We start from the raw sequence: 288,358 nt of genomic DNA, 5'->3' as shown, positions 1-288,358 counted from the left end.
AAGTTTGTGAATCTGTGGGGAAAATTCAAGGCCCTGGGAAGTTTTTGAAAATATACATACATAGATACAGGTCATTGAAAGTGCTTGAATCTATTTTATGCAAGACTTTTACTGGAAAAAAATCCAAAATCCACAGGAATGTATTCCCTGTGTAGTGTAGGATGATAATATTAAAATTCTAGACTTTTTAAGCACACGTACTAAACTGTTCACTTTAAATGCTTATATCTTCTGTATGCGAATGTTGATTCATACCAAAATGTTTTTTTGCATAGTTGTGTTTGACACATGAAAAAAACTTGGGTTATGAATGTAACTGTTGTTCCCTGAGAAGGGAACGAGACGCTGCGTCCCTGTAATGCCGTCTTTGGCAATATTTCAGATAGCGATATACTTCCTGGCTCCCACGTCACCCTGTCTTTGTTGTTAAGCCTCACCATTGGTTGAATTTGATACACACATTTAGACGCACTTACCCCTGGAGGCGTCCCCAAAGTGTCACCGCAGTGACGCAGCGCGAGTTCCCTCGAAAGGGAACTGTAACAATGTATCTTTAAAAGTAACACTATGTTGCTCTCACTTGAAATGTGTCCCCACATTAAGTCCTTGAATTTGAGGGTATTGAACCTGGAAAGTCATTGAAAGGTCCTTGAATTTGAAGTTAACTAAAGTGTGGGAACCCTGGGGTGAGTAAATGATGACAGAATTAGCTTTTTTTTGTGAACTATCCCTTTAAAAAGTTCTTATTGGCCACTAAACAGAATCACAGTGAATGTAACCTATTCAGTTTATTGAGTTGTGAAGTTTTTCACAATCTATTTGAGCATTGTTTTGAAAAAGCCTCAGGTAAGCATCTCCGACATAAGCACAACAGTAGCATTGTTAGTACAAGTAGCTTTGGTACATCTGGCAACCTTTGCCGACACATGGATTGACAACATAGCTCAGTAAAAACAAATAAAAACAGCTGCCATTCACATCTTGAATAAAAAACACAAACAGCTTGAGAGTTACATTGCAAGATCACACAGCAATATAGAGCAAAACCACCATAGTCCTCACATTGGCGTGACTGAGTGATAATGATCTGCTTGTCACAATGACGCCCGCGCATGCAAGTTAACCACATTTGAGCTGTATGTGAAAATTCACTTAAAAAAACAAAAAACATTTACACCTTTTTCTGCAATAATGTGTAACCCGGAGCGCTTTACATGTAAACTAAGACAAAATAAAATGTGCATCACATTGATATTTCTGTGTACATTTCACTGTGCTGTGCTACTAGGTTTATTGTGCCACGTAAGCTGATCGTCCCACCAGGACGATCTTTATAAAAGCATGGTGATGAGAAGACACTTAGATTATATTCTAAAAGTGCAAATTAATAACACGCTTTCGTCCTTATACTCACCAAAAATGGTTTTGTGCATCACAATAAATAAGCTACAGCTTGCTGCCCATCATACTTTTCATCTTCTAAACTATACAGACACAGATGGCTAGTTTAATCCGTTCATCTGTGCCACAGGTCACAGTTGTAGTCTGGACGTTTATAAGTTGATTGACATGGCCAACTGTGTTTGGATAGTCAGTCTCAGTCATTGCTCTAGTTTGTGTTCAGTCTGTTCTCCAGACATTGTTTAGGAGCTTTACCACCTCTTCGTAGAGAACGAAGACTATGGCCACGTCTAGACACACCCGACCCAGTCGCGGGACCGTGCCTTTGTACAACCTGGAATGTGAGAGAGAGAAATGGTAAGAACGAAAATGTTAAACGTGTACAAATAGAAGGGTAAAAACGGGAAGTAAATCATACGCCTGTGGGCCTTCGTTCTTCAGAATCTGAAAAGCGCAGTCCATTGTGCTCTTGTAGCGATGGGCCTCCAAACCCTGAATTATACAAAGAAAAAAAACGCTTTTAAAATGAAACTCAATTCTGTCATTACCATGTTGGTACTATGTGATTTTCTTCCAAAGGAAACATAATGACACATTTTGTGAGTTTTCACAGCACCCATATAACAGTTCATAGTAAAAACGGCTGCCAATGTCCAATACAGATCATAATATACTAGGCAATCAACATGGAGTTGAGTAAATAAGGACATTTTCATTTTGTGGAGAACTTGAAAGATACTTAAAGAAATAATGCAAAAGTTGTATAAAACATCTATTGTTAACTCCTGCTAACCTGCATCCTGGTCTTCACCACATCAAGTGGTGTGTTTCCGAAAACGCTAGCCGCCCCAGCTGTCGCACCGAACATTGCTGTAACCAGCGGGTGCATGTCGCGGCTCGGGTCATCGCCTAAAGATAAAGACATGGTGATATTAAACCATTTAGGCCATTTTATATTGTTCATATTGGGATAAATGTGATTGGTGAACACACGACAAAGATGTATCATCCTTACCTTTGTACCAGTTGCGCAGCAAGTTCATAACATAAAAGCGAATTGCCTGGTTGCTACCCTGTTTTAGAAGTGTAGCGGTCAGTCCTTGATATGTCCCTCGAAGACCTGCAACCAAGAAAGACATTATGATAAACTTTTGCAAAATTTGAGTAATGAAGTCCTGGTAAAAACGTGCAATTCACTGCCAACTAGGGATGGGCATAATTAATCGACGATCGATAATTGATTGTTAAGAATTTCGTCGATTTCGTAATTTGTTATCAATTAATCAAATGCATTTTTTTATTTTACTCCTGTTTCACAAATACTCCGTATGCAGTGCGTTTGCGTATGTGTGCGGCGAATTCCTCAAGCACCCGTTGCAGTGCGCTGCTGACTCTGCATATGAAACATTCATGTGATTGACACTTTCTGTGAACACTTTTCCGCATAAACAATAGAACAAAGCATCATTTTTTTTACAAAACAATATATTTTAGATATTATTTGACAGACTAGTAAGTGTGGATTAAGGATGTTTAAAATCTCTAGCCTGGTGGTCAGGATCTGAATGGATCAAATCAGCAGTTTTGCAATGCTTTATTTATCTCCACATATATCATAAATAAAAATAAGCAGAGTAACTTTGCAAGTCTACCCTTCCACATTATATATTTCCTACTATGTATGTATATGATTTCCAAATAATAAACGAGAGTATTCGAACGACAAAAAGCGTCTCATATGGAAATAAATCCTCACAATATTATTATTTCTCAAAACTTTATGACAAAAATAAGCAACTGTATTCCTACAGTTATTCAAAGATGCACACATTATTCCGCATATATTTGAATATTATACAAAAGTATTCATATAACGGCACGTTTCATATGGCAAATAAATATCTTCACATTAACATAACAGCATAATGAAATGAATAAACAGACAATGAAACAGGATTGAAATATAAATTGTATTATTATTACCGGAAAAAAGCAATATTGCTAAAATAATCTCTGAGGTAAATGCGTCAAAAACGCTGTTACCCGCACAATAAGTCTAAATGAGCAATAAAAGTGAAAAAAGCATTATTAGGCCATGTCTCAAAACTTTATATGACAAAATATATTTAAAAGAAATGTATACTTACAGTTATTCAAAGATGCACACATTATTCCATATTACTCCCGTTTATGAGCACGTTTGTCTCTGGACTCGCTCTGTTATGTAATAGATTGACAGGTGCGCATCTCCGTCTTTCAAACATATATAATTTTGTAATTACTACCTTAGAAAAAATTAACCATGATTTTATCATTGTGAAAATGTTTTTTTTTTGCAGATTAAAAACGATTTGTATTTCCGCAATTTTACTACAAATACCATGGTTATGGTATATTGCGGAGTTGGAGACCATAGTAAATGTCTACTGTTGTTTTACAACAAATAAAAACGAAAAGACTATGTTAGTATAATTATACAATGGTAAATGGGGCTCACAAAACGCACGCTGTTTCACACATACTCTGTATGCGGAATAAGTTAGCGCTGAGGTACCTGTGCATCCTAGTCAGTCTCCTCAGAGCGGCTGTTTTCGGCGGCGGCTGGACTGACGGTCACCATGGGTTGCGGTCGCGTCTGACCCCAAAATATGCTTTTATTTCTCAAAAAAATCAGTAGACTGGTGCAGATTTTATGCGAGTTACTAAAGTTAGTTATTTTTCACGAGGCTTTAAGTAATTTGTTATAGCCTAATGTTAGGAAGGCTAATATCTTGCACTTTCTTCTGGCTTGAATAATTTTGAGTTATTTTGACAAAACCTTTCAGGTCTAAGTATTATGTTTTTTTTGTTTAATTTAATGTTAAACATGAATCTGTTTTTTTATTTTGGAACTAATAATGAGGTCTCTATTTTAGAACGCTGGCTCGCAGCTGCAGGTTCCGCTGCTTTAGAGCACCGCACATGCACGCACATATATGTTTGAAACATAGTTTAACTGTCTGCCACAAGTTGATCTTGTAATAAAGGTCTCATCGAGGAAAAACACGCTGTATATTTGTATTCATTGCATTTTTTAAGTATAAAAGTTAAATAACAAATTTTATTATAAAAATATTAATGATTAATCGATAGTCGATCGTTAATTCTCCCGACGATCGACAAAGAAAACTTAATCGAATGCCCATCCCTACTGCCAACCAATGAAGTGGGGACAGATTCATCTGTTTTTACACAATCAACATACACAATACAAATGAACACTTAAAATTTGTTTGTCGGAGCTACTGTTATCATACAATTACACCAAAAGTGACAGAAGTGCAAACGTTACAACTTGCCCCATAGGTGGGGTCCATTATAACAAACAAATGGTTTGTTGTAATGCCTGCTAGAAAATGTAGTTTAAACACAAATAATTCTATAAACTTCTATGTACTAAAGGTGGATATTGTTTATATATCCGTCTATAATAGATAAATATCCACACGTTCATCTATCCATGATCCTCCATCTAGCCATCCTTGTATTATGCATCAATGCAATACACTGTAAAAAAGATGGATGTAGTGTCCATGATGTCACCCATAGGTTTCTGCAGATCGTTTTTGAAGCTAAAGTAGGCGGTATCTTCCGTTGCCATCTTGGCCACACGTCACTGTGCATCACTCGTGGATTTCGGAACATGGGTAAAGAGGCGGGACGTGGGTGAAGGTGAGGTGACTGGTAGCTGAAACCACGCCGCCTTGGTCGATTTCAGTGACAGCTGTGGCTATTCAACCGTCACTCAAGTGGCCACGCACTTAATTATGCAGAACTTTAAGGCTTAATATAATTTAAACGGATGAGTTACAAAAAAATTCACCCCCCTTGCAGTTGTCATGAAAGGCAAAATTAGCTATATAGACCAAAAACACTTTTTGTACCAGGCTGTAAACATTATTTTCTGCTGTAAAGTTGGGCATTTTAACATGGAGGTCTATGGGAATTGACTACCTCTTGGACCCTGCCTCTAGCGGTCAATCGATGAATTGCAGTTTAAATCACTTCCGTATTGGCTTCATTAGAGGGATCGGAAGGTTGCCCCTCGATCAATGCATATAAATTGATTTTTTTAAAGCGCCACACACACAATTAAGACAAAAAAATCAGAATTGTCAGTGATTTCCCCTGATATTGTATTAACAGTTATCATCTTGATGAAAAGTATTTACATTGTTTTCATTTCATTATCATTGTAAACCTGAGGCTTAATTGTAACACTGAGTTACAACTAACCCCGCTGTCAGTTATTAGGAGTCACTGACATGTTTCAAAATGGGGTTATGTCTTGGGTAACAAGACTGTGATTAAAATAATATAAGGTTGGATTTGGTGACTTACACATCCAACTCAGAAAACGAAAAAAAAAAACTTAAAGGGGATCGCACACCGGCCGTGCAGCTCAGCGTCGCATCTAAGACAACTCGGAGGTATCGTAAACCGGAAGTGCACATTAAGGGCAGTTTCACATTTGGTGCGATTGCCTGGTCCGAACCCGAGTTCGATTGCTCCCCATGCCCCCCATGGACTGTGTTCACATATTATTTTTGCATCCGAACCACGGTACGCTTGCATCATCAAGCTGCAGCCGGCGCATACTCATGTTGCTTGGCAACCGCTGTAAACGAGAAGACGACAAGCGTGATTGACGAACTGCAAGCAGAGAGATGATTTCTGAATGGCTCTGCAAAAATTTACGTTGGCGGACAGCCCGTTGTCATCGAAACGACTTTAGTATGTTTGCGGCAGACAGATGCAAGTGCGTTTCTGTATTATTTCTTTGAAAACAAAACCAAAGGTTTAAAAAAATAAGAACAAAAGTCAAGCAAGCATTCTATGCATTTTGTTGTCAAGGTAAGTGCACACACACACGGCTGTTTTGGTGGGACATTCCATACAATACGTAATTAAAAGTGGTTCACTTCCGCGATTTGGTACGATTGCGCTCACATTAGCAGCGAACCGATCTGGACTTCACATGAACCGGACCCCAGACCACCCTTTTTAAGCGAACTCGAGTACGTTTCGCGGGTGCGCACCCGAGTTCAGAAGACAGCGTTTACGTCATCTAAATGTACCGAACTCTGATGTCAATCGAACCCGGGTGCGCACCAAAAGTGCTAATGTGAAAACGCCCTAAATAGCGCAAGCTTCTTTAGATACCGTCTACTTCAAAATGCAAAATATACGTAAGCAGCCAATGTTAATCGTTAATGATTTGGGACAAATATGATGTTATTTAATGTTAAACTATGTGAGTGGCGCTGTGTGGCACGACAGGGATTTGAGCAACTTTCTGAGTCAAACCTGGGCGGCGCGGACAGGCGCCACCTGGTGTGCGTATACTCATAGAAAACAATGTGTTCGATTTTTTTAGAACGGCGAGCCGCTGAGCTGGCGGCCGGTGTGCGACCCCCTTTAAGAAATTTACTTCCCAAATCACTGTTTAATATCTACGAAAACACATCAAAACTTTTCACAAATTCACAGGAGATCATCCTCTAACAGAAAGAGAAAAAGGCCAAAAGCACAGATTGCTCGGCCCTGTATAAATATGTAAATTAGCCATGCTACAATTAACCCTGCGTTAGTTTGTGCCCCGCTCACCCCTACTTTAAAAAATATGTACATACTTTTCATTTAAAATTTTGTACATAAATTGTCATTATTTCAAAAAGCATGTGAAGCTTGTAAAGGGACTTCCCTTTCTATATCTGGAATACTGAGTTTTGTTGTTTTTCCCATTTATGTTTTTTGTTAAGTTTCTCCCATCCATGCGCACAGTCCTGCAAAGTAGAGTTTACTTGACTCGTAAGTGCACACAGCTGTTTGACGTATGCGCATTGTGACAAAATGCAATGCATCGCCTCGGCTACATTTTCCTGTAGGCACATGCGCGACCTACGAGGGATTCAATAATCCGACTTGCACGTACAGTACGAGCGCACTCTTCTGATAACGAAATTTGCGTCACACACACTGTACTTAGACCCCCAGAGTATAGGTAAAAAATTGACTATACTTCGCCTTTATACTGTTTTTTTGTATGTATACATAAGTTTGTGTCTTAACTCCATTACCTTGATCTCTAATGATTTCTCTTACACCATGGAAGAACCCTCTGTATCGTGGCCTCAAAGAGCACTGGTCATGAATGAACTTCACCTGCAAATCAAACCCACAAAGTTTTTTGCCGTATTTACTATATGCTAGAGATCAAGTTAAGGTATTTAAAACAAAAAGAACGGTTAACAGTCCAACCTTGACCGTCTCCATCGGACAGACCACCAAAACCGCCTCCGCGATTCCCGCTCCAAGACCGCAAAGCAAACTTCCTTTGTTGTCAAGGCGACCCGTGGCATCTCTCATCGGGTTACTAAGTAGTTCAAATGTTCCAAACCGAACTGCTGATTTCGGGATGGATCCGTACAGCAAAGAGCTAAGACCTCTGTACAGACCTCTGAACCCATGATCTTGTACCGTCAGCTTAACGCAGTCTCCTACATAAAGATTGTATACGGGTTAACATGCTTGTGTTAATAATGCAGCTTTGTTCCCCACTCATTCAGTTGCAGATGCAACACGTATACATTTATGTATTTTGCAGACAGCGATCACATTCATTTGACAGTTAAAATGCATCAGACAGGAAGTACACAGGCTGAGGTTGAGCCCTGCATGCATGCATGCTTTCATTCGTTCATATCAATGTACCGTTTGTTGTCCTCACCTATGCCTCTGTAGCGTGGGGGGTTTGCTCTTTCGTCCAGCTGTAGCTGGGTCTTCACATACTCTGTTGGGAAAGTAATGCAAATCTCAATGCCTCCCGCAATGCCACCTGGGTAAAAAAAAAAAAGATACCAGTAAATAAACTTTATATCAGTGTCTAAATAACACACAGTGACATCAGCAGCAATCTATGGGATTCAATGAACCGTACAGCTGTTTAACTTCCATCATAAGTCAGTTACAAACAAGGTCATTTTATTTTAGTAGTTGTACTCGGTGATATTTTCGACACACACACACAATTCTACACTGCAACCAAACCTGTGTTGAGCTCAATTGTGGTATAGGATTAACGTTACATAGTCAAATCTATTGTGTATTTTAACAAATAACAATTAATAAAGTATGTGTGCAAAAGTTGCAAACCTTTATAAACTGTTTTTAGCTGAGTCACACACAGGTTGTGCGAAAAGCCACGCGTGACTGTTGTTGGGCATAATGGGGTGTCGCGTGATGATGACCCATCAAAACATTACGCTCGTGTGCTTCACACACCCAAACACAATGAGACGTTTACCTGCGAGAATGGCTTTCCACGGATGGGTGATTTTTCTCCCTCCGATCGCAGCGGCAGCTAAATTCCTGTGGCCTGGATAAACGTTGGGAATCGGGGTGAATGTGCCCGTCGATCCCCCGCCAGACCCAAAACAACCCGCTGAGGGAAACCGGGTCAACTGATGCTGGCGTTGCGTCGTGCATCCTCGCGCATCTTTGCACGGTCCCTCCGAAACCGAGAACGGTTTGTACAAAGACGACATATCCTAACGATATTTTAACCGTAAATAAAGCAATTTTTTAACCACGCGACCAGTACGTTATGACGACACGTCTGCCCATAGGACGGAGCCAACACAATCACACACAGACCACTGTGGGGCGTAGCCCTGTGGAGCTCATTAATATTAATATACAGTCAGAAAACGAGCTCAACTATTGGTCGCTTACATACTTTGCTTAATTTATTAAGTTACGCTTCTTATATAATATTAATTAGGTCCATAAAGTCATTTGCTTTATAAAAAAATAAATACTGATCATTTTTTTAATTTGATCGATCCCTTCTATTACATTACACATTTTATACCAAGCTGGTAGTGGGTAACAGTTGAGTGACTGGTCACTGGTGTGAATTGCTTGTGTGTGTTCACTGGAGTGCAAACCTTATTCGCTGTTCTTGTCATGTATACATGCACAACACAGAGCCAATATGAAAAGATGTACAAAACACGATTGTATCTTAGTTGTATCTTGTATCAAAGCTATTTATACTGTGGCTTCCTCAAAAAGGGTCATGTGACATCTGCTCGTAAATGAAATGTGTGAATGGGTGAGACCTAACTTTTGCACTCTGTGAAAAGTGAAACTGGTGTCTTTTTTATTTCAATTGCACATCACTGGAAACATGATTGTTTAATGCATTTGACCAAACTTCTTTATTTGAACCACATGCAGAATAATATTTGGTTATATATATTTAAATTTGCATTTGACAATATGCATAAATGTGATATTTTAATTACATAACAGGAAAGAGATTTAAATGCCTCATTAAGTGAAATCTTCCTGCAAGCAGCTGAAATAATATTGCATGCTATTCATACATGTAGTTTGCTTCTATTTTAAAGAGATTTAAATGCCTCAACATTAAGTGAAATCTTCCTGCAAGCAGCTGAAATAATATTGCATGCTATTCTACATGTAGTTTGCTTCTATTTTGAATTAGAAAGCCAGATTGCTCTGACACTTCTGTCTTTCCTCATAAGCCATCAGCTCGCAATCTCCCTGAAGGAATTGTCGGACACCTTTTGGACGTTTTTAGACCGAACGGTGTTGACAATTCCTTTCACGTCTACATGAACTCTCAGCTTGAGGCAACTTTAAGATTTTGGCTACCTCAGATAACACCTGCATGTGAGGTTTGTGCTCATGGGGTTGTGAAGACCTATTCACCTTTTCACATTTTACTCTTTCCTCAGTGGTGGTATGAAATCAAAAACTAACAAGGTTGTGTCTGTTGATAATGGAGGCAACCTTCAGAAGTTTTATGCTCATAAAATAAAAATGATTTAAGCCTTTTCTGTCCGGAAACCATAACACGAAACAAATCTGGTCTACAGTGATTAGTTAATGTTTATAATTTAATAAAATGGTTAAAATAACATTGTTTATACATCCGAGCAGTGTTGGGTTAGTTACTAAAAATTTTAAATATTACTCATCACTCCTTTCAAAAGTAATACTATTACTTTACTTATTACTCCCATCCAACAGTAATTAGTTACACTACAAGTTACATTACTTTTCTATTGCATAAAATGGTTATTGCATAATTTATTATTTGCAGTCTGATAATATAAATGAAGAGTACAACTGGATCAAAGTATTTTTAAACAACTTCTGTAATTTAATAAACATTAAAGTGGACATTTCACAAGACTTTTTTAAGATGTCAAATAAATCTGTGGTGTCCCCAGAGTATGTATGTGATGTTTTAGCGCAAAATACTTTAATTTATTATAATAATGTTAAAATTGCCACTTTATAGGAGCAAAAATGTGGCGTTTTTGGGTGTGTCCTTTTAAATGCAAATGAGCTGATCTCTGCACTAAATGGCAGTGCCATTGTTGGATAGTGCAGAGTATCCCCTTCTGACATCACAGGGGGAGACAAATTTCAATAAGCTTGCAGAGAATCGTTTACCAAAACTATGTTACTGTGTTGATCTTTTAAACATTTTCTAGGTTAAAAGAAGCACTAGGGACACAGTTATAGCACTTAAACAGAGTAAAAAGTCTGATTTTCATGATATGTTCCCTTTAAAAGGATAGTTCACCCAAAAATGAAAATTCTGTCATCATTTACAAACCCACATAATTTTCTTTGTTCTGATGAACACAAAGGAAGATATTTTGAGGAATGTTTGTAACCAAACCGTTCGTGTACCCCATTTACTTCCATAGTCTAGGAAAAAAGAATACTTTGGAAGTGAATGGGGCTAACGAATGGTTTGATAACGAACAGTCCTCAAATATCTTCCTTCTTGTTCATCAGAGCAAAAAAATGTAAACAGGTTTGTAACAACATGAGAGTGAGTAAATGATGGCAGAATTTTCATTTTTGGGTGAGCTATCCCTTTAACATATACTAAAATCTGCAATAGGGAACCAACCAAACACGTTGGCATGCAGAACGGAAAGAGCTAGTTTCCTGTGTTAGTGACATTGTGAAAAAAGTTACTTTTAACTCAACCTTTTTTTGGATGGCAACTGTAAGAATTGGTAAAAAAAATTAGTAATTAGTTACACAACTAGTTATCAGGAAAAGTAATATTTTTAAAATATCTAGTTTGTAACAATTTATCTAGTAGTTTATTGTTACAATCAGAAATGTTGCCACCAAAAATATTTACTGCACTTCACAATGCAGTTAGTAATGTATAATACATAACTTACAATAAATAAATAATCAAACTGTTTTAGTAGAGACATTTTCAAATGTATATGATGTATACAATTTTAATAATGTAGTTTTATGACAACATTGCACATAATAATTAAAATAATTGCAGATTTATAATATGAATAATTCATTATTAAAGCACTTTAATAAACCAAGGACAAGATATCTATTCATGAATACTCATCCAGAAAGGTGTTTTTGAAAGGTTCAGTTTCCTCAAGGGTGAATAATGAAAAGCACATTATTTCTCTGAAACAAATAATTGGATTTAGCTTGGTAACAGAAAAGCACTTAAATGCTGTTCTTGACTTCAAAGAGAAGTAATACTGTATTATTAATACCTATTCTGTTCTCTCACATACTGCAGTCTTTAAATTATTTACAAGTATATAAAAATATATTAGCTACTTGATTTCTGAAAATAATAAAATGAAAACATCCCTGCTTATTGCTTGTTGTCACCCTCAACCTTAACTGTTTTTCACTCCGTCAAACACCAGACATTTTCCCTGCACAAAAAATAAAACCACATATTACAGAACTGGAATTAATAAAACAGTCATATGACCCAAATATAGTATATGTGTGTGTATCGTGTAGTATATAGTAAAAATAAATAGCTACTATCTATTAAGTGGCTATCTAGTTCTAGTAGTCACCTCGTGCCAGCGAAGGGTATCACGTGGCAGCCCAAGATGACAATGAGGACAACAGCTAAAAGAATCCACACTGTCCTCATCATCTTCTTCCTTCACCTTAATCTCTCTAAGTCTGCCACTGTCCCACAGTGGAAATGATACAGACCGAGAAGACTTGGCGACCCCAAAATGAGGTCGAGGGTCTAGCTGGTATTTCCAACGCTCGCCGCTAGATGGCAATGTCGAATCTTCACCATCCACCTGACAAAACATGTACAGAAGTGCTCCACCAAGTGCACACATACGGAAATGACATCTTATATTTTGCATGGCAAACTGGGCTACATAATTTACAACCAGTTGAAATGGTTGACTCTGAATACAAGCCAGGCCATTGAAACTCAATCTCAGAGAGGACCAAGTGCAAAAAAGGCAGACATAACTGATACTTATTCTATTACAGCATGACCTTTATACGATATCATGCATTTTGAGAACAAAACAGAGCTTTTTACTTGTATACCTGAGCTATGTTGAGCTCCTCGATGGACAAAGATTTTAAGCAATACCAGCAGAATTCAAGGGCTGCTCCTATAGTGTAGCAAATGAGATGTTAATTTTAATGCATATTTATATAAGTCATCACAAACATTTCTTATCAAACGTATCCAAAATTATCTAAGCCTATACTTATTCACATTAATTGTATAGCTTTGTATTCTTATTGACAATAGTTGTTTCATTTATTTTTTTTCTGTCGAGGTATTTTATGCAAAACATTTGATACAAAGTTAAAACTGTTTGGTAACTCTGAGCTAGGGCAGAGCAACAATAATGCAATAAAATTGTCCTCTGGATGGTAACTAAAAACTGGCTGTGTACCCCGTGTCCTGTGCCAATAGGAAGTGCGAGTGTTGTAAATCATATTTGACTTCTTTCCACAATGTTTTATTTTAAACGCATGACAAACATCCTAAAATACCCCAAAGTAAATTAGGTGCCTGGTCATTGTTTCCCGTTATCCATCTGAGTAAACAGCATTTGGATTTCAGTGCTGAATATTTGTCCAAGGACAAATTACACAACACACTAAATGTATATTATATGTGTGTCAGTTGGGTAACAGTAAATAAGGTTCAGACGTACTCTGTGTGTGCAGAGGAGCCGTTGCCAAGGCTTGAGTGATGGTTGGGGTCTGACTGGATTCAGTTTTGTCCTGTACCAAATCTTCTTTAACACAACAGCTCTCCTTCTTACATAAAATAGCCTGTTCAGAATAGAATAGAATAGAATAATGTACAGTCAGTCACTATCAGAAAATGACCGCAACATAAAGCAAAAGGGTCTTGAATCACCCTGAGGGAGTTTATTTTAAAGGTCACCCATGTGCAATTTTTCAAGATGTAATATAAGTCTCATGTGTCCCCAGAATGTACCTGTGAAGTTTCAGGTCCAAATACCCTATAGATAATTTATTATACCATGTATACCAAGGCCCATTTTGGATGTGAGGACAAAAGTGCTGTTTTTATGTGTGTCTCTTTAAATGCAAATGAGCTGCTGCTCCCCTCCCCGTTTACTGTTATCTGTACCAAAAACGTACACCGTTTTTCATAAGACAATCACCTTACTTCACTGTTCATAATGAATGTGTGGTAATGAATTATGTAAAGAAGATTTAAAATAGAAATGATGACCTAACCGTGGTTTATGGACGGCTGTGGGCGGGGCCTGCGCAAAGTGATGTCAGTTTGCTCAGAAAATGCCAACAGCTTGTCCCCATAGGTGGAGTTTTGCGTTTGTGCTTGGGGCTATATTTTCAGGTTAGCGTGACCCCCTCCCTTGCACGCGAGGCTGCATAAACGTCATTGTAACTTTGAAGCATTAAATCTTCAAAATATACGGCCATGCGGCACATCGTTTAAAAGTTTAGACTCTCGGGATTCCATTAAGCGCACACACAAAGCATAATAGGATTTTTACAGTCATCTAGTTATTAGTTACCTGAACCGGGCGGCGCAGATTTAGGATATTAACTTACCTTCAAAATCTTCCATTTATCCACTTCGGTGAAATTTTCCAAAACAAATTGTTCATAAATCCCCAAAAGTCCAAGGAAATGGAATATCCAAGCCTTTACATCCAAAACAATCTGTTCGCCTCCCAATCTTGACGATTCTGACCGAATTACGATATAAATACTGTATAAAATTATATTCGTTCGCATCTCACTTTTCATTCACGATTTATAATGATATATTCGGATGTCACTTTTATTGTGCAACGTCTGAGGAACAAATACGCCCCCTTGTGGAATTTCAGCCGTTCCAAAGGAGGCTACGTGAATTAAAATAATTTTAGCCTTAAAGAGGACAATATCATGAAAATCTGACTTTTTCCATGTTAAAGTGCTCTGATTGGGTCCCCATGCTTCTATCAACCTAGAAAATGTGAAAAAGATCAACCCAGTAACTTAGTTTTGGTAAACCATTCTCTGCAAACATGTAAAAAAAATAAGTAATTGAAATTTGGCTCCCCTTGTGATGTCAAAAGCGGATAATACAGCCACATAAACTGCACAATCCAACCACAGCACTGCCATTTAGTGTAGAGTTCAGCTCATTTGGATTTTAAAGGACACAACCAAAAACGGCACATTTTTGCTCACACCTACAAAGTGGCAATTTTAACAAATTTATCTAGGTGATATTTTGATCTAAAACTTAACCTACGCACTCTGGGGACAGCAAAGACTTATTTGACATCTTAAAAAAAGTCTTCTTTAAGTTGTAGTAAGATTAGACAAATAAAATATGAATTCTTATATTTCTATTTTATTAATAGCTCAGACAAAATCATAAATTGGCTGTGATCTGGGGGGGGCAGTACCTACCCTGTCCCCCCAACTCCGCCTATGATGAGACTACTGATGATGAGATTTTTACTGAGATTAACAAAAAGGCATGGGCAAATTTTTTATCATTAAATGGTGGTTGTGCGCACACACAGGCAACACACAATTACGTTCAAACTGAATTTACAGAAATTTACGAAATTATAGTTTCTATTATGTGAGAAAAAGAGACCACAGAGTGAAACAAGAGACATGAAACTATCAAAGCAATGAAAAAAATCACGTTTGAGACAATCATCATTATAAGAATCAAGTATTTAAGAGCACCATAAAGTGACATCTTTCGTTTACGTTGATATAGAGCAAATCTGACCTGTTTCTGATGGTCCTGTTGAGAGTTTTGCTCTTCATTCTGGTTGTCAGTAGGACTTGCTCTGTGTTTGTGCAAATAAAGTGTAAACCCAGTTTAAGGTGCATTTACATCTAATATTAGCTAGATAATAAGACAGTAAGTGAATTAGGAAAACAAACAATATTGTGTCATAAAAATATGACGTAGAAACCTTCAGATATAGTTATAAAAAATAATAATCTATTAGAGCCACTTAAATTTTTCTTGTGGCATCTGCTTTAAAAAGGCAAGACTGTCTTTCTCAATTACAGCAGTTTACCCCTCATCAGGAGGGGTATTCAATTAATCCATCTGCCTGTGAATTACACACAGAGAGGCTCGACTGTCCCCAACCGGGACCTTTTAATGCACTCGGGTGCTAGTACGAATCTAAAGCAATTAAGACTTGTATTCAAGAAGATCTCACTTACCCCACTTGGGCAGCTTGGCTGCAGTTTAGCATCCCAGCCATCTCCCTGACCTCTCGTTTCCTTGTGAGCAACCTTTTTTGGTTTTACCCGCTCTCTCTTTCTATGTCTCTCTGCGTCTCTCGCCCTTTCTTCTCACGGAACGGAAACTCTGGCCGTTCAATATTTGATGAATCTCAATGGCTCACAAGCAGATTCGCTGTAAAGAGCGACAGCAATAGAGCTCAGGTGTCAGGCCTCATCTGCCACAGTCAGTGAGCGGTCTGGACCTCCCAGCGGAGGATAAAGACCCCTGAGGGACATTTTACCCCATCTGCCACAATAGCACTCATGTTAGAATCAAATGGATTACGCCCTAGAGACAAGAGGACTGTTTACACACACACAGTGGGAACCTAATATAGTACCAGAGAGAGTGAGTTAGTGCGTGGGAGCGATATTTATGATCTCGTCTTCAACCGTGAGCACTTTTTGCCCTTTCGCAAATTAAACCCCGGCTTCAAACGCACACTATTTTATTTCAATTTGTCCTCTAATGATCGCCAACAGCGTGTGTGCGAATGCATCACAGGAGAATGAACCTCCGCCACATACGAAATTATGCGTTGCGTTTTTGTGACAGTGATTTAAATGACGTTTCAAACCAGTTTGCCAGACTCCTTTGTCTTGATCAGGCTAATGTCATAGCCGGCATCCCAAATGCACACAAACAATATTTCCAATGCTTTTCGCATAATTTGACAAATAATATGCCTGTGTGTGTGGTCTGCAGAGGATCCAGGCAATGAGCTTGTTAATCTGAAGGTGGTGCCACTTCACAGAGCCGCTGGGTAAGTGCTTATGGAGGGTGAGTCACTCAGACCTTCACCTTTATTCTCTCCGTTTCATTCTGACTTCATCAGACCTCAACCCTCTTCACCTCCCCTCTCTTCTTATTTTATATGCGCCACCGACCCGAACCGCAGATGAGCGGAGTGTTGATGTTGTTTTCCGCTTTCAAGCGTTAACCTTCTGCAGGTGTTTCTGCGGAGCTGATTGTGTTCAGCACTTTTCAGGAAGAATTGGCGAGCACGAGCGCTATTAGTGTGTGGGTTTGTGTGTAGGTTTGGTTATATTTGTAAGAGGGCCAAATTGAGTACTTTCTCACGAATATAGCAGAACGGTTACCATTTAAATGGGTTTTGGTTTTATGCATTTGGCAGACGTACGCTTTTATCCAAAGTGACTTGCGGTGCATCCAAGTGCATACGTTTTATCAATACGTGCATCAATCCCATGACCTTTGTGTTGCTAGCGCAATGCTCAACCTATTTCAGACATTTCAAGTGTTACTGTTTATGAATTTCAAATTATGCAAATAGGTCTAAAAAACCAATATGTATCTCTGACACTAATATGTACTCTTTAAGTGCCCCAGTGACAGCTATGGACCATTTCTGACCATGACAGTGTATATGAAAACCACTGAGATCCTTACACATATCTTCAAGTGTCTATGTATGCGCGTGTTTATGTGAATCATAACAAAGGTTAGATAGCTACTTAGATTAATCAGACCTCCTAAACACCTTCCTGTGGCAGTTATTGCGTCCCTCTTGTTTTAGTGGCAGACTATTCAAAGCCCTTTAATGGAAACATGACGGCTGATGCATGCTGGGAGCAGAAAGCCCACCGCCAGCCTCCCCTCCCAGTGCTGTCAAAAAGCGTTCACCCCCCAGCGGGCGAAATGCAAGATTTGAATTGATTCCGAAGGAAAATCATTTCACAGTCTTTAAAATAAAACCTCCATGACATTAAAGCCGTACGCCACGGATGCGATTGCGACATCGCAGGTACGTTCGAAATCAATAAACATTGTTTGACATTAAAATCTGACGTAAATGTAAAAACATCCAGCTCGTCTTGTGAGACCGAACGGTAGACGCTGGCAATCAGCTCTTTACGTACCCACTGACAGCTCTTACGGGGAAAGCAGAGGGTGTAATTGAATGGTAATTACATGGTAATTATCATCATGCATAAAGGTTTGGCATACAGAAAAGGATCGGGGGGAAGAGAATTTTTTATTTTATTATTTCTTTAACAACCTCTCTGAGATTTAAATGATTCTCTTCAATTATGGCTAATCACCGAAATCCAGGCAGGGCATAAATGGTGCTGTCTATCTACAAAGGCAGCAGAGAGCTTCAAGGCACTTTGAAGCACCTCGGAGCGCGCGTGTCACTGGGAAAGTTTTAGCGAGAGTGTTTTCGCCGTGCCGCGTTGGTCGGTTGGCTCGGCAGAATGCATCATTAGAGCTGCCTTCTGAGTCACAGTCATTATCAGGCACTTTTTACCTCTGAAGTGTTGGAGCCTCTGTTATCAGCGCATCAGCCTGTGTTTATGGCTGATTTCGGCCGTGCGCGTGCGGATGAGCAACAGATGGAGAACGTACACATTAATGACTTGGAACATTCGGCGCGCGAAGGTTCCGAACAGCCGGGCGTCCATTTACAGCAATTATCGGAGTAACTTAACAGACTCCTCGCGTGTTTTCGCGAAACTGTTCAAAACGGAGGTGGAGAGGGAGGACGTAAGTAAGTGGCCATGACTCACCAGCCTCCGACTGCAGAGCTGCGAGTCTTCTCCGCATTTACACCCATTCACGGCCCTTTGAGTTTCAACACAAAGGCGCACAGAAAGAGGACAGAGAGACGCACGGGAGGCTGGCGAACGCCGGTCCCCACAGCCCATGCACTCTGGGCACTAATGGAAAATTTTCCAGCGGCCGTCTGCGGTGGTTAATTTGCAGCCGGATCCACCACTTAGGGCGATTGGATCGAGAGCCGCAGACGCTAAGAGTGCATCAGCATGACAATGAACATCAATTTGGGGTTAAACCCCGCTATTATTGCCCAGTGCGAGGTCACAAACGTGCCTTAACCAGATATACGTGCCATCTAAATCAAAGAGCAGGGCCCCGCGCTCATGCTCGTGTTTGCATGTGTGCCTAATGCAAAAGTGTTTTTGGTGAATCATTGAGTTCTGCATTGTGTCCAAAATTGGGGTGTGGGGGAGTGGGCTGCTGTTTGTGTGCTTGCGTGTGTGTGTGTGTGTGAGAGAGAGAGAAAAAGAGAGAGAGAGAGAGAGAGAGAGAGAGAGAGGGTGTAAGTGCTCAGGGTTCTGCAGTGGTGCATGGCAGTAGATGACTCACCCGTCAATCATGTGACTCATTAATCACTGCAGCTTTCTCTCTCTCCCCACCCCTCGCTTTCATTTGGTCTCTGTGTGTCTCCCTGCTTGTTCCTTTCACATTACTCTTCTTTATTTTGCAAATTTTTTATTTACAAATGACTTTCACCTACCACTTTTTTATTGAATGGCATCAATTTCAGCAGGTTGAAAACATGATTTATAGATACATGTGACTCAGTGTGTCCAAACGTGCTTGTTTATCATATTTCAGTGCATTAAAAGCTGTTTTGCTCGAAGGGTTAATAAATATGATTCATTGTTCTACCTTAATGATCATAATTGAAATTGTCATTGACGTGTAAATGTTTAAAAACGTTTGTTTTCAGGACATGAGTAATACCAGACGGAAAGGTTTTTAAGGACTGTGGAGATTTATTACCTATTTTAATGATTATTCCTAAGAGATCTTGTTAGGGATGAGTCAAGCTTCAGTGAATGGATACTAAAATCACAACTTTTGAACAGATAAAATGTTATGTTGGTGCCAGCCCTTGGGTTGAGAAATGAATTAGTTGTAGAGCATTTTCCCAAAATCTAAACAGAGATATTTCAATAAGACATTTTAAAAACTGACTTTAATAAAATAATTGCTTTTATTTTTGTCATATAGAAAAACTAGTAATCAACATGCTGTTATTTACACATTGCACACACAATTGTTTATTTGACACTGTACAACTTACAATCTGGAAGTTGACAACAACAAATTCCTTTCACAAGACGGTTTTACTGATGAAAACACTTGCTATAGTAATGTAGATTTCTCTTTGTTTGTTTGTTTTTATTTCTTTTTTTAATAATCACAGTTTCATCAAAGAGGCGATTTTCTCCCCAAATTTGACTTTTTTTTAGATTTTTTTTAAAGATGCAGATACAGATAGACGTGCAAACTGTTCACCCTCCGATTATTCCTCACAAACTTCGGACACTGTAAAACTTATTTTTAAGAACAAACATTATTATACAGCGTTCTGTTGGCTCTCGAGACAAAGATCCTGTACTCGGTTGGAGGTAATCCACAGCGACGGGCATTTTCAAATTTGGCAGGATGTTTACATGAAATCACGTGTGTACAGAATTCCACCAAGTAGATTGACAGGGCACCCACCTAGCGAAGATATTCAACGTTTTGCATTTCTGTGAATAAAATGGAAGATTCAGTTTCAAGCATTGTTTACAGCGTGCGTGACAGAATTATTTTTAGTGGTGCAAGACCTGCATGCACATGGATGAGCTAAAACAGTGATCAGTATTAAGGCAATAGGAACATTGATCAAAACATTCCAACAGACCTTCGGAATAAAAAGCCTGTAATAATTTGACTTTTACTTGTTTTTAAGTAGTGTCATTATTACTGTGCCCTGTAGTATCAAGAATTCATCGCCGAGCTTCACTTTTCAGTTAATCAAGTGTTTCCTAAAGAAAATAAATCTTTGTGTAAACTCTTGCAGTTGGCACCGAACATGTTTTTTTTTGTTTGCTTGTTTGTTTGTTTTAGCATTTCATTTGCTCAATGTCTTTTCGGTTTGTTTTTTAGTTTCTTTTTCGACATGCAAGAGAATCAAAAACATACCTGAATAAAACCTTACAAATTCACCTGTGTATTCTCTCACCAAATTAAAATGTAAACTGCGAGAGAAACCAAATGAGTGCACGCAGAGAGGTTCTGATATAACAGCACCGTCTCTTCCGTTCCTGATTTGGAATGTATCAAAAAACAAGAGTGGAGAAGAAACACCTAACTGTCTTTCAAAAGCCCTGTCACTCAAAACCCTCTTTCAGTGTTTTACCCAGAATTCTCCTCACTCTTTCATCGCTTTTAACGTTTCATCGCTTGAGAATATCCTGAACTCCGACCGACTAGTACAATCGGCGGTTGTAATAAATCTTCTCGATGAAGTTCTCCAGTTCTTCATCACTGTCCTGCGGAGATTGTGGCTCATCGTAGACATAGTCTGGCGGGTACACGTAAGACGGGGCTCTCCCGTCTCTCGGTGGAGAACGTGGTTTGGGCATGGGTAGAGCCTGGTAAGTTCGAGGATGAGGGAGAATGTAATTAGATATGACAGCGTCCGGTTGTAAGTAGGGGCTTTGGGGGCGTTGAGGGGCTTGTGCGTATTTCCAGTCCCTTGCTTTTGGCCTGTCTCTGTACCTGCGGTTGGGAGGTTTGAGGCCGTAACCTATGGGTCCCCCAAAGTTGTAATCAAACGAAACAGCAGGATTTGTATAGAACCGGGGCTTAGGGGGAGGAAAGAAGACAGGGTAATAGGCTCGATATGGCTTTTGATAGTAAGGGAATGAGGGATAGGCCAGAAACTGCTTTTGGGGTTTAAACCAGTAGTCCTGCTTGCTGATCTTGGCTTTGTTTTTCTCCTTGTACCATTTCTTGTACGGATTGACGGCATGAGGGGATTTCTTAGGTGACTTGGGATATTGATATGCCTGAGGCCTCGGCTTGGCTTTGAGAGGAACCAGAGGGCGGAACCGTGGGGCGTTATTGGTGGGCAAATCCTTCCGTTTTTTCTTTTTCTCCTGAACGTCGCTGATTATTTCAACCACATCATCGGCAGGCAGGTGGAGCTTGCTGGAAATTTCAATCAGCTTGTCGATCGTCTGCGGATCCATCTCGTCGTCGTCGTCGCTGTCCTCCACCTCGTTGGAGCGCTTGTCCTCAGCCACGTTGTTTAGAAGAGCCGCCTCCTTCATGTCTCTCATATAGGATGGTGTTTTTGGCTTTCTGCCCATGTACTCCAGAAGCATGTCAGAGGCGATGTCAGCCAATCTCTGCTCCTCCTCGCGTGCCTCCTGTGCCTCTGCCTCCTGTCTCCTCACCTCCTCCTGCTCTGCCCGTGCCCGTTCCTCCTCTTCCTTGCGAGTTAATATCTCCTCCTCCTCTTCCTCCACGAAATCAAAATCATCCATGAAGTTTCTGTCCTGCTGAGATGGGTTTCTAGTTCTCTCCTCTTGCCACTTAAGCTTCTTGGTGGCCTGGGCCAGCTGCTGGTTATAAGCTTTGTAGCCTTTTAGAGGAGGAAGTATCTCGTTGTCTTGCAATCCGAGATCAATGTTTTGGAAATAGCCTCTGACTTTGCGCTGAAGGGGAGATGCTGTGTTAGACAACTGCTCGTCTTTACCTTCATCCGAGTTTGCCACATTCTCTTCATTCCCCTCGTCCTTTGGCCACTCTGCATTTTCCTCACCCCGTGTTGCTGCTTCCGAAGACTTCTCCGTATCGTCCTCATTTTGTCTGTTCTGCTCAAGATCATCCTGATTTCTCATTGTCTCTGATGCGAGTCCCTCTTCAGAATCCACTTTAGTGGTCATTTTCTCTCTGGCTGGGTGGTCGAGAGCCTCAAGCAGAACAGAAGCTAGAGCACTGGCAGAGGCCATATCAGAGACATGTTCCTCTCCCAAGGGTTTCTGGAGTAGGTCATCCACATTCCTATGTGTCCAGACAGCTCCTTCTGCTGCCCCCAAGTCCTCTTTTGGCAAGTGGAGAGCCTCATCGATGCTGCTGCTTCTGACTGAGGGTCTCTGCTGAAGTGCAGGGGCAGTCAGGGCCAGCAGGGGGGTGAGGCTGAGGAGGACAAACAGGAGAGCTGAGGTGCTGGAGGGGTAGCAACAGCAGAACATGACCATGCAGAGAGGACAGGATGGGGTGAGGGGGAGAGGGGAGCACCTGTAAAAGATAAAAAAAATTGGTTAATGATTAATTAGTGATCAAATGATGTGATAAGTTATTATATTCTGTTGTTTTTAATTGTATTACATTTTTAAGCGTTAGAATAATAAAATAACTTTAACTTCGATCATTATAATTTCTTTATTCATATTTTTAATTATTTTCATCATATTTTATTATTACATTTTATCTATCTCATTACTGAACGTGGGTGGCTGCATCTGTTTAACTTATGTATCACAATATGCTTGCATCAATATGCATCACAAGAACTAGACAAACACAATACTTACTACTTTTTTAATGAAATTAATTACATGCTCTATGAAAAACGCAACATGTCGAGCGAATTTACTAGACGCATCTTTAACGTTGATAATTTGAGTCACGACAACGCAAAATATGCATAAAAACTAAATAAAATGCATTTTGTAGGTTAATATGTGAGATACGTAAAGGGAATAATGATGTCGTGCCGTTTGTGTGTTGACATGCACTGTAATTTCATTACGTGTCGAACAAGCATAACGCATGTAATAATGACAATCCGTCCGAGCGATATTTCTTTTTATTCATTCCACTTAGGAATTTATGAAACATTTGGACGTCACCTCTGCCTCTTTGTTTTTAAACAAACTCTACAGAAAAGAGAGAGAGACACGTTTATAATCCATATACTTGGACAATATTATTTAGGTGATTAAATAAAAATCGTATCTATGATTGCATTAACAGTAAATCGGACACGTTTATTTGAAAACAGCTATAAGCATAAAAAATTTTGCGCAAAAACGCGCTTATTAATTTTGCGCCAAACGCTTGTTAATCGGTCGACCTGTATCTCTCCTTGAATGACTTGCACTGAGATTCAACAGCATGCAGTGTCAATATAAATATAAACAGCATCAATGGCTTTTAAAAACTCCACCTCAGTTATCTTAAATCTTTCTTTGCTTTTATAAAGTAGCTACATATGAACTCACTATATAAAAAATACGATGTATAAAAAATACGATGTAAAAGCACTCACCTGCTTTCCTGAACAAATGAGCTGGAACTTAAAACCTTGTGCTTCTTGGTCTGCTACGGATGAGGATCGAAAACAATCGCTATCCTGAAGTTCAACTTAAAACTTGAGTGAAGTCAGTTTTTGTTTCCGCAATGTTAAAGACACTTGGATCTTTCTCGCACAGTTGAGAGGTGTCATTTGCTCGACACATGAACGCTGTGCGTGATTTTTTTCAGGACCACGGCCAGCGCAACAGCAATTTGTATAGACGCGTCTGAACACGTGATCGTCGAGTCATCGCGCCGCTGCTGACGTCAGCGCTCCATTGATAAGAATTTCGTGTCTCGTTTGAACTCGGAGGGTACGCTACGGTGCTCTGATGAATGAACAGAGATTGCATGAATGAAACAGTCTCTCCATTAAGAACAGAGCAATGTGGCACACAGTCGAACCACCACTGTTAAATGAACTGACTTGTAGGCTCAATTTAATTGTAGGCGAGTTGATTGAACACCGTAATTGTGCTGTTTGCAACCCTAAGCATTTTGGTTTCAATCTCAGTTCATTCACCACACAGAGACTGTATATCCAATTGCCAGTGTAATTGGAGCCTGTCACCTTACTTAGTAGCCTTTTCAGGGTGCGTTTCACTTTTGGCCTGTTGATTGTTTGTGAGGTGTCCTTAATTCAGAGCTGGAGAGAGACCGAATGGCTGCACCCACCGTGACGCAGGAGGTTCAGCATCACTGCTCTACTTCCGCTCAATTTCCCGAGCTCGTTCAATTTTCCGCTCTTTGTCTCTTGCCGCCCCTGACTTTCATCCATCTGTCTCAAGCGTCATTCTCAATTTTTTCGCATTAAGGTGTATTTTTTTGTAATTATATGACACGTGCAGGTAAAGTCTATTTGACTCCATTGACCTAGCCATTAAAAAAACTCATGTGTACAAGATGAATGCAACCTATACTTTAGCATTTTCTCCTGCAATTATGCGTTCAAAGAGAATAATTTCCACTGAGTACCTGTACAAGGATACTGTAGGTTTTAGCAATGGGCCTAATTGGAAAAGGCTCGCGTGGCATCGAAGCCAACAGCAATGCCGCCAATCACAGTTTATGATTCGTGTAATTGGATTAGTTGCAGTGCGGATATTGAAGTCCCACGAGCCACACTCGAAATGGCAGCATCAAAGCTGTCTCATTATAGAGTGGCAACCTTATTTCAATATTTTAAAAGGTTGCATCCAATAGTCCCGCGTTTCTGAATTGCCATGAAACTTTTGATACCCCTGCTTAAATTTATTACAAAATATCGTGCGTGTATGCTTTTTATTAGTATACAATGTTTTTCCAAATAGCCAACTTGGTCAGATTGACGAAATGTTTGTGAAAAAATATTTTTTTCGCTTCTTATTGATTTAAATAAATATTTTCCATTCGTATTTATATTAATAAAAAGATTATATAATTATATTCACATGATTATATAAACATTTCCACTGTTGTTTTACTGTGGTACAGCATGGCGTTAGGAGCGCAAAAGGATGTGGATACAAACAATATGCGCTACCTTGAATTTGGATAAAAGCGTCTGCCAAAATGCATTAAATGTAATTGTAAATTAATTGTTAATGTAAAAAAATGATAGCACCACTATCCCAGTAAATTAATGAAAGTTGCTGGGACAATGACCATTAATTCTGTATAGGTAAATGCGACATGAAACAAAGGGGGCGAAGAAAACAGTGTAGCTATGAGTATGAATGCGTGTCCTTTTCTACCTTGCTGGCAAATAGTTGAAGAGCACTAGAGGGTCCAAGGGTCAGATTTTGATACGGCTTGGCATTATAGACTGCCACTCAGCATTAGCGTAGTTGCAACCCTTAACCAGCGCTCTCCATCCCCCGCGCTGACTCACCTCCTCCCTAACTGTCCATTCACTTAATGCTGGACCCAAAATGCCCACAGACCACTTCGCACAAGAACAGAATGAATATATTATCTTTTAAAAACTTTACACAAAGAAAAAAACAACTAAAGTGCTTGAATTTTGGAGTTTTTTGCCATATGGGGGCCCTTGATGAAACGCTGCGTTGTTCAAACCCACATTTCAACCCTCACAAGAAAAGATTCGTTAGGTTTTGGAGGGCACTGTAGACATATTGGCTGCAATTATGAAAATGTATGTTGAAATACACTCAAAAAATGCGCAGCGCATCAAGTACAAAAGCACCTAATGGAAGTGACATAACATGCTCCTCATGAATAAAAGAATTCCTACTCCCACGAGACTGAAAAAAAGCATCGTCCTGGGATCGATTAATTCTCCCATTTCACATTTTACTCAGCTGCGGCTCAAGCTTAATGGTGTGTAGCCTACCCCAAGCCTTGCGCCCACACGCGAGCACCGCATCTGTTTTGATGGCAAATGCTCTTTTGAGGCAATAAGCTCTGATTTGCAGAAAATGTCGAACTGTAAGGTGTCTCTGGAAGCAACAAGCCCAGATGCACATTTCGTCACCAAGCTTACGATTCCAAACGAGAGATGTGAGCTAATATTACGCATAAATATTGACAATGAAGGACCGTCTCCATGTGTCAGCACGCGCTCTTTTGACCATTACCACAACTTGCGGGACTATCTATTTGTTTTGCTTGATCTGTGCATCAGTTGGCGACGCAAGACAAACGTTTAAAACGTTTATGGCGGATATGTTTGATCCGTCAATATTTAGGCTACAGTTTGAGGACCAATTAAGAACGCAACGTGTTCCGTCGTCGCGTGCTTCGTCATTCTTCAGAGTCATCCAGCGCGACCGAAACACTCGTTTAAGAAAAGTATTTAGATGTATTTCATCGTGTAAAAATAAAAATGTGGGCCATTTAAATATTTACTGGATTAATAGGACTAATACTAACGTGCTCCGTTAATTCGGTCGCAGAAAATATGTCTTTGTAATATCCTAAACGCGCACTGGATGGGTGTCTGTCCTGTTGTGTTAAATAAAAAAAGGAGTTAAAAAATTAAAGGAAACCTGTAATCAAAAATAATATGCTATGGCAAAATGTTTATCTTCTAAAATGCATTTAACAAATAAATCGGGTGTTCACATTCAGCTGCGTTTTTGTTTAGAGATAAGACCAGTGCGCATTTTTACCGAAACCTGTGATGAAAACCTTTGGTCGGTGACATATTATGTAGGAGGTTGGCTTCGTATTTGGAGTTAATGAGCCGATTGATATCAGCGAGGGCCATCGGTTCCCTGCCATCAATCTCTCTTTCACGGGGAGAGGATAGATCATCTCGCCCATAACATTTTGACTTGGTGCAAGCGCCATTCAAATAAAACATTTCATTTACATTTGTTCTAATATTGCGGTGTTTTTTTAAATGAGTCTTGTTTCAACATTTTAAGGCACAAAAAGACCAAATCGATCATCTCGTTATATCTTATAAATACTATAAATAAATAGACTGTATAGTCTTCAAAATATAGGGTAATGCTGAAAAAATACTGTATGCTGCTATGGTGGGCACAAAGTTTCTACATCTGTCAAAACATGATTTCAATTCCTAAACATATGTATGATTTATACATAAAATACAAAATAATATATATTATTTCACAAAAAAAACACCCATATGTTATGCACAATGCATCACCATGCAATGGAGTAGTATTTTATGTATGGCATAAATTATTTGTAATTAAAAATTAACAAAAAATGTTAATATGTGCTGGGACTACGTAAAAAACCAAACAATGAGGCAATAAAATGCAGACAGACGAACATGGTGTAGATAATATTTAATGTATAAAGCCTATTTTTAGACAAAGTCAAACAAATACTTTCTACCCAATTTCATACTATTTCGTTTATGTATTTATTTTTCATTTGTTATCATATAAGTAACACACCATACAATACATTTGTCACTATAGGCTAAATGTTCCAATTGTGATTAGTTACGAAGTTATACAGATAAAACCCGGTATTTCTTACTTTTTTATTGGCTTGCGAGTATATTTGCGGGCTTATTTGAAATAATATATAGTACATTAAATAAAAATCAAATAGAATTTATTAAACTGCTTTGTGTTATCCGGGATGTTTGCATTTAAAGCAAAGGATTACCAGAAGAGGGCGCTACGATGACATGATACCAAGGGTTGTGCATTGCATTTCCTCTGAGATGTTGCCCATTTTGCAATTAAAGTTGGCATGAGGTTAAATGTTACTGAGAGGGAGTCAGGGAGAGAGGAAACGCAACTACCATTCAAACCTTGGGTTTATCATTGACAGAGTTTTTTTTAAATATGGAAGGCTATGCAGGTAGAAATTTAAAGATGAAATTGTAAAATGGATAAATAAACGAGAATAAAAATTAAACTGCTCGTCTAAAACGAGCAATTTTGTGAAAATAAAATATTTATTTAAAATTTGCTACATTAAAGTTTTTGCCCTATTATAATGTAGACTCCACCGAGTTCGTTAATGCGTTAACAAACCATCCTAGGTCAAAGAGAAACGCGTGTGAAATGTTCACCAGTCAACGCTCGTGTTTCTCCTCGACTTCTGCTGTTCACAGATCGAACGACGATCGGCGCATGCGCACCGTTGCTAAACACACACATCGCGCGCCATAAAACTCGCGCCTGACAACACGAACCGACAAACGTCCTCCAAAACTCCTTGCGAGAACGAAAAATTGTTATCGGTTATCAGCACGGTCCCTGACTGGAAGGGAAGTAATTTGAACGATGCTTTAAACTGGGTAAATTGCTGATATGACTCATCCACGACACCCACGAGCCTCTGATCCACCGAATGGGAGGGAGGGCAACGAATTTGTGGGAGAGACAAAGTGAGAGAGAGGATGAGGCAGATAGAATGCAAAAAAAGATGAATGAAACACATCGTGAGTATGCGCTGCATTCCCCAAGACAGAAAATAAATGTTTGTAACTGTGCGAAAAGTACAGTCACGCTTCACGAGGGAAGCTGTAGACAGATGTTTTACCTTCTTTCTCGTCACCTCTACCACTTTCCACAGACTGTCGTAGTGGCATAACCATGTGTCACCGAAACATCTGTCATTCAATCTCTGTGCTAGCTTATACCTTCCGGGAAACTGCGGAACATTGCACTTTTAATGTTATTGTCTGCGTGTGATAAATTGCTTGCGTTGTGCTTGTAAGTCTGTTGGGATAAAAGCATGTACTAAATTAATAAACCTAAGTGTGTAACCATAATAAATGTGAAATACAGCTAGCAATAAATGGCTCTTTAGAGTCAATAAAGGATGCTGGCAATCTATTTTACTTCTGTAATGTGAAGTGAAACAGGATATTCAATAAAATTGTAAATTGGGAGGCTGGGTACATAAAAGCAGGGAAAGTCTGTATTTTGTGCAGTAGCTCATTTGGAAGAGCACTGCTAAGATTCAAGGTAACATGCATACTGATAAAATGTATAGCAGAGCTTGAATGACACTTTTGGATCAGTACCTGCTCAATGAAATATCATTACAGAGGCATAGCAAGGTTACATTTTTTGAATAACAAATAAATCGTTCACAATAAGACTTGTAGGCTATTATGAAAGTAAATAATGGTCAGTTATTTATTGATTTGAGAAGAAGAGATACAATTTAGCCTGACAATAAATGAATTCCCTATTGAAAAAGTGTGGCAATGTCACCCCCTCCCTTACCCCCACACACACAATAGAGAGAAGAGCATAAGTTTTGTTTGTTACATCTCAGATTGTTCCAAAAACCGTATAAAGGATTTTTTTTTTTATCAGAACATAAAGACAGCACCACATTAACACCAGCATCTCTTTTTGGTGTCATTTGACATTGGTTTAGTGCGCGAATGTCTCACCAAACGCTGATTGCGTGTCTGTCTACAGACGAGAACGCGATAACATCTGTGTAATTTCAACATGATGACGGGCCCCACGGGAGCCAGCGACGGAGATGATCTAAGTTGAGCTAAGTACTATTAATCGTTTAATTACCACTGGCTGATTCAGTCCATCAAAGCCCTCTCTGCATCGCCTCATACAAATTCATCCATTATGAGGTCATTCGCGCCCTCGTCAATCATATCGTACCACCCCTCACCCTTCAACCAATAGTGGTACCAGCTTGTGTTTTTACAGTGTGTTACTACTAGGTGACATAAAATGAACAGTAGCTCTTGTCCTATTCAGTGAGCCAGATGGCTTTGTTGGTTCAGTGCAATATGTTTAATAATGAGGCCTATTATGACTGGAGATTAGCGCATAAGCCTCGGCACAAGGACAGAAGATTCAATGGGGATATTTAGATGAAACAGACGGAGGCCAACGTCATGCCGAATGAAAGAATGTGGGTGCTGTTTCCTTTGTTGACTATTACCCAACAGTTTCAAAACTGAATTATGTATTATGTGTCCATTTACATTCGTTTTAGTAATATTGCCTCTTAGTTTGTATTGGCTTTGTTCTCCACAATTCAATGGTATTATACTCTCCCCTGTATTGCTTAATGCCACTCAGTAAAAAGGGAAGTATTGCCTTTCAGGATTTGTAAACATAATGTTACAAAATGCTGTTTCAAAAAGCTCAATATTCCCACGACTTACTAGGTTCTCGAGTGATATGAACCTTCAAATTTCCATGTACATAAAAGAAAGTGCCATAAAAGAGAGTAGGACTTCAAACAAAAGATAAGCGAATAATAATGTATAATAGCAGATATTCAGTTCTGAGGCCGTAAATAAATAAATAAATAAAACGTTTGCATGGTTTAAAAAAAGCTGAGAGTCATGGCCGATTAATCAGGGTTCCCACACCTAGTTAAATTTAAGGACTTTCCAGGTCCAATACCCTCAAATTCAAGGACTAAATGTGGGGACACATTTCAAGTGAGAGCAAGGTTACATCGTGTTACCTTTTAAGATACATTGTTACAGTTCCCTTTCGAGGGAACTCGCGCCGCGTCACTGCGGTGACACTTTGGGGACGCCTCCAAGGGTAAGTGCGTCTGAATGTGCAGGGCTCCAGACTAACTTTTTTCACTAGGAGCACAGTGGCCCCCAACTGAAAATTTTAGGGGCGCAACCAGAAAATTTAGGGGCACACAGCGTAAATCAACATGCTTACCAAATATTCACATTTCTACTAATTTGCACTGTATTACTAATAAATACTTTAATGATAGATGGAGAAAGTACAATGTGCTGTTTTCCAATTCAGTGTCACATCACAAAAAAGGTCAAATTCACTGGTCGCGCACATGTGCGACTGGATGTAAAATTCAGTTGCACACTCTAAAATTTTGGTGGCAGTCTGGAGCCCTGATGTGAATATCAAATTCAACCAATGGTGAGGCTTAACGACAAAGACAGGGTGACGCGGGAGCCAGGAAGTATTTCGCTATCTGAAATATTGCCAAAGACGGCGTTACAGGGACACAGGAAGTATTGCAAGGGAGACGCAGCGTCTGGGGAAAAACAGTTACATACATAACCAGAGACGTTTTCATGTGTCAAACACAACTATGCAAAAAAGCATTTTGGTATGCATTAAAATTCGCATACAGAAGATATAAGCATTTAAAGCGAACAGTTTAGCATGTATTATCCCTACACAGGGAATAATATAAAAAAATTTCCAGAAAACTTCTTGCATAAAATAGATTCAAGCACTTTCAGTGACCTGTATCTATGTATGTATATGTTCAAAAACTTTCCAGGGCCTTGAATTTTTTCCCCAGATTCACAAACTTTCAAGGACCCGTGGGAACCCTGATTAATCCTCTCCAATCAAAAGAGAAGAGGAAATGCAATGAATTAGAGCTCTATGTAAAGAAACATCACTAGTATCATGTTAAATGTTAATAGTTATTAAGTGGATTCAGAGAATGTAATCTTCAGAATTTAGTTAATGCAAGTTAAAATAACCACCAAACTATTGATATAGGTGTCGGCAGATATTACTCTGAATAATCGGTATCGGTGGAAAATGTTTATATTGGTGCATCTATAGTGGGCATGCCATATCATACACACACACAAACACAGATATGAATGTACTGTAAGTTTACAACTGATTGTAAAAGACTCACACAACCACAACACTAGCCTAAACCTGAAAATCATTTCGATATTACAGTCGAAAATCAAGCTGTTAGATTGTCTTTTTAAGTGCTTCTTGGTGGGTGGGTTTTCGAGTACAGAAAGTGCTATGCAATGTCCTCCAGCGAGTGACGACCTTGTTGTTCTAGATTATGTTTTGATAAGGCATACCTGCTCCTCTGAATCCCACCATCATACACCAACTCACCCACAGTGCCTCTCCATTCCAAGACTTTATGAAGATATGCAACACAATTTGCAAATATTGATTGCAATAGTTGCAAATTAATAGGCAGTAAACTACACTTTGCTGGCTTACTGTAAAAAAATGATGTCAAATCAATTTAAAACAACTTGCAAAACCAAGTTGTTTTAACTTCATGCTGAGCATGTGGGTGATTCTCACGAAACCATTGAAACACCATGGCAATAATGATTTTAGCTTTAAAATGTGTTATGTAGTAACATTAAAAAGCATCAGAATTAACTCAATACTGTGTTCTAACTTGCACAATGTTTGATTTCAACATAAGAATTTATAATTGTATATTTGATCTCATTTTCTGCTGAAGTTCTCATTACCGCAATGTGTCCGGCTGTGTTTGAACATGCGTTATGTTGTAATTTAATCAAATTAACACAAAAATATTAAGAAAAAAAATAAATGGGTGTTTTGCTAGACTACATTAGATGACAGAAAAAATATTTACTGAATATTCATGTACAATAATAATGAAGAAAAATTAGGAAAATGATGTGTCCATGCCTGATGTTCTCATCCTCCGCAACACTTTTTGAGAACAGTTTAAGCACACATACAGAATTGTAATAAAGTTTGATTTTGAGTGACCAAGCACATGGACCAGTTACTTCAAGATGGCTACCAGGTAAGATAATTTTTTACAGTTAATTTGAAATATGGTCTTGTCAGAATGCTTACACGACATTTTGATTATCATTACCGCAACAGATGCTTATTAAATGTTAATTTAATTAATAGAAGCATAATACTTTGATTTTAAATGCATGTGCAGAATCTCCAAATTATGTTCTTTCAGGTTTGTCATGTAATTTTGAAAATATGTCAGTGTTGATGTTTTCTGACTGTTGCGGTAATGAGATTTTTTAGGACTAATTTTTAAAATTATGTTACAAAAAGTGTTAAATGATAAGTAAAAGTTTTTAAATTAATGTTCCCATTTACTCCAGACTTTGTTTTTCAATGTCTGGTGGTTTCAATGTCTGGTGGGAAAAAAGTACATTTAAGCAATTTTTACATTTTCATGCTTGACATTTTTAAAACCAAGTTTTCGTGAGAATCACCCACGTACACCCTAAAAAATTGTGCTAAATGTCACTGAAAGCTTGTAATAGGGAAACCATTTTAGTGCTATATAGCACCTGTAAAGCACCTTTGAAGAACCATGCAGGGGTGATATAGCACCACTATAGCACCAGATATGGTTCTATATAGCAAAATATGGTTCTACACATGTACTACATAGGTGCTATATAGCCCCTATGATTACGTGCCAGTGAACCACTTTTAGTGCTATTAGCACCGTAGAATTGCTGCAGTTATCTGTGCAAATAATACAAATATTAAAGATTATATGATATTATATTACATAATCGAAAATCTGTGTATAATTGTTATCTTCACGTAACAGCAATATAGTACACTACTGTAATTAGGTGCAAAGGTATTATGGTACAAAACTATGCAAAACCATTTCTACACATTTGAGCATATACAGTTAACATACAAATATGTATAATGTAAAGATCATTCTTTATAAATATTGATTTAGTAAGGTCATGTCAAAGATTGAAATCAATAATTGAAATCAAACTTTGATGCTCTCATAATTCGATTATGAAACCTTAAGACTGGATTTCACAGACAATGAGTCACAAATTGCTGTATGAAATAAATTCAGATGTAGTGAAAGTAGAGAGAATTTGTGAAGTTTGTGAGTGTGACTAGTCATTGCTTCATCTGCAATAACAGAGGAAACCGAGTGACTCAGAGCTGCGATCGCTTCAAGAATTCAAAAACTTACATTTCTTTTCATCAAAACAGGTACTCCAGTCAGCTATTATTCAACTGCTGCCTTTATTTTAATAAAAAAGATTTCATTATATCATTGTTTCAGCACTGTTAACGGTGTTTCAATGCCTACCGACATCAGCATGTTGATTCCCATGCATATCTGCATTCCAGATGAAGGTAATTGGATAACCACGGCAGGTTAGGTGCTAAATTGCTTTTTCCCTGGCGATCGATGCACTATTTTAAGTTAAAGGCAACCAGGGTAATGTACACAATTATATGACTCTGTGATTGGTCTTAATCACACTTCCTCCAAACATTGCTGAAAAAAACATGTCAAAATGGTCCCTAGCTGTCACTGGGGTGGTGCCCTTTGCACCTACACAGTACATATGAGTGCCAAAGAGTGCATATTAGTACCTCAAAAGTACCAAATGTATATACATATTATGACCTCTTTACCTCAGTGATGCTTGGGACCATTTTTTGGACAACTTTTGTATAAGATAGCCTTAGAATTGACTCACTACTATAACTTCTAATTAATCTAAAGTCACCGTCGAGACACTTTCTGCTTGCGCAGTTGCTCATACACTTTCCTACAACACGCCCTGCTTATTTTGGTTGCAGCTGTCAATTTGTGAAAGACAGCATATTTGAAAGTAGTGATTAATAATGAGTCATACAATGAATCAGGCTTTTGTTTGTCTCTTACGGTTAATCATATTTATCTGCATAACGTTCATATACATTTAATGGTCCTGGCAGACCTATTTATACTTACGTTGCCACTGTAGATACGCGTCATGTATTATTGCAATTAGCATAATCATTCATACAAGATAAAACTCCTTTATCTTAACTCAGTGCCATCTGCCCTTTTTGTCATATATATAACGCATCAGCTTGACTTCTCAAAATATATCAGAACTATGAAATGGAAAAGGAATGGTGAAATGTAATAGGGACTGTGAGAATGATAGAGTGACTGAGAAAGATGGAAGATGAGATGGAGAAACTGAGGTATTGGTCAAGAAGTGAAGACCATGTGACTTGAAATGTCAGGGGAAAGTGGGTAACAGGGGAAGAGGGATGGAGGGGCAGGGAGTGAATGGAGGAGGGTAAGAGAGAGACAGAGGTAAAAGGGGGGACTGGGGAAGAGGGGGATATAGAGATAGAGGGAGGGCTGGTGATCCTTAGGGCTGGATGACTCACTTTGCTGCAGCCGCTTGTGCGTCACTGGCGCAGGGCTGGAGGAGGAGATAGTGGAGAGGTCTGCACATTTAATTACAACCTGCCAATTTATATACAGTGTACACACACATTCGGTCTCTCTCTCTCTTTCTCTCTCGTTCTGTCGCCGTAATGCCAACATATGATAACATGAATGTTCAAAGACCCTCACATCTACAGATGTGGCTGTATTTCAGGCCTCGGAAAATCTACATTTGCATTGATGTGCAGAGACACGCTACACATCACGCACAGGCACTCATCAATGCAAATTTGTGGCAGCTTGAGATACTGTCATTAGAGAGACAGATGTATAAACGTACGTCAATCTCGCTTTTTCCGGCTTCGAACTCGTATCGCACAATAAATTAAACCAAACAAGTGTCTCTGAATGGAGAAGCCAGGAAAACAAATCACGGTTCTCACTTTAGTCAGATGCATCTTGCGAGATACAAAACAATGTCAAAGTCGCACGTCAAGCAGAGTGAAACCTCAAAGATCATCACATTAACAGATAATGTCTTTTAAAAACATGATGGCTCTGGAACAGACTACTGTCAAAACATTTCCGTCTCACTGATATCGCCTTCGAGCGAGGAAAAGACACACATCATTGTGAGAGATGGGACTTCGGGTTATAAGCCGAGTTGATTCGGCACACAATAGGGAAGCGGGAAAACGGCATCAAACTCCTTTAGAGTTCTTTACCGTGTGTCTTTTGTGAAACAATGATAGCGTATGTCAATACGGCTTACTTTAAGAGTCCCTCATGGGGGTTTTACCGACCAAAGAGCGCTTTTTCGAAAATTATCATAAATTATAAAGCGAACCCTTTCGACATCATTTTAACCTCCATCCCCATCCTCATTACAAACACAATCTTGCACACATACAGTCCCCCTTCTGCGTACACCCCAGGCTCCTTGAGCGGCAAATACCCCATGAGTGCCCATGAGGCACACTCGCTAAACAATAGGCGCAATCAGCCACCCTTTCTACAGCTGCACGCTCCCCATTCCGGTTTTCTTGTGTAAGAAGAGAGCAATTTAAGCAAACAACAGCATTCCAAAGAAATCACAAAGACGGCACGCTGCGGCAATGATTGGCCAATGCGGCTGCACGCTCTTAAAGAACACGAGAGCAAAACAACAAACCACCATTTGGTTTTAGCTCTAATACGGCAGCTGCTGATTGGACTGAAGGGGTCGTCGCACTTTAGTGTATAAATACCCCAATGGAGCAACCTCCGAAAGCGAGACTCCGCTCATTGTTCAATCAGAAACGGCTGAGCCGAAGGCACGCCATTGGCTCGTCATTCAAAACATGGCGAACAAATGTCAGGCAGATTTAGCTGCGAATCGAGGGAGGAAAATGACTTTTTAATTGCGAAAACAAGCTGGTATCTCAAAAGAGATCTGCGCTACCGGCCCGACGTGCATTTTTACAGAATAGAAACCTACAGAATGAGTCAGGGTTTAGGTGACATCATAAACAGCTTGCCATTTCCACGCTTGAGCTGCGCTCATTTTCAGTCAAATGGCTTTGAAACGCTTCAGCAATCAGCCCTGGCTGTGAAATAAAGGCATTTTCTCTCCTTTTAAAATAATTTTTGATAGACCACCAAATGGACAAGTCGCACACCAATATAATGAAGCTGATTATGGTCTTACGTGGAACATTTCTGACACCCGCTCCCTTTCTAACAATTTAATTTTGCGAGCTTTATGATGTGTGTACTTTGTACGCTTCCAGCCTGTTTAAAGCCAAAAAAATACAAATAAAAGAGCAAACAGCACAGCAAGCACATCTTGTAAGCCCGAGGTGTAATAATACTGTCAGAGCCCAAATGCACAGTAACAATCGTGGAGTCGTGATAAATGGGAAAGGAAGGATGGACCGACTGATACGGGGAAGGGAAAAATATAGTGATGGAGAAGAGCGGGAGATGGATGGTGAGACGCAGATGGAGGGGAGAAAAGTGATGATTGATGCGAATGTGACGTTAAACGAAAAAGAAGGCGGAGTGACAACAAAAATAAGGAGCTGGGCGACACAATAAATCTCAGATTTGAGCCAATGCTCCGCGCAGCCCGCGTGCCCACTCGCTACGCAACGCGCTTACACACACACACAAAGACACACACCCCTGTGACATCATCATGACCAAGTGAGGGGCGATGTGTTTCGTCCACTGATTGGATGGGGGCTTATTCCGATGCTAAACACGCATGTGAAATTGTGTCTTTTCAGATTAGGAAAGTGACCTATTGGGGGCGGGCTCTCTTTCTACATTTGGAAAAAAATGATGGGGAAAAAAGAGGCAATGAGATACAAAGAAATGTGAATACAGCAGGTGAGTCACCATCAACCATCAACACAAAGTGTGAATGTTCTTTCAATTACAAACACTTAAGTCTGTTGTGGTACAACAGAGCCGGGACACTTCATAATACACATTAGGAGTACATAAACTAAACAAATAATCTTTTTTTGTAACCACACACACACTTTGTCTTTTCATCCAAGCCTCTTTTATATAAAAAATCAAAAATGTGGAGGTTAAACAGATACCATAGGCTATCATACGCTTTGAGATATAGCATCAAACCAGGATTAAAGCGCACAACACACACACACAGAGACCTCAGTAAGCAATAAACACACTCGCCTATCAGTCAGAGCACATAAAAGGGACAGATGTCAAAGGATGCGATGGAAGAAAATTGTCTATCACAAAGTGCCACAATAAACCAATAATTGCAGGCCAACCTCACTAACATGGACCAGAAGATAATGCAAACAGACATATAGGAAAACTGAAACACAGGAGCAGTCAGACATTTGGCAAATCCTCCACAGAGGTTTTATTCCCCCCTCTCCCCCTCAGTGAATGGCTAATGTGTGATGTGCACAGCGCCGTGACACAGCTGCAGTGTGTTGGTCTGTCATCTCTGCTGGTTATTGTGTCTGAGATTAGCTTCTCCCATTCTGCCTAAAACCCTAAGGGCGCTGGAGCCGAGACGGCCGGCGTTATCGCACCGCGCACAGTCTTTATCTGGGTAGACGAGATGACGACTGAGGGCTGTCACGTGCATATTTGGCCACTCAGGTGCCCGGCTGCGACAAGCCTGTGCAAGAGAGATGTGCATGTGTGTTTTGGACATCATGTGAGAGCAGATGGCTTAGGATTTAAGGGGTTAAACTAAAATTCGGGGTGTGGGAAAATTTAAGATCTGATGGTACTGTACAAACAAAATTGAACAAAAAAGAAACACAAACACAAATGTATGCAAGTGAACAATGTTCACTAATGTAGTTCATAATTTGTACGTTATTTTCGATGTATTCATTTTGTTAAATATGACAATACAGACTTTTAATTTGATTCGATTCAATAGTACTAGATATTAATAATGCATTTTGAGGGAGCATACTTGCTAAATGGTTGTTATAACAAACAAAACTGAATGGAGCATAAAACTATTAGGCTTATTTTAAACAGAGTGAATGGATTCATAAATAAACGATGCAATCTATGTTACAAAAAAAAATGTTAGTGGTGCTATTACTGCCTGAACAGAGCGTACAGAATGTAGCATTTTTAAAAATAGCATGTGATAGCATAGAGAACTAATCCTCCAGAACAAAGGTGCGTAAATTAAAATTGTCCCACTGAGCAGATGTTTATCATTATCAGGCAATGTGACTCCATTGGGACTCGGCTGTAATGAAACACCCGCACATGTTTAAAAGATGCTTAAAGGCAGAGCGGTCACGATAACCATCTTTAATTTACAGAACATCTAATTCTTAAATGTTTGACTGGTGCACTTCATTTGGCTGCGGCTTCATTACTCACCGTTCCCAAGTCCCTTCTACAGCTAATCCTTTTCTCTACCTCCTCTCTCTTTCTTGTCTTTTTTTCTCTCTCCATCACTTCACCACGCACATGGCCCTCAGTGAAAATTAGCCCAATTTGGCACATCCCTAATGGCCCCAGTGCCCTACAACTAATGGCACTAGGTCTTTTCCTTCATTCATGACCAGTAATTACGTCTGTTGTTTCAAAAGGAAATTTGCAGAATAAGAGCTCCAATTTTTAACAATTAATTTAGTATTGCTCATCCAATGTGGCTTTTAATTATACTGTACAAATAAAGCCAGCACCTGGGACTCCTCAACCTCCTCGCTGAATCATGATGATGTGGAGACAGGTTCATTTGCTTCTGGATTTAGATAGATTTTTGTGTCACATTTTTTATATATTTCAAATAATTTAGACCTCAGATAATGCATAAACAAACATATTTTATTTTTATTACTCCATACCGAATGAATCATTTATTTGATAAATCGATTTTTATATTGAACCATTTTATTTCATTTTTAGCTTTTTATTTGAAGTAGTTTGGTCTTGCGGGAGCATTCCCCCTGGAGCAGCCCAAGGTTAAATGCCTTGATGATGCAATTATTCTCATGAGACCTAGGGATTCAGTTGATGTTAATAACTCTGAGACCCAGTACTGGTTAAAGTAAAGGTACACATTAAAATGAAGTGAATATTACTGTCTTTTTTCTGGATTTTTCTGCAAGAAATATTTAGCGGTGCAACCAATAAAGAATAAAATAGTGTATATAATATATATATTTAAATGTGCTCATATACGAGTCATTAAAATTAAATGAATATTACAGTCTTTTCTGGATTTTTTTGCAAGCAATATTAAGAATAAAATAGTATAAAAGCGAATATATATGTAAGTATGTATGTATGTATGTATGTATGTATGTATGTATGTATGTATGTATGTATGTATGTATGTATGTATGTATGTATGTATGTATGTATGTATGTATGTATGTATATATATATATATATATATATTATTCGCGATTAATCGCATACAAAATAAAAGTTAATTTTCGCATATTATATATTATATGTGTGTGTGCTGTGTGCAATTATTATGTATATTTTAGGGCTGTCAAAAAATGAATCGCGATTAATCATATCCAAAATAAAAGTTTGTGTTTACATAACATATGTGTGTGTACTGTGTGTAAATATTATGTATATATAAAAACACACAGAATAATATATATATTTAAGAACAATTGGTAATATTTATATATAGAATATTTATATTTCTATATTATATAAATTATATAAATGTATATACAGTATATAAATGCAAATATTTCATAAATATATACATGAATGTGTGTGTATTTATATATACATAATATTTACACACAGTACACACACATATGTTATATATATATATATATATAATACTTTTTTTAAATTAATATAGAAATATATATATATATATATATATATACACACACACATGTAAATGTTTCTTAAATACATACATGAATGTGTGTGTATGTATATATACATACACACAGCACACCTTGTAGATTATGCTAAAAATCTTTTTTATTTTGTATGCGATTAATCTTTGCCCAGCACTATGCTGTCACAGTACGTATAGCTCATATGCAATTTTGTCGTAATGTCCAAATGCTTCTTTTGTTTAACAGTGTTTTTACATCTTGGTTTAAACCTGCATCTTATATTAGAATATTTTTTTGTGAATTATGTGCTATAAACCAAAATAGTTTAATATATTATAAACATAATCATTTTGTTTCGGTATCTTTGGGGTTAACAAGTAAACACAATAAACACAAATGTCCACTTTATAATGAACATAGAAATTAACCAAAAGTGTTAAGACAACATTATTTTTTTTATAAATGACAGGTTAGTGCAGGGTGTAATTTTTATTGCTATACATTAGGTTTAATTTTGGTTTAACCCATTTGTGCCTGATGTTGCGTGCCGAAACATTACATCTACCGCCGGTTACTTTTATTTCATGTTTCTAAGTGCTACAGAGGCTTAGATATTATGTTTTTGGTAGACGTTGACAATTCTTAGTATTTTTTTCTGAAAACCCTCAAAAGATAAGGGTATTTATCATAGGTTTTAGGCGTTTTAGGAGTAAATGTGTTAATAACGTTATTTTTCACAATAACAGGCACTAAATATATACTGTTGCGATAGCTTGTGTTAAAGTCACAATGAAATTGAATTTAAATGTTTTATATTGTGTGTTTTTTTTTCACAAATGACTTATCTGTGATCTTTATTATTTTTTTAAAATTCATAATCTTTAATCAAAAACGCTAATATCCTCCCCTTCAATCTCTCTTTACTTCCGGTAACAAGGAATGGCGTGAGGGCAGGGCCCAGGAAAATATCGCAGCGATTGAAAAGTAGCAACCTTGACCCAACTTCCAACAACCCAATCAATTCTCAATGGATGAACTCAAGTCCCGCACTACCTTTTTTCTCATTTCAGAAGCTGTTTCGCTTGGATATACGTCACGACAGGGAAAATAAGACAAACGCTACTTCTGTGTAATTGTGACTTTAAATTGTATACTTTCTTTCTTGTGCAATACAGTGAAAATGCACAGTAGTTATTTCATAGCCAATACTTTAAAAAATAAACCAACTTTATATGGGTAGTTTACCCAAAAATGAAAATTTATTTTTTATGCTAAACACAAAGAAAGATAGTTTCAGCATTGTTTGTAACCAAACAGTTTTAAAGGCGCTCTAAGCGAATTGACGCATTTTAGACCATAAAACATTTTTTGTTACATACAGCAAACATCTCCTCACTATCTGCTTGCTGCCTGTCCGCTGATCAAACTGTAAAAAAACGCGATCTCTGTAGACAGCTCAGGCTCGACAAACGGCAATATCAACATAGTGGCCAAACCTAGCACAACAAAACATAACAAAGTGTTCCAGCCAATAAACAACAAGAAGGATTTGGGGGTGGGGGTTGGGCGCGTTCATGAAAGCACGGACGGGAGAGGGAGGGGGAGGCGTTAGCTACGCTCCGTTTGTTTGAAAACAGTTCAAACATCAACAGGAAGTGACGGCCCACATTATTCGCTAAGAGAGCCTTTAAGCACCACTGCCTGCCATATTTTTTCTTCCTACTATGGAAGTCAATGGTGCTCCTGCTTTCTGCTTGATTACAAATATCTTCCTTTGTGTTCAGCAGACCAAAGAAACTCAAACCGGTTTGTAACAGTAAATGATCACGGAATCCCTTTAATCAGTGTTCAGTAAAAGTGACCTGCACCTTACATTCTTTTAACATATCACCTTAAAAATATACTTTTTATTTTTACCCATGTACCAAACACTACAAAGACTTTATGTTAAGTTTCAGGGGTTATATCAGAGCTGTACTGTGATCACATTAACTCTCTGGTTTCTGAATTACACTTCTTTGAGAATCTTGGCAGCTAACTGCTAACCAGAAGTAACATCTGCTTATTTACATAATCAAAGTCATTGACAAAGCCAACAAACATCTCCACGAAATGTCAATGTGCAAACTGCATTTACATGTTGTTGTACAGGCAGCATTATTAATAGAAATCAAAGTCACTCTAAAAGCTTAGCTTTGAGTTAATTGCCTTAATTGCTTCTCCTTAAACCTAAAAATGAGCCTGATCTCAGACCAACAGCCCTTTCTGCGCGTTTGTGCGAGAAAATCAGGATGTCGTTTTCCGTAACTGACTCAGAGCGTCTAGTCATCAGCATATGAGACATGACAGGAATACCAGTGAATGTGTAGCGAGGCAATAGATTACCTACATGAGTAGGAATTAAAACACAAAGCATACAGCAGCTAAGACCACCAATCCTTTGGATTTTCCTAACAGCTTGTGTTACGTTAAAAAAGACAAATGTTTAAGCAGCACGCAATGCAAGAAATGTTTTGTGCCTGCTGTGCAAGGATACATCCTAAAATAAAATATCAAAGTCAACAATATTGGATAGTAGACTTTCAGATTGTTGAAAATCCCGAGGACCTTTATTTTAGGTTTTATTTTGAGTCCTGAATCACCCCTAAGGGCTTTTTGCACTAATGATGGCCGAACTGTACATTATTTCTCTTATTACACGGCTATTAAAATAAAACTGATGCCCACTTACTTATTTTGCGAGTTTTTGAATGTGATTTTAGAGAAATGGCCGCCCTGTAAATAACAAATTAATTTAAACAATTTGTTTTTATAACAAAAATACATTATCACAAGTCTATATTTAAAGGCGGGGTGCATGATCTCTGAAAGCCTGTGGCCCTGTCTCAAATGGCACACTCCGGAATTGTGGACCTCCTCAGAGTCCACACTTTGATGACATCATGTAGTGCAGACCCTAGGGACCCTTGACGCGAGTCCAAGAGGGTGCACCGAAGTTGTTTTTTGGGACAGACGTGAGCGTCACGCCGGAAATAAGAATAGAAGATGCCCATCAGTGTGAACTCCCTTCCTTCGTCTAATTGGTCTGATTTCTCTTTCACAAGGACTTATGGGTGGTAGAGTGCGGGCTTCGCCGAAGACCACATCAAGGGTTCAAAGTGGGCGCTGATGAGCACACTTCGGAGAATAAAAATGACAGATGGGACACCCTACAGGCTCGTAGTCTAAGAGAGCATTCGCAATTTAAGGCCACAAGACCGAAAGTCCGCATGAAGTGCGCCATTTGGGACAGGGCCAATGTTAACATTTGAAATCACCTAAACAAACACGCCCTCCTCCAATAGAATCTGGACCTTCTTTTGATAGACCCGCCGCACACATAAGCAACCCAGGCAACGATGTTGGTTAGTAGACACACCCCATACTGCTGATTGCCTACAAGTGTGTTTTGGTAGTCGGCCCGACTCCCTTTTCCAAAGTGTTTTTCAAAAATCATGCACCCCGCCTTTAACTCTTTCCCTGCCATTGACGAGTTATCTCGTCAATCTGCAATACCACTATTATCCACCAAGTGGTGCACTTTCGCAACTTATAAAACCAGGAAGTATCGCCCTAGGGCAGGGGTAGGCAAGTTTGGTCCTAGAGAGCCGCAGTCCTGCATATTTTAGCCTAAGCACTGATAATCTAACCTGATGTCTAAATCCTAAATACATTGATTAGCTTGTTCAGGTGTGTTTGATTAGGGTTGGAACTAAACTCTGCAGGACTGCGGCTCTCTAGGACCGAACTTGCCTACACCCGCCCTAGGGCAAACAGCTGTATGTCCGTTTAAGTTTTAAGGATCGCTCTGCATCTGATCTCTATCAAAAGTAATTTACAAAAATTGAATTATCTCAGCTTTTGCTCAAAATTTGGTGTTTTTGAAGAAACCTACCCATATTTTTGTTTGAAAGCAGAGGGTCTGTTCTTTTTTATTTAATATATTGTATGTTCATCATATATATTAAGAAGAGCATTTACAGGGAGGCAATAAACTTTTGTGAAAATCATGAAAAATGCTGGTGGGGAAAGAGTTAAAATAGTAGTTTGATTTGACTTGCAAATCCAGGATGTTTAGCACCATCTAGTGATGAGATTGTGAATTGCAACCAACCTCAATTTTAAAACACAATGAGAAGCGATGGTCAGTGTTTACCATACATTGATTTATTTGTGGTGGCCCACCACAGAATCAACACTGGCCCCCACAAATAGAATTTTCATGATTCCCATTAACATTTTTATTTCACTATTTAAAACAGCTTAATTCGGCTTAAAATATAATTTGATATATATAATACAGATCAAATACAGATAAAGATCAAAGAGTAGAAGTGAAACATATTTCAGGTGCCAACACTAGATCAAACGCAAACACGACATGATGACGTCACATATATGCTAATTAGCAGGTGGCATCATCACCACCACAGTCTCCTCAAAATCCTGTGGGAAACACTGATGGTAGCTGCCAGGACAAACATTGTGGCGTCGTCTGAGACAACGTAGGGACGAAACGTGCTCTCTTTGTCCGTTTAGGGCTACTGTAGTAACATGCCGTCGACTTCCATGTAATAAGACCTGCGGAGTATGTAGATAAAAATGGCTCATTGTAAGGTAAAAAACAATACAGTACATTATACAAGGTCTTTATACACCACTGATAATATAGTTATGTTTATTATATTGTATTTATGTCAAGAGATCCTTCTAAAAGTTACACATTGCACCTTTAACTTACAGTGCAGTTACATTTCTCTGGTCAATTATACACTCACCTAAAGGTTTATTAGGAACACCTGTTCAATTTCTCATTAATGCAATGGTGTAATGGTGTGGGGGATGTTTTCTTGGCACACTTTAAGCCCCTTAGTGCCAATTGGGCATAATTTAAATGTCACAGCCTACCTGAGCATTGTTTCTGACAATGGCCACCATGTACCCATCCTCTGATGGCTACTTCCAGCAGGATAATGCACCATGTCACAAAGCTCCAATCATTTCAAATTGGTTTCTTGAACATGACAATGTGTTCACTGTACTAAAATGGCCCCCACAGTCACCAGATCTCAACCCAATAGAGCATCTTTGGGATGTGGCGGAACGGGAGCTTCGTGCCCTGGATGTGCATCCCACAAATCTCTATCAACTGCAAAATGCTATATTATCAATATGGGCCAACATTTCTAAAGAATGCTTTCAGCACCTTGTTGAATCAATGCCACGTAGAATTAAGGCAGTTCTGAAGGCGAAAAGGGGTCAAACACAGTATTAGTATGGTGTTCCTAATAATCCTTTAGGTGAGAGTACAGTTTATTTTCATTACACCAAACCATTTGAACACAGAAAGATGAAATTCACGCATGTGAATCAAAGACTCCAGTAAGCAATATAAAAAGAGCTAATAAAAATGCAGCACAAGTACAACTGCAGTTGTAGAAGCAATACAACAGATATAACAGATATAAACGAATTCATGGTTTTCAGTTCCATTTGTCATTGCTGTCAATATGAGCAATGTCTGTTCTGCCACATTTTCTTCGTGAAACGTAATGAGTACCAGGGCCTGCTGTAGAAAATGTGCTCTTTTCATTATACAGAACCAATACTATCTGTCCTTCGGACGCACAGGTCCAACTGAAGGTTCTCTAAAGGAGAAGAGAATGAGTGGGTAACTGCCCACTCCTGACCACCTTCAGAAATCACATGTCAGAACAAGAAGATCTCCAGCTGAATGGGCCACCAACCTCAGGCTGCCGTGTAATCGACAGGAAATGGAAGGAGGGGGACCGATTTGAGGGCATCACCACATAAACACACAAGTATGCACAAATGCACACCCGCAAATACACAAAAGCACGCCCCAGGGTACCGCAGCATCTTTACTGCAGTGTGCCTGAGCGTCTGATAATCCTAACACGTAAGCAGCTGGCAGGACGAGAGCGACACGGGAAGTTGGTTATTACTGTTATCATCATAACTATTATCATTATCAGCCTGAGCAGCAGCAGGTCCCCTTCATCTGGGAGCGGTGCGTCATACGACTGGGTCGAAACCATGAAGTGCCAGGAAGCGACCTGCGCTGAATGTAAAATACAAAGACTGGGAAAATAGGGTTGATTCACTCCATTCTTTCAATTTCTCTGCCGCTCCCTGTTTTCTCTTCTCTTTCCCCACCTCCCATCTCGCTGTTTTTGCTATTCTTCTCGATTTTGTGATTTTCTTGCTATAGTACAGATCCATTTCCAAGCTTTTCAATGGTGTAGTTCACACAGAAATTAAATATCTGTCTGATTTATTCACTCTTGAAACCGGCATAATGTTTTTTTTTAAGACAAAATGTGCATGGGTTCCATTTCTGTAGTTAATAGTTAACAGCTCTGGTCTTCATTCACTATCATTGTAAAAAAAGAACAGAATCAGCATCCTGCTAAACTTCTTTTTTTATGATTCACGCAGGTTTGCTATGACACAAGAATGAGTAAATGATGACCGACTTTTTATTTTTAGTTAAACTATACCTTGAAGGATGTCTCCTACTCTATCATGCTGTTTTGGTACACTGTGACCTCGCTATTTACATCACAGAAATGCCATGCCATATGAAGCATTACTGGTGGGCTGAATGCTCTTGCTTGCCTGAAACAAAGAACCACACATCGTCCCTTCAGTCTTTCTACAGTCCTCCCCCATCAGACAACATCAGTACCCCCGCGGTTCTGTTGAAGCCAGCATCTTTTCTCTTATGTTTGACTGGCAAATATAACCATTATATTTGTTTTTGTTTTTTTGGTAGTCTCCCACTCTGACAACCCACACCTTACCACTGCACACACCACACACACAATGCCCGTCGTCATCAAGCCTTAGGGCACCAAATCAGAGAGGCTGACTTATTGCTGCCATCAAGTGGCCTCATGGGAAAACTTCAACCTGTTGCTTTGAATCCTTCATAGTGAGACACAATTAGCCTGAAGCGCCATATGCTGGCAAACTGTCAGCATGTTTAAAGCACAATCTGCTAAAAGGGACCAAGGGATGTTTTATTCATTGGGCCTCTTGTGTATGACTATAATCTGATGATCGTCATTGATTTTTGTAAGAGAGGCAACAGTGAAACTAATTTGTAAAAAATATATAGCTGTTTATCGTCTTCATGCACTTTGTCGAAAACAAATTTCCTTGAAAAAAGCTAACAAAAAAAGCAAAAAAACACACACTTACCATTGATGAGCATCCTCCAAAAAGTTGTTTGTTTCAGATAAATCCTGTCAATAAACAGGTCTTCCATGGTTTCAAGTAAACACACTCTTCTCTGGTAGGGCAGGCAGTCTGTAAATAACATTAATGATTATGGACGTCAAGTACATAATTGACTGAGGAGGTGGACGCAAGAGGTTTATCTTTCCCAGTGGGGTTAATCAGGTTAAGTACAATATTGTCATGTGTGCTTGATGCTAAATCCTGACTAATCTAAAGACATTATCTCGATATATAAAAACAACATGCAAAGCATAGATGTGACAGGAATATGTTATCTGGATTAAACGTGATTACATTTTCCCTGCCTATGTGCCTGAGGCACAGGAGCTTATACTGCATTGAATGTGACTGAGTAAAGTGTAAAGCTCTTTAGGATTTCATAACGAACATTTTTACTCGTTATAATAGCATATGGCACCCTTAACGGTGTCATAATAATATTTTATGTCATAATGGATTTTTATCATAATACCACCATTGTGACGTCATAACGGTCTTTTATGACACCACCATTATGACATCGTAATGGTCATTTATGAAATCACATTGGCCCTTTATGACGTCCCAATTGCCCTTTATGACATCATAATGCCTTTTATGAAGTCATAATTAGGGCTGTGCAAAAAATCGCCTGTGATTCTCATGCGTGTTTCATCAGTAAAGCCGGTTCCGTGATTAGAAGTAAATCAGACCATCAGCTGCTTTCAAATGGAGTGGCATTTACTATACAGAGCCGTAGTTCACCAAGAAGCTAGGCAAAATCGCATAGATTATTGGAGTCGATTTTCCTCAATCAACGCGATTTTTCCTAACTTCTCTGTGAACTACGGCTCTGTATAGACGTTTCATCGGACGCACGTGATACACGTCTGGATCCGAACTTTTCTTCCGGTTTCGTTTTTTTAATGGTCTGACTAGTTGCTAAACTGATCTCTTGAACAAATTCCTAGTCGAAAATAACAAATGTTTTGGTTTCCTAGGTAATCTGTGTGTTGTTTTTTTTGCTTGTTATATAAATAAACTATGTTTAAAGTACTTTGTTGTTATTTATTATTAGCGGAGTTTACCGGAAGTTATGTGCGGACAGCGACAGCGGCTTGTTTATGTTGTTACTGCTGAAACCGTCTATAGTAAATGCCGCTCCATCTGAAAGCAGCTGATGGCTTTTTAATACTAATCACCAAATCGGCTTTACTGATGAAACACGCATGAGAATCGCAGGCGATTTTTTGCACAGCCCTAGTCATAATGACCCTTATGACATCATAATGGAATGTTATATTATGAAAATGTCATTATGACGTCATAATCTAATTTGGTATTTTATAGTGTTACAATGACCCTTTGTGACGTTATGATGGCCAACATTGCAATATCATAAATAGTATTATTTGATATTATTTGATATCTGTGTTTTTTATTTAGGTTTTATGATGGAATTCACTGCAGTCAGTTACATTCAGAATTTTACTGGTAATATAAGGCCAATATCGTAATATGCTCACCATGAAGCCTTTCTGAGCTAATTCATTCAGTTCTGTAGAAACTATAGTTCAGTAATAGAAAAAAATGGTGCCAAAAATCTTGTTTATTGTAAAGCTTTTTTCCTCAAGAAATGCAAACTGCACAAAATATTAATTTCATATGCGCAGAGATATGTAGAATGTTAAAAATCTTGTAGATTTGCAATTGTAAAACCCAATGCATATCCCCATAGTAACCACTTACACCAAAAAAAGAGTTGTGAAACGAAATGAAACAGTGATTCTAGCGAAACCCTACGTGAACTTCTCCAAGATCTGCATAACTTACATTAAGCCTATTTTGCAAGGAGATTCCAACATAAACAAACACAATATTTCGTTTCTTAGACCATACCAAAAGCGGCATAATGTACATCCAGCCCGTAGATGTCGCAAATGCGTATCACAGACACTGTAATACAAACATAGCAACCTACAACGGAGAACGAGCACATTATTGTGACGAAACTGTCTCTCGGTTGTAGATTTAAAAGTTTTGGCGTTATTTTATGCAGTTCTAATCGTTTTAAACAAGTGCATGGTTTGTGCCTTTAATTCGAACTCACTGCACGGTCCCGCCTCCTTTAACAGCCACTAGTTGTTCAGGAAAACAGGGTCATGAACATCAAGCAATGTTAGTAACATGACACTTTTAAACATTTGGCAATAGCATAGTACTAGTCGCTGAACGGGTGTGCCTGTCTTAACCGATAAGACTTGACAGTTATAAAGTGAGTCTTCAGCCAATACAAGCAACTGAGGAGAAAGAAATCTATATTGATTGGAGGCAACGGACACGAGCAAAGTTCACATTAGTGACACATTATTCAACTGCTGTGGTGAACAAGCATGTCTCGTAGAAATACCATAGAGAAATACCTTCGAAATGGAGGATTATGTCCGCTTAAATCTCCACAGTAAACAGCTTTGTGCAAAGTGTGTGTGAGTAACGTAGTGATTACCTGCGGTGAGTTTTTGGGTTCGCTAGGTAATTGGTTCTGACTCATACGAGACCTGCAGGTGGACTGATAAAAAGCTGCAGTGCGCATGTGCACATTTTATCCAACATAAAACTCCTAGTAAGTATATATTTTTTTATTAAATTACAATTATGTATGCATTATGTATATTATTATTATATAGTAAGTATAGTATGTATGATTAAATTACAATTATAAATACATTATTATATAATAATTATTTGGGCGTGTTTTTCAGCTTTTGCACCATTGTTTTTTCTCAAGATGCACATCAGTATATTTTTTTTTAAGATTTGTTTGTAAAACCGACTTAAATGTCCTAATATAACTAAGGCTTTGTGATGGATTAACCGTCCTAAACCAATCTTTATTTCTAGGTTTACTTTCTATATAAATGGGTAGGATTCGTGTAGCAGTCATAGGGGCCGGGGCCGCAGGGCTCTGTGCCGCTCGACACATCTTGTCTCGGTCTGAGATTTTTGACCCACCCGTGGTGTACGAATTGAGTGGGCACGTGGGTGGCACCTGGTTCTATGAGGATCGAGTGGGAACCTTAGACAATGGATATCCCATCCATAGCAGTATGTATAAGAGCCTCAGGTAAAGAATAAAAAGAAAGTGTGTGACATTATTTTTGGTTTAATCTTTCTCCTAGTTATTAATTCTATAATTCTGCCTCTGTTTTCAGAACAAATTTGCCCAAGGAAGTTATGATGTTCCCTGATTTTCCATTTGATGATCACCTGCCTTCTTTTTTGCACCATACAGCAGTTCAGGAGTATTTGGAAAAGTACTGTCAGACCCATGATATTGCTCCTCATATCAAGGTATCTGTACAGAGTGAAACATTTAAAGGGGCCATGGCATAAAAATTAGACTTTTTTCACGTTTAGGTGCGGTGGTTGGGTCGCAGGTGCTTCTATTAATCTAGAAAATGTGAAAAAGATTAACTTGGTTTTAGTAAACCATTCTCTACAAGCACATAAAAAATAGGTCGTTGAAATTTGGCCCTCTTTATGATGTCATAAGGAGCTCTTATTAGAATAATACCGCCCCCTTGGTCTGCACAATCCAATCACGGCACTGCCATTTAGTGCAGAGAAAAAGAGAGAGAAAAAAATAATTCACAGCACAATTCAGTTTCAATTGCAACAAAGCACCATCATTGTGATCAGTGTTTGCACTTCATCCGCTCATTTGCATTTTAAAGGACACGCCCAAAACGGCACATTTTTGCACACACCAACAAAGTATCAATTTTAACATGTTATAATAAATTATCTATATGGTATTTTGAGCTAAAACTTCATATATGTTCTCTGGGGACACCAAAGATTTGTTTGACATCTTAAAAAAGTCTTGTGCCATGGCCCCTTTAATTGCTTATCAAATAGAGTTCGTTTTGCTTTCTTCGTGTTGCAATCTCTAATTTTGGATTTACATTTAGGTGTTTTGCAGACACCAATATCCAAACTGATTTACAGTGGTAAGTCTTACAAGGTATACATTTTCTCAGTATGTGTGTTTCCTGGGTCTCAAACTCATGACGTACGTGCTGCCAACCATATTTTACCAACAAAGCTAAAGGAACACTATTGCACTAAGGATTGTAAAGGCAACAACCGGTTAAAAATTAAATGTATACCCTTGTATGCACTGTAAGTCGATTTGGATAAAAGCGTCTGCCAAATGCGTTGTAATTGTAAACTTTGGGATTCTAACCAAAAGTGGCATTGTGTGAGACATTTTACAGTTAACATTTATAATTTTATCGGACAGTTATAGTAACAATTTATAGGTGCGGTTCCCTTTAGTTAAAAGGTCTCACATTTTAGTTCTTCCATGTAAGCTCATTTTTATCTAGAAATCATTGAACAGAATTAAAGAGATCACACTTGTGATTTTTTCCCTTTTCTCTGCTGTTTTCAATGGCATGTTTTTGACCCTTAAATAAGATGGTAAACAACCAAAACAAGACTGTAATGAAGCCTAATCAGTCATCAGCCCCCTGCTGCGCTTCTGCTGTAGAGCAAATTATTCTGTCAATATAAGAAACACGGAGTCACAATACGTTCAGCTTTATTAAAGCCACTTACAAATCCAGAGTAAACAAATCCAGGTCAACCCCAGAGCGCTATTAGAAACCTGTTTAGTATTGACTCTGTGGCCAAACATTTTATTAAGACCAAAAACATTTCTTACTCTTTACACTAAGAAATGTAAACCTTAAAATTATATTAGATTTATAGCCTGGGTACATTTACTCCTAAAGGCCATATAAGTTTACATTTTCTGTGTTCAAATACTTTATTTTAAGGGGCACAATTTTTTTAAGATGTAAAATAAATACTTGGGTTTCCACAGACTACGTATGTGAAGTTTTAGCCCAAAATACTTTATAGATAATTTATTATAGCATGTTAAGATTGCCACTTTGTAAGTGTAAGCAAAAATGTGCCGTTATGGGTGTACAAAACAAATGAAATTCAATTAGCTGATGAAATGCAAACAGTGATCACAATAATGATGGTTTGTTGAAATTGAAACTCAATTGTGTTTTCTCGCTCGCTCTCTCTCTCTCTGCACTAAATGGCAGTGCAGTGGTTGGATAAAGGGGCAGTATTATCCCCTTCTGACATCACAAGGGGAGCCAAATTTCAATTAGCTATTTTTCCACATGCTTGCAGAGAATGGTTTAGCAAAACTAAGTTAATGGGTTGATCTTTTTTACATTTTCTAGGTTGATAGAAGCAACGGGGACCCAATTATAGCACTTAAACATGGAAAAAGTCAGATTTTCATGATATGTCCCCTTTAACCATGTTCAAATAAGAGATTAAAAAGCACTTTCACTGAAAGGTCTAGCACTATTAAATCATCTACATCCACTTCCAGGGCTACATCAAGCAAGCAATAGCCACCATTTCACCATCAAGGTTAACTTTAGACCTGATATAGTCTGGCTGTGAGTAACCCACTTTAAGCCAGAATAACTTTGAATTTGGTTACATGTCATTTTTGACTAAATGACTTGAGATATGTATGATATTTCATCATGTAAGCAAAGTCAACAGTTATTACAAGGCATTTGGTTTCATTTATTTATTTATTTTATGGGGGGGTTTGATATGGTTAGACATCTATTAAATTTTCACTGACAGCCTACACTTAACCTTTTTTCAACCTAAATGTCTGGGCTGTGATTAGATGTCTTTTAAATGCAAAATTGTTTGCTTGGATGTTTAGTCAAATAAGGTAACAATGCTTAAAGATATTTGTTGCTGTACACGGTTTCGAGGACATTATAGTTTGTGTCTTTTATCAGGGGTGTAAGGAACACCGACCAACAAAGGCTTCAGCATTACCACAGACGCCACACAAAATCAAAGAACCCTTCGAGTGTGTTTAGAAGCCCCAACAAAGAGATCTTGAAATATTCTCAGTATTACTTGGTAATTTTCTCAGCAACGGAAGCAAGACTATTGCTTATGACAGACCGCTTTGTCCCTCACAGTTCAACACCGTGGTGGAAAAGGTGAAGCCCATCTCCATGGAGACGGAAACAGGGGGAGCTGTGACGTGGAAGTTAATTTCGCTAGATGCATGTGGGGACCGGAACGCTGAGACGTTCGACTCCGTGTTTGTCTGCAGCGGGTGAGGAATGGCATCTAAAGAGTCCTTTTATCTTCCAGGCGTGCTGAAATGGACACAACTGCATCTAATCTCTGACTGCGGCTTGGCATTGATGTTCTAAATGCACGGCATTATTCAAATACTGGCATGTTCATTTACCCCATAACACAGCCAGTGGCTTTTATCTCTCCAAATGGAGGATAAGGCGATGTGAATGGGTATTATGTTATGCATTCGTGTGGCATTTCCGTAAGGGAATTCAGAAGACCACAGGAGCCCTTTAACGTCTCACCGCTGACTCATATTTCCTTCCTCTTTCTGCAGGCATTATTCCGACCCCCACCTGCCCTACATTTCAGGAATAGAGCATTTTAAAGGTACATGTTCTCTGATCGCTACAAATGGATAACCCTAAAAGCCCTAACCATTAGTCTCATTACACCCCAGCATCTCTCCTTTTATCTCTCTGTCTCTCATCTTCCTACATTTAGCTTTGCCTTCTCCCGCTGTTTTCGCAGGTAAAGTGATTCACAGTCACTCATACCGGTATCCAGAGCCCTTCGCTAACAAGTCAGTTGTGGTCTTGGGGGCCGGAGCTTCTGGGGTGGATATTTCCATTGAGTTAGCCCAAGTCAATGCTCAGGTGTGTGTAGATTCTTTTCGAAATACAACGTATTCGTTTCATTGGCTTAGCTACTGGTCCTTAAAATTACTTCTCTTTTAGTCATTTGATAAAGGTGGGTGTTAATAATCGGGGTCGCTCTGTCTTCATTTACTCTGTCTCATTTCGTTCCAAACCATATGGTTTTCTTTCATCCACAAAAGGAGAAGTTGGACAGGATTTTTCATGCTGCTATTTTTTAAAGAATAAGCCACTGTTTTATACATAAAATCATCTTACATAATGTAAAGAACATTATTTTAAAATATAACCTTGACATTTTGGTGGTGGTTGAGAAGAATGCCCCTTTCAATTGATGAGAAAAGCGATATATAAATATAATGAATTATTATTGTTATTATTATTATCTTTAATACTGATTGAGTAAGGCCATGTTAAAGTTTAAAAATTAAAGTGAAATCAATGATTTAAAATCAAAACTATGAGACCTTAACATGGATATCACAGATGGGGTCATACACTCACATAAAGGATTATTAGGAACACCGTACTAATACTGTGTTTGACCCCTTTTCGCTTTCAGAACTGCCTTAATTTTATGTGGCATTGATTTAACAAGGTGCTGAAAGCATACTTTAGAAATGTTGGCCCATATTGATTGGATAGCGTCTTGCAGTTGATTTGTGGGATGCACATCCAGGGCAAGAAGCCCCCATTCCACCACATCCCAAAGATGCTCTATTGGGTTGAGATCTGGTGACTGTGGGGGCCAATTTAGTACAGTGAACTCATTTTCATGTTCAAGAAACCAGTTTGAAATTATTCAAGCTTTGTGACATGGTGCATTATCCTGCTGGAAGTAGCAATCAGAGGATGGGTACATGGTGGTCATAAAGGGATGGATGTGGTCAGAAACAATGCTCAGGTAGGCTGTGACATTTGAACGATGCCCAATTGGCACTAAGGGGCCTAAAGTGTGCCAAGAAAACATCCCCCACACCATTACACCACCACCACCAGCCTGTACAGTGGTAACAAGGCACGATGGATCCATGTTCTATTCTTTTTACGACAAATTCTGACTCTACCGTCTGAATGTCTCAACAGAAATCGAGACTCATCAGACCAGGCAACATTTTTTCAGTCTTCAACTGTCCAATTTTGGTGAGCTCTTGCAAATTGTAGCCTCTTTTTCCTATTTGTAGTGGAGATGAGTGGTACCCGATGGGGTCTTTTGCTGTTGTAGCCCATCCGCCTCAAGGTTGTGTGTGTTGTGGCTTCACAAATGCTTTGCTGCATACCTCGGATGTAACGAGTGGTTATTTCAGTCAAAGTTGCTCTTCTAACAGCTTGAATCAGTCGACCCATTCTCCTCTGACCTCTAGCATCAACAAGGCATTTTCGCCCACAAGACAGCCGCATACTGGATGTTTTTCCCTTTTCACACCATTCTTTGTAAACCCTAGAAATGGTTGTGCGTGAAAATCCCAGTAACTGAGCAGATGAAATACTCAGACCTGCACGTCTGGCACCAACAACCATGCCACACTCAAAATTGCTTAAATCACCTTTCTTTCCCATTCTGACATTCATTTTGGAGTTCAGGAGATTGTCTTGACCATTAGATGATTAGATAATTGCATTAATCATAAGAAATTGAACAGGTGTTCCTAATAATTCTTTAGGTGAGTGTATGTCTGCCTTCATTCAATTCTATTGTGTGGAGAACATTCAATGTCAAATTCTTGTATAAGTTATTGTGCGTGTAGATCTATGTTCAAAAACATCCTGTATTTTTTCAACAATTTAGGTGGTTAATAGGTTAACTGTGTCTTTAAATTCTAGGTCATTCTAAGTCATAACAAACCATCTCTGGCATTACCTCTGCATCTGGCTATCCAGCAAACTACACCTGTTGTTGAGGTCTCAGAGGATGGATCTTTACACTTCCAGGATGGATCAGTGACACAGGCCGATGTTCTTCTGCTCTGTACAGGATACAATTTTAACTTCCCCTTCCTTTGTCCATCAGAACTGGGCCTAGAGATACAGGACCATGTTATGACTCCACTCTACAAGTTCTTGTTGCCCCCTGCCTTCCCTTCAATTTTTTTCATCGGCATTTGCAAAATTATTTGTCCTTTTGTACACTTCCATTGTCAGGTAAGCATAGAGCATCTCAGTTAAACTAAACATACGTTTCGAAAATGGACTCTGCATTCTAAAAAACTAATGCAGTTTTACTAATGGACTAATGCATTCTAACATTTTCATCCACAGGTTCAGTTCGCTCTTGCCATTCTTGAAGGGTCCGTGAAGCTGCCCACCCAGAAGGAGATGGAGAAGATAACACAGGAAGAGATGCACAGAAAACAAGAGAAAGGTGTACAGGTGAAGCACCTGCTCCGTATGGACTCTGACCAGTGGGGTTATTACCTGGACCTGGCCAGGACGGGCCGATTCGAACCACCACAGCCAGTCATTCAGAGCCTGTATGAAGAGGTGGCCAAACAGAGGCGAAAACACCCACAAAGATACAAACAGATGAACTACAGGCTCATTGATGCCACACAGTGGGAGCTCGTGGAACATCCATCAGATCAGGCCGATGATGTTTAAAGGGGACATTTCACAAGGATTTTTTAAGATGTGGTGTCCCCTTATAGTACATATGTGAAGTTCTAGCTCAAAATATTATATAGATAATTTATTATAGCATATTAAAATTGCCACTTTGTAGGTGTGAGCAAAAATTTGCCATTTTGGGTGTGTCCTTTAAAATGCAACTGAGCTGATCTCTGCACTAAATGGCAGTGCCGTGGTTGGGTAGTGCAGATTAAGGGGTGGTATTTTCCCCTTCTGACATCACAGGGGGTGCCAAATTTCAGTGACCTATTTGTTCACATGCTTGCAGAGAATGGTTTACCAAAACTAAGTTACTAGGTTGATCTTTTTCACATTTTCTAGGTTGATAGAAGCACTGTGAACCCAATTATAGCACTTAAACATGGAAAATGTCTGATTTTCATGATATGTACCCTTTAAGGATACATTCATGAGATTTACACCATATCCATTTTTTAAGGTGTGCACCTCATAAAAGGGTGTACTTTTTCAAGGAAGGAAGTCTTGTTTTTAGTGTAATATTAAAATTTAGAATTTACTTTGAATTAATTTATATATATACACACTAAATTTAATTATAAACATTAAAATATACAGTGTGTTTTAAAAGTTCAAGACCACTGAGGAAATTTTATTTTATTTCAAACAGTACAATAGTTTATCGATTTGGCAGATGCTTTTATCCAAAGCTAGACATTTATTAGTGTACTTCCTGTGATCAAACCTGGATCAAACACGTGACTTTTGTGTTGCTAACTAACATGATGCTCTACTAACTGAGCTACAGGAATTTGATTATTGACATAAACATGAAAACTATTTTAATAAATATTAATATTTTTAATATAAAAAAAATCATTTTGTCTTTTATTTTTTTACTTAAAAACATAGGTATAAATTATTTAATTTTTTAAAAAAATATTGTAATATAATAAACTAATATACAAATAAAATGCAAAACTAAAATAATGTATATGCCTCTATCGTATTTTTTACCAGGGAAAAAAACATTAAAGTGAGCCCAGTTGTTTATAAATATTTTTCTCACACTTTGCAAACTAGTGTCGATGTAAATATGCGATAAGTTTATGTTACGCTTTCAGGAGATTTTTAACATTATTGGAGGATTGCGTCATAGCCTTCATCAGCAGTGTGAATAACACGACACATTCCCACAGACTTCTCCCATCTGCTCCCAGTCATCTCCCTGCATGTGAAATCGGACACCAACTTTCTCAACCCTTCCCAAAACAGCTTTATCTACCCTTTCCACACAGTCACTGTCAAACCATACAAAAGATTTACTCATCATTCACACTTTTAACACAACTAACTGTGAAAGTTCAGACGTCGATCGATATCGAAGTCGCCACAGTCGATCAAACTTAAAGCGGCTGTTCAAGGAAAACACAACGGAGAAGAAACACACGGAGGGCGGGGGGAAAGGGACAGCCAAAGGGGTGTTTCCTCTCCGACAGAGGAAGGATTGAAATAATGAAAAAATAATCCATAAAACAGCGTGAATTTCTGAATGCATTAAAGTTTATGATCGTGCCCGACGAGTCGCGATGTCAACGTCGGTTTACCGGTAAATGGTGAGTAAGACTCGTTTGTCATATAATTTAAAAAGAAAACGACAGGAAGTGCGAGTCACATATCGTGATACAAAATAACTGTTTACTTCTAAAAAAATAAGTATAAAGTGGAAGATTTAAGTTTAAAACATATTGAGTGCATTAGATGTATAAAAAGATGCAAGAAGCAAACAGTCTACCAACATGGAAAAATACTAAAGTAGGTTATTTATTATAGTAAACTGTAGTAAATTCTGACATAATAGTGTTTGTGAACCACGCTATTAAATATAGTATATATCATATAGTATTTTTTCATGTAAATAGAAGCCACTTAGGTGTGATTGTGCAACTGAGTTGTTTTCTCCAAAAGTGGGGATTTGAATGTCATGGAGTTGGAGAGTCTTTCATAATCTTATTTTTCAGAGCAATCTTTGTTCAGTGTTTTGGAAGATCTTCAACTTGATCACGTTGTCTCTATCAGTTTATCTTTTGTAAATTAAAATGCATGCGTCTGTGCTACAGTATCATCTCTCTCCAACGGATGGAGGAGGATCCAGATAGTAACAGACAGAATGAGAGGACCACAAATGACCCCTTACCCTGTGACCAGGAGACCAAACAGCACAGTGAGGATGACCACGAGCTTCCCATCATGCAGTGGGAGGATTTGAGTTTGCGGATTGCAGAGCTAGAAAAGAGGGAAGAGGAGAGAAAGAAAAAAGCTGAAGTATGTATATTGTAAAAATATTGTATCGGAATGCGAATGATAGTGTTGAAAACAGCATATATAGTCAATGGGACAGTTTCCCAGACAGGGTTTAGATTATGGGTGTCCAACCTTTTTGTGAGCAAGGGCTACCACAATGGATAAAACAATCTGGAGGGCTAATTCTTGATATAGTCTTGATATATAACTTTTTTGTTTTGCTTGTTGATTTTATTTTATTTTACTTGGTGATATGTTTTAGTATTGTTAAAAATGTTAACTTACGTAAACCAAGCCAGGCTAATATAAAAAAAATGTAAAAAATAAATTGAGACTATTAATAGAATTTGATTTGGTGGGCACCTCACAGACTCTTTAGATTAACCTAGGACTAGGTCTCAGTTATATAAGGATATTTAAGTAGGCACTAATATATGTTAGGAAATGTCAATGCAACATATTTTCAAAATAATGCACCTTAAACATGCATTTTTGTCTGGGATAAGATAAGCCCTGTCCGTTAAACTGTCCACTATATGTATAATATAAAGAGCTTAGATTCAAAACTCTTTTAAGTGTGTCTGACATGTTCAGGCGCTTAAGTTTAGATTCATTTCACTTTAATGTCAATAAAAAGGTTATCAATCAGTCATTTTAATGCCTTATTTTCAAAATTTGTCACTTTAGTCATTGGAATTATTTAATTGGTATTTAACAGATTTGACGGTCTTTCACTGCAAAACCCTCTAAGTACATGCAAAAAAAATTCACTTTTAAAAAAACTCTTCAATGATCTTTCTGATTAAAGGTAAAAGCCTCAAAGATTCAGTCAATATCCTAATATGTTCTGCAAACCTTATTTGAATAGAACCTACCTTAAAAGTCTAGACTTCTCTAGTCTAGTTTCGTTGGCAAACATGTAGGGGTGGTTTCCCTGACAGGTTTAGATTAATCCAGGATTAAAGGCGCCAAGCACGTTTATAAAAGATGCTTAAACGTCTTTTAACTAAAGCCTAGTCCTGGCTTTAGCTAAGCCTTGTCTATAACTAAGCCTAGTCTTGGATTAATCTAAGACATTTAGGGGCGGTTTCCCGGACCAGGATTAGCTTAATCCAGGACTAGGCCTTAGTTTAATTAGGAAATACAACTAGTTTTTACAAACATGCCTTACTAAAAACATTACCTGTGTGTATTTTGAGGTAAAACAAAGGACACTGATGTAGTTTAATATATGTAAGTGCAAGTTGTTTTCAGTTTGGACAGCTCTTTAAAGTGTTTAAATCTAGGACTAGTGTAATCCCTGTCCGGGAAACCGCCCCTGACAAGGATTAGACTAATCCTAGACTAAAATAAATGTAAGAGCTGTCCAAACTAAAAACAACTTGTACTGACATATTTTAAAATACATTAATACCCTTTATTTTGCCTTAAAATGCACACAAGTAATGTTTTTAGTAAGGCATGTTTGTTAAAACTATTATATTTCCTAATTAAACTAAGGCCTAGTCTTGGTCTAAGCTAATCCCTGTCTGGGAAACCACCCCTTAAGGGCGGTTTCCCAGACAGGGTCTAGATTAGTCCAGGATAGGCCTTGGTTATATTAGGACATTTAAGAAGTTTTTACAAACAAACCTTACAAAAAGCAATACTGCTGAACATCTTGAGACAAAACAATGGCACTGATATATGTTAAAATATGTCAGTACAATGTGTTTTAAAATTAAAGTAGCTCAAACATGCATTTTAGTCTTGGACTAGGATAAGCCCTGTCCGGGAAACCGCCCCTTAAGTAGTTTTTACAAACATACCTTGGTGTGCATCTTGAGACAGAACAATGGTACTGATATATTTTAAGATATGCAAGATGTTTTTCAATTTAAACAGCTCAAACAAGCATTTCAGTCTGGGACCAGGACCATCCCTAAAAGTCCAAAATAGATGTGAACTTCTCAAAAATATAAAAAAAAATCTTCTCAGGGTGAGACCTCAAAAAGCTGCTTAATAAAACATTTTTGCAAATTAAAGGGTAACTACACTGAAGATGATCAAATATCTTATGTGTTATTCCATAGTTTAAAGGTGCAGTGTGTAAATTTTAGCGGCATCTAGTGGTGAGGTTGTGAATTACAACCAACGGCTCAGTCCACTTCTCAACCCCGCTTTGGAAAGGAATGAGAAGCTATGGTAGCCGCCACGGAAAAACATGTAATTGATGGAGACAACTTAGTAAAAAAGTTTGTCCGTTAAGGGCTTCTATAGAAACATGGCGGCTTATAGAAAAATGGTGACTTCCATGTAAGGGGACCCTCTGTGTATGTAGATAAAAACGTCTCATTCTAAGATAATAAAAACATAACGGTTCATTATGAAAGGTCATTATACACCCCTGATAATATAGTTTTGTATATTATTTTGCATTTCTGTCAAAAGATCCTTCTAAAAATTACACATTGCACCTTTAATGTGCTCACCAATACTTTAAAACGTGAAGAAAAAACTAAATAAGTGACCTTTTTGAACGTAAATAAATATATATTATACACTATAAGGTGTTTGTCATTTAAAACTAAACCATTACATTGGCCCCAAAGATTTGAAAAAAGGACAAATTCTACAACATCTACAATGGCTCTATAATGTCGAACTACAGTAAATAACTCCTGTTGTTTTAGTGTCTGGGTTTAGCCGAGCGAGGCAGAATACTTGGATCCTGGACCGAATCAAAGCACCATTCACTGCACAGGGAGCCGTGGCCATACGAGGAGGACTACACTCCCTGCCGCGTCCCTGTCATAACGTCACGGTATTTCACACACACGGTCATAATGTTTGCAGAATGTGTCCTGAAGCTTCCATTCAGCTGTGCATAATGTATTTCCATCATGCAGGTTTAATAGTCCTAAAAATCTACAGCTTTGCTTCATCAATAACAGTGAAAGCGAAGAAGAGGATGAGGAAGGGGCATCTAGCAAAGAGGTATTTGTGTATTTCGATGTTTGAGTTGTACGCTTTTAAAAATAAACGTGCTACTAAAAGGTAAATCTTCATGTGATGTTATAGAAGAACCTTTTTTTTTTGGTTCCCCAAAGAACCATTAAGTTAAATGTCATTTCTTTCATTACCTCTATGTGAAATGTTAAAGGTACAATACTGCCAAACATGTTTTGTATACAGTAGAATTGTGTAGTACCTTATATATATCAGTGTATATCAGGTTTATTAATGTGGTTTTACTTGTTTTACATCATCAGAGCTCATGTGAGGCAGATGTACGGAGGAGTTGCTCCCCAGGGCTTAAACAGGAAGTGAAAATTGCGCTCATGGCTCTCAGAGACAAACTATGGGCTGAACAGAAAGACAAAGAGGTGAGATGTTTTAAAGCATGGCTCCCTTGGGATCGAACCCATGACCTTTGCGCTGCTAAGGCAATGCTCCCAGCATTGTTGAGTAATCCAAAGTGCTGATTTTACAATTTTGCTCTGTTTAGGAAGAAACCCACAATAACGTGAGCATAAGAAGGAAAATCCTTAGCCTTAGTGATCTTCAGACATGCTCATCACTACAGCTAAATGCACTCAGGACCTCTTTGAATGAAGACATTCATGGTATGTAATCAACAGCAACATGTGCAATCAAAAACACCATTCCCAATTGTGTTTTTGATTTTTTTGCCACCTTAAAGTTGTCATTTTAATCAGTGGAAATTGTAACTGTAATTAGGGTTCACATTTTCTATCGTGGATGTTTTTTTTTTAAATGACTAGCATTTATTTTACTCCTTTGCGGTTTTAGATTTGAGCTCGGAATTGGTGAAACATCTCGTCGTAAGGGACCACCTTCGGACGAAGCAAGACGCTTTGCTTCTGGATGTACAGGATCTGACATCTCTTTGAGCGATCCTTGTTTGCAGCGCCGCATCAATCCTGGTTCAACGTTGGCACTTTCTGAAAGCAGTAATTTACTGTTACTCATCCTGTGGACTAACAAAGGCCAGAATATCCTGTTCATTCTTGAATACATGTAGCACTCACACAAAAAAAAAATGTATAAAGTGAGTCACATGGTTTAGACTCACAAGTTTTATTGTGAAAAGTCTGGCCGTATTAACAAACCCTAACAACTCTGATTCATATATCGCATCACTTTTTCCTGTACATAGTGCGTATATTGAGCTTCTGTCAAAGCCATATGTGATCAATAACTGTGATGTATTAATCATCAGTTATATTAAGCATTCCAGTGAAATACAATATATGTATTAGACAGGAATATTAACAGCATGAATTATGCTGTCTGTCATGAATGTGCCTTACAGACTCTTTGTATTAAACTTAAAGGGACACTCCATCATTTTGCAGATCCTTGAGTTAAACATTTCATTCTTGCCGTTTTGTAATCCATTCAGCTAATCTCGAGTCTGGCGCTAGCACTTTTAGCATAGCTTAGCACAATCCATTGAATCTGATTGGACCATTGGTATCGTGCTGAAGGGTAACCGGGGAGTTTCGATGTTTTTTCTATTTGAGGCTTGACTCTTCTGTAGTTACATCGTGTACTAGGACCGACGTAGAATGGAAAGCTGCGATTTTCTAGGCAGATATGACTAGGAACAACTGGTGTAATAATCGGTTACTTTCCTGGCGTGGCATGGCTGCGGCAGGTGTAGTGATATTGCGCACTGCTCGAAAATAGTTCCCTTGGTTACTTTCAATAGCAGGGGACTATTTTCGGGCAGTCCGTAATGTCGCTGCGCCTCCTGCGGCCATGTTGCGTCGGCAAAGTTCTTGATTATTACGTCAGTTTGAGAGTATAGTTCCTAGCCATATCTGCCTGGAAAATCGCGGCTTTCAGTTTTCTGTCTGTCTTGGTGCACGGTGTAGGTACGGAGGAGTCGGGTTTTGAATGGAAAAAATATCGAAACTCTTTGATTGTTTTTTTGCGCGATGCTAATGGTCTTGTCGGATTCGGTGAATTGTGCTGGGCTGTGCTGGGGGTGCTGGCGCCGGACCCGGAGATCGGCTGGATGGATTTCAAAACGGTAAGAATCGGATGTTTACATCTAGGGGAGCTGGAAAATGAGCATATTTTCAAAAAAAGTGGAATGTCTCTTTTAAAGTAGGACGAAGTATATCTTAATGCTAAATATTTACATTAATTTAATAAATCATTTATTTTGTATGATAAACAGTCATCAGTCTTTTTTTGGAAAAGCGATGCTTGTTGTTCATATTGCACTGCAAAAATGACTTATTTTTTCGGTAACACTTTATTATAATGTTCATTAGTTAACATTAGTTAACTACATTAGTTAACATGAACTAATGATGAACTGCACTTGTGCAGCATTTATTAATCTTTATTAAGGTAATTTCAACAATTACTAATACTTTATTAAAATTTGGTTAACGTTAGTTAATGCACCGTGAACTAACAAGAACAAACAATGAACAGCTTTATTTCTATTAACTAACATTTACAAAGATGAATAAATACTGTAACAAATGTATTGCTCATGGTTTGTTCATGTTAGTTAATACATTAACTAATGTTAACTAATGAACATTATAATAAAGTGTTACCATTTTTTCTTGTTTTTAGTAGAAATATCTAAAATATCTTAAATCAAGATGTATTTACATGATGAGCAGAGTTACCTAGGAAAGTGGGTCTTGTTTTTAGACAACAAATATACAATTTGAGTAAATTTGTGCTTAAAGCAAGCAAAAATATCTGCCAATGAGGTGAGAAAAAAAATGAAATGAACACTTAATTCAAAAATAATTTTCTCACCCCATTGGCAGATATTTCTGCTTGTTTTAAGCACAGTTTCACCTAATATTTATGTTTGTTTGTTTTTTGTCTAAAAGCTAGACTAATTTTCTTAAGTCATTTTGCTCCTCAAGAAAATAAATTTTTTAGATATTTCTATTGAAAACAAGACAAAAATACTAAGTAAGAAAAATATTTTTTGCATTGTGTGTTGTGTAATTATGCCAGTATTCCCTACACTGTCAGAAAAAATGGTCGAAAAATTACCCGAAGCTGTCACCGGGGTAGTATCCTTTAAAAATGTCATAATATGAATCATTAAGGTACAGATATGTATACATTTGGTACCAATATGTACCTCTGAGGTACTAATATGAACTCTTTAGGTGCAAGGGATGCTGCCGTAAAGCTATAGGGACCATTTAACGGCCTTTCCTCTGAAATTAAATCCCAGTCATATATTTCACTAACTATCACATTTTGGAGAATTTAATACTTTTTAGAGAATAAAATGTATTCGAAATGCATAAATATATAAAGAATATTCAGTATGTGCTAATTTGTGAGTCTGTTACATCAGACAATATCCATTTTATTTCTAAGTGGCTTAAAACATAAAGACAATTTTATAGATTGTCAAATATAGATTAATATGACCACATTTTGGGTTTGGTACCAATAGAGCCAGTGGGGCTAAAAGGAGTATGTATAACAGAAAAGACCCCAGTATGTTTTCAGGTAATGCACAACCTAATGCTGCTGAACATAAATACTGGACTGCATGTTCCTCAGCTGACTGACCATTCATGCACAGAGACAGAGAGAAAGAGAGGAGCGAGACGGAAAGAAAAAATAGGGTTGATTGAGAAAGTAATTAAAATCTTGCAGATCTAGATAACAAATTGAGAAAGTAGTTTGTAAAAGAACGAGTTTGCTATTAGGAAAAATGTCAAGGAGTGCAGTGTTATAAAACTTACATGCACTAAACTTTTTGTCTTGACCTTTTATCAAATGCATGAGGAAATGAATGAATTTCGCCCGCATATTGGAGTTACTTTTTCTGTTGACCTTTACAACAGGTAAGATTTCAGATCTATTTTCTTTTTTTTGTATATCATAGCATGCTTTGCTTTTATATTTGGAAATAAGTGAACGGTTAAGACGAATGAAGAAAACATTAACTCTCTAATCCTGTTCGAACCCAAAACATTTTAATTCTTTAAAGTTTTAAAAACGTAGTGTTTATAATTGATATGCACATATATGTTTTGTACTGAACTCTACGCTGTATTGGATTTCCGCTCAGTGTGAATGAATGGGTATTAATTATTTACTGGAACATACCTGCAAGGACACATGATATTGTAATACCAAAGCTTCTTTGTAGTACACAGGCGATACCCATTAATAAACAAACTCGACTAAACCATAAACCAAATATAGGCATTAGGGCTGCGTGTTATGGGTGTACTGTGCATATAGATGAATACATCAACCATGAAGGCATGTCTGAACATACATTAGGCATCTTAAAGCACACGCTTTAATTGCACGGTCAGATAGGTCAGGAAATGACGCGTGTTCATAATAACTTATAGAAAAGAGAACGAAGATAGTACGAGATAAACATGGTTGATGCGGAGATGAATGAATGGTTTGTTACTGATTGATGAGTTTATAAACCAGAGAGGCTGAATCAGCACAATATTCAAATAAGGTTGAAGGGCTGAGTCATTGGTCAACTTGCAGTTTGCTTGGAAAATACTACAGGGTGGACTGCAAACTTAAAAGTTAAGATTTGAAACGTAATAATATAGTTTTATATCTTGGATCAAACATGTTATATTGACCTATTTCCCTCTTTTCTCCATTTGCATGGAGTTATGAGGTTTAGGAATGTTTCGAAGAGGTCTCCAGTATCAAGGAGTCATGGAAGAAGTGGATTATGTGGTCATAAGATAAACAACATCTGAGGACCATGAGGAGCACAGCTTACCCCATCTCCAGTGCATCGGTGCAACTTGGCACCAATGCAACAGATGTTGCAAGCCAAACTGTGCCACACAGCTGCAGCATCGACGAGTCGTACAAGTATGTTATATTGCCTCTGTGCTACTCTCTGACCTTCTTACTCAGCATCATCCTAAACTCCACGGTTCTCCTGCGTTCCTACCGTTGTAGAGGTGGACGGCAGTGGAACACCTCTCTGATATACATGGTCAACCTGGCATCTACAGATCTGATGTACAGCTTCTCACTTCCATTCCTCGTGGCAAGTTATGTGATGCGTGACCATTGGGTTTTTGGAGACTTCATGTGCAGACTGGTCCGTTTTCTGTTTTACTTCAACCTTTACTGCAGTATCTTCTTCCTTACCTGTATATCCGTCCATCGCTACATGGGCATCTGCCATCCGATCCGAAGCATCACTCTGGAGAGCAAGCGGATGGTTAGAGCCATTTGTACTGCTGTGTGGGTTGTAGTGTTCATACTTACGTGCCCCATCGTCCGATTTGCCAAAACCGGCGATGTTACGAGGAGGTTGGTGGATGGGGAGGAGTCTTTGTCAACAAATAACTCAAATGCAGGAAAATCGGAAGTATACAGGAACTGTTGGGATGATGCCATAGACAGTGAGTTTTCCGAATACGTGCCTTATGGAATCGTACTGCACCTGCTCGGTTTCTTTTTCCCTTTTACTGTCATCGCATGGTGTTACTCGCAGGTGGTACGTACTATTTTTCAGACTTTGCACTCACAGCCTCGCACGCAGGAGGAAGGGGGAATGTGCAGTGGGGCCGAAGGAGTCAAAGACAGGACGTCCGTCTCAATCTCCGGCTCCCAGAATGCTCCGCACATCAGCAGGCGGCGCAAGTCCATCAAAACCATCATCACTATCACGCTCCTGTTTGCGTTGTGCTTTCTGCCCTTTCATATTACACGCACGCTCTTCCTCGTCCTAAAGGAAACAAAGGCTGTCGAGTGCCGGACCATGCAAATGGTCTCCATTTGCTACAAGATTACTCGCCCCCTGGCGTCCTGCAATTCGTGGCTCAATGCCCTCCTTTATTTCTTAACAGGAGACAAAAGCTTAGCCTGCTGCAGACAGACCAGCGCTGGTCATAACACCCACCTGCTCTGGCCTTTAAAGATTCTTGGAGGACAAAAAGAGGCAGAAGACCCAGAGCAGCACAATCAACAAAAAGCAGATGAAGGGCATGAGAGTGACTCAAAATCTTCAGGAATGGCATAGATGGACGGGAACGCAGGGAAGAAAGTGTAAAGGGGACCGTCCTATTTTTAATGCTCTGAATTTTATATTATTTATTATCCATTCTGAGCAATTTCACAAAATCTTAGGCTAGGTTGTATATATTATACTCTTCAGGGCAGTTTCACAGACAGGGCTTATTATAGTCACTTTTCAAGAAAAATAAAGTATTTTTGTCTTGTTTTCAGTAAAAATATCTAAAAATTCTTAAATTAAGATGCTTTTTCTTGATGAGCAAAACGACCCAAGAAAATAAGTCTAGTTTTTAGACCAAATATATCAAATTTAAGTGAAATCTGCCAATGGGGTAAGCAAATTTTTCTTGAATTTATTGTTTAAGAAACTTTTTCACCATTTTTTTGCTTACCCCATTGGCAGATTTTTTGGCTTGTTTTATGCACAAAATCACTTAAATTCAATATTTTCGGTCTAAAAACTAGACTTATTTTCTTGGGCCGTTTTGCTCATCAAGAAAAAGGATCTTAATTTAAGAATTTTAGATATTTTTACTGAAAACAAGACAAACATTTTTTTTTTTGAAAATAATTTTTTGCAGTGTTGTTTTGAACTGCCTTAATTTTAAAACACCTTGCCCCGAGATATCCTAACATATATATCCGTGCCATTGTTTTGTTTCAAGATGCACGCCAGTATTGTTTATTGTAAGGTATGTTTGTATGTATGAACTACTTAAATGTCCTAAAATAACTAAGGCCTAGTCCTGGATTAAAGAGCACCTATCGTCCGATTCATGTTTTTAAATTTCCTTTGGTGTGTAAGTGTGTATAGTACATCCTAACAATATGCAGAAGGTACAAACACGAGTTATCGTCTCCAACGTAAATCTCTTTTCTTGGACTACAACAAACACACGGATTGTAGACAACAGTTTACTTTCTGGGATTGGTGATGTAGACAAGACCGACATTATCATAATTCCTCCCGCTTCGGAATCAGCCTGTAAATTAACTCCTGTTAGCAACCGAATCTTTGAAATATGGTAAGGAGCGTCACATTTCCTGCTGACGTCAGAGGTATTTAGACCAATCACAACGTACAGATTAGCCGGCCAATCAGGGACACAGAGCTTTTAAAATCCATGCGTTTCAGCCAGAAAGAGAGTGAAATCTGGAGCTACAAAAATGTGCGGTATGTTGAAAATAATGTGTTTTTAACCATATACCACGTGAACACAACTGTGTTATTCCAAATACACAAAATAACATTGTTTTTTAGCAATGAAATAGGTACTTTTTAATCTAATCCCTGTTTGGGAAATTCACCCTTTATGTTCATATTTATAGCACGTAGATAGTCACCCACCTCTTATAAATATTTTATTTATGTTTGTTGCTGATAAGCAAAAATTTTAAATCAATTCAGTATGAATAATAAAAAAAGACAATTATCAAACAGATGACTTTTTAAAACAAAAAAAAGTTTAGAGGTCAAAAGTATAAGCAAAAGAAACAGGAAGCAAAAGTTACTAATTCACATTTTTTGACAAATAAACCTATAAGCTAAACGTGCCCTGTATCTTGTAAAGATCTTGAATATGTGGTAAAATTGCATATCCATATTATTTTATAATTTAATAAATACTTAATGTTTTTATTTTGCAGGCTATATTTAAATTTTGTTTATCAAAGATAAAACACTGTCATTTTGAAACCTTATAAGTAGCTGGAGATAAGGTCAAGTATTATTAACATGTTGGCACATCCTATTCAGAAAGTCAAAGGTGCGCACACTTTTTAAGCTACCACCATCATAAATGATTTACATACGAGTATGTATAACATTATATCCGCATACAACACTAAACATGTGGGTTATATGATTTGTTTCACATATAACCAAATTAAACTATTTAAAATACATGTCGTAGTTTTGTAGTATGCATGCTCAGTTTTGAGTGTAGCCTAACTAAGTATGTGCATTTCAACTGGTGACATATTAGTGAAATGTTTACATTTTCCTTTATATAGTTAAGATAAGGAGAATTAAGAACTTGGGCCAAATAATGTAGAAAAAAGATTTTAATCACACACTTGACGTCTTTTGAACTATGCAGTGGTTTATCTCTATGTGCAATTTTGTTCTCGACCAGAAAAAGGCGCTGTTGTTCAAGGGGATACACATCTCATTTTGGTTGCGGTATATATTTTTTATTTTCTAATTTAAGAAATGAGCGGAAAACTTTTAATGCGTCCCGTGTTTCAGTCTCAGTATACGCTTTCAGACGAAAGCGCGTGGACAGACGGATCCGACGATCGGTTGGTTGATCGGGAACGCGTTGTCATTTTTCCGACAGCTTTATAAACTAGCAGGTAAACTTGAAAAAATAAACCGTGCCAGAAAGCTTTATAACGACGTTAGACCTAAATACTTGAAAACACCTTTTTAAAATACTTTGATCTGTGTTGACTTCATTATCGGCTGTTTGCGCTTTTTAGATGCTTTGTTATTTGCACTGTTTGGATAAGTTGGTTTGGATTAAAAGCCAAAGGACGTTGTCAAGTTGGAAGCTTTGCCTGGGAAATAGTGTTGAATATTTATGATTTATGGTTAAGACAGTCTCTTTAATGCATAGAAATAACTGTAACGTTATTCGGTTCGCGTTTACGGCGACGAAATCAACCTGAGGAGTTTATACGAAGTTTGTGCGCGAGCTGACAAACCAGCTGTAGTGTGAATATAAAGTTATTAACTACATTTTTGGATCAAACTGACACGGTTTTCATTTAAACATCTTAAAAAATGCAATAGACCCTAAAAAGCACTACTGCCGATTTAAATAGGCTGGCTGTTTTGGGGTGAGGCCTGCTGGTCGGGCTTTTATCGCGTGGAATTTAGAGCTAAGGCCGCGTCAGAGCGCTTTTAGCTCGGCCGTGAGTGACGCGCAGCGTCGGTGCCGGAGGACGAGCTATGGAAAGAATGGAGGTGGACCAGTGCGCAGGCGCAGGAGGAGCCCTCCGAAGGTCGAACAGCGCCCCCATGATCACCAATGTCAGGTAGGAGAACTGCACTGAAAGCTGAAAAGAAAAGAAAAAGAACATCAAGAACTGCAGTAAATGCAATACGTTTGTGAAGTTAAAGCATCTCTGTTACTGTATCATTCTGTTTCAAATAGTGATGGCACGACAGTATTCAGCTCTAATAGTTCAGCCCGGTATCGTCGGAGCAGCGTGTCTGTGAATCCGAGCTGTCCCTCTCGGGTGAGTGTGCAGTTGCTGTGGGAACATCAGTGTTGTTCATTTTAGGAAAAGCCAGTAATGAATTGCATTGTGTTTGTAGATCCTTCCTCTCTCCCCGTTCTCGCTGCCATGTGAGAGATCAGACCACAAGAGACAGGTGACAATTAAAGACTTGATGTTTCCTTTAAATTATGTGTTAAACTGCTGGGTTGAGTACTAATAAGAGTATTTCTGTCCCAGATAGAACACAATATGGCACTCACTCTGAGAGGGAGCTTACAGAGACTGAGGTAACCACAAGTACATAATATAAATGAAAATGTGTGCTGAAGTGTTTATTATCAGAACAAAATCTCATTTTTGTTGTTGTTTTACTCCTGTAAGTGCCACTCCTGCCGCCACCTTCACTCCTGCGAGTCATTGGCATGATCATTTGTCTCCAGTAAGTTTTTCACTCCACTTAAAGGGATAGTTCACCCCAAATCATCATTTACTGACTCGGTTGTTTTTACAAACCTGTTTAAATGTTTTTGTTCTGATGAACACAAAGATATTTTGAGAAAAGTTTGTAAGCAAACCAATCAGAAGCCCATTCACTTCCATAGTATTCTTTTTTCTACTGTGGAAGTCAATGGGGCTACTGATTTGTTTGGTTACAAACATTTCTAAAATATCTTCCTTTGTGTTCGTCAGAACAAAGACATTTATACAGGTTTGTAACCACATGAGAGTGAGTAAATTCATTCTTGGGTGAACTATCCCTTTAAGTTTAAGCAAGTCTCACATTTAAAGTTTCAATTCATTGTGTTTCTGTATATTCCTCACTATATCTGTATGTATTTCCACACAGGGATTTCATTCCCAGGACAGCGGTGTCACTCCGAATTCCTCACCCAGTCCAACTCGAAGGTTTCGAGGGTCAGTTTATTTATATTTTAAGTCATTATTGAATTATTTTATATTTAAATATTCACAGAACATATATCCATACTAGCACCTGTAGTTTATTAATTTTTTAGTCCGCAAATTATACTAGTCACAAAAGTCCATGTTGAGCAATGTTTTTTATGTGGTCTTGATCAAACAGAGGATCTGTAAGCTCTGGAGTGAGGTGGCCGTCAGTTGTACCTTTAAAAAGAAAAGGTAAGAAGTTAAAATGTGCAGATGATCTTGTTTTCGTTTTCTGACTTAGGGTGATTCTCAATTCTTTTTTGTGCATCCTTGTTTCCTTTCCGTGTTTCGTAGGACGGAGGAGACGAAATATTAGGTTAAATGGCATATCCTCATTCCTCACTCTGTATAAAGTTTATTCTATGTAATCAAAAAATCAAGTGCACTAAAACCCCCAAATATTTAACAAGAAAAATAAAGTTAAATACATACTTGAGTAAGAGTTCATAGCATTACTACATTAAAATAAAAACATTCTTAAAATTGCTGTAAAAGTAATATACAGTGAGGAATAAAAGTATTTGAACACCCTGCTATTTTTCAAGTTCTCCCACTTAGAAATCATGGAGGGGTCTGAAAGACATAATCTGTAAGAGACATAATCTAAAAAAAATCCAGAAATAGCAATGTATGTTTTTTTTAAACTATTTATTTGTATGATACAGCTGCAAATGAGTATTTGAACACCTGTCTATCACCAAGAATTCTGACCCTCAAAGACCTGTTAATCTGCTTTTAAAATGTCCACCTCCACTACATTTGTTATCCTTAATTAGATGCACCTGTTTGAGGTTGTTAGCTGCATAAAGACACCTGTCCACCCCATACAATCAGTAAGAATCCAACTACTAACATGGCCAAGACCAAAGAGCTGTCCAAAGACACTAGAGATAAAATTGTACACCCCCACAAGGCCAGAAAGGGCTATGAGGAAATTGCCAAGCAGCTTGGTGAAAAAGGTCCACTGTTGGAGTAATCATTAGAAAATGGAAGAAGCTAAACATGACTGTCAATCTCCCTCGGACTCGGTCTCCATGCAAGATCTCACCTCGTGGGGTCTCAATGATCCTGAGAAAGGTGAGGAATCAGCCCAGAACTACACGAGAGGAGCTGTTCAATGACCTGAAAAGAGCTGGGACCACCGTTTCCAAGGTTACTGTTGGTAATACATTAAGACGTCATGGTTTGAAATCATGCATGGCACGGAAGGTTCCCCTGCTTAAACCAGCACATGTCCAGGCTCGTCTTAAGTTTGCCAATGACCATTTGGATGATCCAGAGGAGTCATGATAGGAGAAAGTCATGTGGTCACATGAAACCAAAATAGAACTTTTCGGTCACAATTCCACTAAACGTGTTTGGAGGAAGAAGAATGATGAGTACCATCCCAAGAACAACATCCCTACTGTGAAGCATGGGGGTGGTAGCATCATGCTTTGGGGTTGTTTTTCTGTACATGGGACAGGGCACCTGCACTGTATTAAGGAGAGGATGACCGGGGCCATGTATTGCGAGATTTTGGGGAACAACCTCCTTCCCTCAGTAAGACCATTGAAGATGGGTCGAGGCTGGGTCTTCCAAGATGACAATGACCCGAAGCACACAGCCACGATAACCAAGGAGTGGCTCTGTAAGAAGCATATCAAGGTTCTCCAGACCTAAACCCAATAGAGAATCTTTGGAAGGAGCTCAAACTTCGTGTTTCTCAGTGACAGGCCAGAAACCTGACTGATCTAGAGAAGATGTGGAGGAGTGGGCCTCCTGCAATGTGTGCAAACCTGGTGAAAAACTACAGGAAACGTTTGACCTCTGTAATTGCAAACAAAGGCTACATTACCAAATATTAACATTGACTTTCTCAGGTGTTTAAATACTTATTTGCAGCTGTATCATACAAATAAATAGTTTTAAAAAATCATACATTGTGATTTCAGGATTTTTTTTAGTTTATGTCTCTCACAGTGGACATGCACCTACGATGACAATTTCAGACCCCTTCATGATTTCTAAGTGGGAGAACTTGCAAAACAGCAGGGTGTTCAAATACTTATACAAATACATATACCGCTTTAATATGTGTAAACAGTAAGAAATGCAAAATAACATTTTGAATGATTTCCCCCCCAATCTTATTGTTGTTTCATTCTTTTTTCTTGTACTCAGGTGGAGTTGAATCAGATGGCCCGCCCAAAAAGCTCTTTGTTGCTGGAGTCACAGACCCTGCCCACATTACAAGTTACACAGTCAGGTGAGACTCCTATATGCTGCTTAAATGTATAAGACATAATCTAGTTTCCTTGTTTGTATTAGTCCAGATATGATTAAGCACCTCTAATTGATCTCTTTACTTCTCACAGTCAGTGTTTCTCAGTCAATGGACTCTTCTTCCGGGGCAGCACCTGTAGGTTCAAACACCCAGGTCGGCCATCTCTCCCTTTCCCAATCCCCACCCTTCTCCTCTCATCACACTGGCATCTAAACATCAGTGTTCATCTAGACTCCTAAATGAAGGCCAAGCTTTGGTCTTAAATAGTTTCTGTTCTGGGTGCTTTCGGTGCAAGTCTTTCGATTCTCAAATCATTCTGAAGGAAATTCACAACTTTGATTTGGAAGAATTCAAAGCGCAATATATGAAGTCAATCTCTCAAAGTATTGGATGCATCCAAAATGACAGCAACGTCTGTCAGCTGTAGCCTGTTCAGTCATTTGTAAATAACTGTTTTACCAGAGTAAGGATCTTCGGTGCCTATGAAATATTACATTGTCTATCTAAAATAGTATTGCAATAACAGATTACAATGAAACAATCTTAGTGTTTAAAAGATTACAGCCAATTTAATCTTGACAAAATGACTACTATCAGTGTAGTTCAGACTTGCTGCAAAGATGTCTTTGTAATTGATACAACATTAGCTTCCATTAATGGGGTCCAAAAGTCTAAAAAACAGATCCAGATTGAGCGAACTTATCTTGAAAACAGACAATAAGGAAAAAGTATTAAAATCAGTTTGGAGTAGTTGCCAACTATTGTAAATATGTGTAATATAGTGTATAAAGATGTGAATAATCAGATATTATTTTGGTAGGTTTTAAACCTACATTTCTTTTATGTTCTGATATTTGTAAATATGTTTATTTTTACATGTTCATGTTAGCCTGAGCCTTTATTCTTCAGTAATTTTTGAAAACAGTACCAAAGCACTCAGGCATCTCCCACAATTTTCAGATTACTCAGACATTCAGATTTATCAATGAGTACTGTATAACGTAGATGTCTCACGCCATGCCTACACTGCAGGGTGAGTGATGCAACAAAACCAGAATGATTAAAATCATTGTTGAAGCTTAAAGAAAATAAACCCTAATTTTAGGAAGATTAAGTTGTTTGGAGTGCAGAATAATCCAAGCATGCCCTTAAAAAATTTAGCTCAACATTTTTTACAATACAGCATGTAACTTTAATGTTTTTGATCATTGATGGAAGACAGTATCGTTCAAGTTTTGTGGCATCACATGGCTTGATCAGTGTACAGAGTATAACTATTTTGCATCTTAAGAGGACGTGTTTAAGTTAATTCTTAAAGACTTGAAGAGCAGAGATGCTAAACTTTATGAAACTGAATTGTGTACAGAAGTTTAGAAATTTAAACACCTGCATGGGATGGGCTATTGTATAAATGGGATATAAAAATGTACATTTTTACATTCATACAATCATGATGTTAGTAGATATCATATTTTTCTTATTTGTACTATTTGCACAGTGTTAGACATTAATGTTAATCGATTTTGCTGTTACATGAGTGGGATCATTTACTTTTATTGTAATGGATCTTGTTTGTATGTTTTACGTTTCAGTCTGATTTGGGAAATGTTTTGGGTTTTTTGTTAGTCAGTCTGTTTCTTTATGTTTTTAGCATATGATGAACTTGACTGATTCTTTACTTTCAGACTGAGTGTTTTAGATTGTGGCTTTATTTCTGATGGTTTTGTTTAATCATAATGAGTCACAAGTTCTTAAAATAGCCCTTAAGTAAACACAACTGGAATCCCATTACTAACAATTTTCGAATATAACTTTGACAAAATGCATTTTATCTGTGGCACCTTTTATTGTTTTCCTTGGTTACAACCGATCACATCTGTTGCAGAGCTTAAATGTATTATCAGTGTAATGGTATATGTCAGCAATCTTGTATTTATTTTATAAAAAAAACAGTTTGTAGGTCTCCAGAGCTGCATATACATCTGAATCTGTTCCTAATGTTCTTGTTGTTAAATATTGGGTGGAAAATCATTGCCTATTATTTTCACACATTTACTGTTAAACTTTCAGCAATGTGATGAAATTGCCTTACAGGTTTTGAATTCCAAAGTTATTTGCACTGTTTGTCATCTGCAATTTTTGGTTGTTGAGGTCCTTGAGATTTTCAAAAAAAAAAATTGATACCAATGTATAAGTGATTATGAATGTGCAATATGCATTACATTGTATACAAATTGCTGTATCTGTCATGTTTATGAAGATAATCAGTTTCATTTATTTTTTCCAAAAACCTGAATTGAATCGAGACTTGAGTTTTGTACAGTGTGTTTTCGCTTTATTAAGTTTATTTTATTTCACTATTAAGATATGAAATATTGTCATTTATTTTTCAAACATTACCTGTGATAAAATCTTTTCCAAAAGTGGGCCATAGCTAAAAATCGAGGGTTGTGTCCGTTGAAAAAAAAAGTTACAAATGGGTTGAGTTTTTGTAAGCACACAAGAAACATTCTGTAGAAATGCCAAAACGAGTGGCTTCTGCCTGTCGATTGTTTAAACTATATTCAGGAAGTTAAGAAAATAAAAGTTATTTTTTATTTTTTTGACATGTCGGTAGCAAAAGTACATTTATTCATTCTGAGTCACACATGAATGTCTGATTATCAAAGAAGAAATAGCATTTACCATGGAAAAATGTATATTATACCATATATTCTTATGAACAAGAGCATAATAAAAACTCATTTTATTGATTGTATGCTGTCTTTCTAACCTGCATGTAAAATTGTTTACTTGGAAGTTGAATAGAACCAAAATCATGCATGTTGTCAAAATGGCTTGTTTAATCAGTCTGCAATGTTAAAAATAAAATATATACATTGTCCCATATACTACATATAATAAATGCTGCGCATAACATAAATGGCAGTGAAAGAAAATGGTACTTCTGTAACTTTTTGCTTGCAAGGTGCCATATTCCCTACAGTTAGCATTTTACTCCAAGAAACATTTAGTTTTATCCAAAAGGGCTTATTAAAATACAAAAAGAGATGCTTAAAAAATGTACATATTGGTTTGACTACTGCACATCTGTCCTATAAACCCACTAATTTCAATTGTGCCCGTACCAGATGGCATAAACGAGCCACACAAACTAATTTTTCCATCAGGTTCTGACCAAAAGTGCCAATTTCCCCCATTAGAAAAAAAACAACAAAAAAATAGCACAATATTTTAAAATTACACCATTTCATACGAACCAATGGTGGAGTCGCTGATCTAAAACAGGTCTGATGCTTTCGGACCCAAAATGGAAAATGTACAACAGGTGCCGACTGTAGCCTTTACAGTTCTCTTAGCATGAAATCAAACTGCAGCTTCATTACATGGGCTGTTCTTGATAACTGTAGTCCCCCATCTCCTTGAAAATTAACATGAGTGATGGATGCGAATCAGCGGGACAGCAGGGGCAAATCACTGGAGTTCATTATCAGACTGGAGTCCAGATTTAAGCTCTCTAACAGAAGAAAAGAAAAACGGTTTAAAGGGACACTCTACTTTTTTCCCCCCTGGAGATAAACATTTGATTTTTACCATTTTGGAATCCAATCAGACGATCTTCGGGTCTGGCGGTACCACTTTTACCATAGCTTAGCATAGCACAATTCATTGAATCAGATTGGACCATTAGCATCACGCTTAAAAAAAATAACCAAAGAGTTTCAATATTTTTCCTATTTAAAACTTGTCTCTTCTGTAGTTACATCATGTACTAAGACCGACAGAAAATTAAAAGTTGCGATTTTCTAGACAGATATGCTAGGAACTATACTCTCATTCTGGGGTAATCAAGGACTTTGCTGCCGTAACATGGCTGCCGCAGACACGATGATATTACGCATTGCGCCTGCTGCAGCGATGTTACAGCAGCAAAGTCCTTGATAATTATGCCAAAATAAGAGTATAGTTCCATATCTGCCTAAAAAATCAAAATTTTTAATTTTCCGTCAGTCGTAGTACACGATTTAACTACAGAAAGAGTTTTAAATAGGAAAAATATAGAAACTCTTTGGTTATTTTTTTGCATGATGCTTATGGTCTAATCAGATTCAATGGATTATGCTAAGCTATGCTACAAGTGGTACCGCCAGACCTGGAGATCAGCTGAATGGATTCCAAAAAGGTAAAAAAGCAGGAAAATGAGTCTATTTTCAAAAATAGTGGAGTGTCTCTTTAATGAACGCCAATAAACAGTAACATTTGTGATTTAAAAAATTGATGTGTGGGTAAACGATTCCTTTAACTTTGTTTTATCATGAAATGTATTTACTCTTAAGAATAAGAAGATGACACTCACCCTGGTCAAAGTTTGGTCTTTTAGTCGAACCCTCTCCGAGCCCTTCGATATCCACCAAATCACTGTTCACATCAGAGTCATTCAGAGCACTCAGCGTCACATCTGATAACAGAGAGGGATGTTAAAACCCTACCACGTGCATTGATAAAACTAAAAACTGTAAGAATTCCAGGAAAATTATATTAATTCTTAGATTTGGGAATCACCTGATGGTTTAGGGTTCTTTATTGCCGGTTGTAAAGATGAAGAACTCTGCAATCCTGTTGTCACGACAACCTGAGAGGTTGGCACGGAAATAACACTGGGAGCCACTGATGCTGGAGGAGGTGGTAGCGTCACAGGGGTCTTCTTCATTATCTTTTTAGGGGACTCTGTGGTGAGAGGTACCCTACTGTCTTCGTAGAGTTTCCTTTTCACTGTGGTCTTAATCTGGGCACTACAAGATTAAAAAAGAGAAAGTTTATAATACATTTATCTATGAATGAAAGCTGCTTTCTGCTTTTCTACACAATATACTTCTAATATCATTTTAAATGATAGTATATAGTAGTTTTGCACATTGATATAATGTCACCTGTAAAATGATAGATTGAGATATATTTTGATTCTTACACGGTGCGTTCCTTTATGACAGAGCTGATGCTGTTCAAATCTTCACCGAAACGTCGTACTGCTGAACGTAGCATGTCAATCTCTGTGTCTGTCCATTTGGCCCTGAGCGATGATAGGATGCAGCATACAGAGGAAAAGATCACAGTTTAACAACACAGACTCTTTATTATAAGCAAACTTGGGATGGAAATTGCATAGTTTGACCTTAATCACTGTATTTTATTTAAACTTAATTTAATTATTAAAGAAAAGTATACAGAAAGAGCAACCAAAGCTAAGATCTGTGCAGACCTGATGATCATCCAGTTAAACTGACTTTAACATACTAAAATAAGAGCCTGTATTCATATGCAGAGACCCTTTAACAGTTACGCATTTAACATACGTGGTTTTCAAATACTGTAGCTGCAGATCGAGCAGAAAATAAGTTTGATAAAGCATTTATTTCAAATGTTACCCTGCAGGAGATGAGTCTGCCACTGGATGCAACTGCATGGTCAATTCACCCAGTTTGGTGAACGCAGCGCCAGCAGCCGAGAAGATCTCGCCCACCTGACGGACATTTGTTTACATTTATCTTAACACAATTATTTACATTAATATGAATAAATATGAATGATGCAGAACGGATAATGCAACTCGTTTACCTTTGTGGAAGCTGAAGTCATGCTGGAGTACTGAGCTCAGACAAACAAAAATGACACAGATATAAACCAGGCTGTCCGTAGCTAAAGCTTTCCAAACACGTTTAAAATGACTGTTTTAGGCATTTAATAAACTATTGTGCGAGTAAATTATTATATTTTTCTTATATTTGACATAAAAAAATCTCAATAAGCAGAATGAGCGTAGGATAATAGTTCGAACTAAAAACTCCCAGGGTACATTGCGGCTCGAAGTCGAGGCGTGTGATTGGTCGCTTCACACCCAATCAAATGACTGCAGACATTCTGCGCAACATCCATACGAACATTGCCGAGTATAAGCGAAGATAGACGAATTCAACCGAATTCGGCCGATATACATAGCGGCGATTGGATTGTGGAGGAGAGAGAGGCTTGCTTTCATCTCGAATGTAGCATCTTTTCTCCCCGATTTCGACAGAAAGAATCGGTGTTTGGTTTCGGGTAAAATGCCGTCGCTTTTATTCTGCGGGCCGAAAGTAGCCGCCTGTGGGATCGTGTTAAGCATATGGGGTGTCGTTATGCTGGTAAGGATTATAATCTTCGTGACATTGCTTACTAGCTTTAGCTAATGTAAATAATTTCCAACGACGGCGATCTTATTAAAAAAAAAAATCGTATTTGAAATAATTAGTATATGGGTTCTCTGTTAAAATGTGCTTGAATATATATTTTTAGAGAGTTATTTATAAAAACTGAAAATATAACCACCTGACACAGATAACCATAGGATGTAACGTTAAAGGCCTGAATGCATTTATCTCTGAAGTACTCTTTTAACATATTGATTTAACCATGCAATAATCTTTAAATATTTTTTTATTCTATGTACAATCTTATGTCCTATTTTTTTCTGTCAGTCAATGTTGGGAATCTTCTTCAGCGCAAAATCTGCTGTATTGATCGAAGATGTTCCCTTTACTGAGGAAGACATCCGTAATGAGTAAGTTGCTGTACCCCATCTTAAATCTTTTTCTTACTGTAATGTGACAATATGCTCAGATATCTTCTTAAAAACAACTGACTGTGTATTATATGTATAATACATATGACAAGGGTTGCATGTAAATTACACCATATTAAGAATCTATATGTGACGTTTTATAATCTAATTATGAGATAACGAGCATTTAAGTTTGATTTTACTTTAATTTCAATCTTTGACATGACCCTACCCACTAAATATAACAGAGCATACCTTTACATTATTTATGAAGATTGTATGTAAAAAACAGTAAATCAAAATGACTTTGGCGGGGTCATATATATATATATATATAAATGACATGCATAGAGTGAAAACAGACGCTTTAGGTAAGACACATAAATATGCACATGTTAACTCATATTTGTGAATTTCTTGAACAGCAAAAATCCACCACAGACTATTTACGGACTCTACAATCAAGTTGGCATTAACTGTTTCATCGCTGCTGCCATTTATGTAGGTGTTGGTGCTGTGTCTCTTTGTCAGGTTCGCCTTAACAAGCGCCAAGAGTACATGGTGACATAAAGCCGGAGAACTTTATCTTCACTCCCATTATTATTTATTTTTAGAGAACTTGTGCAATGTTCAAAATGTACTATTTGTTTTGTTGTGTTTACTAAAATTTGAATAGATGGCAGTTCAGTTTGGGTTTCAAAAAAATGGTCCACTAGAAAGGACAATTGTAATTACTGAAATGGAAAATAATACTAATAATGGAAAAATACATGTGCACACACTGTATGTAAATGCATGATGTATCTATATTTCCGGGTAAATAGAAATGTTGACTGCACATTATCTATAAAAATTATATAATGAACCCAATCCTTCCTGATGAATAGCCAGTAGGTCTGATAGGAACTGGTGTGTAGTATGTATGTGTATGGTGGATATTTTTTATTTAGATATTTAAAGGGATAGTTTACCCAAAAATAAAAATTGTGTTATTATTTACTCACCCCAATGTTGTTCTAATAATTGATAGTAACCACACAGTTGACGGTACCCATTGACTTTCATAGTAGAAAAAAAATTATCTTTTGTGTTCAACAGAAGAAACTCATCCAGGTTTAGTACAAAATGAGGGTACATAATGACAGAATTTTCATTTTTTGGCGGAACTATCCTGAACTGCTAAGTCTTTGTGTGGTAAAATGATATTTAATGCCTATTTTATTTATGTCAATTATGTGTGTGCTGGTATGATGTGTTCACTTCAATAAAATGAAAAACCTTTTTTTGCAAAATTCTTTAAATAGCAGTAACAAAATAAGTAAACATTTCCTAACACTACAAACATCTGGAAATTAAGTATTTATGACTCTAGACACGCAGTTTGCCCTTTACCATCAGGCATGCGGTCAGATTTTTACAAACAATAGTCCATCCATACAATACTTTATTTTAAGTCTGTGGATCAAGCATCATTTCACAGGTGCGTCCCAGTTCTCCTAGTTTAACACGGGCATATTCTGCTCGGTTCAGGGCCATCTGGCAGTCCTTTCTGGCTGAATATGTTGATCCCTCATGGGGTTGACCCGTTGCCACCTTTACTCAAAACGCAGAAAAGAGTACAAAGTTGGTGCAGGTCATCACAAAGGCAGTGGATGTGTGTAATACTATAATCTTTCATAATGGCATTTACTTTTCAAAAACATTTCATGCTGTTACATATTTGAAGTAGAATATTGACAACATGATTGGCTAAAATAGTTTTCCTAGTTTAGAAAGAATAGTACAATGAAACGATTGGAAAGACACTTTCGTACAACTCTTGTTTTGTACACAAAATACCACATCATGTAGCAGAAGAGGACTTGTGTCAAACACACCTGTGTCAGATATCGGATCTGTGCACTGAGTTCATTCTCCACTCTGCTGATTGAAGTCTGGAACTGATTCAGCTGTCTGTCTAACAAACTTGCATTGGACTTCTCTTTGGAAAGCTCCAGCACAATAGTTCCTGCAAGACAGAATTAATAATTTATGTTTAATTGCTTAACTTATTTTATCATGTTTAATAACTATTTGAGTATGATTTGATTAAATATTTGTGCGAAACAAGCAAAATTGCACGGAACGATAGACATAAAACATCAAAGTAGCGCGAGAACGTTTTGATATAATACGGAGGGGTGTGTTCTCGCGATACTTTAATGTTAAACGCCGATCACTCTGCGCAGCGCAAAAAGTCGAATACACGAATTCACTTGTACGTTACTTTACATAAAATAACGAGCGATTTAATAGTGCTTAACAAATGAATAGTTAAAGTAAGCATCATGTTAAATATCTGAAAGCAAGTGACTACAAACCAGCGCTCTGCAGAACTAACGCGATCTCCTTCTCCACATCTTCCAGAGCTCTTAGCCTATCATTAGCCATCTCAAACACCTGCAAAAATAACAAATATAAAACATAAATATAAAATCGTAAATAAAACGATTTGCCTACTGCACACATACTAAATGACCAACTGAATCACAGCACGACAGTTTTAATAAACACTTAAGTTACCTGCTAACACCAGTTAGCTAGTAACCAAACAATACAGCTGTCGAAATCAAACGGAAAACTCAACGAAGTTAGATGCCCGTCATTTAAAACTAGTTACATGTACGAAAATAGAGCAAAAGTTGAATGTGAGACGATATTTACAGTCACTTGTACGCAGATACACAATGCATTTTCAGTAGCAAACAAGGTACGGCAACCACAGATGGTCAAAATGTTCACAAAAACGCGAAACCAGGCACGGCGCAGGCAAATTTGCGTATGACATCAAAGTACCGCGAGAGCTGTTCCTAATCATGCTCAGGAATCGCTCTCGCGATACTTTGGCGAAACAACGCCGCATGCATGAAATCAAACACATCTAACAAGTGACCGATGTCGTTTGCGCCCCGTCTGGAGAAAAACTTCGCACGTTAACGACTCCCGGCTTGAAGTTTAACTCAATACTAAGTGCATAAACGCTGGAAAAAAGAACTTTTAAAAGCATTGTGAAATAAGTAAGTTTTCTACCTTTACAAACACAAGCATGGAATCTTGGAAGAGTCACGTGCGGGCAGAGCTATTTCATAGGGACTGCAGGGAGAGAGATCCTTTCTCTGGCCTCTATAACAAAGGTATGCTATGTTTTGTAATACATAATCCTAAATAAACAAATAACTACAGTTTCAATAAAAGACCTGTTTCCCTGACAGTGTCCAAGCTGGAGGAGATGCTGGCCTTCCACGTGAAGCTCTGGGAAGACCTGGACACATTCAGGTAGTGCCTGACAAAGTGTTGAAGCAGTTGAAACTACACATATGTCAGTTTGTTAATGTTTTTCTATATTATCTGCTGTGAAAAAGGTCTAAAACCAATAAAATATGCCCAGATGAAGGTGGCACACTTTATCTGCGAGTGAATGAAGTCGAGTTTCTTAATCAACAGGTAAGATTACTGATAAATTATACTGTTTTCTTGATCAAATTTCATTTATTTTTAGTAACTTCAATACAAACTTGTTTTCATATATTATAATTTTCTGTATAGCTTAAGCAGACAATATCAGAGCTGACCAGCAGTTTATATCTGAAGGAGGCGGAGTTACAATATTGTCATTCACAGTAGGTCATCCATTTCTCATATCTATTTATCATATAATTTATAAAATTTCCTGGAAATCAAACCCATAACATTTGCACTGTTAACACAGTGCTCTACCCATTGAGCTACAAGAATACTGTCTGCATTTGATGACATCACATGAGTTGTAATAAAAATCGATTGGGTTTTGTATCTTTTCCTGCTTTAGAATTACTCGATACAGGACTGAGGCGGTTGTGTTTGCCCAGGGAGCTTCTTCATTAAAGGCAGATCTAGCAGAAAATGAGTATCAGCTGGAGTGTCAATCAAAGGAACTGACAGCCCTGAAACTGGAGCACCAAACACAGAAAGAGGAGCTTACTGCATTGAACTCACAGAAGGAACAGCTTCTAGACCGCTGGTTAGAGGAGAAAATAGAGGAAGCAGAGAGAATTAATAGGCACAATGCAACACTCGAAAGGTGGGCACAAGACAGACAAGCCATTTTATAATAGTTTTAAAACCTTTTTTTATTAAAATATCTGTGTCTCAGGATCTTTAAAGGAAAACACCACCGTTCTTCAACATTTCACCACGTTCCTACCTCAACTCAGACAAATCAATACATACCTAACATCATCACTTCTGACCACCCTCGCTGCAAACTAAGTGCTCTTCCCCCATTCAATATACTTGGAAACATGGAATTGTTTGATGGCTTCTAAATTCATCCCTGTTTGGATCCTAAGGAATGAATGGGGCTAGGCTAAATGCTAATGGATTCACGACGCGCTGTACAAAGCTTAAGTGTACGCATTGATAAAAGATAGGTATGTATTAATTCCTCTAAGCTGAGGCAAGAACGTAGTAAAATATCGAAAAACTGTGGTGTTATCCTTCAACTGAGGGGTGCAGATTTTTTTTACCTGGGGGGACTAGGCTGTCAGCAAATGATTTCAACTCAATTATTTATTTTGCATAATTTGGGCTAATGTTTGCACTAAAAAGCAATTGGGGATAAACAAAGGCCGGCCTGATCCACATAAGATTTTTAAACATTGGTCTCATGCTTTTTGTCCACTAGGTGGCAGCGTTTAGCTGGTCGACTAAAGAAGCGTTCTCGTGCCTGGTCTCGTCCACTACAACCATGTGTAGCCAACAGCTGTTCAGAAATTAAAACTACAGAGTCTAAACATCAACACTTGCCTTCCTAAGACTTTAAAGACATTTTCTATTTATGTTTCAAAGACTTTTCTACACTCTTGGGAATTGTTTTATTATAATCATTTAAGAAATGAGCAACCTCTTAGTGGAGTAATAAAGTTTGTTTTTAACATATTAACCAATGACAACGCCATTAATTTTTTCTTAATTTTATTAAAAAAAAAAAAGTTTAAATAAAAATTCAGTTTTAAAAGAAAATAAATTGGCAAATAATGTATATGGTAATTATGAAAATTGCATTAACATATCCAGTTTTTTGTTCGTTTCCCCTGAGGGATGTAAAATCTTAACACATCCGTTCGTTTAGCCTTCCCATTTTTTTTAACCAAATGCAGTCATTCATTAAATCAAAGCAGCAATATTAAATATATACAACCTGCACAAACTGTATGTGCTCAGTCACGTCGCCCCCCCTTACAGCAGCATTTTAAAACATGCACGGTCCACATCACTGAATCTCACGGTCATTGCGTAACACACAAGGAGGTATTATACACAAATCACAGAAAAATCCTGACTCTCCGTGTAAAGGAATAAATACAAGGAATATAATACAAATCGCAATTTGGCCGTTACACACAGCCTTGCCATTCTTAACATATCAGTTGGCACGATATAAGAGATATAATTATCACATGCTTACGCAAAACTTAGTAATTCCCTGGGATCAGCTCCTTCATTAGCTTAAGTCACTTAAGCACCTTAATATCCAGGTGGTTTATTATCCATCCGTTTTCTTTTCATAAAATATAAGTCCAAACCTCAATGAGATGAGAATGACTTCATTGTTACACCCTTAAAGAGAGGATTTCTTCAGGCTATCGTGTGATGCCGATTATAATGCGAATAAGATGTAAGTGTTCAGCAATCCTCCTTGTCGATTATTCCTTTCAAGCGCAAGCGAGCAAAGTCCTCAAACACAATGTCATCGTCTGCCATTAAACTGCTGTTAAAGGAACAGAAAGTTTTGAGCAAGAATGAAATGAAGGAATACATGTATATGAACGATAATAAAAAACTAAAAATAAAAATGTATCTCACTTTGTATCAAACTCAATCAAGTTTGTGTCAATCGGTGGGTCTAACACTGGAACAGCTGTTGAAGAAAAACCCAAGATTAGAGGACTTAATGGGTGCAACTGACCCTTTAAACTGGTGCACTAGAGTAAAGCTCATCACTATGAGACCGGGCAAAACTGAAAGCCTTAAATGTTAAGGTACTTTGCTTTAATTTTTGGAGGCCTATACCCCAGTCAAGTACAAACTTTAAAAATGCACCCAATGTTACTTCACACTTCACAATGGCGTACTAAGCTTATAATGGCATTTTTATCCTATGATAGGATGGAGTTTATATCGGCTCTTGTGACCCAAGATCCTAATATTAAGTCACTCATGATGTGGTTTGTCACAGGCACATACCTGTGGGTGAAAGGGAAACAGTGGAGTCTGTGGGTTTCGGATGCATTAGGACGAAAGGCAGTTCCACTGACACATCCCTGATGGAGAAAAAACAAACAATCTAGCCATAATTTGAAATAATCGTGTGCACGCATTAAATCAGGAGTTTATGAAGCAAACCCTACATAAATTATTAAGAAATACCCATGGTCATATTTTATCCCAAAACAAAGAAATTATATTTCACCTACTCCACATAAAAGAAGTACTAAATTGAATTGTAAACTTTCCTAAAAAGTGGAAAATCACAATGCAAACGTCATAAATAGTATGGGTATATTTGTAGCTGGGTCTGTTTGGCAAGATGAGAAATTAAAAAATCTTTTTAAAAAACTTGTTTTAAAAGCACACATCAGGTTTATTTTAATGCACATGTATTTATGTTAATTTTATGCAATAAAAAAATAAATTTGCACCATTTTTATTAAAATTAAGACTGAATGGACCTAAAAATGTCAAATGGTGTAACCGCCAGTTGCGCCAAAGAATGAGAAATATTCAATATTTTATCCACCTTGATGGCATGTAAGCGTAATAAAAAAAAATAATTTTAAAATATCATTTTATTAGTTATTTCTAAATGTAAATTCGAATGGGTTTTTTGTAATATTTGTCCTGACATATGCTGAAAACAGCTCTTTTTTCTAAATAATCTTTGACAAATTATGTAAAAATTTATGTAAAAAAATCACATTACACTAAACTAAATGATTATATTTTATTCCAAAAAATTTGATGAATATATTTACTTTTGTCATAAAAAATTGACACAGACCGGTTACGGTGCATTGACACGGGGCGTAAGCGTTAACGCCTCCCACTCACCTCCAATAGGCGACGTCATGCATCGCCGAACCGAACCGTGGATCCGTCCGCGCTGCGTCAGTGCCGTTGCTCGCGGCAGAAGTTGAACACCTCTCATCCCCCCAAGCGGCAACGAACGCGTCCCCCAATCAGATCGCCCCATGCAAACATCCCAGGCAGAGCCAGCCCATCACGTCCATGGAAAGCATTAACGCTTGACGGAAGGCTTGTCTGAAGCGTGGCCAACAGCCAATCACAGTGGCCGCTACACATGCTCCGGTCTTCCATAACGTAATTGGCTGGATCTGCCCAGGTCACCCGCACAAGGCGATCCGACCGGCCGACGCACGCATTGCCGCCCGAAAAGCTGAGAAATGCCCAACCTCTGCCGGGGCGCCGACAGATCCACAACTCAGCCCGGCAACGCACGACGCCACCCACCAAAAGCGAATGGGAAGCGTCAACGCCCACGCCCCGTGTGAATGCACCGCCACACAAAAAACAGAAATGTTTTGGTCTTGGTCCTCAAAAAAAGAGTGTATGCAAGTAATCTGCACATTTATTTAGAAATTTTAACCCATGTACATTTAAATGAACCATACGGACACAAAATAATTAACGTCACATCATTGACCCAGCTATAGCCAACAATACATTGTATGGGTCAAAATTATCAGGGGTTTTTATGCCAAAAATCATTTGGATATTAAGTAAAGATCATTTTACATGAACATATTTTGTGAATGTATCAAAAAGGTAATTAGCATTAATAATGTGTTATTAAAAGAGCATTCGTACATTTCGAATTTGGTGCCTATTTGACCGAGAAAAGGAGTGTTTGTAGTCTCACCCCCTCAACAAAGATATTGGACTTCCTGCTTTCAATGATGCAAAATTATGATTTTTACATCATTGAAAGAAGGAAGTGCAACACTGAAATCTGTATTTCTCCTGTCTCAGCGGAAACTGAGGAAATTATGCACGACCATTCAAAAACATGACTGGGGTTCTAACTATACAAAGCTTAATGCAAATGGCTTTAAAGGAATAGTCAATTTTCTTAAAAAAAAACCCAGATAACCTACTCACCACCACGCCATCCAAAATGTTAATGTCTTTCTTTGTTCAGTCGAGAAGAAATTATGTTTTTTGAGGAAAACATTTCGAAAAATCCTGCATTTTAACGGACTTTAATAGAGCCCAACACTTAACACTTAACTCAACCCTTAACAGTTTTAAGGAGGACTCTAAACGATCCCAAACGAGGCATAAGGGTCTTATCTACCCAGTCTCCTGAGGATGCGCACAAACAGCACAAAGTGCAAAACTCGTGCAATACACACGCCAAACTCCACCCCGGCGTGCACACGACACGCAAGTCCTTCCCATTCACCCAAACGGGGCATCCCCTTCCGTCCTCCCATTTATTGGTTTCTCAATTCCCTTCCGCTTTTAAACCATTTTCGCTTGGGTTTAGGGTCAGATTTTAGATCTGCTTAATGAGGTTATTTAATATACAGGTTTCTCCATGTTTTTGTCCATATTTAAGCCATGGTCGCTTGGAGTTGGGGTTAGAGTTGTGGTTTGGGTTAGGATGTCATTTTTATATAACAAAAAGTTGTTCTAACCCTAAACCCAAGCGAAAATGGTAACAAAATAGCAAAAAAATTGAGAAACCAATAAATAAAACGACAAAAAAAGATGCACCGCCCAAGTGAATGGGAAGGACCCGCGCACCACATGCACGCCAAAGTGGAACCCGGCGCACGCACCGCACGAGCTCCACACCTCGTGCTATCCACACGCATCCTCAGGAGACTGGGCTCATCTTATCTAGCAAAACGATTGTCATTTTTGACAAGAAAAATAAAAAATATGCACTTTTAAACCAAAACTTCTTGTCTAGGTCCTTTCCTGCGTGACCTAATGTAAATGCGTAGTGACGTAGAGAGGTCACGCGTTACATATATGAATATATACGTTTCGCTAGATTAAAATGAGAAAAATCCTGCAATGTTTTCCTCAAAAAACACAACTTCCTCTCGACTGAACAAAGAAAGACACCAACACCCTGGACGACATGATGGCGAGCAAACCATCTGGATTCTTCTCCCAAGAAAATAGACTAATAAAAAAGAGAGGTCCCGCACACTATCCACTTGCAAAAATAGAAAAGATTTATTGCAACGTTTCGATCTTACGATCTTCTTCAGGCATCAAAACATCTATGTTTTAACATCTCAGGTGTGCGACGTTTATGTAAAAGAAAATAGACTAATCCTTTAAGGACTAATTTAAAGGCAATTTTCTCAATATTTAGATTTTTTGCACTCTCAGATTCCCGATTTTCAAATATTGTTCTATCCTCACAAACCATACATCAATTAAAAGCTTACTTATTCAGCTTTTACATGATGTATAAATCTCAATAAAAAAGAACCTTATTTTGTGGTCCAGGGTAACAAATAGTTCTTGAATAAGCTTAATTTTCTTTATGCAAATATAATTTATGTTTCTGGGTTAAAAATATGAGCATAATATGACTAGGTGAGGTTTGTCCATATCAAACATGTACATCAAGGTTAGTGCTCCAACACAGACAGGAAACATCAGGGTAACTGCAAACAGAATACTAAACACCATGCAAATCTCATTTTTACTGCAAACCTGGAGACACACTATAGCAAGCCACTAAAATGCACAAGGGATGTATTTACCTCTCCAGCAAGCTGCTTAAAAGCCTGATGCGATAGACAGATGGAGGAAACAGACACAGAAAGAGAGAAATATAAAACAATGGGAGAGTGACAAAATGATTTGATAACCTGAATGTAGCAGCACAGAGAGGCAAAGGGGGAATTTGATTCACAAGGCACTTACAGCATCCTACAAAGCCACAGAAAGATCTACACCAGAGATGATTAGTAATGCTTTAACAGATATTGTTCCTGCAGAGTTCAGTTCAAACCCTACTTTATGACACCTCTATGTTTTTTATAGTAATCATAGATACTGTATAAATATCTAGCTGACACAGAAACAGCACCATCATCTTCACAGATGGATTTCACAGACAGGGTTACATATGGTGGATATGGCGAAATATGATATTTAGCTGCATCAATGTATCTGATGAACCTAAAGACCTTGGGGTTTGATAAATGTTGAAACCAAACTCTGTAGGAAGACAGATATCCAGGAGCACAACCGAGCACCTCTGATCTACACAAACAAAACCCTTTGACGTTCATATGCAGAGATTTTGCACAGACAGCACACCCAGAATAATGTACAGGTATATGTTTACACACAGTGACTTAACTTTTAAACTGACTTCCTTAAATGACACAAGCAACAATAACAACAACAAAATCATTTAGTGTGCAAGGAGGGTTAAGGCCAATCACAAATTATAACCATTACGAGACTGTACATAGAGAAAGCATGCTGACGAAACACGAGACTCACCCTCCGCGGGAGACCACCAGTTTCACTTTGACCCGATATGAGACCAAGACTCCCAGAACCTCTTTATTACTCGCATCCTTTACACTGCAGAGCCCAGATACAGAAGGTGGAGATCATTGAGTCTATTCAACAGATATGTGCTGTGGATTGTTGTTTATGCTTAGCGTAACACTCACATTGTGCTGGATGCGAGGTTGGTGTCTTCATGTTTGAGTTTTCCATCTAGTGCCAGTCCTCTCTTCTCTCGATTGTTGTTGAGGGCAGGAGTGAGCGTGTACACTTTGCAGAATGTAGAGCTGGACGCCACCTGATCCCTGCACAACATGAATTGGAGTCATGGAGATGTGTGAGCGTATTTACAAAATCAACAAGATACTGAATGTTCACACTGAATGTTAATCTGAACATTAAATCAGTTGAAGGGAATGCTAATTCAGAAACAGACAAATCATTACAAGCAAGATCCATTTGACCCACAAACACAAGAGAAGCTAGCGAGACAGACAGAAAGAGATGGAAAGATAGATAGATAGATAGATAGATAGATAGATAGATAGATAGATATGGACAGACAGACACGCACAGACAGACAGAGATGGATAAGAGACAGACAGACAGATAGATACGCACAGACAGATAGATAGATGGAAAGATAGACAGAGCTGGATAGAGAGACGGACAGATGGATAGAGAGATAGATAGATATGGACAGACAGACAGATGCGCACAGACAAACAGAGTTGGATAGAGAGACGGACAGATAGAGAGATGGACAGACAGATAGATGGATAGAGAGAGACAGATAGATGGATAGAGAGACGGACAGACAGATAGATGGATAGAGAGACGGACAGAGAGAGACGGACCGACAGACAGATGGATAGAGAGACGGACCAACAGACAGATGGATAGAGAGACGGACCGACGGACAGATGGATAGAGAGACGGACCGACGGATAGATGGATAGAGAGACGGACCGACGGATAGATGGATAGAGAGACGGACCGACGGACGGATGGATAGAGAGACGGACAGATGGATGGATAGAGAGACAGACAGACAGACAGATTGGATAGAGAGAGACAGACAGATTGGATAGAGAGACAGAGAGAGAGAGACAGACAGATGGATAGAGAGACAGATGGATAGAGAGACAGACAGACAGAAAGTCGGATAGAGACAGACAGACAGAAAGACGGATAGAGACAGACAGACAGAAAGACGGATAGAGACAGACAGACAGACAGAAAGACGGATAGAGACAGAGACAGACAGACAGAAAGATGGATAGAGACAGACAGACAGACAGAAAGACGGATAGAGACAGACAGACAGACAGAAAGACGGATAGAGACAGACAGACAGACAGAAAGACGGATAGAGACAGACAGACAGAAAGACGGATAGAGACAGACAGACAGAAAGACGGATAGAGACAGACAGACAGAAAGACGGATAGAGACAGACAGACAGAAAGACGGATAGACACAGACAGACAGACAGATGGATAGACACAGACAGACAGACAGATGGATAGACACAGACAGACAGACAGATGGATAGACACAGACAGACAGACAGATGGATAGACACAGACAGACAGACAGATGGATAGACACAGACAGACAGAAAGATGGATAGAGACGGACAGAAAGATGGATAGAGAGATAGATGGATAGAGAGATGGACAGATAGATGGATAGAGAGATGGACAGATAGATGGATAGAGAGATGGACAGAGAGATAGATGGAGAGATGGACAGATAGATAGATGGAGAGATGGACAGATGGATAGATGGAGAGATAGATAGATGGAGAGATGGACAGATAGATAGATAGATGGACAGATAGATAGACGGACAGATAGATAGACGGACAGATAGATAGACAGATAGATAGATGGAGAGACGGACGGACAGACGGACGGACAGACAGATGGACACAGACAGAAAGATTGATAGACACAGAGAGATAGATGGATAGAGAGATGGACAGAGAGATAGATGGATAGAGAGATGGACAGATAGATAGATGGAGAGATGGACAGATAGATAGATAGATAGATGGAGAGATGGACAGATAGATAGATGGAGAGATGGACAGATAGATAGATGGAGAGATGGACAGATAGATAGATGGACAGATAGATAGATGGAGAGATGGACAGATAGATAGATGGAGAGATGGACAGATAGGAATATGGACGGACAGACAGACAGACAGACAGACCGACAGACAGACAGAGCGACCGACAGATAGATAGAGAGACAGACAGATAAGCGGTGGATAAAGAAATGTACAGACTGACATACACAAACAGACAGATAGAGATAGATAGACAGACCAACAAACAGACAGATGTATAGAGACGGACAGACAGAGAAACAGACAGAAAGATATAGATTGATGCATAGAGACAGATGATAGAGAGAGACAGACAGACAAGAGATGATAGATGGAAAAACAGATGTACAGACAGACATATAGATAGATAGATAGATAGATAGATAGATAGATAGACAGACAGACAGACAGACACTTACTCAGCTTCTATCTGAGCCACTGGACATTTGTACTGCGCTGTACTGAAGAGACAAATATCAGCATACTGTCGAACTGAAAGAGAGAGTGAAAGAATATATAAATATTATAGAGAACAAAAAAAAGAAAATGAATACCATAATCTAACAATGTCATAAAAGAAAAACGCTCACCTGATATTTTAACCCTTTTGACAGTTTTGGTTGAGTTATTGGTGACGTGGACATTAACACTGATGGGTTCTCCATGGTAATACAGCTGTGTGATAAGATCAAAAAATGGTAATAATTATTCAAATATATAAACATTTCACAAGTATTCATCTGTGTTAAACACTAGTACCTTACCTCTTTATCTAGAGAAGCCTCTAGGTGTAGAGACCGGTCGGACATTAGGAAACTCCTCGTAGTCTCCACCATAGGCTGTGGGCCAGGTTTCTCAGGGGCGTACTGGACTTTACGTATCACTAGCCGAACTGAATTTCTGTGAACAAAGGAAAAAACGCTTTTAAACATAACATTTCAAGGACCCGGTTATGCATGTGTAAACAGCAAGATAGATTTTAAGTAACAAAACAGAACAGAAGTTCTTCAAACCTTTTGTGATTCTTATCTTCCATCGATTTGGCACAGAAAGCCCTGATTTCAAAATCCACCCCACAGGCCTGAAGTGAGAAAAGAGATCAAAAGTGTCTTCAAACTTCAAAAACAAACAACATGACGTTTTATGTCTTTAAAAGGAAGTTTCGATGAGTGACATCACCTTTCCTGTGTCTTCAGGCCCAGGCTGCAAGGTAACTGAACATGGGAGGTTTTGTGGTATCTGAAAAGATTAATTAACATTGATCCTTGAATATATATATATATATATATATGTACCACATACGCCTGTTAATATCCTCTCAAAAAATAAAAGTAGCCTGCTTACGGTGAAATGGAAAGGATAAGCATTTTGACCAAGTTTTTTCAAAAGTCTCTCTTGTAGCCGACTGCAAGCCTTTGATTCCTCTGGTATGGGAGGATAGGCTTGAAAAGTGGACACGTAAAGATCTTTTCGGAAAGAAAGCCCTAACACATCCAGGTCCTCACGGCCATATCGAAATGCACAGGTTAATGTGACAAATACTGGAAGACAAAAAGAAAAAGTAAAATGCTTGCTGTTAAGCACGATAAGAAAATGTGACAAATTCAATAACACAATTATATACAATTATAAGATAAGCTTCACAAATTCGGTGTCAAATACTGAAAAACAAAAAACAAAAATATTTTTCAGCTCACCTTTTCTATCTTTGAGATATTCAGGCTCCACCAAAATCACACCATCTGCAGCAGAAGTTTAATTTCCTCAGTATGGTTTCAATAATAAAACATTGACTTCTTTGATGTCTTTAGATTATAAACAACAGGCCAAATGTTTTGCGTAACTCACCAACAGGGTCAACGTGATCTAAGTGATCTACAAAATCTCTTTTTCCCAGGTATACTGTCACCTGCAAAAACATTGAAAGTAAGTATAGTTTGTGCTTGTGAAAACCACCACCGATCATGATACAAATACAAAAGCAAGCAACTAAAAGCATCGTTTGCTTCATACAAAGAGCAAATCACACAAACATACCTTGCAGTTGGGACTTGACTTCTTGAATACCCTTTAAAATGATAAAAATCACTCAGATGTTATCAGAGCCAAGCATAAAAAGAAATTCTATTTGATACTATAAGTGGCTGAAAACAGACTTTGATGTTAAAGTGAAACAAATGGTGCAGAAGTTGAACATGCATGTAGTGCAGAGACAAATGGTGGAATGCAACAAATGGCATGCTGGGAGATCTTGTTGCATGCAAGTCCAGCATTATTAGTACATGTGCATAGGTGATAATACTAATAAAATTGATATAAAGGCTGATGAGATAGTTTAAAGCAAAAATATTAAAGACGCTGCATGAATTCTGCACGAGCAGCTGTTGCTAGCCTGCCCAGCTGTCTAATGTCTGTGTTAAAGAATGAAGTAACTTCGAAAAAAGCGAAAGGGATGCATAGGAAAACATTGTACGGACAAAATGATAAACGTGAGACAGGTTAGTGTAATAAACACAAAGTTAAGTGCCGTTTCTCCATCACGTTCACGTTAGCCAACCACGTCCGTTAACAATCCAGCTAATATTAGCTGAACTGCCCTTAGCGTTGTAGTGGAAACAGAAATGATAACCGTAAAGATTTGTTAAAGACTTAAAAGGTTAAAACACCTACCGGGTTCCCGCCTTGTCCCCCATAATGAGGGAGATTTCGGCTGTGGAAATTTGTGCAAGGAAACAGTGTAAACAGCAGCTACTGTGGGTGTTGATGTTGAGTCGCTGCCTGGCAGCTGCAGATGGGCGGTCACGTGATTCGCGAGCGGAACTGCGCAGACCACTGACATCAACGTATCGCGAGAGCGATTCGTTTGAAGTCGCTCTCGCGGTACTTTAATGTCATGCGCCGATATGTCTGTGTAGCTCTGACTTTGAAAGGCTTATTTGAAATACAACAATAGGACTTTTTAAATAATAATAATAATTAAAACTGCAAGCAGTGATGGAAGGGCCCTCGCACACCTGACACCGCCACGCCGTGGCATGAGAAGAATTAAAGGGAACAGTAGTAAATAGGCATTTAAGCATGTAAACATAGGTGAACCATTTAAAAGTGTAGTATAATGTGCCACATTTCCTGTTGCTAATTACAAATGACAGCGAGGTAGCATCGTGTAAGATAGCATGAGAGAGAGAGAGTGAGTGAGCGAGTGTGTGTGTGTATGAGTGACTACATGTAAATATTGGCACGTAGATGTGTTCTGTCCAGGACTCTTATCAATCATGTGAAGTTTGGGACAAATCCGACATTGCATTATCATTGTAAACATGTTACTTCCTGTTACCAGCTGGTGGCGCTATGACCGTAACTGACTATTGGCATCATAAGTGACTATCAGTGATGGGAGTAACGCGTTACTGTAACTCCACAATTTTTTTAAATCAAGTAACGCAATTACAATTACTGAAATTTAAATGAGTTTGTACGCACGTTACTCTATTTTGTAAAAAATAGACAAGACATATCTGACGTCGCAGGACTGTAGTTGGCGGCGCAATGATTCATTACACTTCATCATAGCTGACAGTGCATATAGAATGAACATGAAAAATCTAAACGGGACAACATACCTTTGTTTAAAAATTGTGCGCAAGTCATAATCCATCCGGTTTCATGTTTGTAAATTATCTTCACCAAGCAATCGCAGTATTACATCAACTTGCATTTGTAGTCCACAAAGGTAATAAATCTAAGAAATGATCATATATTCTTAGATGTTTACATCGGCTTCATGGAAGAGAACGATCCGCGATTGTTGTTTCCACTAAAATATTCACACTGCGGTGTACACCCGTGTTAAAACTCCATAGTATGTGTGAGCTCGCTTTTAGTTTTAGTTTCAGTCTCTCCGTATCCGAACAAAAAATCCACTCGCTCTGTGTCCATCTGACAAAACAATCCACTCGCTCTGTGTCCGTCCGACAAAACAATCCACGTAGCCTACTCCGTTTTCTGAATAAATATCTTCCTTTAATCCTGTGTATCATTTAAATCCAACAGAAAACAAACAATATATGACCAAAGAGCGCAGTCCCTGTGGCAAGCTTCACAAGCTGTGTTCCAATTCAAGTGCTGCACCCTACTAAGAATGCAATAAAAGGTGAGCACTTGCCCATTCAAGGCGCTCAGAAGTTCGCGAAGAGAACTGAAATGAGACGGTCTAACCTTCGGAGGACCCATAATTTGCCTCATCTGCTGCACACGCATCGTGCCTGTCAGCAGGACACAGCGGAGACGTTTCTAACTTATTAAAATAAATATGAAATCAGAAAAATTATAATTTATTTTAGAAAATTTGACATGTTGACAACTTGACACAATTGTCTCCAAATTTTTAAAGAGACACTACACAATTTTAACACATTTTATATTTTTGTAAACATGCAGAATATTTGTCTAAATGGTCTAAATGATATACATAAATAAACTAAGTTTAAATATTAAGATAATTTCTAACAAAAATATTCAAAGGTTGAATCTAAAGCAAAATAGGCTCCTACAGTATGTGATATATTAGAGTCTTACGTGTAAAATAGCCCATCCATATCATTTTACTGTTTGACTGTTCAGTACTGTTCATATTTACATTTAAAAAGCAGACATAAAAGTAACTTAAAAGTTACTTTTCTAAGTAACTAATTACTTTTGATATACAGTAACCGGTAGAGTAATTCAGTTACTTTTAAAAGAAGTAATTAGTAACTGTAACTAATTACTAATTTTTTAGTAACTTGCCCAACACTGGTGACTATTGACATGTAGATGTGTTCAGTCCAGGACTCTTATTAATCATGTGAAGTTAGGGAAAGATCGGACATTGCATAATCAGTGTAAACATGTTACTTCCTGTTGTCAGCTGGTGGCGCTATAACCATAAGTGACTATTGACATGTAGATGTGTTCAGTCCAGGACTCTTATTAATCATGTGAAGTTTGGGACAGATCAGACATTGCATAATCAGTGTAAACATGTCACTTCCTGTTGTCAGCTGGTGGCGCTATAACCATAAGTGACTATTGACATGTAGATGTGTTCAGTCCAGGACTCTTATTAATCATGTGAAGTTAGGGAAAGATCGGACATTGCATAATCAGTGTAAACATGTCACTTCCTGTTGCCAGCTGGTGGCGCTATAACCATAAGTGACTATTGACATGTAGATGTGTTCACTCCAGGACTCTTATTAATCATGTGAAGTTTGGGACAGATCAGACATTGGATAATCATTGTAAACATGTCACTTCCTGTTGCCAGCTGGTGGCGCTATAACCATAAGTGACTAATGACATGTAGATGTGTTCAGTCCAGGACTCTTATTAATCATGTGAAGTTTGGGACAGATCGGACACTGTATGCCTGAGTTCCAGCAACCTGTTTCATAGCGAAACATCAAACTTTGGCTGGCCGAAATAGACACAAATTTTAATATAGAATCAAATCCTTCGCAATATAGCATCACAAAGGCCTTAAGATGACACTCGCCAAATATGATGATGATCCGACGAAAACTGTAGGAGGAGTTAGTTAAAGTATGACTGCTGGAAATGAGAAAAACTGAGCCAAAATCTGAGAAATAATTCAAAATAGCTCACTTCCTGTTTGGTTTAGGGCGTTGCTCCAAGAGACTTTTTTGTAGGGCTTGTAATAATACATGAGCATACCGAAATTCGTACATGTAAGTTAAACACAGTCCAAGGGCTGCTTCATTCAATATTTGAAAGTGGCGCTAAAACATGTTCCTTCAGGTTGTCAGCTGGTGGCGCTATGGCTATAAATGAAAATTGTTATGTAGATGTGTTCAGGTCAGGACTCTTAGCAATAATTTGAAATTTGGGACAGATCGGACATTGTATGCATGAGTTCCAGCAACTTCCTGTTTCATTGGAAAACATCAAACTTTGTCGGGCCAGAACCGACACAAATTTTTACGTAGAGTCAAATCCTTCGCAATTTAGCATCACAAAGGCCTTAAGATGACACTCACCAAATATGAAGATGATCCGACGAAAACTGTAGGAGGAGTTAGTTAAAGTATGACGCCTGGAAATGACAAAAACTGCGCCCAAATCACAAAAATAACTCAGAATAGCTGACTTCCTGTTTGGTTTACGGCTTCGCTCCAAGAGACTTTTTTGTAGGTCTTGTCATGCTAATGACGCGTACCGAATTTCGTAATTGTACGTCAAACACAGTCCGAGGGCTGCTTCGTTGAAAATTTGTAGGTGGCGCTATAGAGCCATTTTCTCACGCCTAATTCTAAAGCATACACCACATGTAAATTTTCATCACTCTTGACATCTGTGCAAAATTTCATGAGTTTTCGAGTATGTTTAGGCCCTCTAAAGTCCCGCTGAAGTCGGAGAAAAAGAAAAAAAATAATAAATATAGCTGCAAGCAGCAATGGCGGGCCCTCGCACGTTTTTTTACCGCGACACGGTGCCTTCGAGAAAACGATGCACGGTGGGCAAGTGCATCAAGTGGGTAAATATCGGTGGACTATTATATTTTGGTACTGACCCTTTTGGGGACTGTAGGTAAAAAAAACACACATTTTAGACAAACGGGGGCGCTAGTGAGCCACTTAAGAGACACGCCTATGTCGGACCTTTTTGTGCACACTTAACAGCCGACAACTCTGATGTGTGTGCCAACTTTTAGGTTAATCTAAGCACGCCAAGAGCCCTAAATATGCCTGAAATAAAAGTAAAGGTTGGGGCATTGCCATGGGAACAGCGTTCGAGATATCAAAAATCCCTTCGCAATTTATCATCTACTATGCCTTGGCATCATGTTGACCACTTTTGGTGTCAATCACATGAAAATCCTAGAAGCAGTATTTAAAAGAACGTCGGATGGAACTGTCAAAAAAATCCACCTTTGTGACTGACACACTTCCTGGCGCCTGGTGGTGGCGCTATACCCGAGACTCACAATAGGCACATCGATGCGATCGGAATCTTCAGACGAACCAACACTCCGCATGGCATCAAAAATAAGATATTTTTTGCCATAGATATTAGACACTTCCTGTTTCTCTGATTTCGCCATGACTTTGCCGCATCGCCATGGCAACACCGTTCGAGACATCAAAAATCCCTTCGCAATTTAGCAAGTCCAATGTCTTGACCTCATGATCACCACGTTTGGTGTCATTTGCATGAATCCCCTAGGAGGAGTATTTAAAAGTTCACCGCATGCATTTTTTAAACAATCCAAAATGGCTGACTTCCTGTTGGGCGGAGCTTAAATTTTAGAGGGCAAAAGTTGTTTGGGTCGATGAGATCTATATGCGTATCAACTCTCGTACATGTGCGTACATTTTTGCCGAATCTGTGCCCCAATGTTTGTTTTTGCATTACAGGGGGCGCTACAGAGCTCCCTTGCCACGCCCGTGTTCCAGCCTTTGCCCAGTCCTAATGGCCGACGACTCTGACGTCTGTGCCAAATTTCAAGAGTTTTCGAGTATGTTTAGGCACCCAAAATGCCCAAAAATGTTAAAAAAAAATAATAATAAAAATAAATATAGCTGCAAGCAGCAATGGCGGGCCCTCGCACGTTTTTTTACCGCTACACGGTGCGTCCGAGAAAACGATGCACGGTGGGCAAGTGCATCAAGTGGGTAAATATCGGTGGACTATTTATGTTGTTATTGACCCATTTGGGGACTGTAGGTAAAAGAAACCCCACATTTAGGACGAACGGGGGCACTAGTGAGCGACTTAAGAGGCACACCTATGTCTGACCTGTTTGTCAAACCTTAACAGTTGACAACTCTGATGTGTGTGCCAAATTTGAAGTTAATCTAAGCATGCCAAGAGGCTTAAATATTCCTGAAATAATAGTAAACTTTGATGCGTTGCCATGGCAACAGCGTTCGAGATGTCAAAAATCCCTTCGCAATTTATCATCTACAATGTCTTGGCATCATGTTGACCCACTTATGGTGTCAATCGCATAAACATTCTAGGAGGAGTATTTAAAAGAACATCACATGGAACTGTAAAAAAATCAACCTTTGTGACTGCAACACTTCCTGGCGCCTGGTGGTGGCGCTATACCCGCAAGTCACAATAGGCACATCGATGCGATCGGAATCTTCAGACGAACAAACACCCCATGTGTCATCACAATAAGACATTTTTTGCCTTAGATATTAAACACTTCCTGTTTCTCTGATTTCGTCATAAGTTTGTCGCCTCGCCATGACAGAACCGTTCGAGATATCAAAAATCCCTTCGCAATTTAGCAAGTACAATGTCTCGGCATCATGATCTCCATGTTTGGTGTCAATCCCATGTATCCCCTAGGAGGAGTATTCAAAAGTTCACCGCATGCATTTTTTAAACAATCCAAAATGGCGGACTTCCTGTTGGGCGGAGCTAAAATGTTAGAGGGCGAAAGTTGTTTGGGTCGATGAGATCTATATGCGTACCAACTCTCTTACATGTGCGTACATGTTTGCCCGATCTGCGCACTACTGTTTGTTTTTGCATTACAGGGGGCGCTACAGAGCCCCAGTGCCACGCCCGTGTTCCAGCCTTTGTCTGTTCGCAATGACGGACGACTCTAACGTCTGTGCCAAATTTCAAGAGTTTTCGAGTATGTTAAGGCACCCAAAATGCCCAAAAGTGTTAAAAAAAATAAAAATAATAAAAAAAAAAATAAAAATAAAAAAAAAAATAATAAATTCGAGCAAAAACAATAGGGCTTCGCACCTTTCGGTGCAGGCCATTCTGGCCTGCTCCTCGGTGCTCGGGCCCTAAATATAGCTGCAAGCAGCGATGGCGGGCCCTCGCACGTTTTTTTACCGCTACACGGTGCCTCAGAGAAAACGATGCACGGTGGGCATGTGCATCAAGTGGGTAAATATCAGTGGAATATTTCATGTTGCTACTGATCCATTTAGGTACTGTAGGTAAAAGAAACCCCACATTTTAGACAAATGGGGGCGCTAGTGAGACACTAAATAGACACGCCTTTATCTGACGTTTTTGTCAACACTTAACAGCCGACAACTCTGATGTGTTTGCCAAATTTAAATTTAATCTAAGCACGCCAAGAGCCTTAAATATGCCTGAAATAAAAGTAAAGTTTGACGTGTTGCCATGGGAACAGCGTTCGAGATGTCAAAAATTCCTTCGCATTTTAGCATCTACAATGTCTCAGCATCATGTTGACCACTTCTGGTGTCAATAACATTATTTACCTAGAAGGAGTATTTAAAAGAACATCGCATGCAACTGTAATGCTTAAATAAGCCTTTAAAATGAAAGTAAAATTTGTTGCGTTGCCATAGGAACAACATTCGAGATATCAAAAATCCCTTCGCAATTTATCATCTACAATGTCTCAGCATCATGTTGACCACTTTTGGTGTCAATCGCATGAATACCCTAGAAGGAGTATTTAAACGTTCACTGCATGAAACTGTAAGGCTTAAATATGCCTTTAAAATGAAAGTAAAGTTTGACACGTTGCCATGGGAACAGCGTTCGAGATATCAAAAATCCCTTCGCAATTTATCATCTACAATGTCTCGTCATCATGTTGACCACTTTTGGTGTCAATTGCATGATTTTTCTAGAAGGAGTATTTAAAAGAACATTGCATGGAACTGTCAAAAAAATCCAGCTTTGTAACTGACACACTTCCTGCCGCCTGGTGGTGGCGCTATACCCGGGAGTCACAATAGGCGCATCGATGCAATCGGAATCTTCAGATGAACAAACACCCCGCGTGTCATCACTATAAGACATTTTTTACCTTAGATATTAGACACTTCCTGTTTCTCTGATTTCGCCATGACTTTGCCGCTTCGCCATGGCAACACCGTTCGAGATATCAAAAATCCCTTCGCAATTTAGCAAGTCCAATGTCTTGACATCATGATCACCACTTTTGGTGTCATTTGCATGAATCCCATATGAGGAGTATTCAAAAGTTCACCGCATGCATTTTTTAAACAATCCAAAATGGCGGACTTCCTGTTGGGCGGAGCTAAAATGTTAGAGGGCGAAAGTTGTTCGGGTCGATGAGATCTATATGCGTACCAACTTTCGTACATGTGCGTGCATGTTTGTCCGATCTGTGCACCAATGTTTGTTTTTGCATTACAGGGGGCGCTACAGAGCCCCTGTGCCACGCCCGTGTTTCAGCCTTTGCATGAGCCTAGTGGTACGGGACTCTGACATGTGTGCCAAATTTCAAGAGTTTTCGAGTATGTTAAGGGACCCAAATTAGGTCAAGTGTTGAAAAAAATAAAAAATAAAAAAATAAAAAATATAGCTGCAAGCAGCAATGGCGGGCCCTCGCACGTTTATTTTCCGCTACACGGTGCCTCTGAGAAAACGATGCACGGTGGGCAAGTGCATCAAGTGGGTAAATATCAGTGGACTATTTTATGTTGTTACTGACCCATTTGGGGACTGTAGGTAAAAGAAACCCCATATTTAAACAAACGGGGGCGCTAGTGAGCCACTAAATAGACACGCCTTTATCTGACCTTTTTGTCAACACTTTACAGCCGACAGCTCTCATGTGTGTGCCAAATTTAAAGTTAATCTACGCATGCCACCAGCCTTAAATATGCCTGAAATTAAAGTAAAGTTTAAAGCGTTGCCATGGCAACAGCATTCGAGATGTCAAAAATTTCTTCGCAATTTGGCATCTACAATGTCGCAGCATCATGTTGACCACTTTTGGTGTCAATCGCATTAACATTCTAGGAGTAGTATTTAAAAGAACATCACATGGAACTGTCAAAAAAATCAACCTTTGTGACTGCAACACTTCCTGGCGCCTGGTGGTGGCGCTATACCCCAGACTCACAATAGGCACATCGATGCATTCAGAATCTTCAGACGAACAAACACCCGGTGTGTCATCACAATAAGACATTTTTTACCTTAGATATTAGACACTTCCTGTTTCTCTGATTTCGCCATGAATTTGTCGCCTCGCCATGGCAGAACCGTTCGAGATATCAAAAATCCCTTCGCAATTTAGCAAGTACAATGTTTCGGCATCATGATCACGACGTTTGGTGTCAATCCCATGAATTCCCTTGAAGAAGTATTCAAAAGTTCACCGTATGCATTTTTGAAACCATCCAAAATGGCCGACTTCCTGTTGGGCGGAGCTAATAGGTTTGATTGTGAAAGTTGTTCGGGTCGATGGGATCTATATACGTACCAACTCTCGTACATGTGCGTACATGTTTGCCTGATTTGTGCACCAATAAAATTTTTTGCATTACAGGGGGCGCTACAGAGCCCTACTGCCACGCCCGTGTTCCAGCATTTGCCCGGTCCTAATGGCCGACGACTTTGAGGTCTGTGCCAAATTCCCGGTGTTTTCGAGCCTGTTAAGGCACCCAAAGTGCATGCCAAGTGCTTAAATATGCCTGAAAATGAAAGTAAAGTTTGACGTATTACCATGGGAGCAGCATTTGAGATATCAAAAATCCCTTCGCAATTTATCATCTACAATGCCTCAACATCATGTTGACCACTTTTGGTGTCAATCGCATGAAAATCCTAGGAGGAGTATTTAAAAGAACTTTGCATGGAACTGTCAAAAAAATCTACCTTTGTGACTGACACACTTCCTGGCGCCTGGTGGTGGCCCTATACCTGAGACTCACAATAGGCACATCGATGCGTTAGGAATCTTCAGACGAACAAAAGTCCTGCGTATCATTACAATAAGAAATTTTTTGCCTTAGATATTAGACACTTCCTGTTTCTCTGATTTCGCCATGATTTTGTCGCTTCGCCATGGCAGAACCGTTCGAGATATCAAAAATCCCTTCGCAATTTAGCAAGTACAATGTCTCGACATCATGTTCACCGTGTTTGGTGTCAATCGCATAAATCCCCTAGGAGGAGTATTTAAAAGTTCATCACATGCGTTTTTGAAACAATCAAAAATGGCCGACTTCCTGTTGGGCGGAGCTAATAGGTTAGAGTGCGAAAGTTGTTCGGGTCGATGAGATCTATATGTGTACCAACTTTCGTACATGTGCGTACATGTTTGCCCGATCTGCGCACTCCTGTTTGTTTTTGCATTACAGGGGGCGCTACAGAGCCCCCGTGCCACGCCCGTGTTCCAGCCTTTGGCTTTCGGCGATCACGGACGACTCTGATGTCTGTGCCAAATTTCAAGAGTTTTCGAGTATGTAAAGGCCCCCAAAATGGCCAAAAGTGTTGAAAAAAATAATAAAAAAAAAAAAAAAAATAATAATAAAAATAATAATTCGAGCAAAAACAATAGGGCTTCGCACCTTTCGGTGCAGGCCATTCTGGCCTGCTCCTCGGTGCTCGGGCCCTAAATATAGCTGCAAGCAGCAATGGCGGGCCCTCGCACGTTTTTTTTTACCGCGACACGGTGCCTTCGAGAAAACGATGCACGGTGGGCAAGTGCATCAAGTGGGTAAATATCGGTGGACTATTATATTTTGGTACTGACCCTTTTGGGGACTGTAGGTAAAAAAAACACACATTTTAGACAAACGGGGGCGCTAGTGAGCCACTTAAGAGACACGCCTATGTCGGACCTTTTTGTGCACACTTAACAGCCGACAACTCTGATGTGTGTGCCAACTTTTAGGTTAATCTAAGCACGCCAAGAGCCCTAAATATGCCTGAAATAAAAGTAAAGGTTGGGGCATTGCCATGGGAACAGCGTTCGAGATATCAAAAATCCCTTGGCAATTTATCATCTACTATGCCTTGGCATCATGTTGACCACTTTTGGTGTCAATCACATGAAAATCCTAGAAGGAGTATTTAAAAGAACATCGGATGGACTGTCAAAAAAATCCACCTTTGTGACTGACACACTTCCTGGCGCCTGGTGGTGGCGCTATACCCGAGACTCACAATAGGCACATCGATGCGATCGGAATCTTCAGACGAACAAACACTCCGCATGGCATCAAAATAAGATATTTTTTGCCATAGATATTAGACACTTCCTGTTTCTCTGATTTCGCCATGACTTTGCCGCATCGCCATGGCAACACTGTTCGAGATATCAAAAATCCCTTCGCAATTTAGCAAGTCCAATGTCTTGACCTCATGATCACCACGTTTGGTGTCATTTGCATGAATCCCCTAGGAGGAGTATTTAAAAGTTCACCGCATGCATTTTTTAAACAATCCAAAATGGCTGATTTCCGGTTGGGCGGAGCTTAAATTTTAGAGGGCAAAAGTTGTTTGGGTCGATGAGATCTATATGCGTATCAACTCTCGTGCATGTGCGTACATTTTTGCCGAATCTGTGCCCCAATGTTTGTTTTTGCATTACAGGGGGCGCTACAGAGCTCCCTTGCCACGCCCGTGTTCCAGCCTTTGCCCAGTCCTAATGGCCGACGACTCTGACGTCTGTGCCAAATTTCAAGAGTTTTCGAGTATGTTTAGGCACCCAAAATGCCCAAAAATGTTAAAAAAAAATAATAATAAAAATAATAAATCCGAGCAAAAACAATAGGGCTTCGCACCTTTCGGTGCAGGCCATTCTGGCCTGCTCCTCGGTGCTCGGGCCCTAATAATAATCCTAAGGAAAACAATAGGGCTTCGCACCTTTCGGTGCAGGCCATTCTGGCCTGCTCCTCGGTGCTCGGGCCCTAATTAAAGCTGCAAGCAGCGATGGAAGGGCCCTCGCACGCATGTGCACCGCTACCCTATGGCATTAGTAAAGCAGTAAACCAGGGGGGTATGATTTAAAGTGGATAAATACAGGTGGATATTCAAAGGGAAACTGATGTGCCACACCGCCTGTGTGCAGCAGGTGGCGCTATGGCGGTACCTGATTATTGTTATATTGACGTGTTCAGGCCGGGACCCTTATCAAACTTGTGAAGTCGCGGGCAGATTGGATAATGTATGCCTGAATTACAACAGCTTCCTGTTTCATGGCGAAATATCACACTTTGCCAGGCTGCCACGGACACGCCCTTCAACGAAAAGTCAAGATCTTCGCAATTTATCACCGCAAAGGGCTTAACATCAGTCTGACCAAATATGATGATGATTTGATTAAATCTCTAAGAGCAGTAAATCACAGAGTAAAACATGGCATTTCCTGCTACCTCTAGGTGGCGCTATGACTGATGTTGAATATTGGCATTAAAATGTGTTCAGGCCAAGACTCTTATCAAACATGTGAAGTGTGGGGCAGATTGGACATTGTATGCCTTAGTTATAACAACTTCCTGTTTCATGGCGAAAATGCCGAACTTTGGCAGGCCGCCACGGACACACCCTCCAGCGAAAAGTCAAGATCTCCGCAATTTAGCATCGCAAAGGCCTTTAGATGAGACTGACCAAATATGATGATGATCGGATTAAATCTCTAGGAGGAGTTCGTTAAAGTCCGACGCTTGGAAATGTCAAAAAATGACAGAAAAAAATCAAAATGGCCGACTTCCTGTGGGGTTTAGAGCTTCGCTCCAAGAGACTTTTTTGTAGGTCTTGGGGTGCTAGATGATCCTACCAAATTTCGTATCTGTACGTTTTTCGTAGTGGGGGGGCTGTTCTCTTGAAATTTTGCAGGTGGCGCTATCGAGCCATTTCTACACGCCCACTTCTGACGCCTATACTACATGTAAATTTTCGCCACTTCTGACGCGTGTGCAAATTTTCATGAGTTTTCGGGTATGTTTAGGCCTTCAAAAATGCGATTCATTTCGGAATATAATAATAATTAAAGCTGCAAGCAGCGATGGAAGGGCCCTCGCACGCATGTGCACCGCTACCCTATGGCATTAGTAAAGCAGTGAACCAGGGGGATATGAATTAAAGTGGGTAAATATAGGTGGATATTCAAAGGGAAACTGATGTGCCACACCGCTTGTGTGCAGCAGGTGGCGCTACGACTGTACCTGATTATTGTTATATTGTCGTGTTCAGGCCGGGATCCTTATCAAACTTGTGAAGTCGGGGGCAGATCGGAAAATGTATGTCTGAATTACAACAGCTTCCTGTTTCATGGCGAAATATCACACTTTGCCAGGCTGCCACGGACACGCCCTTTAACGAAAAGTCAAGATCTTCGCAATTTATCACGGCAAAGGGCTTAACATCAGTCTGACCAAATATGATGATTATTTGATTAAATCTCTAAGAGCAGTAAATCACAGCGTAAAACAAGGCATTTCCTGCTACCTCTAGGTGGCGCTATGACTGAAGCTGAATATTGGCATCAAAATGTGTTCAGGTCAAGACTCTTATCAAACATGTGAAGCGTGGGGCAGATTGGACATTGTATGCCTGAGATAGAACAACTTCCTGTTTCATGGCGAAAATGCTGAACTTTGTCAGGCCGTCACGGACACACCCTCCAACGAAAAGTCAAGATCTCTGCAATTTAGCATCGCAAAGGCCTTTAGATGAGACTGACCAAATATGATAATGATCGGATTAAATCGCTAGGAGGAGTTCGTTAAAGTACGACGCTTAGAAATGTCAAAAAATGACAGAGAAAATTCAAAATGGCCGACTTCCTGTGGCGTTTAGATCTTAGCTCCAAGAGACTTTTTTGTAGGTCTTGGGGTGCTTGATGATCCTACCAAATTTCGTATCTGTATGTTTTTCGTAGTGGGGGGGCTGTTCTCTTGAAATTTTGCAGGTGGCGCTATCGAGCCATTTCTACACGCCCACTTCTGACGCCTATACTACATGTAAATTTTCGCCACTTTTGACGCGTGTGCAAATTTTCATGAGTTTTCGGGTATGTTTAGGCCTTCAAAAATGCGATTCATTTCGGAATATAATAATAATAATAATAAATATAGCTGCAAGCAGCAATGGCGGGCCCTCGCACGTTTTTTTACCGCTACATGGGAAAACGAGAAAACGATGCACGGTGGGCAAGCGCATCAAGTGGGTAAAATATCAGTGGGCTATTTAATGTTGTTTCTGAGCCATTTGGGGACTGTAGGTAAAAGAAACCCCACATTTTAGACAAACAGGGGCACTAGTGAGCCACTTAAGAGACACGCCTATGTCTGACCTTTTTGTCAACACTTAACAGCCGAAAACTCTGATGTGTGCAGAGATGTATAGTAACGAAGTAGAACTACTTCACTACTGTACTTAAGTACTAATAGCCAGTATCTGTACTCTACTGAAGTATTATTTTTTTCTCCTACTTCCACTTTTACTTCAGTACATATTTTCGATGAGTTTAATACTTTTACTCCAATACATTTTTTATGTGCTGCATAGTTACTCGTTACACTCAAATGTTACGAATCATTCCAAACCTACATTATCACTGCCGGAGCGGTGATACACATTAGAAACACACAGATTGTGGTCTAAACCAATAGGAGATAGTGAAGAGCGGACCACTCCCTCCCTCTCACTCACAAATATGAGCTGCGGTTGTGGACAAATGTGAAGTGAAGAGAGAACCAAAGTGCATGAGAGAGACCGATAGAGAGAGAGAATTCGCGAGTGTGCGCGAAAGAAGGAAACCTAAATACATTGAAACATCTTGTACCTTTACCTATTACCATTACATCGACTAATATTTTATTAATTCTGAATTTTCTATTGCCATATTAGTTAAATTAATCTGAACATTCCTTTCTTGTACTCCTGCTACAGCCAAAGCAATTGTGAGTGTCCTTTAGCTTAAACATTTGAAATAATATAAACAATATTATATTCAAACTTTTGACTGTTTTCTTTAATAACTACATTACACAATACTTGTACTTTTACTTTCAGTACTTGAGTAGTATATTTTAAAATAAACTACTTGCAATACTTAAGTACAAAACATGTTTAATACTTCAGTACTTCCACTTAAGTGGTGTGCTCACTTTTTTGATAGAGCACTTGTACTTTTACTCAAGTCTGGGTCCCTAGTACTTTATACATCTCTGGATGTGTGTGCCAAATTTAAAGTTCAACTAAGCACGCCAAGAGCCTTAAACATGCCTGAAATTAAAGTAAAGTTTGACGCGTTGCCATGAGAACAGCGTTCGAGATGTCTAAAATTCCTTCGCAATTTATCATCTACAATGTCTCGGCATCATGTTGACCACTTCTGGTGTCAATCGCATGAAAATCCTAGAAGGAGTATTTAAAAGTTAACTGTATGGAACTGAAAGGCTTAAATATGCCTTTAAAATGAAAGTAAAGTTTGACGCGTTGCCATGGGAACAGCGTTTGAGATATCAAAAATCCCTTCACAATTTATCATCTACAATGTCTCGGCATCATGTTGACCACTTCTCGTGTCAATCGCATGAAAATCCTAGAAGGAGTATTTAAAAGTTAACTGTATGAAAGGCTTAAATATGCCTTTAAAATGAAAGTAAAGTTTGACAGGTTGCCATGGGAACAGCGTTTGAGATATCAAAAATCTCTTCGCAATTTATCATCTACAATGTCTCGGCATCATGTTGACCACTTCTCGTGTAAATCGCATGAAAATCCTAGAAGGAGTATTTAAAAGTTAACTGTATGGAACTGAAAGGCTTAAATATGCCTTTAAAATGAAAGTAAAGTTTGACGCGTTGCCATGGGAACAGCGTTTGAGATATCAAAAATCCCTTCGCAATTTATCATCTACAATGTCTCGGCATCATGTTGACCACTTCTCGTGTCAATCGCATGAAAATCCTAGAAGGAGTATTTAAAAGTTAACTGTATGAAAGGCTTAAATATGCCTTTAAAATGAAAGTAAAGTTTGACAGGTTGCCATGGGAACAGCGTTTGAGATATCAAAAATCCCTTCGCAATTTATCATCTACAATGTCTCGGCATCATGTTGACCACTTCTCGTGTAAATCGCATGAAAATCCTAGAAGGAGTATTTAAAAGTTAACTGTATGGAACTGAAAGGCTTAAATATGCCTTTAAAATGAAAGTAAAGTTTGACACGTTGCCATGGGAACAGCGTTTGAGATATCAAAAATCCCTTCGCAATTTATCATCTACAATGTCTCGGCATCATGGTGACCACTTTTGGTGTCAATCGCATGAAAATCCTAGAAGGAGTATTTAAAAGAACATTGCATGGAACTTTCAAAAAAATCCAGCTTTGTGACTGACACACTTCCTGGCGCCTGGTGGTGGCGCTATACCCGAGACTCACAATAGGCACATCGATGCGATCGGAATCTTCAGATGAACAAACACCCCGCGTGTCATTACAATAAGACATTTTTTGCTTTAGATATTAGACACTTCCTGTTTCTCTGATTTCGCCACAACTTTGTCGGCTCGCCATGGCAGAACCGTTCGAGATATCAAAAATCCCTTCGCAATTTAGCAAGTCCAATGTCTCGACATCATGTTCACCACTTTTGGTGTCAATCGCATGCATCCTCTAGGAGGAGTATTCAAAAGTTCAACGCATGCATTTTTTAAACAATCCAAAATAGCTGACTTCCTGTTGGGCGGAGCTTAAATGTTAGAGGGCGAAAGTTGTTCGGGTCGATGAGATCTATATGCGTACCAACTCTCGTACATGTGCGTACATGTTTGCACGATCTGTGCATCAATGTTTTATTTTGCATTACAGGGGGCGCTACAGAGCCCCCGTGCCACGCCCGTGTTCCAGCCTTTGCCCGTTTGCAATGACGGACGACTCTGACGTCTGTGCCAAATTTCAAGAGTTTTCGAGTATGTTAAGGCACCCAAAATGCCCAAAAGTGTTAAAAAAAATAAAAATAAAAAAAAAAAAAAAAATAATAAATTCGAGCAAAACCAATAGGGCTTCGCACCTTTCGGTGCAGGCCATTCTGGCCTGCTCCTCGGTGCTCGGGCCCTAATAATAATAATAATAATAATAATAAACGAAGCAAAAACAATAGGGCTTTGCACCCACGGTGCAGGCCATTCTGGCCTGCTCCTCGGTGCTCGGGCCCTAATAAATATAGCTGCAAGCAGCAATGGCGGGCCCTCGCACGTTTTTTTTCCGCTACACGGTGCCTCCGAGAAAACAATGCAAAGTGGGCACGTGCATCAAGTGGGTAAATATCAGTGGACTATTTCATGTTGCTACTGACCAATTTGGGTACTGTAAAAAAAAGAAACCCCACATTTAGACAAACGGGGCGCTAGTGAGCCACTAAATAGACACGCCTTTATCTGACCTTTTTGTCAAAACTTAACAGCTGACAACTCTCATGTGTGTGCCAAATTTAAAGTTAATCTAAGCACGCCAAGAGCCTTAAATATGCCTGAAATTAAAGTAAAGTTTGAAGCGTTGCCATGGAAACAGCGTTCGAGATGTCAAAAATTCCTTCGCAATTTAGCATCTACAATGTCTCAGCATCATGTTGACCACTTTTGGTGTAAATCGCATAAACATTCTAGGAGGAGTATTTAAAAGAACATCACATGGAACTGTCAAAAAATCAACCTTTGTGACTGGAACACTTCCTGGCGCCTGGTGGTGGCGCTATACCCGAGACTCACAAAATAGGCACATCGATGCAATTAGAATCTTCAGACGAACAAAGACCTCGTGTGTCATCATAATAAGACATTTTTTACCTTAGATATTAGACACTTCCTGTTTCTCTGATTTCGCCATGAATTTGTCGCCTCGTCATGGCAGAACCGTTCGAGATATCAAAAATCCCTTCGCAATTTAGCAAGTACAATGTCTCGGCATCATGATCACTACGTTTGGTGTCAACCCCATGAATTCCCTAGAAGGAGTATTCAAAAGTTCACAGTATGCTTTTTTTAAACCATCCAAAATGGCCGACTTCCTGTTGGGCGGAGCTAATAGGTTTGATTGTGAAAGTTGTTCGGGTCGATGGGATCTATATACGTACCAACTCTGGTACATGTGCGTACATGTTTGCCCGATTTGTGCACCAATATTTTTTTGGCATTACAGGGGGCGCTACAGAGCCCTACTGCCACGCCCGTGTTCCAGCATTTGCCCGGTCCTAATGGCCGACGTCTTTGAGGTCTGTGCCAAATTCCCGGTGTTTTCGAGCATGTTAAGGCACCCAAAGTGCATGCCAAGTGCTTAAATATGCCTGAAAATGAAAGTAAAGTTTGACGTGTTGCCATGGGAGCAGCATTCGAGATATCAAAAATCCCTTCGCAATTTATCATCTACAATGTCTCAGCATCATGTTGACCACTTTTGGTGTCAATCGCATGAAAATCCTAAGAGGAGTATTTAAAAGAACATCGCATGGAACTGTCAAAAAAATTCACCTTTTGTGACTGCCACACTTCCTGGTGCCTGGTGGTGGCGCTATACCCGGGAGTCACAATAGGCACATCGATGCGATCGGAATCTTCAGACGAACAAACACCCCGCGTGTCATCACAATAAGACATTTTTTGCCTTAGATATTAGACACTTCCTGTTTCTCTGATTTCGCCATGAATTTGTCGCCTCGCCATGACAAAACCGTTCGAGATATCAAAAATCCCTTCGCAATTTAGCAAGTACAATGTCTCAGCTTCATGATCACCACGTTTGGTGTCAATCCCATTAATCCACTAGGAGGAGTATTTAAAAGTTCACCGCATGCATTTTTTAAACAATCCAAAATGGCCGACTTCCTGTTGGGCGGAGCTAATATGTTAGAGTACGAAAGTTGTTCGGGTCGATGAGATCTATATGCGTACCAACTTTCGTACATGTGCGTACATGTTTGTCCGATCTGTGCACCAATGTTTTTTTTTTCATTACAGGGGGCGCTACAGAGCCCCCCTGCCACGCCCGTGTTCCAGCCTTTGGTTTTCTGCGATGACGGACGACTCTGACGTCTGTGCCAAATTTCAAGAGTTTTCGAGTATGTTAAGGCACTCAAAATTCCCAAAAGTGTTGAAAAAAAAAATAAAAAAAAAAAAAATAATAATAAATATAGCTGCAAGCAGCGATGGCGGGCCCTCGCACGTATTTTTACCGCTACACGGTGCCTCCGAGAAAACAATGCACAGTGGGCAAGTGCATCAAATGGGTAAATATCGGTGGACTATTTATGTTGTTACTGACCCATTTGGGGACTGTAGGTAAAAGAAACCCCACATTTTGGACAAACGGGGGCGCTAGTGAGCGACTTAAGAGACACGCCTATGTCTGACCTGTTTGTCAACACTTAACAGTTGACAACTCTGATGTGTGTGCCAAATTTGAAGTTAATCTAAGCATGTCAAGAGGCTTAAATATTCCTGAAATAATAGTAAACTTTGATCCGTTGCCATGGCGACAGCGTTCGAAATGTCAAAAATCCCTTCGCATTTTATCATCTCCAATGTCTCGGCATCATGTTGACCACGTTTGGTGTCAATCGCATAAATGTCCTAGAAGGAGTATTGAAAAGTTCACTGCATGTAACTGTAAGCCTTAAATATGCCGGAAAATGAAAGCAAAGTTTGACACGTTGCCATGGGAACACCGTTTGAGATATCAAAATTCCCTTCGCAATTTATCATCTACAATGTCTCTGCATCATGATCACCACGTTTGGTGTCAATCGCATGAATATCCTAGAAGGAGTATTGAGAAGTTCACTGCATGCAGCTGAAGGGCTTAAATATGCCTTTAAAATGAAAGTAAAGTTTGACGCGTTGCCATGGGAACAACGTTCGAGATATCAAAAATCCCTTCGCAATTTATCATCTACAATGTCTTTGCATCATGTTGACCACTTTTGGTGTCAATCGCATAAACATTCTAGGAGGAGTATTTAAAAGAACATCACATGGAAATGTAAAAAAAATCAACCTTTGTGACTGCAACACTTCCTGGCGCCTGGTGGTGGCGCTATACCCGAGATTTACAATAGGCACATCAATGCGATCGGAATCTTCAAACGAACAAACACCCCGCGTGTCATCACAATAAGACATTTTTTGCCTTAGATATTAGACACTTCCTGTTTCTCTGATTTCGCCATGAATTCGTCGCCTCGCCATGGCAGAACCGTTCGAGATATCAAAAATCCCTTCGCAATTTAGCAAGTACAATGTCTTGACATCCTGATCACCACGTTTGGTGTCAATCCCATTAATCCACTAGGAGGAGTATTTAAAAGTTCACCGCATGCATTTTTTAAACAATCCAAAATGGCCGACTTCCTGTTGGGCGGAGCTAATATGTTAGAGTACGAAAGTTGTTCGGGTCGATGAGATCTATATGCGTACCAGCTTTCGTACATGTGCGTACATGTTTGTCCGATCTGTGCACCAATGTTTTTTTTTTCATTACAGGGGGCGCTACAGAGCCCCCCTGCCACGCCCGTGTTCCAGCCTTTGGTTTTCTGCGATGACGGACGACTCTGACGTCTGTGCCAAATTTCAAGAGTTTTCGAGTATGTTAAGGCACTCAAAATTCCCAAAAGTGTTGAAAAAAATAATAAAAAAAAAAAAAAAAAAAAAAAAAATTATAAAAATAATAATCCGAGCAAAATCAATAGGGCTTCGCACCTTTCGGTGCAGGCCATTCTGGCCTGCTCCTCGGTGCTCGGGCCCTAAATATAGCTGCAAGCAGCGATGGCGGGCCCTCGCACGTTTGTTTACCGCTACACGGTGCCTCCGAGAAAACGATGCACGGTGGGCATGTGCATCAAGTGGGTAAATATCAGTGGGCTATTTAATGTTGTTTCTGAGCCATTTGGGGACTGTAGATAAAAGAAACCCCACATTTTAAACAAACGGGGGCACTAGTGAGCCACTTAAGAGACACGCCTATGTCTGACCTTTTTGTCAACACTTAACAGCCGACAACTCTGATGTGTGTGCCAAATTTAAATTTAATCTAAGCACGCCAAGAGCCTTAAATATGCCTGAAATGAAAGTAAAGTTTGACGCGTTGCCATGGGAACAGCGTTCGAGATGTCAAAAATTCCTTCGCAATTTATCATCTACAATGTCTCAGCATGATGTTGACCACTTTTGGTGTCAATCGCATGAATCCCATACAAGGAGTATTCAAAAGTTCACAGCATGTAACTGTCAGTCTTAAATATGTGTAAAAATGAAAGTAAAGTTTGACACGTTGCCATGGGAACAGAGTTGGAGATATCAAAAATCCCTTCGCAATATATCGTCTACAATGTCTCTGCATCATGTTGACCACTTTTGGTGTCAATTGCATGATTATTCTAGAAGGAGTATTTAAAAGTTAAATGCATGCAACTGAAGGGCTTAAATATGCCTTTAAAATGAAAGTAAAGTTTGATGCGTTGCCATGGGAACAACGTTTGAGATATCAAAAATCCCTTCGCAATTTATCATCTACTATGTCTTGGGATCATGTTGACCACTTTTGGTGTCAATCGCATAAACATTCTAGGAGGAGTATTTAAAAGAACATCACATGGAACTGTCAAAAAAATCAACCTTTGTGACTGCAACACTTCCTGGCGCCTGGTGGTGGCGCTATACCCGAGACTCACAATAGGCACATCAATGCGATCGGAATCTTCAGACGAACAAACACCCCACGTGTCATCACTATAAGACATTTTTTGCCTTAGATATTAGACACTTCCTGTTTCTCTGATTTCGCCATGACTTTGCCACTTCGCCATGGCAACACCGTTCGAGATATCAAAAATCCCTTCGCAATTTAGCAAGTCCAATGTCTTGACATCATGATCACCACATTTGGTGTCATTTGCATGAATCCCCTAGGAGGAGTATTCAAAAGTTCACCGCATGCATTTTTTAAACAATCCAAAATGGCGGACTTCCTGTTGGGCGGAGCTAAAATGTTAGAGGGCGAAAGTTGTTCGGGTCGATGAGATCTATATGTGTACCAACTTTCGTAAATGTGCGTACATGTTTGCCCGATCTGCGCACTACTGTTTGTTTTTGCATTACAGGGGGCGCTACAGAGCCCCCGTGCCACGCCCGTGTTCCAGCCTTTGGCTTTCGGCGATCACGGACGACTCTGACGTCTGTGCCAAATTTCAAGAGTTTTCGAGTATGTTAAGGCCCCCAAAATGTCCAAAAGTGTTGAAAAAAAAAAAAAAAAAAAAAAAAAAAAAATAAATATAGCTGCAAGCAGCGATGGCGGGCCCTCGCACGTTATTTTTCCGCTACACGGTGCGTCCGAGAAAATGATGCACGGTGGGCAAGGGCCTCAAGTGGGTAAATATCAGTGGGCTATTTAATGTTGTTACTGACCCATTTGGGGACTGTAGGTAAAAGAAACCCCACATTTTAGACAAACGGGGGGGGGGGGGGCTAGTCAGCCACTAAATAGACACGCCTTTATCTGACCTTTTTGTCAACAATTTACTGCCAACAACTCTGATGTGTGTGCCAAATTTAAAGTTAATCCAAACACGCCAAGAGCCTTAAAAAAGCCTTAAATAAAAGTAAAGTTTGACGCGTTGCCATGGGAACAGCATTCGAGATGTCAAAAATTCCTTCGCAATTTAGCATCTCCAATGTCTCAGCATCATGTTGACCACTTCTGGTGTCAGTCGAATGAATATTCTAGAAGGAGTATTTAAAAGTTCACTGCATGGAACTGAAAGGCTTCAATATGCCTTTAAAATGAAAGTAAAGTTTGACACGTTGCCATGGGAACAGCATTCGAGATATCAAAAATCCCTTCGCAATTTATCATCTACAATTTCTCAGCATCATGTTGACCACTTTTGGTGTCAATCGAATGAATATCCTAGAAGGAGTATTTAAAAGAACATCGGATGGAACTGTCAAAAAAATCCACCTTTGTGACTGACACACTTCCTGGCGCCTGGTGGTGGCGCTATACCCGAGACTCACAATAGGCACATCAATGCGATCGGAATCTTCAGACGAACAAACGCCCCGCGTGTCATCACAATAAGACATTTTTTGCCTTAGATATTAGACACTTCCTGTTTCTCTGATTTCGCCATGACTTTGTCGCTTCGCCATGGCAGAACCGTTCGAGATATCAAAAATCCCTTCGCAATTTAGCAAGTACAATGTCTCGACATCATGATCACCACGTTTGGTGTCAATCCCATGAATCCCCTAGAAGGAGTATTCAAAAGTTCACCGCATGCATTTTTTAAACAATCCGAAATAGCCGACTTCCTGATGGGCGGAGCTTAAATGTTAGAGGGCGAAAGTTGTTCGGGTCGATGAGATCTATATGTGTACCAACTCTCGTACATGTGCGTACATTTTTGCCCGATCTGTGCCCCAATGTTTGTTTTTGAATTACAGGGGGCGCTACAGAGCTCCCTTGCCACGCCCGTATTCCAGCCTTTGCATGAGCCTAGTGGCACGCGACTCTGACGTGTGTGCCAAATTTCAAGACTTTTCGAGTATGTTAAGGCTCCCAAATTAGCACAAGTGTTGAAAAAAAAAAAAAAAAAAAAATAAATATAGCTGCAAGCAGCAATGGCGGGCCCTCGCACGTTTTTTTTACCGCTACACGGTGCGTCCGAGAAAACGATGCACGGCGGGCAAGGGCATCAAGTGGGTAAATATCAGTGGGCTATTTAATGTTGTTACTGAGCCATTTGGGGACTGTAGGTAAAAGAAACCCCACATTTTAGACAAACGGGGGCACTAGTGAGCCACTCAAGAGACACGCTTTTATCTGACCTTTTTGTGCACACTTAACAGCCGACAACTCTGATGTGTGTGCCAACTTTTAGGTTAATCTAAGCACACCAAGAGCCCTAAATATGCCTGAAATAAAAGTAAAGTTTGACGCGTTGCCATGGGAACAGCGTTCGAGATATCAAAAATCCCTTCACAATTTATCATCTACTATGCCTCTGCATCATGTTGACGACTTCTCGTGTCAATCGCATGAAAATCCTAGAAGGAGTATTTAAAAGAACATTGCATGGAACTGTCAAAAAAATCCAGCTTCGTGACTGACACACTTCCTGGCGCCTGGTGGTGGCGCTATACCCGAGACTCACAATAGGCACATCGATGCGATCGGAATCTTCAGACGAACAAACACCCCGCATGTCATCACAATAAGAAATTTTTTGCCTTAGATATTAGACACTTCCTGTTTCTCTGATTTCGCCATGACTTTGTCGCTTCGCCATGGCAGAACCGTTCGAGATATCAAAAATCCCTTCGCAATTTAGAAAGTACAATGTCTCGACATCATGATCACCACGTTTGGTGTCAATCCCATGAATCCCCTAGAAGGAGTATTCAAAAGTTCACCGCATGCATTTTTTAAACAATCCAAAATAGCCGACTTCCTGTTGGGCGGAGTGAAGAAGTTTTATTTTAATCCCAATATACATTTATATGATGAATATGAGTTTACCATTATAATCACACCATTATAATCACATGCAATTTGTTTTCCATGAAGTTATGCATTATGTCATGTGTTATGCTGTATGCGGATCAGGAGTTTGTTTGCCATGGGATTGCTATTGGACCAGCTGTGTGTAATCAGGTTTCATGGTAGTTTAGAGAGCCAACTGGACAGGCAGGCACAAAGGATTTTAGTATTAGCAAAGAGCCAAGGGTCAAATAGGTCAAGGAAAGGAGACACTGGTCTGGTCTGGGGACTGTCATGTGATTCTTCAAGTTACAAGCCTGAACAGAAACGTATTGTTAAAGCATATGGAGGGGAGGGACAAAGACCATATATATTTACCAAGCCTGGCTGAGAGCTTCAGACTGATTTGGAGATGCCTCCCAGGCCGGCAGACGGGGTTTGGGAGGCATGCTCCGGGCGGCCTCGGCTTCTTATTTTGTCCGGAAAATAAAAGTCTATCTCTTGAAATCAGAACCTAAGACTGAAGATTGTTTCATTTGAGGAAAAGGAAAACCACAACATTTGGTGCCGAAACCCGGGATAGAAAAGAGCTGGACAGTCACACCACCTGGGCAAATCTGACGAGCAACACAAACAGCGTATGGCCATATACTAAAGGTAAGCACTTTTTGCTTATATATTAGGTTTGTGTTGATTGGCCAGACTTTGCTCAAGGTGGTGAGAAATTTAAGCTCTTCTAAATTTAAGAACCATACATGTGAACTGGGTTTTGATTTCAAGGGTACAATCTAATTAAGGCATGCATGCATGAATCTGTGTTAATTACTTTGGCTTTGATGATCATGGTGAATTGAAACAGGTTTAAATAAAAGAGAACGCGTAAGAGTTTTGTATGCAAGGTTGCATATGCTGCGTCTATCGGGAAAAAGGATAACGTAGAGGTTTAAATAAAAGAGAACGCGTAAGAGTTTTGTATGCAAGGTTGCATATGCTGCGTCTATCGGGAAAAAGGATGACGTAGAGGTTTAAATAAAAGAGAACGCGTAAGAGTTTTGTATGCAAGGTTGCATATGCTGCGTCTATCGGGAAAAAGGATGACGTAGAGGTTTAAATAAAAGAGAACGCGTAAGAGTTTTGTATGCAAGGTTGCATATGCTGCGTCTATCGGGAAAAAGGATGACGTAGAGGTTTAAATAAAAGAGAACGCGTAAGAGTTTTGTATGCAAGGTTGCATATGCTGCGTCTATCGGGGAAAAGGATGACGTAGAGGTTTAAGTTAAGAGAACGGATAAAAGTTTAAATCGTTATGTGAATTAACGATTGGTTATTTGTTTAATGTTTTGTGTTTGAGTGTGTATGTATGCAGCTGCAGAATGTTTGTTAGTGAGAGAAATGGGTTATTACTGAAAAATGGTTGGGTTAACAATTTGGTTTATAGGTTATCAAATATACATTTGAAATTTAAGGTTTGGTAAAAACAATTGACACCAGATGGGACATCAAAAGGAGCACAGAACCTGAGACCACAGCTGGCTTTCTCAATGGACAATGCAATCAGGTGGCCACCTACAGAGATGAGCAGTTTTGCTTGTTTAAAGATTGTATTGTTCACCTGAGATGGCTCGTGGGGGTCAAATCACAAATGCTCTTACAAATTTTAGAATAAAAAGGGGAAATTAAAGATTACTAGATTAATGATAAGAATAAAGGGTTTCATTTTCGAGAGGAATGTGTGCTAGGACAAATGATGGTTTATGGTGTGAATGAGTTTTATTTTTGTCGTTGAGTGGCTTGGATAAAGAGTTAATGTTAAGTTGAGAAAATGCCTAAGAAGTTTCGGGAACCTGAGTGTTACCGTGTCGGGGCAGACACGTTGGGGTTCGGAGAGAAGAGTTATTAAAGTCCTGCAGGTCAGGTACGGTCTATGTGTTATTTGTCTTGTTGTTTTGGAAGGCCCGGGCTGAGGAGAGATATTGTTTTTGTTTTATTTGTCATGTCGGATTGGTAAATTGTGTAAGTGAATCTTTTCCATGTTGATGGAAGTGAAGTGGAAAGATGAATTTGGACAGGTAGTCTAGATAGAGTTGTTTTATTTTATTTGTGTGAGAATGAAAAGTTTCTGTGCTAGAAAGAGTCTGTGTGTGTGAATGTATGAGATGGAAAGAGTGGGGGCTGAGTGAGCAGGGGGTGTGTCTTTCTCCTGTGGCTCTAAAGAGCCCACAGAGAGGTGTTGTGTTACAGGAGTGAAGATTGTTCAAAACTATAAAAAAGGGGATAAAGTTTGAAAGTATGTGAATAAGACTAAGAATATGATTATGGATAAGAGGCAGTTATAAATGCTGGGTATTAAAGATTAGAATTGAAGACATTGTGGTTCTGAGGTATTGTAGCCAAAAATATTAGTTATTACAGTAAAGTTTACAGCTAATTCTAGAAATTAAATAATTCGTTTAAATGATTGATTAAAATAAAAAATTGTGCTCAATAGGAAAAGATTGCTTGTCCAAAAAAGGACAGATTTTGGTGATTGTATTTGATTCTATTCGACAAAACACTACAAAATATTATAAAGGAAATTTTATTTTAAAGACACATTGGAAATCTAAGTACCAATTTGGGGAATATATAAATTGGATAAATAAAAACAATAAGTTTGTGAAGTGGTTAAATGAGAAATAATTATAAAATATAAGGTGTGTTATGTTGCAAAGAAAAGATTATGGCAATCATATTAATGGAAAAATAAGGATTAAACAATTGTTGTGTGGAGAATTAGAAAATAAAATAATTAGGAGTTCAAATGAGGAAACATTTGATGTGGCATTGTGTGAGGAGAAATGCAATTAAATAAAAATATAAACTAATGAAAGATAAGAGGAGATAATTAACAGACAAAGAAATGCTCAAAGGGAGAAGGAGAGAAAGAGAGAGAGAGAGAGAAAGGGAGGGGCAAGGTCAACTCCCATAGCTCGAGGGAATTGTGAGATTAAAATCTAGCAGGAAGACAGAAGTAAAGCTTTGAAAGAAAAACAACAAATTAGAGAGAAAAAAAAAGAGAGACCAAGTTATTAAAGGTGGAAATAAAGAGAAAAATAAAAAGGACAGGAAAATTATTAAAAGGTGAATGACACAGATAAATTATACAAAGATAAATTATTACAAAATGAAGAGGAGTCTTCATCTGATGATAGAAGGTGGTCACAAAATAAATTTTATTTTAAATCAAAAGGCAATATTTTGCATGGGTCAAGCTGAAACATTGAGGGGCTGATCATTCCCATCCTTTGACATTCAAGAAAAGTGAATAAAAACTGGCAAGAAACAGACAATGAAAAACTGTGTGCAACAAAGTGTTGGAGGAGCAAAGAGGACTATATGAAGCAGTGAAGGGGGGCACTGCGCTGACAATTACAAAGACAAACACCAAAAAGACTGAGTGGAATCCAGAAGGAGACTCACAAAGACAATAATGTTCTTGGAGACAAGAGAACAACTGGACTATACTTTTTCTTCTTCATACAAGCCTTTGAGTGAAAGAGGGGGAGAGTGAAAGCAGCCGTCCAATGTTTAGTTTGTAATTATAGGGACACAAACAATCTTTAGGGAAAATCAGCTAGTCAAATTTAAAGGCTGATCAAGAATTTATGTTGTTAGGTGTGACTACCTTTTCTGAAATCAAATCAGACTCCTATTAATCTGACAGGAAGAAATGCATAATGAAAATTGGGGGGGTTTGAATTTGGTATTCTAACGAGGAAGTTAGAACTCCAGTGATGGTACTAAGCTAAAAAGCAAATATAAATGGCATAGAACAGCGATGGCAAAAAGGAAAATAAAATAGATAAAATAAAAAAAAATTGAAAAAACACCATAAGATACTATAAAAGGTAAACAAGAAAAAGCTATGAGAATAGAGAAAAGAAATAACTAATTATTGTAACAAACTTAGGATTTAAGGAAATAAATCTAAAATTTTATCTAGTCACGATTTAAGAGCAATAAATGACAAGGAAAGATTGATGATCCAAAAAAACCACATACTTTGCTTACAAGTGTTTCTCCATTTGATAACATTTTACTGTGAATTATGATTTGCATAAGAAGTAGATACTTGCATTTACGTATATTTAATTATAAGGGAAAATATTATACAGGTTTAGAATGGATGAACTACAATTCCAACAGGCGGAAAGTTAATTTGGTTGATTAATGCTAAAAAGTTGATAAAATGATTGGTTGTCATTGAGTTATAGGGACACAGAGAACAGTTGATTTGCCAGCTTGGACAAACAGATGTGGAAGCTAAAAAGGGTCTCAGAGTGTCAGGAGATCTTTTTAGATTGTATAGAAGTGAGAAATCTCAGTCATAAAGATTATTATTATAGATGTACATGGGAAATAAGTGGAATGAAAATAAGTCATTTAATTCATGAGGAGAATGAAGATTTCGAGTTGAGAAAGAAGGGAAAAATTGATGTGACGGATAAGAGAGAAGAAAAATTTGACTATCATCTATAATCACAAAGGATGGTAGATAAAAAGGTATAGAAAAGGAATAATCATCAAAGCCATACTTAACAAAATGTGTGAAAATACTAATCATAACAGAATTGATGTTTTACCTTGTATTAATTAAACTAACAACCGTACACCTTTAACACTGCATGAAATATTCGCCGATAGACCTATGCGTATTGTAAAAACATCTGGAATTAAGTGTTATATGAACAAACTAATTGTCTATGTATTGAGTTATTTGTGTACAGAAAAAGCTGAAAGGAGTTGAGGAGGAGATGAGAAACATGACTCTTGTGCGAGATGATCTAGCTTATCTGAGGGTCGAGAGGTCGGAGGAGGCCAAACACGGCCACAGGGCGCCTAACTGGGGGAGACAAGATGAGACCAGCTCCAGAATGTCCAAGTGGAAGGAGCAGCCACTGTATAGCAGAGCTCGTAGGAAGGAGAGAAGGAGAAAGAATGCCAATGATATGAAAGAAGAAACATCAAAACCAAATCAAAGTAAAAGCAATTCAAGTATACCGACGGATGGAGAGCAAAGTTTTGAACACCGAGAGGAAAAAGTGAAAAAGAGAAATTGTCAAAAGAAATTGAATTGAAAAGAACGAAACTGATTATTACAGAAGATTTGCATTGCTACAGTCAATTAAAAAATGAAGCTGATTACTACAGAAGATTTGCATTGCTACAGTCAATTAAACTTCCTGGCGATGGACTTTTGCCTTAAACGAAGCCCAGTGAAATATCTGCAATAATTTCAAAGGAACAGACTCTGAAAGAAAGACTGAAAACATAGAGACATTGAACAGAGAACTTAAGGTGGACATTTTATGGGAAACATCCCAAAGATAACAATGATACAAATGGGGAATATTTACAGTTAAGGAAATATATTTGCAAAACCAGATTTCAATAATGCAATAACATTTTCAAGTCCACATACTTTGGGGTGATAAATTCAACAAGAATTCATATGGATTACGAGAAAAAGTTTAAGGTCAATTTATCTGGATAATATTTAGGTCTTTTGGGAAATTCTGAGTTTAAAAATACATCTGGTAGGCCACAATTTGGAAATTTGTGTCAATGGACGCAAATAACAAAACACTAAAAATAAAAAAGGAGGGATAGATAGTTCAGAATGGTACAGTAAAAAGTCTAAATGGTACAGTAAGATTACAATCAAGAAAATATAAGCCTTATGGAATTATAGACTTAAGGAAATTAGATAGGAAATGTTTTATAACAAGAATTTTGCATGAATCAACTAAGAAACCTCGAGATCTATTATGAAGACATCAAAAAGTATAACTTAAGGTGTAAAAGTGAGAAGAGAAATGCTATTAGAAGAATAATATAATCAAATCAGAGCAACATATACCTTGAAGATATTTGAAGATCCAATCATATCGATTGGAGAATTATTTTGAATTTATAGAAAAAGAAAATGCTTGACCTCATTAGGAGGGAGAGAAAAAGTACTTAAATAGGATGGAGACAAGAAATCACTACAAAAGAAGGGTATTTAGAATCCTTATAAAAGGATGAACACAACAATTAATCATCAATTATATGTAGATTCTGTTGATCAACCAAATGGATACCAAATTAGATTCAGGCATGGGATTAAGCTAAATAAGGAATTTAATAAAGTTTTGTCAGAATAAGAATACAGAATAAATAAATTATGTACAGTACTACAATCAAAAAGTAGATTATTAAGTTTACAAATAAGGCATTAATTTATCTTAGGATAACGACTAGATGCAGCCATTAGAAATACATGATAACATATACTGAATCAATTTTAATTAAAGGTTAGTGGGTAAATGAGGCGTAGGTGTCTGCTTAGAGAACCAAATGGAAGTTAAAATATTAGGATGATGGAAAATTTACTTGAAATTAACAAGAATATTATCAGGACTTACGTTACAAGACAGTAATGAATTTACAACTAGTAAACGAGAATTCAAGTACCTCTGATAAGGATGGAAAAAATTAATTTAAATTGTGATCAAGAATTATTATGGATGATTTACTTAGTTATATTATGGGTTATTTCCATTTACTAGTTTTATTTGAATTAATTACATTTATGCGTGTAATATGCAATCTTTAATTAGTTTATTATTGGTTATTTACATTTAATTGTTTTATTTGGAGTAATTTTACTTTCATTTGTGTTGCAATCTTTACTTAGTATATTAGTGGTTCACATTTTATTGTGTTATTCGAGTTAATCTACATTTATTTGTGTTTTTGATGCCATCTTTACCTAGTTTTATTATTGGTTATTGCTCTTTACTTTGTTTATTTGAATTAACTTACATTTATACTTGTTTATTATACTTAATTTTTGAGTTTTTATGCTTCAATTCAGTATCAATTAGTTATATTTACTCGTTTTGAATTTGAACATTAAGATTTAACATTTATTTTGTGATTATTATGCATACTTTACTTGTGTGTTTATTATTTTTTACTTGGATTTATTAACGTTGACTTTACATTTACGATGCTTTATCATATACTCTACATAGCTAAAACGATAACTGTAAGCGTAGAACCAATTGCGCACAAACTGTTTAGGGCTTAAGTACTTTTACTTTTACATTCAAGTCAAAATGAGAATGGAAAGATGTTTGTCTTAATGTCCATAGTTCGAAGTGCTGTGGCATAATTGGGTAATTGGTAATGTATAGTGGCTTTCTTTAGCCACAAGATAGTAATAAGAAGACACTGAATTATGAAACAGCACTCCGGATTAAAATAAACAGGAAAGGTGAGGCTAAATTAAGCCTCAGAGCGGGGATTATGAAGAAGTTTTATTTTAATCCCAATCTACATTTATATGATGAATATGAGTTTACCATTATAATCACACCATTATAATCACATGCAATTTGTTTTCCATGAAGTTATGCATTATGTCATGTGTTATGCTGTATGCGGATCAGGAGTTTGTTTGCCATGGGATTGCTATTGGACCAGCTGGGTGTATTCGGGTTTCAGGGTAGTTTAGAGAGCCAGCTGGACAGGCAGGCACAAAGGATTTTAGTATTAGCAAAGAGCCAAGGGTCAAATAGGTCAAGGAAAGGAGACACTGGTCTGGTCTGGGGACTGTCATGTGATTCTTCAAGTTACAAGCCTGAACAGAAACGTATTGTTAAAGCATATGGAGGGGAGGGACAAAGACCATATATATTTACCAAGCCTGGCTGAGAGCTTCAGACTGATTTGGAGATGCCTCCCAGGCCGGCAGACGGGGTTTGGGAGGCATGCTCCGGGCGGCCTCGGCTTCTTATTTTGTCCGGAAAATAAAAGTCTATCTCTTGAAATCAGAACCTAAGACTGAAGATTGTTTTATTTGAGGAAAAGGAAAACCACAACAGGAGCTTAAATGTTAGAGGGCGAAAGTTGTTCGGGTCGATGAGATCTATATGTGTACCAACTCTCGTACATGTGCGTACATTTTTGCCCGATCTGTGCCCCAATGTTTGTTTTTGAATTACAGGGGGCGCTACAGAGCCCCCGTGCCACGCCCGTGTTCCAGCCTTTGGATTTCTGCGATGACGGACGAATCTGACGTCTGTGCCAAATTTCAAGAGTTTTCGAGTATGTTAAGGCACCCAAAAAGTCCAAAAGTGTTGAAAAAAATAAAAAAAAAAATAATAATAAAAATAATAATCCGAGCAAAAACAATAGGGCTTCGCACCTTTCGGTGCAGGCCATTCTGGCCTGCTCCTCGGTGCTCGGGCCCTAATAAATTCGAGCAAAAACAATAGGGCTTCGCACCTTTCGGTGCAGGCCATTCTGGCCTGCTCCTCGGTGCTCGGGCCCTAATAATCTGAGCAAAAACAATAGGGCTTCGCACCTTTCGGTGCAGGCCATTCTGGCCTGCTCCTCGGTGCTCGGGCCCTAAATATAGCTGCAAGCAGCGATGGCGGGCCCTCGCACGTTTTTTTACCGCTACACGGTGCCTCCGAGAAAACGATGCATGGTGGGCAAGTGCATCAAGTGGGTAAATATCGGTGGACTATTTATGTTGTTACTGACCCAATTAGGGACTGTAGGTAAAAGAAACCCCACATTTTGGACAAACGGGGCACTAGTGAGCAACTTAAGAGGCACACCTATGTCTGACCTGTTTGTCAACACTTAACAGTTGACAACTCTGATGTGTGTTCCAAATTTGAAGTTAATCTAAACATGCCAAGAGGCTTAAATATTCCTGAAATAATAGTAAATTTTGATGCATTGCCATGGCAACAGCGTTCGAGATGTCAAAAATCCCTTCGCAATTTATCATCTACAATGTCTCAGCACCATGTTGACCACGTTTGGTGTCAATCACATGAATATCCTAGAAGGAGTATTGAAAAGTTCACTGCATGCAACTGAAGGGCTTAAATATGCCTTTAAAATGAAAGTAAAGTTTGACGCGTTGCCATGGGAACAACATTCGAGATATCAAAAATCCCTTCGCAATTTATCATCTACTATGTCTTGGCATCATGTTGACCACTTTTGGTGTCAATTGCATAAACATTCTAGGAGGAGTATTTAAAAGAACATCACATGGAACTGTCAAAAAAATCAACCTTTGAGACTGCAACACTTCCTGGCGCCTGGTGGTGGCGCTATACCCGAGACTCACAATAGGCACATCGATGCGATCGGAATCTTCAGACGAACAAACACCCCGCGTGTCATCAAAATAAGACATTTTTTGCCTTAGATATTAGACACTTCCTGTTTCTCTGATTTCGCCATGACTTTGTCGCTTCGCCATGGCAACACCGTTCGAGATATCAAAAATCCCTTCGCAATTTAGCAAGTACAATGTCTCGACATCATGATCACCACGTTTGGTGTCAATCCCATGAATCCCCTAGAAGGAGTATTCAAAAGTTCACCGCATGCATTTTTTAAACAATCCGAAATAGCCGACTTCCTGTTGGGCGGAGCTTAAATGTTAGAGGGCAAAAGTTGTTCGGGTCGATGAGATCTATATGTGTACCAACTCTCATACATGTGCGTACATTTTTGCCCGATCTGTGCCCCAATGTTTGTTTTTGAATTACAGGGGGCGCTACAGAGCTCCCTTGCCACGCCCGTATTCCAGCCTTTGCATGAGCCTAGTGGCACGCGACTCTGACGTGTGTGCCAAATTTCAAGACTTTTCGAGTATGTTAAGGCTCCCAAATTAGCACAAGTGTTGAAAAAAATAAAAAAAATAAAAATAAATATAGCTGCAAGCAGCAATGGCGGGCCCTCGCACGTTTTTTTACCGCTACATGGTGCGTCCGAGAAAACGATGCACGGTGGGCAAGGGCATCAAGTGGGTAAAATATCAGTGGGCTATTTAATGTTGTTTCTGAGCCATTTGGGGACTTTAGGAAAAAGAAACCCCACATTTTAGACAAACAGGTGCACTGGTGAGCCACTTAAGAGACACGCCTATGTCTGACCTTTTTGTCAACACTTAACAGTTGAAAACTCTGATGTGTGCAGAGATGTATAGTAACGAAGTAGAACTACTTCACTACTGTACTTAAGTACTAATAGGCAGTATCTGTACTCTACTGAAGTATTATTTTTTTCTCCTACTTCCACTTTTACTTCAGTACATATTTTCGATGAGTTTAATACTTTTACTCCAATACATTTTTATGTGCTGCATAGTTACTCGTTACACTCAAATGTTACGAATCATTCCAAACCTACATTATCACTGCCGGAGCGGTGATACACGTTAGAAACACACACAGATTGTGGTCTAAACCAATAGGAGATAGTGAAGAGCGGACCCCTCTCTCCCTCTCACTCACAAATATGAGCCGCGGTTGTGGACAAATGTGAAGTGAAGAGAGAACCGAAGTGCACGAGAGAGACCGATAGAGAGAGAGAATTCGCGAGAAAGGGCGAGTGTGCGCGAAAGAAGGAAACCTAAATACATTGAAACATCTTGTACCTTTACCTATTACCATTACATCGACTAATATTTTATTAATTCTGAATTCTCTATTGCCATATTAGTTAAATTAATCTGAACATTCCTGTCCTTGTACTCCTGCTACAGCCAAAGCAATTGTGAGTGTCCTTTAGCTTAAACATTTGAAATAATATAAACAATATTATATTCAAACTTTTGACTGTTTTCTTTAATAACTACATTACACAATACTTGTACTTTTACTTTCAGTACTTGAGTAGTATATTTTAAAATAAACTACTTGAAATACTTAAGTACAAAACATGTTTAATACTTCAGTACTTCCACTTAAGTGGTGTGCTCACTTTTTTGATAGAGCACTTGTACTTTTACTCAAGTCTGGGTCCCTAGTACTTTATACATCTCTGGATGTGTGTGCCAAATTTAAAGTTCAACTAAGCACGCCAAGAGCCTTAAACATGCCTGAAATTAAAGTAAAGTTTGAAGCGTTGCCATGGGAACAGCGTTCGAGATGTCTAAAATTCCTTCGCAATTTATCATCTACAATGTCTCGGCATCATGTTGACCACTTCTCGTGTCAATCGCATGAAAATCCTAGTAGGAGTATTTAAAGGAACACGCCCACATTTTGGGAATTTAGCTTATTCACCGTATCCCCCAGAGTTAGATAAGTCCATACATACCTCTCTCATCTCCGTGCGTGCTGTAACTCTGTCTGACGCAGCCCCCGCTAGCTTAGCTTAGCACAAAGACTGGAAATGCATGGCTCCAGCTAGTATACTGCTCCCAATAAGTGACAAAATAACGCGATCATTTTCCTATTTATGTGTTGTGATTTGTATAGTCAAACCGTGTACAAATAACAAGGTAATATGAGACACAGCGATCTTTTAACAGTATACATACTGAGAACTATATTCTCTGAAGACGAAGCACTGCCGCGTGGGCGGAGTGATCTGCTCGCAGCACACGAGAAGGCCCTGGTGAGGAGCAGAGAGTTCGGTCAGAATTGTGCGGGTCGCTCCGCCCGTGCGGCGGTGCTTCGTCTTCAGAGAATATAGTTCTCAGTATGTATACTGTTAAAAGATCGCTGTGTCTCATATCACCTTGTTATTTGTACACGGTTTGACTATACAAATCACAACACATAAATAGGAAAATGATCGCGTTATTTTGTCACTTATTGGGAGCAGTATACTAGCTGGAGCCATGCATTTCCAGTCTTTGTGCTAAGCTAAGCTAGCGGGGGCTGCGTCAGACAGAGTTACAGCACGCACGGAGATGAGAGAGGTATGTATGGACTTATCTAACTCTGGGGGATACGGTGAATAAGCTAAATTCCCAAAATGTGGGCGTGTTCCTTTAAAAGTTAACTGTATGCAACTGAAAGTCTTAAATATGCCTTTAAAATGAAAGTAAAGTTTGACAGGTTGCCATGGGAACAGCGTTTGAGATATCAAAAATCCCTTCGCAATTTATCATCTACAGTGTCTCGGCATCATGTTGACCACTTCTTGTGTCAATCGCATGAAAATCCTAGAAGGAGTATTTAAAAGTTAACTGTATAAAACTGAAAGGCTTAAATATGCCTTTAAAATGAAAGTAAAGTTTGACGCGTTGCCATGGGAATACCGTTTGAGATATCAAAAATCCCTTCGCAATTTATCATCTACAATGTCTCGGCATCATGGTGACCACTTTTGGTGTCAATCGTATGAAAATCCTAGAAGGAGTATTTAAAAGTTAACTGTATGGAACTGAAAGGCTTAAATATGCCTTTAAAATGAAAGTAAAGTTTGACGCGTTGCCATGGGAACAGCGTTTGAGATATCAAAAATCCCTTCGCAATTTATCATCTACAATGTCTCGGCATCATGTTGACCACTTTTGGTGTCAATCGCATGAAAATCCTAGAAGGAGTATTTAAAAGTTAACTGTATGGAACTGAAAGGCTTAAATATGCCTTTAAAATGAAAGTAAAGTTTGACGCGTTGCTATGGGAACAGCGTTTGAGATATCAAAAATCCCTTCGCAATTTATCATCTACAATGTCTCGGCATCATGGTGACCACTTTTGGTGTCAATCGCATGAAAATCCTAGAAGGAGTATTTAAAAGAACATTGCATGGAACTTTCAAAAAAATCCAGCTTTGTGACTGACACACTTCCTGGCGCCTGGTGGTGGCGCTATACCCGAGACTCACAATAGGCACATCGATGCGATCGGAATCTTCAGACGAACAAACACCCCGCGTGTCATTACAATAAGACATTTTTTGCTTTAGATATTAGACACTTCCTGTTTCTCTGATTTCGCCACAACTTTGTCGGCTCGCCATGGCAGAACCGTTCGAGATATCAAAAATCCCTTCGCAATTTAGCAAGTCCAATGTCTCGACATCATGTTCACCACTTTTGGTGTCAATCGCATGCATCCTCTAGGAGGAGTATTCAAAAGTTCAACGCATGCATTTTTTAAACAATCCAAAATAGCTGACTTCCTGTTGGGCGGAGCTTAAATGTTAGAGGGCGAAAGTTGTTCGGGTCGATGAGATCTATATGCGTACCAACTCTCGTACATGTGCGTACATGTTTGCACGATCTGTGCATCAATGTTTTATTTTGCATTACAGGGGGCGCTACAGAGCCCCCATGCCACGCCCGTGTTCCAGCCTTTGCCCGTTTGCAATGACGGACGACTCTGACGTCTGTGCCAAATTTCAAGAGTTTTCGAGTATATTAAGGCACCCAAAATGCCCAAAAGTGTTAAAAAAAATAAAAATAAAAAAAAAAAAAAAAATAATAAATTCGAGCAAAACCAATAGGGCTTCGCACCTTTCGGTGCAGGCCATTCTGGCCTGCTCCTCGGTGCTCGGGCCCTAAATATAGCTGCAAGCAGCAATGGCGGGCCCTCGCACGTTTTTTTTACCGCGACACGGTGCCTTCGAGAAAACGATGCACGGTGGGCAAGTGCATCAAGTGGGTAAATATCGGTGGACTATTATATTTTGGTACTGACCCTTTTGGGGACTGTAGGTAAAAAAAACCACACATTTTAGACAAACGGGGGCGCTAGTGAGCCACTTAAGAGACACGCCTATGTCGGACCTTTTTGTGCACACTTAACAGCCGACAACTCTGATGTGTGTGCCAACTTTTAGGTTAATCTAAGCACGCCAAGAGCCCTAAATATGCCTGAAATAAAAGTAAAGGTTGGGGCATTGCCATGGGAACAGCGTTCGAGATATCAAAAATCCCTTCGCAATTTATCATCTACTATGCCTTGGCATCATGTTGACCACTTTTGGTGTCAATCACATGAAAATCCTCGAAGGAGTATTTAAAAGGACATCGGCTGGAACTGTCAAAAAAATCCACCTTTGTGAATGACACACTTCCTAGGACCTGGTGATGGCGCTATACACAAAGTTCACAATAGGCACATCGATGCAATCGGAATCTTCAGACGAACAAACACTCCGCATGGCATCAAAATAAGATATTTTTTGCCATAGATATTAGACACTTCCTGTTTCTCTGATTTCGCCATGACTTTGCCGCATCGCCATGGCAACACCGTTCGAGATATCAAAAATCCCTTCGCAATTTAGCAAGTCCAATGTCTTGACCTCATGATCACCACGTTTGGTGTCATTTGCATGAATCCCCTAGGAGGAGTATTTAAAAGTTCACCGCATGCATTTTTTAAACAATCCAAAATGGCTGACTTCCTGTTGGGCGGAGCTTAAATTTTAGAGGGCAAAAGTTGTTTGGGTCGATGAGATCTATATGCGTATCAACTCTCGTACATGTGCGTACATTTTTGCCGAATCTGTGCCCCAATGTTTGTTTTTGCATTACAGGGGGTGCTACAGAGCTCCCTTGCCACGCCCATGTTCCAGCCTTTGCCCAGTCCTAATGGCCGACGACTCTGACGTCTGTGCCAAATTTCAAGAGTTTTCGAGTATGTTTAGGCACCCAAAATGCCCAAAAATTTTAAAAAGAAATAATAATAAAAATAATAAATCCGAGCAAAAACAATAGGGCTTCGCACCTTTCGGTGCTCGGGCCCTAATAAATTCGAGCAAAAACAATAGGGCTTCGCACCTTTCGGTGCAGGCCATTCTGGCCTGCTCCTCGGTGCTCGGGCCCTAATAATAATAATAATAAACGAAGCAAAAACAATAGGGCTTTGCACCCACGGTGCAGGCCATTCTGGCCTGCTCCTCGGTGCTCGGGCCCTAATTAAAACTGCAAGCAGTGATGGAAGGGCCCTCGCACGCATGTGCACCGCCACTCTCTGGCCTTAGTAAAGCAATAAACCCGGGGGATTGAAATTTCCATGGATAAATATAGGTGGATATTCAAAGGAACTTTGAAGTGCCACTACTCCTTTATGCAGCAGGTGGCGCTATGATTGTAATTGATTGTTGTAACATTGATGTGTTGAGGCCAGGACCCCTGTCAAACGTATGATGTCTGTGACAGGTCGGACATTGCATGTCTGAGTTACAACAGCTTTCTCATGGCGAAAAATCAAACTTTGACAGGCCACAACGGACACGCCCCTTTAACGAAATGTCAAGATCTTCACAATTTATCATTGTGAAGTCCCTAAGTTCAGACTGACCAAATATGATGATGATCTGAATACATTTCAATGAGCAGTAAATCACAGTGTAAAACATGTCATTTCCTGCTTCCAGCAGGTGGCGCTATAACTTTTACTGAATATTGCCATGTTGATGTGTTCAGGACAGGACAATTATCAAACTTGTGAAGCGTGGGTCAGATTGGGCATTTTAAACCTGAGTTAGAACAACTTCCTGTTTCATTGAGAAACACAGAAATTTGGCAAGCCGCCACATACACACCCTCTATTGAAATATCAAGATCTCCACAATTTAGCATTGCAAAGCCCTTAAGATGACACTCACCAAATATGATGATTATCTGATTAAATTTATAGGAGGAGTTTGTTAAAATACGAAGGCCAGAAATGGCAAAATTTGCACTCAAATTACAGAGAAAATTCAAAATGGCTGACTTCCTGTGGGGTTTAGAGCTTTGCTCCAAGAGACTTTTTTGTAGGTCTGGGGTGATACATGATCCTACCGCATTTCGAATCTGTGCGATTAACGTAGCGGGGGGGCTGCTCTCTTGAATTTTTGTAGGTGGCGCCATAGAGCCATTTTAAAACCCAAATTCTAAAGCCTATATCACATGAAAATATTCGCCACTTTTGACACGTGTGCAACGTTTCATGACTTTTTGAGCTCGTTTAGGCTGTCAAAAAAGGGATTCATTTAGCGATACTTTGCGAGGCTGCAACGGACACGCCCTTTAATGAAAAGTCAAGGTCGTTGCTATTGATCATTACACAAGGTCTTGAGATTAGACTGATGAAATATGATGTTGATATGGTTAAATCTCTAAGAGCAGTAAGTCACAGCATAAAAGGTGGTATTTCCTGCTGCCTCTAAGTGGCGCTATGACTGTTACTGAATTATGCCATGTTGATGTATTCAGGCCAAGACCCTTATCAAACGTGTGAAGTCAGGGGCAGATCGGACAATGTATGTTGAATTACAACAGCTTCCTGTTTCATGGTGAAACATCACACTTTGCCAGGCCGCCACGGACACGCCCTTCAAACGAAAAGTCAAGATCTTTGCAATTTATCATCGCAAAGGGCTTAACATCAGTCAGACCAAATATGATGATGATTTGATTAAATCTCTAAGAGCAGTAAATCACAGCGTAAAACATGGTATTTCCTCCTACCTCTAGATGGCGCTATGAGTGAAGTTGAATATTGGCATTGAAATGTGTTCAGGCCAAGACCCTTATCAAACGTATGAAGCGTGGGGCAGATTGGACAATGTATGCCTGAGTTACGGCCACTTCCTGCTTCATGGCGAAAATGCCGAAATTTGTTAGGCCGCCACGGACACACCCTCTGACGAAAAGTCAAGATCTCCGCAATTTAACATCGCAAAGGCCTTAAGATGAGATTGACCAAATATGACGATGATCTGATTAAATCTGTAGGAGGAGTTAATTAAAGTATGAAGCCTGGAAATGACCAAATTTGCACAAAAATCAAGGCAAAAATTAAAAATGGCTGACTTCCTGTGGGGTTTAGAGCTTCGCTCCAAGAGACTTTTTTGTAGGTCTTGGGGTGATAGATGATCCTACAAAATTTCGTATCTGTATGTTTTTCGTAGTGGGGGGGCTGTTCACTTGAAATATTGCAGGTGGCGCTATTGAGGCATTTCTACACGCCCACTTCTGGCGCCTATACCACATGTAAATTTTCGCCACTTCTGACATCTGTGCAAAATTTCATGAGTTTTCGAGCATGTTTCGCCCCTCAAAAATGCGATCCATTTCGGAGAAGAAAAAGAATAATAAGAATAAGAATAATTAAAACTGCAAGCAGTGATGGAAGGGCCCTCGCACTCACGTGCACCGCCACTCTATGGCCTTAGTAAAGCAATAAAACAGGGGGATTGAAATTTCCGTGGGTAAATATAGGTGGATATTCAAAGGAACTTTGAAGTGCCACTACTCCTTTATGCAGCAGGTGGCGCTATGATTGTAATTGATTGTTGTAACATTGATGTGTTGAGGCCAGAACCCTTGTCAAACGTATGATGTCTGTGACAGGTCGGACATTGCATGTCTGAGTTACAACAGCTTTCTCATGGTGAAAAACTTTGACAGGCCACCACGGACACGCCCCTTTAACGAAATGTCAAGATCTTCACAATTTATCATTGTGAAGTCCCTAAGTTCAGACTGACCAAATATGATGATGATCTGAATACATTTCAATGAGCAGTAAATCACAGTGTAAAACATGTCATTTCCTGCTTCCAGCAGGTGGCGCTATAACTTTTACTGAATATTGCCATATTGATGTGTTCAGGACAGGATACTTATCAAACTTGTGAAGCGTGGGTCAGATTGGACATTTTAAAACTGAGTTAGAACAACTTCCTGTTTCATTGAGAAACACAGAAATTTGGCAAGCCGCCACATACACACCCTCCATTGAAATGTCAAGATCTCCGCAATTTAGCATTGCAAAGCCCTTTAGATGACACTCACCAAATATGATGATTATCTGATTTAATTTATAGGAGGAGTTTGTTAAAATACGAAGGCCAGAAATGGCAAAATTTGCACTCAAATTACAGAGAAAATTAAAAATGGCTGACTTCCTGTGGGGTTTAGAGCTTTGCTCCAAGAGACTTTTTTGTAGGTCTTGGGGTGATACATGATCCTACCACATTTCGTATCTGTGCGATTAACGTAGCGGGGGGGCTGCTCTATTGAATTTTTGTAGGTGGCGCTATAGAGCCATTTTAACACCCCAAGTTCTGAAGCCTATATCACATGAAAATATTTGCCACTTTTGACACGTGTGCAATGTTTCATGACTTTTTGAGCTCGTTTAGGCTGTCAAAAAGGGGATTCATTTAGCGATACTTTGCGAGGCCGCAACGGACACGCCCTTTAACGAAAAGTCAAGGTCGTTGCTATTTATCATCACACAAGGTCTTGAGATTAGACTGATGAAATATGATGTTGATATGGTTAAATCTCTAAGAGCAGTAAGTCACAGCATAAAAGGTGGTATTTCCTGCTGCCTCTAGGTGGCGCTATGACTGATACTGAATTATGCCATGTGGATGTGTTCAGGCCAGGACCCTTATGAAACGTGTGAAGTTGGGGGCAGATCGAACTATGTATGTCTGAATTACAACAGCTTCCTGTTTCATGGCGAAATATCACATTTTGCCAGGCTGCCACGGACACGCCCTTCAACGAAAAGTCAAGATCTTCGCAATTTATCACGGCAAAGGGCTTAACATCAGTCTGACCAAATATGATGATGATTTGATTAAATCTCTAAGAGCAGTAAATCACAGCGTAAAACATGGCATTTCCTCCTACCTCTAGGTGGCGCTATGAGTGAAGTTGAATATTGGCATTGAAATGTGTTCAGGTCAAGACCCTTATCAAACGTATGAAGCGTGGGGCAGATTGGACATTGTATGCCTGAGTTAGAGCCACTTCCTGTTTCATGGCGAAAATGCAGAAATTTGTCAGGCCGCCACGGACACACCCTCTGACGAAAAGTCAAGATCTCCGCAATTTAACATCGCAAAGGCCTTTAGATGAGATTGACCAAATATGATGATGATCGGATTAAATCTGTAGGAGGAGTTTGTTAAAGTATGAAGCCTGGAAATGACCAAATTTGCACAAAAATCAAGGCAAAAATTAAAAATGGCGGACTTCCTGTTGGGTTTAGAGCTTCGCTCCAAGAGACTTTTTTGTAGGTCTTGGGGCGATAGATGATCCTACCAAATTTCGTATCTGTACGTTTTTCGTAGCGGGGGGGCTGTTCTCTTGAAATTTTGCAGGTGGCGCTATCGAGCCATTTCTACACGCCCACTTCTGGCGCCTATACCACATGTAAATTTTCGCCACTTCTGACATGTGTGCAAAATTTCATGAGTTTTCGAGCATGTTTCGCCCCTCAAAAATGCGATTCACTTTGGAGAAGAAGAAGAATAAATAATAATAATAATAATAATAATAATAATAATAATAATAAACCGAGCAAAAACAATAGGGTCCTCGCACCCCGGTGTGCTCGGGCCCTAATTAAAGCTGCAAGCAGCGATAGAAGGGCCCTCGCACGCATGTGCACCGCCACCCTATGGCATTAGTAAAGCAGTGAACCAGGGGGATATGAATTAAAATGGGTAAATATAGGTGGATATTTAAAGGAACTTTGATGTGCCACACCGCATGTGTGCAGCAGGTGGCGCTGCGACTGTAACTGATTGTTGTTATATTGATGTGTTCAGGCCGTGACCCTTATCAAAAGTGTAAAGTATAGGGCAGATCGGACAATGTATGCCTGAAATACAACAGCTTCCTGTTTCATGGCGAAATATCACACTTTGCCAGGCTGCCATGGACACGCCCTTCAACGAAAAGTCAAGATCTTCGCAATTTATCACGGCAAAGGGCTTAACATCAATCTGACCAAATATGATGATGATTTGATTAAACCTCTAAGAGCAGTAAATCACAGCGTAAAACATGGCATTTCCTGCTACCTCTAGGTGGCGCTATGACTGAAGTTGAATATTGGCATTAAAATGTGTTCAGGTCAAGACTCTTATCAAACATGTGAAGCGTGGGGCAGATTGGACATTGTATGCCTGAGTTATAACAACTTCCTGTTTCATGGCGAAAATGCTGAACTTTGTCAGGCCGCCACGGACACACCCTCCAACGAAAAGTCAAGATCTCCGCAATTTAACATCGCAAAAGCCTTTAGATGAGACTGACCAAATATGATAATGATCGGATTAAATCGCTAGGAGGAGTTCGTTAAAGTACGACGCTTGGAAATGTCAAAAAATGACACAGAAAATTCAAAATGGCCGACTTCCTGTGGGGTTTAGAGCTTAGCTCCAAGAGACTTTTTTGTAGGTCTTGGGGTGCTAGATGATCCCACCAAATTTCGTATCTGTAAATTTTTCGTAGTGGGGGGGCTGTTCTCTTGAAATTTTGCAGGTGGCGCTATCGAGCCATTTCTACACGCCCACTTCTGATGCCTATACTACATGTAAATTTTCGCCACTTCTGACGCGTGTGCAAATTTTCATGAGTTTTCGGGTATGTTTAGGCCCTCAAAAATGCAATCCATTTCGGAGAAGAAGAAGAAGAAGAAGAAGAAGAAGAAGAAGAAGAAGAAAAATAATAATAATAATAAACGGAGCAAAAACAATAGGGTCCTCACACCCTGGTGTGCTCGGGCCCTAATAATAAACGGAGCAAAAACAATAGGGTCCTCACACCCCGGTGTGCTCGGGCCCTAATAAATCCGAGCAAAAACAATAGGGCTTCGCACCTTTCGGTGCAGGCCATTCTGGCCTGCTCCTCGGTGCTCGGGCCCTAATAACTCCTTGAAGAACAATAGGGTCCTCACACCCCGGTGTGCTCGGGCCCTAATAATAATAATAATAGAAAGAAGTCTGAGTTTTGAGCACATAAAATCAGCGTAACCTTAAAGTGTTTTTGAACGTAGGGGGTTTTGGTACCACTTTGTAGGCATAGCCATATTATTGAACACAATAGAAACATGAAATTTACACTTTTAAGACAATTTGGAAACCATTTTCTTTATTCTCATATTATTTATTTAGTAATCAGTGTTTTTGTAAATGTATTATATTGTCAATAGAAAGAAACATACATTAAAAATTAAAATAGTACTAGGGCAGGCCAGGTGGTTTGGTAACAGAAGGTCAAATAAGCATGTTTGTTTTTATGTTTATTTGGAAATATAAATACATAATAATTCAGTCAATTCGATTTTTTAAATCAATACATTTAGATTAGATTAAACTTAATTGGTCAAGCATTGTGCTAGCAAAACAAAGCTGATGGGTTTGATTCTCAGGTAATGCACATATTGACAAAAATATGTATATGTTAAATGCACCGCAAGTCACTTTTGATAACAGCATTTTTAATTTTCCTCATATAATTTCTCTTCAAAGTCATTTAAATGAGATTTACACACTTGCTAATTACTTGTTAGTAATAGTCAATGTCTCACTGATACTTTTTAATACTTTATTTGACAGTAGACACATAATACTATATAACACAAATACAAATACACCACGTATCAGACAGTTAAAGTTAACAAATAAAAAGTAGGGATGTCAAAAGATTAATCGCATCCAAAATAAAAGTTTGTGTTTACATAAAACATGACTGTGTAGTGTGTACAACCACTATCTATATACAAAAACACACACAGTCATGTATATATTTAAGATTGGTTATATTTATATTTAAAATATATTTATATTTCTATATTATTATGTATATACAGTTTATAAATGCAAATTTTCTTAAATATATACATGAATGTGTGTGTATTTATATATACATAATATTTACACACAGTACACACACACATATCATGTAAACACAAACTTTTATTTTGAATGCGATTAATCGCGATTAATCTTTTGACAGCCCTAATAAAAATAATTACCGGATCAAAAAGTAGATATTTGCTTACATAAACAACAATTTCCCAACATTTTTTTTCAAAAGTCTTTATAAACAGGTATGATGAACAACAGTTCATGAACTCATCAGCCGGTGATGTACTGTATTTACAGTGAATGCTAAATCCATCTGTTCGGGTCAGATCCGTATAGTATAGGAATCCGAATGAGTGACATATCGCACCCATCGTTGTGACAGTCCTGCCTGAGTTGGAGAGAGTCTGAGGAAGCGGATCTGAAGGCCAGTGCATGTTTGTTTGGGCAGTTCGAAGGACATACTGACAGGGCCGACCTCAAGCAAAGAGGCAGAGCTTAGACCCGGAACGTCCACCTGTGGGTTCAAAACACCAGTTTGGTTTTCACTTTATGGTTGCTTTCTAGACTATCTGTAGTTTTATGTATATTTAAGTGTAATAGTTTTTTCCAATAGATAATTTGAATGATTAATGTTAAAATTATGAGGCAAATTTCTCGTGGGCATCTAGTGTTATGTACTGGTATTGGTATTTTTAATGAAGGCAATTTTAAAGGTTTAAGTGTATCAAAAAAATACCAAAACGCTAATAGTAATCTAACATTACCTTGAACAGTGCTGATAGCTGTGCTCCTCCTGGGAAACGTGGGATCTCCCACAGAAGGGCTTTGTTTTTCGGTTGTAGTTCAGCAGTCTGATCAGGACTACTGAGCTCTTGAGACATACTGTACAGAATGGTAAATAAATCAGTTAGGTTGATGCATAACAAAAAATAGTAATGCTAGAAATGCATCAAAACTGACCTTACAGCGCCTTTTGGAACAGGCACAGTGACTGAAACATTAAGGGCCGTACTGCATCAAAAATAAAAGCATATGTGATTTGTTCTGTTATAGACATTTATCAATCACGCATTTTCCTCACTTATTAAAAGTATGTAAACTGACCTTTTTGGTGGAAGATCACATCTAAGTTTAAGGAAGATTAACACCCTGCAAAAAATAATAAACCAGTTGAGATGCCATGCTTATATGATTTTACACTGGTAAAATGATACATAATTCATTCAATGAAACTGGTCTTTTGCTTTATATGTAATAAAAACAACTACATAGGTATACAGACCTGTTTACATAATCTTTTTCTACTGAAGGGAATAACTGAAATGGTGGTGGGCAGGGTAGCTCATCGCAAAGCTGATATTGCATCACTGTTTGCTGTAAAAAAAAAACGTAACTACTAACATACACATTCTGCAGAGCAATTCACAGTGTGTTATGACAATTTACCTCTCCTTGGCTCGGACAAACTTTTAGTATTCTGAAAGTATCAAATTCATCCAGTTTAACAGCCTGGTGAAATCTGCATTCATCTACACGCACAGCAGAACTGTAGCCTATGGAAAAGAGTAAAACTGGTTTAATCAGAAATCTAATGAAAGACATGGTGATTAGATTGGACTGTATTGATCTGTGTTGCATATTCAACCTTTTAGCTGGGACTTTCCTATATTCAACTCCTCATTCAGCCCAATCCGCATTTCTACAGGATTAACAGACGACGAAAAATTCACAATCATGCAGATAAAAAGATCTTACAATATGCACATGGTGTTCAGGTCCAGCCAACCCACCTGCACAGGTCGGTAGAAAGCATTTTATCCTAATCTCTCCTTGAATATCTGCCTTCATTAGAATCCCCTTAAATAAACAACAGATTTTATAACAGTCAGTGGTTTGGTTTTAAATAGCGAGTCAACAGATAACAACTGTACTCACATTGGAACCAATAACCACAGATAGCCTCTCGATCACATCCACAAAGATCTCATTCTTTCCGCCCTGCAGCCAGAAAAACAAAATGTGATAATGATTAGTAATAATATGATCATGTTAAACCTCAAAATGTAGGAATCACCCACCTGCTCCCCTCTGCTGGACATTATGGGACGACTGGCTGCAACACTGGGGGCCACTTTACTCTGCTGGGTCTCTGCCCCAAACAAGCCAATATTAAAAGAAGTAAATGATTTGGAGCTGTAACAATCTGTCTACATTGAGAGCAAACAGTAAGATAAAAATGTAAACATTATTTCAATTTATAACATCCAAAGTATCTTTAGCCATAAAAGAAACATTATAAAACAATACAAACAACAACTTACCAAGCCAACGTTACTGAGGTCAAAAAGACTAAAGGGTTTGGATGTTACAGCCTCTGTCTGGATGAAATTTTTAAGTATGTCGGTTGAGGTGGTCTGTATGTATCCGTAGTCCTGATGATTAAATAGAGAACCACCAAACACACAATGGACGTGGCTTTATCACTGTTTGATTTTGTGATTGGTTTGTTATTATGTGTGTAACAATAAATCAGAAAGGACCCTTACCACCATCTCATCCAGCAGCTCATAAATCAGTGCAAAATTCATCCGTACAGATTTCTCTGACAAGCTGCCGCAGTAGTCTTTTGTAAGAGCTGCTAATCTATAACAGATAAAACAGTTGAATATTGGATAAAAGGTGTTTTTCTTTGTTATAAATTAATGAAATTAGTTCACAAAGTAAGATCAAACCATAGTAATGTTTTTGTTCTGGTCCTCCTATAAAGTTGGTGAAATGTCACTTATGCCCTTTTGGTCTTACCACTCAATTTATACATTTTGGCATTTTTCAAATGATAGAGCTGTAGCGCAAAGGTCATGAGCTCGATACAAAAACACATAAAAAGTTGGTTTGGTAGAAAAATTGTCAATGTATAAATATAAATGTGATCTTATTCGTTTGCACATTCACTAGGAATTGAAGCCACAGCCCTTGCATTGTTAGCTTAATGCCCCACCTACTATTTTAACATTAATAAGACATTTATAATCTTATTGTTTATCCTTTAAGGGGAACTTTTTAAGATGTCAAAAAAAATCTTTGGTGTCCCCAGAGTGCATATGTGAAGTTTTAGCTCAAAATATTATATAGATAATTTTTTATAGCATATTAAAATCGTCACTTTGTAGGTGTGAGCAAAAATGTGCCATTTTGGGGGTGTCCTTTTAAATGCAAATGAGCTGATCTCTGCACCAAATGGCAGTGCTGTGGTTGGATAGTGCAGATTAAAGGGCAGTATTATCCCCTTCTGACATCACAGGGGGAGCCAAATTTTAATGACCTATTTTTTCAAATGCTTACTGGGTTGATCTTTTTCACATTTTGTAGGTTATTAGAAGCACTGGGGACCCAATTATAGCACTTAAACATGGAAAAAGTATTATTTCACTTTCATTTCTACAGAAAATGTATGAGTAATGCTGCATGCAACAAAAGCAATAATGTAATCATAATAAAGTGAAGGTACTTTTTACCTGTTAAGGAACTCAATTAAAGTAAAAGGAGATGGGTTTGTCTTGGTGGACACCACCCAGTAAAGCCCACCCTGCCTTATATGGAGGAAATGAAGGCCCTTGTGTGTCTGGAACAATATATAAAGTACACATTTAAAATAATATTACTCATCAAAAAACTATTATCTGAAATTCTCAAACACAGTCAAGCGTCAGATGTCCAAAACTTATGTTACCATGACTACCGGAGGCTGATCTCCACTCAGAGCTGTAACCATTTCATAAAAGACATTGATGGAGTCTTTGCTCGCCTCTCCTCGAACTGAGATTTACAATTAAGTCACATAATTAAACAACATGATGTACAAAGATTGTATTACATGAAATGTAAAGGCAACCAGGCTTATATAACCTTTCTGCCAACCAGGCAAACAGAAACAAATTACATGTCAGTACTTCAACTGTAAGTGAGAAGGAAGGATACAGTCTTTATATATGAGGTGATCTCCCTTCGATGACAAGATAAAAATTTGACTGATCATTTTAAGCACACGCGAACCCTTTTATAAAACTATGTTATGTTACTTAAAATCAACTGCGCCGTTATCTGCGGTTATATATTCTCTACACTGTTACATTATAAAATGTTTAAATCATCCTTTTTTATATACAAATTTAGACGTGCACTGCTGCTATCATGACTGTAAACAGCCGGTTTCGCTTCTTCGTGCGCGCGCTCAGCTATTCACTGTAACCATTACTGCCCTCTAGTGAGATGTAGTACAAACTGGCATTTAGGGATTTTTGTGTTTTTATGATTTTTAAGGTTATATTTTAGCTGAAACCCCAGTATACATTTAATTTTTTTTTATTGTTTTAGACCATGTTTGGGTCAAATGGAAAAACCCAACCCAGCGGTCCAATTCCGTAGTTGGAAAAGCATTGCACTAGCAACACAATTTCATGGAAAATTACGAATTACGAAAATAAATGTACCGTTAAATGTATGTTAAGTCGCTTTGTACTCAAAAGCGTCTGTGTAATTGTAGATTTTAATTTAAATTTTGTAATGTGTGTAATTTAATGAGCTGTTTATACATAATTGCTGTTTTACATTTTGTATATATTTAAATTATTTCTAGGCAAAATAACAAAATAATCGAAATAAAGTAAATATGTAGTATTACTGAATTTATGGTTATAAATGGTTTATAAATAAATCACAAAAATCGAGAGAAAAAAACATTCAGTCTCCATGTTCCAATCTGCATACTTTCCATCCTTAGCAGTATTTAAAATTATAATTAGTATGTCCCAAATCATAGTATGTTAAAATGACTATCCATAAAGCTATTTTGGTGAAAATTCAAAGTGTAGATCCATGAACAATCAGATGGCTGACATTACACCCAACTCACCGAAAGAGGGCGTGGTTTAGTTGCGCTACACATAATTAACAAATTAAATAAATTATGCGTCACTGAATCAATATAACAAACTACAAAGTTAACATTGCATTACAAATAATTAACGAAGAAATACTTAAATGCAAATATGAGTTGTATTTTGAAGTTTGAATTTCTTGAACAGCGTCGTCCAGGCAACAGTCGTCACTTCCGTTTCGCGTAGACCTTTTTTGCGTAGAACTTAGTACGCCGGTGATGTTTTGCACTCACATGTCACGAGGTCGTCCGGGATTAAGCACATTTGAAACGAAGGTATTTAAAAACATACAATACGTGCCTAGAGCATTTAATATCATTAGCCTATCTCATTTCTGGCTGAGGTGGCGTTTAGCGGCTTTTGTATTTGAGCTCCTCAGATCTTGCAGTCTGTAGCACTGATCATGCTTTCAGTACATTTTCCATATATAAATTATCACTTACCTGTTTAATCCATTCCCACAAAAATACAGTGCAGATAAAGTAAGTATCTATTACTGAATGTAAATGGTGTATAAACGAATCACATAACACGTTAAGATTCAACATTAAGAACTAAGAATATAATTTGGATGATATTAACAGTTACAGTTAACCATATCAAGTGAATAAATATATGATGGGTAAGCAGAATACTGTCGTAACTATGAACATAAGGTGTAGCTCTGATGAGATTTGTTTTATTATATATTTTGTAGTGTACAAAGACTGAATTGTGCAATAACACCTTGATGTTGAGTATGGCTGTTGTTTTACCATCATTACCATCAGCTACCCTCTGTTTAGCTAAATATCTCAGATTCCAGCTCTGCCCGATCACACCTGTTTGAAACCTCTTACCAGTCTAGTACTTAGGCTACTTGTCTTGTATGCTACTACTACTATAACTGAAACCTGATAAAAACCAAAAAAATAACATACAGGTGCTGTTAATGTTCTTTTTTTAATTAACATGTGTCATTCTTTAAATTAACATGTACAAGTGAAAAAGATCAAAGGCAAGAGGTACCAAAGTCAGAAATTAGACAGAACCCCAGCTGTTTCTTTTGCAGTAAGGGTTTAATTTAGGACGGTATTCTTTAAAGACAGTGGTGCTTATGTTATCATCACCTGAATACACGCACACACACTTCTGAGCAGATGGTGAAACTAAGGGTTAAGCAATGACTTGGCTCTGGAAATGAGTGCCGGTGCGATTGGATTTTACACCAAGTCATCTAAATAATACTTATATTATAAGATCACTAAATGAACAGCAGAGATATCTGTTTGAATTAGTTTAAAACCTTCACCGTTAAAGAATATTTAAATCACTAAAACTAAAGGAAATGCTGCTTATTAAATATAAGGAGCATCTTTCTATTTCATAGCCGTATCTCATTTTTTACAAGCATTTTAGCTCTTAAATCAAGCCTCCAAAATAGGTGGCATATTGTTTTCAACAATTTTATGGTTATCTATATAAAGAAAAATGGAAATGTGGAAGGGAGGGGCTACTTGATCTCGACAACCAATTAAATTGATGGTATTGAGTCCAGTATTTAAGAGCTTCTCCATGTGAAATTCTCATAACTGAAAAGTGAAGATGAGAGCAAAGGTGAGTAACTTGACTTTCTAATCAACTGCATGGGAAACAAAACATTATAAATAACTTATCTAACATAAAATTGTTGTTATATCTAATGTAGACATATACATGTATTCGATTCATTTAATAATACCACAGTTAATGTTGTTAATTACATATTCATTTATTATTTATGTTTTTATCCAAATAAGGATGATTGCAAGCAAATTATACTATTTGTATTATTACAACCCTTGAAATATTCAACAAATAAGTCTTACATAGTTTTTAAACACTGTTTCAGGTGACGTCTTTGGCTGCTGTCCTCTTTGTGGGGCTGCATTGTTTGTTAACTTTGCCAGGTATGATTATTTACACTTAACTTTTTTCTCCTTAAGCAATTAATATTTATTATTTATTAAATCTAATATATTTCTAATATTTCTAAATCTAATATTTTAGTGTTGGAGGCCACGTCTCTTGCCAAAGTTTCAAAAGACAAAGGTAAAGGGATTACACTTTCTGCACAAAATGAAATCATATTGTCATATTTAGACATAAGTATACATTTGCTGGTTTTTAATAATGGTCAATATTTGCAGAATCGAATCCAGCTGTCAGCATTGACTTTGAACAGGCCCATAATTTTCTGGCACGTTCTCGTCTTAGGAGAGAGGCTGATCCAAACTGGCATCGCAAAAATCCAGACTTCCAGTCGTACTATCGCTACTATAGCAGTATTGGACACACTGAAGGGGTAAGAACAGGACAGATTCAAACTATTTTTGTTTTTTCTGAATGGTCTGATTTACTCCATCTTTCTCTTTTAGCTCTATGAGATAGACAGAATAAGAATGCTGTACCAGCAGATGCGTCATTTGGAGATCACCTATGGCCACGATGCATCCGAATATCAGAATGCCCTTGGCTTAAAACTTAAGCCCACCTCTGCGCCCACCACACAGCCTCCACCTCCCACTTTGCCACCTTTATCCAAGGTGGATGTGATATATTTGTGTAATGTACAGGACCCCCTGTGCAAACCACGGCTTGTGTACCTGCCCACCGGTGCAGTCCCTGTGCTTTGTGATCCACGTTACCACTCAAACTGTCATTTGAGCTCTGTTCCGGACAATTCTCCACCTGTAACTTCAGAGTCTGTGGCATTGGCACCTCCCATCCCGGAAAAACCTACTTCACCATCAGCTCCTCCTTCTCCAATGATTACCAAAGAAATGGAGTACGACTGTGATCCCTACTGGGACCCTGACTGCCTGATCGACCACCCTCCTAGACCAGTAAAGACGATTCAACCACCGGAGATTCACAACAGTGCTGAGAATAAGAAGTTAAAGGAACCAGGAAACAATGTCATCTTTAATGCTCCGTTTCCCAACTATGACCCTTATGATTTTAATCAAGATTTATATGATCCTTTCCGTCATGCTGCCCCAGAGTAAACAAAGCAATTTCATTTTGAGTGAAATCATTTCTGTCTAAAAAGCACATTTTATCAATGTATGTTTTTCACATAGCCTACATGTCAAAGTGATTAAAAAATATTTAAGTTACATGTAAACACTATTTTCTTTTTGATGTATACATGTTTAAATAAAACTTCCGTAATAAAGGATTTAAAGGAAAACACCACAGTTTTTCAATATTTTACAATGTTCTTACCTCAACTTAGACAAATTAATACATCACTATCTTTTTGTCAATGCTTGCACTTAATCTTTATACAGCGCGTCGTGAATGTGTTAGCATTTAGCCTAGCCCCATTCATTCCTTAGGATCCAAACAGGGATGAATTTAGAACCCACCAAACACTTTCATGTTTTCCCTATTTAAAGACTGTTACATGAGTAGTTACACGAGTAAGTATGGTGGCACAAAATAAAACATTTTTTATCTGCTTAAAAACGTTTTATTTTGTGCCATCATACTTACTTAAATAGGAAAAACATAGAAGTGTTTGGTGGCTTCATCCCTGTTTGGATCCTAAGGAATGAATAGGGCTAGGCTAAATGCTAACACGTTCACGACGCGCTGTACAAAAGATATGTATGTATTAATTTGGCTAAGTTGAGTTAAGAACATAGTAAAATATTGAAAAACAGTGGTGTTTTCCTTTAAGCACAGTATTCTCAGATGTTACAATAATACCATAATTCTTTGTCAGAAGTTGGTCTGTCTATTTCATAAACGCATCAGTGAAAAATAATGTGATTTAATAAACGCTTATCATAAAAGCACACGAAAAACACACAAAAACGCAAAACAGGATGCGTTTTAAGTGATCGTTTTCAGTGGCGTGAACGTGGTAGCGTGGCCGAGCGGTCTAAGGCGCTGGATTTAGGCTCCAGTCTCTCTGGAGGCGTGGGTTCGAATCCCACCGCTGCCAAATACACTTTTTAATTTTTACTAATCTAATACGTTTTTAAACACTGTGGATTTAAACCTTATTTTGATTGAACTATTTAACAAATAGTAAAGTATTTTACAAATATTTCTCAAAATTCGCTGTTCTTTCTATCTCCTTTTTGTCTGCTTGTTATTACTCGTACAGTCACGCAATCGAAAAGGCACCGCTGGGATTCGAACCCAGGATCTCCTGTTTACTAGACAGGCGCTTTAACCATCTAAGCCACGGCGCCCGCGGGCACGTAGCTTGTAGATTACTATTAAAAATAACACGCAGAAACAGAAGCATTGCAAATGCATTACTTTTAAAAATAACACGCGTAAACAAAAGCATTACAAAGTTATTCCCCACACTAGGTACCTGATTGGTCACATGAGTAGGCCAAAAATAAACTGTAGTGTATTAAGTAAACTTCGAAACATTGCAAAAGCAGATTTCGACGAGGATGGGATTCGAACCCACGCGTGCAGAGCACAATGGATTAGCAGTCCATCGCCTTAACCACTCGGCCACCTCGTCACCACGCCTGCGCCGTTGTGAAGTGCACTTTATAAAGCCCATTAAAAAAAAGTTTTGACGTAATAGGATCATATGCCGTTAAGAAAATTAACAAAGCTAATACGAAAGTCACGCCAATTTCCAGAAACACCAACACGACTGAACTCTAAACCACTCACTACATTACAACTATACTAGTTTAAAGTCTTTATTTCACATTAGATTAAAATAAGGTTGGCTCAGAAAGGACTCGTTATGGGGTTGCTGCCCAAAACGAATACGGAAAGTAATCACGTATTCATTAGAATCCAATCATCATGTTCTGAAACCTTATTTCTAAGGTAACAGGTAAGGATGTACCTCACTGATGCAATAAGAAAATGGGCTCGAAACGGTTTTATAAATATTGCAAGCATTTTCAACCACGGTTGTGTGTTTTACATGTTTTTTTATTTTAACAGCATAGGAGACTAAATGTTACGAATATATCAATACATACAATTAAAATCGCAAATAATAACGGTTTTGAAGTTAATATCTCGTATTCTTTTCAGTTTCGTAAACGTTTCCCAAATTAGCATACTACTTGTTTCTGCAATCCTATTGGTGGATTTAGACACCGCCCTTTATTCTACTTGTCCACTGCCGTAAAATAAACACATACGTTCAGAGATTAATAAAGTTTTAAATGTGATTATTAAGTATATTGTATTAAATTTAAAACGTTACACACTGATTGATGTGAATAATAAAAAGCCTAGTCCTTATGGCTTAAAATAATTTAAGATCATAAAAACTTCTTACTGGTATGTACTGGCTTAACGATAGTGTTACTTAGCGATACTTTGAAACAAGTAAATTACAACAATGTGTGAATTGTTTTTTCGCTTTGATCACTATGTGTCATAAACATGTAACGTAACGTTTTACTACTATTATTGAGAACGGATTTTCTCAAGCTTGGTATCAAACTTAAGAGTAATGTGATAATGTATAAATATCGCTAAACGTAAACCGTTAAATATATTTAAAAAGTTTAACATTTTTTTGAGGATGGTGTAAGCTGTTCACCACTAGGTAGCGTGGCCGAGCGGTCTAAGGCGCTGGATTAAGGCTCCAGTCTCTTCGGGGGCGTGGGTTCGAATCCCACCGCTGCCAGACTTTTTCGCTTTAGACACATGAAATATTTTAATGCCACATTGGTAAATGAAAACATAAACGTATTAAATACAAATTCTAATATTTAAACAATAATTAGAATTGCTTTAATTCTTTACCATTACAGGAACTCGCAATCGCATCCCTAATGATCATCATAACACAGCTGCGTAGTATTTCGCTGTCTTTTAAAACACTTGTTTTTATACAAAGGAATAAACTAAACTAATTGTTTAAATTCAACTTTGAACATGCAAGGGGTGGATAGTTCCTTCATCCCTTCATAGACCGCCATTTTGTTTACGTTTCATCAGTCGTGACTCATATAAATAAACAAACCACATGTGGTGCAACTACAATTCAAGCACCTATTTTCCCCATGTCCTCTAATATGTTCAGCCGATGACGGGCTACATGCATTCCCTACATCTGCCCTATTGCGTGACCGTCCTCTCCTACTGTCAACAAGCATCCTCCATCTCCTGTGCCCTCACCGCTTCCAACCTGCAGCTTCCCGGATGACGAGTGACGTCAACGAGCCATCTTTGTTCCTCTAATCCGAGCATCTATTTTTTGTGTACATAGTGACAGAAGCGAGTAGCGGCGGAGCGCCCTTATTATAAAGGAAATAATAGCGAGGCGCGGCACGAATATAAGGCGCACATCCCACACCGGTGGAAAAAAACCTTTAAAAAAATACAGGGAATACCGTATCACTGGAATAACCTGGAGAGTGCATTATTTATTCCGGAGAGGGGGGAAACGCCTGAAGCAGCGCGTTCATCCGTACGCTTCTTGTAGACGCACACAAAGCCCGGTTCAAAATGTAAGTAGAAAATATTTTAAAAATAAATAGCTAACTAACGTTTGTTTAATTGTTTGCCTTTGGATGTCGAACCCGATTCATTGTTCAACTATTTGAGGAGTCATCTCTCTCTCTCTTGCATTTGAAAGCTCGTGTATAAGAATATACAAATATTAACCGTAACATTTATTTGCACTTACGCTTTATTTGACATTTATTGGGAATTTCCCCACGATTCATTGTATTCTGACCAGCGCACTTGCTTAGCTAATAATGTAACGTTAGTCTATAAATAGAGTATTAATTAGCAATGCTTATGCATTTAGAAACAGTTACCACTTTTTCCTCAGTAACTTACACATACCCGCGTCACAGTAAATCGTCACGGAAATAATTTAATTTTCTTAAATTTTCTTAGTAATTTAATATTCTGATGTGTAGAATGAAGTGACAGTGACTACAATCACGCCTAAACACCGGATTGGACTGGTTTGGCAGGAATTGGTCGCATGCCTTTTGAATAAAATTTGTGTGATATTTATTGCAATATATGTATATATATTTGTCCACCCACATCAATGTCCTAAATGTTTTGATACTAATAAATAAAACGCAATATTTCTCTCATATAGCACAAGGCCCAGTTTATTACATGAATGGCCTAGTATCGATTTTTACAAATGACATTTATACTAAGATAATAAAAAATACATTACATTTCTGAGTCATCGAGCTCACGCAGAAAACACGAGGCGTGATATTCCACGCGAGTTGTGGGGGTTGGGAAACGGACGCTCATGCTTGCGTTTTAAAAACGTTATATTTTCAATTCGAATATCTTATTTTTGTATTCGAATATAATCTATATAATAAGCTATTTGCTGATATTTGGTTTGGCTTAAACCAAATACAAAGAGCGCAGGTGTTCAGAGGGCGCAAGCAAAGATGGCCGTGGCATCTTTTGTGCATTTTTCTAGACGCGCTCGTTTAACAGGTTTAACTAATTGAAATGGTCCACATCCTAAACGTTATGTGCATATAACCTTTCTGTATACTTTTGTTACGACCTACTGGGCCAACACATCGATGCGTATCGAAATAATATTGTTTATGTGCCTAGCTCTTGCTTACTTGTAATAAAATAAGTTTTGTTATGTCAATTATTTATCATTTGACAGTATATATGTTGATTGTGACGCAACAGTCACAGAGACACGCACGCGCTTCATGAAGGCCTCTTGTGGGGGTGGGGATGTTGTCTCCATCATCCATATGACCCTGCCTTTGCCAGTTTTGTGTAAAAAGACCTCTGAAACCATTAAGTAAAATCTTGATTGTTGTCACTGTAAAACTGAAAGGTATTTGGGTTGCTGGTAGGCCTACCCTAAACATTTAATCACATATATTTTTCTAATTTATTTTTTCAGCAAGCATATGAAAAATGGCCTTGCATAACCAGGCAGCTGTCAGGGGACAATACTGTGTATGCATTTGATTGTTTGCTTTGTTTGATTAAACATTCTCAAGGCTCAAATATTATATATCATGCATTTTTAAGTTTAAATAGAAAAATATTGCAGATATTTCATTATTTGTTTAGCCATAACGTCTCAAAACATACAAATTTGTCATTGACTAATATATCATTTAACCTTGTGGTTACAGACTTGCCCTTAAATCTGTTCCTTTAAACCTCACTTTAGCAGCTTATGCTTCTAGATCTAGATATCAGTAGGCCTGTATAGATAAATGCTTAGAAAAATGTAGTTTATTTAATTATATTAATTATAAAACATGTTAATAGTAAATAGAAGTGAGGGGAGGTAAAATTATTTTTTATATAAAGGGCTATCTATGTATCAGATCTTACATTTATATTAAAAAAATTGATATTTGTGTTCATATTGAGAAAAATCCACCCTGAGAAAATCAGGGATTACATGGAGAGATTTCAGAGGTGACCTTTATCCAGAGTTTTGTCTTCCTCTGGTGGCTAATAATGGTCTTAGTAAGGACATGCAACAGAAAAACAGCAATTATCTCACTGTTAGCAGAATATTTCAAATGAATCCAGACAAATCAAAGTGACCCTCAGAAAAAGAGCAATAAGCAAACAGCAACAAGTATATAATATAATTGTATGTATCCTTTCATGCTATCTAGCCTACATTACATGCCAAAAATGATCATAAAATGAAAATAAAGTACCAAGTTACAAATACATATTTGGTGGTTATGGTGTACTTTCATGTACAAATATATTTCACATCGAAATCACATGCAACTGGTAATCTATTCTCAAAAATAATTTTAAACAAATATCCTGCTCACCTTGTGCTGTATTCAGACATTATTTTCTGCTATGTTCCTCATATCCATATCACAATTTGTTTTTAGGTCTGCACCAGCCCCTGGCGGTACCGCTGGCCCAGATGGAGGTAACCAGCCTCCCAACCTCACCAGCAACCGTCGCTTACAGCAGACACAGGCTCAGGTGGATGAGGTGGTGAACCCCATTTCCACAAACCTTCGATTCTTTGCATTAAAAAAGATTTTAAATATATATGATTCTAATTTATATTTATTAACTAGTAACCTCTATATTTTTTAGGTGGTGGATATTATGCGTGTGAACGTAGACAAGGTCCTGGAGAGGGACCAGAAGCTGTCCGAATTGGATGATCGGGCTGATGCCCTGCAGGCTGGAGCCTCACAGTTCGAGACCAGCGCTGCCAAGCTCAAGAATAAATACTGGTGGAAGAACGCCAAGGTAAACCACGCAAATCATCTCCAATGACAAATAAAAACCAGCAAAGATAAATCAGTGACTGCAAGACAACCTCTTTTAAAGGTGCAGTGTGCAAATTTTAGCGGCATCTAGTGGTGAGGTTTCAAATTTCACCCAACGGCTCAGTCCACGGCTCATCCCTTGCTTTTGAAACGCATAGAGAAGCTATGCTAGACCCCATAGAACAAACACTTCATCATTGGTAAACAAAGTTTGTCCGTTAAGGGCTTCTGTAGAAACATGGCGGCACAAAGTGGTGACTTCAATGGAAGGGGACCCTCAGTGTATATAGATAAAAACGGCTAATTTTAAGGTAATAAAAACATAATGGTTCATTATGAAAGGTCTTTATACACCACTGATAATATAGTTATGTATATTATTTAGCATTTCAGTCAAGGGATTCTTCTAAAAGTTACACACTGCACCTTTAAGTGTGCAGGGTCACTTTGTATATCTAGAACATTTTATCTGTATGTTAAGCCGTAAATTTAGACCCGAAATACAAACAAATGAGTTTGCTGCTGAGACTTTCTAAACCTAAAAAAGCAAGTTGGTTACCTTAAAATGTCGAGTCAATTCAACTTAAAAATATTAACAATTTTTACACAACTTTTAGCCAACAAGGTAACTTGAACCTCCATATAGTTTTTACAGTGTACAGTAACTTATGTATGAAGACAAACATTACATTTGTTGCTATTAGGGCTGTCACAATGATTAAATAATCATCTCATCGCGATTGTTTGACCTCTTCGTGATAATTTCAGATCACCGCAATGATTGCACATCTCTCTAAAAACACAAGGGGGAGCTGCAGCACCTGTGTAAACGAGACCGTATCAGATTACTTTTAAATATGTGTTATGTGTATTAATATTTACTGCCAGGTAAACCTTGCAAAAAATTGTATTTAAATAATCACAACAATGTGTTGAAATTATTTCATGAACAAAAAAAATGTATGGGAATTAAATGTCAAAGAAACAAAACAGACAGTTAATCGTCATAACCATCAAAGCCCTAAAACAGGCAATTAATCGTAATAATCGAAACAATTAACCGTCAGCCAAATTTTATAATCGTGACAGCCCTAGTTGCTATGATCACTAGTCAAGTATTAGTATGACAGGTTTGATTTCTGCTATTTATCTTGTTCTCTTCATTTTTGCCACATTTTCTTTAGATGATGATCATCCTGGGGGTGATATGCGTGATTATCCTCATTATTATCATCGGTAAGAAAACTTTTTGAATGGCAAAATGCATGCAGTTTATTTCCATATTAATTTCAATGTTATATTCAATGTCTGCTTCATCTGCTTCTTAACAGTGTACTTCAGCACCTAAAGCGCGATGTTCCTACCCCACCTCACGAACACCCGATTCGAAGACAAATCCCTCCAAAAATGATCCGAGAAATGACTTCTCACAACAATCGTATTTATTTGCCCTCAATGAGTCTAAATCTGTGCCCTTGCCCCCTCTGCCTCACAGCTGGACCCCTGTAACTTCTCATCTGTCCTGTAAGTGAGTGTGTAGCCATGTGTCCTCTGTAAATACCTCCGGCTTTTCTGAAATACTGTTCATACTCCCGACTACTTGTGAGAAACACAACCCTTAGAATATGATAAGATTATACGGTATATATTCGAAGAAAACGTCTTTGTAGAGTTTTATTCTGATATAATGGTTTTTGTAGTTTGTGTGCGAGTGTGCATTTGTATATTTTTTTAAGTTTTGTAAGACTTACTTTGCTTTAGGTTTCAAACTACTGCCTCTTGATCTGGGTGTTTGTATATTGCACGCTCTATTTCTCTTACTCAATGAGTATTGGTGTGTTTTTGCACAAGTGACTCTTAACTCAATATTCCCAATTTTTACTCTATCTCTGACCCCCTCTTTCTTTCTTATTCTATACGACGTAAACTGCCACAACAGATCGGACCAATGACTGTAGATGTTTGTCTTAATTTCGACGTCTTTAGTGTCTTATCTCTTAAACATTCCTCGATAGCAGTGCTGTCTATAAAACACATACAGTGTAAAGTAAGTGTGTTTTAAAACAACGTCCTATAGAAGTCGACACACTAATAAACCGCACAAATAAAATTTTTCACGTGTTTGTGAAGTCCATCGCGCTGTACGTTCAAAGAAAAGGCTGTTATCAAAATTGGGTTAGCTTTTTAAAGGCCAGAGAATCTCCATACAGATGAGTGTGGCTCCAACAAAAAAGGGGAAATATTATCATGCACATAAAGCTTGTTTTTTGATGGCGCTTTTTAATTGGTTAGACTGCAGGTGCGATGCGAGAGAACCATATGTTGTGTTACTTTCTCACATCATATCAACCTCTGTCAGAAGTACTGCCAAACCAATGCATGAATTCAGCCGCCTGAAAGCACACTGGTTCGTTTTACTACGTTTTAACAGTTATGGTTCTCTCTCTATTATGTATAGATAGCGCCTTTATAAACTATAGAGATAGATTATATATGTATATTTTTACGTGTGATGCAGGCAGATATACGGACCAGATCTTTCTCTGTGTGCCTGTTTATTAAGTTCAGCTGTAGTTTACACACTGCCGAGCACCTGAGGGGACGTTTCTCTATCTGATTTTTCATCGTGCCCTTGCCGTGTGCTATTGTGCATATGCACGCCTCCATCACCATCACCCTTCAGTCTGTCTCACCCAACCAATCTGTCGACAAGAAGCAAGCCAGGCATGAAGTGTGCACGTGATCACCCCCCACCTTCCAAGTTCATCCGATGTGTCGTGCGCTCTAATTTTCCAGCTAGCGAAGTTAGCTTTTCTCCATTTATGCCTGCCGCTGAGTTTGCATGTGTAGATTTTGTTGAGGACCTCTGTGTCGGCTAGTCTAATAAGAGATTAGGCTGCTTAGACTTCTGCAGGTATTGAAAGGATGTTACCATGGTAACTTGCTTATATGAACTGGAGGGAGGGTACAGATTAGCTGATTAATTGTGACAGGAGGCGGAGCCACCGCAAAGGGGGCGGTGCTAGAGCAACGATCCCACTAATGTGTTTTTAGTGAGCATTATCTGTTTGGCAAAGCTTGAGTGAATTATGATATAGATTTGGATATATGAGCTTAATGCAATATTAAGTTTATAGGCTTTCTTTGCTTCCCACATACTTTCATTCATCAAGATTTTCTCTTTTTTAAAGGAGACAGCCTTAGTACATTTTATTCATGTTTATTAACTCCGAGTAAAAATGACCAAAGACCATGTTATATCTTGCTTATACTGCCAACTGCCGTCAGAAACAGGTTAAGGGACGAATCATTTCCCCTGTTCTCTGAAAGATCTCTGGTTTTTAAAAAGCTCCTGTTGAAAGAAAAAAATCTCTCTTTACAGGTCTATCTTTATTTACTTGAATATTTTTATTAGAAAACAAGTGGCTATGCTAACAGGAAAAGGAATTTTAAATCCCAATACAACCCATTCGTGGACAGAAAATAATAGCACAACGTTTTCTTTAAGTCTGTCTCTATAATGCTCAGTATGAAATATGTAACGTAACACTTCTTTGCAGCTGTTTAAAGATAAAAAAGACAAAAAACTGTACTGTTTCGTGTTGTAAAGTGGGGTTGGTGTGGGGGAAAGGGGGTCATATTTGATCAAGGCATTTAGTAAACAGAATTAGATCAAGATGCTAAATCGGAAAATTTTAAGCAAAATGATGTATTATATTATGCAAATACAAAGATTTTCCTCCAACAGTATAACTAATCCATAAACACACAATGGGGTAGGACTCAAAAATGTTGTTCACAAATGTAAAGGATTCTAATAGGGGACGAATATAAAAAACGCTTTTTCTTTTTGTGAGTGTATGAAGACGTTTTCTGTTTCGTCTTGGCACTTTTGTTTCGTACAGTAATGTGTGGGTTGAGAGAGGCGGTGGGAGAAGTTTTGTCATGCCAGCTTGTTAAAGACATTGCATCTTTTTAATTGGAGGGAAACCAGAGAAGATGCAAACCTTCACCAGACTGGCTCAAAAGCCACAGTGATTTCTCCATTACACGCATCACACGGTTGTTTAGATTTGAAGTTTTGTTTACTTTAAGCAGAAATTAGTTAAGGCTTACGCTGATGCTGTGTGGCACAGCTTTACCGTGCGTAGTCAACTTTATTTTTTAAATCTTTCATTTAAGATAAGAACGGTGACCTAAGATATCAAAGTAATACTGGAAACTAAACCCTGCCTTATTAAAGGTTAGCGTGTCCGAGGTTTTTCAGAAAGCTTGTACAGTGTATGACTTAAACACCAACTTTACCTGGTTGCTATCAGTTTAGAGATGCACCATCAACGATAAACCGTTTGTTGAGGACAGAGAATGCATATGAGCAGATTGCCAGAGGTTAAGCCCATAAAGTTAGCGCTGGTCTTGTAGAAATGCATTGAACCGATAGCCAAGTTGTTGTATTAGTTTAACAATTTTCATATTTGATTTATTTGAGGAGGAAATGTTCAAGATCGGTATTACCCCTGTTCGTCTGGACTTTCTGGAGGGACTAGGATGGAGGATCATGGGTAATGCGGTCTTTACAAGATTTTATGTTTTTTATTTATTTATTTATTTATTTTTCTTATTATTAAACAGAACCATGTACATTGTAACAGGGAAACATTTGGCAACCAGAAGTACATTAAAAATCAGTTGTAGAGTAAATCTGTCAATGTCTACTATAAGGATGAACATCTTGGGAAAATATAAATATATATAAATATACATATATATTGCAAAAAAGACAGTTATGATGACCTGTGTTTATTGTTCCAACTTAGAAATTAAAATGTGTGTGTGTGTTTGAAAACAATGACGACATAAAAAATAAATATATAATAAAAACGGGTCTGTGTTGATCATTTTTTTAAACGCTATATAAGATTATGTGTTTGTGTTATTGTATTTAGAAGTGTTATTTTAAGATATTTTCTCTTTTGAAAAAACAGTACTTAAAGGGACACTCCGCTTTTCTTTTCTTTTTTTTTATTGAGTTTTACCCGTTTGGAATCCATTCAGCCGATCTCTAACCAAAGAGTTTCTATTTTTTTCCTATTTAAAACTTGACTCTTTGTAGTTACATCGTGTACTAAGACCGACAGAAAATTAAAGGGACACACTTTTTTTAAAAATATGCTCATTTTGCAGCTCCCCTGGAGTGAAACATTTGATTCTTGCCGTTTTGGAATCCATTCAGCTGATCTCCGGGTCTGGCGCTAGCACCTTTAGCATAGCTTAGCACAATCCATTGAATCTGATTAGACCATTAGCATCACGCTCAAAAACAACCAAAGAGTTTCGATATTTTTCCTATTTAATACTTGACTCTTCTGTAGTTACATCCTGTACTTTTTCCGACGGAAAATTAAAAGCTGAGATTTTCTAGTTTGAGAGTATAGTTCCTAGTCATATCTGCCTAGAAAATCGCAACTTTTAAATTTCCGTCGGAAATCGTGTTACAAGTACACGATGTAACTACAGAAAAGTCAAGTTTTAAATAGGAAAAATTTCTATTTTTTAGCGCAATGCTAATGGTCTAAATAGATTCAATGGATTATGCTAAGCTATGCTAAAAGTGCTAGCGCCATACCTGGAGATCAGCTGAATGGATTCCAAAACGGTAAGAATCAAATATTTAACTCTAGGGGAGCTGGAAAATGAGCATATTTTCAAAAAAAGTGAAGTGTCCCTTTAAAGTTGCAATGTTCTAGGCCTAGGAACTATACTTTCATTCCGGCGTAATAATCAAGGACTTTGCTGCTGTAACATGGCTGCAGGAGGCGCAATGATATTACACAATGCCCGATAATAGTCCCCTGCTATTGAAAGTTACCAAGGGGACTACTTTTAGGCGCTGCGTAATATCAGTATCGAAAATCCTTGGTTATTTTTAAGCGCTATGCTAAATGGTCTAATCAGATTCAATGGTTTATGCTTAGCTATGCTAAATGTGGTAAAGCCAGACCCGGAGATCGTCTGAATGGATTCCAAAATGGTAAAAATCAAATGATTAACTCTAGGGGAGCTGGAAAATGAGCATATTTTCAAAAGAGTGGAGTGTCCCTTTAAAAACAAAGGCACATGATTGACCAAAAGATCTCTTTTGTCCTGCAGAGAATGTTTACAAACATGATCCCTTAAAATAACATAACATACACCTGTCAACAGACTAGATTATAAGGGCAGATTAGTGTGAATAAAGGTGAATTATATGAAACAGCAAATAATGATTTCTGCTGTCATCTGTTGAAACAGATGGTGTCATGTTTAGACTGCAAAAATACCAAGTAAACTGAGTCACTGTTAAAATAAAAATCATATATCCAATTTGACGGAAAAGCAGTGGTAATTACTGTTCTTTAATTTAACACAGCCACATGAACACTCATATGTCATTGTCCTAACAGTACTGTACATTTTCCCAGGGGAAAATCAGATACAGCTAATAGATACTGCTACTTATATTTCAGGATGTCTCCTATCAGCTTGTTGAGAACAGGGTCATTGAAATATGACTTCTGAAAAAGTGGAACAGTTGGCCCTAAGTAGTTTTACGTCAAGATAAAAGTTGAGTCATAGGAAATACATGAAGGATTTTGGGAAAATGTGACCCTGCCTGTAAAAACCCAGCTGATCCGATGAGAAAACTGTAGTAGTCCGCCATCTACTGGACGCGTTTAGTACTACAGCATTGCTAACTTACACCAGTTGGAAACACTCTCACAAATATAAACTTATCTTGTTTTCTCTTATAAAAATATAATGTAAATGCAACTAAATGTATTGCACTAATCATATCAAAGTCTGTAGTCTATTTTAGTATTTAGTATAGTGACTGCAATCTATAGTATACTGTAGTGTATTTTATAGTAATTACTATAATATCCTTTGTTATTAACTAGTGAATTGATAAACTAAATATATATACTAAGTACATAAGTACAATGGCTTATAGACTCTTATAGACTTATATACTCATGGTTTATAGACAAGTATTGTACATACATTATTACATGGTAATAATCTTGTAATATAATGGTATTACCATCCAAAACAATTTATTATGGCTCACTACTTTTGGTGTGTATTTGATTTTGTGTGTTCATTGTGTATTTATTGTGTTACTTCTTACCAAGTTTTGTAGAGCAAAATTGCTTGTGGTCATAGCATCACTCCTCACGGTCGTGTGGTGATACTGTGCGTTTATCAATAAACAGAATAAATGCAGTCATGTGACAAAATATTTGCACAGTTTTGCTTGACATCACCCTCACACACCCACATGTGTCGGTGGCAGGTGGACAGACGAGTCGAAAACGCGCAGGCACGAGGAACGAAGCATACGACTCGGTAAAACGGAGGTGATATCGTAATGACAATAAATAAGCGCATATACAAAACAACAACAACCCCCAACAAAGAGAAAAAAACCTATGTGAGGTAAACACACTAATCCATAAACTACTACCGTTATCGATTAAATTTCGTTCAAAATAGCCATGTATTAATCTTGTCTATCAGTGGCAAAATTGGTCTATATATTATGCGCCTCTAAAGTAGTTACTACGGTTTTAGTGAGGTCGATTTAGGTCTCGTTGTCCCTTCACGTCCGCAGAGTTCAAAGGGAAACTCTGCTACAACGTGACAATAAAGTGATGAACGTTTAAGGCTCTCCCAACCGTCCAATAGGAGGACTAGTTTCATTATGAATGTCGGGGTTAAGCGCAAAGAAGGCGGAGCTCTTATCCGACAGCGACTAATATGAGTGATTTAGGGCGTGGTTGCGGACACGTGAAATTTGTTCCCGAACCAAGAATGATGGGGATGTTCACGCACGAGTAAACAGACAAGGAAACAGGACTTGAGTGCTGTATACACGTCCGTTTGGATACAAGCTCTGAGAAACAGCTTAAACTTAAGCCGTAATGCAAGGATTTAACCGAAATGCATTTATGAGGTAAGAAAAGCTGATTGTGACAGTTTGTTCAGTTTAGTATTATGCACAGATTTGTTTACAGTATATGGATATTTATATGTTTATTTAATATGGCTCTGTTTTGGAAGTTAATGTTTACAAATGGAAGGACAACAAAAATAGGAATCACTGGCTCAGTATAGAGGTTTGACATTATAAAGTCAGATGATAATACATTCAGTTTATGAAAATGGTCAATGAATAATGTTAGTAAACAAAGAACATAACTTAAAATACTTAACTTTAACCTTAAAGGGCTTATCCTAGTCCCAAACTGGGAGTGCATGTTTGATCTGCCTTAATTTAAAAACACCTTGCATTGACATATCTTAACATATATCAGTGCTGTGTTTTTTCTTAAAATGCACACCTGTAATGTTTTTTTGTAAGGTTTGCTTGTAAAAACGACTTGAACGTTCTAATATAACTAAGGCCTAGTTCTGGATTAATCTAAACCCTGTCCGGGAAACCACCCCATAATGACTTAAAATAGTTTATGAGGTATTGTGTTGCATTTTCAATGGCTCCCCATAATACATTTGTATAGTGTTGTAGTTTTCTTTTCTTAAAGGTCACTTTATAATGCATGATGACACACAAAATAAATTGGAGTAAAGAATAAAAGAGATACAAATCAATAATCAATAAATGGGATGCAGGTTATCATTTCCATTTCATGTGGTTTAATTATTTTTAAAGGCTCAGTCACATGTAGATTCATGCTCACATCATGTAATGTATTAAGTTGAGCACCCCTCCACCCAAATAAATCCAAAAACCTCACACTTTTATTAAGATAAGTGCTACAGCAGAACATCAAATGACACATGAGTAAAATAATCAGCCTTTATATTTTAAATACACACATGGTTCAACCCAGTATGGGGAAATTGCGTACCTATAGTCATGTACATTTGTGAGAATTTCTATAACACTTACTGACACGTATTTCTGTTTACGTGCCATTTGTTACTCAACTGTTTTTTTCCTATTTTCTTACCATTGCTGCTTCAATTTAGATTTACATAAAATGACATCCTTACCTAAACCCAACTCTAACACTAATGCCAGGCGACAATGGTTTAAAAATCATAAAATATAAATACATAAATTATAAAAAAGGGTATAAACCAATACTTAGAGTGACTTCCTAACGCAAACACCAAATCTAACCCTAAACCGAAGCATAAATGATTTAAAAATAAGACAAAACAGCTGAGCAACAAATACGTGACAATGACACGTAAACAGAAATACGTGACATGTTCATGCAAAAAGGCGGAAAAACATGCCAGTGTCACGTAAAAGACTGACAAATATACATGACTGTAGGTAAATAATTTCATGATACAGGGTTGCATGGTGGTATTGTCATTTTTTACCCAGCAGTGGGCTAAAGATAACATTTTTTGGAGTGTATATTAAATCAAATGTATTATATCGTCGTCATTCACTAAAAACAAAAAACACTAAAAGGCATCTTTCAGTTTGAAGTATCGATTTGTTTCAGGAAGGTAAGTTAGATTAAATGTACTTATTCAATACAATTCAAATTTATTTTGATTATGCTTATTGCATTCACAATATTGCATTGCATCAATACTATGCATTTGTACTTACATATTCATAAGTGCATAATAAATGTATTAGCGAATAGAATTTAACCCTATTTACAAATTTAAATAAAACTGAAACTATGCAAAAAACTTCTTTGCTATTTACATCACACTGTGGCAACAATAGTCAAGTCAAGCCAAATGCCAATTATCAAAAACAAAGCAGCAAGCAGTATTAACTGACAGTGAAATGTTGTTTACTTGTTTCGGAAAGTTTCAGAGGTGAAAGATGAAAAAATGTTGAATTAATACAAATGCTAAGCAAGTTAAAAAGTTAAATAGGCCAAAACGGTTCAAAATCAAAACAGCTGTGCTGCATGTAGTTTATGTATCCAAGTAATAGTTAATGAAAACAATGTGATCATTTAGCAATGGTTGTCACTGTGTTATACATTATTGGTATTTAAGGGGTCTTCAGCATGATGTCTGTCCCTAAAAAAATATGTTAAACAAAATATGTTTGTAAATCCCCAATAAGGGAAAAAATATTAAGAAAAAAATAACAAACAAGGTTTTAATGTAAATATAATGTAATACATACCTAATGCAATGTAATGAAGTATTCAAAGACATTACAATGATTCTATATGTATGTTATAACAGACTATGCATGCAATGATACACTTGGCTTTATACAATACATGTATGTAACAGGACCCCAGGTTTTTAACCATTGATGGGTCCTAGGTGTTAGAAGACCCCTTCTCTTCATGTCTTTGTGTGCTGAGATGCCAAACCAGAGATGTCTGGCTTCTGAGTTTTTTATAAATGTACTGATTTTGCTTACCCTGTTTTTTGTTTGTTGTTGTTTTCCTAGATGGTTTGCAATTCCAAAGTTTCTGCAATTCAAAGACAAAAAAGTGGATCTAACCAATAGGAAATGAAAATACTACACCAGTTTTTTAGTTTTGGGTCACTATGAGTAATGCTAAATTCCCAACCCCTGTAAGAAGTGATGCTAATCTAGTGAGGGGAGCCATACGTAAAGATGGAGGGGCGAGCCAATCGAATACGTCTCGTGGAATGATCGACAGGTCTCTCGTCTGTCACAATCAGCCTGTCTGTCCCAGACTCGACATCTCTGCCATTCATCAGCCATCCCATTCAGACGACACAGATGCCCACTCCAGCGGGAACGATTCAGCCGAGAGGGAGAGCGAAGGGCACATGGGAAGAGAAACATCCACCTGCAGCTCTCGCAATGGAAAGGGTTCAACCACTGAGACTACAGAAAGCAAAAGGTAATTTGTCCAGCTTAATTTTAGTAGGAATCCCTGTCAATAGTGTTTATATCAAAGATTTCAACTCAAAACCAGCATAAAGGTAAATCTGGTTACTTTTGCCCGGTGTCCTAAAAAGATTACACATAAGAAACGATGTACACCTAGAGACATGAATCATGATGTCAGTAAGGTTTCTCTTTCTAGAAAAGTAGATCAATTACAACAATCCCCTTTCATATATAAATAAATGGGAAAATTAGATTGATTAAAGGTGCAGTGTGTAATTTTTTGAAGGATCTCTTGACATAAATGCAAAATAATATAAAAAACTATATGATCAGGGGTGTATAAAAACCTTTTAATTATGAACCGTTATGTTTTTATTACCTTATAATGAGATGTTTTTATCTGCATACATCGTGGGTCCCCTTACATGGAAGTCGCCATTTTTTGCCACCATGTTTCTACAGAAGCCCTTAAGGGACAAACTTTTTTTACTAAGTTGTCTCTGACGATGACATGTTTGTCCAGTGAAGGCTAACGTAGCTTCTCTATGCGTTTCAAAAGTGAGGGGTGAGCAGTGGACAAGCTGTTGGTTACAATGCGCAACCTCACCACTAGAAAAATTTACACACTGCACCTTTAAATGTAAAATGGGTTTTCACAGTCCATCTAACTGCTGTTGTTATTTGTTAATGTATGATCCGTTTCAGTATCTGGGCTTCTAGTTCAACTGTTTCATAACCTTGACCCTTAGGCATGACACTTAATCTAAAACGTGAAAGACAGGGAAGATTGGAGAGAGATGCCACATGTTTACAATAGTAATCATTCAGTTAGTCATTCAGTTTAGGACAATTTGCCTCAGCTATGTGCTTGAAACCCTTTTGGTTAAGATGAGACAGAAGTGGTTAATCCACCCACGGTCACTTCAAAAATGTCCAAACAACCAACAGAATAAAGAATGCATACTTTCTGTTTGAGTTTTACATTTTAGGATTTTTATTAGCTGTGCCATCCTGTGGTCCACATAAAAAGCGTACATTAAACATATAGCCTACGTGATAAGAACATTAAACATACATTTGGTAACATTAAACTTGACAATCTATTACAAGTAAACATATTTTTAACATTACCCTAATATGCTGATAATATCAAAAATATATACAATTATTTATTTATATTTTTCATATTATAGAATAACAATAAACTTGTCAAAACTATAGAATAACACATATCATGTAACTACAAAAATTATGTTGTGACTAAAAGCATCAAAATAAATCAAAACTCTTTTAAGCAGCTTCTTGACGTCTCACCCTGAGATGCGTTTTAAGCAATATTGGCATGGTTTCTCATAGTCTGGGTTTAGATTAAGCCAGGACTAGGCCTTGGTTATTTTAGCACATAAAAGTTGTTTTTACAAACACTGAAATGTTTTGAGTTATGTCAGTGCAAGCTGTTGTCGCATTTTAGACTGGGACTAGGCTTAGACCCTGTCTGGGATACCCTATTGAGTTTATCACATCTAGGGGCGGTTTTCCGGACAGGGATTAGACTAGTCCTAGACTAGAATAAATAAAAGAGCTGTCCAAGCTCAAAACGGCTTGCACTGACATATCTTAAAATACATCAGTGCCCTTTGCTTTGCCTCAAAATGCACATAAGTAATGTTTTTAGTAAGGTATGTTTGTTAAAACTAGTTATATTTCCCAATTAAACTCAGGTCCAGTCCTGGCTTAAAATAATCCCTGTCCGGGAAACCGCCCCCTATTGTTTGCTCTTATTGTCAGATTTTTTTCAGTACATGGTCTATGTCATCCACTTTAAAAAACAATTATTTTTAATTACAATTGTAATTTTTTTCTGAAAGAAATGAATATGTTTAGCATAAATATATTTTATAAACAAAAGTCATTTAAAACATATAGGCCCGGTTTCACAGACAATGCTTGGATTAAGCTAGGATTAGCTTATTTTAGTTCAATTAGAATATTTAAGTATCTTTTATAAATGTGATTTAAAAAAAACATTACTGGTGGTGTGTGCATCCTAAGATTAAACATTGGCACTATATTTTAAGATATGTCCAAGCAAGTTCATTTAAGACAATTTAAACATGCATTTTAGTCTGGTAGTCGACTAAAGCCCTGTCTGTGAAACCAGAGCCGTTTCTCAATATGCGTTCGTGTCTGTACTTGCGTTCTTGTGGACTTGTGAAACGTCATCAGTCGCGGCCCAAGTACTGTGCCAATTCAAAGTTCGCATCAAGCCCAAGTTCACATAAAATCCCCGGATGTGTTCTTGATCCGCCCATTTTATCGAGGATGCATCACAGGAGACTTGTGTGGACTTATGACAGCGAAGTTTCCCAGAATGCATTTCGTGTCAGGAGTTCGTTCTTCCGAGTCTGAACTTGCAAGTTCGAACTACGAAGGACACAAGTCCGAGTTTGGCGTACTTATTGAGAAACGGCTCAGGCCTTAAACATACAATTTTAATACAACAAAAAAGTTTTTTATTTAAAGATCATGCGAAACATTTCAATGAAGTTTTTCCAAACTTTTGACTGATTCTGTATCAAATAAAATCACAGACCCGTTATTACTTCTCTATCTATCGTCTCAATCAGATAGTCTATTAAAGTCATCTATTTTCAGTACATCTTAGTTGCTGTTGATAAATTGTAGTGTGTCGTCGTAAATCGATTTTGTACCAGAATATCATAGAATTTTTTAATGATAGTTTTTAATGACCTCTTTAAATATCTGGGCTACTTATACAAGAGTTTTTACTGTTTCATAACTGTAACCTTGGGCGTGAGACTTAACCTGAAACGTGCGAGGAAACGAAAAGCGAGAACTGATGCCAAATGCTTACAGTATACCTAGATCATACTGTTTAATGATGCAATTAAAGTAGTTAGTTAGGTACAAGTGGTTCTCTGACACACCAGTTTTTGTGATTGGTTAAGGTGTTGCCGTAATTACGCTTCACTGGGTAATTTTAAAATCAGTCATTTTGATGGCATCACAATACGTGTTGTATAATGTTCAAGTTTTGTATTAGGTTGTAATGCCCATTTATGTCTGTCCACTGATTTACACACACAGTAAAGTATTAATACTATGTAATGATGTATTATAAACCCCAGAATTGACCTAGTGTTTCTTTTGCCAGCTCAAATGGAAACAGCCCTTCACCGCCTAGTAGCTCAGTTTCGTATAGCGCTTTGAGTGGCAGCTCGGAGCAGGATCACCCGACCTCCCTAACATCCAACGGTGACCAGCCGGTTCGGCTGCAGACACAGAGAGAGCTACTAGGGGCCCTGCGCGAGCTGAAAATTCGGTTGCCGGCAGAACACCGCAGAAAGGGTCGATCTAGCACTTTGGCCTCGCTGCACTACGCGCTCAGCTGCATCAAACAAGTCAGAGGTGAGCGATGTTTGGTCAAACATTTCTGAGAGGATTGGACTACTGTACAAAACAACCTTGTAGGGCCACTATCCTCTTTATTTAAAGTCATGTGACTCCATGTTCTGTGCATGAAAGTGTGTTTTGCTCTTTTAAAGCTAATCAAGAGTACTACCATCAGTGGAGTGTGGAAGAGAGCCATGGATGTTGTTTGGACTTGTCGTCATTTACTATCGAAGAGTTAGACAACATTACATCTGAGTATACCCTTCAAAACACGGTACAGTTGGGCTCAAGCTGTGACGATTTTAACCGTTAAAAGTAAAGTTTCTGTTATTTGGCTGTTTGTTTACACGACAAAAGCATTTTGGGGCTTTAAAAATGCATACTTTTGAAGACGAGTTTCAAAGTGCAACTGTGCAAGTTTTTGAGGATGACGCCTCGTTATCAAGTGACCAGTGGCGGCTCGTGACTGCTCATCCGAGTTGCCCAAATTCAAAATATGTGTTCGGAGTGTCATGTGAACCATGTGTTTTGTTGAAATAAGTGCCTGCTGCACACGCGTCAAAACCGTTTATGATAAAAGAGACGCTCACGTTCACAAAATACACGCAAGACTCTGTAAACTCTGACTACGAATGAGATTATGCGAGTATCTGGCAAACGCGGGCGTCTCTTTTGTCGTGAACCCTTTGGACGTGTCTGCAACAGGCACTTATTTGGACAGGACACGTGATGGACATATGATCACTTGACGCGGGGAAACACATATTTTGAAATTACGAACAAAACACATGACGGGTTACATACATGTTGCGACGAACTTCGCATCGAGTGCCCTCGAAAAAAGAAGTCACCGCCGCCACTGCAAGTGACGCCGTGTGCATGTGTCAATTCACGCTATTGGCTTGCGCAAGCATAAAAAAAACAACAGCGGCAACCAACAGGACTGTGTTTGTTGAGTTTATTAACGCTTCTCCAACAAAAACACTATTCGGACGGGATTAGTTTTCCAAACAACGTACTTTTAGCGTGTCCCCCAGGACGTCTGTGATTTTATGTACCGATTCGGACGGGATTAAAATGATGCAGGCTATTCCAGAGATGGGAGTGTCTGTTTCAAGCATTTGGGCGTTGCAGTAGCACGTGCTCTGGATACGCGTGTTTGTAATGTTAAATATTTTGGTTTAAATGTAAAATCATGACAGAACATGTAATTTATTAATTTAATTTGAACAAATCAAAATAAAATATACAAATCCTACTAAAGTAACGTTAGCCTACGTGTTTTATATAACTGTCTTCTTATAACAAACACAAAATAATGAAGAAATAATGATTAATAAAATTTAATGTCTTTATTAATTAACATTACCATTCCGGAGTTGAACAACTTTGAACGGAGTTTCTTATAATGTTAATGATATTACAGTGTTTAGTCTTAACAGTGTATGATATTCAGCTCGTCTTGATTTAATTACTTTATTTTGCCGAATGCGAAAAAACATTCATATCTGAATGAATGGGACTCAGGAAATACAATATACGCGCATTAGTAAGACCTTACGGCAGATCACGTTGGCCAAAACACGAAATGAACCGCGTTTTCAAAAGATATTGCGGGCAAACACAGACATTTGCATCCGGACGGGATTAAATTTCTCAGAGGACCTCTGAGTTCGGCGAAAAACAGTAGGTAAATTGCTCTGGAATTTTTACGGAGGTCGTCAGAGAAAAACACAGACATGGCCTATTCGGACGGGATTAAAAACACAGAGGACCTCTGAGAGGTCCCCCTGTAAAACTAATCCCGTCAGAATAGGGCTAAAGTTTACAAAATATTGGCACTTTATAGTTCAGGGCCACTTGTAGCAATAAACCTACCTCATCGTCAATCTAAACAAACAGCTTGACGCTTTTAGCGTCTTGATTGTTTGTATTTATTGCTCTGTATAAGGATATATGCACAGTAGAGGTCTTCTCAGGTCCAAAGAAATGTACCCGAACCGATATGACCCCGAATCACTTTTTACCCGAACCTGACGTGCATAAATAATATATATTTTTAAGTAAGACCCGACCCAAGAGAAACCTAAGGAAATTAGACCCGAGTTTGGCCCAAATCAGTGGCTAAAAATTTTAACCCGGCTGGACCCGAATGTAAACGGCACCAACGTGTGTGCATTTAAGAGTTTGTCTCAACGAAAACTAACCTACCGCCAGGCACACGATGTCACAAGCGCTTTTGGCAAACAGAGGGGTTGGAAAAGGACATTGACACACACAAGGTAGTTCGGGTTGTCTCGGGTTTCTTTGGCAAAAACACATTGACTTTAAATGACCCGATGCCACTATAATTATACCCAACCCATGTCTGACGCACACGTGCAACTTTTAGACCTGAACCCACTCGGGTCTCAGGTCGGACCTTGGGTTTTCGAATCTAACTGGACCCGTGAAGACCTCTAGTGCATGTAGGCATGTAGTGTACCTTTACAAGGTAAAATCGCCATCTACTGGCCTGGTGCATGTAATACTGCTGATTTTGTTCTTTGCTGGTTTTCTTTTTGACAGCGTTGTCATGTGTGCGTAAAAAAATTTCATAAAATTAATATCACTTAATCGTTGTCACGAAACTAACTTTTCTCTATGTCTATACAGGACACATTCTCCGTGGCAGTTTCCTTCCTCTCTGGGAAAGTCGTGTACATCTCACCCCAGGCGGCATCTCTGCTGTGCTGTACACCCGAGAGACTGCAGGGGGCGCTCTTTTCCGAACTCCTCGCACCTCAGGATGTCAGCACCTTCTACAGTAACACGGCTCCCTGCCACCTGCCACCATGGTCTTTATGCGCAGGAAAAAGTATGTGGAGTGTTTTTACTAAGCAAATATAGTAACACAACAAGCTCAGGAACTTTTGTAGATCTGTTATCAGCTGCAATGCACTTTGAACATAAAAATATTTGGTTTACCAAACACTGTTACAGTTAAGCTTATACATGCTCTCATAATATGACTTCACTTCTTTAGCTGAACCATTTAACTATAACAGCTATCTATTGGTTCTTGTGTGGCTTGTTCCTGGCTGTCATATAATGCGTGTTTTTCGTCACGAGAACCAATGGGATTCAATGTGGTCGATGTGCTGTCAAATTTGATATACAAATGTATTGATCGCTGAATAAGCTCAAATACTAATTGTTTTCGCATCAAAAGATGCATATTCAAATCATTAGGATGTAATAATGGGCGTAAATGTTTCTTGAACTTAAATAGATGATCATAGTTAGGTTAAAATGTGTATGTGTTAAGTTCAGTGTGTTTGCAGCCTCACAGGTGGACTGCGCCGAGAAGTCAATGTTTTGTCGGATCAGCAGAGGCAGGGACAGTGGCGGAGAGGTAAAATATTACCCCTTTCGTCTAACACCATATCAGCTGACCCTGAGAGACTCCGACACCTCCCAGCCCGAACCCTGCTGTCTCCTTATCGCAGAGAGAGTTCACTCCGGCTACGAGGGTAACAGCATTAGTCCAGCATACTTGCCATTCTTAAATTTGGGGAAAGTGTTTTGTTGCCAAGGATTTATGAACTGTAATTGTACTTAAAAAAATACTAGAATATTTATTATAATACTAGAATATTTATTTAGGTGCTCTGGAATGCTTGATTCTGATTGGCCAGAATGTTTAAAAACATATTGGCTTATCAGAAGCATGTGCATTTCTTACAAATGAGCTATTCAAAAAATATAATAGCTTCATATATTGTATCTTTTTAAATTTTGAAATTTTTAGATGTCTAAAAGGTCGAATTTCCTAGTTTTTTTAATATTTTGTCATTACATTCCTCTCTTTAATAAATTTATAAAAAGCATGTAAAAGATATTAAAAGGTACTGTGCACTTTTTTTCTTGATAATTAAAAAGAGTTTTAGGTAGGTTGTATTTATATATACAATTCAAATCAAAATGTAAAATTAAATATACTTTTAAACACTTTTATTATTATAACATTATGTAAGATAAAAGTTTACTGTAGATGCACATCTCTGCCTGGACAGAATTTTAAAACGATGCTCACCAAGCAGGAATCTATTTTGAACTTTTAATTGCCTGTTAATTGTCACATAATCACACTTTATTTTCAATGTGTGTGTTTTTTTACATAACAGCACCACGTATCCCAGCGGACAAAAGAATCTTCACAACTAGTCACACCCCAAACTGCCTCTTCCAAGAGATTGATGAAAGGTTAGGACGTCTGCCTAAAGCTGTTTCACACTTTTACAAAAAAACGTCATTTTTGAACAGTTGTGTAATCCTTTCACGTTCTTTCTTGCAGAGCCGTTCCCCTGTTGGGTTACCTGCCTCAGGATTTGGTCGGCAAACCGGTGTTGATATATCTGCATCCAGAGGACAGACTCCTCATGGTGTCCATACACAAGAAAAGTAAGATGACCGCAGTGGTACACAACTTCAATAAAATAGTACAATGACAGACTCGCTTATATTAAATAAAAATGTCAATCATTGCGCTGTGACGTCACGTAACTTCCGCCGCATCCAAAAGCGGCATTCTGCACGATGCTTTTTAAAACCATTCCACTCCTACTGGTATGGCGAGGTTTTTATTCGTACCGTCTGTGTACTTCAAACCATTTGAACCTGTATATTGTCCAGCACTAAGTTGACTGTAAGGGATATTTTATTAATCTAGTTCATCCTTCTCTCCATCAGTTCTCCAGTTAGCAGGGCAGCCGTTCGATCACTCTCCCCTGCGTATGCGAGCAAGGAGTGGTGAATACCTGACCCTTGACACCAGTTGGTCGTCCTTTATTAATCCCTGGAGCAGAAAGGTGGCTTTTATAGTGGGACGTCACAAGGTTCGAACGTAAGTGGCTTGTTACAGTCATTGTCTTTCATTGCCGTCAGAAACCTAAATGTTTTCGATTGGACTTAATTAAATTTTTACATGCTGAATGATAAAACTGTTGGAAGGATCCACGTCGTATTGAGGGAAGAGAATTTATTGGAGATATGGAGTGTGTTTTTGACCATATACTGTAGTAACTACCCAAAAATACCACCAAAATGTAAAGTGGACATTTCACAAGACTTTTTTAAGATGTCAAACAAATCTTTGGTGTCCCAAGAGTACATATGTGACGTTTTAGCTCAAAATACTATATAGATAAATTATTATAACATGTTAAAATTGCCACTTTGCAGGTGTGAGAAAAATTTGGGTGTGTCTTTTAAAATGCAAATGAGCTGATCACTGCACTAAATGGCAGTGTCATGGTTGGATAGTGCAGATTAAGGAGCGGTATTATCCCCATCTGACATCACAAGGGGAGCCAAATGTTAATCACCTATTTTTTTCACATGCTTACAGAGAATGGTTTACCAAAACTAAGTTACTGTGTTGATCTTTTTCATATTTTCTAGGTTGATAAAAGCACTTTGAACCCAATTATAGCACTTAAACATGGAAAAAGATTTTAAAGATATGTCCCCTTTAAAGACTCTAGCAAGCGTGTAGCAACGCACCATAGAAACTGTATTGCATTAGCAACACATAGCTAATAGGTTTGATCTCAGGGAACACAGATACTGATAAAAGAAATGTATAAATTGAAGGCTTTGGATGAAAGCATCTGCTATAATGCGAAAATGTAAAATGCACTAAAGGCAACTCATAATCGTGAGTTTTGCAGGGCCCAGCTTCAATCCAAAATGTGAAAATCTTCATTAGATACTCATTCAAAAGTCTCATTTCATTTCCTCCCATAGGAGCCCCCTAAACGAAGACGTGTTCACTGCTCCAGAGGGTGGAGAGCTTAAGGCCATGTCCCCAGAGGTGCCACAGCTCAATGAAATGATCCACAAGTTCCTGGTGCAACCCATTCACAGCGGCAGCTCGCAGGGATACGGCAGCCTGGCCAGCAGCGTCTCCCATGAGCTCCAGCAGAGCGCCGCTTCCTCCTCTGAGAGTAACGGGCACACTTCAGAGGACCAGATCAAGACCAGGACACAAATGAGGGCGTTTGTGTGTTTGAAATAAATAAAAAGTTTCTTCAGAGCAATATAAATGCAAACCAAAAATGTTTTGGGTGGCACCTTACAGTCAAGTTGCACTTTTTTTTCATTTAAATATTTATTTTTCTTTATTTTTTATTGTCTCCCAGATGACATTTGAGCAGATTTGTCAAGACGTGCATATGGTGAAGTCCAGTGGACAGCAGGTCTTCATCGAATCCAGAAACCGGTCTCCACCTCTCAAACAGGATAGCTTAGGTGGGTGATTCTCACGAAAACTTGGTTTTAAAAATGTCAAGCATGAAAATGTAAAAATTGCTTAAATTTACTTTTTTTCCCACCAGAAATTGAAAAACAAAGTCTGGAGTAAATGGGAACATTAATTTAAAAACTTTTACTTATCATTTAACACTTTTTGTAACATAATTTAAAAAATTAGTCCTAAAAAATCTCATTACCGCAACAGTCAGAAAACATCAACACTGACATATTTTCAAAATGACATGACAAACCTGAAAGAACATAATTTGGAGATTCTGCACATGCATTTAAAATCAAAGTATTATGCTTCTATTAATTAAATTAACATTTAATAAGCATCTGTTGCGGTAATGATAATCAAAATGTCGTGTAAGCATTCTGACAAGACAATATTTCAAATGAACTGTAAAAAATGATCTTACCTGGTAGCCATCTTGAAGTAACTGGTCCATGTGCTTGGTCACTCAAAATCAAACGTTATTAAAATTCTGTATGTGTGCTTAAACTGTTCTCAAAAAGTGTTGCGGAGGATGAGAACATCAGGCATGGACACATCATTTTCCTAATTTTTCTTCATTGTTATTATACATAAATATTCAGTAAATATTTTTTCTGTCATCTAAAGTAGTCTAGCAAAACATCCATTTATTTATTTTTTTCTTAATATTTTTGTGTTAATTTGATTAAATTACAACATAACGCATGTTCAAACACAGCCGGACACATTGCGGTAATAAGAATTTCAGCAGAAAATGAGATAAAATTTACAATTATAAATTCTTATGTTGAAATCACACATTGTGCAAGGTAGAACACAGTATTGTGTTAATTCGGATGCTTTTTAATGTTACTATATTACACATTTTAAAGCTAAAATCATTAGTGCCGTGGTGTTTCAATAGTTTCGTGAGAATCACCCAGGTATACATCACCAATTTGTCAATGACACATCAGGTGACTTTATGTCTTTAGCCTGTTACCCCAACCTCTACATTTTAAGTAACATGACCACTGTTGTTTATTAGTAGCACTGGCAAAGGCAGCAGACACAACAGAGGCATCATCTAGAGAAGGTCTGGCCGGTTTGGCATTGTCCAGTCCACCTAGGAAAGAGCTGCCTAACGTTTATTCATATCAGCAGATAAACTGTCTGGACAGCATCATCCGGTGAGCATCTCACATGTGTGCTTGTCATCACATCATTATTTTATCTCCCTTTCCTTTATTAATACTCTCACATTAATGCCTGCATGCAATACTGGTGTGTTAAGAAAGCAATAAGTATTTTGTTGCATTCCAGTAGCTCACCTGGTCCATGCATACTCATTAAATGTATATCTTGAATGCACTGTATGTAACTTTGGATAAAAGCGTGTGGCAGATGCATAAAACATTATATTCAAAGAAAGTTTGTATATTCACTTAATATGTTCCTTTAGATATCTAGAGAGCTTTAATGTTCCCGGCACAGTGAAGAGGAAGTGTGGCTCATCTTCCGGCACAACTTCTTCCACCTCAGATGATGATAAACAACGGGAAGCAATCGGAGCTTTGAAAGGTCAGTGTTGGTTAACCTGAAAGATTATAGATATTCAACCAACACACCCAGAACATGTAATCAGATTGCTATATGCAAACACAATCGTTTACTATAGGTAGTTGACAACATGTATATAATCTGTGTGTCAATGTAACTCTGATTTTAGACAGGGCAGATACTCTGTTGGTGGCTGAAGGGTCAAAAGTCATCCCTCTCGCTCTACACTGTAAGGCCGAGAGCGTCGTCTCAGCCACATCCTTGTGCAGTTTCAGCAGCACCATTGTTCACGTTGGTGACAAAAAGCCACCTGAGTCAGGTCTGAATTTTTCCCCTTCTATACATATTCTGCTTTTACATTGAAAATCAAGTAACACAACACAAAAAATTTTCTGCCTAGGCCCAACTTGCAAATTGATTGGTTGCATTTTATTGCATTGTTTTTTGCTTATTGGCTCATGATGCACTAATCAAGAGTTCAAAAGAAATCAAAGAATTCTAGTATATACATTTTTTCATATGGTTTGCCCCGTAGTTTATGTAATATCCCTGACTTTTGCAAATGGGAGACTGTACTAAAAGGCGGGGTTGATAGACCCGCCCCACACATAAGCAACCTAGGCAGCGATTTCGGTTAGTAGTCACGCCCCTTACTGCTGATTGGCTACAAGTGTGTTTTAGTAGTCGGCCTGACACCCTTTTCCAAAGTGTTTTTTTAAAAACCATGCACCATGCCTTTAATTAAACTCCTCTGTATGATCTTCATCCAGACATTATCATGATGGAGGAACCGCCAACCACCCCAACACATCCCGCCACAGCTCCTTTCACTTCTGTCACCTCTCCCATGCCTGTGAATCCCCAGCCAACCTCCTCCCCTACCACTGCTGCCCCTGACAAAGAAAAGGAGAAAAGAGGAGCAGTAAAGGGTCTCACAAAAGCTGTGTTATCTGCTCACACCCAACAAGAGGAGCAGGCCTTCCTCAACCGCTTCAGAGACATCAGCCAGCTGCGGATCGTACAACCCAGCGGACCACCTCAGTGTAAACATACATCTACTCCCGGGATAAAAGGCAACAGTATTTGTAGTTATTGCAAGTTTGGTTTTGCTTTTATACAACAGTCCAATTTTAATTCTTGTCTTTAATGTTGTCCTCATTACTTTAGGAGTAAACAGCTCCCAAAATTATCCATCTGGAACCAGCAGTCGTCGTCATGGCAGGGGTGGGAAGAGGAGAAAACACCAAATAGATGGCAACGTTCCTGACTCTATCTCTCCATCTAGGTCTTGCCCCTATAGGGTACCTAGACCAGCATCAGTGAGACCCAACTTCCCCTCTCTCCAAGACTCTTCCAAGACATCTGTGGGGTCTCCAGCCAGCGGCACTCCAATGATAATGCCATTTCCTTCGGGTTACATCCCCATGTACCCTAATTTATCCCCTTTCCCAGTGCCCCAAATGGGAGCGGATCCTTTGTTGCAAACAGGTGTCCCTAGATTCCCCATACAGGGTTTTCAGATGTTTCCTTCAGTGATGCCCCAAGCAATGACCTTCATGTTGCCCAACTACATGTTTCCACATTTCGGTAACCCAGGATCACTGAACACACAACTGCCTGCCCAGATGAACCCGTTGGGCCAGTTCCCTTCATCCGTGGGTCAGTTAAACCCTTACTATCCCGAAGTCGGGCCATTTAACCAACTGGGTGCCCAGGGTAATCCTCCCATACCTGCAGTGTTTCCCCAGCAATTCTACAACTCAAATCCCTTGATTACTTTTTCAAACCCTTCACCAATTCCTGCAGGAAACGCCACCGCTTCACCACACGGACACTCTCGATCCAGCACACCTCAGTCCACAGGGCAGCAAGCTGGGGAGAGGGAAGGTGCCAGCTCCCCTTTCTTCCAGTCACGATGCTCCTCGCCACTTAATCTATTACAGCTTGAGGAATTACCAAGCAACCGTATGGATGTCACTCAACAGACTCCACCCCCAATAGTAGGGGCATCATTGCAGGGGGGCGGGAATTCCAACGACAGCGAAACCAAACTAAATGACAGCGTAAGTGAAATACTGTGGACGAACATTTATCTGTTTTTACACACCAGTTTGATTCCCATTTCATTTCAAGTACATTTATTTTAGGGCGAGGTCAATGAGTGCAACCAAGACAACATGTCAACCTCCAGTGAAATGTTGGACCTACTGCTGCAGGAAGACGCTCGGTCGGGCACCGGCTCAGCCGCATCAGGCTCCGGGTCATCAGGATCTGGATCATTTCAATCTGGATCTAATGGCTGCAGCACATCAGGAAGTGGCACTGGTGAGTTATTTACTACTCTAGCATTGTAATTCCTAAACTTACCTGTAATAAACATTGCTACTTAGTTAACGTATTATTCATCACAATTAAAACAATTACATGTCTTTATGAATTCAGGAAGTAGTGATACCAGCAAATACTTTGGAAGCATCGACTCGTCAGAGACCGATCCTGCTCATAAACCAGCGTCTGGAGATCTGGAAAGCGAACAGTTCATGAAGTTTGTCCTGCAGGACCCTATATGGCTCCTCATGGCCAACACAGACAACAAGGTCATGATGACATACCAGATGCCGATCAGGTATGAACAGTAATCTAACCTGAACCAAAACGACGAAAAAGCATTTGTAAGAGTTCAAGTTAGAGTCTGATCTCAATCCAGTAATACATTCATTTTTATGTGCCCATACGGCAAAAAAAATGTTTTTAATATATTTGTTCAAGAGATAAGTTTAGCAACTAGTCAGACCATGCGTCCGATGAAATCGTCTATAGAAGATCTGTTAAAGGAACAGTAGGTAGGATTGTGGCCAAAACTGGTATTACAATCACAAACCTTGTGGCTAAAACTGGTACTGCAATCACACAACTGGTGTCCAATACACAAAATGACAACATAAACATCAGTTGAGGGCTGCAACTCCACTTTTTAAATGACAATATCCTTGCCAGGCCACTGATGTCAGTGATATAAATATTTAAAATGAAAATTAATTCTTAATGTCTAGTGACATATCAGGGCCATTTTATGATTAATTGATATACATTTCTTACATACTTTTCCTTTAAGTTGCAAAAATTTAAGTATCAAACCCAAAGAGATCTTCTTTTTAAAAGTGAAGCCTCATCCATGCCTTCCTTAAACGGCTTGTTCAAACAACTCCCTTAGTTGGACGTCATACAATAATGCTATAATAAAAATAATGTACGTTATGTGTAAAATAATGTGTTTTTTTAAACATAAACCACACAAACACATTGTATTACACCAAATACACAAAGTAATGTGCGAAATATTGGCCCTTTAAATATACTTAATTTGAAAAGGTTTAAATTAAATATATTTTCAACTGCAAAAAAATATTTATTATTTTATTCTTTAAACATATTTTAAATATTTTGGCCTGGAAAATATATTTTTTGCCGTATGGGTTGAAAATTAGAAATGTATTTGTTGCCCTGAAATACATTTTGAAATATATTCTCATATGTGAAGGTTAAAGCTGAATATATTTTCAATTTCAAAAATATTTTAATGAAACTTTACTTTCTAAAAAGATTATTTAGCATATATTTCAAACATATTTTTGCCCAGAAAAATACTTTTTTTTTTTTGCTGTATGGGTTTGTGCACAGGGACAAAACATCAGTACTTAAAGAAGACAGAGATGCCCTGAAAGCTGTTCAGAAGCATCAGCCTCACTTTACTGAAGAGCAGAGGAAAGAATTAACTCTGGTCCACCCATGGATCCAAAATGGCTGCCTACCAAAAGCCATCAATGTTACGGTGAGTAGCTCTTCACCCTTATGCAAACGATAGGCAACTCAATCTTTTGTTTAACTGATTTCTTTTTGCAGTCTTGCACAGGGTGTGGGACTCCTGCAGATTCCTCTACCCCTCCGTTTGATTTGGATGTTTATGAGATGGATTTCAGCATGGTTTTAAGAGCAGAGGCCGAGCAACAAGATAAACTATTAACAACAGTACCAAGTGCTTTTCCCTTGAGCCCTCCAGCATCTGATACTGAGCAGAAAGGCACTCGGGCCGGAGCGGCCAACACGAACACACAGGATTGGACCATGGAGGAGGTGGAAGTGACATCATCAGTGGAGGTTAAGCAAGACTGAAGACTGCTGGACAGTGATTGGTTGTCTTGCTTGCTGCCACTACGTGATTGGTGAATTCTTTAAAGACTTGACATCTTGTGTTTGTTTTTAGTTTTTCTGTTATTAGGACTAATTGAGGAGACAAATTCGGATTTAGTTCAATCATAGTTTTTATACGTAGATTTTATTCTCTGCAGACATTTCAGGTCAGTCAGTATCAATGATTCATCCTTACACTATACACATATAATGGATACTTGACAGCTTTATAACCAAAATCTTATTTTTTTTACAATTTTACAAAGGGAGGTGAAATTAAATTCATGTTTTTTTTTCAATTCTGTATTGAAATTTGTTAACTGTTATAGACGAGTTGCACAAAATGGATGTTAGCATCCATTAAAAAATAATTGGTGTTCAAGGAGGATTTTGTTGCACTATTTTCTGCTTCCTGGTTCTTTTTATTATTCATGAGACCATGCAGCCTTACCCAATAACAGACACTGCCTCATAATTATTTACAGATGTTAATGACATTGCTTGATTTGCAGGCACTTCTTTCTACTGTCATGCTTTTGTCATATTTGAATTTTGTCATATTTTGACGAATGACTTTTTAGAAGGTGGACCAGGGTTTTACTGAATGTTTCATGCACTTGTGTGGTCTTTTAGCATCTAATGCAAGACTTCACTGTCGTATGTATAGTTTAGCGTAAAATAAAATGAATCCCTGTCGGTTCCTGTGTAGCTTTGGATGTAATCGTGAGGGTTTGCAAAAGCATGTCTGTGAAAACAGACAAGCCCAATCAGTTTACATGCAGTGTAATGTTCTATTTAGCTTTTGTTGTGTGTCCAGAAATTTCTTTTTTTTACTAAAAAATATGCTTACGCGCAGGCATGTAAGATCTATTTTTCTGCTTCAAAACCCAAATAAATATGTTTTTACTAAGTAACAACCTGTAAATTGGTTAATTTTTGGCTAAACAAATGAACATATATTGTCTTTAGTGCCACTAGAGGGCACAAATACAGATCTGGCAAAAGTACATTTATTTTATTCGTCTTCACTCAGAAAATATGATGGAACTGTTTTTTTACTGTAAAAAGTTGGATTATCTTAAAAAACAATTCTATTGGTAATGCCTAAAAATAATAGGTTGCTTGTATGTTTAAGTGAAAAATACTTAACTTTTTACAGTGCTCATTTGCCAAAACCTTTAAAACATAATTTATCAGCAATGTATGTTTGAGTGTATGTCTTGGTGAGAAGAAAATAACAATCCACATTGCTTTCCAAGACATACAGAAATACTTCACTGAAATGTTGGCTGTATACTGTATGTGCTTTTGAAGCTTTGCCATGTTGGCTTCCATATAAAAAGATTTCATGAGGGCCTTTTAATATAAATTAATTTGTGAACTATTCTTTAAAGCTATAGATCCCCAGCTGAAGAATGCATAGTTTAGTTCGGATTAAAACCCAAACAAGGGGAATACAAATGTTCACATTGCTTTTTGTCATACAGTACTGTAGAATGGTAACGGAATTTTAGTTTTTGTGTGAGATGTTACTTCATCACGTCAGGTTTACAGTTTTTGTTTTTCACTGTTTTTAATTCCATGTTCTATTGCCAAATGTAATCGTCGTGATATATCATGATTTCACAACATCCAAAACCTTGCATCTCAGTAAATTCCAGTGTTTTTCCCTTCAGGACCTCCCTAAAGACATTCCTCTGCCAAGTCAGAGATGATATATCAGCTGAAATTACCCTTTCAGTCTGTACTGTCCCTCGGCCAGGAATACATTTTCATAATTTGTGCTGTGATAGTCAAACCCTCGACTTTCTTCCAAGTTTTCAACCATTGTTGACCCAGCGGCGCCTCCTCCCCCGTCCCCAGCAAACTCCCACGTCACCGCATTCTTGACGCTCCAAATCCAACCAGATGCCAAGCACAGCAGCACACAGTTATCATCATCGGCAATGGATTTACACTTTGGATTTACACAACCAATTTTTAACACTAACAATATCAGACACACTTACTTTTACCATCTCTAATTCAGCGCATATGTCTGTTCACTTTTTCAGAGCGCCGTTAGTCAAATCCATTCCACCTGAGGAATGCACTAATAAATTAAAATCCATTCCGCTTTTTAGCAACAGCCTTGACATCCACGCAGCCGCTTTCTCAAATCCATTCCACTTGGCTAATTCAGAGTCCATATAAATTAAACTCCATTCTGTGTTTTACTACTCGTGCATATTGCACTACCGCAATACTGAAAGGTAAACAAAGCATCGTATTACTATATTACTTTTTTATATAAGTTTTTTTTTTCTGGGGGCATGTGAGCATTTAATCTGTTGTGATATTTCACAAGCAGGTTTTCTGAAGGTTTTATGTGGTTGTTTCCCACTACAGGCCCCTGTAATGTCTCTTGAAATGCCAAGAACGATACCAGAACACCAAGGGGTGAATTCTTCAAACAACATGACTCAGTCTTTATACTGAACAGACACAGATAGATAGTATGAATATGCTCCCAATGTAAGACTGATGTGTGTTTTTTTACAACAAATGAAGAGTTTAGATGCAAAACCCAAGTGTGACTGACATGTTTTCTTGTAAATTAGCTATTTTATCATGCTCTTATTTTTAGGTTTAGTAATTTCACTCTAATGGCAATGAAAAGGTTATTGGGTCAGTAATTAAAATGGCCTGTTTTCGCAAATATCACTTTACTCATTTCATTGATATGTCTTTCACCGCAAAACCCTCTAAATCTTCACTATGAAGAGGCCGTGTACTATTATTATTTTTGCTATTTTACTATTATCTCATGACTTCATTTTGTATATTTAGAAGTGGACTGTAGATGCATATGAGTTGGGGTCTTTGCCATCACCACACGTTTGTAATAATAGCCCAAAGAGGACATATCATGAAATATATTTTTTCATGTTTAAGTGCTATAATTGTGTCCCCGGTGCTTCTATCAACCCAGAAAATGTGAGAAAGAACAATACAGTAACTTAGTTTTGGTAAACTATTCTCTGCAAGCATGTTAAAGTGCACCTATTTCATTGCTAAAAAAACGTTATTTTGTGTATTTGGTATAATACAATGTGTGCGTGTGGTTTACGGTTCAAAAAACACATAATTTTCCACATACCGTACATTTTTGTAGCTCCAGATTTCACTCTATTCCTGAAAAGCTTTTGTAAAGCTCCGTGTTCCTGATTGGCCAGCTAATCTGTACATTTTAATTGGCCTGAATACCTCTGATGTCAGCCGGAAATGTGACACTCCTTAACATGTTTGAAAGATTTGCGCACAATGCAATGCTAACAGGAGTTAACTTACAGGCTGTGAGTCCGAATCGGGAGGAATTAGTATAATGTCGGTCTTTACTACATCACCAATCCCAGGAAGTAAACTGTTGCCTACAATCCGTGTGTTTGTTGCAGTCTATGAAAAGAGATTTATGTTGGATACGATAACTCCCGTCATTGTTTACTTTGGGGTTTGTACCTTTTGCATATCCTTAACATGTACTAATACACACCAAAGTATGTAAAATCGTGAATCGGACCATTGATGCTCTTTAAAATAAACAGATAATTGAAAAAAGTTGGACTGTTGATGTTTGTGAATTTAAGGACCATCTCCAGTAGCATTTAACATTTTATTTGAATAAATCCAAAAAATTTTTTAAATGTGCTTTACATATGACAACCACATGAATACTGTACATTCCAAACCTGCATCTTGTAATGTGTAACTTTAGAGACGGTCCCTAAATTCATGACTATCAAATTGTCAATAACTGACAAATCTATTTCAGCTTGAGCGAATCACTGATCCAAGTCAAATCTAATTTGTTCATCCATGCTAATTTCGCTAATCACATTACAAGAATAAAACGTTTGTTATTTTGAGATCTCGAGAAAACCACTTTTGTTATTTTCAGATCATGCGAAATTAATCGTGATCATGAGAGAAAACAAGCAAGCAAAAATAATAATAGTACATGGCCTCTCTTCGGCTTCCATACTGTATACCGTGCTGGTATAAAACTCAAAAATTTGGTCAGTATCCTAATATATTCCTAAAAACTTTATTCAATTCTTCTTTCTTATGCTAACAGAGACAGAATATTATTTAATATAACTCTGACTGTGTTTGGCTAAATGTCGAAAGTCATATGCACCTAGAACGGCTTGAGGGTGATTAAATATGGGCTCATTTTTATCCATTTCTGTTTTTAAACCCTTCCTTGTTTTAACAGACAGCATGTTACAGTATATTATGCTGACAGAGCTAAACTTGTTTTGAACCTAATGCATTCCTTTATAACTCATATTGGCATCAAACAATTGCAGCCTTTATTCATTTAATTCATAATCAACAAAACATGTTTATACCATCAGATATAATCAGCATTACTATGTTAACACAACCTCCTCAACTTTGGGGCAATGAGAGGGACCATAAAACTCTGAACCTTCAGGCATTTCCTGATAACATACAGATCAGACAATTCACACCTAAAACCTGACAGGCAGTGTAACATGCTGAGCTCTCAGTTGATCCATTGGTTTTGACCTCATTTAACTCAGATAATCAGGAACGGATCCAATATAATATCTTTTATTCTCCATATGCATGACTTTGAATTTTGCTTGTCCTCCCAATCCTGCATTTATTAAAGTAGTGTTTAGTGTTTTCCTCCATGGCCAAAGACAACAACCCTCATACAGTATTTACCCGAAAACGAACATCTGGCTCTAATTAAAATCCCCCCCATAGTCTCCCCAACAGCGTGAGTTTCCCACTATTCCTTCTTCGGCATCCCCTTCCTCCACACCTCCTCCTTTATCCCTCCTTCCTTCGTATCGTGTGTCGTGTGGCTGCATGCGGCTCTCAGTACTGTGGAATATGGAGCGTTTAACTGGTGTGTGGAGTTTGGTGCTGTTGATGTTTATGAGTTTTGGAGCAACGTTGTGTCAGACCACCAACTACACCAGGTGTGCATTAGGGTTGTGGGTGAGGATGAACTAAGCGTGCATGTCAAGACAGGTCTTTGTGGCTATAACTAACCTTGTTCATGGTATTTTAAGTGCAAGGATTTTGGGAGTTACATTTTTTTCTTTTTTGAAAAAAGTCTAATTTGATGTTTGTTTTGTAATATTCTCAGTAATGTGTTGTTTGCTTAGCATGCACTGATTATAGAGATAACTGAAGGGTTGCAGATGGAAAAACTTTGGATAAGTGTGTTTTTTTGGATAGTGAGTCAGGTCGGCTTGCCCCATACTGCACTGTAAAACATTCCTTGCTGCCTAAAATTTTTTTGTTTAATCAACTCAGATTTCATTCCAACTTACTATTATTTATCTTGACTGGAGATGAGTTGTTATAACTTATAAAATATAATCAAAATCGTATTTCGTATGACGACATATAACTCATCTCTTGTCAAGATAAATAATAGTAAGTTAAAAAGTAAATTTTTTACAGTGTGGCTTTTCCTTGTAAGGAGATTCAATGTGTTTTCCTCAAATGATCATTTACAGTTGAGCATTCAAGCTGGCTGTCATCCTTACAGGAAGGAATTCTGGAAAATTCTTGCTGTTTCCATGCTGTTGCATTTAAAGGAATAGTTCACCCAAAAAAATAAATAATGTCATCATTATGAACACAACCTGATGTTGCTTCAAACCTGCATGAGTTTTGTTGTGTCCCTGGGGATTTTTGCCAGATTTTGTGACATGTGCGTTTCAGATGTGCATAAGTGAAAATAAGTGTTGGAAGAGGAATACAGACAAAAAAAGCACTTTTTGAGTGCTTAAAGGAACAGTATGTAAGAATTTTGTATTAATTAATCATAAAATGGCCATGATATGTCACTAGACATTAAAAAATCATGTTCATTTCAAATACTTATATCACTGACAACAGTGGTCCGGCCAGGATATTGTCATTTAAAAAGTGGAGTTGCAACCCTCAACTGATGTTTATGTTGTCATTTTGTGTATTGGCCACCAGTTGTGTTATTGCAGTACTAGTTTTAGCCACAAGTTTTGTGATTGCAGTACCAGTTTTGGCCACAATCCTACATACTGTTCCTTTAAAGGTGCATTGTGTAACTTTTAGAATGATTTCTTGACAGAAATGCAATATAATATACATAACTATATTATCAGTGGTGTATAAAGACCTTACAGCTGTATGGTTTTTATTACCTTATGCTGGATTCAAACCAGCAAAAGCGCGCTATTTCTGCGTAGTTGGACGCTTGAATATTTTGAGTTTACTCGCTTCATTCGCACGTGAAGGCCGCACGTAAAATTCTAGTCGTTCGAGACATTCACCCGGAAATCCGCGTCATGGGAGGGGCTTCTGCGCCTCGTTTCCTGTAATCAAGTCACTACTAGAGCAAGCTCCTGATTGGTTAACGCGGCATAATTTTCATAAAGTTCAGATTTTTCAGTTCGCGCATTTCTCCTGCAGCAATGCTCAAATCGCTTCATTCGCGCCAGACGCTCTATTTGTGTTTGCATTAGCATTAGAATGAGCAATTTTAATCTACATACACCGCAGGTCCCTTAACATGGAAGTCGCCATTTTAGCCCTAAACGGACAAACTTTTCTATAGACGGTTTCATCGGACGCACGTGCGGTGATGCGATTATGCAACTTTACTTCCGTTTCAGTTTTTTTTAATGGTCTGACTAGTTGCTAAACTGAACTCTTGAACAAATACCTCGTCGAAAATAATAAATGTTTTGGTTTTCTAGGTAATCTACATGTTGTTGATTTAGCTTGTTATAAATAAACTACTTTAAAAAGACTTTGTTGTTATTTATTCTTAGCGGAGTTTACCGGAAGTTACGTGTTGAGCACGAAAGCCGCTTGTATGTGTTGTAACTGCTGAAACCGTCAATAGAGCGTGTTTTTAACTACGTTGTCTCAGACGATGATATGTTTGTTCTGCATTGTAAAAAAAATTGCAGCATTTTTGTCAAATCAACACATTTTTATATTTAACTTTAAAAATTAAGTTAAACCATTTCAACTTGAATTTATAAGTTATGTCAACTTTTTAAATCTAAAACTTTAAATAGTAATTTGTATTGACTTGCAAAAACCAAGTTGTTTTAACTTTGTGCTGCATTTTTTTTTGCGTTACTATTCGTTTCGACAACTGTGGACTAAAGCCGAAAGTATACTAGGGACGTACGCGTATGCACGGCGTCCGCATGACGTCATTTTCGTCATCAGAAGGGTCCGCGGTCGGCCGCGCGGACCGTCCGCGTGCAGCCCAAAATTTGAGACCGTACAACAGCGCATGCACGTGAAAATATTTAGACAGGAAACTCCATAAACAATTATACAGAGGAAATAGACAGCATTTGCACACACATTATCGTTTTTCTTCTTTAACTTTTACTTCTTCAGAAAGCCGTGAAGCATGTTCGTCACCATAATGTTTGATTCCTGTTCTTTGTCGTCTTGCTGTTTGTTCTAAACTTTGTTTGCATTGGTGGATCAGTTTCTTTTCTTCACCAATCCTAATGTTTTAATGTACTGTAAATATCGCCAAATCAGTGCTGCCCTGATGGCTTGTTAGACTAATAATTTGAATAAGAAATCATTTGTATTGCGTATAGTGCCAAACGCGGCCATCAGCGTGCAGCCGCGGGGAGTATACTTGGAAAGCTGCGCGGACGTATTGGCTGCATTTCCGATCCCACCAAAAATCGACACAGTGGACCTTTAAAATTTCAATGTATTTAGATTTTAAATCACAGATTTTCAAACCCGATGTCATTGGGAAAACTTTTTAATTCAAATAATGCAAAATGTACAAAAAAGAACGAATGAAACTTCACCCCCAACATCACTGAGGCGAATGCAGATCCTACTAAAACTACAATGTACAAACAAGATCAATGTGAATTGATTCGAATTAGCCACCTCATGAAACTGATGAGTATTGCAATGAGATTGATTTTCAGCTAGACTTCTCGACTCTGTCTGTACCACCATTACTTTACCAAAGAGCTTTGTCATCCAGTTTAAGTATATAAACAGATGTGCAGACATCAGTGAATGTGATCAGAAAACACAAGGCTGGAGTGCAAATTCCAGCATACACAAAGTGATTTCAGTGACAGTAAACGGCACATAAAGTGTTTACTCCTGTAACATCCTAGATGTATTAAAAGTTATGAGCCAATGCTTGGTGGGTGATGGTATCTAATTTTCCTTCCCAAGTTACGTAAGATAGCATCACGCTCGTGAAATGAACTTGCTTGTCTCCTTCCTGTTTGTACCTGACTCATATTATGTAAACATTTTGTATTGTGCAATATAAACAGTTTTTTCTTATCTCTTAGGTTTACTTTGCTCTTATCTTCTCAGGCCTGAGTTTAACTGCGGAGGTGATCTGAAAGGAGACTCCGGCTTTGTGGGAAGCGAAGGTTTCCCGTCATACTACAAACCTAACAGCAAATGCACCTGGTACATTACAGTGAGTAAATTTACAATATCATATAACCATACCATTTTCATAAGCATGGGCTGTTTGTGGCTATGTGAGGGTCTTTTATTCATTATTATGTTTTTGTACTAGGTCCCCGAGGGTAATGTGGTCATGCTCTCCTTCAGGGTTTTTGATTTGGAGGCTGACTCTCTTTGTCGCTATGACTATGTGGATGTGTATAACGGACACTCTAACATGGTACAGAAGCTCGGGCGCTTCTGTGGAACGTTCAGACCTGGGGCTCTCATCTCCACATCCAACGTCATGATGGTAGAGATGGTGTCCGATTCTGGGACAGGTGGAAGAGGGTTCGTGGCCAGCTTCAATGGAGTAAAGCCACATGTGGATGGTAAAGTATTATTATTGTTTAGGTTTTTTATGAATATGTGTTCCCTGGGAATCAAACCCATGAACTTTTGCTCTGCTACCACTATGCTCTACCAGTTGAGCTAGAGGAACACAATGTCATGTATTTTTACTTTTCATTGAACAGAAATAAGCTATTATGCACCTGCTACATATACATTTTTATGTATTATAATGAATAATATTAAGAGTTAGATTTTTGCTGCATTTCATCAATGTATGTGTGAATTTTTTTTTCATCCAGAGCTACAGTTTTGTGGTGGGAAGCTCACAAAGTCTCAGGGCACGATCAAAACTCCAAACTGGCCCGAGAAGAATTATCCACCAGGCATCAGCTGTTCCTGGCTTATCACAGTGGAACCAGAAATGGTCAGGAAAAAGTATAACAGCGTAGTAATGATGGTTATCAGTTAATTTTTTTATACACTGAATAATGGCCGCACGTCAGACTTCTCTATTCTGTTCATGAAATGATAAGAAACAGACATGCCTTAATCTGGGAAAATGTATGTTATATTATGTTATATAACAGCATTCCCAAAATCTTACAAAACTTTATTTTAAACTGTACATTATTTATGTCTGATGAACGTAATAATTAATAGTTATAATTTGGGTTGGTTGCAGGTGATCGAGGTGAAGTTTGACAAGTTTGATGTGGAGTCTGACAATTATTGCCGCTTCGACTACGTAACGTTTTATAACGGAGGAGAAAAAGACGACTCGCGACGCATCGGAAAATACTGCGGAGACACTGCACCTCAGTCAGTTACTAAATCCATGTTTTGGACTTGGATTATATTGTTCAAATTGTTCAAAGTGTCATCTAATAATGATTCATATATATTAAACAAAGCATAATGCATTTGTATAGAAAAACAATAAAAAAAAATTGTGCCAATACCAATATTGATAATATTGTTGATAATATTCTGTAAATTCAATTCAAAATAATCACACAACATGAGTTCTGATGCATTTTTGCCATAGGTGGAGTTTCGGGAGTTTTTAAATATGGTTTAATTGAATTAAAACTATTTTAGCCTTAAGTTACTAAGTCTACCAATTAAAATATTAAGATAAGACAAATAAAATATAAATTCTTATATTTCTATTTCATTAATAGCTCAGACAAAACCATAATTAGCTCTGTTCTGCACTGAAAAAAATGATTCATTTAATTAACTTAATTTTTTTAAGTAAGTGGTCGCAATCAATTTATTTAAGCGACATTTTAAAAAAATTGTTGAAATACAAAACAAAACAAAAAACTTTTGTTTAAATGTAGCTTAAATAAATTGATTGCAACCACTTACCTTAAAAAATTGAGTAAATTGAATAAATAATGTTTTTCATTGTGGGGCAGTGCCCCCTGTCCCCCCTCAACTCCACCAATGGTTTTTCCACTTCTTTTGATTGGCAGGATATAATCCGTCTTGATCATTGCCTGTTATTCAACACTCGGCCCATAGTGAAAATTTGTCAAAACCAATTATAGGCTGATATATCAGTGCATCCCTAACAATTATTCATTCTTACACTATCATATCACTATCAGAAACTTAGAACAACAAATGTCAAAACTGCATTTGTGGTTGCATTGAATTGACTTGTATTTTAAATTTTTTGTGTCCTCTCTCCAGGAATATTGTAACCAACAGTAATGTGCTATTGGTCCAGTTTGTGTCTGACCTTAGTGTGACGTCTGATGGATTCATGGCCACGTACTACAGTATCCCACGTGGCCAACGCACTCCAACTGAAGGAGGTGATGTTATGTCAGGACCTAGAGTGTCATCCACACTCACAAAACCCCGTATCACCCCGGCTAAACCAGTGAAACCTGTTGTCGTGGCAACAGAAGCACCAACTACAACCACAGCAACAACCACTACTACAAAGGTGCCAGAGCAGCGAAAGCCACGACCCAAACCTGTCCAACCCAGTAAACCTGCGAGACCGTCAGTTCGTGAACCGGAACCTGATGAGCCCAAACCAGGTGAGGAAGTAAAAGACATAGCAAACTGGTTACGTATGAACATAACTTTTTTTTTTAATTGTGCACTCTATATTATTGTCATTTTCAGCCTCAGACGTAAACCCCTTGTGTCCCAAGGCATGTAAAAGAGAGGGATCCATCAAGACCAGCTTCTGTGCTAGTGAATTTGGTAAGTGATCTCATACAATAAATATGAAAAGCAAAGCTTATGGAAATGTTTATGTCTTAAAGGGACAGTTTATCCAAAAACTAGATGTTAAAGTTTGTGATCAAACTTCGATGTTGGCTTTACGAGACCCCGACTGCATGCGCATCTGCCGGACGTAATCTGACTCATCTGTGACTCAATCTGACTCAACCCCTATGTCTCTTCGATGTTCTGATGCAGAGATACAGGTCTTGCTAATTGGTTGCTAGGGTACCCCTTTTAGTTGCTAGGGAGTGGCTTGGTAACTGCCAATGATAATACTCCATAATAGAACCAACCCCCATGTCTATAAAAATGTTCTGAGGCAGAGATACAGGTCTTGCCAAAAAGTTGCTAGGGTATTCTCTTTGGTTGCTAGGGAGTGGCTTGGCAGCTGCCAATGATGATACTTCTTAGGCCGCTTGCCAGTATGAATTATATACAATTTACCATAGTAGGATTAACACATTTTTTCATGGGACTGCCTTAACCATAGTATCCCTATAGGGCGATTTTGCAGTATTTGCACCCACGGAATACAATTTACACCTCATTTCGAGGTATGTTCTTACAGAGCCTTCCGGCATATTTTAAAGCGCTAACCGAAATGTTAACAAAATCATTAGACCTGGCAAAGCCAGTGGGAATTTTGGCGGTTTAAACGTCCATTTTACGAAAGTCTGATCCCTTATGCGGCTTTCACATAGGTAGCGGTGTGCGCTGCGCTCGCCGCTTGTGCTCTGCTGGCCAGACCCGAGTATAAGCTCTTCGTCCATTTTGTTTGGACGCCCGTTTCTATTGGCCGCGCAGGTAATCGTCACAGAGCGCAGCGCAAAAGTTAAAAGATTTTGAACTTTGACCACGGCATGAGCGCAAGCTGTGCTCGCTGCGCCTGCGCTTTGCTCGATGCAACAACAAACCGCCCTCGTGCGGCGCAATCCATTGAAATGAATGGGTTTCATAGCGCAGCGCGCACCGCGTCCTATATGAAAGCCGCATTAGAAAAAATATAGCAACTAACTTTAGAACAGCCGTTTGGTGGTTATAGCTTGAAAACTCTAGAAGGAGATACAGTCAACAGTTTCAGTAAGAAGAAAAATAATAAGTTTAAAAGTTATAACAATATTTATCAATCTTTGTCAAGCCAACATAATGAAAATTCTGTTATCATTTACTCCTCATTTAAAGCCACTATGATCTTCTGTGGAACACACAATGAAAATAATAAATGATTAAAATCAAACTTTAATGTTCCTTATCTCATATTATGAGACTTTAATCTGGATCTCACATATAGGGTCACTGTATTGCATCTAAACATGCTGCGTAAGGTTTGACACCTATGACTCTAAATGCCATTGGTTGCCATTTTCTTGTTCTGTGTCAAGTTTGGATCAAAATTACGGCGACGAGTGATGTAAAAGATGATTTGAATTTTCGTTTTTTTGGGTAAAGTGTTCCTTTAGAAGTGATACTTATTTTCAATTTTTCTTTCAATCTCTCTCCTAGTGATCACTGGTAAAATGACAGCAATGAGCCCGGGACCTAATGGAAGTCTGCATGCAACTGTTTCCTTAATTAAGGCCTATAAGACTGGTAGTCTCACAATCACCCAAGCTGGAGAGACCATGTCTGTCAAACTCATGCTAACCTGCAGGAAATGTCCACTGCTGCGCAGAGGTATTACCGAATATACACACACCTCAACATTCCTACACACACATTATTTGTGTTGATTAAAGTTTTACTACTCAACAATTAACACAAACATTATCTACCAGGTCAAAACTACATCCTGATGGGTCAGGTGGACGAGGATGGGCGTGGCATACTCAGTCCTGGTAGTTTTACAGCCTTGTACAAAGCCACCCATCAAAAGCTATTGACCAACATCAACAACCAACCATGCTGATGACAAAGATCAGAATGCGGCAGTAGATGAAAGCAATCAATCACTATAGATAGACAGTAAACAGACCAAAATGATTACAGTGGTCTAAATATTAAGAGATGTTTTTTGGCATTGTACTATAATGCTCAGGAAGTTACATTCTCATACAGTTCTTTTTTTGACTATTTTAATTCAAACCATGGTGCATTTAAAGCTCAGAACTGAATTCTACTTTTTTCTTAAAAAGTAAATTGTTCAATTTATTCACACAGATGTCACAAAATATATTTGTAATTTATGATGATGTCTTCAATACAGGGTTTATATAACACGTTGCTGCATTGAACTCTAGACTGTGTCATTTCATTTGGACATTTTTATCTTGGCTGAGCTGTTCACATAAAAATTACTGTAGTATACATAAGCAATAAATCCCAAGAAGCAGTGGGTTACCAGTGCATTTTATAAAAGCTAAGGGGCGTTGTTAGGCACGACGCGAAGCAGAGTTATAAAATGCACTGTAACACCACTGCTTCACAGGGCTTATTGCTTTTATAAAACTGTTACTTCATATGCATAGCAGGATTTCATAAAATAAAACACAAATAAGTTGTAATTATATTAGTACAAATATTACTCTTCCGCCAAACAATGTAGTTCCTCAGAATCAAGTGGGCTGCAACAGACCGCAACTGTTGAAGTGTGGATCAAATATGCTTGGAAGCATGCTTAACTCTTTCCCATCAGCGTTTTTAAAAAAAACTGCTACCCAGTTTTAGTTTAATGCCTTCCAGAAAAATTATCTTCTTTGAATAAACATAAAAAATATCAAATGAAAAAAAGACCCTCCGTCTAAAAAAAAGTTTCATCCTTCCTTAATTTGTTCTCTTATCACCTCTCAAATTTTCAGCTAAAAGCGGAGATAATTCCATTTTTGTGAAGAACTTTTGTAAGAGATCAGATTCAGAGCCATTATCAAAACTTACACAGTGTTTTTAGTGTTAAGTGAATGCGTTGAGTGAATGCGAAAATATAGATTTGAGGTAGAAACTCCTCAGGGAACGCTTTCTCTTTATTGTTGAGGCTACTCAACAATATTTATTGACATTTATCTGGATATCGCCATTAATTGTGCAATTGTAAAAAAATTAAAAATATGATTACACCCTGTGGTGTTTATTTTCATAAATCAGTACGCAGCAACAGTGGCGCAGTGATACTTATTTAATGCGGTCTGAACTGTGGGGCTACCGGGGTATTTTATTACAGCTTAGAAGCTTAGAACGCGTTTTAACCAATCAGAATGAAGAACCAAAATGGGCTGTTTTATTATCTAGTATAGTTAACTGTAATAGTAATAGTAATAAAACTGTGAATTGTAGTGTATTGTATTCTGTAGCATGTACTATAGTGAATTCATAAACTTTAGTAAATACTATAGAATATTTACACATAGCCTCAAAAACAATATAGTATCTATAGTATTGTACTACAAAAATACTAATCTACACTACAATATTTTTTCATATGAATGTTTTTGTCCCCCCAAAAACACCACTGCATATTATTATTAATTCTAAACATTTTATTATTATTACTACTACTATTATTTTACATAAAGTATGCAATGCATGTCTTTTCTGATATCATGAATTCCTAGCGTCATCTACTGGCTGGAGAGAGACTCGTGACTCGAGTGATGGTCACTGCAGCCTATAGTATTAAAATCCAACGGTTACATCACCATCTAAGTATCTGCATCATGCTACCATGTGTTCATAAGAAAATATAAGCTCTTGATTCAATTAAGGACTATTATGATGAACATTAATAACATTAGAGACAGCCAGCCATAAACTTCTCTTACCATAAAACTCAGCAGACTTAAAGCAGATCAGGTACAGTAACTGTGAAGTTAATTCCTATCCTAAATGTAGTTACCAAGGAATTTATATTCGTTGTGTCCTTTCCTGTGTCCTCCATGACAACGAAAGATAATGCCATCTCTTATCTGAACTATAGATAGCCTAATGGGTTTGTGTGTACACTGTAAAATTAAAATTCAAAATGTGGGACGACAGTTCCTTACTGGCAAGCCTAATATTTCCACAAGAAAAATACTGGTGTAAACGTTAATATTTACTATAGTAAATTGCAGTATACTAGTGTATTATAGTAATTACTACACTTTCTTAATGTATCAATGGCTGTACCATTACGGTACATGTAAACTATAGTGAAACCCAGTGTAGGTTACCTTCATTTGATTTATATAGTGAGGTTTAAAAACACAACAGCCTTTTATACTACAGTTTACTATAGTTGTATGTAAGGACTGAAATGCACCAGTTACTATTACAATGCCAATCACCTCAGAGGATCTATTTATCACAATTAACATCCAAGATGCAAGAAAGAAATAAAGAGCAAGAGACTTTGTTCATTTAACTGAATTTCTATTAAATAATGAAAGAGAAGTTGTAACAATAACACTTATAAACAATACAAACAATTACTCATATAAATATACAAATAAAGAGCGTATGCAAAGTAGGGGTAGAGCGCTTAAATGTGCTTTGGACTACATCAAAACGTGTCTCTGGCAGAAGGTTGAACTACTCACTCATAAGGCGGAGTCTGTGAGTGGTTATGGTTGGGGCATAATCAATGTGACATCACATTGATAGGGAATCCCCAAAAGCCTGTTTCCTCTGACTGTTGTGGTTTAAATGAGGTTACACAAAGAAGAATAGATGGATTTGTATAATAACAGGATGTTTCTGCACACACACTGGCGACTCATGTTCTGATAGAAACACATTTAAAAGTGCATTTTTTTAGGTTATTAGCAGTCCCAAAATGTCTGAAAGTCTTCTAATGCGATATCTGATACTGCCAAAGTTTCGGGACACCTGCCTTTATATGCACATGAACCTGAATGACATCCCATTCCTAATCCATAGGGTTTAATATAGAGTCAGCCCACCCTTTGCAGCTATAACAGCTTCAACTCTTCTTGGTAAACTTTCTACAAGGTTTTGGAGTGTGTTTATGGGAATTTTTTACCATTCTTCTAAAAGCACATTTGTAAGGTCAGACACTGATGTTGGACGAGAAGGCCGCGCTTGTAGTCTCCGCTCTAATTCATCCCAAAGATGTTCTATTGGGTTGAGGTCAGGACTATGTGCAGGCCAGTCAAGCTCCTCCACACCAAACTCGCTCATCCATGTCTTTATGGACCTTTCTTTGTGCACTAGCGCACAGTCATGTTGGAACACGAAGGGACCATCCCCAAACTGTTCCCACAAAGTCGGGAGCATGAAATTGTCCAAAATGTCTTGGTATGATGAAGCATTAAGAGTTTCTTTCACTGGAACTAAGGGGCCAAGGCCAACCCCTGAAAAACAACCCCACACCATAATCCCCCCTCCACCAAACTTTACACTTGGCACAATGTACCGTTCTTCTGGCAACCGCCGAACCCAGACTCGTCCATCGGCCTGCCAGACAGAGAAGCGAGATTCGTCGCTCCAGAGAACACGTCTCCACTGCTCTAGAGTCTAGTGGCGGCGTGCTTTACACCACTGCAGCCGACGCTTTGCATTGAACTTGCCGATGTAAGGCTTTGATGCACCTGCTCGGTCATGGAAACGCATTCCATGAAGCTCTCTACGGACCGTTCTTGAGCTAATCTGAAGGCTACACGAAGTTTGGAGGGCTGTAGTTATCGACTCTGCAGAACGATGCCGTCTTTTGAGCACTGTGCGCATTAGCATGTATTGAACCCGCTCTGTGATTTTACGTGGCCTACCACTTCGTGGCTGAGTTGCTGTTGTTCCCAATTGCTTCCATTTTGTTATAATATTATTTACAGTTGACGGTGGAATATTCAGTATTGAGGAAATTTCACGAATGGACTTATTGCACAGGTGGCAACCTATGACTGTACCACGCTTGAATTCACTGAGCTCCTGAGAACGACCCATTCTTTCACAAAGCAGCCTGCAAGCTTTTCGTTGACTTTGATTTGTTGACGTCTTCTCACGTGGCCATGAACGACGACACGCGTGTCCAGTTCACGTGCACCTATGTGAATGTTGTGGTTCTACAATAAAATAAAATAAATACAACTTGAATGATAATTTTCACAAACTTCAGAAGTGTGCATTCAGTGCTAACCGCTTATTATCACAGGTAACGTTAGAAACGTAAAGATGGCATTTACGTTACTTTGATAATTTGCAAATATGCGTATATATTATATAACAATCAACTTAACACGAAGTTATTGTGGTATACCGTAATTAAAACATAACATAAAGCATATTTCAACTTACGATGAAGCAACATCAAACAACTGTTTCGCACCCATCACAGACGCTGGCTCTTTATGGGACGATTAAACGTGTTGCATAAAATTTCTGCAGGATGAATACGCTCCGTTTACGGAGCTACGGAGACCGCAAAATGTGCAGTCTGACAGACAACGAGATATCGCGATGACAATGTTTGATCAGGCGTTGGTGCCAGTCTTTGTCCTAGGTGGGCAGAATGGAAGACGACACTGCTGCTTCTCTCGCGCAGTCTCCGTTTAAACCACGCCCCGACTCAATGCCAGACCGACCTCAGTACAGTCTTTGCAATAAAGAAGGATAACTGAACATAGTTTTTTTACAATATTAAATAAGTTACTAAACTACAGTATGGGAGTATAGAGAGAGTTTATTAAAAGTAATATGTTGGTAAACACAGCATGGCCGTTTTGATAAAAGACAAAAGATAAAGGTAATAAGAGTGAAACATCACTTATGCAGACAAAGGCTCAAAGGCCATTTTAAGATGGTTTCTTCACCTCAACACTTTGCATTAAACAGCAAGAGAGCTAACTACATTATCACCTCTTTGTGCTTTTCCACTGACCCCAACCATTTTTACATGATTTACACTTTTCATCATACATGACAAAACATATGTACATTGCACTTCGATTTACAGTGCTATGTGTCCAGTTTAGTCCATGTCTCCTTATAAAAACACACACACACACACACACACACACACACACACACACACACACACACACACACACACACACACACACACACACACACACACACACACAATATACAATACAGGTGAATGCCAGATCTAAATAAAATTAGAGGAATAAAAGGGGAACAACACTTTATAATTCTTTATCTTTACCAAAATATATAGATTTGTATGTAGATGAGTACATTTTTAGTTATCTTGCAGGAGAAATCCTTAATAAAGTGCATTTAATAAACTTTACAAAGCAACTATAAGTGATTTTTGTCTTTGCTACCTGACATCACTGAAAAAATTACACGTCTTTGCGACAGCCCTAGCAAGTGCTAAACAGAAAAAATGGTTCAAACTTGGGGCTGACCTGTTAGACGAAAAGTTAAAAACCGCTTAAAGACTAAATCTAGACTGTGTAAATATAAAAATGTATGCATGAATAAGCAAAGTGATACATTGATTAAACATAAAAGTACCGTAGTACCGGTCAAGGTAACTCGCAATACCCGGATGAGCGGTGTGTTATCAGTTTAAGCGGTTGTTATCAGGATAACAGACATATGAATGTTGCAGCTGGTCAGAATCAAGTTTTCCAAGTAATAAGTCAGAATCAAGTAATAAAAAACAATATTATGGAGGCTATTAAAGATATAGTTCACCCAAAAATGAAAATTGTCTGATCGTTTACTCACTTTCATGTTATTACAAACCTGTATAAGTTTCTTTGTTTTGATGAACACAAAGAAAGATATTTTGAGGAATGTTTGTAACCAAACCAATCAGAGACCTCATTTAAACATATAAAGAGTTTGGTTCCAAAACGCGCTAAACGCCATTTAAAAATTTTTTTTTACCAGTATTGTACCAGGTCAGTATTAAAAAGTAAATTCTTAATTTTATGGAAAATCCGATATCTGGCGTGTTATTCTGTCATCTTTTCTCCCTTTTTTCCAAAACGCGATAAACGCCAGTCCTTTTTCTCTGCAGAATGCAATAAATCTGCTTAACCAATCACAGCGCACCATTCCACGCACTGTAAACAACAATGGCGGCGCGTTGAATACACACAGAATCCTAGTTTTCCTCATCTACTTTGTACCTTCTGATTAACGAACAAACAAGAAACAAAATTATACTTTTGATGGCATTGATAAACCTGTGGTGGTTTTCTGTGGCGGGGAAGAAACATTAGCAACTCGGGCGAAGGAAAAATGCCGGCTGTTGCTTGTTCCCACACGACAGCATAAAGCTTCTGTCATGCTAACACATTAATCTCTGGGGATCTTATAAAAAACTTTCCATTATTATAAGTCAACGAAAATCGAGCAGGACCAAAACATTTTACAGATGATCGCTCTCAAAAAAGTTCAGCGACAACGTCCCATGCAGCAATGACATGTGTTCTTAATATGACGACGTAAGTGTTTTGATTAATGCCATTAATGTTTATTTTTTTTAATCAGTGTATACCACTAGTCAACTAAATTAATATAACATGGCAAAGATGAATACACATGTATATATTGTTTCAATAGATTTATAGCATTTTGAAAAAAAAACTAGTCATGGATTTATTGAATTTTGCGGAAAAAAAGTATCAGTTTTTATAATAAATCTTTGAAATTCAAATTATGGATTTGAATTTTTAATGTTTTTATAACCTAAAGATGCTTTGTGAAAGTTTGTAACAGAAAACAGGTTTTCATCTTGTCACTTTCTTGGTATAGAAAACACATTTTTACCCAAATTAGTCAAAATTGGTTTATTGCATTTTGGAACCAAACTCTTCATATGTACATTGCACTTCTATTTACAGTACTATGTGTTTAGTTTAGTCCATGTCTCCTTAAAAAAACAACACACAATATGTACAATACAGGTGAATGCCAGAATTGACATACAAGTAGGGGAATAAGAGGGGAACAACACTTTATAATTCTTCATCACCAAAATATAAAATATTTAGTTTAATTGCACAAGACAGAACAGTCTTTACAAAATTGGCTTTTATGGTTCTTTCTCTTGAAGTCTACAGGTAAGTAAAAGGCGATGGATTCTGGGAAAGCAGCCCAGAGGTTAGCAGGTGGCATCGATAATATTGCCGTCCATCTGGTGGCGATAAGCCACTCGCGCTTTATGGGAAAAATAGACGGGATGTGTGGTGCTCTCATCTCCGTCATAACCCCAGGATACTTTCGTAGAAAATACAGGTTGCACCTCAACAGATGGAACTATGAAAGAAATGAGAGTTGAACGTAATGTGCCAAAAGACGATTTAACTTAATAACAAAATATATGGACAGTTTGTTTGGTAAACAATGCAACTTACCAGCCGGAGGTGGACACAGTCTGCCCTTACCCCTGTCTTTACCACGTTTATACCAGGGAAAACACTGTAAGACTTTCTTACCCATGGGTGTGTGTGGAATAACAGATCTAGACAAGAGTACATAGAGAATTTTTATCAACTGATGAATAGAGTTCCACTGGCATTGGCGTTTCATTGTGTTTGTTGCTTTAAGCTTATCTCACTTATTCAACTGGAACATTAGCAGAGAGGTGAAGGAAGGAGATTTCTAATAATGGCACAAGGAAACAAAGACCTCATTCATCCTGACTGGATTAATCCTGAGGGTTGTAACAGTACTATATCACTTGAGCGGGCCACAAAATTTTGTTCCCTGACCCACTTCGAAAGACTGAAACACTCGATCGATGGCAGCCGAGCAACTCTGGCTCCACCATCGGTCTCTATATAAAGTCACTGCTAAGCATAAATCTTAACTACAGGAAGGGAACTGCCATAAAAAAAACGGTCACTGCTATTCTGTCAGTACAATTAAATACTAATCATTCATAATCTGAATGGCACTGAGATTTACATTGAAAAGTATCTTACATAAACAGTACAGAGCAGGGGTTAATCCCTTATTTAAGAATATTAAACTAGAGCTGTACAAACTAACATGACACAGATCATCCAGATAAACACAAAGGTAATCGTCTCAGCATCAAAAACTGAAATAAACACTTTGTCAAACTATTTGCTTATATACCATTCAAGACTTTTGTGACAAAATATTAAACAATAGGCTGCAATAATAAACAAAATTTATTATCAAATCAATATTATTAATATAATAATATATAATATTATTCAAAACAACTTTACAGTACTTTACAAATCAGTATTATTCAAAACAACTTTACAGTATATTGGTACAGTAGAGGCATAAAGAAAAAAATATTTATTTAATATTTAATATATAATGTTATTTTTAACCCTTCAGATCATTTAATTAATCCTGCAAGAGAATAGTTGGACATAGCTTGTAAATATTATTATGTAAAACAAACGACTAAGCACAACTAAGCCAAAGTTTATTATTTGGCTCTTTAACACATTCATTTCCATATCTTAGTTTTTGTGTTTACAGCTAAGAGTTTACACACCAATTCACACGTTTTACACAAAAACGTACCTGTAGTTATATAAAACGATGTGTCTCATCAAGTGATCTGCAGGATATGGTTCGTTTGAAACTGAGGCTCCATAAAATTGTTTCGTGATAGTCCCTGTAGAGATGATGATGAGCGTGCGGGAGCGAGCAGGGCGCATTCCCGCCGGATAATGATGCTGTAATCGACTTCTCTATTTGCTCTGTTACCACGGTTGCGTATTAAAGGTTTGAATGAGCGTGCGCGGAGCGGCGTGGGAAATTTCCACCGGCTCTTGCTTTAAATAACTAATCCTGAAAGCCACAACAACAAGAAGCTCCTTACCTCAGAAGTGAGTGAGTACATATTTAGTTGTCTCGCAGGTGAAATCCTTAATAAAGTGAATTTAATAAGTTTACAAAGCAACTCTAAGTGATTTTTGTCTTTGCTACCTGACATCACTGATAAAATTACACGTCTTAGAGACAGCCCTAGATGTGCTAAACAGACAAAAAAGGCTAAAAATTGTGATTGACCTGTTGAACGAAAAGTTGAAACCGTTTAATCTTAAGACTTTGTGCTAAATAAAAAAATGCGCACACCTTGCATGAACCAGCGGAGTGATACATTAAAAGTAGTACGGGTCAAGATGCCTCGCAATACCCGGATGAGCGGTGTGTTATCAGTTTAGCGGTTGTTATCGGGATAACAGATATGTATGTTGCAACTGGCCAATTAAGATCAATTATTCCAGATTGTAATAAAAAAAAAACAATATTATCGAGATTATTGAGACAATGTTTTAAAAGAACATAAACAAATAAGTACTTTTGCAAGCACTTTTGCAAACATTGCAATAAACAAATCAATAGATGAACAAGCATTATGAACAATAGGAATATTGAAAAATTCTCCAAAACCACTACTTTTCAGGAAGTTATAAAATCTGTGTATTACACTGTGATGCCAAATTAGATATTTATTTTTGCAGTATATGCAGGCACTTGTGTATTATTAAAGGAAAACACCACAGTTCTTCAAATGTTATTATGTTCTTACCTCAACTTAGATGAATTAATACATACCTATCTTTATTCAATGCGGGCACTTAATCTTTGTACAGTGTGTCATGAATGTGTTAGCTTTTAGCCTAGCCCCATTCATTCCTTAGGATCCAAACAGAGATGAATTTAGAAGCCACCAAACACTTCCTTTTTTTCCCATTTAAAGACTGTTACATGAGTAGTTACACGAGTAAGTATGGTGGAACAAAACAAAACGTGATTTTTTTAAGCAGATGAGAACCACACTGTATGGCGAAAGAGCACTTAGTTTGCTGCACTTCGACCTCGGGCGCAGCAATATTGAAGGAAGTTTGAGCGAGAGGGGGAGGAGTCAGGAGTGACGATGTTACTGCGCCACGTTTTGTTTCGTGCCACCATACTTACTCGTGTAACTACTCATGTAACAGTCTTTAAATATTGAAAACATGGAAGTGTTTGGTGGCTTCTAAATTCACCCCTGTTTGGATCCTGAAGAATGAATGGGGCTAGCTAGGCTAAATGCAAACACATTCACGACGCACTGCACAAAGACCAAGTGCACGCACTAAAAAAAGATAGGCATGCACCAATTCTCCAAGCTGAGTCAAGAACACAGTAAAACACTAAAAAACGGTGGTGTTTCCCCTTAACAAGCCAAAATCGAGCTCAGATAAAGTTACAAGTTATTTTTGATCAGCAAAACTTGGAGGTGTTTGCAGTGCATTACTTGTTGAATATTTTAAAATACTTAATAATTCATGGCATTAAGGCAGAAATGTTTTATTTGTTTTACAATTCAGAAAAAGTGTACAATGATAAGAACAGTTTTGCAAAGACTTTAAAAAAGATTCTTATTTATATAAAATGTACAAAGCATTTCCTCAAGTATATAAAAACGTTACAAAAGAAACAAAACTACATTAAACTACACATTTCTTAGGACAAAGACACAAATAAAAACACTGAATAAATGAGCAACATTTAAAGGTGGTATCTGTCAAGTTTAGTGGCATCTAGTGGTCAGATTGCGAATCGCAACCAACAACCCACCCCTCAACTTCCTATGGTAGCCGCCACAGTCTGTGCGTTCACACACCAGACGCTAATTAAGCGAATAAATTTGTGCGCATTTGGCCACTTGAAAATTTTGAGTTAACTCTCAACTTGATTCACGTGTGAAATTTGACCATTTGCATGTGAAATTTGCATCATTCGCATGTGAAATTTGCATCATTCGCACGTGAAATTCAGACACGAATACGCTCAATTTATCCTCCATTGTCAATTCGTATTTCTGCCTCTGCTCGCTATGTCGTAATCACATCACTACAAGAGCAAGCTACTATTGGTTAAAGTTCTGATTGTTCAAATTGCGGGAATCGCGCCGCAGGATGTCTATTGCATCTTTGCATTGACTTAATATGTAAATCACTCAAACTTAATGCTTCATTCGCCTCTTGAGACAACGTAGGGAGAAAACACGCTCTGTAGAACAGTTTGTCCATTTAGGGCTACTGTAGAAACAAGATGGCGACTTCCATGTTAGGGGACCCGTGGTGTATGTAAATAAAAAACTGCTCATTCTAAGGTAATAAAAACAATTCAGTTCATTATGTAAGGTCTTTATACACCAATGATAATATAGTTATGTATATTATATTGCATTTCTGTTAAGATATCCTTCTAAAAGTTACATAATGCACCTTTAAAAATACACCATAGTTCACCCCAAAATGAAAATTCAGAATTTACCTTACCTTATGCCACCCCAGATATATATGACTTCAGTTGGTTAAAAAGTGAAACAATAGGTGTGTGAGAAAACACAATTTATATTTTGAACGTATTTATTAAAATTAGACAGCACAACAATATAGTTTTTTTTGCGTGTCTTTTCACAAAATATCATACAACAACTAGCATGAGATTTTAGTTATCAAAATGTCGCCATATTGGAAGAAAGTGAGTACATTTTGAGATATATTCTTTTTTGAGTAAACTCTTTCTTTAAATGACATTGCTGTTACTCAGTGTCTTGGTATAAGTAGTGTATGTAATCTATTACTATTGATATTCACATTAAATTCAACAAGTCCTTTTTATGATGATTTCATATTTCAGAATCCAATTCAACACTGCAGCTATTCAGACCCAAACACTTCCCTTTCCATCGCTCTCTCCTGACCCCTGGTGGCCACAGCAGCCCCCTAAGCCTCGATGACGTGATGCAGGGAGGTTCTTGTAGACGGCTCGACTGTAGGGGATAAAGCAAAGGCCCAGCTGGAGGTGTCGTGCCATCCTGCAGTAAGCGGCGAGTGCTAGAACCAGAAGTGGTGCCAGCAGTAGAAAGCCCACAACCAGCAAAGCCACACAGCCTCCATCATCCAAGAGATCTGAACAGTAGGTGGAATTGCCATGCCGCTGAACCTTTAAAAAATGGAAGTTGTTAAAAGTGAGTAAAGAACATGAATGGTGCTCCCACATTAATTACATTTGGCAGACGCTTTTTTTTCACTTACAGTGCATTCAAGGTGTACTATGTGTGTTCCATGGGATTGAACCCATGACCTTTACTCTGCTAACACAATGATATGAGCTATAGAAAATATCAATAAACAAATTGCAACACTTTACCAAACGTTTGAAATTGTTAACATTGGTAAATGGTGCATTAACACAAACTAACAATAAGGAATATAGTTTTCCGCATTTGTTAATCTTTGTTCACCCAAAAATAAACTTCTGTCATCATTTACTCGCCCTCATGTTGTTTTAAAGGAAAACACCACTGTTTTTCAATATTTTACTATGTTCTTACCTCAACTTAGATAAATTAATACATACCTATCTTTATTCAATGCGTGCACTTAATCTTTGTACAGCGCGTCGTGAATGTGTTAGCATTAAGCCTAGCCCCATTCATTCCTTAGGATCCAAACAGGGATGAATTTAGAAGCCCCCAAACACTTCAATTTTTTCTGTTTAAAGACTGTTACATGAGTAGTTACACCAGTAAGTATGGTGGCACAAAATAAAATGTGGCTTTTTTAAGCAGATAAAAATGAGAACTATATGTATGGTGGTAGAGAACTTAGTTTGCAGCACTTTAACCTCATGTGCTTATTATTTATTAAAATATTTGTTTTTGTTTTTAAAAGAAGAAAGCAACTCATACAGGTTAAAAACAACATGAGGGCGGTAAATGATGGCAGAATTTTCATTTTTGGGTGAACTATCCCTTTAATTGTCAATGTTAGTTCAATATACATTAACTAATTTTAACTTTTGATTTTAAAATGTATTACAAAATGCTGAAATGAACCTGAACTAAGATTGATAAATGCTAGAAATATTGTGTATTGTTAGTTTTTGTTAGCTAACACATGAACTAATGTTAACAAATAATACAACTTAAAGTGTTGCCGGTCCATGAATGTGTCATTGAATTCAGTATATAGTTTATATTAACAGATAAGACTGTGAATTAGTATAAACATTAACATATGGTGAACCTGTGGGAGTCTGTCTGTGAGGCTGAAGTTTCTCAGATGGAGAAGAGATGGTTGACTGGTTAAAGAAAGAGTAAAGTGATAAAGGGAGGATTATGTGATAAGGTTTATTTCCTCTGCTCACACAGGTGTTTTGTGTTAATGTCTCAATGAACTCTGGGAAGTTCGGTCATCATTGCACTAGAGCAATTTAAGCTCTCTTCATTATTTGCAGGGAGAATTTATTGGTTTTGAAATTATGTTTTATACACTCACCTAAAGGATTATTAGGAACACCTTACTAATACTGTGTTTGACCCCCTTTCGCCTTCAGAACTGCCTTAATTCTACATGGCATTGATTCAACAAGGTGCTGAAAGCATTCTTTAGAAATGTTGGCCCAACTTGATAGGATAGCATCTTGCAGTTGATGGAGATTTGTGAGATACACATCCAGGGCACGAAGCTACCGTTTCACAACATCCCAAAGATGCTCTATTGGGTTGAGATCTGGTGACTGTGGGGCCATTTTAGTACAGTGAACTCATTGTCATGTTCAAGAAACCAATTTGAAATGATTCGAACTTTGTGAAACGGTGCATTATCCTGCTGGAAGTAGCCATCAGAGGATGGGTACATGGTGGTCATAAAGGGATGGACATGGTCAGAAACAATGCTCTGGTAGGCCGTGGCATTTAAATGATGCCCAAAAAAATCCCCCACACTATTACACCATTGCATTAATGAGAAATTGAACAGATGTTCCTAATAATCCTTTAGGTGAGTGTAGATGTACTACACTTGGGTTGTTTCAACCCATGGGTAAAATTTGGACAAACCCAACCATTGTGTTAAATTAAAGAAATGAAAATGACCATTTTCTGTCAGTGAAAACCCAGCTAAGGTCATGGTTTGTGACTCTAAATAAAATCAACCTACACAATGTAAAGAACAATTTGTGAAAATCAAGCTTTATATATTTAATATAGACTATAGAGTAAGGTCATGTAACAGATCAATGAGTGAAATGCCTCTCAAAATTTGATGATGAGAAATGTAAACTTTAAAGTTTCAGCAATTTGTATTTATCATTACTGTATTGACTTTATAACAGTTACTACTTATAAAAGATTAACAAAAAAATCTGGAACAATTAAATCAAAAAAGTACAGGGTCAGTTTAGATTTTTTAGTTAGATGTTAATAAGTTGAAAATCCCTAGCATGCTTACCGTCGAATGGCAAAGGAAGCCAAAAACAACCATGACAAGTGACGGCAAGAGGATGACTCCAAAGACAATTCCAGCCAGACCGATGTTGACCGTAGCGATGATCAGATTCTGAGCCGTCACCAGAACCGAACAAGCCCAACAGTCCAAAGAGCCTCTCAGCTCCAGAGGAGGATCATTCACAGCACTGCCTGCTATCGAGTATGGAGGAGGAACCACCACCCCTGAGCTGGAGGCATTTACTGGAGTGCTTGAGGAGATGGAGCCAGTGTGAAGACGAGGGTGAGGGGATTCAGGCTCCCCCCGTTCAGAGGGTGGCTGCTGGGCGACAGGTTTCTCCAGGGTCCCGTTACGGGAAAGACTCATCTTGCCATTCATCGGCCCTTCGGGTGTAATCCACGTGGGTGAAATCGGACGTAAATCCAGTTTTTCTTCTGGTAAAGGTCATAAAAAGAGTACAACAGTACAATGAGGTTTATTATAGCATAAGTGTGCATAATATTTCTGTTTTGGTCAAGGGAAGGGAAGATAGTTGAACAGTAGGAAATGAAGCCCCCAACGCCCCATCTCTGACCCCACCCGGATCTCCAGGATGACTAAAAAGTACTAAACAATAATGTCCGTCCAGGAAACCATGTGTGCCGACCAGATCGCATATAAAAACTACAAAACCCCTGAAGACTAACATTGTAAAAAGTCTCATAAATAGCCCATTAGAGCTTGGTACAGATCCACAGTAATCTTTTATAGGCAAGATACCAGGAAAGTGTTCACTTGGCTATAATTTATGCTGTTTAAGTAACTGTCAGAAAGCATTCGTGCCAAGTCCTCTTTATAAAAACTATTAACACTGTGAATATCAACACTAAATCATTCAAGAAATGTTTAAGATCACGTCTCTACTCTTTATATCTCAAGCAGCTCTTGGTTATCCAGTCTGAATTTGTACATTGTGCAAATTTGTTAATCGTGCAAAAACATATGATTATCATAAAAAAATAATAATAACGAAACCTCACCTCTAACCCCAACGTCACATGGTGGCAACGCAAATTGTACAAAAATGTGGTCGTACCAATTAATACGAATTAGCCACCTTGTAAAATATGTACGAATTGCAATCAGATAGCGTTGGTTGTTCACATGTTGGCTCTTCCTTTCTAAGAAAAGCTCTTCTGTTTAAATTCTGAGGTTTGTTTGTTTGGAGAGGACCCAATTTCTTTGTCTGTAGACAAGTATGACACAACATCCATTAATAGATGTGTTGTTATCAAGATCTTGATTTAAAAACCTTTCCCACACAAGCAGCTGCTTGAGTCTTATAAGAGCATTTTGCCGTGACCTTAAGGAAGTCTTCAATGGACTACAATGAATCCCAGTAGTGTCTCAGTGTTATTTAATAAGTGGCAATAAAATGTTGCATATTTTATACACATGTTGATTTTGCACACACTGTAAAAAATACTTTGGTGCCTTAAAATGTTTTGTTGAATCAACTCGGATTTACAAGTCATTTCAACATACTATTATTTATCTTGACTAGAGGTGAGTTGTTATAACTACAGGTGAGTTGTTATAACTTATAAAATTACGTTGACTTTTCTCAACTATATTTTATAAGTTGTGAAAACTCATCTCTGTTGACATGACTTGTAAATCTGAGTTGATTTAACAAAAATTTTTAAGGCAACAAAGTATTTTTTACAGTGGGCAAAAATTATATAAATACACGTATAAATAAATATAAATAAATAAATATATAAATAAATAAATATATAAATAAATAAATAAATAAATAAATAAATAAATAAATAAATAAATAAATAAATAAATAAATAAATAAATAATGTTATTTATATTAATAAATGTAAACATATATTATACAATTAATAATTTTTTAGACTATGATTTAAATAATAATAATAATAATAATAATTATAATAATAATAATAATAATAATTATCATCATCATTTTATACACTGTAAAAATACTGCCTTAAAAAGTGTGTTTTTGTTGAATCAACTTAGATTTACATGTCATTTCAACTTACTATTATTTATCTTAACTAGAGATGAGTTGTTATAACTACAGGTGAGTTGTTATAACTTATAAAACATAGTTGAAAAAGTCAACTTCATTTTATAAGTTGTAACAACTCATCTCTTGTCAAGATAAATAATAGTAAGTTGACATGACTTGTAAATCTGAGTTGATTTAACAAATAATTTTAAAAAGTATTTTTACAGTGCAGGGCAAAAATTATATAAATACAAGTATAATAAATAAATAATGTTATTTATATTAATAAATATAAACATGTATAATAACATTTATACAATTGTTGGACTATGATTTAGATAATAATAATAATAATAATAATAATAATAATAATAATAATAATAATAATAATAATAATTTTACACTGTAAAAATACTGCCCTAAAACTGTGTTTTTGTTAAATCAACTTAGACTTACAAGTCATTTGAACTTACTATTATTTTTCTTGACTAGAGATGAGTTGTTATAACTACAGTACAGATGAGTTGTTATAACTTATAAAACAGTTGAAAAAAGTCAACTGCATTTCATAAGTTGTAGCAGCTCATCTCTTGTCAAGATAAATAATAGTAAGTTGACATTACTTGTGGATCTGAGTTGATTTAACAAAAAATTTTAAGGCAGCAAAGTATTTTTTGCAGTATATAGAGCCTTTCAGGAACATAAGGATGCTTCATAATATATACAGATGTCTGTCTGATGGGCAGACGGTAATTTGTAGTATAGGTCAATTGTAAGTCGTCATCATGACAAAAATTTTGACTCAATATAAAATGTCCACAATTTTAGGAAAATGTACAAAATAGTGATTTCTGACTGGACATAGACCGACTGTTGGAAAAGTTATTATAAAAGCTGAGGAAATAAAACTTGCCAGACAGATTTATTATTATGTATCTCACAAAGGAGCCGTTTTAAAGCTTAAGCAAATCCTTGAGATTTAAGGTTGCCATAGGTAAATTATTTTTTATTTCATTTTTTATGACTACTTTTTATTATTTTAAATACTTTTAGACAAATCTGGGCCCATGGGACCTATAGGCTAAATGCTTCAAAATACAGAATCTATCCAACCCAATAAAAATACAACACGAAAGAAGATCTAAGCATTATGTAGAAATTAACGTATGAAGTATAACTACATTTTTGTGTAACCATCAACATCATATTACACTTTTAGAAACATAATGACATTATGAAACGGGTACATGTGCAATCCAAAATCATTTACTTACTTCAGACAAATCGAGCTAATTGTCCGTTCTCTCCAAAATCACCTTCTGTAAAAAAGTTCAAAACGTCCCTTACGTCCTTAAAGAAACACAGATGAATCCTTCAGTCTGAATCAAGTACATAAAGTCTTATGTGAGATTTCTCATCTCTTTAAATGCAGTTGAATAGCAGCAGTGTTTGGGTAAAACTGAACTGAACTCTAATGGAACATTCTTTAAATTCACCTCTCTCTCTCTCTCTCTCTCTCTCTCTCTCTTCCTCCTTTCCTGCCGTATGCTTTCCTTCCTTTCACAAAGATGTGCTGCATATATCTCTTTACTCCCCTTCTCTCCTTAACCTTACTCCTCTGTCAAGGCATTTAGTATTGAGGGGTGGGGGGCGTTGTCGGGGCCAGGGCAGATTTTTTGGGTAACTATCAGAGGGTTGTGACCTCTCCTGGATCTAAACACTCAACAGGGTGTTTTGCAGTAACTCCCAGGGTAGGTGTCAAAAATCCTTTGGAATACAGAATAAGCGCTACAGAAATTAATACAGGTTTGTAATACCTTGAGGGTAAGTAAATAATGACAACTTTCATTTTTGGGTTAACTATCCCTTTAACTGGTTGAGCATTGCATTAGCAGCCCAAAAGGCCATGGGCTCGAGTCCCAGGGAACACATACTGATAAAGCGTATACCTTGTAATGCACTCTCGTTTTGGATAAGTCTGCCAAATGCGTTAATGGCCATATAGTGTAACGCAATGACTTTAAGTTGGCAAAACTCTGGGCATTACGTAACACATTTACTGGATTCAGACTGCAGGCTTTGAGAAAATGGATCTATACTGCAACGCAGAGACTCAAAATACATAAAATGCATACTTTTAAGCGCATGTAAAAAAGAGATACAAAGTATTATACGTTATTTATTAAATAAATACCTTCCACATTTGCGATATTTCTCACCTTTAGTCCTGCTGGGCCGTGTTTACTTTGGTTGGGGTGGACGGTGTGGGGGTTTAATGTCTGTTTTGTATCTCTCAGGACATATCAGGAGCTGATAGGGCACGTGGGGGGGATTGGGATGCTCCGTAAGGATTTTTGTTTCCTGGACAGCTGAGCTGAGGGCATGCAGATGTGCTGTGTCTTAATGTGTGATAGACCTTTTGCTGATAAGAGTGAAAACAGGATGAATACTTTTATCTATTAGTACATACAGTGCACTGATTCTGGGATTATGAAACTTGAAAAATAAAACAACCAGCTACAATGTTTTTTTTTTTTGTTTGTTGCGTTTTCTCAACTTTCGTGCAAATTAGTTGCGTGATATAAATAAAAACAAAAAAAAATGTTCTAAAAAACAATTTATTTACACCCAAGAATTAAGCGGTGTGCCAGTTGTTGTATTTTAAATCTGCAGTCTGTGACTTTTAAGTTCTTGTGCAAGTACAACCAGTGTTTAAATCTGCCTCCTTACCATACCCTGATTAACAACATTAATACACCAAAGCGTTTAAAAACGTGACTGAAAACGCCACGGCAGATACCAACTGTGGCCTCTTGCCAGCATTTCTTTATCTAAGCGCTTTGGTGGTGCTATGATACCTCTGTTTTGTTTATCAGTCACTGTACGATGCACTGGTCAGTCCTTCCAGAAAAACACAGTTTTTTTGTGATTGTTGTGAGCAAAAATCCTTGATCTTGCCGCATGTTTTAAAAAATGCGATAGAATATGCGGGATATTTATGCAGTGAAATTGCTGGAACTTGCAAAAACTGCGGAAACTTCATAACGTTCCCATGTCAACAGGGGACATGGCTTCGCTTGTGTGAGGTAAATATTTTGCGCACGGAAATCTGCAATTTATGCTGCGAAAGTGCGGCGTATTTGAAAAAATGCGGCCCCCGCATAAATATGCGGACTTTGGCTGTTTATGCTTTGAATCACGTGATCGCATAATCACGTTTTTCTGGAGGGACTGACTGGTTGGTTGTTGTGTATTTGTCCAACCCCTCCTTCACTGTGATTGGAGTGAAAAGTGACGAGCTGAAAGTTTTTTTTAACTCGTGTTAACTTTGGGCGTGGAAAAAAAACGCAGAGCGCCAACCCACCAGCTGCTGGCATTTTCGAAAAGTGCAGTGCTTCCCTTGGAAACAACTGAAAACATACACTTTAAAAATTATATCATATCAACATATTTTTATGTTACTTTAACTTAAAAAATTAAGTTAATTAATTTCAGCTTGTTTTTTGACGTTATTTTCAACTAATCACAAGTCAAAACTTAAAAAAGTGGGTTAAATTGACTTTAATGCTGCATTTTTTTTACAGTGTATGCTGGATGCAGGTAAACATCTTGGTGTACACGCACCCTAAGCTTATATTAGTAGTGTTGTCGGATCGGATTTTCAAATGTAAAGATACGTACAGGCCTACGTAAAGTAACCTGCAACTTTGTGTTACAAACAGAGGTGGCGATAGAGAGGCAAATGTTACGGATTAAAGGTTTAATTTTAGAAAACCTTAACGTTTTTACTTTTCAAAAGTTCAACTATTATCAAAATGATCGTACTAGCAGCAGTGCTGGTTAAATATGCATGTACAGGCTGGTATGAAACGAGAGATATCCTGAGAGTCATGAAAGAGGAAAACCTGTTTTCCTGTCCTTGGAGCCAGGATTTCCGCCGTAAAGTCCGCAGAGAAAGCTGAGGTGTCACAGAAACATTACTCATACCCGTGACCTCTACAGCATTCACTTCCACTAAACAGACAGACAGGAGACAGAGCGGTCAGTAGGAAACCTCTGCGAATCTGTAACCTTCCTTAAATACTCTTCTACTACGCACAACCTCCAATCCAGAAATAACTCGCACATAGGCAGAGATGTGAATTTATCAGAATGATTTATTTTTTATAGTTGTCATTATATCAGTTATAACACACAAAAATCACAAAATGTTTTAGACAAGTCTGGCTCAGTTCCTTAATCTTTTACATTTTATTTTTTGTCATTATTATGTTTTTTTTTTTTTTTGATACAGTCAAACAAACAAAAATTAGCCTGAAAACAAACGTTGAGAGGTATTGATGGAAAAAACCTGAAAACTCAAAATGAAATTCATCGATAGCGATACATTTAGAAAAATTTTAATAATCATAACATCTAGCATGACGGAAATCATACACGTGTCACAATATTCTGTATTTTATGTGTTAAATATACAGTACAAAGACATTCATAAAAAGTGTACTGATTCTAAGCACCAACTTTTGTAACTTATGTTCATTGTTTTCAAGCCTACAGATTATTTATACAGACAGAGAGACCCGGGTGGGAGGGGGTTCAGCACCATTTTGAATCAGACGGTCCCCCATAAGCCTCACCACATCAGCACAATGGAAAGATTTACAAAATACATACGTGTCAGAAAACAGAAGCATCACAAACGATCAATAAATACGAAAAAGAAAAGAAAGTAAAATAAATAAAAAACAATTATGATTGAAAAATTCAGGAATTTAAATTCAGAATAGATTGAAAATTCATTAAAAACAAGTTTGCAGGAATGATTTTTTTTTTCACTTAACACACACAAGGTTTTCCAGACAAATGCGATCAAATAAGTTGTATATTAAACCCGTATTTTTGGAACAACTGTTACATTTACTGTACCTCACGTGATATTTTTAATGCTCTATGAAAACGTCATTTTACTTAATCAAATACCATGAAATCTTCTTTTGTCTAAATGCAAATCACAAGGCCAAAATGGTGTTAGTCTAGACTGTTAAAAAAGTTTGTTTCATCATTCTGAAAACCTTTGACTTAAAACTTAAAAAAATAGCACCCAGTCAAATATGTAAATACCTTTTACAAAGATCAGATCTGTAGTAAATATGACACGACCAAAACAACAGAAATTAACTTAATGCCACTGCAATGATCAACAGCTATAAAAGAAGTTCATCTCCCGCTGTTATACATTGTATCAAATCACCACTTACTCCAATAAACCAAAGACAAAGATTAACTGGACCGGTGAAATCGTCTTCCGTTTGCATAAAAAAGTAAACTACATCAGTACCTGAATTAATGCACATGTTAGGCAAGCTGACTATTATTTATTAATTTTTTTATTTTCAAAGGTATCACAGCAGTTATCCATTGTGGATGAATGACCTGATAGCCAAGTTACAGATTATTAACTCGAGTCCAATGATGTAGCACCACTCTGGTCGTTCTGTATTTATGCATGAGAACTATCAGATGTCCCTCAGTAGCTGGCTGAGGGGAAGACGGGAGCTGGAGAGACATCTGCTGATAGTATTGTAAACAATGTGAAGTAAACAGCGATTTGACTGGCTGTCTTGTAAGTTTGCAGTAGTGGTTTTGGTAAAAAAATGAACAAAAGGTTTGTGCCTCTGCTTTGGGCCGGGAGATTTGGTTATGGCTGTGTAGTTTCAGACATCAAGTTCACCTACAGCACGGCGCTGTAGCCTGGGAAGAGAAAACCTTTTCAGTATAAATGGCATTGGGACAACTTTGAAAATGAAATAGATTTTCACGCCACGTTGACATTATTGTAATGTGATCTTAAAGGGGAAGAAGTCGTTTTTTACTGTAATAGAGTTTTAAATGTTGTTTTTACTGTATGTGAAAAAGTATGTAAACCTTTTGGAACTTCATGGTTTTCTGAAAAAAACTGTCACAAGTTTGTAATCTGATCTTCATCTAAGTCAAGGATATTGACAAACATAATGTGTCTAAAAAAACAATAACCTGATCTTTCATGTCTTTATTGAGAACAACCAAAAAACCTCAGTGCTTGTGGAGAAAATATGTGAACCCTTGAAGTTAATGACCTCAAAAAAGATAATTGGAGTCAGGCACACTTGGAGCCTGTTAAGATAATACGTTTGAAGGTGTGGACCATACATATGTATAATAAAGGCTAGATGTGTTACGGCGAGTCTCTTACATCATCACCTGGCGGCCATCTCACCACAGGCAGCCCGCTCACCCGCAGCACCGAGCCCCAATGGTGCAGGTTCTTTTAAATGAACATAACTTGCTCAATTCTCTACCAATTTTCAAACGGTTTGGTTTCTTACAATCGTTATTAACGTGGCTATAATTCTGGATGCTCCAACATATTTCATGAAAATTTTTGTTTGTAGTATGTACTATGCAGTGTCATAGGTACATCTTTGACGTTTATAACAAACCAAACCGTTGAAAATCGGTAGAAAATAAAGCAAATTATGGTCATTTAAAGTAGCGTGGGTGCCAGCCGATCTTAGCCCCGCCCACCACAATTTGAAAAACGGGAAGATCGGTCTGGCGTTTTTCCGTTGAGGAGCTACTATGCGAGTCCCAAAACCGGCAGACGAATCAAATTGTGAGGGCGGGCTTTATACGATGATGGACAGATGATCAACAGTAACGTATCAACCACGTCACCAATTAGCGCGTGTGTTCAGTCTGTTTACAATGAAATGGCTGCCGCTGGAGAATTCAGATGTGTGGATTCTGACATTGAGTCTGTTCTAAAAGATATCGACAGAGCATTGATTTAAAAAGAGGAACAGAGAAACGCGATCAAGGCATTTGTTTATGTTTTCGCCGTCCTTCCTACGCGATTCGGCAGAAGTTGGTCCTTATGGAGGACAAAGTTAAAGAAGCAACTGAAATGGGTATCACGGCGATGCAACTCGGCGTGCACGATGAGATGGATATAATTAACGGTCGTTGCCAGCTTCTTTTCGGAAGCCTGGAATCGTGACTGCTGAATAAGTGGAGGGACATGCTAGGCTCCAATATTTTTCAAGCCAACGTAATGGGTAGCTATCGTCGTGGATGAAGTTCACCTAACGTACAAATGGTAAGAGATAGTCTTACTGTATGACTTAGTAAATACTTAATGTTGTGATATAAATGAAATGTTGTAAACATAGTAGGTGTTGATGTACCTTCGCTAACTCAGAATTAGTATAATTACAATGATGTTAGTATCATTGTAGCGAAATTACTAGCAGTTCGGTCAGGCTGCTAAAGACGCCATTTCAACATAAGTCACACACTCCGTTGCTCTGATTGGTCGTATGTCTATCCAATTGAGTGCAGAGGCATTTTTCGGTTGAGACACGCCTCATAATTTTAGCTCAATGGAGCGGTATCAGACTCAAATTCTGACTAGAATTGAGTATGACAACGTCAGGCTAACCTGCACCATTAAAACTCAATGCTACAAGTGAGCGAGCTGCCCGTGGCAAGATGGCCGCCAAATGCGGACGTTCCACTCAATTGGCCAGCAGCGCGGGCGAGACATCTAGCCTTTATTATACATATCTATGGTGTGGACTACAGCTACTTTGACTGATAAAAACCTCTCAAACTTTTGGAGTTTGCTCTGCACAAGAAGAACACGTTTATGTGAGCCATGCCTTGCCAAAAAGACCTCTAAGAGGAGCTACAATCAAGAATTGTTGCTTTACATAAAGCTACCAAGAAGTGGGCACCCAGTCAAAATGACACCAAGAGCACAACGAAGACTCATCAATGAGGTAAAAAAACAACCTGAATGACTAAATGAAGATTTGAAGGCATCATTTGAACTTGCTTACATCTCTGTTCATACATAAAACACTGAACAAGCAGGCTACCATGAAATGTTTTGTGGACTGATGCAACTAAGATTGAACTATTTGGAAAAAACACAGCGCTACATCTGGCACGGCATATCAACATGAAAACATCATCTCAACTGTAAAGTATGGGGGAGGAAACGTAATGATTTGGGCCTGCTTTGCTGCATCAGGGCTTGGACAGCTTGCAATCATTGGGAGGAAGATGAGTTCTCAAGTATATCAGACAATTCTTCAGGATAATGTGAGAATGTCTTTACGTCAGCTAAACTGTGTAGAAGGTTGGTGATGCAACAGGACAACGACCCAAAACACAGGAGCAAGTCCACAACAGAATGGCTTTTGGAGTGGCCAAGTCAGAGCCTAGACCTTAACCCAATAGAGATGCTATGGATTAGTGATGCACCGATGTATCGGCCGCCGATATTTATCGGCCGATTTTTGATGAATTTGAAACCATCGGCATATCGGCAATAGCACGAGAAAGGCAGATACCGATTGTTTATTAATTAACTGCATAAAGAAATCCATTATATATGTTGTTAATAAAATAAATGCTGAATTGCAAAAACCACCGTTGAAGGTTGTCATGCTGTCTTATTATATTTGTTTTAGCTTAATTTGTGCCTCTCTTATTATGTTGGTCAGTTGAATGTTAATTAGATCCAATCCATGTTCAGTAAAAATAATTTGATGCAGAAATAAACTAGCAAATAGACCAACTGTATAGTATTGTATACAAGTGTTTAATATCGGTATCGGCCAGAAGTTGTCTGTTTAAATCGGTATCTGCCCAAAAAAATCCTATTGGTGCATCCCTACTATGGATTGACTTGAAGAGGGCCATACACATTAAATGTCGGAAGAATATGACAAAGCTAAAGCATGTCTGTCAGGAAGAATGGGCTAAAATTCCTCCTCAAGGATGTGCAGGTCTGATCCACAGCTACAGGAAGCGCCTGGTTGAGGTTATTGCTGCGAATGGGGGGGGGGGTCAACCAGTTATTGATTGTAACGGTTCACTTACTTTTTCCACTGCCATTTTGAATGTTTGATAAGTGTGTTCAATAAAGACGTGAAAGATCAGAATTTTTGTGTAATTATTTTTCGACACATTATGTTTGTCAACTTGATGAAGATCAGATCACATTTTATGACACATTTTTTCAGAAAACCATGAAAATTAAAGATGATGTATAAATATATATATTTATATATATATATATAGAAAACAAGGTGGCATTAGTAAACATTAATAGACACATTAACTAACAAGAATAATGCCAATACAGTTATTCATGTTAGTTTATGGTGCAACGGTTTAAACGTTTGATTTAAATAATGTAGTAGTAAATGCTGAAATTAACATGAACTAAGATTAATAAATGCTTTAGAAGTATCGTTAATTATAAGTTCATGTTAGCTTTTGCATTAACTTATTGTTAACAAATACAACCTTATTGTAAAGTGTTACCAATATTACATTATATATATATATCACACTACTTTATAATTACTATTGTACTATAATTATTACTAAAATAGTTATGTAATTACAGTGTGACTGGAATAGATGTGACATTTTCAGTCAAAAATTTAAACATAATTTATCATAATCATTTTTGTTAAAGAAATGTTAAAGAAAAAAGTTTTTGTAACCAATATATTGAACCATCTGTTTATGTTTTCATAAATCTCTAATGATAGAGTCCAGACATCAGAAAAATATCAGTCTATGCATGTGCTTTCTGTTTTATATAAAGAAAATACACACGTGTTATGGATGTGAAACCAACATTGGATGTATGGATGTAAAAATAGGTCAAGCTTTTGGGGGACAACATACTTTGTAGGAATTTAAATGCACAAACAACAAGCAACACTCAACAAATGCAGAAGGGATGGCTCTTCAAAGCAAAATAAATAATATATATGAAGGAGCATGAAGGGATGCGGGGTGCACACTGAAAAGTTTGAGAACCACTGCCCTATCCCGATTCATGACAAGCTTATAATATGAATTGATTTACATTTATATTCATGCATTTGGCAGACACTTTTATCCAAAATGACTTACAATGGATTACAAGCTATACATTTTATCAGTATGTGTGTTCCCTGGGGATCGAACCCATGACCTTTTGCAATGCTAATGCAATGCCCTACCAACTGAGCTACAGCAACAATATCGCTAGAAATATTAGTTATTATTAGTATATATAAGGTAAAAAATGACATTTTTTGCATAAAGTAACCAACAATTTTAAAACATTTTTTAAACAAAAATGACGAAATACAAGCAAAAGTTACATATCACAGAAGATGTGTATGTGACTATTGTTTATACTCTCTGGTGCATGTATTGTGATGTATCAGTGTGTTCGACTCACCAGGGTGAAGTTATCATACATGTTCATCAGTTCATCAATGCGGTACTGCTCCAGCACCACCACCCCATTTAGATTCGGGCTCCGCTTCCGAGCGCAGTCCTCACAGTGAACCATGTACATCTTTCTGCTGTTGTTCTCACTGGTCACGAACAGCAGGTCGAATACCTCCACCTGTTAACACACGCACACACATACAGTAGCCACACATGTGATGCCATGTCATTATTTGCAGATAATATCGATATTTATATATTCCTATAGATTTCTCACATCACATTCGTTGCAGTAGTACGCTGGCTCGTCCTTCACCCTGCTCTGATAGGAGATCTTCTTCCCTGCAGACACCAGCTGGTCTCTTAAAATCTGAATGTGTTTGATGGACTGTAGGAGACAATGTCTGAGAAAGAGGAGATGAAAGTGATGTTGATGAATCTTAACAAGTAGCATAAAACACGCCCAAATCATCTTTATTCATGGTCAGTAGGAAATATTTATTCACTTTATCATCTTGAATGTGTTCAGGTCTGTGATCTTGATTGTGCGGGCGACGTTCCAGGACACATGAATCATGGGGACGATGGATTTGACTTTCTTAATCTCATTCCACTCGAAGCGCTCAAGAGCAAGCTGATATTGATAGGCTGGGAGGGCACACAGTGAAGGCAAAGATTAGTAAACAGAAACTATTAAACAGGAAGAGTTTTTGGCGCCCCCAATCTTTAAACTCGGACTCACCGTTTAAAGGGCCTATGTTCCAAGCGATGTTGTTGCACCAGCCCACAGCCTGAACCCAATGCACGGTGCCAGCATTGATCCACACAAGGTCTCCGGGTCTCTGAATGAAGCGATACACGGGGATGTTCGAACGATAAAGATCCTCCAGAACAGGCCACCACGCGCCTGTCAGGTAGTTCACGCCATGCCTAACATACAAATGAAAGTTTGAAAGTGAATCTGACATTGATTCATTATAAACAACTTTAAGACGAAGTTGAGATGAATGCAATGTGGTTATTCATTGGAGAAGAAGCCCACAAGACTGATAACCAATCACATGTGTGACCGATCCAAGACTCACTTTTCACAGAAGTCGCTGATGGCTTTCCAGTAGTGTTCATGAACAGCAAACCACTCACAGTCTCCAGGGCCGATATTAATATTCACTGAACAGAAGTTATTATTTTCCTGATGACCTGGAGAGAGAAAGACTAACTTTAATTATGCCAAACTATGCTATACAATAAATACTGTGTTTGTGTGTGGAAACATCTAAAATCCTGGTTAGTTCAGTTTAGAGGTATAAATATGCACCAACCTGGAGTACGGCTGCCAGGGACCTTCATATAAAGCTGTACTGTGTTCATGCCTAATATCGTGTGACCAACGTGACTCAGCATGTTTGCGCTGGAGGACACTCGCATGAACGCAGGCAACTTTAACAGCTCCTGTAGCTGCGCCTTCCACCTGAACACAAGTATGCATTATACAGGTTACAAAGTACCAATACATTACTGTACCAATACAGAATAATCTCCCTGCAATATTGATGAAACACATTTTATGGATGATTTGCTCACCTTTTGGGGTCAGACAGGTCAATGTTGGTTCCAAATTTGATGATTTTCCCAACCGCAGCCTTCTGATCTGAGCTGTTAAAATAAAAAACATTTTAGTAACACATTATTTAATAATTTCTTAAATTTATAACATAATAGAGTGCCGACATATTTTCGGGCCAACGACCCAAAGAATTTTGGATTATCGCAAAAAATAAGCTCTGTGTTGAACAAAAGACACTTATACATTTTGTCCAAGAAGATAATCTTCACAGATGAACAATACTTTTATGAATTTTGTCTAAATGGGTTTATAAGAAATGAAAAGCTAACCCAAACGAACTACATCACGGTCAGCCGAATTTAACGTCATCACCACCAAGCTTCGGACAGCTCTTCCAAACTTTATTAAAACATTTAAAAACATGTTCCCTGATAAGGAAATACTACATGTATGAATTGTTGTTGGGAATTCATGCGTGATGATGTTAAAAGTCCCTGACAACATCTGTAGTCCCATGTAGCAACTTGTTAGCAACCGCCCTTCTAAAGACGTTATAGCTTTAAAAGTCACGATTGAGGATATTACTGGTGTGTTTTGTCGTATAATAAAACGTAAAAAAATCTTGGGGTTGTGTTAAAGTCGCCATGAAACAGAAGTAGCGATTGTCTAATTTTCCCCGTGGTGACGTATATCCGAGTGAAATGGCTTCCGAAATAAGTAAAAGGTAGAGCTGGACTTAAATTCGCCCATCGAGAATTCATTGGATCGTCTGAAGTTGGGTCATGTTGCTAAATGCTAATCACTGCGATCTTTTTCCGGACTACGGCCATCTTCCATACCATATAACCGGAAGTAATGACCGTATATAAACTGAGGAGGAGAGGAGATTTGTGTTTTTGATTAAAGATTATGAGGGCACATAGAGACAGAGCGTAGCGCGTCATAACCTGAAAACCACGCCCACCGGGGGGGGCAATCCAACCATTGACTTTGTGTTGCGGGGGGCCGCCTCCTTGTCATTTCTGGCTTGTAGCAGGGAACTGAGTGGTGCCTGGGAGCTGCTGTGTGACGGTGTGTGCAGCTAACAGGCCAAAGAGCCCAGAGGTGGGTTTTTGTAGGCTGTCGAGCCGTGGAGCCCAGTCTTTGGGGAGAGTGGAGTGGATCGCCGACTGCGTTTCCCCCTGGTGGACGCAGTTTTACTAGTGGGAGTGCTGGGGGGGGTTGCCTGTTACCATTTCTGTGTCTTTAAACGCGCGTTTTTTGAAGTCGACCGCTTATAAAAACGTTTTTTTTTTTTTTTTTTGGCTTGTTAGATGTACACCTTGTCACACAGCAGCTTTTAGGTATTATTCTGTTTTTAAGTTTAATCTGTAAATAAGTTTCTATAAGCTGTCGACCCCAAAAAACGAGCGTTTAAAGACACAGAAATGGAAACAGGCAACTTTTCATAGTACTACTATTAGTAAAACTGCGTCCAATAGGGGGAAACGTAGTCGGCGATCCACTTTATTCTCCCTAAAGACTGGGTTTTACGGCTCGACAGCTTATAAAAACTTATTTCTGGGTTCTTTGGCTTGTTAGCTGTACATATTGTCACACAGCAGCTTTTAGGCATTATTCAGTTTTTTGTTATAAGCCAGAAATGACAAGGAGGGGGCTTCTCGCAATACAAAGTCAATGGAGACGGTTGGATTGCTTTCCCCCCCGGTGGGCGTGTTTTTCAAATTTGCATAACTGCGCTCTGTCTCTATGAATAAAAATAATGAAGCTCACAGATAAGTCATTTGTAAAAAAAATACCACAATATTCCAAAAATACTAAAACAAATGACATTTTTCATTTTAATTTCATTTCGACTTTAAGTCAAGATCACAGTTGAGGTGTTTAACCAAAATCCCATAAAAAACACTGACTTTGATCTGATGGAACCAGACGTGCTAAAACGCTAACTCGCTTCAGAGTTGCCAAAAAAATGCGTCATTTTTATATTAATACCTTTTGTAAACACTTATTTAAAGTGACCTGAATGCACTATTTAAAGCATTGTCAATTTGCATGTTCCCAGGAATCAAACCCATGACCTGGTTGTTGCTAGCACCCTAAGACAAAAAATCTAAAACCAATGAAATTAGCAGAATGCTGCAAAACTCTAACATCCATCTTTGGGTATTACAGAATTTAAAATACATTTGATCTGCCCATATATACAGACTTTTTACCAGGTTTTCTGTAGATACATTTAGCATTGTTCTTCAAACACAGTGCAAAAATAAATAAAAGAAGTCAAAATTGTATCTAAAAGTGGTAATAGCAATCTGTTAACTGTTTTGAATTTAACCATGCTTTTACCTTACCTGGCTGTAGAAGTCCCAGTGGTGACTTGTGGGTTGGACTTTGTCACATTTTTTTCCTCCGACTTCTCTTCCTCATCCTCATCTTCGCTGTCCTTTTCTTCCTGCAAAGTTTACACAGAGATGAGAAACTTACAGAAACTTGATTTCGTTATTTCGAGTGTACGTGTGGGTGCGTGATGACGATGAGCGTTTCGGTTTATACTTAGCATCTATGCCCAGGCGATTGCATCACCAAACTGCAATGCCCCTCCTCTGAGGGGAGAGGGGACATTTCAAATAACAAAAATGTGTCATTTCATCTATGAATATGACTTTATTGGGTGAGGTGGAACATTGTGTTGTCACCACCAGTGTCTTCCTGTTCAGAGTTCTCCAGATGGAGAATAGATGATGTTTTTCTGGTGCCAGTTCGGCACCCGTGATAATGATATATACCTGTAAGCTCTCCTGGAAGCTAGACGCTTGGTACTGGGCATATTTAGCGATAGTGGTGTGAGATCTGCTGCTCTCGCAGGGCCAAGTCTGGGCGGATCCATTATGGTTCCAGTTCTCATCTGCTGGCTGCTGAACCTGAGTCCTCACTTCCACCGCATGCTCTGAATTGGCCTCTACCAGGGACTTAGTGGAAAACAGACCTAGATCTGACCAAAGAGAAAGAGAGAGAGAGATATAGGCATGGCATAGACCAGCGGTTCCCAACCTATTTTCCTTGTCCCCTCCCACGTACATATATCTGTACGACAATCTGAGCTCTCCAAACTTTTAGAAATTAAACATTTTTTACATAAAATAATTAGTGGAACATGTTCTGCATCTTTGTTTAAGCATATCGGATCCCGTTTCCCTGTGAACTCCAGCGCCCCCCCCCCCCCAATTGGGGCCAGGACCACAGGTCGGTTACCACTGGCATAGACAATATATCAGCCAAGACGAATAACTAAACAATATTCAGTTGTTTGGAGATTATCGCTATAAGCTAAAACTCACTTAAACGGAGAGATCCAGCCAGTCCTCTGATGACGGTAACGGCATTTTTAGGGTCTGTGCAAAACTGCAGCAGCACAGGAGAGAAAGCGTCTCTCTTACTCTCCAGATAAAAACATCACACAAAATTGCACATGCATCAGAATCAAGTGACAGTCAAATTGGATTAAAAATCTAAATGATTTCAATGAACTCAAGACTCACATAAATGCTTGGTGTTGGAGGATTAAGTTTCTGTCTGGGAATAGGAATCTCTGTGGACATGTCGGGCTTCACTGACAGCGCAGGCAGCAGGTATGACTCCCGAAATTTGGTCTTAATGTTGGCCCCTCTGACACAGAAATGAAGTGTATGAGTGCAATAAGTAATCAAAGTAATAGCAAAAGCATAAGAAATATGCTTCAGGCTTTATCCTGAACAATACATCATAGTGGTTAATAGGGTGTTATGGGAGTTTGCTAGCTGGTTTATTATAGGCCTACTTCCTTTCAAGTCTCTATGATGTTCTGGTACTACATATCTCTGGCTATTTTCCACAAATACTATTGTGCATATAAAACTGGACTCACTTGCAGGCTCGTATGATCTCAGTAGCTTTGTTTCTAATGGTGATGGTTGGGAGGGGGATGCTCTTTTGCTCTATCTCTGATGCGATGAAGGTCTTTCGATCTCCAATCTCAACCTTGTTCAGTTTGATCGTCAGTTTTTTCAGGGGGATTTTAGATAACTCATCCGGTTTAAGAAGATTGATCCGATCCAGCAGTGGGGATGTTTTTGTGCTGGTTATGGTAGATGATGCTTTGATAGATGCCATGTGGCTTATTGTACTTGCTACTGTGTCTTCTTTCATGCGTTTGTTAACAACATTTGCCACCTTGTCTGTTTCTTCTGGTTTTGTATCTTGCTCTTTCTTGTCATTTTGTTGGTTTTCTGGGATGACCTGATCTTCTCCTTTTGCTTTCTTTCCAAGAGTTCCCACTTGATCTCGCTGTCTTACCCAATCTTGGTCCTTTTCTTTCTCAGTAGATGTGGACCCGCTACCTTTCAAGGCCTTCCTCTCTGTTACGGACACAGGGCGGGAGTTTTGTTTGAGCAGTAGCTCGCAGCTTTCAGCTAGTTTAGCTTGCAGGGTGGCCGGAGACATTAGAGGTTCCTTCTCCTCTACTGATGTGCAGGCCGGATCTTTAGCCAATTCTTCCGCATTGATCTCTATTTGTTCATCCACTTTCTGCTCCTCTGTTTCCTCTTCCTGTTCTGCCTCTGTTTCCTCCTCTTCTGCATCTGTTTTCCTCTCTTTGTCTTCCTCTTTTTTGGGCTGTATCAGAGGTGATGAAACCTGATATGGGATATCCTGGGTTGGAGATGTGGCAGGTGGACTTTGCTGGCCTGGAGGACGGATCTCTGGACCCAAAGACAGAGATGATGAATATTTTAAACCTACTAAAGCACCAGGCGGTGGTCGACCAAATGGCCCGCCCCTATAAGTGTATCTATGGCTGCCAATGGCCGAGTTTGGCGAGGTGTCCGTTTGGTGCAGGTGTGGTTTGTTGGGCTGAGAGTTTAATGCATCAGGACTACCATCTTTCTGATCGCTTTCTTGTTTTTCATCATCTTCATCTTCAATCTCCATTCCTTTTGAGGGCTCAGGGAGGCCGTACAGCTTGGCCAGGTCACTGTGGCAATAATCAACCTCAGTGCTTGTGTCTCTGAGTGGAGATGAGTGTGTTGGACTAGGCTGTAGTACTGGTCTCCTCAGCACTCTAATCATATTCTCATGGCTTCCATCTTCAACATCTTCATCTAAGTCTGACACTGGTGAGCCCTGCCAGCTCAGAACAGGTGGACTTGTTGGTGGGTCCAACCTTAGGAGCTCCTCACTATAGCTACAATGAGCTGGGAGGAGATCTGGAGCATGATGGACTCTTGATTCAGTCACAACACCTTCCTTGCTGCTGATGGGATGCTTTCCAGAAACCATTTGTTTATCAGGAAGAGTGGGTTTGGAATCATCTTCATTGGTGTGCACACTGTCATCTTCACTAGTGTCTACATGGTCAGGCTCAGTAGAATTTGACTGGTCGTCATCTTCTGAGATCTTAGTATCAACTGCATGGGTTGATTGGCAAGGAGAACAATGGCTGTTATTGACAGGAGAAGTAGATGGAGAGGTTGGGATGAACCCTGAGGTATGTTGAGAGAACTTATCCTCTTCCTCTTTGTGTTTGAGAGGTTCAGAATCACTGGGGTCAGATGTTCCTGAATAAGAAGACGCTGATTTCTTAGTGGGTGTCTTGCTTTTCCTGTCTGCATGCTTTTCTTTTGCTCTCTTTTTCATTTGCACCAGTTTCCTCCCATTTTGATGTGCACTTTTCTTTTCATGTCCCTTTCTTTCCTCCCTCATCTTTTTCTTTTTCCTTTCCTCTAGTCTCTTCTCCATGCGTTGCTTTGCATCAATCAGTTCTCCCTCTTCCTTTCTCTCCTTCCTCCTCACATGCTCCCTGTGTCTTCTCTTGGCCTCTATGTGTTTCAAAAGTTCAGTATCCAGCTTGCTGAGAGAGCTCTTGTGGATGGATTTGAACTCAGGCTGATGTTTAGAGTGCCTGCTCTTTTTCATTTCTGACTTCTGCTCCCTTTGGCTCCTGTCTAAGTTCTTAGTGATGGCCTCAGACGAAGAATCTGAATCTTTGAGATCATGTTTCTTTAACCCAGTCTCTGGACTCCTCCTTTCTGTACGATCTCTCCCAGAAGGACCGCTCACCCTGCCCTCTGCACTGCTGTGGGACTGAATGGGACTCCGTTGACGGCTACCGTGTTTTGTTGAACTTGGTCGTTTTCGGTCCCCATCCACAAACTGCTGGGAATCCAGGCCAGAGGAAGGACGTTCAATCTCCTATGTATATATAAACATAAACAATCCTAGTCTTGAGAGGAATAGACTAAATAAGAATTTAACTGTACCAACTACAGATGACAATAACGATCTTGAATCAAACAAGGCAAATAAGATTCATGCAGTGATATATGTAAAAGAAAAACAACTTTACTAAAGAAGGGTGAAGTAGACAGGTAAATGTTTGTCTTTATAGACTCACACTGTTGCCGTGTTTTCCAGAGCGGCTCTGTGGTTTCCAGTCAGGCTGTGCTGTGTTTAATCTGGGCTGAGGTACTGAGGTGGCTGGACTGCCTGAGGGGCCGGTGTGCCTCTGTGGTGAAGGAAGCTGGTGCTGCTGACTGTAAGGCACACTGGTGAGGTTTGCTGGTGATGGGCAATCCCAGACCCCCTTGGCCCCACGTGGATAGGATCCTGGATGATCTCGGACCGGATGATGGGGTGGGCCTTGTTTGGTGGGTTTCTTACTGTGAGAGCCCTGGCTGGGGCCACTGTTGGTCGGTGATGGGAGGGAATAGGGTCTGTAGGTGTCTCTTATGACTGAATGACTGGACTCCTGTTAAATAAAAACGATTAAATAATTAATGACAAGAACAGTGTGTAATCAAGTACATTTCCCAGAGTATGCATTCTTTCTTGCTATACATCATGCTTGAGATAACAACTGATTATAAGCAAATCCTACAAAAATTTAGATTTTAGATGCATCTACAGCTTTCCTCTGGGCATGTAGAGAAAATCAATAGCACAAAAATAGCTCATTGGCCTACCTGAAAGTTGGAGGGGGATGATCTCTTCTCAGACAGAGTCCACGGCATTGAGCTTTTGTATGCTGGACTCCACGGCCGAGGTGAATGTGATGAAGGAGGGCGGTTGATGAAATATTTTTCTCTCTGGTGGAAATTCTGCAACACAAAGAATTCATAATGATTTCACTCCAACCAACAGATGGTGCTGTATACTACTAGTAAAAATTAGTTAGTAAGCTCTAGATCAACCTTTTTGACTACAGTGCCCCCCATTGTCCACAAAAATATCTGAAGGCTCCCCACTTACAACTAAAGAGCTCAACCAAAGGATATTTTTTGCATCATTAGTGACCCCAAACAGAATTGCATACTATATTGTGTAATGCATAGTATAGTATGAAGGGCTGAATAAACTAAGAGAGATGCAAGTGTCTTTAAAGACTATGACTCGTTACCTGGTTAATGCTTCTATTTCTCTTGCTGGGACAGTCATCTCGTAAAGGGGATGAATCACGGAGGGACGGTGAGACATTATGAGGAGGAGCTGGACGTTTAAGAGAGGGCCCTTGAAAAGTCCTGGACTGATCCGATTGTGTCCACTTCTCTCCCTGGGTCTGCGAGGGGCGCCCGCCTGAACGTTGCTGCTGGTGCGGACCCCCATACTAGAATTTAGAATCTAGTTATTTTATGTTTTGCTGAAATGGTAGCTACTGTAAATGTGGATGTCTCTTACCCTGTGGGCCTGGTTGGCATGATTGTTACTGTTAGAGAGGTGTGGTGGACACCCTGAGCTGTTCAAGGTGGAGCACTCAGGGTTGTGATGTTCGCTCTGCAGTGGTCCGCACCCCCGCTGGACCCTCTGCTCCTTTCCGATGCCTCTGTCTCTAGGGTGAGCGTGGGCCCTGTCCCTATTGAAACCTGGAGGTCTGTTAATAAACAAAAGTGAATATGATTAAACAATAAAAGATAACACGTTGTATTCGTTAACATTAGTTAATGCATAAAATGAACTATAAATGAGCAATGTGGTTAATGTTAACAGTTACAACTTTTGATGTTCAAAATGTATTAGTAAATGCTGAAATTAACGAACTAAATGTAAAAAATGCTGTCGTAGTTCATGCTAGCTAATGAAATTATTATTATTAACAAATACAACCTTATTGTAAAGTGTTACCCAATTTCTGAGTGAATTATTTAATGCAGAACATAAGCCTGTATTGACCTGTTGTTATATGTTTTGTTTGGGTAGTTTCTTCCTGTGGTGTAGTTTTGTGAAGGGGATTGATAGGTCCCTCCGCTGCACCTGAAAATAGAGATAGTGATAATTTACATTTATGCATTTTATCAGACGGTGCTTTTTGTGAGTTTGTGTTTTTCCTGGGATCAAACCCATGACTTTTGCATTGCCAGCGCAAACCTCTACAACAGTCAATGAGCTACAAAAGAAGAGTTCAGAAGCAAAACCCTCTAAGTGCGTTTGACGTGTTTTCTTGTAATTTAGCATTTTTATCAGACTCTTAATTGATTCTGTCAACAAACCGGTATTTCTTAAAGGTCATGTTCTTTCTGATCCAAATTTTTAAACCCTAGTTAGTGAGTAATGTTGCTATAATAACATAAATAATACCTGTAAAATGATAAAGCTCAAAGTTCACTGTCATGCGGTATATTTTCTTTAACAGAATTCGTCTTTAAAAGCCTACAGCGAATGGCCGGTTTGGACTACAGCCCTCAACTTCCTGCTTTAATGACGTCACTAGAACAGTTTTTTGATTAAACTCCGCCCACAGGAATACGTCAGTCGCCAGCTAAGTTAAAGGGAAACTTCACCCATTTGCATTAAGCTTTGTATAGTTAGAACCCCAGTCATGTTTTTGAATGGTCATGCATCATTCCCGCAGTTTCCCCTGAGACGGGAGAAATACCCATTTCAGTGTTGCACTTCCTTCTTTCAATGATGTAAAAATCATCATTTTGCATCATTGAAAGAAGGAAGTGCTATATCTTTGTTGAGGGAGTAAGACTACAAACATCCCTTTTCTCGGTCAAATATGCACCAAATTCGATATGTATGTTACATTTCGACTACAAATATGACGCACTTTCAATAAAAAAATCATGTTTCTATGGGTGAAATGCTCCTTTAAAGGCAAGCTATGCTGCTATTGAATCACAACAAACTAAACAAACTACACAATCAGAACTCAATACGTATTTCTGAAGGAGGGACTTCATAGAACAAGATAGACATCAGCCTGTTTTGAGGACAGTGAAAACAGCGGTATACAGATAAGGAAATTATGTGAAAAATACCGCGTTTTTTACATGTGAAACATGAACACATGTTATATTGTGCACTGTAAACACAATCAAAGCTTCAAAAACACAAAAAGAACGGGACCTTTAATCCTGGCCCGAGGCCACGGTTAAGCGGATTTGAAGTTAAAGTATTTGATGAACATATGTGCCGAGAGCATTCTACCAATATCATTATTACATTTTTGACTGAGGTGGGGTTAAGCGCTTTTGCATCATATATTTGAACTCCTCATATATTTAACAACTTATTTATCTTATTAACTATATAAGAAAATGTTTAATACATAAGACACATGTGTAAACAGTATTAAATTAAGCATTTGAATTTGTGTACTAAAGACATGGAGTGGGGGGCCCAGTGTCGGTTGTTGCCTGGGGCCCATGATGCTCGGTTGGGCCCAGAAGAGGGGAAGGAGTCCCACGAGTTACGTCCAGAGTACTGCTCTGCTATGTGATGCATTCAGCCTGAGGTGAGACAAACACACGACCACGCACACACACATACAAAAGCAATTATTTGAGTTGAGAACAGTCATGCTGTGTTTTATTCTGGCAAAGAGAAAGAATCTAAACACTCACCGCACTGATAAGTCTGAGAAACCCTCCACTGCAGATCTCAACAGAGATCACTAAACTTCCCTTTGCTTCAGATTTGAGCTTTTCTGCAGAGAGAGAGAGAGAGAGAGAGAGAGAGAGAGAGAGAGAGAGAGAGAGAGAGAGAGAGAGACGTCAGTAAAAATCTAACAAAAGCATTTTTCATGATTTGACATTAAAACATCTTGATTCAGTCTTGACGACTGAAGGAAATTTGACGGGTGCCTGTGCAAACTTGCCATCTCAGTAGTACAATGCATTGCTATATGGATTCTAAGGTTTTCTAAATGTGTTGCTATGTGGTTTTGGGGATTTTCTGAATGGTTGCTATGGCTTTCGTAAGGTATTCCTGGATGGCTAGAACCCAGTATACTGTATGATATCACTCTATGAGATATTTTTACCCATTTTACACTCATTACATTTTATTATTACACTTTGAGTCATATCTTTTTATAACCTAAAGATTACATACGAGTCTATTTTGGTGCTTCTATGTCTGAGATAAACTGCACTCTTAGAAAAAAGGAAAAAAGTTGTCACTGGGATGGTACCTTTTAAAAAGGTCCTAATATGTACCATTTGGGTACAGATATGTAAAGTACCAATGTGTATTTTTGAAAAGGTACCGCCCCAGTGACAACTTTTGCTCAGGAAGTCACAAAGAAAGACAGCAAGTGGGAGTGGGAATAAAGAGGAAATCTTTAGGATGTTCTTCTTTGGTAAACGACACTGTCAATATCAGTTTCCTGAGAGACAAGACTGCTTGGCTCCATGGATGGTAGCCACAAACTATAGCTTTATAACACTAAACAATCGTCCTTATCTGTCACAAAAGACAGTGTTTTGAATGCTGACTGGTCAATAATCATGCTTTATTCATGCTTTTATTGTATCATTTTCTGTTACTGTCTACATTTTAAGTCCACATGTAATCAATTTTGGCTTTTAGTATGACCTTATGGATAACCTTATGGATAACTATTGTTCTCCAAAACACTGACAAAATTCACATTTAGGGATGGTTCACATTTTACTTTTATTGCACGCGCAATAGGAAAAATATTGAAACTCTTTGGTTATTTTTTTTTTAGCACGATGCTAATGGTCTAATCAGATTCAATGGATTATGCTAAGCTATGCTAAAATTGGTACCGCCAGACCCAGAGATCAGCTGAATGGATTCCAAAACGGGAAAAATTAAATGTTTAACTCTAGGGGAGCTGGAAAATAGTATTTTCAAAAAAGTGGAGTGTTCCTTTAAAACTTAAAGAGTCTCTCTTTTCCACCAATGTTTTTGTGTTTGTTTATCAGTCTGGCTATGGTTAAACTGGCCTCTGGGAAAAATACCTTTCGGTTTCCTAAAGACTATTGATACTTTGTGCAAGTCTATCAGAAGACACAAAAGCTGTTTGTTTATGTGGTTGCCATTAAAACATCTATACGCACCAATGATTTGTATGACATCATCACTGTAGCTTCTCATCTGATTCCAAGCTGCGAGGTAGTGTAAATGCTACTGGCTATTTTTAAAATACCACTAAGTTGCCTTACCCTAAGTTTCGGTTTTGGTGGAAATTACATCAACGCATCAAACAAAACTGTGAAATTCAAGGCACTTCAGTGGGTCTTTAACTTTACACTATACAAGTCAAGGGTGCCATTTACCTTTAAGAGCTACATTTATGTTTGCTTAGTGACAGCTAAAACACTATATTTAATAATGTCTCATTAACGTTATTTTCTTTGCTTGATTTATTTTTTAGCTAAAGCAACAGATCAACAATTGGAATGAGTTCAATCAAAAGTGTACAGTACACAGCAATCCACAAGCTCCGCCTCCTCTTCTTCTTTGTTTTATCTTTGTCTCCCAAGCTCTACAACAGCCAGACAAGCTCTCCTTTATCATAGTAGAGTCTATCACATGAGCATGGGTTTGCCTGTGTGAGGTTAAAAAAGGGCGTCTGTGCTTTTTCAGGGCTATGAATGCTGTAGCTCAGCCAACATACTGTAAAACTCCTGTTTCCTGGTTCAGATCAGGACAAGTCAACAGCAACTGCTGCTGTCTCTGCTCTGTACATATCTGCAGCTCTTAAAAACATTACATTCACCAAACTGCCTGAAAGTTTTCATTTTTGCTACATTAAAGGCGCTCACAGCGAATCTGTGAGACGTCACTTTTTGGTTGATGTTTGAACTGTTTTCAATAGTAAGCAATTCTGTCTTACGCAGACATTAAAGATGCCAAAGAATTCGTTGTTAAATTGATCTCTGATATCTACATAAAGTTGAAGGTATATGGCTTTATTAAGTGCAAAAAATATCCAGAGTTGGTTTTACATGTCGCTTTACAACCCTAACTGTGCATTCACATAATTTACTTATCTGTATAGCGCTGTTTTCACTGTCCTCAAAACGAGCTGATGTCTTCCTTGTTCTATAAAGTCCTTCCTTCAGAAATACGTAACCAGTTCTGATTGTGTCGTTTGTTTAGTGTGTTGTGATTCGATAGCAGCTTAGCTTGCCATTAACTTAGCTCGCTATTCGCGCGTAGTTGGACGCTTGAACATTTTGAGTTTACTCGCTTCATTCGCGCATACAATTCTAGTCATTCGAGACATTCACGTGGAAATTCGCATCATGGGAGGGGCTTCTGCGACTCCGCTCGCTCCCTGTAATCACGCGACTATTAGAGCAAGCTCCTGTTTGGTTAACGCGGCGCGAATATCCGCGTCGCACCTTCTGCACTTTTCCGCGCCGCAGGATGCCTATTTGCGTCTTTGCATTAACTTAACATGTAAATCACTCGCGCTTGCCGCCTCTTCCGCGTCTGGTCTGAATGCCAAATTAGATTTGCCTTTAGAATGAAATGGTCTAATATTACCTTATTTGAAAGGGCCATAAATAATAATGTTGAGCTATATATACCTAGGTAAGTAGAGTTTTACATTCTATGGCACTTTTAACTGGCAAAGAATCACAAAACAATGCCTTTATACAAGTAAAAACCGGGAGCAATTTGAGATTTTTGCTTGTATCTCATGCTTTTCAAATACTTTGACCCAAGAAATCTCATATGTATCTCCACTACAAACATTCAGAGACCTTAAAATATCATAAATTTAGCTTAAGTCTGTAATCAAGAGATTTCAATATGATGTCCTCATAATACTTTTAAGACTATGTAAGCAATAAGGTCCAATAAGACTTTGACCTCGATTTCACAGACAGGGTCACATTTAGACTACAGTCTCCTGAAGAATTTCAAGACTTGTATCCGAGACAAAGTTGAAACTTACAGGAGTACTGCAAGAGTTTGCGCTATAAAACACACAAAACTCATGTAATCAAATATCAAGCGGTACAACAATGCATTGTGAAACAGGTCGAGGTATATCATATTACACAAACACTTCACACCTGTTCACTCCAAACTGTACCCTTACTGTTTCCCTACATCAGTAAGAAGGCAAAACACAACTACGCCTAACTGACGTGTGGGTGTTGAATGCCAACGTTTAACACCATATTAACCTCGGTAGCTATGGAAACCCAGTGAACCGTTCTGTTGAAAAGGAAGTGGTTCTAACTTCCTGTGGAAACGTGACTTTGTAGTGCACTTGTGGTCGTGACCTTGCTCTACTGGAAAGTATCTTGTTTCGAGAAAAGCGTCTGAAACGTTGGAGGTTTCCCTTGCACTCCTTCATTGGGTTGTGATAGGGGATGTTATCAGACCTTATTTTTACGCTTTAGTAAAGACGCCTACAGCATCACATTCGAACAATGTGAGATTTAGAGAAGCATCGCTCGAAGAACTTCCCTTCACGATGTGACACATATCTACCTATTTGATTCACATGGATAGATGCACACATTAAGAAGATTACATTAGTAATAAGTCCACCGCCCCTGACTGCCCACCCCAAAACTTTGCTATTTAATCTCACATATAACTACAATTTAAAAAAAAAATGATATTGTCTCTTATTTTCATTTAATGTTATTTCAGCACCAAACACAGCTATTTTTCACAATTTACATTTATGCATTTTATCCAAAGTGACTTACAGTGCATTACAAGGTCCACATTATAGACGGTTTCAGCAGTTACAACATAAACAAGTGGCTTTCGTGGTCAACACGTAACTTCCGGTAAACTCTGCTAAGAATAAATAACAGCAAAGTCCTTTAAAAGGAGTTTATTTATATATCAAACAAAATAAACAACATGTAGATTACCTAGGAAACCAAAACATTTGTTATTTTCGACAAGGTATTTGTTCAAGAGTTCGGTTTAGCAACTAGTCAGACCATTAAAAAAAACTTAAAGGAACAGTATGTAGGATTGTGGCCAAAACTGGTATTGCAATCACAAAACTTGTGGCTAAAACTGGTACTGCAATCACACAACTAAACATGAGTTGAGGGCTGCAACTCCACTTTTTAAAAGACAATATCCTGCCCAGACCACTGTTGTCAGTGATATAAGTATTTGAAATAAAAATGATTTCTTAATGTCTAGTGACATATCAGGGCCATTTTATGATTAATTGATATACATTTCTTACATACTGTTCCTTTAAACCGGAAGTAAAGTTCAGACCAGACACGTATCGCATCACCGCACGTGCGTCCAATGAAACTGTCTATACTGTAGGTGTTCCCTGGACAATGACCTTTTGTGCTATCGAACCAATGACCTTTTGTGTAACTTTGGGATCTGTAAAGATATTAAGAATGGCTGGTGCTTACATTTTTTTAAATACTTATGATTGTTAGTTGCGCTGGTCTTTAAAGTCTGTGTAAAGTAAATTCAGAGAACTGTTTCTAAACCTGCTATACATGTTAGAAATGTATTGCTGAAACACATTACAAAGACTGTAAACTATGTAGTACTGAATTGTGGAGTTAGATCATTAAACAATTATTATTCATTTCTAAATTCAGGATTTTTTGGGCGGGCCTCCAAGCATGGCCCCGCCCCCTAAAAAATAGCGAGCATCCATTCAAGTTGTAGCGGTATTTGAATGTTGATAGAGATGGCAGCTTTCCCGCAAGTGGGCGTGGTTTCAGCAAAGGCAGCGGACACGCCCCCAGTGTTTGAGATTAGCGAATCCTGCTTATTTTTCCAAGATTTTGATATTTACTTGTCGTTTTTTTCATCATTCAAATTTGGCTGGATGGATAATAACAAATTTTTCTGTGGTGAGACACATTTATTATCAGAGTTTACACAGACTTCGAACATATTTACCAAGGGGCAACCTTCCGATCTCTCTGATGAAGGGAATACGGAAGTGATTTAAACTGCAATTCATCAACTGGCCACTAGAGGCTGGCTCCAAAAAGGAGTAAATTCCCATAGACCCCATGTTAAAATGCCCAATTTTACAGTAGAAATTAATATGTTTACAGCCTGGTACAAAAATTGGTTTTGGTCTGTATAGCTAATTTTGCCCTTCATGACAACTGTGAGGGGGGTGAATTTTTTTGGAACTCATCTGTTTAAATTATTATTATTAAATAATTAAGGGTGTGGTCACTTGAGTGATGGTTTAACAGCCACTGCTGTCACTAGAGTCGAGCTAGGCAGGCGTGGTTTTAGCAACCAGTTTCACCCACGTCCCGCCTTTTTACCAATTTCTTGGATATCCGCGAGTGCGGCGCGGTGACACGTGGCCAAGATGGCGACGGCAGACACCGCCTACTTAAAGCTTTAAAAACGTTCTTCAGAAACCTATGGGTGACGTCACAGACACTACGTCTATCTTTTTTTACAGTCTATGGACTTGACGCACTAGAGCCACCAAGCATGCCCCGCCCCATAATCGTGAGCATCCATTCAAGTTGTAGCGGTATTAGAATGTTGATAGAGATGGCAGCTTTCCCGCAAGTGGGCGTGGTTTGAGCAAAGACAGCGGACACGCCCCCAATGTTTGAGATTAGCGAATCCTGCTTAGTTTTCCAAGATTTTGATATTTACTTTTCATTTTTTTCATCATTCAAATTTGGCTGGATAGATAATAACACATTTTTCTGCGGTGAGACACATTTATTATCAAAGTTTACACAGACTTGCACAAAAAGATCAAGGAAATACCCTTTAAAAGCAAACAAATGTAGTACGGCAGAAGTTAGACACTTCTGCCTATCAACTCTTCAAAAGAATTTTTCACAAACATCCAGGAACCCAGCCAAAAAAATAGCAAGTGTGCATTGACTGTCCATCTGAAACATATCTCATGAAAGCAGCGGGGAACCACAGCAGGAATCAAACAGACAGAAAGAAAGAAAGAAAGAAAGAAAGAGAATATAAAGCCACAACTGCAGTCGGGAGCAATGAGATTGCATTACTGTCAGATGTTTGAGAGTAAGGCCGATATTCAAAGGCCTGTGCACACTGCAGACGTAAACAGAAGTGGCCAGGCCGAACGTGCCACTTGAGGGGTTTCCTGTTTTAACAAACTCATTACTGTACATTGGTCGTGTCTCCTAACATCTTGGGAAAAAAACACAAATATAGGCTATACAGACCACATCAAATTTCAGAGCATTACATGTTTAGAGCACGTCTGGAACTGCGAGTATTTGAGGTTTTCTCTGTATGTTTGGGTTTCAGTATCAGAACGACATCCAGTTTCGAAATCATAATCATCAACGCTGTTATCGTCACATTTCACATCAAGAGGGACTTTGTTGTGGAGAAAATGTGCCATAACAGTGAAGTGCAGCTGACAAAGGGACCTTTGTCATAACCGCATGAACGCGACTCTCACGACTTCACTTTCGAACATCCAGCCGAGTTCGTTCGTACAGCTTTTGATGTTTATGTCTTTAAGAAGCGACGTGCTATCGCAGCTGCGTGGGTTTATGGTAGTTGATATCCAATCTGGGCTAGATAGTGACTTGTACACACATCTCGTATTACTCTAAATAAACAGCTCTTGCACATGAGGCTCATCTCAGATCAAGTGTGGAGCATTAGTTCTCAAACTTTTTGGCATGTGAACCCCCCAGTGTAGGGTGCATCCCTTCGCGCCCCCCATGACATAAAACAATCTCAAAAATGTGGAATTTGAATTTAACAAAACGTATTAAATGATGCAAAGTATTGCTCTTGGTTAGTGGCCTTACTTTTTTCTGTGTTTAAAAATACACAGAATTTATGATAATGTATTTTATAAAAAGTTTGAGAACTACTAGTGTGGAGTGTGTGTTGCAACAGGTGGGACAAATTTGGGTTGGGTGAGGTGGGGGTTTTGGGTCATTAAACACGGGCCTGTCTGGGACCAACTCCTTTTATAGACAAAGTATGGGGAAAAACGAAACGCCTTTTAAAGCAAACGTTCACATTTGAATTTGTTTTATTCTGAGTAAATAAAACAAAGAGCACACAGCTATATTCTTCTGAACTATACGACACGTCCGCATGAGGAACAAAGTAAAGTCGCTACAACTTTCAAATCTCATTCACGCTTGCAGTCAATTCATTATATGCAAACATATTGCAAGTTTGAATATGTGCAAATATAAGCTGCAAGAGAGGTAAAAAAAACATATGCATGTTTTCCTCAGTAGACTAGATATCAAACCGAGGAAATCTCTCATGCATACAGCTATTAGTGATAGTGCTTATAGGGAGGTGGCCCGAAAGGGTTCACAGCAAACGCACATACACAAGGCCAGTGACTTTTATTAGATCTGTGTTGAGCCATAATGACAAAGATCATGATCACCAACTATAATAACCACACTTCCTGTAAAAAAAGTATTCACTACAGCCCAGCATGCTATTACATTACACAAACACACACGCGCACACACACAATTGCATTACGTACAGAAGGATCTCCTCTGTAGCCTACTTTACAATTAAATTTGAGTTGTAGCGACTTGCAGGGAAATGGAGATTTATTGCAAAACATTCAACATCAGTCACATTACATCATATAGTATATGAGCAAAAAATGCAATAAGAAAGAAAGAAAAAAAAGCAAATGGAGCACAAGGACGGCGAAACGGAGAATTTAAAGAAACAGTTCACCCAAAATGCATCTGATTCATGCTTTATATTCAACATCTCTTGAATTTGATAAATGAATATGTACCTTGTTATTAACTGTTAATCTTTCCAGTTACTTATTTACCACTATGACCAGATCAGTGAGTTAACAAGTTGACCTTGAAAACCTGAAAAAAATACAGAATGAATCAGATTTGGAAAAACTGTGTGCAATCTTCTCATAAACACATCAAAGAGAGCTCGGTCAGATATTTCTGCGAATACCGACTTGAATAACATTCTTAGTCGCTTTAAAGACACTGTTATGATTCTTTGCATTCTTTTGAAGGTTACAAAACTTGCGCAAGTATTTCCACAGGTTTGCGAGTTTATGGGTTTGGTGCAACTTGCAAGGGACTGAGAGATTAACTGCAAAACATTCACAAAAGAATAAGAGTGCACGAAGCGAGAATAACATCAGAACGAAACGTCACAGAGCACAAAGACAGATAAAGTGAGCCGGAGGGTTGGTATATAAGTGTCTCGTAGAGGAAATATGAGTGTTTCTCCCCTGAGACTTAGATGGGTTCTTACCTTGCAGGGCACAGGGGAAGACAAGGACATGCACGGCTTCCTGACTTGCTGCCCAACTGTGAGCGTACTGTCCCTTTAAATTTTTCTTAACCTTTACCTTTTAAAGCACCGGATGACAGCTCAGAGAGATCATGCATACTTTCTCTCTCGCGTAAACATATACACACACACACATAAAGAGAGAGAGAGAGAGAGAGAGACAGAGAGACAGAGAGAGAGAGACTTACTCGCAAGATGCCACTGTCAGATCGGAAGTGAGCTTCTTTTGTCAAAAAGCCGAGTGGGTCTGGTCCATTTTGCTCTTTCCCTTCTTACCTCTCTCCCTTACCACACTCTCTGCCTCTCTCGCTCACATTTGCACCCTCCTCTCTCGCCTTTCCCCTTCGGCAGACAGACAAAGAAAGAAAAGGAATGGTCTCATACGAGAAAGCAAAAAGAGAGACGGGGAGAGACAGCGATAGAGAGAGTGGTGTGAAGATAGCCCAACCCCCTTCAACCAGCCAGTCTGTTTTTTTATTTTTTTGCTTTTCCCTATACAGCCCCTCCCCCATCCGACATCATCTCTCTCTCTCTCTCTCTCTCTCTCTCTCTCTCTCTCTCTCTATCCACACCTAAAGAGTACAGTAGTGTTTCCTAGGCAACGGATCATAAACTTGAACCCCGGCTCAGTCCTACAGGAAACAGCTCCAAACAAGCCACGACCACTTTTTTGTTCCTAGGGGAGATTATGTGCACTTGAGAAATCTGCATGGCTACTACTGTAATGTAGCTTAATTGGTAGCGCAGTGTGTTAGCAGCACAAAGGTCATGGGTTCGATCCCCAGGGAATGCACATACTGATAAAAATAGATGACCCACTTTGGATTTAAGTGTCCAAATGCAGGAATGTAAATGTACGGCTACTCACAAAGATGCATCTGTAAGCCAGAGCAACCGGTTTATTTTGCATTCACTTTGGTGACTGTACGTGTGCTTTCCTGTTTCTGCATGTACCGCAGGCAAGCATTGCACTTAGAGTAAATAACAAGACCCCATCTTGTTGCCATCCCAGAGAAAATCACAGCTGTCTGAGTGCTAACAAAGGATTCCTACAACTGTTATGTGTTACTGACGCTGAAAGTAGCACTTACGTAGTCTGGATTAAAATGCTACGTGACAATTTTGCTCCTTATGGCTAGAAACTCATGAAAAGTAAGCAAGTGAATGCAAACTGTGGACTGTGCACTTGCAATGCACTGACCAAGCATTGCATCAGCGATTAATTGTGGAGAATAGATCTAGTCAATTTCTTATAATATTCTTATATATATATATATAAAATGAAAAATCTGACATCATTTACTCGGCCTCATGTTGTGTTAAACCTGTATGTGTTTTTTATTATGTTAAACACAAAATAAAATATTTGGATAAATGATGATAAGCACACACTTGACATTTACTTCCATAGTAGGAAAAACAAATACTATGGAAGTCAATGGGTGCCATCAACTGTGTGCTTACCACAAACATAATTTATTAAAATACAGGGTTTCCCGCAGCACTTTGCCGTTTGGGCGGCCCGCCCAAGCTGGGAAACCCTACCGCCTTAACTTGGTCGTTTAAAAAAAAATTCGCTGCACAAAAGGCCGTCAAGTGCATTTTGGAGAAAAGCGCGGACGCGCTTCACACCACAAGCGGGCACGTGCGCCATACGGCCGAAATGAGAGGACGACGTGGTCCGTCACTGTCTGGAGGAAAACTAGCCAGTTCATAAAACATCTCGGAGAATAGCGCAGACGCGCTTCACACCGCGAGCGGCCACACGGCCGAAATGAGAGGACGACGTGGTCCATCACTGTCTGCAGGATAACTAGCCAGTTGATAAAACATCTCGGAGAATAGCGCGGAGGCGCTTAAAACCGCCAGGGTGCACACGCGCCACACGGCCAAACGGCCCGTGTCTGGAGGATAGCCAGTTGATAAAACGCGTGTCCGTGAGAACTGTAAGTGGACTTATGTTTTGGGTTTATTTAAGCCTGTTATTGTATTAGTCTATAGTTCTTGCATATTTAAAGTAAGTTAACTGGTGATTCGATATAATTGTTGAGCGCTCTATGTGCATTATTTACATGCTACAGTAGTTACACTCCTTTAAGATAATGTAATTAATAGTGGGAAATTATCTTTTTTTATCTTTACGCTATTTATAATCGTTCGCCAGATGTTCTACGACATCTGCTTCAGTTTGTGTTTATTAACCCTTTAGTTTCACTTCATCGCGCAGCTAAGGTATATGTTAAAAACATTTAATTCATTAATAATCTAGTATGTGTTCATTTTCTGTCATAGTTTCTTCAAAATTAAGAATTTAGTGTTTTTAATAAAAATATTTTCATTTTTATCATGACGCGCCCCTATGATTGCCACGCCCCTGGCACCGCCCAACCCTACCTTAACTAACACATTTTCTGCAGGAAACCCTGAAATATCTTCTTTTGTGTTCAACATAATAAAGAAACTCATACAGGTTAAGAACAACTTTAGGTTGAGTAAATGATGACAGAATATCCATTTTTAGGTGAACTATCCCTTTAAGAATATCTAAAAACCAGTGTGCTTCAAAACACTGACAATAATTATCAGATTTAGAAGACATAAGCATTTAAAACCTACAGTCTCTCACTTTTGCAAATACATGTCAGTGATTTTCCTTGCATTATTCTGCACTTCAGCTTTTGATCACATATTAGGTTTTGAGGTAAACTATAAGGGCGGTCACACTACACATTTCGTTTCACTGACTTTCATTCATACGCATGCGAATGCATCGGACCGAAAACGCAAGCTTGTGCGAAGATATTTCGGTGTGTACTTCGGTGCAGTACCTGTAAATTCGTATCACGTGGAATTATCTAAACTTTAAATATCACTTTAAATCTATACATTAGACTTTTCTCTTTAACAAAGCAATCACATAATTTGTCTAGTAAATGTACTTATCTCACAATAGTTAGCCTGTATGGAACAAAGCATTCACATAACTCATCTGGGTAATATACTAATGCCGCAATAGCTAGCCTGTCTGAAACCGAGCAGATACACTGTGTGACACTTTTATTACATGCGAATGGCCCCTACGCTAATAGGATTTTGTTTCTCTCCCTGTCTCGTCCTAAAACCCGAGGACATTGAGACAAACAGACCCAGTTCCGGCTGCCGTGGAGGTCAACACACCACTGATCTACTGGCCGTCCTTCAACGTGATGCCTAGCCGATGCCTGACCAATGACCACCAACGGAACCCGGTTAATCTCCTTATCCATTTACATACAGTATACATTCCATATAAATATATATATATGCAAGTGTCACACAGTGTTGTGATTTAATATCTGCTCGGTTTCAGACAGGCTAGCTATTGCGGCATTAGTATATTACCCAGACGAGTTATGTAAATGCTTTGTTCCGTACAGGGTAACTATTGCGAGATAAGTACATTTACTAGACAAATTATGTGAATGCTTTGTTATATATATATATATATATATATATATATATATATATATATATATATACACACAGTCGATATCTATATCTCCCAAGGTTTTTTTTCCCTCCTAGGGTTAAAAAACCCGGGGAGTCAGCCGACATTGGGCTAACTTAGCAGCCTCTACTATACGTTAGATTATTAATACGCTCGCTTGTAAAGTTTATTCATAGCCGCTGTATTTTGGATTTTTCTGTGTTTTCCGCTGCTTCTATTAATGTAAAGCTGCTTTAAACTTGGTCAAACTGTTTTTTCATTCAGAGCTTCACATCAGTGGAATGCTGTACCTCACTCAATTAGAGAGTGCTCATCATTTATCTCTTTTAAGTTTAATCTTAAGAAATAGCTTCTTCATAACCAACAATGTGAACATTAATGTTGCTACGTTTATTATTATTTTTTATTAGGATTACTTATAACAGTGGTTCTCAAACTGGGGTCCGGGGCCCCCAGGGGGGCAGGGAGATGTTGCCAGGGGGGCCCCAGTTTTATGACATTTTATAAAATACATTAATTTCTCATGAATTTTGTGTAATTAAACAACAACAAAAAATAAGGCTAATAACCAACAGCACTACTTTGTATAATTTAATGTTTTGTTCAATTGAAATGTTAAGTTTGAGAACTGTTTTTCGGCATAAATTTTCTTTGAGGGGCCGTGAAGGAATGCACCGTACACAAGGGGGGCCGCACGCTGAAAAAGTTTGAGAACCACTGACTTATAATATTAAATTTAGTATAGACTTGTTGTATTTAATTGTGTTTAATAGAGGTGTTCATGAATTTTAACTGTTGATTGCTGTAATGTATTGAAGTATTGTTGTAATGTTTAACCATTTTTGTTTTAGCTTGGAGCCTAATAACATCTGGCAAAGGGACTACCAATGAAAACTAGCCCTAGGGCTAATTTGGGTACATTTACATATACAAATGTTAATTAATGTACACTGTCCCTTTTCTAAATAAAAAAAAAAAAAAAAATTACCAATTATGAAAAGCGCTATATAAATAAAATTGAATTGAAATGAATTGAATATGTGACCAGTAAAAAACAGGGATGTCACGGCATGATCTTTCTCCCTACTGAAAAGCAAAGATGGACGAAGCTAAAGAACTTATATTGACGAAGTGTCCCTTCCATATTCGCTGTAACGGGAAGGAGCCATTCAATATGTTTTACCAAAGACATTTACCCAAGATGTGTCCCTACTATTGGTTTGAACCTTCAATATGGCCGCTCTAGCAAAGCCTTTCATTAAAACGAGCCAATCGTCAACCGTTAAAGAATGACATGCTCTGGGGGAGGAGACTCGCCTGTTCTTTGCGGCAGTCCCTGCCAATTGTTTGCTAATGCTCAGTATGGCACAGTAAAATAAAAAAGTGGAAATTACGTCAACACGTCAACAGCTGCGCCTTTTACAGCACTTTAAAATTAAGCTATAATGAATAACTTTGTCCTGACATTTAATGACAACCTGGATAAATATATTTAAACAAAACTCAGCCACTAAACGGACTACTTATATACAATTCTGTAGTAAAATCAGAGGTTTGAGATTAAGAGGTCTGGACTGATGAGAGAATCTAATCTTGAGAGTTGCACACAGTCACTTTGCAGCTTTAGGATGAATTAGTTATGTACTAGCAAGCTTCGCAAACAATGCTAATACACAGTTAGCATTAAAGCTCAGAAACGATGGTGGTCCAGTAATGACAGTTTTCTCAGAACCGCAGATTTCCATATGAGGTTGTGAAGTGCTTGGGTTGGCAAAACTCTAAGATGTTTCCTAAACCAAGTTTCCTTCACTCCCACACCATAAAAATCACCACAACATCGTCCCACACAGCTGGACCAGTGTGATCCAAACCAGGACCAAACATAATGTTTCAATTTACCGCTGAGTTATTAAGCAAAAGGTGTATACTCTACAAGTAATGTTTAAAACAAAAATAACAAAATGGATTGCATGTTAAGTATATGGATAAAAGTCATTTGTATTCAGGCCTGGATTTAGCACTAGTACATAAAAAATAATAAACTTACTGTAAAAGGCACAATATGCAAAAGTTTGGCATGCTGTAGTAATAACCTTTCACACAAATTTGTCAGCAAATAATGACACAGATAATCTAACACCTTCACAAATGAATAATTGTACAAAACAACAAAAATGACTCAGTCGACTGGGTTACAAGTAGCGGATCTCATTTAACTGACATTAGGTTTCATTCATTAGCGCTCTGCCAAATCACTCGGGTTAAGAGTCTATTTTTGGAGGGATATTTTAGCAGATCACGGTGTCTGCCTGTGGTAAAGCTCGGATGAATGTAGGTCACTATGTGGCAATGGCACGTGAACCATTAAGCCCCCTGGAGGCCTGAGCAAACAATGCACATTTTCATATCAACATTTGCAGTAAATATGATGATTCCTGTGCAAGATATAAGATGCCTGTTAAAAACCATTCAATACAAATTAGCTGTGATTTGTAGGAAACCCCATCTGTGACAGTACTGTCACAAGCCAAAACCTAGCAGGGCATGGGGTTTGTAATCCTGGCATTTATTTAATTGCATTAAACAAGAAAGCCAGTGTAGCCAAAACCCTTTACTACAAATGCCGGCCATGGTGTGAGGTGATGCATCTGTAATGCAATCCCACACGCACACTGCACACACACACACACACACACACACACACACACACACACACACACACACACACACACACACACACACACTGCACACACACACAAACACTGTTGTCACAATAATGAATGACTGCTTTAGCGCCGATCCATGTGCACGTAATACACGCGTACACATTCACATTTACACACAGAAACATGCAATACCAATTTACACACACACACACACAATCAAGCACATACTCTCATACCGAACATGCACGTACTCGTTTTGAAAAATGATAATTCCTTTCTTACCTCCTAATTTCTTTCACCTCTTTTCTTTTTTTCTTCAACGTTCCGTTCCTTCCCAAATCAATCCTGTCGCCTCTGTTCCCAACTTCTCTCCTCCCTCTTTCCCCTTTCCTCTCCTCGTCTCTCTCTGATGCTCAAATGTTCGCAGCAGCCTCATCCACGTGCAGAGCCGGGGGGCCGGGCCACTGCTCAATGCTTCTGCGCTCTGCATGACTGTCAATCAACCCCCTCAGCCAATCAGAAAACAGAAGCCCGCGTCAGTCAAACTATACCAGCGAATACGAGCCGTGGAGGCGGGAAACGTGTCAAATAAAGTGGGAGAGAGTGAGTTGGGGCTGCTGTGTATGTGTGTGTTGGAATAGGGCCAACACACTAGGTGCTATTTTTAAACCTCACTGTAGGGTGGCAAAAGACTATTTTCTGGAAAAACCGGGTATATTTTCGAGCTTTACAAATATGTATTTTTCAACTGAACTTGTTTAATTTAAAAATATGAACTATTTTAATTTCCGAAAAATACAGCTGGTGTATCTCTTTAAGTAGCAAAGAATGTGGTTGCTGCTACAGGGTTTATTGTGCAGTAAAAGCATGCACTGATACCTCACAAACAATCCTTGTTTAACCATAAATGATAACAATTTTATAACAATACATGACTAACCGCTATTACACGATATTGCATCAAAACATTCTACCAGACTAGTGGAAGAAAACTACCTTACTACATTTTTAGGAAAATGTGAGTCGTGTTCACCCGTGCATAACTTGCCAACATGCTAAATGTTGCAGACTTGCCAACTATTCTGGATGGCTGCCAGGGCATTGCTATGTTGTTGCTATGGTGTTCAGGGTGGATGCTTACTAGCCAACATCAAATTAGCCCACTCACCATTTTATTATATTCTGGTCATTTCTTCAATGGGATTTTCCATTCCATTATTTTTCACACACCAGATGAAAATCATAAAAAAGCCATATTACGGTTTCTTTAACAAGCCACACATGCTGAGTTGCCATTAACATCCATAGCACAAATGGTGTGGGACGGGTTACGTGAAGTGTATAATAAAATATTGTGAAAAAGAAAATGGATGCTAGCATAAGCTGCAGAGGAAAGAAGAAGAAGAATGGAGAAGAGAGGATAGGATGGCATAGAAAAGCAGAAGATAGAAATGAAAATGAGACGGTGGACGATTTATCAATAATAACAATGTGAGGGGAACTCGAAATCTTGTGCATTGTGGCCACTATTTGGTCACAGCTGACTAGCAGCCTTCAACTGAGATTGAGGCAGTAAGGCAATGGGTGAGAAGAGGAGGGGGTCTTGCCTACGTGACTTTCTGTGCATAGCACCCACGTATCCCATCTGCCCTTCCACATTTCTCTTTCAAAAAAAGACAAAACTGAGAAGAGTGCATGCGGGGTACGAGCAAATACTAGTGTTTTGACGGACAAAGTGCCTCATAGAAACACGCAGACCATAGGAATTGAGAACGATTCCTGTCTGTCTGCCCATAGCAACAACTCCAGTGCTGCTCAGTCTTCATTGGGCAACTGAGCCGGCTACATGATACCATAATGACGGCATATCAGCCAATCAGAGGCACCGTCTGGCTGAGCTGGATTGAATGCTTACCATGGTAACAGAACTACACACTCGAGTCAGTAAAACATGGAATTCTGACATTCACGAAGCACTTCGCCGGCTCCATGCAAAGACAATAACCAGAAGATGTCATAAATCAAATCTGTTTTTTCTCTCTCTGGGTGTGTGGTGTTGTAAGCACATACAAAGAGAGGCTCACACTGTGCTGTGATGCGTCAAATAGCTGATTGTAATTTCATTGGTGCCACAGGTCTATAAAAGATGCATGTAGTTTGGAACGACAGTATGCTGTTTCAAATCTGTGCCTTTTTTGAAGAAAACATTAACTGTCTGAGCAAACTGCAGCTATGCTGTCTGGCATGCGATTGCCATGGATTTGCTTTGCAGTTGCAAAAGGGTTCTGAACCAATTGCTATGCAGTTGCTAGGGTGTTTCTAGGGTGTTGTCATACTTGCCTCAAGTCAATCTTGTTTTTGACATTTGGCTCCGATCTCTACTTCTGTGGTACTTTTTTGTTTGTTTTATCACATGCAAGGTGAAATTTGCATGTGCAACTGCTTAGAAACTCGAGACACCACATGAGTCGAGATTGTGTCATTCAGGATGCAACACACATTGAACTTCAAATGCCTACTTTTAAATATGAATATAACAGTGATGCTTGCCGTTGCAACCACCTCTAAATATACTTCACTTCTCTCTCTTTTAGTCATTATGCAAGCTCTTTTGTTGTATGTTTCAGTAACATTCAGTGGAGATAGTATCATGTAAAAATAATCAAATGAAGGCATGAATAATTGTTTATATTATAATTATAAAAATGTCGTCAATACAAAACAACACCTCATTTTCTTCTTACATGCACCCTTGCATAAAGATGCTACACATATGAAACATGATCCTCAGGATCATCATCTTTCACCCCGATGAAAATTTGATTATTGGTCAAGAGAGAGTTTAAAGACCCACCTCCTCTCCATGATGATTGGCTCTCCCAGCTGTTTAGCTTTATCAGACAGAATCTCCTGACAAACTGGTAACATTGGCACATTTCTACTGGCTGCAGATGCAGCAGAATTAGTGACATCACTTTCCATACCACTGCAGGCATAAAGGAAAATCACAGCTGGAGAGAGAGAGAGAGAGAGAGAGAGAGAGAGAGAGAGAGAGAGAGAGAGAGAGAGAGAGAGACGTTGTACTTTAAAAGGTTTGCATGCACATCACAATTTTCAGGAATTTCAGCTCTCTGACAAAAAGGTGAATAAACAAATAATATAAAAATAAACTCACATGAAAAAATATTGTTTTTAAAAACACTGATGTACACTTTATTATTTGAAGAGTTTTGTTGCAAAACGAGATAACCACCGTTTTTTTAATTGTTCAGAAATCTCGTTTTTTGGTTGTGCATTCCAATTCATTTCAATGCAACTGCAGTTGGTTTGTTTTGATTTAAACCTTCATAACTTAAAAAATACAGTTAAGTAGCACCATAAAACAAAATAATAACATGATAACATAATAATAAACATGTTTTGACAAAAATGTTAAAAAATGGATTTATCTCGTTTTGCAACGAAACTCTTCATTTACTAAAGTTAACTGTAGTACAATTCCTAGATACTAGTGTTTTAAACATAAAAAATAGTTACTATACTATAAAAAGTTTACTAAATAAGTATACTAATATATAATTAGTATTATACCATAGCATACTACAGTAAATACTACAGCATACTACAGTATTTTTCATGTGGAAAAATCCATACAAGTGAAAACAGAACTTCTAAGAAAACATTTTAACAAATGTCAACAATGATCCTTCCTATAGCATTTAGAGACCGCATACGCTTTTGGTTTTTGTAACAAAAACGTATAACTTAAAAAAAGCGTATACTCTTACGCGTAAATTAGCATAAGGTGGTTAATGAACAGCCTGAGGAAAACTCGAGAGCGATTAAAGAGCTGAAAACTCGAACCGCTCTCGCGATACTTTACTGTCAGTAAGTTAAACAATTTAAGTTTACGACACTTAGGTACTGTTTTGTGGTCAAACACTGCCATCTGGTGCCGCGCGTGTTGAATATCGTTTAAACGCCGTGAGTGTGATGTTACATAATTATTATATGATAATACTACTAGATATAGTGTTCAACCCATTTAAAACGCAACAACGTGAGTGTGATATTACATTATATAAAATGTAATCTCCGTTTAAATCCTATCACCATCTTACCTTTTAGATCTTATCCCGGTCTGATGAAACGCATAACTGCGCAGTGTAAATTCTTTGAAGAAAACAAACCTTCTATCTTTCCTTCACCTAGTAACACCACCTTCGCTTTCATCCTCCATCAGAACTTAACTAATGCAAAACACAGACAATTCTCCATCAGGACTTAACTAATGCTAAACAGAGACAAGATGACTTGTTATTGATGAGAACTGCTTTACTTTTACTAAGCACGAGCTTGTTGAGTCACTGAATGACGCGAGCGCGATTCATCCCACGCGCGCGATTGTCACTTGGGCTCGTGAAGGATGATGTGGGCTAAGTGCACGAGCTCGTGCTTTAAGGTGCGCGCATCTCTATCTATCGTTAACACTGAATCACACCACATACATAATAATAAATTATTTTTTTACATTTAGCTTTTACTTTTGTATTTATTTGTATTAGTAATTTATGCTTTTAGGATAAATTATTACGTCTGTTCAATAGATGGCAGCACCTGTGTAGAATTTAGAAATTAACCCTTGTACTGTATGCTACTGTTCATTACGGTAGGCAACAAAATGAGTAAACATAAAAAAAACCTTATTATTTTAATTATTAAATAATTACAACGGTCCTAATTTCATATATGTATCTAGTTACTACCAGTGTGATGCACATAGGTATACTTTTTGAAAAGGCGCCTCAAGTGACCTTTTTTTTTTGAGAGTGTATGCCTGTTTTCTTTTAATTTTGCATAACAGTATATTATATTATTTAATTTTTTTATATTGTGTGCCTCTTTTTTATCTTCTACAGTGGTGGCCAAAAGAAGTGGGAACACTGGGATGCAGACCACACATTAGGTAACTATAGCAACAAGTCAACCTGACATTGGTGGACAAATGTTAAAAAGTGTAAAGGCCAAAATATAAATCCTTTATATTTCGTATATATGTTTTTCTCCCTATCTCCATCTTCCTACTCATACACTCAAATAGCCAAACAAGCAAGCGTTTGTTTATGTATGTACACAAACATTGTCAGAGATTGAAATCAGTGTAAAAATTAAAGGATTTCACAAACAGGGTCACATACTTTGTGCATTTTTATAGAAATGTCTGGGGTGCCACAATCACAAGAGCAGTGCAAATGCAGCTGGTTAAACATGGAGCTTTTCTCACTCTGAATGCCGGGATGCCGTTGTCATGGTAGTGCACGAAGAAGAGAAGTACAATCGCTTCAGGAAATGAGAAGGAGCCTCTTCAAAAGACACGCAAGCTCTTGACCTTCAGAACAAACAAGAGATCACACGCAAACACACAAATACACAAAATGCAACTCAAACGACTTCAAACAGAACTACTGCCATAAAGTAATGAATCACACACACACACACACACACACACACACACACACACACACACACACACACACACACAAACACACACACACACACACACACACACACACACACACACACACACACACACACACACACACACACACACACACACACACACACACACACACACACACGCACACACACACTTAGATGCCATGTGAATCAGATATATGCTAAAACATTCACATAATGCACTGAAGGTTCGTAATTTTAATTAACAGACAGCGCAAGTTAATCTTATGTAAGGCTATTTGCTTTGTAGAGTGTGAATGAAACTATCATTCGTCTTGTGCATCCAAGGTTGTTTGCTGTATATTCAATTTAAGTCCTTAATGTGGTCCTCTGTTTGAGCATTTTTACATGGTTTGGCAAACACATACTGTATGTGTAACACAAGAATCCCAAGCTTTTGTATTTTTATCCGCTGCCATTACATACTGCATATCCATCACTAGGGGATGCTACGACTCTTTGTTTAGTGTGTCCTGAAATCCCTTGCTTTGAATTTCATGCTACATTAATACAAGTATAGCAATCCGAACACATTCAGGTTAGGGCTGTAAACTTTACTTAAACGTTAGACTAATTTAAAACAATACAGCTGGAGCAGCCTTTGAGATTTCTTCGAAGGCTTATTGAGAGGGCATTAGGATGCTTCATTTTTATGGCCCAGCCTTAAATCAGCAGTTACCGCAGTCAACAGGAAACATATAATCATTATTTTTCACTTAAGAGCTTGTGTAATGTCATCCATCAATTATAGGAGACACCAGATCCCACAATTATTGTTAGGCCTATATACCACTGGATGTATCACAATGGATGTTACATAATGCTTTTATTTATCGCCATTATGTATTTTATAACAGCCTCATGGGGGATTAGTTATTGTTTGGATTTATTGCAATAGATTTATTGTTGATTTTTATTTGCACGGCTTATTATTTAAACATACGATTCATTTTTAATTATACATATTTTCATAATTTGATACTTTATGAATAGCATAATTTACTACTCTAATTAAAATTTCACTAAACGCACTTAGCCACCATAAAAACAAACAAGCAGGGCTGTCACAACAAATGGCTGAAAATATGTGATTCAGATTTGCATGATAGAACATGAAAACACAGAACAAGCTCTTTGTAAATGTTTGACAGACGCGCCATATGTTTGGTAGTTATGATGCTGTTATGAAAGCAGTTCGGCTCTGCTATTTCTGCTGCCGGTGGTCATATGGCTCACATCAGCTTTTTGGACACAGCTGGCTGAGGTCAAACTCCCTTTTCTCGCTCCGCAACATGCTGACAGAAAGTTTTTCAGCCTTGCTTGATGTGAGCCAAACGTCTCATTGACACGTGAGGGCCGGGGTTTGGGATGAAATATGTGGCAACATGCAGCAAGACTGTGTCACCTGTTTCTAGCTGTTCAGGCGTTTTTTGGTTAAATTGTCAGCTGTGGTTGCTAGACATTTACTGTAATAATACAAAAATGCAGGCGGGTAAAGGGTTGGCTTTTATACTTCATCATAACTATGTATTAACTATAACTGATAAAATGTAAATGTACAATCTGCTTTGCATCTTGTACTGATAATCATTTTAAAGGAGCGGTGAATCAAAAACTCAATTTTAACTTGATAATTTGTTATATAAGAGGTCATCATACTTAAATGAACATCCTGCAAGTTTCAGAACTGAAAACATCCGTGCTACTGAAATATAACCGTCTTTGGCACCAAGCCAGCTAAACACTCCAGTGAAAAATTCGGAAATCTATGACGTCAAAGTAGAATTGAAACACCTCCCCATAACCAAAAGGACAAGTCTACTTTTGTAGCCCCGCCCACAGCTTCGCGTGACACGTGTGTCTCAGTAAGTAAACATGTCTTTAAAAATTGACAAATTTAACCAAAATGACTTTTTAAATACATTTTTTTCTGAGAGACTTTTATTTTGACGCGGTGATCTGTTATGATACCATGGAAACGCATTTTCGGTTCTGAAAGAACCGCGTGGGAACAACCATGGGAACAACACAGAAGCTAAATACTTCAATTCGGAGGCTTGGAACTTAACATTAGCAATATGCTTGGATAAAGTTTGCTTTTGAAGAAGTTCCAGCTCGTGTGGGGAGCGTTTGTTAACGTTGTGGACATGGATTCATTTGTAAAGAAGTCGATGCTGGATTTGCAGAGAGACTCAGAAGCACCACTTATATTGGATCTGACAACAATGACACAGCAGTATAATAAAGCAATAAACCCCAAGAAGCAGTGGGTTACCAGTGCATTTTATAACAGCTAAGGGGCGTTGTTAGGCACGACGCGAAGCGGAGTGCCTAAACCCCCTTAGCTGTTATAAAATGCACTGGTAACCCAACGCTTCGAGGGGTTTATTGCGTTTATAAAACGGTTACTTCATATTCATAACGTTAGCGGGATTTTATAAAATAAAACACAAATAAGTTGTAATTATATTAGTATAAATATTACTCTTCCGCCAAACAAAGTAGTTCCTCAGAATCAAGTGTGGCTGCAACAGAGCGCAGTTCACAAACAACACAGATGCAGCAAAGGCACAATGAAAATATCTGATTAAAGACTGTGGTGTTTATTTTATAAATCAACATTCATCTAATTTATACATTAACATTTATATCGTGCAACTGTTGAAGTGATGTTGATCAAATATTTTTGGAAGCATGCTTAACTTTTTTGCCACCCAGTTTTAGTTGAATGCCTTACAGAAAAATTATCTTCTTTAAATAAACATAAGATATCAAATGAAAGAACAGTCCAACCGCTTTCCAACAACATCAAAAAACTTTCATCCTACCTTCATTTGTTGTCTTATCAGTTATCACCTCTCAAATTTTCAGCTAAATGCGGAGATAATTCCATTTTTGTGAAGAACTTTGTAAGAGATCAGATTCAGAGCCTGATCAAAACACACGCTGTTGTGTCGAGTGAATGCCTCAGTGTTTAAGTTGGATAAGATTGCCATCTTGTGTATAATAGCGGAAATATCAATAAGACAAAAAAAACTTCAGAGAATGTTTTCTCTTTATTGACGAAATGTTTTATTTATTGACATTTATCTGGATATCGCCATAATTGTGCAAAGGTAGAAAAATAAAAAAATGATTAAAGACTGGTGTTTATTTTCATAAATCAGTATGAAGCAACAGTGGCACAGTGATACTTGTGATGCGGTCTGAACCGTGGGTTTACCGGGGTATTTTATCACGGCTTAGAACGCGTTTCAACCAATCAGAATGAAGAACCAGAACGAGCCGTTTTATAATTCACAGTAAGACATTTTACTTTATTTAAGTTACTGCGTTTCACTATTGCTTTGTTAAAAAAGATTGCTTGATGTCCTGTTGTAACATCCGTGTCTAAATACGTTTGTTGACTGTTTTAATTTACTAAAAACATTAAACGATTAATAAAGGTACAACACTAAACAAAACGACTGTAATTTAAAGGTAGAAATATACAAAGTTATTTATAAGGAATGATTTATCAACCGCAGTTTAGATTCTGATGACCGTTTACTGTGTTGTATACGGTAATTTAGGCAAGTTGCGTTTGAAAGGTCAAACACTCAACAAAGCTTATTTTTTATCATATAACTGTGGTATTTAACATTACGTGAACGTAAAAGCAACCTCACAAGCACAATAGAAATATACAAAGTTATTGATATGGATTTATTAGACGCAGTTTAGCTTCGGATGCACGCTGACTGTGTTTTATACGGTAATTTAGTCACGTCGAGTTTTGTTTCTACTTTAATATACGTATTGTCATTTATGTGTATCATCTTTAGCACCCAGAATCTTTTGTGTCTCAAACATATTTGTGTTCGGCTGCTATTTTTATCACATTAATGTTTTTAAAACATTTCCCTACATGTAATGACGGGGAATGAAGCTGTCCAATCATAGCAGTGGGTGTTTACGTTCAGGTCTTCAATGCGGCCCGCCCCTTCAAACAAACCATTTCTCAAGACAGCCACTAATCCATGTTACAAAATAGCGTATTACTTATTGCTTTTGATGTTTTTGAATGTAAAAACAACGCGAAATGCATAAGTAGACATCAATCAACGTCATAAAGCAATAAAATCGACCAATTCACGGCCCCTTTAATAATAAAATACTGTCAAAGTGACTCAATATCGTTTCAATTTGAATATAAAAATAAAATTCAATCCCTACATCCCAGTTAGCATACATCGTCCTACACTGTAAAAAAAACTTTGCTGGCTTAAATTTTTTGTTAAAACAACTCAGATTTACAAGTCATGTCAACAGAGATGAGTTGTCAAAACTTATAAAATATAACAACTTACCTGTAGTTATAACAACTCATCTCTAGTCAAGATAAATAATAGTAAGTTGAAATGACTTGTAAATGTACTGAGCCCCTAAGGTGACATGGAGCAAAAATTAAATAACGTTTAGTTTCGAGTGTGCACGTGAAACTATCACGTGCGCACGTGAAACTATCGCGTGCGCGTGAAACTAAAATTTGCACATGAAGGTTTCGCGTGAGCACATAAAAGTTTCATGTGAGCACATGAAACTAAACTTTAGATTTTTTTTACTCCAATGTCACCTTAGGGGCTCGGTGTAAATCTAGGTTGATTCAACAAAAAAAATTTAAGGCAGCAAAGTATGTTTTACAGTGTAAGTAGTATTTGAATTTAGAAATACAACACTACAAAAATTCAAAAAATTCTGAGTGAATTCTTGACTACATTTTTGCTATAAAATATAAACATTTATTTAAAACAATTAATGCCAAATGCCAGTTGTAATTTTAATTATCACAATGTGTGCCTAGACAACAACATCCACTTCCTTTATTTGTTATAGTACAGTCCATGTCCAAGTACTGCCTACTTTTTTGCTACAGTACATACTCAAATTTATAGGTGGTTTAGCTACAAAAACAATCACAACAACAATTGCGTGCTCACGTGAAACTATCGCGTGCGCACGTGAAACTATCGGGTGCGCTCTTGAAACTATCGGCTGCGCACGTGAAACTATCGCGTGCGCGTGAAACTAAACTTTTAAAAAAATGTTGCACATGAAGGTTTCGCGTGAGCACATGAAACTAAACTTTAGCCTTTTTTTGCTCCAATGTCACCTTAGGGGCTCGTTGTAAATCTGGGTTGATTCAACAAAAAAATTAAGGCAGCAAAGTATTTTTTACAAAGTATTTTTTACAGTGTAAGTAGTATTTGAATTTAGAAATACAACACTACAAAAAATACAAAAAAAATTCTGAGTGAATTCTTGACTATTTTTTTCTATAAAATATAAAAATGTATTTAAAACAATTTAAGCTAATTTAAATTTGTATTATTTATAGCAACTCCTCATTAATCAAGAAAGTTAAAATGAATTGTAAATTCAAGTTGATTAAACTTTAAAATGCAAAACGTCCCAAATCACATATGTTGAAATGAGAATCCATTCCTGGATGACCTTTTATTGAGGAAATTGATAAAAAAGTGATCCCTAATTAATTCAATAGAATTATATAGTAAACATTACAAAAGAAACAATGAATGAAGGAAAGATAAAATGCCAGTTGTAATTTTAATTATCACAATGTGTGCCTAGACAACAACATTCACTTCCTTTATGTGTTATATTACAGTCCATGTCCCAGTACTGCCGACTTTTTTGCTACAGTACATACTCAAATTTATAGGTGGTTTAGCTACAAAACTGTTCTGTAGCCCAACAATAAGAACAGAGTCCCGGCAATGCCCGTACATTCAATAAAATCATCTATAAACGGTTTCAAGATGGCTTCTTTTGCTGTACACGCGTTGCTGTGATTACGCCCTGTCCCGAAGTTAATTTCCGATCTATGCTTGTTTATCTGGCTGGAAAATGGGAAGGTGGTGGTAGCAGGCCGAGCGGGGACACAGGCAAATTCCCCAAATGCTTGTCGCTTTATCAGCAACACCGAACATTTCATTATCGACATTCGTAGGGTTGCCCAGGTCAGTCAGAAATTAATGTTACAAGTCAGTCAAGGTTTATAGACGGTTTTAGCAGTAACAACATAAACAAGCGGCTTTCGTGGTCAACACGTAACTTCGGTAAACCCTGTTAAGAATAAATAACAACAAAGTACTTTAAACGTAGTTTATTTATATAACAAGCAAAATAAACAACAAGTAGATTACCTAGAAAACCAAAACATTTGTAATTTTCAACGAGGTATTTGTTCAAGTTGTTCAAGAGTTCAGTTTAGCAACTAGTCACACCATTAAAAAAACTGAAACCGGAAATAAAGTTCGGATCAGATACGTATCGCATCACCGCACGTGCGTCCGATGTAACCATCTATAGTCGGAGCATAGTTTGGGACCCCCTAGTGGCGGTGGGGCCCTAAGCAGCAGTTCACTTATAGGGAGGCCTCTGTGCTTCATATACAGTACGAACATCTATTGTAATGTTTCAATATTTTAAAGTTTTAAATATTAATGGTGAAAGCCTGCAGCCTGAGATGTCCTGTATATGAAATACAGCAGATACACAGGCCGACCGCAACCTGCCACACTACACTCCAACCTTGAGAGCTGTGTTTTTAAAGAGCCCACTCGAGGAAAGGCAAGTTCGATATGTCAACCATCACTCCTCATTAGAGCCGAAATAACCACAGCATGGTGCAGTCCCTCAGCCACTTGTTCTGCTCCTCCATAAGCGCATCGGCCTTTGACTGTCTCCGGTTGGCATCTTGCTCAGCAGTTTATGCGCTAGACGTCCCTACGGTTGTAAGCCGAGTTCTTTCTCCGACTATTTGAGGTGCTCATTTGTCTGCATTCCACACAGAGAGAAGCTATTTGGATCTGACTGACTGCTTTAATCCTTCTTAAATACAGGCTTTAAGATTTGAGAGAAGACCTGTTTCACATGAGGGATGTCTGATAGATCCCTGTGAGTGTGTGTGTGGCCACTGCCTTTGAAATCCTGCCTTCAAGAAGTCGAACAAATCCTTATTATTGAAAGCTCAGCAAATCTAAACCCTCTCGATGAAAAGACGACGATGAGAGGGACGAGCAGAGACAGGAGATGTTGGTCATCTTCGAGGGTCTCACAGATAGAGATAGCGAACAAACACAAGATATAGACGGATGAATTCAGATGGATAGAGATATGATGGGAGATATATATATATATACACGGAGATGGCGTGGCTATTGATTTTCACCTCGGGACTGAATTCTTAAATTTTGGAGGCAATAGTGATTTAGAGCCTTCATATTGGATTGTGTGGAGACAGAAGCTTTCCCCCCTCAACAGCTGCTGAATCCTGTCGCTGTCTAGCCGCAGTCGGCCGTGTCAGATTAGCATGCACGTTTCAGGAGCTAAACATATGATCATTTTATGACTAATTTTTGAACATTTTTTGTGGCGACTTCAAGTGAATATATAATATGAGGATTTCATGATATAGCCAGATTCTAAATTTACATTCTGACTTGACAGTGTGATTAAGTTCATGATAAAAGGGGCTTGTCATTGGAGATCTTCTTGAGCTGTCATCTCCGGGAGAGATTTGCTGCCTGTCCTGTTCCCATAGGTTTGGCAGGCAAGCCACCTGTTAGCCCCACCCTGTTTGAAAGGCAGGAACGGTTGTGCTAATCTGTCTAAGTGTACAGTGGCCAATATTTGGACACTTATGCCACACCTAAAATGCATGAATGTCTTCAGTGTGTTAAGCAACAAAAAATGTTTTAAACAGCTTGTTGGATTTTAACTGATAAAGCAACAGATATGTGACCCTGGACCACAAAACCAGTCTTAAAGGAAAACACCACCGTTTTACTATGTTCTTACCTCAACTTAGATTAATTAATACATACCTATCTTTATATGTGTGCGTGCACTTAATCTTTGTACAGCGCGTCGTGAATGTGTTAGCATTTAGCCTAGCCCCATTCATTTCTTAGGATCCAAACAGGGATGAATTTAGAAACCACCAAACACTTCCATGTATATATTTCCATGTATATATAAATAATATTTATTTATTTATTTCTATTTTTATATATTCTATATGATATATAAATAAAAAATTATATATAAATAAAAAATTTCTGAAATGAAAATATGTATGTGTGTGTGGTTAAATATACATCATAATTACACAAGTACACACACATATATTATGCAAAAATTCACTTTTATTTTGTATGTGATTAATCGCGATTAATCTTTGCCCAGCACTAGGCGGAAGAGCACTTAGTTTGCAGTGCTTCGACCCAACCATACAATATAGTTCCGCTTAAAAAATTGCCATGTTTTATTTTGTGCCACCATACTTACTCGTGTAACTACTCATACAGTAATTACTGGCAAACAGCTGCAACTACAGCAAATAAAGTGTTTGGTAAATATTAGTACCTCAAAGGTACATTTTGGTACCAAATATCTGTACCTACATGGTAGGACATTTACAGTTTGGGAAAATGTTTTGATTTTTTTTGACAGTATCCAAAAGTCCATTGTTAATATATGATCAACTCATTAGTGTCTGCTAGGAGAATAACCTTAAAAATTCACTAAAGATAACCTTCAGACAGCTGTGATAATGTTTCAGAATGTGTTTAGTTCTGGGAAAAGGTCATTTCTGAGAAAAGCAGATGCCACTTGTTTGGTATTTTATTAGGTATATAGGAAGAAATGAAATTCATACATTTTTAAACCCGGCTTAGGTGTCTAGATATTTCCTGATGTGACTACATTTGTATTTGTGTAATATATATGGATATTTGCAAGTATATAGAAGAAGAAAAAAATGAGGGTGAATTTTATTAAAGAAGGGTGACAGGAGGCAGATAGAGCTAGAGATAGAAAGAGAGAGAGAGAGAATCTGATAGAAAAAAGAAATATTTAGAAGCATAAACAATTTAAACATCTTTAAAACGGTCAATGAATCCAGTACACTAAAAAATTTGGTCCGATAGTTTGGTAAACTATGGACAAACCCAAATGCTGGGAAAATTAATACAAAAAATTTCCATATTTGACCCCACCATGGGTTAAAACCATGCAAGCGAGTGTATAGGCTGCAGGTGCAAGGTAAAGCAAGAAGATTGAAACTCATCAGCTTGGTAAAATATGCTTTAGTTTAGTTTAGTGCCTGTCATCAAATTATACAGCACACATTAAATTCTGTAAAGTCCAAACAATTGGCTTTTTGCTTCTTTTCCCCTTTTCCAAATGTAAATTTAATTTAGAGAAACTGTTGATTTAATCTCTGCTTAGTACGGCATGACAGAGAAATAATGGAACGATTAAATAAAGAGCGGAACATGAAACGAAAGGAAGGGATTTTATAAACTCTGTTCTTTCTTATCTGACTGCTTAATTGTAGGTTATGACAGACATTAATATAAGCTGTTTTCTTTTCTTTCAAAAAGATGATGCATCATCAAATTCCTACTTTTAGACTCAGAGATAATCACACATAATTAGAGAAAATTTCTGTTTACCAGCTAATTCTATCACGCTCTGAGATTTAGGTCACCTTTTGCAACACATGCACATACCTTGTTCCCGTGCAACACTGAGAGACTCTCTTAGCTTTGAGATTCAGGAGACAATAGATCTGAGACAGTATGGTACAAACTTCAAGAAATATATAACAATAAAGTATTTTAATATGGACGTAAAACGTACAGTAATAGTTAACATAAATATGTTGAAGACATGGCCGGGCATGCACTCTATCATTTTGTGGGTGGTGCTATTGTGTGCGCAACTGTCATTCAAAATTAACTTGGATCATGTTGCGTGCAAAAAACTTCAATTTGGATATTACATTGTTGAGTTCATGTTGTCTGGGTGTAAAAGTGGCCTGGTCGGACCTGCTCAGAGGCGACATATGACACTATCTCATTCATTACAGCCAATTCGCTCCAATTCAATTTCTGAATCTCACTCGATTTGCCGCAGATGGACACAGTGTTTTAGCCAAGATGTGTTATCCAATTATCAAGCGGAGGTCGGCGGGTGAGGAAGAAATCATGATTTTAGAATGTCAAAGATAAAAATAAATGCTTTTTGTAACCTTGCCTTGTCAGGTTTTGTAACCTTGGACGTTTCTGGTTCACTAGAAGCATTTTATGTGATACTTTTCAAATTAGTAAGCTACAATGTTCGAAATCTCTCCAAAGGCACCTACTACATCAAACACACCAGCTCTCTCATCCTGATGTCTGATGTTAAGGAAAGCCAAATAATACATGGATTAATGCTTCACGGAGTAGAAAAGCCCTTCACAAGAACTTCTAGTATACTTCAAGTATATTATATTCCAGCATACATGAGTACTTATACTTCCACTAAGTATACTGTACATGAGTACTTATAGATCCATGAGTTTAGATTAGTGATTCCATGAGTATATGTCACGGAGTGACTTTTGAAGGGCGGAACCAAAAATGATGGAGAGAAGTTCCGCCCGGACTGTGATTTTCAAACACCACTCACTTCCAGGAGCTCTATGGCAACCCAAATTTGGTTTTATTAGCAACAGGTGTGGAAATGAGTGTGGCGATTCATGATTGGGCGATCGCATGAAGAGAAGGCACATAAATAGTGCATTGAGAAACCGGAAGGGTGCGGTTGATTTCGGGGCGAACTTACTTCGGGAAGGCCCGTTGATCCGGCGATCGCATGAAAGCGAGCGGAAAGAGTACGGGGCTGAAGGAGACGAAAAGGAGGAAGTTGACTTCCAGCAGATACTGTGGGTAGAACGGAGTGATTGGGCGTTTGGAGAGGAAGTGAGACGGATGTGTTGTGGATAGATCGGACAAACAAGAATATACAGTTTTGAACAACGGAAAACTTTGTTGGATGAAGAGCTTTGTTAATCTGTGTTACCTTTGTGGAAAGATCGTTTACCCCGAAGATAAGTGAGAGGAGAGGATCTGGTGTCAAGTGGATATCATCCTTCCGGCTGTGTTTGTGTGAGTAGCTGCATTCAAGGAGAGGAAAATAGTATCAACAGACTTGTGAGTACATTGAATTACCATCATGTCTATGAGCCTTACTTTGAATATGGGAACATCAGCATTTCTTTGAGTTGTGAAACATTGTGTAAGCGGCCCCACGGTGGGAAGGATTTGTGGGTGAGCCAAATACCAGTTGGACTGGGGGCACCTTATCCTGCTGTGGCTGCGACGCTTACTCTGGGCCACTCGCCATGTCAGCGAGTTTCGATTTTTCCCTGGACGAACCCTCGGTCCAAACGTAGAGTGCCGACCTTAATTCACTAGAGTGTGTGAAGTGCAGTGGGTGAGTCTGTTTTTGACGTGTGTACACCTGAAGATTGTAGTGCTGTGCCGTGTCCCTGTTGTCTGCATTCACTCTTTAGGCCGAGAAGGAAATCCTGTTGAGGAGAACGTACGCTGTGCTGACAGTGACCATCTTTTTATGTACGCCCGCTTATAACTCCTGACCCTCTTTCCCGCACCCGGAGGTGGTGAGGCAACGTCAACGAGTAAGGAACAGTGTGAATAGTGTGGGAAAGGACGTTAACGGTGAGAAGTATTACCTGCTGTATGAAGTAACAACTGTGTGACCTCTGTGTATGTTGACCTACTGTGAAGTCCTTCTAGAAGTTCGCCCCTGTCTAGATCTCTTGTCCCGTGGGTTGGAAGAGAGGAGAGGGAAGCGTTCGACTCCGGTACTTGTCTACACACGGGCCTGGTATAAACAACTGACCTGAACCCACCCAGTGTGGTGGCGGCGGCCGTGGCCGTGGTAGGTCCAACGAGCAGCAGTGTCCGATCCATACCCCCCATCTACCCTTGTTTGAGGTCAAGAGGTGGTGTATCTTTTCTCCCTGCATTCACTGAAGTTATATACATTGTGAAGTAATGCTTTGAGTCTGTCTACTACTAGTTTTGCAGTTTGGAGCCAAAGGCTTTGAGTCGTCGTGGGAGTATTGTTAAGGACAAAGAGGTCACTAATGCTAAGTTGAACACATCCTCTCCAGTTCCCCAAGCTCCAAAGAGGCCAAGGCCTGTCGTCCATCTCTTTGAGGGTCTGTGAGTTGAATGCATTCTGTGTTCTTGTATACCCACTGTAGAGCCAACATAAAAAAGCCACTTACCTGAGAGTACGCCCCTGTATGCCCCAAATCTAAAAGTCCTTACCTGTGACGCCACCCCTGTAAATCCAGAGTGAAGATCCACCTACTTTCGAACACATCCGTATGCCAGAGCTATAAGCTATTTACCTGTGAACCCACCCCTGTACGTCTAGAGTGAAGACCCAGTTGTCCCCTCTGTATACTCACCGTACGCACAAAGAAAGGATCCAGTGTGCCCCTCTGCATACTCACCTGCACGCCCAGAGCCTCGTAGACCCGAATGCCCCTTCCCGGTGTGTGCCCGTGACCCCGAAGGACTGAAAATCCCTTTTTTTAAATTCTCCCCATATGTTTTTTTTCAATATTTAATAAAACTTGTTAAATTTTATTGCTTTGTCTGTCTGGTCATTGGGGTGTTTTGGGACCCCCTCGGGGTGGAAATAGGAGGAGTGTGACCCGCGACAGGGGTGGTCCGCTTCTTGACCTGTGACATATACTTTACATGAGTAATTCCACGAGCATAGATGAATACTTCTTCGAGTATACAGTACATGAGTACTTATACTTCCATGAGTAAAGATGAGTAAAGTATACTGTACATGGGTACTCACTCTGCTATGAGCGTAGATGAGTACTTTTATGAGTATTAGTTAGTACTTCCATGAGCATAGATAAGTACTTTCATGAGTATACATGAGTACTTCTATGAGCAAAGATGAATACTTCCATGAGTATACATGAGTACTTTCACAAGTATATTGTACATGGGTACTTATTCTTCCATGAGCAAAGATGAGTACTTCCACAAGTATACTGTACATGAATTGAATTAAATTGAATTGAATTGAATATGTCCATGAGCATAGATGAGTACTTTCATCAGTATACATGAGTACTTATACTTCCATGAGTATACTGTACATGGGTACTTATACTTTCATGAGTATACATGAGTACTTCTATGAGCAAAGATGAACACTTCCATGAGTATACATGAGTACTTCCATGTGCATAGATGAGTACTTTCATGAGTATAGATGAGTACTTATACTTCCACAAGTATACTGTCCATGGGTACTTATTATTCCATGAGCAAAGATTAGTACTTCCACAAGTATACTGTACATGGGTTCGTCCATGAGTATAAAGATGAGTACTTTCATCAGTGTACATGAGTATTTTTACTTCCAGGAGTTTACTATACATGGGTACTTTCATGAGTATACATGAGTACTTCTATGAGCAAGGACAAATACTTCCATGAGTTTAGATGAGTACTTAAACTTTCACGAGTATACTGTTCATGGGTACTTATTCTTCCATGAGCAAAGATAAGTACTTTCATGAGTATACACGAGTACTTCAAACAAGTATACTGTACATGGGTACGTCCATGAGCATAGATGAGTAGTTTCATCAGTATACATGAGTACTTATACTTCCATGAGTATACTGTACATGGGTAATTATACTTCCATGAGCATAGATGAGTACTTCCTCAAGTATACTTTACATGGGTATTTCCATGTGCATAGATGAGTACCTTCATGAGTATACATGAGCCCTTATATATTGCCATTAGTACACAAGTACTTTTATTTCAATGAGTATACAGACAAGACCAGCAAAACCCAGAAAGACAAACGTGTTTCAGCAAATCACAGAAAATAAATTGGGCAGTTTTATTTTCTTATTGAACAGAGCAATCATGTGGCAGCTGAGGCTGTAGATTGAGAATAACGCACTGATTGGCTCTGAGATTAAAAACACCTGATCTCTATTTAGGGTCCTCACCCAATTACATGTCTATTCAGAGATAACATTGATCCTTGGCAAATGCATTTACGGTGGGATGTTATTGTAACTTCAGAGGTTTACTTGTACCTAATTTAGCTCTTTTTATCACTCAGATAAGCGCAAAAGTCATCATCTGTCAAGTGGAGACGTAACATTTCATTAGCAGTTTTGATGATTATCAAGAAAAGTATAAAAGCGAGAATATGTTTAGTTAACAGTTATGCTTAAAAACATTCACTTCTTTTTGGACTGATTCTAATCACTACCGAGACTTTCAGACTCATTACTCAGCAAATAAGAAAAATGGACCAAATGGAAAAAAACAACAAACAAAATGAAACAAAACAATGAATATCTTTTAAAATCTGTTCTGTTGTGTGAACGCACCCCAATTTCCTCTTTCTCTTTCTCTCCAGGATGTGTCAGGAGACAAACTCAACCATCTTTTCAATTTTCACTTCAGTTGGCTGTGAGAGCCGATATAATTATTTCTCAGGTCTTTTTTCCTAACAAATTTCTCTCATTGTTCAGCAGAAGGTCAAGTCCTTGTCTCCCTGCCGCCATCCGGGCACAGAGCGCTCACAGGGCACGGCTCAGCGTCCCCCGCTGTGGCACTCGGAGGGCGAGCAGGTGCCCCTTTAATCTGCCAACTGCAGGCTCTTTAGTCATAATGGGTTTACAATAGTCATTTTAGAAGAAAAGACTATTGGAGGAGAGATGTCACACTTGTGACCTGATATCCATGAAGAATGAACCATCTGCTGCGCTTCAAGACAAGACCGAAGGAACGCGACAGTGGCAAGGGGAACACACAAGATGTCTTTCTAGCATTTTAGTTAAAAAAAGTTTTGTTTATTGTGCTTTATTGTTCTTCTTTTATGTGTGAATCTAACTAAACTCGTAGAAGCAGGTCTGAATTACATTTCAATTAAAGACATAAATTATATTTAGCTTGAAGCTGAAATGTAGTAAATGTTCTCACTTTAAGTGAAAAACTAAAGTTGGAAAGTTTTAGGTGCTAGTGCTACCAACTGAAGTATTTTTTGTGTTTGTGTGTGTGTGTGTGTGTGTGTGTGTGTGTGAGAGAGAAAGAAAGTGAAAAAATAAAAAAGGAACAAAATAGAATTTTTTTAAGTGTTACCAATTTAAGGATTTTTTTAAGTAGACCCTCACTTTAAATTTGTGCAGTGTAGTTCTGTGTGCTGCTAATATTTATTTTCCTCACTTTTGTAAGTTACTTTGAATAAAAACATATGCACAATGCCTAAATGTAAATGTTTTCTGGATTATTAAGATGAAATAATAATAAAGTTTTTGCATTGTGATATTTACACTATAAAAAGTGAAAAGTTGGATCAACTTGAATAAAAAAAATTATGTTTTCTTTACTTACATGTTTAAGTAAAAAATGTAAGTTGAAAAAACATTTTTAGTATTTTTTTAGGTGTTGCTAATTAAAGTAATTTTTTAAGTTGATTCAACTTTTCCCTTTGATAGTTCATTTTCCCCAATTTTACTGACCATATTGTCAAAAGAAATTCACATTGTCATATGAAAAAATATTAACATTATCCCAAGTATTGTTCACATTATTCATTATTTAAATGCAGCAACAATGAAATTCTAATGAAATTCAATACTGACAATAATGGGAATTACAAAAAGTACAAAAGCAAAATCACCGAATTACTGTAAAGACAATGTGGAGGTGGGTGGCAGCTTGCTTAATTCACAATGCACAATGCCTCATTTTCTTTATGCAAATATATTTTTTATGATTTTAGAAGGGAAACATGACCTCAACATTTTTTAAATGAAATTCACCCTTCTGCATTCATGTGTTTATGCAAAACAGTGATGAAACCACATGCCAAATATGAGAAGATTTCATCACGGGACATCTATAGTTCATAAGCTTCTGTTTAGTAATTACCATGGTGTTGTATGACCATTTAGGTGTTCATAATATCGCATTCGTTTATTTCCCACTGCTGTTAAAGCAGCGCACAGTGAACGCACGCATCAAATGTCATGGGTGAAAGCCGGTAATGACATTTCCATAATGACATCGTTGGCCTTGTTTTCTCACCGCGCTTTAAGGAATTAACATTTCAGTGAGGAGCGAGAAGGAGGGCACGGAAGAAAAGAGGAGAACACTTGTGGGAGGGAAGGGGAGCGAGAGCTCTGTATTTAATTGCTTTTATTCAGGTCATCAGATGGTTGAACTACGTGACAACTGTACAGTAGATGTGTAATTAGATAGGAGGAGCAGAGGAGGAGAAGAGCAGAGAGAAGCGACAGAGACGGGCAGAGAGGTCATGCAAAGGTTATTATACAACAGTACACAATCCCACACATGCACACAACCTCACAGTCCGACAACATTAAAAGTGCAGATGTGGATCAAACAGGTTTTGATTCATTAAGAAGGTGATTAGAATCAGGAGATCGTGTAAGAGCAAATGAGTGACCATGCTTCACATTTTCTCTCTCTCTCTCTCTCACCCACTCTCACTCGTGTTAGATGTTGTGTCTAATCTCAAATTGTAATCCTTTACATGGCAACTGTTGTGCAGCTGCTGTTGGTCCCTCCCACTTGACTTATGATCTGTGATTTAATGTTTGTCTACTACGGCTTTAAGGAATGGTAGTTTTAATCTTATCGAGTGCAGTCTGTGCTAATTAATGTGATTTAGTTTATACAATATAAAAGTGAAAAGTTGGATTAACTTAAAAAAATTATTTCAATTGGTAACACCTATTTTTTTACTTTATTTAACTATCATTTTTACTTAAATCTATAAGTTGAAAACCAATATTTTTTTCACTTTTTACAGTGTACTATATACTGCTTTTTAATGGAATGTATGCATATGCAACAAATATGTTTTCAGAAGCATGCTACTGAGTTATTTCAACTTAAAGGTGCCAAAGAATGCATTGAAATGATATGTTAAATTGTTCTCTGATATCTACATCAGGGGCGTCATGCACCAATTTTTTAAGAGGGCACAGTGTGCACAGCTCACAGAAATTTGTGCATACACAGACATCAAACGAAATATTATAGAGCAGTGGTTCTCAAACTTTTTCCGAATGAGGCCCTCCTTGTGTACGGTGCATTCCTTCGTGGCCCCCCCCCCAAAGAAAATTTATGACAAAAACTGTTCTAAAATTTATTTTTTAATTAAACAAAACATTTTAAGTTATACAAAGTAGTGCTGTTGATAAGTAGCCTTATTTTTATTTGGTTTAATTACACAGAATTCATGATAAATGAATGTTTTTTTAAAACTGGGGCCCCCCTGGCACCATCTCGCGGCCCCCCTCGGGGCTCCGGACCCCAGCTTTCAGTCTTTTTCATGACACTTACATTTTTAACAATCTGAACACCCCTGCTTTCATGCAAAAATCTAAAAAATAAAAGTGTTGACTAACTTTCATATCAAATACTATTCAATTGGAAAAATGACATATTGGTATCATATTTACATCTGAAATGGCATGTTTTATTTATTTAAGTTTTAATAAATGACTTGTTTAAATGCAACAACTGCATTATCCTATAAAATTTATGTAATTTAAAATCCATTAAGTATATAAACAATGAAAATGACATAAGCTATAGCCACGTGATTGATTTTAAATGTTCAATATTGATTTAAAAATTTTGTAGATAAAATTTTTAGAGGAACGCATTATTGCATCAAATTTTACCTCATATGTGAGCATGCGTGATTGCGCGCCCCGTGAACTCTGGCGAACGTTGGTGTTGTACCAAGATGAGTCTAGAAATCTACTAATATAACGTCGAGACTGTCACATTTTAAACCATACATTTTCTACACAGAGGAGGTTAACTGCACATTACCATACTGTGGGTTGGAAATGTTGTGAGCATTTCTAACAAGTTTTATTCCTCAGATAGCAAAATGCAACAGCAAAGAGTTCGAGAGCACGCTCAGACGCTGATGACTTCTGCGATGGCGCTGTCTGCAGTGTCTGCCGCCAGAATAAAGTAATGTAACATGATCAAAACGGTGAAAATCTCCGAAAAGTGACAAGGATTCAGCACAGAATTGATAATATTGTGCATATTAAACAGATTAAAAGACAAATAACAGATTAATTGACGTTTCTTTGATTTTGAGGTTGCATGGAAAATCCATTTGGCTCAAAAAAACAAGGGGACATGTGCCACCTCAGTTTGAATGGGCATGACGCCTCTGATCTACATAGAAGGTGGCTTTATTAAGTTCAAAACTTATCCAGAGACGGTTTCACATGTCTTTTAACAACTCTAGGATTTGCCCTTAAGCATAAAATGGTCTACAGGACTTGCCCGCTGGCATTTTTTTCAGATTTTCACATGTTTCACAAAATGCTTCCAGGAAAATGTTCTTCTATAAATATATAAACATACAATTTATTAAACATAAAAGAACAGACCATCTGCTTTTAAACAAATAAACAACCAAAACTGGAAAAAAATGTTAATCCTATCTTTATTTGTTCTCTTTTTATAACCTCTCAAATATAGATAGGTTTCTTCAAAAATACAAAATTTTGAGCAGAAATCTTAAATAATTGCTACTTTTGTTATAAATAACTTTTGTTACCGATCAGAATCAGAACCAGTGGCGGCTTGTGACTGCGCCCTAAATGACTTGAGTTTTATTTTTTTTGGGGGGGGGGGCACTTCAAATGTGGTCACACTGGGGCACTAAAGTGTGTTAAAGGAACACGTCCAGATTTTGGGAATTTAGCTTTTTCACCGTATCCCCCCCGAGTTAGATAAGTCCAAACATACCTTTCTCATTTCCGTGCGTGCTGTAACTCTGTCTGACGGAGCCTCTGCTAGCTTAGCTTAGCACAAAGTCTGGAAGTGAATGGCTCCAGCTCCCAATAAGTGACAAAATAACGCGAACATTTTCCTATTTATGTGTTGTGATTTGTATAGTCACACCGTGTACAAATAACAAGGTCATATGAGACACAGCTATCTTTTAACAGCATACATACTGGGAACTATATTCTCTGACGACGAAGCACTGCTACTTGGGCGGAGTGATTTGCTCGCAGCACCCGAGAAGCCCCTGGTGAGAAGCAGAGAGTTCGGTCAGAGTTGTGCAACTATTATTTATATATTCGTATTATTCATCTATGCCTAGGTAAATACAGTTTTACATTCTACTGCACCTTTCAAAATATTACTTGATTTTTAAGAAAAGGGAGTAACTTAAAGGAATAGTCTACTCATTTTCAATATTAAAATATGTTATTACCTTAACTAAGAATTGTTGATACATCCCTCTATCATCTGTGTGTGCACGTAAGCGCTGGAGCGCGCTGCGATGCTTCGATAGCATTTAGCTTAGCCCCATTCATTCAATGGTACCATTTAGAGATAAAGTTAGAAGTGACCAAACACATCACCGTTTTTCCTATTTAAGACGAGTAGTTATACGAGCAAGTTTGGTGGTACAAAAAAAAAACGTAGCGCTTTTCTAAGCGGATTTAAAAGAGGAACTATATTTTATGTCGTAACAGCACTTTTGGGAGTACTTCGACTCCGCTCCCCTTCTCACTCTCATAATGGAAGAGGGAGGGTGTTACTGCGCCGAGTCGAAGTACTCCCAAAAGAGCTATTACGCCATAAAATATAGTTCCTCTTTTAAATCCGCTTAGAAAAGCGCATACGTTTTTTTCACGCCTCTGGTCACAACTTTACTTCCGGTTTCTGTTTGTTTAATGGTCTGACTAGTTGCTAAACTGAACTCTTGAATAAATACCTCATCGAAAATAACAAATGTTTTGGTTTTCAAGGTAATCTATGTGTTGTTTATTTTGCTTGTTACTGTATATAAATAAACTTCTTTAAAAGGACTTTGCTGTTATTTATTCTTAGCCGAGTTTGCCGGAAGTTACGTGATGACCACGAAAGCCATACTTGTGTATGTTGTAACTGCTGAAACCGTAAAAACAGGGACCAGTATCACTTTAAATACCCAATTATAGACATCAATTAAAATAAATTGAACCTTTTGCTTAAGTCTCCTGCATCTCAGATGTTTCTGTTGAGAAAAACCCCCAGAAATCTCACAAATGTCTCTTAGACTTTCAAATGATCTCAATAGTGTCACAAACTGAGCTTAGATTTGCAAAGTCTGCGATCAAAAGTCAGTATTATTAAAGATTTAAATGTAAAGTCAAACATTATCCATTACATTTACCCAAATACAGATTTCTTTAACCTATATATTCGACAATAGCTTAAAAACTCCATACTCTAATGCATTTTAACAATCGTCTCATTTGTTCCCATTTCTATTTCTCCTAAGCAAATTTAAAAGAAAGATCTGAAACCATACTGATGGTTAAATGAAAAACAACTGAACAACATCAACTGAGCTATACAAGAGCAAACTCTGAGCAATAACACATTCCTTTGGAAGGACCTGAAACTGTCCTTTGTTGTTCTGGTCGTAAACTGCACATTTCAGCAAATGCAGTACTGTAGGTCATGCAGGTATTGCATTGATGCAGAAAAGTTCACACACTGAGAAAAGTATGCAAACTGCTGACCGCTTTAGTTGAACAAAAACACACAATGCATGTTTGCTGCAAACTCTAAGTAATCTTGCTGTGTCTATACAGCAAATGTACAGTACCCTTGGGTATCATTACAGATGACAGAGTCCAATCATCATGCAAATGAATTTACCCATGATGCCACTGCAGGATAAACCTCAGAGAGTCAAAGGAGACCCTGCCTCCGTGAACGCTGTTCAAATATACCGTGACATGTTTACATATTGCCAATTAATAATCCAAGAAAAGACTGCAGACTTGTTTGCAGATTCCACAGTGTTTGGTTTGGAGATACAAAAGATTATTAATGATGAAGCCCGGGTGCAACGAGAAGACCGACGAGAGACGATCGCGTCTCTTGAGAGAGAGGAAAAGATGCGACGAAAGAGAAAGAGGAAATGAAATCGCAGATATCTGCTGTCAGGCATGGAACGGCTGATCAGAACCGATGACAGAATAAGCATCAGGACTGCCAAAAATAGCAGCATATGCATGCGAAAACCAAAGCAGTCTGGATGCCTGAACTCCACCTGACCTTCAAAACACACCCAATAGTCCCAGAACAGACATATACACCCAGGGTTTAAAAGTGCTCCTGTTGACCACAAATCAGCCTAGGGTGGAGGAAGGTCGTAGTCTCTCAGTGAGAACTGTCGGAGTCCCTGCTTGACTTTATGACCCTCTGGTTTATGAAGTCACAAGCACCTTAGTGCTGAAACCTCACAGCCCTGCATCCAAAAGCCAAAAGCAAAAGCCTGTCTATGGTAACTCTCCAAAATATTCAGAGAGGAGGCATAGTTCAACCAAGACAATAAAACAACACATTGGTTGGCAGATATAAGAGCTGTGTTTGTTTTATGAGCATCGTGAAGTGTATTTTAATATCGGCACTTCCTAAGGGGCATCTGCCAACATTTATTTTGCCGAGTTTTGCTCTCCGTCTGAGGAAATCTCATAAAGAAATGGCAGGGTCATTTTTAACGCTAACATTGCAAAGTGAGCACAAATTGTATTGTGCATAGAAACCGAGCAAGCGTGTTTTCAGAAACATTACGTTTTTTTTCATCCGATGTTGCCCAAACATTGTCTGAGCTACAAAACATTGCTCAAAATATCTTCAGATATTTGTACAGGTTTATTTAAACACTCTCAAAAACCGTAATGATATTACGCAGCGCCCAAAATAGTAATGCTATGGCAGCAAAGTCCTTGATTATTACGCCGAAACACTGAAAAAAATGATTCATTCAATTTACTCCATTTTTTAAGGTAAGTGGTTGCAATCGATTTATTTATACATTTAAACAAAAAAAATTGAAAAACAAAACATAAAACTTTTGTTTAAATGTACCTTAAATAAATTGATTGCGACGACTTACCTTAAAAAATTTAGTAAATTGAATAAATCTTTTTTTCAGTGAATGAGAGTATAGTTCCTAGCCATATCGGCCTAAAAAAAATCACTACTTTGAATTTTCTGTCGGTCTTAGTACACGATGTATAACTACAGAAGAGTCAAGTTTTAAATAGGAAAAATATTGAAACTCTTTGGTCATTTTTAGCATGATGCTAATTAGGGATGCACCGATATGGAAATTTTGGCCGATACCAATAACCGATAACTCTTTAGATTTGGGGGCCGATAACCGATATCTATAGGCCGATAAATATTCATATTATTTTTACAATGAAAAACTCGCTGACCGCGGACATCTTGTCTTTGCGCTAGACTAGCATACTCTTCTTAAGCCCGCAACACGTGTCATCTTTGTACTATGTCACAGAAAGCACCAATCAAAACTCCACATGGCCAGCGATGAGCAAGTGAAGTGGTTCAACAAACCAAAATAATCCATAATTTATCGGCTTTCATTTACCGGCCTAATTTTGCTATCAAACCGATAACCGATAATATTAAAAATAAGCAGTTATCGGCCGATAACGATATGTCAGCGGATATATCGTGCATCCCTAATGCTAATGGTCTAATCAGATTCAATGGATTGTGCTGAGCTATGCTGAAAGTGGTACCGCCGGACCTGGAGATCAGCTGAATGAATTCCAAAAAGGTAAGAATCCAATTTTTAACTCTATGGGAGCTGGAAAATGAGTATATATTTAAAAAAAAGTGGAGTGTCCCTTTAATCAACTTGGATTTATAAGTAATTTCAACTGTATTGACTATAGTGATGAGTTGCAGTAACTCATTACTGTAATACAAAATAAGTCAAATCTTCAGGCCATAACACAATAAGAGGCGTTATTTTCATCATGCAAACTTGTTTGAAACATCACCCTGACATTTCTCGAGAGTTTCATGAGGTTCGCTTGTCTGATAGAAGCATCAAACGTTGATTCATGATTCATTTGCATGTCTTGGGAGACTTCTAGAAAACAACAGCAAACTGAACCCTCTGAAAAAAGAAGTTGTCAGTTTTCAAAGATGGACACGTCTGGGGTAACCACATGAGGATATGGTGCCCTTTCATCGGTAGATAAATGTCTAAAATCTTATTAGAGTTATTTTCTTTAACAGTTTATAAGTCCCCTTTGACCACTGCTAACATTCTGTTAGTTTTGAGTTCAACGCTGATGGCTTTAAACAAACTGTCTATATTTGGACATTGCACAAAATATTTTAATGAGGGATAAAATGGAAGTGAATCAGAGATGTTTGATAGAAGTTTTAATCTGACGAAGCTTTCCATGCAACACAAAGGCTGATTTCTATTGCTGGTTATATCTTTCAAGGTGTTTTTTCTTTATGAAGGTTACTGTAAAAACAGATGTGCGCTGCTTTTACTGCTCTGAGGAAGGGTAATGCAGTGAACTTGCGGTGTCATAATCTCTTGAGACCTTGCATGAAAGAGTTTTATATGTAAATTAATTTAACATTCTTATGATGGGGGATAATAAATATATTAGACTGTATTTTATTAAGTAAATAGGCGTGATCATCTATGTAATGTTTTGGTAAAGTAAATGTTTATTCAAAAATCTTCCGACTTTGTTGAAATGGCTGCACTCAAAATCTTACCGCAATGACATCACTATAAAATTTGCATACTAATTTGCGTTCATTTTTGTTTATTGCATTTATTTGCAATTTTTTCTTATCAGTTTAGCTAGCTGCGTTAACAGTGCAAAAGCTTAATGCAGAGTTTCGTATTGCAAGCACATACATTTCCTTGTCATAATGCAAATGTGAATATTTACAATCGGCTCTCCATCCATTTAGCATCATAATGCAACCTCTAATGTGCCGTCTCTTTCTCTTATCTCTCGTATCATCTTATCATCTCTGTTATCATGGCATATACTGTATGCACTGTCAATCAATACGATCATGCTTACAAGTGGATTTTTAATGCATTTTTTATGTATCTGTTGATAACTTGAATGATTATTTTAAGGTAAAAAGGTGATGACTTAAATTGTGTTTTGAAACCTATCTATTCATATATGTTAAATTTGGTTATAAACTTTTATAAACTTTTTTCAGAACTGCAAAGTTTGTGTTTTGTCACACAACATGTACATCAGTAGGCCTATATTAGTACAGTAGGCTTATTTCTAATGGGTTCGCTGCTGGTGCTGGATTCGATGTTGACCAATCATTGTCTGAGCTACTCGTGCATTGTTCGCTTTTAATCCATCTTCCTTACTTTCATCTACCTTCCGTCTCTTACGCAAGCTGTTCAGGACCTTTTCTATTTCAAAGTCCATTTTTCAAACACTTCAGTTGCCTTTCATCTTCATGTTCCTTCTTTCAAACATACAGAGAAAGAGATGAGGAGCATCTCATCTGGAGAATGTAGGAAACAATCTCTTCATCGTGGAGAACCACCAGTGCATGCGCAAACATCTTTACCACTCTGAGAACATCACGTACTGTATTTCGTTCGCTTTATCTCTCCCCATTTTTCTCTGGCTCTGTTTGAAGATGAAAGATAGCTTCGCAAAGTTCCCATGGTCCAAAAAGTGCATTATCCGATACGTTTAACACAGTTAATGCATAAATTTGAGACTTTTTTACTTTAAAGGGATAGTTCACATTTCTTTGTTCTGTTAAACACAAATGAAGATATTTTGAGGAAGTTAGTAATCAAGCATTTTTGGGGCACTATTGACTTCCATGGTAGGAAAACATACCATGGAAGTCAATGGAGCTTATGATCGGTTTGGTTACAAACATTGCTCAGAGTCTCTTCCTTTGTGTTGAACAGAACAAAGAAATGTATACAGGATTATTTATATCATTTATACAGGTTTATTTATAGACGTTTCAGCAGTAACAACAAAAACAAACGGTTTTGGTAACTTCCAGTAAACTCAAGAATCAATTACAATAGAGTAATTTTAGAGTAGTTTATTTCTGATAACAAGCAAAATAAACAACAACAACCTTAGTTCAAATCATAGCTAAAGTGTATTAAAAACTACACTGAGCTAATGTTAAAATGTGTACTATATAATGTATACAATGTGTCAAACCTCACTTCACATAGCTGTTATCCATGATCGTCGTCTCCCCTCGTCTTTAGGGAACCAAAACATTTGTTATTTTTGACGAGGCATTTGATCCAGAGATCAGTTTAGCCACTACCATTAAACAGACAGAGACTGGAAGTTAAAGTCCGCACAGACGCGTAACTGCAACAACGCACATGCGTTCAATGAAACAGTCTATATATTTATATATTTATACAGGTTTATTTATATATTTATACGGGTTTATTTATATCATTTATATCAGTTATTCAGGTTTATTTATATATTTATATCATTTATATGGGTTTATTTATATATTTATATCATTTATACATGTTTATATTTATATATTTATACAAGTTTATTTATATATTTATATAATTTATACCTGTTTATTTATATATTCATAAAATTAATACAGGTTTATTTATATCATTTATACAACTTTATTTATATATTTATATCATTTATACAGCTTTTTTTAATATATTTATATCATTTATAAAGCTTTATTTATATATTTATACAGCTTTATTTATATTATCATATAATTTACACAGGTTTATTTATATATTTATATCATTTATACAGCTTTATTTATATATTTATATCATTTATAAAGTTTTATTTATATATTTATACAGCTTTATTTATATATTCATATAATTTATACAGCTTTATTTATATATTTATATCATTTATACAGCTTTATTTATATATTTATATCATTTATACAGGTTTATTTATATATTTATAAATGTATACAGCTTTATTTATATGCAGTGTTGGGGGTAACGCATTACAAGTAACTTGAGTTACGTAATAATATTACTTTTCTGAAGTAACGAGTAAAGTAACGCATTACTTTTTAAATGTACACATTAATATTTGAGTTACTTTTTCAAAAAAGTAACTCAAGTTACTTTTTTAGTTTAATTAATTTGATTAAAAAATATGTACTAAATTAAACTTAACGTATGCACTCTCTGTGCCTGTGTGGAAACACTTTGAGTCAGAAACTGAGATGGCAGGCCAGAATTTAACATTTTTGTGATGAAATATGCAATTTCTGAATGCAGAACTTTTCAGTCATAAAAACACCTGCAAGGCCTGAAAGAGATCAAGCTTTAGCCAAAAAAAAGTAACGCAAAAGTAACTAAAAGTAACGTAAGCTTTACTTTCCATGAAAAGTAACTAAGTAATGCAATTAGTTACTTTTTTTGGGAGTAACTTAATATTGTAATGCATTACTTTTAAAAGTAACTTTCCCCAACACTGTTTATATGTATATCATTTATACAGCTTTATTTATTTATTTATTTATATCATTTATACAGGTTTATTTTTATATTTATATCATTTATACAGCTTTATTTATATATTTATATCATTAATACAGGTTTATTTATATACTTATATTTTTATACAGGTTTATTTATATACTTATATTTTTATACAGGTTTATTTATATATTTATATAATTTATACAGCTTTATTTATATATTTATATCATTTATACAGCTTTATTTATATATGTATATCATTTATACAGCTTTATTTATATTTTCATATCAGTTGTACAGCTTTATTTATATTTTCATATCATTTATACAGCTTTATTTATATTTTCATATCATTTATACAGCTTTATTTATATATTCATATAATTTATACAGCTTTATTTATATATTTATATCATTAATACAGGTTTATTTATATATTTATATCATTTATACAGCTTTATTTATATATTTATATCATTTATACAGCTTTATTTATATACTTATATCTTTTATACAGCTTTATTTATATATTTATATCATTTATACAGCTTTATTTATATTTTTATATCATTTATACAGCTTTATTTATATTTTCATATCATTTGTACAGCTTTATTTATATATTTATATAATTTATACAGGTTTATTAATATATTTATATCATTTATAAATGTTTATATTTATACAGGTTAATTTATACAGGTTTATTTATATATTTATATCATTTATACAGGTTTATTTATATCATTTATAAATGTTTATATTAATACAGGTTCATTTATATCATTTATACAGGTTTAAATATTTGTATAGGTGTATTTATATATGTATATAATTTGTACAGGTTTATTTATATATTCATATAATTTATACAGATTTATTTATATATTTATATCATTTATACAGGTTTATTTATATATTTATATCATTTATACAGGTTTATTTATATATTTATATTATTTATAAATGTTTATATTTTATACAGGTTCATTTATACAGGTTTATTTATATATTTATATCATTTGTACAGGTTTATTTATATACGCATATCATTTATCCAGGTTTGGAACAACGTTTTCCAATTTTTCATTTTTGGGTGAACTATGCCTTTAAGTATCTTTTAAAAAAGAAATGCTGGCGTACCTGTTTATTTGTTTGATTATTTGTACAGCAGCATTGATAACAAAGTGATTTTTCAGTTTTCCAAATACTTAAAATATTTTGTTTTGAGGCTATGCTAATTTTTGTATGTTTGCTCTATAAACATAAATGATAGGCCTATATTAAGGCTATGTATGTTATATCTACATCCATTTTAAGTTTTGTACACAGCCTTACGTCAGCCACTATTATTCTGATGTTACATGTTAAAACAGACGTTGAATATAACAGCTGCATTAAAATTCTCACTATTTGACACTTGACAAGGTTGGTTGTGTACATAATCAACAGCAGATGGACCTATTGAACCTGTGAGACAGCGAGAGGTAGACAGGTTTGTACCAGACAGGTGCACTGTCTTGCTCAAACAATGCTTTTGTTAAAATAATCGTATTCACTTGTATCCAAGCGCCGAATCTGTAAACCACTTCAACGTGCAGAAACATAATGACAGTTTGACATGTTGTCATTGTAATTTTAAATGTAATAAAACGCCAAAACAAACAATAATCACAACAAGCTGGCTTTATATCTGCTCTCAGGGTGGAAACACAACACACTGCTGTAATTTTTGGTTGTCACCGCAATTCAGCCCAAACAATCCCTCTCGTGTCTAGCCCACCTAATGCCGACGAGCTGACAGGATGACAAACCCTTAATCCAACCCGAACAACGAATTGGCATGAAAATGATCTTAATGTTTTGATCCCACCGAGCAAATATTTCTGCAGCCAGAAGTCATGCTGGGATGTGCTTGGAAAGATGTTCATGTTGAACACACTGATATCTGTCAGGCCTAAAGGTTAATTAACTCCTGGCAAGCATAAAGTGAACCTAAAAGATGTCTTTTAAAAGAAAAATGTCCCCACATGCTTCTTTATTTTCTTACGCTGCTTCCAGTAAAAAGTTTTAAGGACTAAAAAAAAATAAAAAGTTTAATTAAAGTTAGATAAAGAATCAGGAGTTCTTCCACAACAAGCCCCTCCAAAAGTGTACATTATTACAGCGAAATGGACCGAGGGCAGTTTAAGCTTCTGTTGTCTCCGATTAGGATTCGGGATTTTGAGCTCTATTAATGGTTTACGGCAAACTAATTAAAAATATAATCATTACGAGGAGCTGCCCTGGGCTCCTTTACAGACGGTAATAAATAGAGCCGTGTTTGGGAAACGGTGCCACCCGCCGTGTGCTAAAGGTGATCGTGCTTTTGTGTGCGGTTGAGTGTGTCGAGGAAAAACATTTGAATGAGTGCTTTTATTCGGGCGGATAAGATAACCGAGCGCTGAAGCAAATACCGAGAGTGTTAAGTTTACGCTGTTTCAACAAACACCAACAGATGTTGACTTTTGGATGTATCTTGTTTATACATTCTTACTAATTAAATGATTTTTTTGTGATCCTAAACTAAGAGAATATAAAAAGTTACACATTCACTCTCTGTAAGGTAAAGTTTGCTCTCATGCATTTTCAAAATAAAGGTTCTTATAGGGTTTTTCACAGTGATGCCATACTTTAGGAGGACCATTTTTGGTTCTCCAAGGAAATTCACTTTTATATGTTGTTTGAACATACTTGTCTGTTGCCTGCGTCTGTACACAACCAGGGCGTAAACAGTGAAAGTGGGATATAAAAATCTTAAAGCTCCACTGTGTACTTTTTTGAGTTAATTCCCATGTTTTTTTTCAAAAGTATGTGCTCATTCATGTGTAATTACTAGGGATGCACCGAATCCTAGATTTTTTTTCCACCGAACCGAACCCTAGGCTTGCGCTACGCTGGTCGACGTCACGCGGGCGTTGATTACACACATCGGGTGCTGACGTGGAGATGAGCTTTTTCTTTCGGTGAGCCTTAGGGGCTGGACACACCAAAACTTTTAAACACGGCTGAAAACGCCTTGAGGACGCCAAATGCCAGCTGTTTTTCAGCCGAGCGCTTGGTAGCTTTGACGCTTCAGCTGTGAGCCGGTTGGTTGCTGTGGTAATGTCCCGCCCCTCCTCCACTGGAATTGGACGGCCGTGTGAAAACTGACATTGACGAGCGGAGCTTCTCACTCAAAGTTAAATATAGTTTTCAGCGCGGAGCGGCTTGCTTATTGGAAAAACGAGCGTGTCGCAACGCATCGCTTTCATTATGCATAGGCTTATGGTTATTGTCAAAATAGTTTTTCCAACTTGTCATCCTGGCATAATGTACAGTTAAAATTAAATAAAATGGAAAAAATACATTGCTGTGGACGTTGTTTACTTCATTAATGTGTTTTACTGTGTTAATGGAATAAGGATGCGAGTAGGATTCGGTATTCGGTTTCGGATTCGGCTGAATCTTAAACGGTGGATTCGGGATTCGGCCGAACCTAAAAAATCTGGATTCGGTGCATCCCTAGTAATTACTTCCACCCCACTAAACAAAGTATTATCGTAAGTGTAGAATCTGCAATTTAAAATACATACGGTCGAGTCGCTCGACTGGCGCATCCATGTTGTGCCTCCATCTTTGAAATACATTCGCCGACGAGGGACATTCCTGAAATTCAAGCTCCGCCTTTCGGGCTTTCAGACTACACTCACGCTGGCCGCTAGCTGAAGCTTCCGGAGGTTGCATGTGTAGGCGGTAAACGTCATCGAGACAGTCTTATTTCAGAATATTAACAATTATAAAGCTGACAATTATTCTAAGTTAATTGTAAATTGATGTAATATGCTTATGACATGCGAATGTAATGCTCAGTTAATTTAAATAAACCAGGCTTGATGACGTATGCAGCCCGGATATGCGACATGCGTAGACTGAATCCTTCGGATTTTACAACAGCCGCAGACAGTGATCATCCCGCAATCTAATGCTTTGATTTGAGGCAGATTTGAAAGCCTGTTGAAGAACTATTCTCGAGGCCAAGGAAGCTAAACGGGGATTTAAAACGACAACGCGACAGGAAAAACATCAAATAACCCAACGCCGGGTTGAAGTTAAAACCCAACGTTGGGTTGACATCAAAACCCAATGTTAAGATGATCCCTCCAAAGCACAACATCGGGTTGATGTCAAAACCCAACATCAGCTTGATGGCAAAACCCAATGTCGGGCAGATGTTCCGTTTCGTTTGGAAATAAAAACTAGGTTGACGTCAAAACCCAAGTAGGCCTGACTTCAAGCTCTAACATCAGGCAGTTGTTCTGAATTCCTACTCCGTCAGAATCTGCATGCGCATGACGTCATTTGAGGATGCCGGTGCAGCTGGTTTAATTTTTCTTTGTATTACAGTTTTTCTCAGTCGCTTTGGTACATTTCTCGAATCATCCTTGACATTTGCAAAACAGTAAATGCATTTCTCAAAACAATTCGTTCAAATAGCAAAACACAACGGATAACCTGCAAAAGCCACTCTCTTGCTTAAAATCCTTAGTTCATCTCTCAAAAGTGGCAATGAACATGTCAGTGCCATCAGAATGACAAGTCCTTGTGTCATTGTGTACGAATAAGACAGTCAAATTGCTTAGTCATGTTGTCAATATAACAGTTTACTCTAAAGGGATGTTCTGATGTTAACTATGCCTAAAACAGTGCTGTAGGAATTACACATCCTGACATTCCTGTCTGTTAGAAAAAGTCAAGATTTACCAATTCAGGACAGATTTAGAAGAAAGTCTACTGGACATGTATAGATGCTTGACATGTTATGAGAACTTGTTCTACCATTTTGCATGTAAAGACGTATACTATGAACTAATGCCTAAATGTTGTGAAGGTTGAGACTATTTAACAGAGATTCATTGTAATAAATCTTGATCAACATGACATTAAGCAAATGATAATGTAGGAAACAGCAGAGAATTGTACATAATCATTTGCATGGATGTGCCAAGCATTTGCAACTTGTTCAAAGTAATGAGAAACTGCCTTTTTGATAGGGATGTCCCGATCCGATCACATGATCGGAAATCGGCCCCGATCACGTGATTTCGGACTCGATCGGAATCGGTTGTCACCTCCCGATCAAGACTCGGATACATATGCAGGGTTTAAAATCCATCAAGGTCTCGCTCTGCTCCGCGCCAGTGTACGCGCTGCGCTGGTTCGTGTGAACTGACAAGAAGAAAATAGGCTTGTTCGACTTCATGCGGCGTCACAAGAACCGGCAGCCGGATGACGTCAAAGTTCCGCGAGAGCGATTTAAAAGCAAACTCCTCCGTATGATTTCGCGGATCCCTCGCGCGGTAGTTTGACGTCACCCGGCCGCCGATCGCTGCGGCCCCGCATGAAGCCGAACAAGCCTTGACGTGTTTTCATTCATAGGCTTCACACTCGTGCGTGCAAGGAACCCACGACAAAACCGTGTTTTTACCGCTCATTTAAACGACGCGTTGATCGTTTTGTCACCATGTGCCCAGACGCAGCTCCGCGTCTCAGAACCTCAAGAACGCGCATTCGCGCAGGATACCGTAGAGATGAGAGATAGAGAGAGAGGTAAGAATGGTGCCCACGTCGAAAAAACTTAATAGAAGTCTAGAAACAAAGTATTAAAGTATGTATAGCCATGTCACTCATCTCATTACAATATGTTAACTAGATAACTGGATACAACTGATTGTATAGTTTAATAAAATAATGTATTTTGATTATACAAATTAATTACGACCTAACTATAGGTATTTTTTAACTAACTGCTGACCAGCTTAGGGAATCTCTATGGCTATTTTATAAGACATATTGCTGAATCAGTATGTTGTTTTTCTTGTTAATTGAGTCTTTTTGGGTAGCCTACCTTATGCCTAGAATTAGTCAAGGAGGTTAAGTCTTATAACTTCCTTCTAAGTTTGATCAATTGTGCATAATGATGACATGTGCAACAAATGCATATAGGGTGTCAGACTCATAGATTTGCATAATTTAAAGTTCAGGTTTTAAAGTTTGGGTCAACATGTGGCACAGCTTTAAAACTGAAACTTATAAAATCCTATCAGAGGTACAAAATGTCATTGAAACACACCAGTGGCTTTGCTGTCATCAGGATTAAACATGCTACCCCTCGAACCCTCCCTCCCAACAGAGCATCCCCACAAAACAAATCCCAATTTAACCCCTGTATATATACCATAAATATTCTAATTATTTTTTAACACATCTATAATTATGCCCTGGCACAGAGTTAGACTCTTTTGACTCCACACAGAAACAGCAACGCGTGCAGCATGACATAAGGAACATCCTGGTTCTGTTTTTCGCTCTTCTTTATTCTTTTTTATGTATTATAGAAGTATCGGATCGGGACTCGGTATCGGCAGATACTCAAAATCAAATGACTCGGACTCGGACTCGAGGGCAAAAAAACCTGATCGGGACATCCCTACTTTTTGATGTGCACAAGCGACACGATGTAAAGATTGAAAAGGAAGTTTTGAGAATTTCAATTCTGATCTGATTAGAAATGTACCAAAGCGACGTTTATGATCTTTTCCACAAAGCTGAAACAAAGACCAGTTACTGATAATTTAAGGAACGCAGAACAATTTGTTTACCTTTCTTTGATCATGCCATTGGCTTTACTCACTGTTTTAGTTTTTCAGCTCTCTTTTAGCACTTGTGATATGTTTTCTTAGCATTGCAGTATATCTGTTATGTGCATTAAGTATTTTTATACAACGGGTCTGTTGAATGCTTTATTCTGATTGGCTGTTGATTATTTTTCTGTAAACCGCCTACCTAACCTGTCAAAAGTCTTAATAATAGGCACCAGAGCAATGTCTGTGGTATAAGCAGAATAACTGAATTAAAAATCATTTTCAAATAAATTAACGGCCCGTTGTCAATTATTCCTTACATATTGTGTGTGGCTAGGGCTGTCACGATTATGGAATTTGCCTGACGGTTAATTGTCTAATAAATTGTGTCGATTATGACAATTAATTGCCTGTTAAGGACTCATGTTGTAATTTTCACACATTGTTGTGATTTATTTAAATTAAATCTTTTGCAAGGTTTACCTGGCAGTAAATATTAATACACAACACATATTTAAAAGTAATTTTTTAATGAATATATCTTTCAAAAATTAAAACATTTTGATAAGAAATAAACCCAATAAAGTAACTAACAAGAAAAATAACACACACAAAAAAAATGCAATCAAAATACACTGACTATACCAGAACAGGCCTTAAATAGTAGCTAATCCTGCTAAGGTCATATTAGTACTGGACCACATGTATGTAGTGGCTGCAAAAAAATCAATTCCTTACAGATCCTTAAGAATAAAATCCTTCACTTCCCTAAATTTGGAATGGCTGTTTTGGAAATGTATGTTTTACCTGGCAGTGTATACTGCAATGTTTTACAACATTTCTTTAAATGCTGTTTATTCCACTGTATTGAATGGTTTGAGTGTTGAGATACAGTCTCATTTATACAGGTGCTGTAGCTCCCCCTTGTGTTTTTTAGAGAGATGTGCAATCATTGCGGTGATCTGAATATGACAATTTTTAATCATTGTGACAGCCCTATGTGTGGCTGCGGTAAAAGTACAGTTAAATTAATTTGAATGGCTTTCGCTATTATTCCACGTAGGTTGTGATGTTATTCTAGTGTTTTTTATTTATTATTGACTATGTCAAGATGCGTATAAATCTTCTTGGGACATCTGAGACTAATATTTTATCTTGAAAAGCGCCATATTAGATGACCTTTAAGTCAAAATTCCTAAAAGAACCATTTCATCTTTTTAGAATCCGTTTTTCACTACAAAGAAACTTTTTTGCAACGATTCTGTGGATGGTGTGGAACCTTTATTTTTGGGAGCTGAGTTTGTGTGTTTGTTTGGGCAGACCCTGTAGGTTAGTAGTTTATTGACCTAATCATTCTCAGTGAATTACTGTCTGATGTGTGATGTGTGTGTTGTTGTACGTGTGTGTCGGTACAGCAGAGCAAATATTGACATTCATCTCTCTGGCTACATTTTTCCCGGGTGCCACTTTAATTGGCCCGGAGAAACTCACCACAAATAAATGAAAGCTGGCTCTCTAAAAGCTCGCGCTAAATGAAATATTTTTTTCTCCTTATTGTTCGCTCTACCTTCTCACGCTTCTCCGCCCCCCACCCCTCCATCCGTGAGAAATCTCAAGCCTTTTCCTCTGAGGTAAATAATGACTTAATACAGCCAGATAAAGGCAG

The 288,358-nt window shown here is 38.2% G+C and overlaps 19 protein-coding genes, 2 long non-coding RNA genes and 5 other non-coding genes across 45 annotated transcripts; 13 read left to right on the top strand and 13 right to left on the bottom strand.

Moving 5' to 3' along the window:
* Positions 1 to 769: 769 nt before the first annotated feature.
* slc25a1a (solute carrier family 25 member 1a) lies at positions 770 to 9,107 on the bottom strand. The gene is made up of 8 exons (XM_073874228.1): positions 8,747 to 9,107; positions 8,171 to 8,278; positions 7,702 to 7,940; positions 7,521 to 7,605; positions 2,417 to 2,521; positions 2,195 to 2,310; positions 1,820 to 1,893; positions 770 to 1,735 (listed from the first exon to the last, which is right to left on the bottom strand). The coding sequence occupies exons 1-8, from the start codon at positions 8,985 to 8,987 to the stop codon at positions 1,621 to 1,623; spliced, it is 1,083 nt and encodes a 360-aa protein (XP_073730329.1). The 5' UTR covers positions 8,988 to 9,107; the 3' UTR covers positions 770 to 1,620.
* Positions 9,108 to 19,807: 10,700 nt separating this feature from the next.
* On the bottom strand, positions 19,808 to 24,356 carry LOC129447034 (uncharacterized). 2 transcript variants are annotated; one of them, XR_012372586.1, is made up of 3 exons: positions 23,946 to 24,356; positions 21,024 to 22,912; positions 19,808 to 20,370 (listed from the first exon to the last, which is right to left on the bottom strand). XR_012372586.1 is itself a non-coding variant. In XM_055208590.2 (2 exons), exon 2 carries the CDS (start codon positions 22,870 to 22,872, stop codon positions 21,094 to 21,096), a length of 1,779 nt encoding a protein of 592 aa, XP_055064565.2. In that variant the 5' UTR covers positions 22,873 to 22,912; positions 23,946 to 24,355; the 3' UTR covers positions 19,808 to 21,093. The 2 variants fall into 2 exon arrangements, 1 of the variants encoding a protein (XP_055064565.2); XM_055208590.2 differs by having other exon boundaries at positions 19,808 to 22,912; positions 23,946 to 24,355.
* Positions 24,357 to 45,133: 20,777 nt separating this feature from the next.
* Positions 45,134 to 50,497, bottom strand: LOC141369060 (uncharacterized). Of its 2 annotated transcripts, none has more exons than XR_012372597.1 (3): positions 50,423 to 50,497; positions 47,899 to 48,006; positions 45,134 to 45,255 (listed from the first exon to the last, which is right to left on the bottom strand). It is a non-coding gene; the product is annotated as an uncharacterized lncRNA (long non-coding RNA). The 2 variants fall into 2 exon arrangements; XR_012372596.1 differs by having other exon boundaries at positions 50,340 to 50,474.
* On the top strand, positions 49,783 to 58,315 carry LOC129447035 (uncharacterized). The gene is made up of 8 exons (XM_055208591.2): positions 49,783 to 50,539; positions 50,818 to 51,040; positions 51,129 to 51,267; positions 53,955 to 54,094; positions 54,398 to 54,450; positions 54,592 to 54,716; positions 56,541 to 56,858; positions 56,976 to 58,315. The coding sequence occupies exons 2-8, from the start codon at positions 50,835 to 50,837 to the stop codon at positions 57,312 to 57,314; spliced, it is 1,320 nt and encodes a 439-aa protein (XP_055064566.2). The 5' UTR covers positions 49,783 to 50,539; positions 50,818 to 50,834; the 3' UTR covers positions 57,315 to 58,315.
* A 407-nt stretch (positions 58,316 to 58,722) lies between these two features.
* Positions 58,723 to 64,033, top strand: LOC129447036 (schwannomin-interacting protein 1). The gene is made up of 7 exons (XM_055208592.2): positions 58,723 to 58,915; positions 59,420 to 59,624; positions 62,276 to 62,406; positions 62,492 to 62,579; positions 62,855 to 62,968; positions 63,091 to 63,208; positions 63,396 to 64,033. Exons 1-7 carry the CDS (start codon positions 58,866 to 58,868, stop codon positions 63,494 to 63,496), a joined length of 807 nt encoding a protein of 268 aa, XP_055064567.2. The 5' UTR covers positions 58,723 to 58,865; the 3' UTR covers positions 63,497 to 64,033.
* A 2,040-nt stretch (positions 64,034 to 66,073) lies between these two features.
* On the top strand, positions 66,074 to 68,785 carry LOC129446410 (P2Y purinoceptor 3). Its single transcript, XM_055207404.2, has one exon. It carries the CDS (start codon positions 67,351 to 67,353, stop codon positions 68,623 to 68,625), a length of 1,275 nt encoding a protein of 424 aa, XP_055063379.2. The 5' UTR covers positions 66,074 to 67,350; the 3' UTR covers positions 68,626 to 68,785.
* A 1,956-nt stretch (positions 68,786 to 70,741) lies between these two features.
* On the top strand, positions 70,742 to 77,811 carry LOC129447039 (P2R1A-PPP2R2A-interacting phosphatase regulator 1). Of its 2 annotated transcripts, XM_055208598.2 has the most exons (10): positions 70,742 to 70,973; positions 71,445 to 71,657; positions 71,777 to 71,861; positions 71,941 to 71,997; positions 72,081 to 72,130; positions 72,225 to 72,282; positions 72,691 to 72,758; positions 72,928 to 72,983; positions 74,955 to 75,039; positions 75,153 to 77,811. In XM_055208598.2, the coding sequence occupies exons 2-10, from the start codon at positions 71,572 to 71,574 to the stop codon at positions 75,268 to 75,270; spliced, it is 663 nt and encodes a 220-aa protein (XP_055064573.2). In that variant the 5' UTR covers positions 70,742 to 70,973; positions 71,445 to 71,571; the 3' UTR covers positions 75,271 to 77,811. The 2 variants fall into 2 exon arrangements, with proteins under 2 accessions (XP_055064573.2, XP_055064572.2); XM_055208597.2 differs by having other exon boundaries at positions 70,742 to 71,657.
* Positions 77,812 to 77,880: 69 nt separating this feature from the next.
* Positions 77,881 to 80,974, bottom strand: bacc1 (BPTF associated chromatin complex component 1). Its single transcript, XM_055208599.2, has 6 exons — positions 80,674 to 80,974; positions 80,484 to 80,578; positions 80,027 to 80,128; positions 79,621 to 79,850; positions 79,415 to 79,516; positions 77,881 to 78,574 (listed from the first exon to the last, which is right to left on the bottom strand). Exons 1-6 carry the CDS (start codon positions 80,692 to 80,694, stop codon positions 78,510 to 78,512), a joined length of 615 nt encoding a protein of 204 aa, XP_055064574.2. The 5' UTR covers positions 80,695 to 80,974; the 3' UTR covers positions 77,881 to 78,509.
* Positions 80,975 to 81,017: 43 nt separating this feature from the next.
* On the top strand, positions 81,018 to 82,933 carry rnasekb (ribonuclease, RNase K b). Its single transcript, XM_055208605.2, has 3 exons — positions 81,018 to 81,236; positions 81,570 to 81,652; positions 82,078 to 82,933. Exons 1-3 carry the CDS (start codon positions 81,159 to 81,161, stop codon positions 82,220 to 82,222), a joined length of 306 nt encoding a protein of 101 aa, XP_055064580.1. The 5' UTR covers positions 81,018 to 81,158; the 3' UTR covers positions 82,223 to 82,933.
* A 145-nt stretch (positions 82,934 to 83,078) lies between these two features.
* On the bottom strand, positions 83,079 to 84,814 carry med11 (mediator complex subunit 11). 4 transcript variants are annotated; one of them, XM_055208600.2, is made up of 4 exons: positions 84,722 to 84,814; positions 84,013 to 84,091; positions 83,530 to 83,660; positions 83,079 to 83,245 (listed from the first exon to the last, which is right to left on the bottom strand). In XM_055208600.2, the coding sequence occupies exons 1-4, from the start codon at positions 84,737 to 84,739 to the stop codon at positions 83,102 to 83,104; spliced, it is 372 nt and encodes a 123-aa protein (XP_055064575.1). In that variant the 5' UTR covers positions 84,740 to 84,814; the 3' UTR covers positions 83,079 to 83,101. The 4 variants fall into 4 exon arrangements, with proteins under 4 accessions (XP_055064575.1, XP_055064576.1, XP_055064578.1 ...); XM_055208601.2 differs by lacking the exon at positions 84,722 to 84,814 and adding an exon at positions 84,312 to 84,468; XM_055208603.2 differs by lacking the exon at positions 84,722 to 84,814 and adding an exon at positions 84,356 to 84,384.
* Positions 84,592 to 86,612, top strand: LOC129447038 (autophagy-related protein 16-1). Its single transcript, XM_055208596.2, has 6 exons — positions 84,592 to 84,825; positions 84,904 to 84,967; positions 85,054 to 85,135; positions 85,238 to 85,311; positions 85,500 to 85,751; positions 86,355 to 86,612. The coding sequence occupies exons 1-6, from the start codon at positions 84,738 to 84,740 to the stop codon at positions 86,482 to 86,484; spliced, it is 690 nt and encodes a 229-aa protein (XP_055064571.1). The 5' UTR covers positions 84,592 to 84,737; the 3' UTR covers positions 86,485 to 86,612.
* A 15-nt stretch (positions 86,613 to 86,627) lies between these two features.
* arrb2a (arrestin, beta 2a) lies at positions 86,628 to 97,179 on the bottom strand. 2 transcript variants are annotated; one of them, XM_055208593.2, is made up of 16 exons: positions 97,023 to 97,179; positions 96,390 to 96,420; positions 96,201 to 96,261; positions 96,050 to 96,094; positions 95,697 to 95,893; positions 95,532 to 95,591; positions 95,366 to 95,433; positions 95,117 to 95,252; positions 94,943 to 95,027; positions 94,772 to 94,844; positions 92,404 to 92,541; positions 92,228 to 92,311; positions 91,477 to 91,500; positions 87,917 to 87,993; positions 87,536 to 87,590; positions 86,628 to 87,440 (listed from the first exon to the last, which is right to left on the bottom strand). In XM_055208593.2, exons 1-16 carry the CDS (start codon positions 97,043 to 97,045, stop codon positions 87,356 to 87,358), a joined length of 1,242 nt encoding a protein of 413 aa, XP_055064568.1. In that variant the 5' UTR covers positions 97,046 to 97,179; the 3' UTR covers positions 86,628 to 87,355. The 2 variants fall into 2 exon arrangements, with proteins under 2 accessions (XP_055064568.1, XP_055064569.1); XM_055208594.2 differs by lacking the exon at positions 91,477 to 91,500.
* Positions 97,180 to 141,617: 44,438 nt separating this feature from the next.
* ap4m1 (adaptor related protein complex 4 subunit mu 1) lies at positions 141,618 to 146,334 on the bottom strand. Its single transcript, XM_073874215.1, has 15 exons — positions 145,987 to 146,334; positions 145,739 to 145,824; positions 145,524 to 145,630; positions 144,555 to 144,651; positions 144,338 to 144,440; positions 144,087 to 144,175; positions 143,944 to 144,006; positions 143,799 to 143,865; positions 143,654 to 143,707; positions 143,455 to 143,561; positions 143,291 to 143,382; positions 143,113 to 143,157; positions 142,969 to 143,019; positions 142,773 to 142,890; positions 141,618 to 142,522 (listed from the first exon to the last, which is right to left on the bottom strand). Exons 1-15 carry the CDS (start codon positions 146,042 to 146,044, stop codon positions 142,331 to 142,333), a joined length of 1,329 nt encoding a protein of 442 aa, XP_073730316.1. The 5' UTR covers positions 146,045 to 146,334; the 3' UTR covers positions 141,618 to 142,330.
* Positions 146,335 to 146,901: 567 nt separating this feature from the next.
* Positions 146,902 to 150,090, top strand: and3 (actinodin3). Of its 2 annotated transcripts, none has more exons than XM_055208607.2 (5): positions 146,902 to 147,220; positions 148,816 to 148,873; positions 148,974 to 149,015; positions 149,114 to 149,268; positions 149,342 to 150,090. In XM_055208607.2, exons 1-5 carry the CDS (start codon positions 147,164 to 147,166, stop codon positions 149,969 to 149,971), a joined length of 942 nt encoding a protein of 313 aa, XP_055064582.2. In that variant the 5' UTR covers positions 146,902 to 147,163; the 3' UTR covers positions 149,972 to 150,090. The 2 variants fall into 2 exon arrangements, with proteins under 2 accessions (XP_055064582.2, XP_073730317.1); XM_073874216.1 differs by lacking the exon at positions 146,902 to 147,220 and adding an exon at positions 148,462 to 148,541.
* A 743-nt stretch (positions 150,091 to 150,833) lies between these two features.
* Positions 150,834 to 150,915, top strand: trnal-uag (transfer RNA leucine (anticodon UAG)). The gene has a single exon. It is a non-coding gene; the product is annotated as a tRNA-Leu (tRNA).
* A 179-nt stretch (positions 150,916 to 151,094) lies between these two features.
* Positions 151,095 to 151,168, bottom strand: trnat-agu (transfer RNA threonine (anticodon AGU)). The gene has a single exon. It is a non-coding gene; the product is annotated as a tRNA-Thr (tRNA).
* Positions 151,169 to 151,373: 205 nt separating this feature from the next.
* trnas-gcu (transfer RNA serine (anticodon GCU)) lies at positions 151,374 to 151,455 on the bottom strand. The gene has a single exon. It is a non-coding gene; the product is annotated as a tRNA-Ser (tRNA).
* Positions 151,456 to 151,672: 217 nt separating this feature from the next.
* Positions 151,673 to 151,805, bottom strand: LOC129447612 (U8 small nucleolar RNA). Its single transcript, XR_008645517.2, has one exon. It is a non-coding gene; the product is annotated as a U8 small nucleolar RNA (small nucleolar RNA).
* Positions 151,806 to 152,510: 705 nt separating this feature from the next.
* Positions 152,511 to 152,592, top strand: trnal-aag (transfer RNA leucine (anticodon AAG)). The gene has a single exon. It is a non-coding gene; the product is annotated as a tRNA-Leu (tRNA).
* A 454-nt stretch (positions 152,593 to 153,046) lies between these two features.
* vamp2 (vesicle-associated membrane protein 2) lies at positions 153,047 to 161,070 on the top strand. The gene is made up of 5 exons (XM_055208609.2): positions 153,047 to 153,418; positions 155,795 to 155,900; positions 156,009 to 156,167; positions 157,372 to 157,423; positions 157,519 to 161,070. Coding segments are annotated over exons 1-5 (336 nt in total). The 5' UTR covers positions 153,047 to 153,416; the 3' UTR covers positions 157,536 to 161,070.
* Positions 161,071 to 164,022: 2,952 nt separating this feature from the next.
* Positions 164,023 to 183,398, top strand: per1a (period circadian clock 1a). Of its 2 annotated transcripts, none has more exons than XM_073874212.1 (20): positions 164,023 to 164,180; positions 166,632 to 167,055; positions 170,221 to 170,474; positions 170,612 to 170,733; positions 173,115 to 173,316; positions 173,783 to 173,971; positions 174,626 to 174,704; positions 174,796 to 174,902; positions 175,191 to 175,344; positions 176,247 to 176,494; positions 176,646 to 176,750; positions 177,782 to 177,920; positions 178,193 to 178,311; positions 178,460 to 178,609; positions 179,061 to 179,363; positions 179,458 to 180,353; positions 180,438 to 180,615; positions 180,733 to 180,916; positions 181,972 to 182,122; positions 182,194 to 183,398. In XM_073874212.1, the coding sequence occupies exons 2-20, from the start codon at positions 166,733 to 166,735 to the stop codon at positions 182,461 to 182,463; spliced, it is 4,173 nt and encodes a 1,390-aa protein (XP_073730313.1). In that variant the 5' UTR covers positions 164,023 to 164,180; positions 166,632 to 166,732; the 3' UTR covers positions 182,464 to 183,398. The 2 variants fall into 2 exon arrangements, with proteins under 2 accessions (XP_073730313.1, XP_073730312.1); XM_073874211.1 differs by having other exon boundaries at positions 177,779 to 177,920.
* A 1,571-nt stretch (positions 183,399 to 184,969) lies between these two features.
* Positions 184,970 to 195,777, top strand: pcolcea (procollagen C-endopeptidase enhancer a). Of its 2 annotated transcripts, none has more exons than XM_073874214.1 (9): positions 184,970 to 184,995; positions 190,873 to 190,981; positions 191,084 to 191,342; positions 191,604 to 191,728; positions 191,987 to 192,123; positions 193,003 to 193,358; positions 193,447 to 193,527; positions 195,055 to 195,225; positions 195,327 to 195,777. In XM_073874214.1, the coding sequence occupies exons 1-9, from the start codon at positions 184,979 to 184,981 to the stop codon at positions 195,455 to 195,457; spliced, it is 1,386 nt and encodes a 461-aa protein (XP_073730315.1). In that variant the 5' UTR covers positions 184,970 to 184,978; the 3' UTR covers positions 195,458 to 195,777. The 2 variants fall into 2 exon arrangements, with proteins under 2 accessions (XP_073730315.1, XP_055064589.2); XM_055208614.2 differs by lacking the exon at positions 184,970 to 184,995 and adding an exon at positions 187,317 to 187,475.
* Positions 195,778 to 202,470: 6,693 nt separating this feature from the next.
* Positions 202,471 to 204,240, bottom strand: LOC129447049 (uncharacterized). Its single transcript, XM_055208616.2, has 3 exons — positions 203,962 to 204,240; positions 202,809 to 202,915; positions 202,471 to 202,710 (listed from the first exon to the last, which is right to left on the bottom strand). The coding sequence occupies exons 1-3, from the start codon at positions 204,096 to 204,098 to the stop codon at positions 202,556 to 202,558; spliced, it is 399 nt and encodes a 132-aa protein (XP_055064591.1). The 5' UTR covers positions 204,099 to 204,240; the 3' UTR covers positions 202,471 to 202,555.
* On the top strand, positions 204,133 to 268,715 carry LOC129447052 (uncharacterized). 3 transcript variants are annotated; one of them, XR_008645361.2, is made up of 4 exons: positions 204,133 to 204,269; positions 207,082 to 207,412; positions 253,144 to 253,190; positions 253,440 to 253,704. It is a non-coding gene; the product is annotated as an uncharacterized lncRNA (long non-coding RNA). The 3 variants fall into 3 exon arrangements; XR_008645362.2 differs by lacking the exon at positions 253,440 to 253,704 and adding an exon at positions 268,197 to 268,715 and having other exon boundaries at positions 204,166 to 204,273; XR_008645360.2 differs by having other exon boundaries at positions 204,166 to 204,273.
* On the bottom strand, positions 207,106 to 213,386 carry tmem88a (transmembrane protein 88 a). Its single transcript, XM_055208615.2, has 3 exons — positions 212,970 to 213,386; positions 209,679 to 210,109; positions 207,106 to 207,387 (listed from the first exon to the last, which is right to left on the bottom strand). Exons 2-3 carry the CDS (start codon positions 210,051 to 210,053, stop codon positions 207,106 to 207,108), a joined length of 657 nt encoding a protein of 218 aa, XP_055064590.2. The 5' UTR covers positions 210,054 to 210,109; positions 212,970 to 213,386.
* kdm6bb (lysine (K)-specific demethylase 6B, b) lies at positions 215,835 to 252,605 on the bottom strand. 8 transcript variants are annotated; one of them, XM_073874210.1, is made up of 23 exons: positions 252,346 to 252,604; positions 251,079 to 251,235; positions 248,507 to 248,731; positions 233,422 to 233,504; positions 233,184 to 233,307; positions 231,746 to 231,826; positions 231,254 to 231,446; positions 230,976 to 231,182; positions 230,542 to 230,676; positions 229,974 to 230,327; positions 227,451 to 229,771; positions 227,091 to 227,212; positions 226,885 to 226,995; positions 226,333 to 226,538; positions 225,898 to 225,998; positions 223,561 to 223,632; positions 223,299 to 223,447; positions 223,062 to 223,176; positions 222,719 to 222,906; positions 222,483 to 222,624; positions 222,254 to 222,380; positions 221,984 to 222,154; positions 215,835 to 217,446 (listed from the first exon to the last, which is right to left on the bottom strand). In XM_073874210.1, the coding sequence occupies exons 5-23, from the start codon at positions 233,300 to 233,302 to the stop codon at positions 217,423 to 217,425; spliced, it is 4,938 nt and encodes a 1,645-aa protein (XP_073730311.1). In that variant the 5' UTR covers positions 233,303 to 233,307; positions 233,422 to 233,504; positions 248,507 to 248,731; positions 251,079 to 251,235; positions 252,346 to 252,604; the 3' UTR covers positions 215,835 to 217,422. The 8 variants fall into 8 exon arrangements, 1 of the variants encoding a protein (XP_073730311.1); XR_012372578.1 differs by lacking the exons at positions 215,835 to 217,446; positions 221,984 to 222,154; positions 222,254 to 222,380; ... (2 more) ...; positions 223,062 to 223,176; positions 223,299 to 223,447 and adding an exon at positions 241,545 to 241,626 and having other exon boundaries at positions 225,898 to 226,538; positions 252,346 to 252,605; XR_012372579.1 differs by lacking the exons at positions 215,835 to 217,446; positions 221,984 to 222,154; positions 222,254 to 222,380; ... (2 more) ...; positions 223,062 to 223,176; positions 223,299 to 223,447 and having other exon boundaries at positions 225,898 to 226,538; positions 251,079 to 251,210; positions 252,415 to 252,605.
* Positions 268,716 to 288,358: the final 19,643 nt, after the last annotated feature.

Source organism: Misgurnus anguillicaudatus, chromosome 12 (assembly GCF_027580225.2).
Source record: "Misgurnus anguillicaudatus chromosome 12, ASM2758022v2, whole genome shotgun sequence".
Lineage (NCBI taxonomy): Eukaryota > Metazoa > Chordata > Actinopteri > Cypriniformes > Cobitidae > Misgurnus > Misgurnus anguillicaudatus.
This window is presented reverse-complemented; position numbering and strand designations above follow the sequence as displayed.

Excerpts from the sequence above, each read along its gene's own strand:
- slc25a1a (XM_073874228.1), bottom strand. The coding sequence starts at position 8,987 with ATGTCGTCTTTGTACAAACCGTTCTCGGTTTCGGAGGGACCGTGCAAA. Across the intron at positions 7,606-7,701 it reads GTCCGATGGAGACGGTCAAG|GTGAAGTTCATTCATGACCA; the intron begins GTTGGACTGTTA and ends TTTGATTTGCAG. Across the intron at positions 2,311-2,416 it reads GCTGCGCAACTGGTACAAAG|GCGATGACCCGAGCCGCGAC; the intron begins GTAAGGATGATA and ends CTTTATCTTTAG.
- LOC129447034 (XM_055208590.2), bottom strand. The coding sequence starts at position 22,872 with ATGGTCATGTTCTGCTGTTGCTACCCCTCCAGCACCTCAGCTCTCCTG.
- LOC129447035 (XM_055208591.2), top strand. The coding sequence starts at position 50,835 with ATGGGTAGGATTCGTGTAGCAGTCATAGGGGCCGGGGCCGCAGGGCTC. Across the intron at positions 54,095-54,397 it reads TCCGTGTTTGTCTGCAGCGG|GCATTATTCCGACCCCCACC; the intron begins GTGAGGAATGGC and ends CTCTTTCTGCAG. Across the intron at positions 54,451-54,591 it reads AGGAATAGAGCATTTTAAAG|GTAAAGTGATTCACAGTCAC; the intron begins GTACATGTTCTC and ends CTGTTTTCGCAG.
- LOC129447036 (XM_055208592.2), top strand. The coding sequence starts at position 58,866 with ATGATCGTGCCCGACGAGTCGCGATGTCAACGTCGGTTTACCGGTAAA. Across the intron at positions 62,580-62,854 it reads AAGGGGCATCTAGCAAAGAG|AGCTCATGTGAGGCAGATGT; the intron begins GTATTTGTGTAT and ends TTACATCATCAG. Across the intron at positions 62,969-63,090 it reads CTGAACAGAAAGACAAAGAG|GAAGAAACCCACAATAACGT; the intron begins GTGAGATGTTTT and ends TGCTCTGTTTAG.
- LOC129446410 (XM_055207404.2), top strand. The coding sequence starts at position 67,351 with ATGAGGAGCACAGCTTACCCCATCTCCAGTGCATCGGTGCAACTTGGC.
- LOC129447039 (XM_055208598.2), top strand. The coding sequence starts at position 71,572 with ATGGAAAGAATGGAGGTGGACCAGTGCGCAGGCGCAGGAGGAGCCCTC. Across the intron at positions 72,283-72,690 it reads GGCATGATCATTTGTCTCCA|GGATTTCATTCCCAGGACAG; the intron begins GTAAGTTTTTCA and ends ATTTCCACACAG. Across the intron at positions 75,040-75,152 it reads ATTACAAGTTACACAGTCAG|TGTTTCTCAGTCAATGGACT; the intron begins GTGAGACTCCTA and ends TCTCACAGTCAG.
- bacc1 (XM_055208599.2), bottom strand. The coding sequence starts at position 80,694 with ATGACTTCAGCTTCCACAAAG. Across the intron at positions 80,129-80,483 it reads GCAGACTCATCTCCTGCAGG|GGCCAAATGGACAGACACAG; the intron begins GTAACATTTGAA and ends ATCATCGCTCAG. Across the intron at positions 79,517-79,620 it reads AAAGAACCCTAAACCATCAG|ATGTGACGCTGAGTGCTCTG; the intron begins GTGATTCCCAAA and ends CTCTGTTATCAG.
- rnasekb (XM_055208605.2), top strand. The coding sequence starts at position 81,159 with ATGCCGTCGCTTTTATTCTGCGGGCCGAAAGTAGCCGCCTGTGGGATC. Across the intron at positions 81,237-81,569 it reads TATGGGGTGTCGTTATGCTG|TCAATGTTGGGAATCTTCTT; the intron begins GTAAGGATTATA and ends TTTTTCTGTCAG. Across the intron at positions 81,653-82,077 it reads GAGGAAGACATCCGTAATGA|CAAAAATCCACCACAGACTA; the intron begins GTAAGTTGCTGT and ends TTTCTTGAACAG.
- LOC129447038 (XM_055208596.2), top strand. The coding sequence starts at position 84,738 with ATGGAATCTTGGAAGAGTCACGTGCGGGCAGAGCTATTTCATAGGGAC. Across the intron at positions 84,968-85,053 it reads GAAGACCTGGACACATTCAG|GTCTAAAACCAATAAAATAT; the intron begins GTAGTGCCTGAC and ends GCTGTGAAAAAG. Across the intron at positions 85,312-85,499 it reads TTACAATATTGTCATTCACA|AATTACTCGATACAGGACTG; the intron begins GTAGGTCATCCA and ends TTCCTGCTTTAG.
- med11 (XM_055208600.2), bottom strand. Across the intron at positions 83,661-84,012 it reads GTTAGTTCTGCAGAGCGCTG|GAACTATTGTGCTGGAGCTT; the intron begins GTTTGTAGTCAC and ends TCTGTCTTGCAG. Across the intron at positions 83,246-83,529 it reads AGATCCGATATCTGACACAG|GTGGCAACGGGTCAACCCCA; the intron begins GTGTGTTTGACA and ends TTTTGAGTAAAG.
- arrb2a (XM_055208593.2), bottom strand. The coding sequence starts at position 97,045 with ATGGGGGACAAGGCGGGAACCCG. Across the intron at positions 96,095-96,200 it reads AGATCACGTTGACCCTGTTG|ATGGTGTGATTTTGGTGGAG; the intron begins GTGAGTTACGCA and ends CTTCTGCTGCAG. Across the intron at positions 91,501-92,227 it reads CTGGTGGTCTCCCGCGGAGG|GCTTTTAAGCAGCTTGCTGG; the intron begins GTGAGTCTCGTG and ends CTATCGCATCAG.
- ap4m1 (XM_073874215.1), bottom strand. The coding sequence starts at position 146,044 with ATGATCAGTCAAATTTTTATCTTGTCATCGAAGGGAGATCACCTCATA. Across the intron at positions 143,562-143,653 it reads AGGAAAGTCCCAGCTAAAAG|GCTACAGTTCTGCTGTGCGT; the intron begins GTTGAATATGCA and ends TCTTTTCCATAG. Across the intron at positions 142,523-142,772 it reads AGCTATCAGCACTGTTCAAG|GTGGACGTTCCGGGTCTAAG; the intron begins GTAATGTTAGAT and ends TTGAACCCACAG.
- and3 (XM_055208607.2), top strand. The coding sequence starts at position 147,164 with ATGTTTTGCACTCACATGTCACGAGGTCGTCCGGGATTAAGCACATTT. Across the intron at positions 148,874-148,973 it reads TTGTTTGTTAACTTTGCCAG|TGTTGGAGGCCACGTCTCTT; the intron begins GTATGATTATTT and ends CTAATATTTTAG. Across the intron at positions 149,016-149,113 it reads CAAAGTTTCAAAAGACAAAG|AATCGAATCCAGCTGTCAGC; the intron begins GTAAAGGGATTA and ends CAATATTTGCAG.
- vamp2 (XM_055208609.2), top strand. Across the intron at positions 155,901-156,008 it reads CACAGGCTCAGGTGGATGAG|GTGGTGGATATTATGCGTGT; the intron begins GTGGTGAACCCC and ends TATATTTTTTAG. Across the intron at positions 156,168-157,371 it reads ACTGGTGGAAGAACGCCAAG|ATGATGATCATCCTGGGGGT; the intron begins GTAAACCACGCA and ends CATTTTCTTTAG.
- per1a (XM_073874211.1), top strand. The coding sequence starts at position 166,733 with ATGAGTAATGCTAAATTCCCAACCCCTGTAAGAAGTGATGCTAATCTA. Across the intron at positions 170,475-170,611 it reads CTGCATCAAACAAGTCAGAG|CTAATCAAGAGTACTACCAT; the intron begins GTGAGCGATGTT and ends GCTCTTTTAAAG. Across the intron at positions 180,917-181,971 it reads ACATACCAGATGCCGATCAG|GGACAAAACATCAGTACTTA; the intron begins GTATGAACAGTA and ends GTTTGTGCACAG.
- pcolcea (XM_055208614.2), top strand. The coding sequence starts at position 187,363 with ATGCGGCTCTCAGTACTGTGGAATATGGAGCGTTTAACTGGTGTGTGG. Across the intron at positions 192,124-193,002 it reads TGCGGAGACACTGCACCTCA|GAATATTGTAACCAACAGTA; the intron begins GTCAGTTACTAA and ends TCCTCTCTCCAG. Across the intron at positions 195,226-195,326 it reads ATGTCCACTGCTGCGCAGAG|GTCAAAACTACATCCTGATG; the intron begins GTATTACCGAAT and ends ATTATCTACCAG.
- LOC129447049 (XM_055208616.2), bottom strand. The coding sequence starts at position 204,098 with ATGCGCCCTGCTCGCTCCCGCACGCTCATCATCATCTCTACAGGGACT. Across the intron at positions 202,916-203,961 it reads ATCGTTTTATATAACTACAG|ATCTGTTATTCCACACACAC; the intron begins GTACGTTTTTGT and ends ACTCTTGTCTAG. Across the intron at positions 202,711-202,808 it reads ACTGTGTCCACCTCCGGCTG|TTCCATCTGTTGAGGTGCAA; the intron begins GTAAGTTGCATT and ends TTTCTTTCATAG.
- tmem88a (XM_055208615.2), bottom strand. The coding sequence starts at position 210,053 with ATGAATGGCAAGATGAGTCTTTCCCGTAACGGGACCCTGGAGAAACCT. Across the intron at positions 207,388-209,678 it reads GCTTCCTTTGCCATTCGACG|GTTCAGCGGCATGGCAATTC; the intron begins GTAAGCATGCTA and ends CATTTTTTAAAG.
- kdm6bb (XM_073874210.1), bottom strand. The coding sequence starts at position 233,302 with ATGCATCACATAGCAGAGCAGTACTCTGGACGTAACTCGTGGGACTCC. Across the intron at positions 225,999-226,332 it reads GCTTCCAGGAGAGCTTACAG|GAAGAAAAGGACAGCGAAGA; the intron begins GTATATATCATT and ends TAAACTTTGCAG. Across the intron at positions 222,907-223,061 it reads ATCAGCGACTTCTGTGAAAA|GCATGGCGTGAACTACCTGA; the intron begins GTGAGTCTTGGA and ends TTTGTATGTTAG.